The 243,793-nt window shown below is 38.3% G+C and overlaps 11 protein-coding genes across 14 annotated transcripts in view; 4 read left to right on the plus strand and 7 right to left on the minus strand.

Moving 5' to 3' along the window:
* The window catches only part of LOC131986855 (putative gonadotropin-releasing hormone II receptor), a 7,040-nt gene extending 158 nt beyond the window's left edge, over positions 1–6,882 (plus strand). Inside the window, exons 2-4 of the mRNA XM_059351994.1 lie at positions 801–1,397; positions 3,756–3,960; positions 5,675–6,882. Of these exons, the coding sequence (XP_059207977.1) occupies positions 849–1,397; positions 3,756–3,960; positions 5,675–6,192 (1,272 nt within the window). The 5' untranslated portion in view covers positions 801–848 and the 3' untranslated portion in view covers positions 6,193–6,882. The remainder of the gene's footprint in view (positions 1–800; positions 1,398–3,755; positions 3,961–5,674) is intronic.
* Positions 6,883–24,073: 17,191 nt separating this feature from the next.
* Positions 24,074–24,906, minus strand: LOC131987378 (high choriolytic enzyme 1-like). The gene has a single exon (XM_059352497.1). It carries the CDS (start codon positions 24,904–24,906, stop codon positions 24,115–24,117), a length of 792 nt encoding a protein of 263 aa, XP_059208480.1. The 3' UTR covers positions 24,074–24,114.
* Positions 24,907–28,022: 3,116 nt separating this feature from the next.
* Positions 28,023–28,860, minus strand: LOC131987114 (high choriolytic enzyme 1-like). Its single transcript, XM_059352274.1, has one exon. The coding sequence runs from the start codon at positions 28,858–28,860 to the stop codon at positions 28,075–28,077; it is 786 nt and encodes a 261-aa protein (XP_059208257.1). The 3' UTR covers positions 28,023–28,074.
* Positions 28,861–31,757: 2,897 nt separating this feature from the next.
* On the minus strand, positions 31,758–32,543 carry LOC131987346 (high choriolytic enzyme 1-like). Its single transcript, XM_059352494.1, has one exon. It carries the CDS (start codon positions 32,541–32,543, stop codon positions 31,758–31,760), a length of 786 nt encoding a protein of 261 aa, XP_059208477.1.
* Positions 32,544–35,676: 3,133 nt separating this feature from the next.
* LOC131987137 (high choriolytic enzyme 1-like) lies at positions 35,677–36,642 on the minus strand. The gene has a single exon (XM_059352311.1). The coding sequence runs from the start codon at positions 36,640–36,642 to the stop codon at positions 35,857–35,859; it is 786 nt and encodes a 261-aa protein (XP_059208294.1). The 3' UTR covers positions 35,677–35,856.
* Positions 36,643–39,084: 2,442 nt separating this feature from the next.
* LOC131986147 (high choriolytic enzyme 1-like) lies at positions 39,085–40,050 on the minus strand. Its single transcript, XM_059350964.1, has one exon. The coding sequence runs from the start codon at positions 40,048–40,050 to the stop codon at positions 39,265–39,267; it is 786 nt and encodes a 261-aa protein (XP_059206947.1). The 3' UTR covers positions 39,085–39,264.
* A 4,068-nt stretch (positions 40,051–44,118) lies between these two features.
* LOC131986136 (solute carrier organic anion transporter family member 3A1-like) lies at positions 44,119–82,747 on the plus strand. The gene is made up of 10 exons (XM_059350953.1): positions 44,119–45,316; positions 50,304–50,763; positions 69,471–69,569; positions 71,413–71,682; positions 71,813–71,977; positions 72,713–72,911; positions 73,633–73,768; positions 73,924–74,096; positions 76,323–76,387; positions 76,647–82,747. Exons 1-10 carry the CDS (start codon positions 45,158–45,160, stop codon positions 77,021–77,023), a joined length of 2,103 nt encoding a protein of 700 aa, XP_059206936.1. The 5' UTR covers positions 44,119–45,157; the 3' UTR covers positions 77,024–82,747.
* A 9,655-nt stretch (positions 82,748–92,402) lies between these two features.
* Positions 92,403–99,995, plus strand: LOC131992600 (COUP transcription factor 2-like). 3 transcript variants are annotated; one of them, XM_059358222.1, is made up of 3 exons: positions 92,403–93,486; positions 94,631–95,155; positions 98,215–99,995. In XM_059358222.1, exons 1-3 carry the CDS (start codon positions 92,964–92,966, stop codon positions 98,487–98,489), a joined length of 1,323 nt encoding a protein of 440 aa, XP_059214205.1. In that variant the 5' UTR covers positions 92,403–92,963; the 3' UTR covers positions 98,490–99,995. The 3 variants fall into 3 exon arrangements, with proteins under 3 accessions (XP_059214205.1, XP_059214214.1, XP_059214222.1); XM_059358231.1 differs by having other exon boundaries at positions 92,403–93,453; XM_059358239.1 differs by lacking the exon at positions 92,403–93,486 and adding an exon at positions 94,408–94,491 and having other exon boundaries at positions 98,215–99,994.
* A 27,405-nt stretch (positions 99,996–127,400) lies between these two features.
* On the plus strand, positions 127,401–128,203 carry LOC131987124 (high choriolytic enzyme 1-like). Its single transcript, XM_059352286.1, has one exon. The coding sequence runs from the start codon at positions 127,401–127,403 to the stop codon at positions 128,187–128,189; it is 789 nt and encodes a 262-aa protein (XP_059208269.1). The 3' UTR covers positions 128,190–128,203.
* A 4,527-nt stretch (positions 128,204–132,730) lies between these two features.
* Positions 132,731–184,244, minus strand: LOC131989702 (multiple C2 and transmembrane domain-containing protein 2-like). 2 transcript variants are annotated; one of them, XM_059355011.1, is made up of 23 exons: positions 184,131–184,244; positions 169,400–170,015; positions 163,815–163,865; positions 162,150–162,255; positions 157,533–157,675; positions 157,136–157,212; positions 155,472–155,586; positions 155,260–155,292; positions 153,370–153,540; positions 151,692–151,822; positions 150,138–150,324; positions 148,036–148,129; positions 147,827–147,929; positions 147,632–147,734; positions 147,338–147,439; positions 147,157–147,231; positions 145,578–145,697; positions 141,705–141,818; positions 138,686–138,727; positions 136,456–136,565; positions 135,792–135,901; positions 135,076–135,173; positions 132,731–133,542 (listed from the first exon to the last, which is right to left on the minus strand). In XM_059355011.1, exons 2-23 carry the CDS (start codon positions 169,964–169,966, stop codon positions 133,498–133,500), a joined length of 2,697 nt encoding a protein of 898 aa, XP_059210994.1. In that variant the 5' UTR covers positions 169,967–170,015; positions 184,131–184,244; the 3' UTR covers positions 132,731–133,497. The 2 variants fall into 2 exon arrangements, with proteins under 2 accessions (XP_059210994.1, XP_059211001.1); XM_059355018.1 differs by lacking the exon at positions 155,260–155,292.
* A 5,413-nt stretch (positions 184,245–189,657) lies between these two features.
* Positions 189,658–242,438, minus strand: LOC131992653 (myocyte-specific enhancer factor 2A-like). The gene is made up of 11 exons (XM_059358293.1): positions 242,341–242,438; positions 233,126–233,247; positions 219,618–219,805; positions 214,912–215,115; positions 204,238–204,372; positions 203,097–203,292; positions 202,723–202,776; positions 199,824–199,984; positions 192,541–192,658; positions 192,310–192,412; positions 189,658–190,837 (listed from the first exon to the last, which is right to left on the minus strand). The coding sequence occupies exons 3-11, from the start codon at positions 219,669–219,671 to the stop codon at positions 190,516–190,518; spliced, it is 1,347 nt and encodes a 448-aa protein (XP_059214276.1). The 5' UTR covers positions 219,672–219,805; positions 233,126–233,247; positions 242,341–242,438; the 3' UTR covers positions 189,658–190,515.
* Positions 242,439–243,793: the final 1,355 nt, after the last annotated feature.

Below are 243,793 nucleotides of genomic sequence, written 5' to 3' on the forward strand. Positions count from 1 at the left end.
AACGAAAATAATTGGCATGCAGTAATAGTGGAAAACGTAATATTTGCAACCTTTTGTTATCACTGTTGGCACTATTGTGTTTAAGGATTCTTGATATCAAAGGCACAAATCAAATATAGTCCAAATTAAAACATATTTCAATTCGTTGGCTGGAAAAAAAATAAATGCGAGTGTAGCAATATTTTTTATGTATCAATAAACATATATTTCTGCGGTTTTGACCATTCAAAAAAGAGAAAATATACACATACATAGAGCCTGACCGATTTAGCGAATTTATTAGCTGATGACGACCTATTGTGGTATTTTTCGGTATCAGCATATATGTTGTCTGATATGCCCCGATATTAAAACTTTTTATATATAATGCAAAAAACAACAACAACCAAACAAAAAAATCAATGCGTGGGTGACTTAGAACTGGTGTTTTTTTCTCTTTGTCTTAGTGTTCATTTCTGAATTGGTTGACAATGTAATACATTGTTAATACATTTACAATGTTGCTAAATGGAAAAGTTTGTATTATGAAAACCAAACATTTTTTTGTTGTTGTTAGATAAGAGAGTGTAATTGACTTGATTGGTTTGCTGCATAACAACCACATCATCTTTCCACAACAGTGAGTGTCAGAGATATATAGCCTATACCCAGCACAGCAGACTGCCCCCCCTCCCGTCAGCCACTGTTTTACTCACAGAACTATTATTTAAGTCGTCTTATGCAAATTGATGCAGATAAATATTTGTGAACCAACTTTGTGCAAAGGGATCATCGTGTATTTGTTTCTGCCTTATCTCCAGCCTCCATGTAGCTGGACAAAATGCTGATTCCTTGGTGAGGGTCAGAAAATGAACGCCTCCTCCTGCTGTGATTCAGGAGTCATCATGTATCAGCAGGGCTCAGGATTTGACCTCAATGCCAGCTGTGACTGGCTGAAGCCTCACTGTAACTGGACGTCAGTAGACAGGGCGCCGCAGCTGCCCACCTTTTCTACAGCAGCCAAAGTCAGAGTGATCGTTACCTTCATCTTGTGTGGCATTTCCACTTTCTGCAATCTCGCTGTGCTGTGGGCAGTCAACGGCCACAAGCGCAAATCCCATGTCCGAGTGTTGATAATTAACCTGACTGCTGCTGATCTCTTGGTTACCTTCATCGTGATGCCTGTGGACGCGGTGTGGAACATCACGGTTCAGTGGCTGGCCGGCGACTTGGCCTGCAGGTTCTTGATGTTTCTCAAGCTGCAGGCCATGTACTCCTGTGCCTTTGTAACAGTGGTGATTAGTCTGGACAGACAGTCGGCTATCCTCAACCCATTGGGCATCAGCATGGCGCGAAAAAGGAACAGGGTCATGCTGATGGTGGCGTGGGCTATGAGCATCCTGTTCTCAATCCCTCAGGTAAGGCCGGGCAACACTGTAAGGTGATTATGGCTTGTTCAGAATCAGAATCAGAATCAGAATCACTTTATTCGTCCCTTGAAGGGAGATTTGTTTTGCAGCAGGACACACAAGACAAGGTACACAAGGATACAAGACAAGGTAACATAATAAGACCCAATAAATATCTAATAAAACACAGTTCAAAGAAACGCCATACGCATATCTAAATTCACTGACACATGTTCGTTGCAGAGCTGATACCCCTAAATGGAGAGTTACTACCTAGTATAGGTAAAAAGTGCAATCTGCAGATGTGCAAGAAACAGACTTGTGAAGATGAGCAATTTGTTGGGTTCAGCTAAGAACAGACTGGCCATTCTGAAGCAAGCATTGGATAGGTTGTGAACCCATCTTTCTGTAGTGGTTTTCCATGCTTTATACAGTATCACAGTGGGCAGGCTATAGGTCTTTATCTCTGGCAACAGATTATTGGAGCTGCATGCATTATCTCATGGAGGTATTAAACTGTAGGCAAACACACATGTTAGAGGAAATTTAAATCTGGCTGTATAGGTTCAGAAATACATTCTCATACACGGTTCATTATTCTCTAAATGCAGAATTCATAGACGCCTTTTTACAAGAAAATCTGCATGATTTAGGGGACCCAAAGGGTCTCAGTTGTTAGGGATTAGAGGCTATATCGTTTAGTTACACAAGAATGGGAATCCCTAATCCTGGCGGTATAGCTGAGACATATGGCAGGCTATCATGTAGCACTGTTGATCATGTTGTGTGGAAAAAACATGAAGTGTGGCACTATTCAATGCATGTTATATAATATTGCACTTGATAACACCCAATGGGAACTATTTTAAATGTGTTAAATCAATAATTCATACAATATCAACACATAAAAAGTGTGTTTTATACCTGTGAAAAGAGGGATCGAATGGCATGTTTAAACACACTTGATAGAAATTAAAGACACTTGATAATAATAGCAAATATATGATAAGATTAATATAAAAATATTAATATCAGTGCCCATATTTGCGGCATCAGTGGTGGAGAAGCGAAGGAATCACCATCAATTATAATGAGCTACATGAAAGCTACATGAAAGCTAACATTAGCTAAAGTTTGTTTATTGTTGATAGTTTAATATGACATCTCTGGAATAGTGTACCCGTAAGCGTGTTGCTGTTTGCCACTTAGCAATCTAATGAAGAACCATCAGTGCTCTAATGTTCACCTGCCCGACGTACATAAGGCTTTGAACCTTGTGATGAGCACTAAATTAAAGACAGTAATGTAATTTAAGCTAACTGTTCTATCTTCCTGTATTAGCTGCATGACTTTTAAGTGTTCAAGGTTGTTTAAAAGGGAACTTATATGCAGTTGCTCTATGCATAAAATTTAAGCAGACACATGACTAATTTCAATTGAACACTGACATTTCGAGTGATGTCACCTACATGCAAGTAATTCCTAGGGATTCTGGGCTACTTGGTTGGACCACTGATTCACTGCTATAGGGCGCCACAGGAATAAGTTCTTACACCCAGAAGTAAGTTAGCATGTTAGCACCCTCGGGTCTATCCTCTCACACTCAATGAGGATTTTGAATGGGTTTTTGGTAGATGACTGAAATAAGGTCTGTGGTTAACACAAGCAGAAGAGATTGCTTATTGTTGTACGACATAAATACGTTAGTAAGTACCCCACTTGTTAATTTTGATGCTTTTAAGTGTCCTTAAATTAAGTGGCTAAATGAGACTACAGGGTTTGTTGGGGACATTAAGCAGCATCAAGCCGGACATGGACGGGAACTCTCTCACTAGTCCGCCCTACAGCCTCTGGTCATGTTTTTCAGTGCTCTTGTAAACTCATGTAGATTGTAGATGAGGTTAATTAACAATTTATTAGGCTACGGATTCGCTAGCTGGTCAAAACCACTGCTTATCTTGTTGGAGGCCATCTGAAGCAAAATGGTAGTGACATTCAAGTCAAGTATTTCTTCTTTCTCTGTTTTTAAATTTTTATTTTTATTTTATTACATTAACGCTTCAAACATCATTAAAGTGGTGTACATTTGTAAAGATTCTTGCTGAACACAACACCTCAGGCTCAGCAACATTTGTTTGCCACATATCTTATTTTCTGTAATGATCCAAAATCCAATGCAAAGATCCTGTAGGCCATGCTACTTCCTGTTGGCCAACAAATATACATCATTTGGTCGTCTCTTTATTGCATAACACTTTTATCTTTCTATCTCACCTCTGCCAAACAGACAAGCCAATGAAAATACTTTATGACAACTGCTGCCAGCAAAATACTATCTGTAATACTTTTTAATTTTTGATTCCACAGATGTTCATTTTCCATAATGTGACCATCACTTATCCAGCAAACTTTACTCAGTGCACCACTAGGGGGAGCTTTGATACTCACTGGCAGGAAACAGCCTACAACATGTTCACGTTCTCCTGCCTCTTCCTGCTGCCGCTGGTCATAATGATTATCTGCTACACCAGGATCCTCATCCAGATCTCCAAACGGATGACAAAAAAGAACTGTAAGTTCACATCTGAGCCTGGTGTTTTCTTGGGCAGAACATCCATGAGTGGGTTAGAAAAAGGACTTAGATTTTATCTTTTTAATTTATAACCCCTATTCCAAAGAAGTTGGGATGCTGTACAACACATGTTTTTGACATATATTAAATTAAAGATAGTACAGTCATATTTATTGTTTTACCTTCAACATTACCACCTCATCAACCTCATGGATTTTTTTTTTTTTAAATGTCCACATGTAAAAAAAAATTGGGACAGGGCCAACAATAGACTAGGATTGTTGTGCAACTGTGAAGGCACCATTAATGCTCAAAGGTACATGCAGGTTTTTTGGAGCAACATATGCTGCCATCCAGACAGCGTCTTTTCCACGGATGTGCCTGCTTATTTCAGAGACAATGCCAAGCCACATTCTGTATGTGTTACAACAGCATGGCTTCACAGGAAAAGAGTGCAGGTTCTAAAAGACCTGTCTCCCATTGAAATGTGTTGGGCATTATGAAAAGCAAAAATACGACAAAGGATACCCCAAACTGTCAAACAACAGAAGTACTTTATCAAATAAGAATGGGAAAGAATTTCTCTTTCACAACTTCCACAAGTATTGCCCTCAGTTCCTTCACACTTACTGAGTGTTGTTAAAAGAAATGATGATGTAGCACAATAGTTAACATGCACCTCTCCCAACTTTTTTGGAACGTGTTGCAGCCATCACATTCAGAACGAGTGTGTATTTACAATACGGTATACGTTTTATCAGTTTAATTAAATATATTATTTTTGTACACTTTTATGTAGCCTACTGAATATACAGGGGGCTGCAAAAGTAGCAACATGGTCTCACAGAAATCCGTGAAATAGCCACGGATTTCGCTTAGCTCAAAATCCGTGGAATAGCCACGGAATCGCTCAAATTTCCGTGAAACTGACACGGATTTCGCTACAATGCAAGTTAATGACAGTCATATTTTTCTGGCGAGATCTTCACCACAAAGTGATTATGTACATTCACTGAGTGAATATTTAAAATTTAAAACATATATTTCTCGCTAGAAATGTGATCAAAATCCATTTTTATGCAGAAACAAAGTCAAAATATAAATTTTTTCACTAAAAATGAGAGAACTGTCCGCCATGTTTTTTGTTCTGACCGCCGGAACCTTGAAAGTCACGTGACTTGGAACAAACCAATAGGAAAAATATCCATTGAATAGCCACGGGATATGACTGTCATTAACTTGCATTGTAGCGAAATCCGTGTCAGTTTCATGGAAATTTGAGCGATTCCATGGCTATTCCACGGATTTTTTTAGTTAAGCGAAATCCGTGGCTATTTCACGGATTTCTGTGAGACCAGGTTCAAAAGTAGGTATACAGTAATGAAAATAAAACATGCACACAAAACATATTTTATTGATTATACAAATATATCAATACATATTCATTATTATTATTAACATATTAATACCTCAAATGTTCAAACTGTTTGCCCCGGCATTCACACATCCAAGCACCACTATTATAATACCGGTAATACTGGAGTAATCATCACTGTATACCTACTTTTGCAGCCCCCTGTATGTGATGAGCATACAATCACACTATTTACTTATGTATGCATAAAGCATCCAACGTTTTTTGGAATCACAGTTGTACATTGTTTGTTCAAATTCCATCTGTCTATTAAAACCTGAACCTCTTTCTTTCCTTCAGTGCACTCGAATGAGCTAGATCTCCGCTGCTCAACGAACAACATCCCCAAAGCTAGAATGAGGACTCTGAAAATGAGCATCGTCATAGTGATAAGCTTCACAGTCTGCTGGACTCCGTACTACCTGTTGGGTTTGTGGTACTGGTTCTTCCCAGACGACCTGGAGGGAAAAGTCTCCCACTCGCTCACCCACATCCTGTTCATCTTTGGCCTTTTTAACGCCTGCCTAGACCCCATCATCTACGGCCTGTTCACCATTCGCTTCCGCAAGGGGCTGAGGAGCTGCTACCGCAAAGCCACAGTGATGTCAGACTTGGAAACTAACACGACAATAACAAAAAGTACTGCTGCTGCTTTGCCCTCTAAAAGACAGAAGGTTAATGGTGAAAAAGACAGAAACTGTGGACAGGCTGAGACAAAGACCTCTGATGGAAGGTCTCTGACTGTGTTCACTCAAGGAGAAGGAGGACAACCTTGCCATTCCAGTGCCGAGAGCACAATATGCCAAGAGAAACAGTAGACCCATGACACTGTAAATGGATCTGAACCATTTCACCTTTTTTTTAAGGTTATACTGGACATGTTTATTTCACAGTCACATTGAATGTGCATGTGTAGAATAAGTCTGAAAACATCAAATATCCATCACCTAAATGTGTTTTTGTGTCTACATGTGCTTGAGGCTGTCCATCTTACTTAAAGGCTTATATAAGATCTTTATGAACAAAGCAAACATGTTTGTGTAAGTGGCTCCTATTTTAAGAAGAGTCCGCCACATGCAATCTGCATTCACCGAGATCTGAAAAAAAAAGCTTCAGGTCTAGATGAAGACTTTGATTGTCAGGTTACATAACAGTGCTGTCCGTGTGGTGCATGTGGTTACAAGCTGTGTCTATTAGGAAGCTTGAAATGACTGTTGATGTTATTTAGCTTGAAAGCTTTCGTTTGCAGCTCCTCCAAACAAGACTAGACGTTTTAGAGATGCATTATCAGTCCATTTTCATAGTAAATAAACACACTGGCGGGAAAAGCTCAGTTTTACTGATATATTAATGAGAGCTCCATTCTGTGTGACAGCATGCATGAAATCAGGACCCTGAAAATGAAGCACCTCCTTTTTTGTGCTTTTATACTATGACATATAAATGTCTTGTGTGAAAGGGCTTTAGAAGTTATGCATGTTACTGCCCATGTGGTTTATGTTTATTTAATACAAGCAATGATGTGGGAATGAGTTTTTCTTTACAGTATGCAACACTAAAGAAATATCTGCCATCAGCTGCTGGGTATAAAGGTATATTTAAAGGTATAGGCTGCTTCTGCTAGTGGTGCCGACACATCATATTTGATTCCATTGACTGGATTATGTAAACAATTAAAATGCAGGTGTTCATTTCACCTGTACATCAAATAAACACTAGTAAAAAAAAAAAATTACTTTATTTATCCCCGAGGGCAAATTCAGTTAGTCTGGTAGAATCTCTGTCAGAATGAGACAGCCTGAAGGCTGTAGGAGCGAAGGATCTTTTGTATCTCTCCGTCCTGCAACGGAGAGAGAGGAGCCGTCCACTGCTGTTTTTTTGTTCAACACACTACCACCACAGACTGAAACATCTGCAGCATCTTACTACAGATGTCCAGAGAACTGAGCTTCCTTAAGAAAAAGAGGCGGCTCTGCCCATTTTTATAGGGAGCGTCTGTGTTTAGGGACCAGTCCGACTTATTATCCAGGTATACACCTAGATACTTATAACTTGGTACCACCTCCATGTCCACCCCACAGGTATTCACTGGCTGAAGAGGGGGCTTGAACCTGCAGAAATCTATGATCATTTCCTTAGTCTTTGAGGCGTTCAGTAGGAGATAGTTCTTGTGACTCCAGTCACTGAAGGCTTTTATCAGATCCCTATATTCAGATTCCTGTCCATTCCTGATACACACCACAATAGCAGTGTCGTCTGAGTACTTCTGGATGTGGTAGGACGTTGAAGTTGTATTTGAAGTCCGCTGTGTACAGTGTGAACAGGAGTGGAGCCAGTACAGTGCCTTGTGGAGCCCCTGTGCTGCTCATTAATGTCCCAGAAACACAGTTCCCCAACCTGACAAACTGTCTTCCTGTCAGGTAATCTGTGATCCAGGAGATGAAGGAAAGATCCACTCCCATCTCTGTGAGCTTGTTTTTAAGTATCTTGGGTTGGATGGTGTTGAATGCGCTTGAAAAATCAAAGAACATGATTCTCACATAAGCACCAGTTTGATTTACAAAATGAACATCATGCTGTATTGAAGAAGACCTAACACTTGTGGCTGAGACCATAAACTCATAATGTTTATTAACGTTATGAAACCAAATCAGAAGTAGGGTAATTTTCATATTGTTTTTGCAACAGTGGCTTGGAGCCCCATGCTGGTCAACAGGAATAGGCATTCCTCACATTTCAGGCAAGGAAGTTACCGCTTGGGAAAACTACCATCTCCAGTCAGACTTGACTTCTGATCAGCATGTGTGGGATAAATTGACCATAAATCCCCTCTGATGCCCTGAAAAAAGGATAGTGAATCTGTTTGTTTCTTTTCTTCCCTGCTTTCAGATGGCAGGGATAGTTCACAGATCTCAGAATGCTTTGGTGTTTTGTCTTTCTCGAGGGACAGACGATGAAGTGTCAGTGACAAAGAACCAGAGCTGACCAAACCTCTGCACAGATATCAGTTAAATCCTTCAAGCCAGGCCTTATATAACTCAGTGGATAAAGCTAATAGAGCCAGGGAGAAGAGTTTGGATAAAGCATCCATCAGATGGATAATGTTATAAGAACAGAAGCATGACAACACTGCAAAAAAAGAAAAGTTGGGTGAATTCAAAATTTCAAGGCAACAAACTTCGATAAAATTTTAAGTTGGACAATTAAACTAAATATTTAAGTTTTGTTTTTGAGTTTGCTCAACTCTGAATTTCTCTGGCACGATTGTAAAGCCGCTATGAATATCATCTAATGTTGCGACCACAATTTTGAGTTAGCATTAATACGCTAATGGCTACTCTTGTAGCTGTAACAAGCAGCGCCGCTAGCATCAGTTAGCCACTAGCATAAGTTAGCTGCTAGCATCAGTTAGCCGCTAGCTTTCGCTAATGACCAAATTTCACAACAAAGAAATAAGAGTTAGCAGAACTATTGTCCCTTGTTTTGAACCCCAACTTAAAGATATAAGTAACAACAACTCACCACCTTGTTTTTTAGCAGACAACTGGCTTCCTTTGTTGTGCTAACTCACATTATTGCCCTAAATGTCAGTCATTTATATTTCCAAGTTTTACCAAATTAAATCACTGTTTTAGGCCAAAAAATACAAGTTGGCTTTTTTGCAGTGAATATGCAGGATATCAATAACATGAAAGTGGTATCAATAATCTCATGTAACTCTTGGCAAGAAAGCGAATAAGTGAAAAATCTCAAACTATTCCTTTTATTTATTCAATATTTCTTATAGCAGATCATAAGTCATTATACACTGTACTTTAGTATAAACCTAATTATAATGATAGACATTATAGTGGACATGTTGTTTTTGGTGTTACTGAGTTTTCTTGTGGCTGCTGTGTTGAACTGGATGGTCCAAGTCTCTTTCAGAGTCTCTTAGGGACCAGAACATTTTATCGCTGATGTTTGTCATCTTGTAGCCAGTCCGACTGAGTCCTCTGAGACCCTGAAGCTGTGTCTCCGTCCCTAGTCAGCACATCTGGGCAAGGACATTGATGATACTCTCCTGACTAACCACATGGCTGAATTTCTATTGGCTGAATTAAATAATCAAACACAACTCACAGCTGTGTGACAATACTGCTGTTTTTATCTGGGTGGTCACCTGTATCCACATCACTGATGCTGGAGCAGTTTTCAATCTTATCCTATTTTCATTCCCAACTGAAAAGATATGTTATCCGATGACCGTTATGGTTGCATTGTTTTGGTCTTGGCCCACATTGTTTTCTCATCACTCCTCAGTTGGAGAAGGCCAGCTCATTTACTGCTCACTGATCCTTTCCAGGCCTGTCCACTCCTATTATGTCTCCTCTGGTGAGAGGGGAACACATTGTCCGATGAGCACGTCATCACACGAGCCTCCTTTCAACATGTATCCCAGTCATGACGCTCACAGAGCAGATGCACATACCTGTAGCCCACTAAAAGACAGCTGCTGAAGCCAAGAAACCTACAGATTTTTATGTTTGCCTCATAGCAGATGCTAATCCAATGTCCTGACATGAAAAGTACACAGATGTACTGGATATGTAGAGCATATACATCCACTATAGGATACCAGTAGCTCTGTGTAGGTTGTGCTTTCCTTATAGACTTTTAACTCCTTAGCATCTGTGTTGTCATATCTTGTTAGAAAGGCGGCTAAATAATACTCTGAACTTAGGGGAAAAACTGACATGGCCATTTTCAAAGGGGACCTCTGATCTCAATATTTCTGAATGGAAAATGGTTCTATGGATATGAGAGTCTTCCCTTTTCAGACATGCCCAGTTTATGCTAATCCCATCTTGTTTGAGGCAAAAAACAAGCAATATAAATGTGTTATTTTCAAAACTACTGTTTCTTAAAATTTCTACTGGAGTCCCTAAACAGTCTTTGAATTACATAGATTGGGTATGACTGGAAAGCTGTGTGAGATACATTATATTCATGTGTGATGATGTTAGTCCCCCCATTGTTGTGAGAGCATTGTTTAAACTGACTCACTGTATAAAATGACTTTAGAGAGTTTAGGAGGATGTATGGCTTTCCTGGGTACATTGACAAAAAATAAGTTTCTAGAAAAGAATTGATTGCCATCAAATCTTTTTATTTTATTTGTTTTATTAAAAAAAATAAAAAAAAATAAAAATAATGAAAAAGGTCAAATTAACCCCCAAATAACAAATGGTATCCACCCAAAAAAATGCTGCAACAAATTATGAAACATAATTGAGCATTGGGATGCATATACTTGTGACAATGTTCTGAACCATTACACACTAATACACTATACAATGATTGGTTCATTAATTAATTAATAGTTATTACAGATTTATGAGAGAGAGAGAGCTTCCAGATGATGTACTCCACCTCTATGTGGCATTATCTGGTGACCTGCTATCTCCCCCTAAAAAATCCCCTGACCCACCAACTCCAGCTCTCTGTTAAATCTGTTGAAGGGAAGGAATATTGTGGCTGTTAAATCAGGCTGTTTCATGGCACTGAATCAGCCATGTGCTCTGGTCTGAATCTTTCAGCTGTTGAAATCACGACTGCATATTCATGGGGGTCAGATGAGGTCTCTGACTGAGATATTATTAGCCTGGATACATGTGGAGAACATATTTACCTCACAGTTAGTCCCCATGGGTGTTTATATCTCCACATGGATATAAATCTTGTCAGTCACTGATTGTTGAACATCCAGGCAGTGGCGGTTCTAGACCAGTTTTACTGTGGGGGCCAAGGAGGGGCCAGTGTTTAATCAGAGGGGCACATTAGCACATAAAAAATGGCAAAGATGATATTTAAGACAATGACATTTGTCATTTTTGTGCACAATCACTTTCTTTTATTTTGAAAGCTTTTATTGCACAATAAACTATTATACAATGTACACATTCTTGGTTCATTTTGTGTACAATGAGATATTGTTGGAACAGAAAATAGGTAAGAATTGTTCCATTGTTCATCGTTATAAATTGATCATTTTATTATTAATTTCACACAGGGGCCACAGCAGGGGCCAAGGGCTTCTTCACAGGGGCAGGGGCCCCTGGAGGCCCCTGTGTAGAACCGCCACTGCAACCAGGAACACCGGTATGTGCAGCACAGCACCTACTGTCTTTTTCAGGTGTTGTTGAAAGAATTTAAACGCTGACTGTTTAGTACGTCAAACTACATTTCTCCTTTTCTTCTGAGTTAATTTAGCATTTATACTTTGCAGCAATGGAGCAGAAGAATGCCTCATTTCTCAGTCTGCTTCAGAGTGTACACCGCCTCATCACTAAGTTATTACTGGGAATTTTGATGCAATTTTTATACGGACCCACAGTTCTGTTTTGAGTGAGTAAACATCAAATTAATTTACCTCTCAGTCGCTTTTTTCCCTATGAGACCTTGTTTGACTTGTGCCAGCAAAAAAGCCAGCTTCCCCCCCTGTTTGCATCTTAAAGGTCAGTTTCAGATAATGGGAGGTTTTTGGGTTAAAGACTTGGCATTCTCAGTTAAAGCACTTTACCATACAGACTAATGCAATTTTCTGTCAAACCTCGGCACAGATAAAGTGCAGAGATAGCTGAATGTGTGATATCTCTCTTAATTTTTCAAATGCAGGGAGCTTCAATCGCTGCTAACTGGTTTTGTCATGTGAAGGAGGCATTTAAGTCATCTATCGTGACCTTTTCAAATATGTCAACACTTTCAGAAACTCAACTGCCCACTGCAGAGTAAAGTCTAGTGAGAATTCATGTTGATTCAGTCAAGTCAGATTACTGTTTTTATTTCATCCAGCTTAGCTAAATTAAATGCAGCGATGTTAGAGAAACATAGTAAGTAACATTTCATCATCATGTGTCTTTGCTCATATGTAACCAGCATGTTAAAGGAAAACTGTGGGGATTTTCATTATTCTTCTTCAGCATCCTCCAAATTCTACACACAAATATTGGGCCTCATTCATGAAACGTTAGTAGATTTGTGCGTAGATTTGCACATAAAAGCCTACGCTACTAAAAACCTACTCCGGATTCATGAACGCCGCGGGAAACTCAGATCTGATCGTAAACACGTGTGTATGATCATGAATGCCAATCCATCGTAAGGTGGCAGCGCGCTCCCGATAATCAGCAATTAGCATGAACCCCGCCCATGAATTGCTAATGACCACCATATAAGGAGGTGTGTAGAGGCATCCTGTCAACCTGTCAGTCATGGCACAAAGAAAAAAAGAACGAGAAAGAAAAAATAATTTTTCCGAAGCGGAGATTGAAGTTATTTTGGGAGAAGTGGAGTCCAAAAAAAAAAATTTATTTTCATCTGTTAGTAGTGGTGTGACAGGGACAGGCAAAGCGAAAGCGTGGAGGGAGGTGACGGACGCAGTAAATGTGGTTTCTGTAGTGCAAAGAACTACGTCCGAGGTTAAACGTAAATGGTTTGACATTAAACTTGACGCAAAGAAACGCATTAGCGCACACAAAAAAAGTACAGCTGCCACAGGAGGAGGACGCTCAGAGTCCAAATACCCCGTTGGTGCGCTCTACAACGGCCCGAGTAGCCGCGTGCGCCTCATTGTATGCTCCTGTGGTGTCTGCGGGCTGGCCAGTGGGGTCATAAGCCACGGCGTCAGTGGTAACCCCTATCCCCTATGGATATAGAAGGGTAAGTCCATATATAACACACACATGTGATTATGCAGGCTATATTCTTACCAATGAGCCAGCCGTCTCTCACAGCTCCATCCTCCAAACGCGTGCCAACTGCGCAATTACGCAGGATGAATGCGTCATGCGTCCCACCGGGCCACCGTGCCACAACGTTTAACAACACACACTTTGCGTCACAGATCAGTTGCACATTCACGGAATGAAAGTTTTTCCGGTTAATGTAAGCAAATGCATCACCGGATGGAGCCTTGATGCGTACGTGTGTGCAGTCTATGGCACCGATAACACCTGGCATGTTTGCAACTGCGCTGAACCCCTGCATTACTTCTGTCTGCCGTTGTGCGCCGTATGGAAATTGGATATACTCTGGCATTAATTTAATGATACCTCTGAGAACTGCAGGCAGGATGCGTCAATTTACATAGATAATTCACAATTATGAGTTTAATCTGAATCTTAATCCCGCCAATTGCCAACTAATTTAACTAAATATGTTATATTTTTAATCGTTTGCCATGTTTATATCACATGTTTCAAAGGCATCTGCGTATTGTGTACATAACAGAACGCATTATGAATTAAAATTGTAATTTCCAACAGTGACGAGCATTATTTATATGCGTTCTTAAATTTACACAAGCACTACGTGTGGTCAGCAGCATGTGTAGATTTTGTTAGTAGCTACAAAAAGATCGGAGCTACTAAAATATTGATGAATGCGGAGATGCACGTAAATTTCCGTCTGCGAACGGTTTACACACAAATTCGTTCTGCTCACGTTTCATGAATGAGGCCCATTGTGTGTAAAGGCAGAGTCTTATACAGGTTATTATTTCAATTCAAGGGGTTTTCAAAGACTGACAGTGCGGCCCCGCCTTAGAGAAAATCCTGACAACTGTTCTACACCAGCATGCACCTTGTTATGTTGGTGAGTGAAGCAGAAGAGAAGCGCCCCTCCGGGGAGGCTTCACTTGATTCCACTGCTCAGGTAAATATTCAGTGAAGCACCAAACCAGCTGCGGGAAATAATCCACACAAATGCACTATTTTTAGTCCCTTTTAAGTAACATATGAAAAAAACACTACAATGCTCCACTGTTCTTAGAAACTTAAAGGAAAGTATTTATTATACCCCTTTTCAAAGATGTATGACTTCATGTCACAGTCTCTGTCCCTCCTCTCCAGCCCAGAGTTTCAGCAATCTAACAGCTTCAGTTGCCTTGTTTTTGCTAATCTATGATATTCTTTATTTTCAAAAGTTTTTTTGAATATATTTTTGAATATTTTAAAAAATTCAAAAGATCTTACAAAGACCATCTGTTTAATATACCAGTTTGTCTTTTGCCAACCGAAGGCTTTGGTAATGTGTTTTGTATAATCCCTCGACTCACAAAAAGGCAATTGTTATCTCATTACTGTGGTGCCCCCAAGCAGTATTTCAAGTGATTGTAATATCACAAGAGTACTTTGCATTTATTTAAAGTCTTGCGTCTGCTGTGAAGCTTCTTCTGTGGTGACGTCAAGTGGATTTTTTTTTTTTAAAGGCAAGAAATAAGGATGTGGATTATTAATTTCATGGTTAATCAGGAAGTTTTCCCCTCTTATGACTGAGGGGAACTGAGAGGTTTAAGACATAACCTCTGTGCCCCAACTTTACCAATCTAAATTTCATGACCTATCTTATTAAAACAGAAACTGTCAAGTGCTTTCTTCAGCAGGAAACACAGAACCTTGGACACGTAGAGGATGAAAAAAAAAGACCCTGGATAAAATCTAAGGGCTTACAGTTACTTTTGGATAAAGGGGGCCTGAGCCCTCCATCTTTTAGTGATTAGTACATGTATCCCAGTTAAAACCTTTAACTGGTTCCTGTTAACTAAAATACAAAGTCTGATGTAAAAAAAGAATATTGATGGGAAATGGAACTACAGCAAATGCAATCTAAACTTTAAAATAATGGGTTAACCAAGCCCAGAAACATGAAATAACTGAAAGCTTTCATTTAAAATGAGTATCAAAAATTTTAATAATTTCCTGTAAGTCTGGACATTTGCTCAGTAAATATGGAAAATTAATGGACTCAGAGTTTGGTACACACTAGCTAGAGAAAGACTACAGGTTTCCAGTAGCTTCAAGACAAAGTTCTCAGTCAATTTTAATATAAAGTTATTGTATTGTCCATAAAATAACAGAAAGCTGTCTCATCCCATTACTACAATGCAAAACATCACATAGTAGCTCAGTGGAAGGACTAATGATTTATCTTTAACTTCACACAAACCTCATCAGATGAAGTTTTCAAATAGACATGATCAGCATGTATTATTCATAGTTTTTCACTGACTATTTAATTTCACTATGATGGGAACAATGCAAATCGAGGTGATTATTTGTAAGATTGGCTTTTAATTTAGCAAGTTAATAAAAAATCATCTTACAAATACCTTAAAACTGACTGAGCTTGTTATCTCGAGTTTGTTGTTAAAACTCAGACGACTTATTCAACTTTTGTTCAGTGCGGGGGAAGTGATATAAATACTTTACTGGAACAGTGTTATCATTTTTTTCTTCATACTTGCAAAAACTTAATACTTTTTCAAGAAAAGGCTGCCTCCTGGAGATAATGGTGATGCATGCACACAAATGGTTTTCACATTTTCTTATGTTGTCGCTCAGTGGGTTCATTTTGGGCATCGTTTTATGTTTTAAACAATAAAAGTGTTAAGTTCGAATAACTTAAATGAAAGTAGATAGAGATATAAATTGATTTATTCATCTATAACAAAACACGGATGCATTGCCTGCAAATCTCTTAATAATTATATTGACTTCTGACACTTCTGACCCAAGAAAACCAGTAAAGGGACCGGGATCCGGGACAGTTTGGAGGACTGACTGGAGCAGGTAATAATTTGAGAAAAAATATGCAAATTTACTCGATTAAAGTGGCAAATCTACAAGAAAAAAAGTCACAGATTTAAGAGATTTAAAGCAGCAAATCTGCACGAAAATGTCCCAGATTTACAAAAAAAAAAGTGGGGGAAAAAGCTTTTTTTTTCTCGCAGATTCACCACTTTAAATATCATAAATCTGCACATTTTTTTCTCAAAATATTACCCCCCTCCCCCGGGTCCGTATGTTTTTTTTAACACATTCTGGCAGTATGTAATATCCTCTAATATTTTCTAGGGTTGAAATTTTGAATCTGCAAGTATTTCAAAGAGTGCCCTATTAAGGGTTAATTGTATAAATCTCCCTTTCTGGTTTCAATTGGAATAATATAAAGATATTCAACTGGAACAACTATCCATATGATTTTAAGACAGATATGTTGTACCTAATACTTAGCATTTTGCTACAGATAAGCTACTGTAATGACCCAAGGAAGATCATCCTTTCATTTAGGCAAAGATATGTGACATATGTGATGCTTTTCTCCACACATGAAAACGGTGACTTATGCTGTTTATAATATGACTCATGATTTAAGGCTTACACTGATCAACAATGGGTAATATTCACTGAAAGAACTTTCACAGCACGTAACAGAAACATACATATAAGCCTGCACGGTGACTCAGAATCCCTCACATATTCAGATCCTTTGTTGTTTTCCAATGCAGAAAAGCAACATATGGCACTTGGCAGCTGGTTGGATTGGAGCATTAGTTCCTTATTTCAAAAGCTCGGTCCATATTGTAATGTTTCTTAACAATGGAAAGCTGTCAAAGTAGATGGTTTGTTTGGGATTTTATGTATAACAAATGGTGAGAGTTGTCGAGGCGTGTGTTTGTGTGTGTGTGTGTGTGTGTGTGTGTGTGTGTGTGTGTGTGTGTGTATGTGTGTGTGTGTGTGTGAGATGTTCCTGAGGATGCAGGTAATGAAGGTAATGAATGAGGTGAGGCAGGATAAGATAAGATAAGAAATACTTTATTCATCCCAGCAGAGAAATTTAGGTGTTCCAGCAGCCAACATACACACAACACAACACAACACAACACAACACAACACAACACAACACAACACAACACAACACATGTATACATACATATTCCACCTATACAGAACATGAGCCCACAATACATAGCCTATAGGAAGTGGAATGGATGGTCCATGTGCATAAGTAGCTGTTACTCATAGATAACAGTTACAGCAAGTGTGCAAATATACAGGTGTGTAAATAAATAAACATGTGTGCAAATATACAGGTGTGTAAATAAATAAACATGTGTGCAAATATACATGTGCGTAAAACATGTGCAAAAATACAGTTTGGTAAATACAGTATAAGCAGCTAAGCTAAAATTTAAATAAATATTAAATAAATATTCTTCTGTCCTTACTAAAAGGGGAGTCATTATAAAGTGCAATTGCAGTAGGCAAAAACGTGGAGGAAGAAGTATTCAGATCTCTTACTTTAGTAAAGTAGTAATATCACACTGAGAAATTACTCCACTACAATGAAAAGCCCTTCATTTAAAACCTTACTCAAGTAAAAGTACAAAAGTATCAGCATCAAAAGTAAAAAATAGTCGTTATGAAGAATGCCCCCACTCAGATTGTTATATAAATTCAAAATATATAATTGGATTATTATTACTGATGCATTTATGTTAGTAGCATTTTTATGTGATGTTGCTGTTATGTGGTATATTTTGTAAAAATGCAGAATCATTTTAAAATTCTTAATGTTAAATCTTGACCTGAAAAGTAACTTAAGCTTGCAGCTTAATGTAGTGGAGTAAAAAGTACAATATTTGCAATAAAGTACAGTACTAAAGTAAGTAAATGTACATTCCACCGGGCAGGAGTTACATGCAATATGGCTGCGGGTGAGTTCTGCACCTTGAATTTTCCTTATCATCATTTCATTTCTGTGCACAGATGAAAGGGCTGTGGTGGATCAAAGGGAGCTTTGAAAGCGCCTCAGTAAGGAGATGCCCCACCATGATAATACAAAATGTCATCGTAGAAAACACAGAAGAGTGAAGAGGTGAAATTGGTTTTCTGGGGCAGTTTTTTGTCCCCTTCAGATGTGGAGATGTGGACATTTAGATGGAGGGAGGCATACTAAAGGTCAGGGGGAATGTATTGTTAACTGAAATTCTAGATGTGAATTAATGCGTTCAACTATTTGGGTTTCCTTCAGCAAGATATTCATCCTGCTCAAACCTTCCATTATAGACAAAAACCTGACTCTGTGTGTTGAACATTCACATCTCCAGATATGGTTTGCAGAGGAATATCTGCTGGCTGCTCGGTAAAACCAGTCAGCTGTACCTGTAGAAGGCACTGTGCATATATTATGTAATATACAATATAATATAGTGCTATTCATATGTTGAGGGATGAGAGGGATGAGTCTCTCATTTCCTTTCCAAGGAGGGTTGAGCCAGCAACCTCCTGTCATCTCTGGAACAGGATATGACAACATGAAACTTTAATGATTTAGTAAGGAGACTTTTCCAAAGAAGGAGGTCATAATAGGCAAAGGAGAAGACATTTTTTTTTTTTTTTTTTTTTTACAATTAAATCAATGTAGGTACTTTGCATGAATGGCACGTTTGATTGTAGGACAGAATAGCCAGAAAAGCATGCAAATACAACTAGATGCAGTCAGACAGCTGCTTAATTTCAGCATACTTCGTTTGACACACTATGTGTTGGCATAATAAATATTTTTCTGGTATAATAAAAAGTACAGTAGTATAGGTATGGGAATGCACCCACAATTAATAGGTGCTTTGCTGCCATCTAGTGACATGAAGTCCACATGCAGAACATCCAGGACCCCGAGACTGAAGCAGCTGAGTGAAATTCAATCATCTTTTATTTTATTATTCACATCTGTACTGTCCCTGACATGTCAAAATGTCCTCTGTGAAAAAGGTCTTTTGTATTTGAGGCTATTATGACATGAATGACATACTACTGGTTCATTTCAATAAATTAGAATATCATGGAAAAGTTTATTTATGTCAGTAATTCAATTCAAAAAGGGGAAATAACACATTATATAGATCCACTACACACAGAATGAAACATTTCATGCCTTAATTTGTTTAATTTCTTGTAAATATAATGATGATGTCTTACATTTAATGAAGACCTAAAATTCAGTGTCTCAAAAAAATTGAATATTACAAAAGACCAATTTTTAAAAAGTATGTTTAATATGGAAATGTTGGCCTCTGAAAAGTATGTCCATCTATATGCACTCAATACTTGGTTGGGGCCATTTGATTACTGAAAATAGATTTTTTTCATGATATTCTAATTTATCGAGACGCACCTGTATACTACGACTTTGCCCTTCATGTACCACATAAAAAAAAAATGTTTATTATACCCATATTTGATATCCAATTTTCTCACTTTAACCTACTTTATCAACATATTGAGTTGAAAAATCATAATATTTACTACAATAAAAACCACAAATATGCTCAATGAACTGTTTTGGAACTTGAAAATGTAAACATGGGATACAAATATAGACATAGGCCTATAAAAAGGTAAAAATTTAAATATAATAAAACTATAAACAAAAAGTCCCATAAAAAAATGTTTATTTATAGACTTTTTTTCCATGTTAGCTGTGCAAAATTACACAGAAAGCTACACCAACGCTAAAATATTTCTGTACTATCAAATTAAAACTATCATATATTTGGTTTAACATGACCTAGGAATGTCAAACAAAAACTGGGAGAAAGTTTCAGGTCTGCACTTTGGAGTGAAGTTGATAGCAGCGCTCCATGTGACCTAGTTGTTTTTTTTTGTTTTTTTTGTTAAACGGCACGATCATAGACCCCAGACCGCAATCTCCGTGTCTGAGCAGGGAGGCCAACCACGAAGTGCCCTAAGCCTGCAATCCACCGAAAATTCCAACAGGGGGTGCTAAGTTTGGCTGCAAAAAAAAATCTGCCCATTCATTTCAGTGCAAAATTTGAAAACTTCTCACTTGATTTATTGCCTCAGAATTTTTTTTCAGGACAACAATATGGTCTCAATCGCTAGTAAAAAATCATCTTCAAGACAATTTGATGTCAATAGTTCTAATAATGGCCCCATTTAGAAGAAAATAGAAGATAAAGAATCGTATGATTTGGGGGCGTGGCTACCTTTGATTGACAGGTCACTAACAAGGCGAGCCGTCATCAGGAGAGAAGCAGAGCAATGCGTATCCACGGCAACGTGTCGATAAAGTTATATATAACGTTATATAGATAGAAAAGAGGACGTTTACCGATTTGGTCTCATAACCTTTCACACTGTATGTTCACTTAATGACAATGATAAAAATGTCTTGTTCAGTGTTTGGTTGGACTAACAGACACTCCAAGGAGTCGCTGCTCAGTTTTCTGAGGTAAGAAAGATACATTTTGGTTTTGTGTTATTGCTAGCCAAAACTAATGCTCCAATTAATGCTAACATGAATTAGCAGCGGCTTCTCTCAGTCGGGTTGCCGGTGTAGAGAGGCGTGTAGTCAGTGTCGTCAGATCCCTCTCGCTCCTCCACAGTCCAAATATGGTCTGCTCCGCGTATCGGAAACAAGATGGCGACGAGTATAAAGCCGAACTCGAGGCTTCCAACGGGCATTCCACAAACCAATGGGTGACGTCACGGTTAATACCAAGGCCGCCCACCTGTTTTTGTCTGATTAGGGTTCACACGGGAAATCAAATGAAACCAAGACAGGAGGACGAGTTCAGCTGAATGTAAATAGAAATATTTACAAAAGTAAAAGTTTGAGCGGGAATGTTAGAGAGAGACAGAGAGGGAGAGAGGATAAGAAAAAAAAAATCGAGGCGTATGCTGGAAATGTTTTAGATAACACATGTATTATTCCAAAATAACTTTGTTCACCGTCGGTGATGCTAGCCAAAATCCTGCTAGCTGCAGCAGTGCTATCATAAACAGCTCACCGAGTTATGAAACTACTGTGGACAAGTGAGAAGCAGCAGGACAACCAGCGGTAGACAGGGACAAGAGGAGGACAGGGACAAGAGGAGGACAGGGACAAGAGGAGGCCGCTACCTCCCAACAGGTGATACATGAAGTGGAGCTTAGAGGTGACTGAGGTGGCTTACGATGATATTAAACCATGGGTCTCAAACTCGCGGCCCGAGGGCTAATTGCGGATATTTTGTGGCCCTCACCTTGATATGAAAGTTTAATGTGAGTTTTATATGAATGGCACTTGTTGTGTGTGGAAGGTCCCTTTATTGCGCAAGCTGGAGCTTTGTTTCACTTGTTTCTATGACAACGTTAACAAAAAGAAAGGCAGCTGCTATCGGACCGTTTATTATCTGCCCTGTGGTTGTTACCGGAAGAAGTGGAAATGTTATGTAATATAATTTTGTGTCTTCTTTTTTTTTTGGTTTTTTTTTTTTTTTTTTGGGGGTAATTTTGTGTCTTTTTTTTAAAATAACTTTGGGTCTCTTTTTGTTGTTGTAATTTTGTGTCTTTTTTTTTTTTTTAGTAATTTTGTGTCCTTTTTATAGTAATTTGTGTCCTTTTTTGGCAATTTTGTGTCTTTTTCTAATAATTTTGTGTCTTTTTTTAGTAATTTTGTGTATTTTTTGAGTATTTTTTTTGTCTTTTTAAAAGTAATTTAGTGTTTTTTTTCAGTCATTTTGTGTCTTTTTTTTGTTGCAATTTTGTGTCTTTTTTGGTAATTTTTGTCTTTGGTCTTTTTTTTTTAAAATCCAGTCAGGATGCAGGTGAGTGTAGCTTTGTCTTAGTTAAAATGCTGTTTGTGTGCAGTCTCCGTGCGCTGTAAAGTCGCTTACCCATATACAGTCTATGAGCCTACCGTTAGGTTTGTACGATCTTAAATTATTATTTTTTATTTTCCCAGCATGTGAAACAGTTGATTATCTATGCTCAAATAATGTATTATTAGCAATAATAATCCAATATTATAATTACACTCACAGGTTTTTTTTTCTTGATTGTTGAAGTGCACTTATGAATAATACTTATGTGCTTTTACCTAAGCAGGATTGTGAATGTATGGCTTTTTCTTGTAGTATAGTTCTTTACATTATGGTATTGATATGTTGACGTGAGTAGGGCACGAGGATACTTCTTCCATCACTGAATCACTGATTGATCACCATTTCCAATTAATTTGATTAATTAAATTGAGTTGTATTGAGCTGAACTGATTGGACTGTCTGTGTGTGTCAGCCCTGTTACTGGCTGGCGACAAGTGCACCCTGCCTCTTGAACTATGTCAATAGGTCCCATTGATGGATAGATAAAAATTTAATCCATGCTGACACTAACACCAATGACCTCTAGAGGGCACTACAGAACAGTCTGTAAAATGTAAATGCAAATATAGGAATTAGCATTTGCTTTTTATTTACTTAGTTTACCAGAACGAGAGATGCTGCAATAACAATACAAGGAACATGGAAGTGGGATTCTTTTCCTACATCATTTGTTAAAATCAGTGCAACCATTAAAGGCTCCTGTTGTTTCTTCTTAAAATAGAATAATATTTTGAGTATTTGACTCCTGACCAGATGTCCTCCGGGAAGTTTTCCTTGATTACAAATGTGATTGTTTGATGAATGTAGTGGTATGCATTTCTGAAGTTCACGAACAAACATTTTCTTGTTTTTTTAAAAACTTTAACATAAAGTAAAAATAAATAAATAGATAGATAGATAAATAATAATTATAATGATAAATAGATGAGTAAATCTAAGACAATATACGTGAGGCATGTTGTAAAAGAGGACACATATATAAACATAAAAAGGAGAGAATTTTACAGAAAACAAAAGAAACAAACAAGCAAAAACATTAGAGAAGTACAGTACATACTGAACGAACAAACATTTTCACTGTGTGCATTTTGCTTTTGAACATGCTTAATTCGTATGAATGGTACATCTGTGCCACAAACAATTGCTGTTGTACAGATAATTTCTGTGAGAGACATTTATTTGCTGAACAGAACAGAGTAGAGTTTTAGAGGCAGCTTTCAGCCTCAGTTGTGTCTTGGAGGAGGGTCCTCCATATGAATTGTGGAGCATGTAGGAAATGTCCCCACTTCATGGCAGAAATAGTTGGCAGGCAGGCAGTCGAGGTGAGAGATACCAGGGGAAGATGAAAACAGATGGGATGAGCATGCAATGGCTGCCGCTCATTGGTGTAAAGGGTTCAAAAAATATGTTACAGCCCCACAGTTCATCCAAGGTACACGAACCAAAGGAAACACAAAGAAAGCATTAACTCAACCACTTTTTTGACCAATTGCATTCTGTAAATGTTGTCTTAAAGCTGATATCTACTGTCACAAGCGTTGAAACAGCAGATGAAGTCCCCCACAGTCCCCCACCCACACACATCACACCCCCACTGAGCTATAGGATCTGAACACCTGTTTCATTGTGGAGCTAAAAAAAGGAACAGCTCTTCAGATGTCTCTCTGAGACTGTTAGTGTCCCTGTTACTTTACAGTAGTTTACACTATCAGATACAGTGCCAATAGCCAGGTTTGTTTTCCTGGGGTCTGTTAGTCCCAGCCTCGATTTGCATGTTTGTATTATGTGTATGTACACAAATACATAAAAATAACAAGATGATAATGTGTTATTTTGCACTGACTTAATTACAGATTATTTTAAGAATATAGTAGCAGAAACTGAAATCAAAAGTATAGTACCTTTTACTGCCAACTGAAAAAAAGTGAATTTGTTACGTTTTGCTTTGAGCTTATTTGTATGTATCACTTTGGATCTGATACATTATTATTAGCAGCCGTAGAGCAGGTTGACCCTCATGATGTCCCATGCAATACATATGTGTTTTTTTTTGCAGAAACACAAATAAAGGAAATGATCCAGTCAGCAATGATTTTAAACTACCTTTATTACAGATAATTAAGGCATGTAGGGAGTCATGCATTCAGGTGCCGGAACATTGTAACTAATATGGGGAAAGAAAAAGAAACATTTGGCATTGATTCTTTAGGTTACAGTAGCTTTTGGTTAATTACTGAAAACAGAAACATTGTTATGAGCAGCTGTAGAGCAGGTTGATCCTCTTGATGTCCCAGTAAGACATGCCCTTCCTCTGGCCGATCTGGACGTTGGGGTCGGGGATGGGGGTGATGGAGTCCTTCCCATAAACGATGGAGAAGGCTGTTCTTCCATAGTGCATGATGGAGGAGTAGTCGTAGGGAGTGTTCAGGTTGTTGGTTTTCTGCCTGTAGAAGTTGTAGGCCATATTTGAGTTGATGTTCCCCCAGTTGATCCTGACGTAGTAGTCGCGGTCGCTCCTGGTCTGTTCGTGCTGGAAGCCCAGAGCGTGGTTGATCTCGTGCTGGATGATGCCGTGGTAGAGGCAGCCCTGCCCGAGAGAGAGCACCTGTCTGCCTCCCGTTCTGCCCAGAGAGGAGAAACATCCCGATTTTTTCTCGATGCTGATGTAGTCGTACTGATTTGTACGGGGGACGAAGCGGAGGCAGGTGATGCTGTGGTAGGAATTCATGGCGTATTGGATCTTCTGTACCTCCCATCTGGTGAACTGACTGGTCACGGTGTAGGGGATTATCACCAAGCCGTTGGAGGCTTTCCTCCACAGGCACTGCTGGTTCCAGCACGTCATGGCGTTTCTGGTTGTGGGAGCCAGCAGGTCTCCTTCCAGCAGGATCTCATCGGTGGCGTTGTTGGACATCAGAATCCTGGTGCTGATGTCGACGGTGTCTGGGACTTCTTCTTCTTCTTCACCTCCTTCCTCCTGGAGAGGAAGTGCCTGAGAGAGGCCGAGCAGGAGCAGCAGCAGCAGGCTGGCAGAGGGAGTCATCTTCAGGGTGGGTCTGGAGGCTGTGGTGCTTCTGTGGAGAGCTGCTGTGGAGAGACTCCTTGAAGCTTGATGTTTGACTCAGTTCAGTCCAGGGTCTTTATACTCTCCTCTACAGGTGTGTCTGCAGGAGGATTATGGGTTGGGGTCTACACTGCAAAGCCTGAACAAACCTCTGAAGGGAGGACTCCACAGACTAACCTGCTCTATAAACATAGTTTGTTATCTCTGGTCTTTACATGGATGCACACACCTTTACTAGGTTGGATTTGTTAAGCTAAACACTTTATTTGGTCTTCAGCCAATTAAACTTCACGTTAAATTATCTTTGCCTATATAACCTTAATTTTTGCATAATAATGTAAATGTCCCTTTGAAACTTCCTGTCAATATGTAGGCCGCACAATTAAATTGCTTATAAAATTAATGATCACTGATATGCCACTGGAATGTTATAATATGCCACAAAGGCGACACTACACACAAAAACACAGAAATCAGACCTACACTACTAGAACCAAGAAAACTCTTGTTTGTTTTTTTGTTGTTGTTTTTTTTACAGTGGTGGAAGCCTGTCTGATGTCCAGGTTATAATAGAATAGAGAAAAAGAAGCTCCTCATAACTTCAGCTTTTGGCTTTTGATTGCCATCTCTACAATAATACTTTAATGTGTTAGCATATGCTAACATATGATAATTACCTATTATCAAAGTACAGAGCCGGGGCTGATGGGAATGTTAATTGTTTTGTAGTTCTTGGGTCATAAACCAAAGTATTGGGCAAATTAAAATTTTGGTGTTATGGTGGTGTTGATGAAAAGTGAAGGGATCGCCAAAATCATAACCTTCATTGTGAGGAGGGCATGGAAGTGTGTTGCAAATACAATGGCAATCCATCCAATAGATGAATACATTTAAATCAAAACCACAGAAGTCAGTAGGATTCATCTTCTCTGAACTATGATTACAATATGTGCAAATACTTTTTAGCCAATCAATCAAGTAGATGTTGGGATATATTAAAGGTCAAGGGGACACTCTCCCCTGCTGTTGGTACTACAGTAACCTCATGTATCACTAAAATCAACAACACAAATTTGCTTAGGACCAAGCAGTCCGTACAAAATTTTATGGAAATGAATCAAAGAAAGTGTAGTTCACTGCAAAAAAAGAAAAGTTGGGTGAACTAAAAATTTCAAGGCAACAAACTTCGATAACATTTTAAGTTGGACGATTAAACTAAATATTTTAAGTTTTGTTTTTGAGTTTGCTCAACTCTGAATTCAGATTTTTGTCAACTCAACTGTAAGTTATACTAACTTATAATTTTACATTGTAATAACTTTTAATCCTTACTTCTGCAATGTGCTGAATTGGCAAGATTATTACGCCTCTATGAAATGTCAGCTAATGTTGCGACCACAATTTTGAGTTAGCATTGATACGCTAATGGCTACTCTTGTAGCTGAAACAAGCAGCACCGCTAGCATCAGTTAGCCGCTAGCATCAGTTAGCCGCGAGCATCAGTTAGCCACTAGCATCAGTTAGCTGCTTGTTTTCGCTAATGAATTTCACCAATTTCCCGCATTTCACAACAAAGAAATAAGAGTTAGCAGAACTATTGTCCCTTGTTGTGAACCCCAACTTAAAGATATAAGTAACAACAACTCACAAACTTGTTTTTGAGCAGACAACTGGCTTCCTTTGTTGTGCTAACTTACATTATTGCCCTAAACGTCAATAATTTATATTGCCAAGTTTTACCAACTTAAATCACTGTTTTAGGCCAAAAAATACAAGTTGGCTTTTTTTGCAGTGTTGTTGAGATACAAATACAACAATCCAAAGTGGTGCACCAACAGACATTGTTATCTCATGGCGAACTGGAAAATGAAAGACTAAAGTCATGGAAGGTCTCAAAAGTGCATGCATCATTTCCAAAATAGCTTTTTAGATTTAGCTGTTACCTTTTTTAGTTTTATTTTTTAATATACAATTAAAACCAACCTTATTTTTACTCACAGTTGAAGAAGAAAGATGGATAGAAGAGTTGCTTGGGCACAATTTAATAATCAAGTTATTACCAGTTTTCAATTAAACCAACACATAGAAATGAAACTACAATAAGACATCAATACAGAGAAAAGTTTATTAAGAGGCCTTGTAAATGTGTCCCATATATCAGAATCAGAATCAGAATTACTTTAATAATCCCCAGGGGGAAATGTATTTTGTTATAGAGACTCCAGTGTGGATATTTTAAGAATTATGAGATACTTTGGATAAAATAAGAATAAATAACTAAATTTGTTTTTACAATTTCTATACAAAATTGTAAAAAAAAAAATTTCAGAGGTTTGTGTTTCTACATTGAACTGACATTTTAAAAAACAGCTTGGATGGGGAGTTGTTTTTCATTCTTTCGAAGTATTGTATTGAGTTGCGTGTCTTGATTTTAGCTACAGACACGCAGCTGCAAAATTATTGCTCCTGCTACTTAAGAACTTAATAAAATGACATGAATTCACATTAACGCAAATCTGTATAGACTGTTTAGGATTCTGTGAAGGAGTCCGCTCAACTAAACCCAAAATGAACGGTTGTCCAATCTCTCCACTTTGACGATTAACAGCCAGAGCAGAGAAAGGACGTCAATCTCTCAAAAAAGTCAAGCCAACCAAAAACATCAGTCCTAGTACAGCATTTTATTAACCAGAGTTTTGGCCAGATGCCAACCGCAGTAAAGCGAAGCAAATAAAGTAAGCATGCACATGGGTGTTTATTATTTGTCGTGCTGTGTCCTTACTTCACAGTACAAGCAGTTAGCTGCTGGCTAACAACACATTTGTGCTGCTAGGGAATAATGTATTTAAATTTACAATCTGTTTGAATAATTGTGTGACTATCTGCTGAATGATGATCCCACCGGTTTTGCAGTTGAATTATAAGACAAAGAGAGCATGCACTACATATGTGAACTTTTTTGCAGAAACACAAATAAAGAAAAAGATCCAGTCAGCAATCATTTATAATTTGCTTTACTTCAGATAATTAAGGCATGTAGGGAGTCATGCATTCAGATGCATATGGGGAAAGAAATAGAAACCTTTGCCATTTATTCTTTAGGTTACAGTAGCTTTTGGTTAATTACTGAAAACAGAAACATTGTTATTAGCATCTGTAGAGCAGGTTGATCCTCTTGATGTCCCAGTAAGACATGCCCTTCCTCTGGCCGATCTGGACGTTGGGGTCGGGGATGGGGGTGATGGAGTCCCTCCCGTTGATGGAGAACGCTGTTCTTCCATAGTGCATGACGGAGGAGTAGTCGTAGGGAGTGTTCAGGTTGTTGGTGGAATGCCTGTAGAAGTTGAAGGCCATATTTGAGTTGATGTTCCCCCAGTTGATCCTGACGTAGTAGTCGCGGTCGCTCCTGGTCTGTTCGTGCTGGAAGCCCAGAGCGTGGTTGATCTCGTGCTGGATGATGCCGTGGTAGAGGCAGCCCTGCCCGAGAGAGAGCACCTGTCTGCCTCCCGTTCTGCCCAGAGAGGAGAAACATCCCGCTCTTTTCTCCATGCTGATGTAGTCGTACTGATTTGTACGGGGGACGAAGCGGAGGCAGGTGCTGCTGTGGAAGGAATTCATGGCGTATTGGATCTTCTGTACCTCCCATCTGGTGAACTGACTGGTCACGGTGTAGGGGATTATCACCAAGCCGTTGGAGGCTTTCCTCCACAGGCACTGCTGGTTCCAGCACGTCATGGCGTTTCTGGTTGTGGGAGCCAGCAGGTCTCCTTCCAGCAGCATCTCATCAGTGGCGTTGTTGGACATCAGAATCCTGGTGCTGATGTCCACGGTGTCTGGGACTTCTTCTTCTTCTTCACCTCCTTCCTCCTGGAGAGGAAGTGCCTGAGAGAGGCCGAGCAGGAGCAGCAGCAGCAGGCTGGCAGAGGGAGTCATCTTCAGGGTGGGTCTGGAGGCTGTGGAGCTTCTGTGGAGAGCTGCTGTGGAGAGACTCCTTGAAGCTTGATGTTTGACTCAGTTCAGTCCAGGGTCTTTATACTCTCCTCTACAGGTGTGTCTGCAGGAGGATTATGGGTTGGGGTCTACACTGCAAGGCCTGAACAAACCTCTGAAGGTAGGACTCCACAGACAAACCTGCTCTATAAACATAGTTTGTTATCTCTAGTCTTTAGAAGGGATATGTTGAACTAAACATCTCAAATTGCCCTCAACTATTCCCGATCCACATGACCTATGTTAGTCCAACAATAATTTCAGAAAAAAAATATGCAATAACTTTGCTACTTTAATACTATTAAAAATGTTAATTTCTGTTCCATATTGTATATCTTTGTGCATAATTGAAATAATCTATCAAACCATGAAACATAAAGTAACAAGACTTGAAGTGTTGATAGCGGCTTTGTGAGGCTGTATTTGGACACAACAGTGCATTACGCTAAATGCGAACAATGATGTTAATATTCTGAGGTTTAACAGGTATATTGTTTCCCATGGTGAATATCTCTGTTCAGTGTGTTGGCATGCTACCATTTGCTAATTAGTTTTAAGCACATTGGACAGCTGAGGCAGATGGGAATTAAGTCAGTTGCGCAGACATTGCTGTCAAAGCAAAACAGTCAGAAAAACTATGATCTGATGTTGGTGCTAGTTCAAAAAAATTAAAAGAATCACTAAAATTATAACCAATTAATCATGAGAGACATAAATGGCTGTACCAAACTGTCCTTTCAACACTTGTCAAGGCATTTTGTTAAAAAACAAAGATATTACCATCATGGTTGCGGGTGGGGAAAAAGTCTGTGATTTACCAGATTCATTAGTATTTATCCTCTTGGAACAACAGGTGCCTGCCAGATTTCTTATGGCAAACCATTCAGTAACTGCTTAGACATTAAAGCCTTGAGCAAACAAGAAGACCAACCAACAACACAACCCCTCTAGCCTTGGTAATCACTGAAAAGTTCAGTACACCAAGCTTGGGTTTACAATTTAAAGAGTGAGACTATTCTTGTAAAAAAAAATATGTTTAATTCTCATGCATATTTCCTTTTAAAACTTTGTGTTATTTATTTCATACACTTTTTTACTTGCATAACTAAAAAGTAAGCATATAAACAGATACAAGAACATTATTTGGATAGGAATTGATAATGTGCTCTGAACAGATTTGAGCAGTATCTGAATGTAATTTATTTTGGAGGTATTTGGTCATAAATCAAAGTATTTGACAAATCAAAACTTAGGCCTGATGGTGGTGCTTCAACACGATTCCAAAGAAACTGGAACAATGTATGAAACAGGAATAAAAAAAAGAGTGCAGCAAATAATGGTAAATGGACCTGCACTTATATATCGCTTTTGTAGTCGCTTTGCGATCACTCAAATCGCTTTACACTACGGAGTGCGCTCATTCACCCGTTGACACACACATTCATACTGGTGGCAGAGGCTACCCTAAACGTTCCCACCTGCCACCATTAGGAATTCATTCTCACACCGATGAACGCAGCATCAGGAGCAATTTGGGGTTCAGTATCTTGCTCAAGGATACTTCGACATGTAGGCTGCGACGGTCAGGGATCGAACCACCAACCCTTCGGTTGGGGGGCAACCCATTCTACAAACTGAGCAACAGCTGCCCCAAATACAAAATTCAGAATGTATATTTACATAAAGGTGCAGCAAATGATTCTGTTTTGTTTACAAATTAGACAACGTCCCAACTTTTTGGAAACCGGGCTTCAAATAAAAAGTCAGAAGAGAGTTATTACATTTAATCCTGAGGGATACATGATTGTAAGTACCAATTGTCGTTATATATATTCAACTCAAAACCGTTAATGTAGACCTCATGGTATCTTTTGGAGAAAGGAACCACAAAAGTCAGGAGGATTAATCTTCCAGGTTCCACAAATGTTTGTACTAAATTTAATGGCAATTCATCCAATTGCTGTTGACGTATTTCAGTCAAGACTGATGGACCGACATTTTCATCCCTTGACCGACAGTGCTAGCATGGTTAACAAATCCAGCAGGTCATACTGTACAACAACAGACAACAGAGACAGTAGCTTTGCTTTACCCAAATTAAATAATCAATTTATAGGCAGTATTTAATAAAATAAACATAAAAAAATATCTAGAGTATGAAGTCATTATAGAACAGAGTTTATTAGAGGGTCCTGTTAATCTGTTAATGTATCCTTGGTATGCTACATTAACAGAGGGTCCTGCTCCTACGTTGATTGGACATTCAACTGAGAATCAATTAGCTGTTTATTATACAGTATCTCTGAGCTGGTTCAGTATACTGTATTGTATTCAGAATCATTTACTGCAGCTTTTATATATCTTCTAAGAATAATTTAAATGGCTCTTGGTATTTTTAGATATTTTTTTAATATAGCATATAAAATAGATGTTTATTGTCATCCTGAGTTCATTTCTGTGGTGTGGATTGTCTGTGATAATGCTTGGACAATTGTCTTTTATGTCCGTCCCTGAATAAATCAAAGTAGAGGAGATTCCTATTGCAATTACATAGAAAGCAATCCAATTGCTCAGTGAACACATGTTTGTGTGTGTGTAATGTGTGCCTTTTTTTTTTTGCTCATAACCAAAAGTAGTAAGCAATCAGCAATTTTGCATAACCTTTATTACACATTATTAGGGCATGTATGGAGTCAAATGTTCAGTTGCTTGAACATTTGAAAAAAATGTGGTGAAAGAAACTGAAATGTTTAGCATTGATTCCACTAGTTACAGTAGCTCTTGGTTAATTACTGAAAACAGAAACAGTTGGAATTTGTTATTTATCATCAGCATTGTTATTAGCATCTGTAGAGCAGGTTGATCCTCTTGATGTCCCAGTAAGACATGCCCTTCCTCTGGCCGATCTGGATGTTGGGGTCGGGGATGGGGGTGATGGAGTCCCTCCCGTTGATGGAGAAGGCTGTTCTTCCATAGTGCATGACGGAGGAGTAGTCGTAGGGAGTGTTCAGGTTGTTAGTGGAATGCCTGTAGAAGTTGAAGGCCATATTTGAGTTGATGTTCCCCCAGTTGATCCTGACGTAGTAGTTGCGGTCGCTCCTGGTCTGTTCGTGCTGGAAGCCCAGAGCGTGGTTGATCTCGTGCTGGATGATGCCGTGGTAGAGGCAGCCCTGCCCGAGAGAGAGCACCTGTCTGCCTCCCGTTCTGCCCAGAGAGGAGAAACATCCCGCTCTTTTCTCCATGCTGATGTAGTCGTACTGATTTGTACGGGGGACGAAGCGGAGGCAGGTGCTGCTGTGGAAGGAATTCATGGCGTATTGGATCTTCTGTACCTCCCATCTGGTGAACTGACTGGTCACGGTGTAGGGGATTATCACCAAGCCGTTGGAGGCTTTCCTCCACAGGCACTGCTGGTTCCAGCACGTCATGGCGTTTCTGGTTGTGGGAGCCAGCAGGTCTCCTTCCAGCAGGATCTCATCAGTGGCGTTGTTGGACATCAGAATCCTGGTGCTGATGTCCACGGTGTCTGGGACTTCTTCTTCTTCTTCACCTCCTTCCTCCTGGAGAGGAAGTGCCTGAGAGAGGCCGAGCAGGAGCAGCAGCAGCAGGCTGGCAGAGGGAGTCATCTTCAGGGTGGGTCTGGAGGCTGTGGAGCTTCTGTGGAGAGCTGCTGTGGAGAGACTCCTTGAAGCTTGATGTTTGACTCAGTTCAGTCCAGGGTCTTTATACTCTCCTCTACAGGTGTGTCTGCAGGAGGATTATGGGTTGGGGTCTACACTGCAAGGCCTGAACAAACCTCTGAAGGGAGGACTCCACAGACAAACCTGCTCTATAAACATAGTTTGTTATCTCTGGTCTTTAGAAGGGATATGTTGAACTAAACATCTCAAATTGCCCTCAACTATTCCCGATCCACATGACCTATGTTATTCCAACAATAATTTCAGAAAAATAAATCTGCAAAAACTTTGCTACTTTCATACTATTAAAAATGATAATTTCTGTTCCATATTGTATATCTTTGTGCATAATTGAAATAGTCTATCAAACCATGAAACATAAAGTAACAAGACTTGAAGTGTTGATAGCGGCTTTGTGAGGCTGTATTTGGACACAACAGTGCATTACGCTAAATGCGAACAATGATGTTAATATTCTGAGGTTTAACAGGTATATTGTTTCCCATGGTGAATATCTCTGTTCAGTGTGTTGGCATGCTACCATTTGCTAATTAGTTCTAAGCACATTGGACAGCTGAGGCAGATGGGAATTAAGTCAGTTGCGCAGACATTGCTGTCAAAGCAAAACAGTCAGAAAAACTATGATCTGATGTTGGTGCTAGTTCAAAAAAATTAAAAGAATCACTAAAATTATAACCAATTAATCATGAGAGAGACATAAATGGCTGTACCAAACTGTCCTTTCAACACTTGTCAAGGCATTTTGTTAAAAAACAAAGATATTACCATCATGGTTGCGGGTGGGGAAAAAGTCTGTGATTTACCAGATTCATTAGTATTTATCCTCTTGGAACAACAGGTGCCTGCCAGATTTCTTATGGCAAACCATTCAGTAACTGCTTAGACATTAAAGCCTTGAGCAAACAAGAAGACCAACCAACAACACAACCCCTCTAGCCTTGGTAATCACTGAAAAGTTCAGTACACCAAGCTTGGGTTTACAATTTAAAGAGTGAGACTATTCTTGTAAAAAATATGTTTAATTCTCATGCATTTTTCCTTTTAAAACTTTGTGTTATTTGTTTCATACACTTTATTTGCATAACTAAAAAGTAAGCCTATAAACAGCTACAAGAACATTATTTGGATAGGAACTGATAATGTGCTCTGAACAGATTTGAGCAGTATCTGAATGTAATTTATTTTGGAGGTATTTGGTCATAAATCAAAGTATTTGACAAATCAAAACTTAGGCCTGATGGTGGTGCTTCAACACGATTCCAAAGAAACTGGAACAATGTATGAAACGGGAATAAAAAAAAGAGTGCAGCAAATAATGGTAAATGGACCTGCACTTATATATCGCTTTTGTAGTCGCTTTGCGATCACTCAAATCGCTTTACACTACGGAGTGCGCTCATTCACCCGTTCACACACACATTCATACTGGTGGCAGAGGCTACCCTAAACATTCCCACCTGCCACCATTAGGAATTCATTCTCACACCGATGAACGCAGCATCAGGAGCAATTTGGGGTTCAGTATCTTGCTCAAGGATACTTCGACATGTAGGCTGCGACGGTCAGGGATCGAACCACCAACCCTTCGGTTGGGGGGCAACCCATTCTACAAACTGAGCCACAGCTGCCCCAAATACAAAATTCAGAATGTATATTTACATAAAGGTGCAGCAAATGATTCTGTTTTGTTTACAAATTAGACAACGTCCCAACTTTTTGGAAACCGGGCTTCAAATAAAAAGTCAGAAGAGAGTTATTACATTTAATCCTGAGGGATACATGATTGTAAGTACCAATTGTCGTTATATATATTCAACTCAAAACCGTTAATGTAGACCTCATGGTATCTTTTGGAGAAAGGAACCACAAAAGTCAGGAGGATTAATCTTCCAGGTTCCACAAATGTTTGTACTAAATTTAATGGCAATTCATCCAATTGCTGTTGACGTATTTCAGTCAAGACTGATGGACCGACATTTTCATCCCTTGACCGACAGTGCTAGCATGGTTAACAAATCCAGCAGGTCATACTGTACAACAATAGACAACAGAGACAGTAGCTTTGCTTTACCCAAATTAAATAATCAATTTATAGGCAGTATTTAATCAAATAAACATAAAAAAAATATCTAGAGTATGAAGTCATTACAGAACAGAGTTTATTAGAGGGTCCTGTTAATCTGTTAATGTATCCTTGGTATGCTACATTATCAGAGGGTCCTGCTCCTACGTTGATTGGACATTCAACTGAGAATCAATTAGCTGTTTATTATACAGTATCTCTGAGCTGGTTCAGTATACTGTATTGTATTCAGAATCATTTACTGCAGCTTTTATATATCTTCTAAGAATAATTTAAATGGCTCTTGGTATTTTTAGATATTTTTTTAATATAGCATATAAAATAGATCTTTATTGTCATCCTGAGTTCATTTCTGTGGTGTGGATTGTCTGTGATAATGCTTGGACAATTGTCTTTTATGTCCGTCCCTGAATAAATCAAAGTAGAGGAGATTCCTATTGCAATTACACAGAAAGCAATCCAATTGCTCAGTGAACACGTTTGTGTGTGTGTAATGTGTGCCTTTTTTTTTTTTGCTCATAACCTTCAAACCTTAAACTTCTTAGCATGTTATTTATGCTATAGTTATCTGAATAACTCTTAATATGTTATGTTAACATACCAGGCACGTTCTCAGTTGTGTCATGTAATGTAAGCATACCGTACAATTATTCAGCCTGTTGTTGCCTCTATTCTATTTTAAATTGCCTTTCAAGATGACATGTCTGTTCTTGGTGTTGGATTTTATCAAATAAATTTCCCCCAAAAATGCGACTTATTCTCCAGTGCGACTTATATATGTTTTTTCCTTCTTTATTATGCATTTTATGGCTGGTGCGACTTGTACTCCGGAGCGACTTATAGTCCGGAAAATACGGTACACAGAAAACAATCCAATTGCTCAGTGAACAAATGTTTGTGTGTGTGTGTGTAATGTGTGCCTTTTTTTTTTTTGCTCATAACCAAAAGTAGTAAGCAATCAGTAATTTTGCATAACCTTTATTACACATTATTAGGGCATGTATGGAGTCAAATATTCAGTTGCTTGAACATTTGAAAAAAATGTGGTGAAAGAAACTGAAATGTTTAGCATTGATTCCACTAGTTACAGTAGCTCTTGGTTAATTACTGAAAACAGAAACAGTTGGAATTTGTTATTTATCATCAGCATTGTTATTAGCATCTGTAGAGCAGGTTGATCCTCTTGATGTCCCAGTAAGACATGCCCTTCCTCTGGCCGATCTGGATGTTGGGGTCGGGGATGGGGGTGATGGAGTCCCTCCCGTTGATGGAGAAGGCTGTTCTTCCATAGTGCATGACGGAGGAGTAGTCGTAGGGAGTGTTCAGGTTGTTGGTGGAATGCCTGTAGAAGTTGAAGGCCATATTTGAGTTGATGTTCCCCCAGTTGATCCTGACGTAGTAGTCGCGGTCGCTCCTGGTCTGTTCGTGCTGGAAGCCCAGAGCGTGGTTGATCTCGTGCTGGATGATGCCGTGGTAGAGGCAGCCCTGCCCGAGAGAGAGCACCTGTCTGCCTCCCGTTCTGCCCAGAGAGGAGAAACATCCCGCTCTTTTCTCCATGCTGATGTAGTCGTACTGATTTGTACGGGGGACGAAGCGGAGGCAGGTGCTGCTGTGGAAGGAATTCATGGCGTATTGGATCTTCTGTACCTCCCATCTGGTGAACTGACTGGTCACGGTGTAGGGGATTATCACCAAGCCGTTGGAGGCTTTCTTCCACAGGCACTGCTGGTTCCAGCACGTCATGGCGTTTCTGGTTGTGGGAGCCAGCAGGTCTCCTTCCAGCAGGATCTCATCAGTGGCGTTGTTGGACATCAGAATCCTGGTGCTGATGTCCACGGTGTCTGGGACTTCTTCTTCTTCTTCACCTCCTTCCTCCTGGAGAGGAAGTGCCTGAGAGAGGCCGAGCAGGAGCAGCAGCAGCAGGCTGGCAGAGGGAGTCATCTTCAGGGTGGGTCTGGAGGCTGTGGAGCTTCTGTGGAGAGCTGCTGCGGAGAGACTCCTTGAAGCTTGATGTTTGACTCAGTTCAGTCCAGGGTCTTTATACTCTCCTCTACAGGTGTGTCTGCAGGAGGATTATGGGTTGGGGTCTACACTGCAAGGCCTGAACAAACCTCTGAAGGGAGGACTCCACAGACAAACCTGCTCTATAAACATAGTTTGTTATCTCTGGTCTTTAGAAGGGATATGTTGAACTAAACATCTCAAATTGCCCTCAACTATTCCCGATCCACATGACCTATGTTATTCCAACAATAATTTCAGAAAAATAAATCTGCAAAAACTTTGCTACTTTAATACTATTAAAAATGTTAATTTCTGTTCCATATTGTATATCTTTGTGCATAATTGAAATAGTCTATCAAACCATGAAACATAAAGTAACAAGACTTGAAGTGTTGATAGCGGCTTTGTGAGGCTGTATTTGGACACAACAGTGCATTACGCTAAATGCGAACAATGATGTTAATATTCTGAGGTTTAACAGGTATATTGTTTCCCATGGTGAATATCTCTGTTCAGTGTGTTGGCATGCTACCATTTGCTAATTAGTTTTAAGCACATTGGACAGCTGAGGCAGATGGGAATTAAGTTAGTTGCGCAGACATTGCTGTCAAAGCAAAACAGTCGATAAAGAAAAACTATGATCTGATGTTGGTGCTAGTTCAAAAAATTCAAAGAATCACTAAAATTATAACCAATCAATCATGAGAGAGACATAAATGGCTGTACCAAACTGTCCTTTCAACACTTGTCAAGGCATTTTGTTAAAAAACAAAGATATTACCATCATGGTTGCGGGTGGGGAAAAAGTCTGTGATTTACCAGATTCATTAGTATTTATCCTCTTGGAACAACAGGTGCCTGCCAGATTTCTTATGGCAAACCATTCAGTAACTGCTTAGACATTAAAGCCATGAGCAAACAAGAAGACCAACCAACAACACAACCCCTCTAGCCTTGGTAATCACTGAAAAGTTCAGTACACCAAACTTGGGTTTACAATTTAAAGAGTGAGACTATTCTTGTAAAAAATATGTTTAATTCTCATGCATTTTTCCTTTTAAAACTTTGTGTTATTTGTTTCATACACTTTGTTTGCATAACTAAAAAGTAAGCATATAAACAGCTACAAGAACATTATTTGGATAGGAATTGATAAGGTGCTCTGAACAGATTTGAGCAGTATCTGAATGTAATTTATTTTGGAGGTATTTGGTCATAAATCAAAGTATTTGACAAATCAAAACTTAGGCCTGATGGTGGTGCTTCAACACGATTCCAAAGAAACTGGAACAATGTATGAAACGGAAATAAAAAAAAGAGTGCAGCAAATAATGGTAAATGGACCTGCACTCATATATTGCTTTTGTAGTCACTTTGCGATCACTCAAAGCGCTTTTCACTACGGACTGCGCTCATTCACCCGTTCACACACACATTCATACTGGTGGCAGAGGCCACCCTAAAGGGTGCCACCTGCCACCATTAGGAATGGTGGCAGGTTATATATATATATATATATATATATATATATATATATATATATATATATTCAACTCAAAACCGTTAATGTAGACCTCATGGTATCTTTTGGAGAAAGGAACCACAAAAGTCAGGAGGATTAATCTTCCAGGTTCCACAAATGTTTGTACTAAATTTAATGGCAATTCATCCAATTGCTGTTGACGTATTTCAGTCAAGACTGATGGACCGACATTTTCATCCCTTGACCGACAGTGCTAGCATGGTTAACAAATCCAGCAGGTCATACTGTACAACAATAGACAACAGAGACAGTAGCTTTGCTTTACCCAAATTAAATAATCAATTTATAGGCAGTATTTAATAAAATAAACATAAAAAAATATCTAGAGTATGAAGTCATTATAGAACAGAGTTTATTAGAGGGTCCTGTTAATCTGTTAATGTATCCTTGGTATGCTACATTATCAGAGGGTCCTGCTCCTACGTTGATTGGACATTCAACTGAGAATCAATTAGCTGTTTATTATACAGTATCTCTGAGCTGGTTCAGTATACTGTATTGTATTCAGAATCATTTACTGCAGATTTTATATATCTTCTAAGAATAATTTAAATGGCTCTTGGTATTTTTAGATATTTTTTTAATATAGCATATAAAATAGATGTTTATTGTCATCCTGAGTTCATTTCTGTGGATCTGGATTGTCTGTGATAATGCTTGGACAATTGTCTTTTATGTCCGTCCCTGAATAAATCAAAGTAGAGGAGATTCCTATTGCAATTACACAGAAAGCAATCCAATTGCTCAGTGAACACATGTTTGTGTGTGTGTAATGTGTGCCTTTTTTTTTTTTTGCTCATAACCAAAAGTAGTAAGCAATCAGTAATTTTGCATAACCTTTATTACACATTATTAGGGCATGTATGGAGTCAAATATTCAGTTGCTTGAACATTTGAAAAAAATGTGGTGAAAGAAACTGAAATGTTTAGCATTGATTCCACTAGTTACAGTAGCTCTTGGTTAATTACTGAAAACAGAAACAGTTGGAATTTGTTATTTATCATCAGCATTGTTATTAGCATCTGTAGAGCAGGTTGATCCTCTTGATGTCCCAGTAAGACATGCCCTTCCTCTGGCCGATCTGGATGTTGGGGTCGGGGATGGGGGTGATGGAGTCCCTCCCGTTGATGGAGAAGGCTGTTCTTCCATAGTGCATGACGGAGGAGTAGTCGTAGGGAGTGTTCAGGTTGTTGGTGGAATGCCTGTAGAAGTTGAAGGCCATATTTGAGTTGATGTTCCCCCAGTTGATCCTGACGTAGTAGTCGCGGTCGCTCCTGGTCTGTTCGTGCTGGAAGCCCAGAGCGTGGTTGATCTCGTGCTGGATGATGCCGTGGTAGAGGCAGCCCTGCCCGAGAGAGAGCACCTGTCTGCCTCCCGTTCTGCCCAGAGAGGAGAAACATCCCGATTTTTTCTCGATGCTGATGTAGTCGTACTGATTTGTACGGGGGACGAAGCGGAGGCAGGTGATGCTGTGGTAGGAATTCATGGCGTATTGGATCTTCTGTACCTCCCATCTGGTGAACTGACTGGTCACGGTGTAGGGGATTATCACCAAGCCGTTGGAGGCTTTCCTCCACAGGCACTGCTGGTTCCAGCACGTCATGGCGTTTCTGGTTGTGGGAGCCAGCAGGTCTCCTTCCAGCAGGATCTCATCAGTGGCGTTGTTGGACATCAGAATCCTGGTGCTGATGTCCACGGTGTCTGGGACTTCTTCTTCTTCTTCACCTCCTTCCTCCTGGAGAGGAAGTGCCTGAGAGAGGCCGAGCAGGAGCAGCAGCAGCAGGCTGGCAGAGGGAGTCATCTTCAGGGTGGGTCTGGAGGCTGTGGAGCTTCTGTGGAGAGCTGCTGTGGAGAGACTCCTTGAAGCTTGATGTTTGACTCAGTTCAGTCCAGGGTCTTTATACTCTCCTCTACAGGTGTGTCTGCAGGAGGATTATGGGTTGGGGTCTACACTGCAAAGCCTGAACAAACCTCTGAAGGGAGGACTCCACAGACAAACCTGCTCTATAAACATAGTTTGTTATCTCTGGTCTTTACATGGATGCACACAGCTTTACTAGGTTGGATTTTTTAAGCTAAACACTTTATTTGGTCTTCAGCCAATTAAACTTCACATTAAATTATCTTTGCCTAACTAACCTTAATTTTTGCATAATAATGTAAATGTCCCTTTGAAACTTCCTGTCAATGTGTAGACCACACAATTAAATTGCTTGTAAAATTAATGATCACTGATATGCCACTGGAATGTTATAATATGCCACAAAGGTGACACTGCACACAAAAACACACAGAAATTAGACCTACACTACTAGAACCAAGAGAACTCTTGTTTGTTTTTTTTGTTGTTGTTTTTTTACAGTGGTGGAAGCCTGTCTGATGTCCAGGTTATAATAGAATAGAAAAAAAGAAGCTCCTCATAACTTCAGCTTTTGGCTTTTGATTGCCATCTCTACAATAATACTTTAATGTATTGGCATATCAACATTTGTTTAACTAAACATCTCACATTGCCTTCAACTATTCTAAATTCACGTTACATGTAAATCTTACCTGAATGAATATGACTTCTCTTTCATCCCATTCTGTGTGTGTGTGTGTGTGTGTGTGTATATATATATAAACCAAAAAAGAAAAAGGTTTCAGAGAACAACATCAAATATTTTAGCATTAAATATAAACTCTGACACCATTTGCATTTGTGCTCTGGTAATTTATTTGTTTGTTGCAGGATAAATGCATGAATGCATTCTTCTTTCTGTGGACCTTGTGATTAAGAGGCATCCTAAAATAATGTCTTCAGTTGGCTTGCACTGCATCAGCAGGCACTGTGCTTGATCTTAAATCACCCCGGGTACTCTGAGTGACTCCATGAGAAATGGATGCTCTTCCTGCTGAGTCCACAGTTTGCCTGATAGATTGTGCTGCTTCAGATGCTATTGAATTGGTCCTGATAGAGCATCTGAATGGTCAGAGGAATATTGTAAGCCAAAAGCAGTGGGGTGAGTGGTAAGTGACCTTGGCACTCAGCGGTCTCTTATTTCACGGTTATGATGGACAATTTTTGGCCTGTGTTTTTACTGCTGTCTCTGTGGCACTCTGTCCTGCCACTCTGCTGTCATTTTCATTTCTTTTACTTGACTAACTTCACTGTGGATAAACTCCATCACTCTGATCCCAGATACAAACCAGACAATATGGATATATATGGATATCTTTTTATTTAAAAATGGGGAAAAAAAGCTGCTCAGACTGAATTCTTTTTTTTCTTTTTAATATATTAAAACATAACCAGTGTAAATTGTTATGGAAGCATAAAACTCTTAAGATTACAGGACAGCTGATTGGATGATTACAGACCTTTTTGGATGTGCTGCTAGTCTTATTAAACCAGCACAGATTTCCTAGAGGCATCAACTTTAAATTGCACAATATGAGTCCTTTTGATTTATTTTATTGTATTTTTATTTTTGCCAGATTTCAGTATGAACAATTAATGCATTTACTGGAAAATAGCATCAAGGCACTTTTTTACCTTTTGGCAGGCATGGTGGCTTTATGGTTACAGAGGTCACACTCTCAGTTCTCAACAGCTATTAAAGGGATTGTTTGGATTTTTGAAGTGGAGTTGTATGAGGTACTTATCCATAGTCAGTGTATTACAGTAGATGGCGGTTGGCAAGTCCTAGTTTGGAGATGCAGGCAGGAACTGACATAGAAGCTAAGCAACATACTGCTGTGGAATGGGGCAGCAGCCAAATGCATTATGCCACCTAAAATAGAAATCAATTTAAATGTATCCCATGTATATTTTACTGCTTTATTTTGCTGGGAACTGAAGCTGTTCTTCTCTTTTCAAAGCCACCAGACTCCTTTGACAAAAACAGTAATTTTACCTCACAGAACACGGGTGTTGCAGATGTCTCAAATGTTCCATTTGTTTGTGTTATTGTGTGACTTCGATTACTCTAAACTAACCCTAAAACAGTGACGTCACAAAATAACACAAACGAAAAAAAACAACCAGTACAGCCATAGACCAGCAACTCATGTGATCTGTGAGGTAAAATTGCTATATTGTCAATGGAGTCTGGTGGCTTTGAAGAGAGCATTGGCAACCGCTTCAGTTTGACGATTGTAAACTTAATTGGGCTGTCTGCTGGCAATGTAAAGCAATTAATATATTCTAAATATAGCTTACACTTAAACTGGTGTTGTTTTTTGTAGGTGGCAGAAACATGTTTAGCTGCTGCCTTTGTCCACAGCTGTACATTACTTAACTTCAGTAGCATGACGACTGCCATCTACTGTGGATAAAACATTGACAATGGATAAGTACCTCATACAGGTACTTAGAAAATGTAAACTATCCCTTATGGTATATTGTACAAATATGCCCTTTAACAAGATACACACCATCCTCATCTTTTAGTCACTCTTAGGGAGAGAATCATAGCACCTTAAGTGTCAAAATATAGCCACATAAACCACACATTGAACATCATAAAATAATTATGATGTCAATTATAATGGTCCCTGAGCATTTGTCCACATGATACCACAGTGCTTTCCCCGAATGTTTCCATGTAGAACAGCTACTGCAGTGTAATACAGTGGGCTGCTGATGTGTGTAATAGAGTTCTTGTGTGGCAAGTGTTGAATTTTTAACCATCCTGAAGCCAGCTGAGTATACTTCAGCCATGCATGAAGATAGATTACCTAAGCTAAAACTACCAAAACACAACATGGCGTGTGTGCCCCCGCACGATAGAAAGTAACCTTTATTCCATTTAGTATAGGCCACAGATAAAGCATGCTGCTTAAGGTTACAGCGGAAACAATTGTCACCTCTGGAAGGTAAAGATGGTGTTGGTTGTAATAAGTTCATAACTTATTTTCATTGGACCCCACCAGGAAATAAAGTAAAACAGTGGTGGAATCAGGTTGTCTTATGGTTAGGGGCAAAAAATGTCTATAAAGGGCACCAGCTGCATGATGTGGGAGACTAGTCCGCAGAAGGTTTTTCCAGCATGCATTAGCCTATATGGCACTACTTTGCATTCTGTTCATTTTAAGGGCACCCTAGAGGGCAGTCAATCATGTTTTCTCTACTTGAAAAGCATCTACAAGAGCACCTTAGCGTGTCTTATTTACAATGGGGGCATCTTTTTAAGGTTTTTTCCCCAAGCATAGGAGCGACTTGTGGTATTTTATTAGACAAATAAAGACACTTTGTATCAAAATGTGAGAGCTTTAAGACAAAAACTAAGCTAGTTGAATTTGATTTATTTTTTTTATTTTGAGCAAAACTATTAATTTAAAAAACAGCAATCAAATGTCCCAAATCATACAAAACCACAGTAAACATGCTCAAAAAGGAGTAGTAAGAAGTGTACGCTTATATACTCTAACCCTTTCTTGCTAAACCTTAATGATTTCAAAATTATATATTGTTAATTAAGAGACGGATAATTTTTATACAGATAACCTTTTATACAGTGAATAAACCCAACCCACAATTACTCACAACACATGTTGATGCATAAACCCCCAACTCAACTATATTTATAACCCGAAAAACCCGTGCTAAAATATCAACCCATCAACCTAAACCCCTTCTGCAAACCTCGCATCTTGTGTCTGTACATTGTTTGCTCTCTAGTAATGTTCCCCTTTAACGCCTCCTCCAACCCATGAAATTATAACAGATACTCGGAAAAAGTACTCATGTACAATGCTCAAGTAAATGTACTTAGTTATTGTCCACCCCTGGTTATAAAACACATTTATTGTGCTAATAAAGCGGAAACAGTGGCAGTAGTAGCACCCATCCATCCGCCTGACTTTTCTCATAATGTCAGGCGAAAACATGTTGGTCAACCGTCAGAAAGTCCAACTGCTGACTTCTTATGAGATACCTTGACTGTGGTGAGTGTGCGTCTTTATCAACATCTATCAGCTTCACAGTGCAGAAGTTTTTGCTGTACATTCACACTAATGCAACCTCAGTCCACTACTTCTGGCTGCTCCATTAGGAAAGCTGTGGGGTTTAGTGTCTCACCAGATATTGGTGAAGAATCAGAGAGGACACTAACGCCCCTCTCTAACTGGCATATTTGTTGGGGAATTACATTATAGTGAAAACAAACAAAAAAAGAATTGTGCAGTAGGAGGCTGGGGAGGGTACCATGAGTGTCAGATAATTAAAGCATGAATTTAATTCCCTAAGAAAATATAAAAACACAACATTATTGACAAGTGCTGTGTCATTTAACATCCAGTTAATTTTCAGTTTGCGCTTATGGGGACATTACAGTCCATTTTCTGATGAAATGTTGCATTTTTTGTGCCAATGATGAAGCTGAAAGAGTGCACAGGTAAAATGATGATGTGGGGAGCACGTTGACAGAGAGGGGGAGGAACAGAGAGAGAGACAGATTGCACCTCCTTCGTCGTGCTTTGGTCTACGGATAGAAGGAGGCGGAGCGTCGTAACACCGCCTGAAGGACGCAGAGCTGCGGTTCGGAACCGGGCTGAGAAACCAAAATCCAGTCGCTAGCGGACCTGGGTGTAGATGTAACATCCCGGATGTGGGAAAACGGCGTCCTGTAGTTCTACGTCGGGTATTAGAAGCCGTCATACATATACATGCGTAGCCTACGTATTTAAATATGATGTAGCCGATACGCACTGGCTGGACAGGCGGTGAAGAGAGGTCGCTGACGGACTGCGCGTAATGCTGAGTGGACAGCAGTATTTCTCGCTGTATATTCCAGCCTAGACGGGCTATTGACAGGAGATTCGCACTTCGTCTGCAGTGCAGCTCGTCATTACAACCAGATGCTCTCCGCCGGACCGGACCCGTTCCGTTTCATGCCGTCCAACCCGACCGGAGCCTGAGCCGAAGGATGCAGGTTAAAAACCAGATCTGCACCGAGCGGAGCAGCACCGACGACCCGGAGCAGGATGACAACCAGAAGAAGACCTCGTGTTTTTCCAACATTAAGATTTTCCTGGTGTCGGAGTGTGCGCTCATGTTGGCACAGGGCACCGTGGGCGCCTATCTGGTGAGTTTCTCCAGAACAGCCACCACGGACACAGTGTTGGTCTGTCGTATCACTGTAGGTAACATCGGGTTAACGCAGCGCCCTTCAAACCGGCACAGGCAGACAGTGAGTAACGATGCGGCGCTTCCGCTGATGCGGTTAATCATCACATTATTCTGATCACATTAGAATAATCACATCCTCCAGCAACCATGGGACGCGGTGCTTTCACTGATTGATGACTTGCTGCGTATTATCCATCAGGCCTATGCACCATCTGCATGACACAAAGCGCGTCACAGCGGCCGTAGGCTCCACGTTGTTGTTGGAGAATTTTATATGCGTATATGGACGGTCTGCTGGAGAGCAGGTTACGAAACGCTGGTCAGGAGGTCCATCCAACCTGCTGCCGGCTCTGCTACATTCCGCAGCCGTATGCCTCAATAATGCAGGAGGCCTTTGACACTGGAGGATATAGGCCTATAGATGACGTGATCGGCACAACACAAGCGACAGTAGCTTATATTGCATTATCAGAAAAGCTTCCTTTCATTTTTTCGCTCATTAACACTGCATTCCCAGCGACACCTTCATCCAAATAACGGTGGTGGAAGGTAACTAAATACATCTACTCAAGTACTGTACTCTAGTACAATTCTGAGGCACTTTACTTGAATATTTAACATACTATATTGTACTTTTTACTCCACTACATTTATTGATGACTTTAGTTACTAGTTACTTTTCACATTAACATTTTACATACATATGTTTATAAAAAAAATATATGTGTTAAAACCTGTGGAGTCATACTTTAAGATCTCTCACAAGAAAACTGTCTGCCAGAGCTTTATAGACTTTACTGCCTAATTATGTAAAGTACTTGAAATGTTTCAATTAAAATTCTGCTTACACCTGATGAATCTGTATTAAGATTGAAATATACTGTAATATGCCAGTAAGTGACCATTTTCTTCTGCAGAACGAGTACTTTTGCTTTTGACACTTAATCTACATGTTTGCTAATGACACTTTTATGCAATTATTCAAGTAACCTTTTTATACATAGTTGGATTGATACTTTAACTTAAGTAAAGTATCTGAATACTTCCATATCTGCCTAATAATGTGCATTGAATTCTTTATATTATTGTAAATATAAGAGATATTGCTCTATTCAGTATATGAGCAAATGGGCAAAAGAAAAAAAAGATTTAATACATAACAACTGATGCAAAAGGTGGAACTGAAACATCTTCACTAACAATACATATATTTAAAACCACTGTACTAGAAATGTAAATATGTGATTAATTAATGTGGAAGTGCAGTGGATGTAATGGCAGCTATTGTGTGGCTATATTGAACCACATTAATGTATTAGTGTGGTCTACCTACATTAGACAGAGTTGGCTCATCAATGGCTAGAGTACAAAGTGACCACATTAAAAAACAACCACAAAGAGACTATGAAGAGACACGAAACAACCCCAAAGATGTGCAAAACAGCTGCAAAGAGATGCAAAAGGGACAAACAAATCACAAAGAGACACAAAATAACAACAAAAAGAGGCTGAACAGCTGTGTATTGGTCTTATGTAGGGAAGATGATGTGGCCTCTGCATGTCTGTGTCCAGGGGCCCATTGTTTCATAATCTGCCCATGAGCCCAACCACTTACTGTAAATCTGTTTAAATATGAAAGATGCCACTTTAATCAGAGTTATTATTTGCCTGATCAAAGCCAAAGCCCCTGAAAGGAGTCAGCGCCGTCTTGATACTATAAATATTTGCACATGCAGGTTGTAGCTTTATTTTATTCATCACAAAGGAAAGAACCTTATTTGATAAATCATCATTCTTGAACATGTCAACACAGTACAGGAGGGCATTTCAAAAAGAGCCAAGGTCAAAGGTCAGTTGACTCTTATTAGATCTGACCTTTATATCGGTGCAGCGTTTGCTTGCTGGTTTGGATGAGAAAAACAACAACATTGTATAATAACAACAGAGCTGATCTCCAGGATAGTGGTTATACGTGGTCATATTTCCCAGTAGAGATGTTGTAAATGAGGCTTTGTTAAGAAAAATAATAACTTGCCAAAAAAAAAAAAAAGTTCTTCCATGGTGTTTTGTGTTTGGTGAAGACTGCAGCTTGGCAGGAACACAATTGAGTTAATGTGTTTTGCACCAGTCACAAATTTAAAGTGCATTAGTGTTTACCTTGAAGACTGCAGTGGATCTTCTTCCCTTAAACCAGCATCCCAAACCAAAAGTGCACCTTTAGCAAATCCTGCTGCAGACAAAAGCACTGCCTATCCTCTCCTGTGTAAAATATTGTTTGTCATCAGCTTTTATTCTCTGTCTCTTTTTAATTCAGACACTTTCTTGGTTCACAGTGTGCATTTATTCTCTCTTCTTTTTTTAAGTAGCACATTTTTTTTCACAAATAAATTGCAGTAACACTTTGCAGGAGGACAAAGCTATAATGACTGAAGATCATCACTGTCAGCACAGCAGCACAGCTTTCCATGGCTTAGTCTATATTCATCAAACTAAAATGGGCGCTTTTCTCTGTTCTCTAAAGCTCTACGACAATTTGTACTGTCTGTAAACATTTGAGTGAATTGGACAAGAATGTCTAAATCTGGAACATAAAAGGTGTAAAGCGACCGTTCTCCATCAGCAGCCAGTACGAGGCCACACATAAATCTTCTAGGACCACAAGAGTAAATCTTAACCCTGCCGTTTGAACTGTGTCCTCACAGAAAATCTCAGGGAGCTATGGAGTACATAGAATTGTAAGTGAACATTGGACAGAATGTGTGTGTTCATTGTTTGATAACTGTAAAGTAATTTTAACAGATTATCAGGCTGTCAGCTCTACCATTTTGTCTGTGAGGTGACAGAACCAGGTTAGTGTGACAGACATCTTATTATTATTATTATATAGTGGATTACAGAGCTGTAGAGACACCTCTTGTTTTTACCAAGGACAGCCCCAGAACAACACGACTTCACTAAGGGCATATATATGATCATATCTTTTTAATAGACACAAGTTGTACTGGTTAACCGAGAAGCGGTCCCAGAATACCTTTCAGAAAGTATGGCTAAGTAAGATTACGTGTTATTTCTCACCTGTAGTGCTATTTATCAGTGTAGATTGTTTTGGTGTAAGTGTTGGAGATATCAGCTGTAGTGATGTCTGCATGATGCTAGATGGCACTTGGCTTGCGGTGCTCAAAACATCAAAAAATACATTTGAAGAACTCAATAGCAATATTTCTTTCCTGAAACTCTGAAATCACAAGATCATCCACTGACCTTGTAGTGAGCAGCTTCATGTCATGGAACTACAAAGTTCCTACATGTAACTTTTAACATAACTTTTGAAGCTGAATTTTGTTTCATTTGATTGTGAATTTAATATCCTTGGGGAGGATTTTGGACCTTTGGTGAAAAAACTTTATTGAAGAAACAATTTTCCAGTTAAAGGGTAAATTAAAGGAATAATTTACCCTTAAAATTACCATTTATGTACTAATTACTCATTAGTAATTACTGTGACACCTTGAAAATCTGAAATATGTTTTTAGCATAATGGAACAAAGAATCCAAACAGAAAAAAAACCTTGGTGAATCCATTTACAAACTGCATGAAAGAGTACAAACACAAAACAATTTACGTGTTGTTTTTTTTAAAAGGTAAGATTTTGCAAAAATGTGTTTTTGATGTAGTGAGCATTTGACTAAATGAGACTTTGATTATATTAGTTTTCAAATGGATATTTTGAAATGCCCCTTTGTACTTCAATTCATCTAGAATTTTCTCAGATTTTGGATTCTCCAAGAAATATTAAAGGTGAAGTGTTTTAGTATTTTAATCAATAATAAAAAGTAATTCATACTTAAACACAACAACAAGAAACTGTCTGATCTTGAATTGGAGTTTGGTGTGACAGAATAAGCAGGATGAGCCACAGAGAAAAGCGGAGGAATTGTGAATAAAAGTTTGAAATAGATTGTGACCAACATTTAATCACCAGTCCTGTAGATGATCCGACGCGCGTTTAATGCAACTTCATCCCTTACGCACCCAGAACACAGCTGGTACGATGTGTTTGTGTCTGTATCATAATTAGAACAGCTGCGTGAGGTTTCTTGCCTCAAGCCACACACATGCACGTATCCCTTTCTCCCAGGTTGGCATCAGGCTAGCCTCAGGGTTGTTTTGGAAGGAGGAGGAGGAGGAGGAGGAGAAGGAGTGTGGGGATGAAGATGTTGGAAGTGGAGTGGCTCAGCTACCGTGTCGTCAACAGGTTACTGCTGTTGGTTCGAGGGGCAGATGGTTTCATACCTGCTTTTACTGAAAAGCACCTGAAGCTCAATGCCCTGACTTATTAGTTGACACAAACATGCAAATGGAACGCAAAATATATAAAATGTTATATTTCTGACAGGTTGGTATAGTAATTAATAGTGTAGAAACTGCATTATTAATTGCTGAATAACAAATAAAGTGTATCAACATGCCTTAAAACATTAGTAGGTTTGATGCCATTGGCATTCCTAAATGGCTGATAGTTGTAAAATCACAACAACACTAAATCTCTCTCTCTCAATTTAATTCAATTCAATTCAATTGGCTTTATTGGCATGACATAACAATGTATATATTGCCAAAGCAAGCATCAGAAAAAAAGATAACAAGATAAGGAAAGCAATATTTACAATAAATTATTATAATTATTCATTTTAAAAGAAAAGAAAAACTAATAACAATAAAAGAAAGCAATATTTACAATCATTGAACAATATTTACAATCAATATATAATTCATACAATCTAACTCTCTCTCTCTCTCTGTCTCTGTCTCTGTGTCTCTCTCTCTCTCTCTCTGTCTCTCTCTCTCTCTCTGTCTCTCTCTCACTCTCTCTCTCTCTCTCTCTCTCTCTCTCTCTCTCTCTCTCTCTCTCTCTCTCTCTCTCTCTCTCTCTCTCTGCCAGGTAAGTGTTCTGACCACTCTGGAGAGACGCTTCAACCTCCAGAGTGCAGATGTGGGCGTCATTGCCAGCAGCTTCGAAATCGGCAACCTGGCCCTCATCCTTTTTGTCAGCTACTTTGGCGCAAAGGCCCACAGACCCCGCCTGATTGGCTGTGGCGGGATAGTCATGGCGTTGGGGGCATTGCTGTCAGCCCTGCCAGAGTTTCTGACTCATCAGTATGAGTACGAGGCCGGGGACTCGTGGCACGCCGAGGACGGCAGGGATGTGTGCTCCAACATCTCCAGGTCAGACAACCGAGACTCTGGGTTTAAATGTGGCAACAGAGCCAACACCAACATGATGTACCTTCTGCTGATCGGAGCCCAGGTTCTGCTGGGCATCGGAGCCACACCTGTCCAGCCTCTGGGAGTGTCCTACATCGATGACCACGTCCACAGGAAGGACTCCTCGCTGTATATAGGTGAGTAGCACTGAGCCACTGAAACATTAAGGCTGAATGGCATGTGTGTTTATGGTAGTTATTGTTCAGAGGTGTCCGATACAAGAACAAACTCATACAGAGCAGAGCAGACTGAATCATTCGCGTCAATAAAAGCTTTTTGCTCTCTAGCTCCCAGCACTGCTGACTGAGAGCACTAAAAAATTATATAGCACATACAGTGATATACAGTATGCTACCGACTGGTTCAAAGCTCAGTCAAACACTACAGAAGTCACAGAAACGATTATGATGCAATAAATATGCTGTGGTTGTTAAGCTACCAACATTTTAATTAAAATATAGGAAGAAAACAAGCTAACGTCAGAATAAGAGAACAAAATTGGCACCATTATTTCACAATGTGACTGCTAACCTATGTACCTAAAGAAGCAGTTTATTTAGGAACATACATTCGATGTTTTTTTTGCTCAGAGATTGATACCACTCTTATATCTGTACACTAAATATGTACCCAGCAGGAAATTAGCCTACTTTAGCATACAGACTGGAAAATGGGGCAAACAGTTAGTTTAGCTCATACCTACCTGTACTTTATTATTATAAACAAGTTTATAATGTGTTAATTAGTCCAGTTTAGGGGTGCCGGAAGGAGGATTTTTTTTTTTTTTCCTTTGGAGGGAGGAAGTTTCCCCTTTTTCCCTCTTTTCCCCCTTTTAACCTGTCAACCTGGATGTTAGCATCCTTGAGTTTTTGGATTATTGCAGAAAATAAATAAAACCTTTGTGACATTAAATATGTTGAAAGTTGATGATTAAAACCCCTTTTACATTTTTTGAAGTGAGAATGCAGTTGCCAGAAGTAAAAAGCTAACAATGGGATGTAATCGACCATATACAATACTTGTCTGTTAGCCTAACGCCTTTTTAAAGACACATAAAAACGTGTCTGCTCAGCGAAAGCGTGGCCCACAGGCCAATGGCAAACCTCAGAAGCTTTTTGTGCGACCCCTTAACGTGACATGGAATGCATGCATATATTATTAATCATCTGTGGTCCATGTCAATGCTTTTACTTTCAATAGCCTACAACCCCAATTCAAAAACAGTTGGGATAATGTCCATCCATCCATTCATTCAGACTATCACAGGGCTGACATATAGAGACAGACAAACATTCACACCTATGGACAATTTAGAATCACCAATTAATCCTAAACTGCATGTTTTTGGACTGTGAGAGGAAGTCGGAGGACCTGGAGAGAGCTGAATCATGTAAAGTCGAACCAGGGACCCTCCTGCTGTGAGGCGTGAGTGCTAACCACTTCACCACCATGTAGCAGTTGGGACGCTGTGCAAAGCGTAATTAAAAACAGAATCTGTTCAAATTCAGAATTCAGAAATTATAATTAGGGCTCATTCCTGTCGCACTCGATTCAGTGTGGTATTGATCTTTTCAACTAAATATAAGAGTGAATAAAGGGGCTCCACAAAACATCAAACTATTTCTGTAATGATGTGTGTTTGGCCAGTGACCTAGGTCTGAAAATCTGGCACGCTCTCAAAGTCTGTTGAATATGGCGCTGAGTGCAAATGCCACTACACTCAATGACACCAGATGTCCGTCCTTCCACACCAGAAGATGGAGTGTACAAGTTGAGTAAAATAAATTATGCAGAAAATAATATTGACCATGACATCCAAAATAACCCCAACACTGGCTCTGCACTGCAAAAAAGGGGTGCCTAAAAAAAGATAAAAACACTAAATCTGCGGGAAATTATCTTGCTGCATGGACAGATAATTTCACTTGACAAGATTTCTTAAATTAAGATTATTAAATCTAGAAATAAGCATTTTGAATGCCTAAAATTAGAAATTAACTCTTAAAACAAGATAAATTATGTAACACTTCTAAATCTAAAGTTTTTTTTTAATCTTGGTTGGAAACAAATAATTTGCAGTGCACTCTGCAGTTCATCGCTGCTTGCAGCTTTAATTTATCTTGTTTTAAGAGTTCATTTCTTATTTTAAGCGTACAACATGCTTATTTCTAGATTTAATAATCTTAATTTAAGAAATCTTGTCAAGTGAAATTATCTGTCCATGCAGCAAGATAACTTCCCTCAGATTTAGTGTTTTTTCTTGTTTTTAGACACCCCGTTTTTGCAGTGTGTATTTGCCTAAATGTACTACTAAGAATCGATAAAGAATACTATTTAGAACCAGTCTGAGCAACAACAACAACAACACAAACTCAGAAAACAAAGATCCTTGAACTAAACAACAACAACAACCAGCTGCAGCTTGCAGAGCTTCCGGCTCTTGTCTTTGGCTGACTTGCATTCCAGTTAGCTGGAAGTAATAGGAAACAAAGGCTAATAGCATAATAAAATCTGTAATACAATCACAGTATCTATCAGAGGAAATGGGATGATTATTTTGGCATAATTGAAACATGACTGTGACATTAATCATTCACGTGTGCACTAAATTATCAACTTCCCCTAAATTACTCAGAGGCTTATTTTAGAATTACAAGATTTTAATATTGCATTCAACCAAACCACATAACTGATATTTCTTGCTGAGTCATAATTAGTCAGTTAGACAAATAGGTAATGACAGATGCACATGCAGACACCAGAGCATATAACAGATGTATAAAGATATCATGAGGGTTGACTAGATCTTACTTTTGTCATGTCTAATTCTTTTAGACTGCACAATAATGTACAATGTGTAAAAGAATAAAACATCTTCAGTTCCTATTTGAGATCATACTTTGGTCTTTTTTCTGTCAGATCAGTTAAGTAAATCTAATGACAGGTTTCTTCATAGTTTTCTCTCATTTAGTTGTTCAACTACAAGCACACACAATTTTATCTTGGTTTCAAAAACAATAATTAGATACTCCACTATAACTGTATCTCATTTAAGCAGATGACTCGAGTCCCACAACATGTTTCTGTGTTACTGCACTGTACAGTATTGACTGAGTTTTGTCCTGTCCAGATAATGAGTTTGGCTGGTGAATGGAAATATCTCTGGCTATTAAACATGTTTGTTATTTGTGAGGGGGTCCATGAATCCATCAATACTTGGGCTATGTTATGCTCTTTACTGAATGGTGTCATACAGTACCATGCCTCTAAGTATCTAATGGCTGATATATGCCATGGGTAGTACACAGCCGACTCTGTATTGTATTTAAGATTAGAAAAGCGGTCTTGTGGACATAATTATGTAAGATATAATATTAATATGTTTCAAAACACAGTTACAAAGTGCTTTACATAGCAAAAAAAATACAATGAAATAAGAAATGTAAAAAAAACGAGGGCAATGATAACAATAGATAAAAACAGAGTCAAAATAAAACAAAATACAACAAACATAATTAAACATTTAGCATATAACCTGAGCTGTTTACAGGACAGGGCAGGATAAAATCACATGGAAATTGTTAAAACGTGACCATATGATCCTTTTAAGCCATATGGGCTAAATATTTGGTTAACCACAGATGTCCTATTAAAAAGCCTTCCTGTAAAAGTAGGTTTTGAGAACCGATTTAAAAGAATGTACTGTATTGTTGTGGTTGATGGGGAAATTGTGGGGCTGATCCCGCTGCCTCTGATCCTAAGTGCCCTTGAGCAAAGCACTTAATTCCCAAATTCGGCAAGTGTTCAGTGGCCAGCAGCACAGGACTGCAGCTATACAGCAGAAACTGAGAGGTCGACATAACACACATTACAGCCTGTCTGCCAAAGTTGCCAAGGCAACAGTACAGAGACAGGCGCTGAGGCTATGTGCCATTCCTGTTCGTCTCACCGCTCAGCGACCTGCTCGTAGCAGAGCTCCATCTGGGAGATGGAGGAAGTGAGACAATGGACAAGAGAAATAAAGACTCCTGTAATTACTAAAATAATACAGTATAAATGTCAAATTAAATATTTGTGATTGTTACAAAAGCTCGGGTTCCTCTCTGTGACAGTAAGAAAAATCAGACTGAGAAAACTTGTAAACAGTTTATTTACCATAATGTACTAGAGGAAAAATACACTGGTCAATCTGAAAAGTTACCCTTTATTGTAGGGGCGGACCACAAATAGTTTTATTATTTGACAGTTTCGATCCAATTATCCTGATTCAATCGCCAATCTCATTCGAATTGTTGCAGTGGTGAAAAATGTGGTTATAAAAAAAAGGGTCATTCCATTTGGGCTATATGGGGGTGCTGAATATCTCATTCTGCAGAGAATAACTTGGTTTCTTTCAATAGATCATAATAAAAAGTACATTTTGGTTTGAATATCAGCCTATTAATAATGCTGTTAATGAAATTTGAAAAACTAGTTCATGTGCTTTAAATCAATATCCTGAGTGTGTGAATAAATCTGTTGCACTATCCAAATACGTGGGACATCTTGGCGTTAGCCTCGTACAGGCTTAATAGCAACAGCATAAGGTTACGTTTTGAAAATCAAAGAATACATGTATTAACCAGAGCACTCACATTAGAATGGAGCAAGCAGTAAGAGTGCTACATACTTTTTGAATTTATGAAGGATTCTGTCAAACTCAGCAGGGAGAGGCGCATAGAAACAGATTAATGCGGCATGCATCTCTCTCTCTCTCTCTCTCTCTCTCTCTCTCTCTCTCTCTCTCTCTCTCTCTCTCTCTCTCTCTCTCTCTCTCTCTCTCTATCCCTTCTGCCAGTCGAAGGCTACAGTGAATAGAATTAAGTTGTTTACAACCACAAAAAGCAAGCAGGTTTAAAAAAACAAACTAAGTGACGTGTTGTGTTTGTCTGTGTGTCTATCGATCTCTTCCGCTCTGTTTCAGTACTACGGACAGCGCTGCACCTACACACAACAAACATCTCTCCATTGATCTGAAACAGCAGCTGAGTGACAGTCATCTCAGCCAATAATGTCGCTGTTTTTGCTGTTTTTATTGATACATATAGCTTAAGCAAAAGGGGATTTATTAGCAAAAAACAACAACTTTATTTTGTTCTTGGACATTTTTGCAAATGCAAGAATCGTTGTCAACGCTGAAATTTCATATTCTCTTATTGAGGTTAGCACTCAATTACAAATTTTACAACTGGGTATGACATTTAATTATTACACTGTAATAAATTATTCTGTAGTCATTTAATTTTACTTAATATACTTGATAAAATGTATTAAATATAAATGCGTCCTTGATTTTGAGGCAGTTGTTTAAGTAACTTTAACATAAAAATGTTTGAGATAGAATCTACTTATTTTGATCACATTAAATATAATCTTTATGTGTATGTAATTCTAAATCAAGAGAATTTTGAATGAATCCAACACAATAGAATAAGTCCGTTTTTAATTGACAGGCACTTCCTGTTAAGTTGTTATTAACTCAACTTGTAACATAGTTAGATTTAATTAATAATATTGCGTGCAATCTTTTGCCTCAATTTTATTGAGTAGCTATTGTTTATCTTTTTTTACAGTGTAGTAATGCATTCTAGTAAAAATCAGCATCGCAATAAACCTTCAAAAGCTTCTGCCGCAATGAGTCAAAGTTATTCTGTAGGAATTCTTGTGCTGTTCTTCATCAGTTTGGAGGAAGAATACATCATTGTTGGCTACCATGTGGCTAGTTGCTCCCCCTCACAGTCCTCTCTGCTCGTCCTTGGCTAGTAACGTTGTCCCTGTTTGCCTATCAGTGCAGACCTCTTGCAGGGTGAGAAGTCCTGCGGTTTGTTCTGTGCATGCTTTGATCTGTACAGTCTCTGTCAGTGGAGGGAGGGAGGGGGGAGGGATGGACAGAGGAGCAGAGCAAGGAGGGCAAACAAGGCGAGCACAGCACCCAACAACCTATCCAACCCCCCAGCTTGGCTAGAGGCCAACTCATACCAGATGCCTGATGTTAGACATTACACTTGACATTTCTTTTCTATTTTAGGCCTAGTCCACACATAAAGGGATTTTTTTTTTCAAATGTAGCTTTTTCTGTGTGTTTTCGCCTTTTGACATGTAAACTGCATTTTAGATGACTATAAACTGACCTTTTGTAAATCTCCTTCCATTGTGAAGAATTTCAGAGACTCAGTTTTCAGTGTTGACATGTCATCAGGGAAAACAGTTCTTGGCCTCTAACCTCCGAGTGTACGCTGTTCTCTTCTTTATGAAGGCAACATTTCATGCAGTGGTTTATGTGGGCAAAATAGTGCTGGTTCTAACACACTATCTGAACTTCAAGTTTACACATAAATGTATAGTTACTCTCTCTAGGGAGGTCACAGTTACATAACCCAACACTCCCACCAGACCCTGTAGACAGTTTGGGACGAGACCCCGTCTGACCACTGGCTGGTGGGAAAACTTTGAGAATGAAGTAGTTTTTCAGGCTTCTCATTGGTGAAAACTTTTGTTTTCTGTATTTCCATTCAAACAGTGATTGTGTGGTCAGGAATTTTAAAAAAAAATCAAAAACAAAGGAGGAGAGAAAATGTAAAGGATGTCACTGCACTTCACTGTGATTATACATTAGCACAACCAAAACATTTGACATCTCTAAAAATACACAAACATGTTTGAATATGTTACATGAGTTTGGCAGCAAAGTGGTTAGGTGGTTGTCATCGGTCCTCTTTTTGAATCTCCTTCATGCTTTCTGTGTGGAGTTGCCCTTTGTTCCGTACGTGTTTCTTCCAGTCATCTAAAAACTTGCACTTCAGGTGAATTTTGCGTTCAATTGAGAATGAATTGCATGACTTATTTTAATTGGTGGACTGATATGGGGTTTTCAGTGGCCCACGTCAATATTTAGAGAGCAGGGTGGCTGATGGGCAATATAAAAAGCTAATATATTGTTGTTTTTTGTATCTCATATATACAACAATTTAATATGATTACGTAGATTTGCAGTGTGCAGTATATTTATTTGAAATAAAATAAATAAATAAAATGTATCATCACAATTACATCTATCAGAAGACAGCAGCATCACCTTGTTTTTGTTTTGTATTGTTTTTTACAGCATAGATCTGTTTTGTAAATTAGGCTAAACCTTCTCTCTATTTGAAAGAAAAAAAGTGTATATTGAAATTAATTTGCGCTTAGCATTAAGGTTTAGCATCTTAAACCAAGGTAGATGACAATTTCAAATTGTCAAGTCATGATGGCGCTTATTAAAAATTAAACTGATCACCAAAGTTACATTTGAGACATTTCACTCAAAGCCACAAATCTCAACGTCAGCAGGATTCATCCTTTGTGATTGACCAGCATTGCCAAAATATTTACCATTAACAATTTTTAAATAACAATTTAAAAGTACTCCGGCGTGATTTTTTTTTACAGCAAAAAGAAATGACTAACTGTGATTTGAGTTTGACTTTAAGAGTCAGAACTGCCTGTAAGTCTGAGTCTGATTGTGTCTGTACATGTTAGTCCTGTGATGGACAGGATCTGACAGTCCAGTCAGTCAACCAAGGACGTCTCTTAACCACAATCCTTAAGAACGTGCCACCATTTGTTGCTTTTTTACAACACCCTTCAGCTGTCAGTTAGCTTGGAAATTTGCATACATTAAGTTTGAGTCTGATTTGGTATCATGGCTTCAGTCTTGTTTTGGCTCAGTGCACCTCAGCCTCTGCCAGTCCAGAAGGAATTGTCTCTTTCATAACATCCCCCAAGCTTCTTCCTTTGACACTTACAGATAGTCTGTTATTCTTTTCTCTGCACCACCCCCTCTCTGTTCTCTCTTTTTTTTTTTTTTTTTTACAATCCAGGCATATTGATTGCCATGGTTACCTCCTACAATGTGACTGCAGCGTCGTCTGTGGTGGCTCTGTAATTGCATGGGGCCCGGTCTTTATACAGTACATGTATGTTACGTGCAGCTTCGTTTATCTGCTGCGTCCTTTTCCCACTCTCAAGGCGGTGCTGCTGTTTGACGAGCTTGACGTGTGAAGACACAGTAACATTGTAAGAAAACCTCTGAATAATGCAGCGTGACAGAGAAGCAGTTAGGAGTTGTTTAGCAAACATCTAACCAAATGATTAAATATTAAAGCAGCAGCTCTCCACAGGCTCACTAACAAACCAGATGACAGAAGGAAAGGCTGCTCTGTTGTGGCCACATCTTCACCCCACATGGATCAATACTGCCTGAATGAAAGATTGAGGACACTGGGAATGCTCAAGAGCAATTCATGAAACACTTCCAAGTTGTCATGGCACACGTCCTCCAGCATGCACCTGTCCTGTGTCTGTTCTGTCAGTACTGCAGCCTGTTTGTTCTTTAATGTTGAGAAAGCTTTCACTTAACGTCCAGTACCAGTACTGTGTGTGTGTGTGTGTGCGTGTGTGTGTGTGTGTGTGTGTGTGTGTGTTTGTCCTCATCAATGTGAGCAACAGATCAGGCTGGTAAAAAGAAACAGAGACATCTTTTTTCATGAGATCATTGTGCCTTCTGGCAGATTAGAAGAAAACAAACATAGATTTAAAAAAACGGTAGTAATGCAGCGGTGAGACACTGCAGCACAAGCAATAAAGAGTGGAATCTATGTATCCAGAGTCTACAGCCATGCCTCTGTGAGGTTTTATTAAGGCACAGTAGCAGTGCTTTGATCTAAATGCTAAACCCAGCATGCTAATATGAGCACAAAGACAAGGTTACCTTACTGATGTTCAGCTGAAATATTGTTCACAGTGTTTACCACCTTAGTCTATCATGATAGCATGCTAACATTTAGTAAATAGCACTTCACACAAACACAAAACGCTGAGAATGTAGGTTTGAACAGTTTTTTTCCCCAAATGAAGACACTACATGTCAAGGGATTACTCATTGACTGTCTAAAAGAAACTGATGTAGCCACCATGATGTCGCCCATTGGTTTGTGGACTGCTGTTTGGAAGTCTCATGTCAACTTGGTGTGTTTTGGTACAACGATTGTTGAACAAGTGATTTTTAGGCAACCTTCATGAATTGAAAACACACTATGAAAGGGTTGGAAAGTTGTGTTGTCTATCACAAGATAGCCCCTAAAGCATATCCTATATTATTGTCTATTTTACTCTATACAATCAGACTTCCTTTTGCAATCGGTGGAGTTGCCCCCTGCTGGCCATGAGAAAGAATGCAGGTTTAAGACACTGTTGCAATGGCATTGCTTTTTAGATTAGGGGGTTGCTCTTTGGAATCACCAAAGCTTTGAACTTGATTTATAGTCATTGTCCATCAAGTTGTCAAGACATTTCACTCACAATATGAATCTAATTTAGGCAATAAAGGTTAAGTCAGAGAATTGCCAAATACATTGTTATTCATCCCCAAAGCATGAATATGTGTGCCAAATTTCAGGGCAATCCAACGTTTAGTTGTTGACATATTCCAGTGAGGATGGAAGTGGTGAACTGACTGATTGACCAACCAAAGTGCCATAGTGGGACACACCGCTTTTGTGGCTAATAAAAACAGCAGCACTTATAGTACATGCACATGATGTTGCTTCTGTATGTGTGTATGTTAATACAGTATAAATCCACATGAATCTAATATTTAAAGTATTTTCCCGCAGCATATATGGCCAGAAAATGGCTTTCCTCAGAAAGACTAACCTGCTCTTGAGCTCTGTTGACTACAGTATAATGTCTGAGCCGGATTGTAATTGGATTATTGATTGCTGTCTACTGCTTGACTGATACCCTGGACGAAGGCAACTAATCCTCCTATCTATTGTATCGCTCACAGACCCTCCAACAGAATAGCAGCTATTCAATTACAGTGTTTATGCTCTGTGCCTTGTTTTTAACCGATAAAGTAGCCCAAAATAGTTTCTGCTTTCCAGCCTAGCGAGGTTCAGTATGTGGTGCTGTGTAAATGTTTGTATCTTGTTAATGGAAGCTTGCTTTATAGTATTTAGTGGGTCTATGTGAGCACAACTGTAACACCACAGTGTATAGACTAGGCTAGGAACTAAAAATGTCTCCTTTGAAATCAAAAAGCTTAAACACACTTGTTGGCCTGTCTCAGTCCATCACTTCGGTCCAGACTGAAATATCTCATCAACTGATGGATTGCGATGACATATAGTGCTGACATTTACGCTGCCCAGAGGATGTAGCCTATTGACTATGGTGATCTTCTGATTTTTCCTCCGGCACTGACTGTCGGTCTGATGAGTTATCCTCTTGGGGCAAAGGTCAATATTTCTGGGGGGTTTGGTGAAGCCAGTGGGTATCTGGGTAATATCTGGGCCAAGACTTCTGTCATTGTTTACAGTCCGATTGGCAACTTAATCAATACTTTTTCTAGGGGTTATTGGTCCAGACAAAATTTTGGCTAATCTCAAATATCTGCTATCTATTTTTCTGAGATTGGTTACCTGCATTCAACTAAAGCACACTCAAATGTGATTGGTCAATACTACTCTCCATTCCATTGCCTTCAGATTCTGCATTAATTGAGATTATACATTTTTAACATTGGATTAAAGGTTTAGTTGTGATGAGACAACAACAGGAATGCTTCAAGTCTGCAGCAGAGTTGAATGGCAGCAACAATACAGTACATTACAGTGCAGCACTGAAATGTACAGTAATCTATAGTACATAACAATACAGTAAAGTAAAGAGCAGTCGCAGCCAGAGGGGTCCAGCTCTGCAGCCGCTGGGTCAGCTTCTCTCTCCCTGCCTCATATCTTAGCCCCTATTCATCGCTGTAATGCGTGTAATGAAGCGCTGTGAGGCTGAGAGTCCACTGCAGCAAAATGTTTTTACTCCAGTGGAGTTATTACTCTTCCACTGTAGGACAGCAGAGGAAGGAATGGACGCTGACTCAGCACACACTGTCTGTTCAGAACGGCCCAGGTTGTTTTATATGTGCACCTTTTAGGAGCACCTTTGCCAAGATACAAAGTGCCAGTGATTGAACCGTGCCATAATTTGAGTCTGAGTGAGAAATTATTCATGTGCTGGCAGTGTGACCAGGTAGAGGAGCCCTGCCTCACATGGGATGACCTTGCCTCTGCTGCATTCATTACAGCTGGGTACAGAACACAGGCATTGCCTTCATGTTTCAGGCCTGATTTCCCTCACTTCTGCTTTTATATAGCACAAAAGTAACAATATTCACAATAAAAATCACCAGGTATTTATTTGATACTAAATACATTGTATGATCGTATATTGTTATTCCAAAAGGATCAAATGATCTTGTCGTTTGTTCCCCATGTTTACAAACACGCCATGAAAGTACATTTAGATACATTTAAAACAGTCATTAAAGAGCCAGGAGAAAATAAAATAAAAACAAACTAGATAGAGAGAATAGAGAGGTATAACATACATTTAAAAAAACCCAAATTATTGTTTTTATAAGCTGATTGCTGACTACAGACTCTGTATATTAGAATATAACTACTTTAAGGTCAGGTAATACATAAGTTTAGATAAAATATGATTTATATTTAGCAAGAGTGCAATTTAGCAAGTTTAAATAAGTATAGTAACTAAATCAAAAATCCCAATAATAAGCGTTATCTATGATATATAAGTAATTATACGGTAAATAAAGTGTGTAATTAAAAAACGTGTTGATGCTTTGGCAGACGTTGGGCTCATGACCTCAGTATTTCTCAAATGCTGCTACAATCATGTCCTGAAATGAACCTTAAAGTGTTTTCCTGATATTTTAGAGGCTCGAGGTGATGCTGTAAATAGGCAGGATTGCTGTACTGTTGCATTGGATTGCAGTATAATTATGGGTTTATGCTAATATTGCTCAATTTATGGACAAAACAACTACAAAGAGACACAGAACAACTACAAAGAGAGAAAATATGACTACAAATACACGGAAAACAGCTAGAAAGAGTCAATAACATCAAAGAGACACAAACAACAACAAAATGGGGAAAACTAAGACAGATAAAACATAACTACAAAAAGAGTAGAAGAGCTACAAGGAGTCACAAAACAACTGCAAAATGGGGCAAAACCACCACCGGCAAAACCACTACAAAGAGACACACAACAACTACAAAGACATGAAAACCGCTAGAAAGAGTCACAAAACAACATTAAGGAGACACAAACAACAACAAAAAGGGGCAAAAAAACTACAGAGAAAAAATAACTCCAAAAGAACCAAACCTCAAAAAAAAAAAACTCCAAAGAGACACAAAACAATGACAAACTGTGGCAAAACAACCACAGACAAAAAAACTATAAAGAGACACAACATAAGAAAAAAAGGGATGCGACCAAAAGAGGATGGTTCTTCCATGTAGCAGAAGTGGTGGGGACTTTGCACATCTGTGCCCAGTGACCCATTGTCTTATAATCCACCCAAGCTTTTGATGTGGAAATAAATATGTATTTAGGACATGTTTAATAGTGAAATACTTATATTTTAAGAACTAATACCATGTCGAGTATAGGGGTGTGCCATATCATATCGTTCACGATTAAACCGGTATATTTTTTTTATGGGTAAAAAAAATGCATGTCATGATATTGGCAACATTTTTACTTCTTGAATGTAGTGGTGTAAGGATTTCCCATTAATTACCTAGACTGTGGCGGCCCGCTATAGTCTCATGTGCTGCTCTAACGTCACTCGTTAGCCGCGAGCTACCATTAGCTAACAATTAAAGATGTTTTGATCACAAAAAGCTACTATTACTTCCTGTCGCTAAACAATGCAGCTCTCAAAATAAAAGCACAGAATCCACCTCAGAATTTACAAGAAGACTGTCAAAATAAGATGCCTTAAATAAAACATAGAATAACCTTTATTCTCCTTTACAATAGTTAATTAAAATAGGCAATGATTAAGGATAGTGAATAGAATAGTGGCGTTAGAATGTGTGAGAGGCACCAAATTTGGGCTTTAATGAAAAAAATGTCTCTGTTCCACACAGTCTGGCTGCTCCATGTCCTAGTGGAAAGCCATGTTGACTGTGAAAAATGTTATGTGAGGTGTTTGCTTACATTTAGCTCTTAAAATAGACGAGAATGATCACATTGTACTATAAAATGTACAAAATTTTCTCCTGGGGGCCCCCCGGACCCCCTAGATGGTTATTTTTAATATTTGCTAATACTCAAGAGTCAAGAGTAAACATTTTGTATTTGGCAACTGTTGAGATTTGCAATTTACACTACATTTAGATTTATGATTGTACAATTTTTGTTTATTTATACAGACTAAAAAATATTTTTCAGTATTTTCAGTATTTTTTAATATCGTATAGATCAGTATGTCGTTATCGCAAAAATACTCTGAAGTATCGTGATAATCTTTTAGGGCCATATCGCCCAGCCCTAGTCGGGTACAGGCCAAGCTGCAAACTATATTATATGGCTAAAATCACTTACCGTAGCTATACAACCTCACATAAGAAGGAGCTGTCAAACCCTCTACAAGCTCTCAGCTTAAGTGGAGTGTCTCTACCTGCCATTTCCAAATGGCTGGGTCAGACAAGCTGCCAGAGCTTTATATGGATATCTAAGTCATCTCTAAAGCTCTAAGCCTTCCCATAGTCTGTTCTCTAATACATGTTCCTGTGAATTGTACATCTCGCTTACAGATTGTTTCAGTGATTGAGGTCAATGTGACAGAAAAAAGTTACCTCGGCACAGTGTGAAAAGTATTAAAATGATCTATCATCAGTTTGTTGTGCAGCTCCAGCAGGACTGTTTCACTGTATCTCAACCTTTTGTCTTGCTCCTGTGCTCATTGCCACAGCCCTCACACACAGAAGGTAGAAAATAGTGTCATGAAAGAAACAACAGGAGTCTGTTTCTTTTTTTTTTTTGCATAGAAACATTGAAAATCCATTAAGGTTTTGTCTGAGAGTATTTCATAGTACATGGCAGAGCATGTGCTGCTAAAACAGACCACAGCGTGTATTTGAGACGGGTGTCAGGTTTAATTCCCTCATGTCAACCAACACTCTTCTCTGCCCTTTTAAGCAATCTGCAAGCACCTTTTGTAATCCGTGGTATTTAGTTAATTTGAAATCACCAGCGAGGAATTTGACTCCAAAATAATATTTTTCTATTGACTATTGACTATATTTGAACTGATAAAGGATTTTGAAATGATAACTAGACTCACAGGGGAGTCAAGCACTTGAATTAGTTGTATGTTATTTAATGATTAATTTAATATAATAATTGTAATGTGTTCCCCAAAGGCACCGGCAGTTTATATTGTTTTAAAACAGTCTCATATAAATATTTTGACATTTTGTGATCTGTTTCATTCTGAAGAGTCGGCTTTTTCAAAGCCAGCTTGGCTCAGTTCAAAATTTTGTTTCAAAACAAAACTTGTCATCACTTCTCTGACTTGAATTTGTGTGCTTGTTTGAGTATTTTAAGTGCAAAAAATATTGTCATTACAGCTGACTAAGCTTCCTTAGGAGGATCAGCTGTGACCATTTCCATGTACTTTATGTTCCAAAGGCATCAATCCATTGACATGTGCTGCTGCTGCTGCTGCTGCTGCACAGAAGACAGCAACAGCTCTCATCTACAGCTACACTGAGGCAGAACTGCAATCATTACAAAGTCAATAAATCCAGAGGGATTTACAGTCTGCCTCTAATGAGCAATCAAAAGTTAAACCAATCCTTGAAAATTAACCTCAGAGGCATTGATTTTTATAATTAATGTATTTAAAAATGTGTGCACATCATAATTCCAAAATTATTACAGTGGCTGTTTGACCAATTTTTACAAGTTAGGCTGCAGCAACTTTTATTTCAACAGCACAATGGATATTTCTTTTTCATCAGTTTAAAATCAATACGTCTTAAAGTCAGACTTTGAGTTTTTTCTATAGGGGAGTGCTACATTTTTTTGACAGGATACTTATTGTTCCGGACCATGTAATACATAAAAGGGAACCAAATAAAGTACTCCGGTACCTCTGTGATAATAATCACATAAAAATATGCTCCCATTCAATTTGTACATTTTTAATCTCAAAAACAGTTTCTTAAGGTCACAGTTTCTAAAATGAATCACAATGTTAAGCATTTATAAAATTAACCATGTAAAATTTCTTAAATTCTGTCACATCCATTATCTGACTCCATTATAAAAAATGAAATGACACAAATTATTATAATTTCTCAAGATGTTTTCATTGAATTTCAACAAATGAATAAAATATACAAAGGAAATCTGCAGTGTGATATATATCTTTCTGTCTACATATAATTAGACATATGAGCACATTCAGAGAAGAAAACGAAGAATAATTAAACAAACAAATAAATTGTATGCAAACAGAAGGAGTGTTTTTGAAATAAACAGTATTTTTTATTTTAAATAATTTTGTCATTTCTTATAGAAATGGTATCCAATTTGCTTTCAGCAGAAAGAAGCTTCAGGATCTGAATCAGAAACAGTTTTATTGCCGAGCAGGTGTGAATATATATGGAATCTGTCCTGGTACTTTAGTACATAACAATAAAGTAAAGTGCAAAAGTCAAGAAACATAATAAATAATTAAATGTGAAAAATTTACAGTAAAAATGTGAACAAATGCATAGAAATATATCTGTTTTAAAAGTGGAAGAGCTATACGTTTTTGTGCAGGATTGTGTAAAATATCGTCCAGGGGATGTGCAAACACTGAGTTTGTGTTCTTTTAGATATGTGAGTCAATAAAATCCAGTATTCAATAGGTTATATAGTTTTTGCTGATAAAAAGTTTGCAGTCAGTACCTCACTACATACATTGTTGCTGCCACGGGGCTTCAGTCGTGTCCCCGAGGAAATGGCCTTAGACGTACCAACTGTTGAGTCCAAGCAGCAGACTGGCATCCGCCCTGAATGCTTCAGCTGATGGGTGTCGAGCAGCTGCTGCTGTAGGATTATGAGCTCTCTGTCTTTTCTCACGGCATAACGAAGCTTACCGGTAATTCTCTGTCATCATGCTTATTGCTGTTATTGTCATCAGCTGTTTTACTTTGAAGGCAACTGCGGGCTCTTACCTTATTCCAATGTAAAGCTGGTTGTGTGTGCCCCTGCGTCACATGCATTATTGATGAGTGGTGTTGTCCTGTGTTTGTCTGTGATTTGATCCTAGTGGAAGGGTTAGTTGTTCATTGGTGGGCTGTAGAGTTGTCCCTGCTGTAACCTCAGACCTCCTCTGTCACCTGACTGACTGCAGCCCTGCTGGCATCTGTGACTCTGCTGAAATGAACATAATTCATTAGACCAGTGGTTCCCAACCTTTTTCTTGAGGGGCCCACATTTTTACCATTGTAAACCTTGGCAACCCCCCCATTATCCATTGCTTTTATGAAGCCAAACTCAATGTGACTTTCATGGTACCCTCTCTTTTTCTTTTTGAGATATTCAGCATTTTCGTCTTCTGACGCTTCACCATTTTTCCATTAGCTCTGTTTCTGTTGTTAGGCGAGGTTGCCGCTAGGTGAGGTTACCGATAGGTGAGGTTACCACTATGCGAGGTTACCACTAGGCGAGGTTACCGCTAGGTGAGGTTACCATTAGGTGAGGTTACCGCTAGGTGAGGTTACCGCTAGGTGAGGTTACCACTATGCGAGGTTACCACTAGGCGAGGTTACCGCTAGGTGAGGTTACCATTAGGTGAGGTTACCGCTAGGCGAGGTTACCTGTGTATACTGCAGGAGGGATGTTACACATGTCCTTATTCTTGCGATATAGCCTTTATTTTTAAACTTTTCTATAGTGATTTTTCTATTTGAATAAATGAATAAACATTTAATGTAGCCCTTATTTAGTTGTTTTTGTCCCACTAATGAATTAAATGCTGACTCGTCTATATTTAACACATTAGATTTATTGCATCCCTTAAAATCAAGAGGGCTTCACGACCCCCCGTGGATCTTTGACGCCCCTCTTGGGGGGTCGGGCCCCCCCTGTTGGGAATCACTGATCTAGACGACAGACAGAGATATGGCGACTGCTCTGATGTCACAGTTTAGTGTATGTTAGCACATAATGACATAATGAGAATCACATTTAAGTTTGTTATTCATTATTTTATGCTTTTTTTAATTTTTATTTTTTATCTACTGAGTACCTGAATAGGACTTGGCAATATGACGTCATATCTCAGCAAACAATATAAAAATTTCTAGTCCTGAATGTCCCTGTTTCAAAATTTCCTTTCCACTGTGCATCTCCTAATAAAAAATATCCTCAAATATTTTAAAAACCGCTTTGAATAAAATGTGTTTCAGTGCTGGTTTTCAAATTTGCAACCAGAAATTAAAAAGGCAGGTTGAAACAGTTTTTCTGTCTGATATTATGGAGATTTTATCTTATGAAATGCATTGATAACACCATGAAAAATGAAGCCACAATTCTGCTCTCAGATTTATGGCTGGTGATAACCACAGCACTAATCATTACATCCCTCACAGGAAAATTGACTGTGCTGCTCATTCTATCAGTAGGGAGCAGCCACTTCTGCTCTGGGCTACTGGAGCTCACTGCTATTGTTCCACTTACCACCAGCATGGATAACTGAGTTTCAGTGCGACACACCACACACACACACACACACACACACACACACACACACAGGCCTGCACAATCTGCTGTTGGCCTCTGGGCCAGAGCAGGGCAACGCGGCTTTCAAGAGAAAATCAACCAGAGCGACCGCATCACTGGTTCCCTGCTGCTCTTACACTAAGAACCCATTTCCTGCTTGATTATTTATGATCCTGCTGGATAATCTAGTCTTAGATCAATTACGCTGTGCAACCTATGAGCCGCATATTACAGTGACAGTGAATAAATCTGTCAGTGTGAGACATCTGATGAAATTTAAAGTCTCTTGGCATGAATTCGATACTTAATCTTTCCTTGAATAGAATACAGTTCATTCTCAGTCAGTGGATTTAACAACACAAGTGTGGTAGGAAGCTCCATGTTATCACATACTAAAAAAAAGAAAGAAAGGGCCCTTAGTCGTGGACACTTTACAGTGTTGATGCAATACTGCCCTCTGTCGATAGAAGAGAGGAAATGCATTAACTGTATTGTTCTAATTTCTGCTTTATGGACAAGTATGTGAAGGAAATTATTACTGTTCAACTACAAACTTGATTTAAAAAAATTGGGAGTATATATATTGACAAAAAAAAGTTTTCCAGTTCGAGCCATAGATATCTATGTCTTGTAGATGTCTTGATAGATAGATAGATAGATAGATAGATAGATAGATAGATAGATAGATAGATAGATAGATAGATAGATAGATAGATAGATAGATAGATAGATAGATAGATAGATAGATAGATAGATTAAAAAGTTAAAAAAAAGCAGATCAGTTGGTAGGTTGGCAAAATGATGGTAATTACAATTATACTGATGATATGATGGCAACAATGCTATAGTGACTTGACAGTATATAATTGTAATAATAGTACAGTATATAATATATAATATAATATGTAATAATAAATAGTATCAATATAAAATACAAATAAAAATAACTAAAATAATTATAAATAAAATAATATGATATATAATATATAAATACTGTATTCAATTAAATTTAGGGCACGAAGGATTTGCAAATTATTGCATTCTGGTGATATTACATTTCTCACAGTATCTTAACTTTTTGGTCTTGGTGGCAAAATTTGTTAAAATATTTCCATATACAGCTGTCCCATGCCTGACTATTGTATGCTCTCCTTTCTCTCTCTTTGTCTTGCAGGTATTTTATTTTCAACATTAGTGTTCGGCCCGGCCTGTGGCTTCATCTTAGGTTCTGTCTGTACCAAAGTCTACGTTGATGCTGTCTTCATCGACACCAGTGAGTTGGCATTTGCCTTTTCTTTGTATTTCTTTAGATGCATCCTTGAATTTTATTCATGTCGATTGCAGTAGTATATTTGTAGTAGGATGAGGCGATAATTCAGTATGATAATTTATTGTCTTTAATAGAATGATATTGTGATGGAGTCATACAGTATATTGAGATATTATGACACACAATTACATCTTCTTATTAACTGGTAATAGCAGGCACATACTGACGCATTAATAATGGTAAAAAAATAGTGTTCAAAAGTCCACTTGGAACACAAATGTCGGTTCAAATAAATTGTGAGTGGTGTTTTCCAACAGCAGAATTTTATTCTTTCAATTATTTATTCATTCATTCAGTTTTATTATTCAACTCCTGTGTGCCTCCACCCAGTGTAGTTAAATCAAATGAAAAATAAATGTAACTATTTTCTTAATCTGATTTTTCTGTATTTGTGAGCATGCATGTAAACATAAGCAGAAAAACAAAACAAAAATGTAATATTGTGACTATGATAATTTTGAACGTGTTTAGAAAGATAGGCTTTATTTTTTGAGTCACCAGAAAATGTGCTATATTGTAATATATATATTATTATTGAGATATGAAATGACATATTGAGAGATAAGATTTTTGCCATATTGCCCAGCTATTTATTTATTGACCCTAATAGAAAAAACAAGAGTAACACAATATTACACACAATAATAAAAAATAAAATAATTAACAGGCAAAATGTACTTCTACTAGAGTCCAGTTTCAATCCATTAGTAATTAACTACAAGCTCTGTAATTAATTCATCTTTATTAATCCTATATCAATATTTGCTGTGAGAAGCATTTACATTTTTTAATGAACTTTGGTAGATGAGTAAGTCAATGAATAGACAATATAAACTTTAAATATCACCATCTTTTTTATTTCCCACACATTCAGAGCATCATAAAGGACACAACTATCAAAAATATGCAGTCCATTCAGCCATCGAGATGCTTCATTTGTCAAAAGTAGACTTGCTTGACTGGCATAATAGGGCTGGGCGATATATCGATATAAAAGACATATCAATATATTTTTTGATGTGATATGGAATTAGACCATATCGCATATATATCGATATAGTTCAAATTTGAGCTGTGATCCTTGATCCAGGCAAGCTGCTTTGCATATAAATGTTGCCCTTACTAGGGTTGGTCATATTTAGTTCTTTTGTAAAAATGTGTTATTCTTTTCTTGTATAAATATATTATTATTTTCATTTAAATGTGTACTTTATGGAGCTTTGATTTTAAAAAAAGGTACTCCTGTTGTTATACAGTATTTATGTTGATTTAAATAAAACTACGTGTGACATGTCATATTTGACTTTGAATGATCATTTGCTCTCACTTTTGTGATACAAAAAATAATGGGATCTATATCATATATTGATATTCAGCCTAAATATATCGGGTTATGACTTTTGGTCCATATCGCCCAGCCCTAGAGCATAATAGAGCATGATTAATCTGTGTTCATTTTTTTGGCCATATCATTTTTTCTGTAATGTATTAACCCATTGAAGCCTGGAAAGTGGATACGTCGTTTTGTAGTATTTGTATAAGCTCTCAAATACTTTTTGAATTTCATTTCTATCTGCTACAGAGACTGAAAAATCTATTATTTAGTAGAAGTGTTGACACTTCTGTTGAATTTCCAGAAAAACTTCAGGTTTTAGGGGCTTATTTTAAAATCGCCCAGAGGTTTTACAGGCGTTTTAGGCCTCAATGGGTTAATCAAATAACAGCCCTACTTATAACAATATTCAACATCCATCCATTGTGTTAAATGTCCCTTCCTCCTGTCCAGGTAAGCTGGACATCACCCCAGATGACCCTCGCTGGATCGGGGCGTGGTGGGGTGGCTTCCTCCTCTGCGGTGCCTTACTCTTCCTGTCGGCCCTCTTCATGTTCGGCTTCCCCCAGGCGCTGGATGAGCAGGACATGGACGGTGGTGGGGAGAGTGAGCAGGCCATGCTGCCTTCCTCCCTGTCCATGGAGTACCAGGGCTCTAAACCCAACGGGGCCATTCATGGCTTTGATATAAACAGCGGACTCTCAGTTTGTGAGCATCTCAGAGGTAAAAGGGAGCACGGAGGGGAAGAGAAGTGGCAGATTTCAAAATGGAACATTAGATTTGGTTAATGGAAAACCTCAGAAATAATAATTTTCTCTGTCCCTTTTTTCTATTTTGTCCTCAATCAACCCAGTAATCCCCCGGGTGACCAGACACCTTCTCTCCAATCCGGTGTTCAGCTGCATCACTCTGGCAGCCTGCATGGAGATCGCTGTAGTTGCTGGATTTGCAGCCTTCTTAGGAAAATACCTGGAACAGCAGTTTAACCTTACCACCTCCTCAGCCAACCAGCTGCTAGGTAGGCAGATCATAATCCAATCCAATCCACTTTATTTGTATAGCACATTTAAACAACAAAAACATCTCCAAAGTGCTGTACATAGAATCAACAATAAAACAAACATTTCCATATACCAATCAGCAATAAAAAATAAGTGTATAAATCTAAAATGATGCTATAAATAAAACAATACAATCAAACAGATAAACGTAGTAAAATAAATTAAAGACGTAGTTAAAAGTAGTAAAATAAATAAAAGACACAGAGGACCACAAAACTCACGCAGTGTTAAAAAGCCAAGGAATATATATGCGAAGGAGCAGAAACTGTACAGCTTTATTTTTTTGAATACATGTCATAACCTTCCATTCATGTTTCTCCAGCCGATTGCTTTATATTTGTATTTATCTTTATTTTATTTTTTTTGTTGTTGTTATATGAAAAACTCAATAAAGATATTGAACACAAAAAAGCCAAGGAATAAAAATGGGTCTTAAGACGAGACTTAAAACACTCCACTGTGGGGGCTGTTCGAACATGGAGGGGGAGGGCGTTCCAAAGTCTTGGGCCCACCACAGAGAAAGCCCTGTCCCCCCTGGTTTTAAGTCTCGCTCTAGGCACCGCGAGCTGGTGCTGGCCCTCGGACCTCAATAAGCTTGTCTAAGTAGAGGACAAACCTTTATTGTTCTGTTTTACAATCAAATAAAAATACTTGTAAACATTTTTGTGAAATATTGAACTTGTCCTCTGCAGGTATGACAGCCATCCCCTGTGCCTGTCTGGGTATCTTCCTTGGGGGGCTGCTGGTGAAGAAGCTGAACCTGTCAGCTCTGGGCGCTGTCCGCATGGCCATGCTGGTCAACCTGGTGTCCACTGCCTGCTACGTCTCTTTTCTCTTCTTGGGCTGTGACACAGGACCTGTCGCCGGGGTTACGGTAGCGTACAGCAACGAGTAAGCAAGAAATCCGACTGATGAATTTTTTTTCCAGAAGCATATTCTACTTACACATGACTTACACTTCAAACATGCTAAAAAATATCAAAAAGCAAAAATAATGCAGTGGAATGCAACTTTTTGTTTGTTCACATATAGCTATATTGCTATTTATTATCCTAAATATGCATTAGCAGTAAAATAGCGGCAATAGTTAGAAAAAAAGTTATATGCATTTAGATACAGTACAGGCCAAAAGTTTGGACACACCTTCTCATTCAATGCGTTTCCTTTATTTTCATGACTATTGACATTGATAAATTCATCAAAACTATTAATGAACACATGTGGAATTATGTACTTAACAAAAAAGTGTGAAATAACTGAAAACATGTCTTATATTCTAGTAAGCAAAGGGTGGTTACTTTGAGGAATCTAAAATACAAGACATGTTTTCAGTTATTTCACACTTTTTTTGTTAAGTACATAATTCCATATGTGTTCATTCATAGTTTTGATGCCTTCAGTGAGAATCTACAATGTAAATAGTCATGAAAATAAAGAAAACGCATTGAATGAGAAGGTGTGTCCAAACTTTTGGCCTGTACTGTACATGCAGATGAAAACGTGTCTACAGAAAAATGTAACTTTGATTCATCACTTTTTGTTGTTGTTTCCATTTGATGAGAGCATCATGCACATATATGCTCCTTTACATGACCTTTGACCTCCTCCATAGGACATTGCATTCCTGGCAGCGACCTGAGTCAGCATGCATCAATAACTGTAACTGTTACACAGCATCAGTGAGCCCTGTCTGTGGTTCCAACGGAGTCACCTACCTCTCAGCCTGCTTCGCTGGCTGCACCAAACCAGTGAGTGACTGAAATGAGCTGTGTCATGACGACAGCGGACACTGGAGAGATCTAATTAACAGAGACAAGAAGCATACATACATACGTGTATCAGCATATCCTGCATCAGATCTTCACAGTGGATTAACATGTTTTATCTCTTGTGTTTGTGTCAGAACCTGACCAGCTGTACATGTATATCCAGCACCAGTGAAGAGGCAGTGGCTTTACCAGGGAAGTGTCCCAGTCCAGGCTGTCAGCAGGCCTTCCTCACCTTTCTGTGTGTTATCTGTGTGTGCAGCATGATTGGAGCGATGGCTCAGACACCCTCTGTCATCATACTCATCAGGTAAGGAGACCTTTCATTTCATTCATTTCATTTATTCGTTTATTTAACAGGGACAGTGCATGGCTCTCAGCCGTACCAGAATTAGCTACTAGCTAAATTTCATCTGTAGTCCCTGGGCAGGAACAAATAACATCAATCTAACACAAGCAAACAACAAAGCAAACAGCAACAACAAAGTTTCACACTCTTAAAACACAATACAACACAGAACAACAGCAAGAGTAAAGTCACAGTATTAAGACACAACACGAAACAATGTTAAAATACAACACTTAAGATATTGCAAAATAGTGAGCTAATGTTTGAGTTTATAGTTGGTGGGTGTATGATTGAGTGGATTTAAGCCATGATTTTATTTTAGATTTAAAACCAACGACCTGTTACTGTACATAGACTCACCACAAGAGGGAGCTGTTGATGTTCATAGCTGCTTAAAGGCAAAGTGATGCAATCACTTCAGTCCTCATTGGTGGAAACTAAGAAAGTACAACTTTAACGTTTTCACAAGAGAATTAAAATGTTATATCGAAACTTTAGAGTTGATGTCAAATAAAAAAATGTGAACGCACTCTCATACACTTTAAAAACGTATTTTCAGAAACCCCAGAATAATATAAAGGGAAGCACCTTATACCCTATGTGCCTTATTATGTTATTTTATTTTTATATACTGTATTTAATTTACTATAAATGACATTTTTCTTTGTATATCTTGCTTATATACTGAATGCCTGTATTTCTTTCATTGTTAATCAAGACCTGAAAAAAAAAAACTAAAGTTTTTACTAAAGTACTGTACTTGAGTACAGTTTTAAGGCACTTGTACTTTACTGAAGTATTTTCATTTAATGAGACTTTATACTTCTACTCCACTACAGTTCAGAGGCAAATAATTTACTTTTACTTCACTACATTTACTTTTATAACTTTTGTTTTCTAATTACTTTGAGGATTGATAGGATAAGATGGGACATTATTTATCCTGCAGTGGGCAAATTTAGTCATCACAGCAGCATCACAATACAGAAAGGGGAGTTTGCAAAGATGTAAAAAACAGAATTAAGAATAAAAGTAAGACATACACATACATTATATACACCTTATAAACGTAAAATATTTACATGGCTGCTATTTGGCATTTATTATTTATCATATACACAGTCGCCGATAAAGTTGGAATCATTTAGTTTTCAGACATGATCCTCTGTTATTTGTGGTTTCATTTTCATTGTTGTTTGGAAGAGATTGATTAATACATTTTTGAGAAGATATACACTATCTGCCAATATTAAATCACATTGTCACAATCATTTCATGGGTAGAGGTAAAAAATATTTTCTTCCAACTTTATGAACTACTGCTATAATTCAACTAATAAATTATGATATACCGGTAATAATATTTAAATTGAGATACCCAGCAGTCTCTAAAGCAAATATTTACACAAAAAAAAAAGAAACACTGACTTCAAGACGAGAACCAGAAATGGTAAAATGCTAACCCATTTCCAGGTTTTAGGACTCATTCCTGCAATGCTCTCTTAACTTTTTTTTCTTTGTTTAATTCAAACAAAAAGGGAAGTTTAAAAATGACAAGTTATGACAGGGGAGTTATGTGTACATGTATTGACAAGTCTTTTTGTATGATATCTCTTTTTGTGACTGTGAGACTGGAACGCTGTTTGACTAAATGTAGTTAAGTTACAATTTGTTTATTTTTTTCTTTTGAAAGAGCTAAGTTAGCTTTCTCCTCTGTTTCCAGACTTGCCACTACAGTAAGCTAAGCTAACTAGTAGCTTGCTGTACTTCTGTATTTACTGTACAGATGTGAGAGCAGGCTCACACTTTTCATCTCACACTTGACAAGGATACAAATAAGCTTATTTCCCACAAGGTTAAACTATAATGTCAAAGATTCATGTTTCAAGCTCATTCTACATTGCCAAACTTTTAAGACGAGTTAGCAAACCTTCTGGATTTGCTGAAGTTGTGAGGAAAAATGACCAACTTTTTGGGTAGATGTCTAAGCTGCTGGCTTATTTACAACCTGCATGAACTTCGTTGTTGCATTGTTGCCATGTTACCTATTTTGGTGTAATCTGGAAGAAATGACGGCCCAACGTACAGATATTAGTTTTAATTAACTGGGGGAACCAACTGCTTGTCTCCATGAAGTTTTCAGCTCACCAGTACAAACCATTTATGTCGGTTCTGTCTTTGTTTAAAGAACTGTGAGTCCAGAGCTGAAATCTTATGCCCTTGGAGTTCTGTTCCTGCTACTGAGACTGATAGGTAAGAGATGTGATATATTCACTTTGTGTACTTTAGTGTCATGCATAAAACAACTCTTTGCTCTTCATTTGTATTGGTAGATATAAATCTGACACCACAGCGTTTGTTGATGACATTTCCACTGTTGCCATGTAGTTTTGCTCTGTGATGTAAATGTCAATGTAGAAATGAATGAATCTGTGGCGATAGAAGGACAAAATGACCTGTGACTGGTCAGCTATTTGACCTGCTCTCTGTCCACGCTCCCCTCCCGCTCCAGGCTTCATCCCTCCCCCTCTGATCTTCGGCATGGGCATCGACTCCACCTGTCTGTTCTGGAGCTCCGTCTGTGGCGAGAAGGGAGCCTGCATGCTGTACGACAACGTGGCCTACAGGCATCTGTACGTCAGCATCGCCATCGTCCTCAAGTCGTCGGCCTTCGTGCTGTACACCACCACGTGGCAGTGTTTGAGAAAGAACTACAGGAAATACATCAAGAACAGCGAGGGTTACCTCACACCCACCGAACTCTTCGCCTCCAATGTGACTCTGGACAATTTGGGCAAGGAGATCACCCAGAACCCAGCCAACAGGACAAAGTTCATATACAACCTGGAGGACCAAGAGATGTGTGACAACATGGAGTCAGTTTTATAGTGGTGGTCCGCAACGGGACTGCAGACCGGAGTTGAGGCTGTTAATGTGCAACTGATCTGATGTGCGATGTTTCTTCAGTGTCGTATCAGTGTAGAAGAATGTTCTCAGTAAGGGTCTTATCTTCTTCTCACCCAAAACATCAGACATCATGAAAAAATTGAAGAGATGTTTCCCAAAATGCTCTATATCCACATTTCATTTTTTACTTAAGTATAAATAGACGATCCGGTCCAGAAAAAAAATAACACACTAACTTCTTTTTTAAAATATTTTCTTTATTTTACAGTAGAATAGAGAAAAAATTAACAGCAAACATGGAATGACTTAATGCATCATCCACCAGGTCAGCCCTGAAATTATCTTCTACATGATTGCAGTCATATTAGATTTAGATTTATCAGGAGACCAGAACTCTATGAGAAGCAGAAATATGATTTTTTTTTCCCCCCGGTAATACATCAGCTTTGTTAGACAGTTTATTTTATTTTAGAGGAAAGTACTTCTCAGGTCCAGATGCCAGATAGAGAAATGACAGTTAATGTGGTTGTTCATTATTAGCTGATGTGTATTTTAGCTCATGGTTGGAGTACTTTTCCAGACAAAACTACCAGGCAACCCTAGTCCAGACTTATTGGCAGACTTGTGTGTTCCCTCCCTCAATGTTTAACATAACAAATAGGGAAAAACAGATCATTTGACTTATCTTGGATCGCTATCGTTCTGACAATAATTCAGCCTCTAGTGGCATATTTCTGACGTCACCAGCAGATACCCGTATAATGGCTCATGGACGGGGGCAAGACTTCCCGATCAGTTGAAAGCGGATGTGTTCTGAGATTTTGGCCAATGTGTTCCACCTCTTTGCTCTCCACACAGACGGTTTAATTGCATGTCACCAAAACCCACTCAAACATGATTGGCCAATACTACTCGGACTACAAACGGGCCACAAATAGAAACCAGAACACTTCTGATACTAAAATCTTGTCTCGCAACAACAAGAAATAGGAGTACAGAATAGAAGAATATCAACAATAACAGTAATTGAGAATAATAATGAATAGATAAAGTAATGGGCAGCATATTACATTGGCGCAAGAAAGGTCTTGATTTCCTGGTTACATCATTCAAGCCATAAAATATAAAAGTAGAATATGGACAACTCAACCCTAAAACCACAGCAGTTCTAACGCATTACACACTATTTTTATGTATTTATTAAGGGAGTTACACTCATTTTCAAAATTACATACATTGTATTTCTCTGGTCTGTGACAGTCCAAAAATATTAGTTAACATAAACAACTCTCTCCCATTTATTGTGGAGGAGCTCCAGACTTTATAACATCACAAGTTTCAGGAGCTTATGTTCACAAATATTAGTTATTACTTGTAGGCAATAGAAATTACATATTGGATTTAGTTGTTTACTGTGGTAAATTAAGAAATGATAGTTTGAAAATAAATCATATTAGTGCGCTTATTGTTCAATACCTTATTAAAAAATGTCCAGAAGTGAACACTGCAACAATATTTTTCAACAAAAAACTGCTTTAATTTTTTTATTTTGTGCCACCAGTCCTTTTGCAGGAGTAGGGGTCACTGTGCATCAAAGGGTGGATATCTCATTTTGGAACCAAACTCTTCAGTTCGAGTTGATGTTGCAGATTCATATTCTTTAAAGAATTATGAAGAGTCTTTCTGAATAGCTTTCAATGTAACTGGCCCATTCTTGTTCTAGAGGGCATTTTAGGACATTTGTTGAAGGTAGATGAGCGTTGAGCCAGTATGTAATAATTATCCCTTTACTGTGTCATAGTGTGGAGTTTTGCTGTGAATGCTGGACGAATTTCTGAGACAATTTCAGTTTCAGAGTCACAGAAATGTTTTTTGTTTTTTCTTAATTTACACCATATTCAGTCTTTTCTCTTTGGCATTTATATAAATTAGGTGCAACCTCCAAAAGTAAAATGTCCTTCTAGGTGTTCTAATAGATAAAATATGGTGGCCCTCCTGTGAATAGTTGGACAAGACGTACATGAGCTGATTCAGTAGCTGATCCTGTGACATGTCAGTTACATGACTATCTCTCTAGTCACTGATTCAACCATACCACCATTATAATTCTGCCAGGAACACTTAATGGCAACTCGAGACAGAAATACAGTTTGACTTGGTGGTGTAATTCTACTCCTGGGGACGCCCCCTGCAGCAGTAATGCATGGAATACACAGCAACATGATAAATAACAAGCAGGGAACATTGCAAATAAGACTCTCCAGGGTACGTATGTATGTAGGGCCAAAGCAGGTGGAGGCTGTGGGGGAGGAGGCCTTCACCAACAGAATCAGTAACAGCAGCAAAAATCACATGAGCCTACAGACGGAGAGTGTGAAGGCATTTAAGTAGAACGCCAAGTCAAGGCACTGAGACATGATGATTGTGGTGGGCTAGCTGTCACAGCATAGCATGACGCACAGTGTCCAGCCAGAATTAGTTCATTTAAAGCATGCTGGTAATGCATGCAATGATAAAAAATAAATATTCAGTATGTCACTAAGCTGCACAGACTCTGTGGTTTGGTGGCCATGGTAATGGTTAAATACACATTTAACCCCCAATGGCCTCCAAATTCTGTTAAGGCCATGGAAAAGCTTTATAATGCATACTGCATTGTGATGTTGATGATTTTTAGCAAACCTCAGCTGACTCATAATCACTCACACTGCAGTGATTGTCTAAATACAGATCTTTCTTTCTTTTTTTTCAAATGATAATTTTGTTCTAAGGAATTCTATGGGATTCCGATTTCTGACATATCCAGTTTATATAGAGAATATATTGTTTTTTTCCTGGCTTACTTTGTAAGTATTTACTATGTTTTGCATCAAAAATATGGACCTTTGTCCAGCCGTCCACCATTGCAATAGATTTCATCCCTTTGATGTTTGGAGGTGGGGGTTGAAGGAGTAGTTTAACATTTTGGGAAATTAGCTTCTTGCCAAGACTCAGACAAGGTGATGGATACCACTCTTAAATAGTAATAGTGAAGCAAGAGCCATTGAACAGTTTGCTTAGCTTAAAGACCAAGAAATAGGAGCAAACTGCTAGCCTGGCAAACAAACAAAAAAAAAAGTCTAAAGTTAATTTATTAAAACATTATGTCTTTTGTTTAATTCCACCCATTTCCCATTTTAATGTTGTCAGCCCACTTTATGTTATCACTTGTTATCAACCTCATAGATTTGGGGTTCCAGGCACCTGTTCCACCTGCAGTAAGCTGTTATCAGCCTATTGAAGTTAAAGTTGCGTTAGGTTTGACTTTTAGTTTTTGTTAAGTTTAGGCACCAAAACCATGTGGTCATGTTTAGCAACAAAAAAAACTACCTGGTAAGGTTTGGGGAAAAGGATCATGGTTTGGATTAAGTTAGGCCTATCAATACCCGCTAAGGAAAAGTCATGTGCATAATTCCCCTTAAAAATGAAACTTGTCAGTTATACACCTGTTTTTTGTTGGATTTTGTTTCTAAACAGGTGGCTTTTATTACCAGAGCCATGCTAACTGTTCCCCCCATTTTTTCATTTTTGTGCTAAGCTAAGCTAACAAGTTGTTGGCTGTCGCTTTCCATTTACCGTACAGACATGAGAGTGGTATCAATATTCTCCTCTAACTCTCGGCAAGAAAGCAAATAAGCATTTATCCTAAATGTCCAACTGTTCTTTTAAGTTAAAGTTTCATTATTCAGTCTCATTTTATGCTGCCGCTCATGTTTTATGAGTACATTGTTTTGCAAATGGTGGAATTTATCTTTGATCCACACTACTCATGTGATGTATTTGTTTAGCATTTCAATGAACTAATAGTATAAGATTTAAACTATACATTAATGATGCTTTAGCATCATAAATAATAATAAAAAAAAGTATTATATCAAATGGGGAAAACAGACAGTTGTTTGGAAATGTTGGAAATCAATAACGGACCTAGGTTCAACACAGAGCCATGCCAGACCAGACTGATGTCTGCTTGGATTAATGTGATGAGCATAAATACAGATTTTAGCACAGCAGTGAGACTTAAAATGGAATAATTTTGGGGCACTGGTTAGGTAGTGTTTGAAACCGTGTCCAAGCTCAAACTTTGACTGTTCCTGATGGGAAGATTGGCTCCTATAGCAGGACATTCAGGACAGCTGGACATTATGCTGAGATGTACAAACAATTAAAAAGGAGGGGAGGAGGGTGTTAGACTAACACCACCAGCTGGCCACCGTCTCCTCCTCAGTGACCCCCAACAGGTGGCGCTGTCTTTGATATCTGTAACGTCCAGTGTGTCATAGTGCTGACTCCTCTGTACATAATAGTGCCATACAAGTGCCAAAGTGACACCATAGAAGTGTTCTGTAATGTCCTGCAGAGAACTTTGTCTCACCACGCTGGAGCTCAGAGCAGATCCTCCAGCTGTATGTAGCCTTTCTGTGATATCCCTCCACTTACTTTCACCATATCATACAAAAGTGTCCCAAAAAACATATTGCCTATAAAATATTGTATATGGGTCTAGAAAACAGTATTATTTAGGATGTAATAACTGTTAATATGTAGGACTTTTCTACTAGTGAAGGTATTGTCTACTTTAGATTAATCTCTCTTTCCATCAGTGGCAAAGCTGATAACTGTTTGTTGCTTTGGTCCAAATAAAAACAATACTTTTGCTTGAAATAAGTGGCACCAATGTTCAGCTATAGCCGGACATTGTACAGTAGATAACTGTAGAAAATCAGCCAAACTTCACTGATAGCAGTCCTGCACCTGTGCCTGGATATTAAGCTCTACTCTGAGACTTTCTGATGTTGTGCCATATCAACCTGTGCACTGTAACATTCAACACTCGCAAAGAAGAAGCCAACATATTCTAGGTCTGTCTAATGCGCTGGCAAGTGTGACAGCGCTCGCTTGACCTTGCATTCACCTGCGGCGACAGGACTGTTTTGCCTTGTGATGAGAAAATAACTTTGGAGCATAAATGTTTTTTTACATCCTATTTTTCTCATTTTATTTATTTTTTTGATGACCTTGCCTTGTGGTAACAGCAGGTTGACTTTTTATAGCGGATCTTTAGTGACAGGTATGGACATATGAAGAGTTTACTGCCAAAATATGATATTTATGGCAAAAAATTTAAGGTTTATCATTCAAGAGACACTTTGACATCAATGAACAGTTATCCTGTAAATAGGCACCATAATCTTCTTTTGTTGCTAATAATTATTTCTTACAAATAGTCACTTTTTCTAAATGATGGATTTTATTTTGGAAGCAAACTCTTCGTATGCAGATAGATAATCCTTTGGTTGGAGCCTTTAGGCAGCATGTTGCCTTTGGTTAAAGTGAAACCATGTGCTAACCATGTTAGTGACGGTTTTAGAGTGATGTGTTTGCTTATGCTGTGGGTGGTATTTAATGTGTGGATTTCATGGCTCTTTGCAGGGGACGGTTGAAAAGAAAAGGGCATTGAAATAAGAAAATATCACCTATATTTTCAAAGCATCACTAAAGATTTTTAGATATGCTCTATTGCTTCTTTGGATTTCTTTTTTTTTTTTTTCTTTAGATAATATGAATTTATATTTAAAAGCTTTATGTTCTGTATATTTCTTGGAAAAGATTACATGATTGTATGTTTATTGTAAATACATTAAATATACTATTTTTGTTTTTAAATATGACATTTTCTGCCTATTGTTAATCAGATGTTATTAGCACTATGAGTTGGTTTTCACACCATTGAAATATCAGTTTAAATATTCAATAATCACATCGACTGTTCACCCACCAAACACCTGCACGGTTAAACCAGCCAGAAATATTTTTACCACAAGTTTACACGTGAGGGATAGTTGTGCAGAACTGGTAAATGTGTGTGGCTTCAGGGCTATTTGACTCTATTGGGGCCACATTTTCATTAAGCTAAGGCCCTGGGGGCAGACATTTTCCTGAGCAATTATTATTATTATCAATGTTTCCTTTCTTCAGTTTTGGTATTGACATTGTGCCATCTGTTTTTCAAATGTACTTTTACTGTATAAAAAAATTACCAGTTTTATCGAGCTAGTTTTGGTGTTCCAACACCTGCTAGCTAGCTATAAGCCTGCTACAGCAGGAGAGCTTTTCTCATAAATAGTCTGTTTCCATTAGGGTAAAAAGTGACTGCTGGGAAAGCTTCAGGCCACACCCTCTCAAATGGCCACTCACTCAGTGTGTCTCCGTTACAAAAAAAAGGCCCCAGAGGGATTTACAGGACTCCGGAGGTGACGTTTGGTTTTCGATCGTCGATGGCCGCCATCTCTAACTGTGCACAACATCTGCCGCTGATCATAAACAAACCAGCATGGCTAATTATGCACAGTGTTGCTGCTGACCATTAACAAGCCAGCTTGGCTAATTGTGCACTGCTTCTGCAGCAGATCACAAACAAACCGGCATGCTAAGTGTACACAAAGTGCCCACTGCTGATTGTGAATTAACCAGCATCGCTAACTCCGACAGAGTGTCCGGTGCTTGTTGTAAACAAACAAGGATCGCTAAGTGATTACCTCCTGCTGCAGCAGCACATGCACACTGTACTGCTACAGAGCTAACTGTTAGCCTATTAGCACTGTGCTACTGTGCACCTTGTTCCGCGATGTCGGGCTGCACTATGAAAGGGTAGAATATCACAAATTTGCTACTTCAACAGCTTTTACAAATGGCGCATGTTGTTGTGGTGTGGAGTACTAAGTCACATCCCGATTAGCGTTCTATCCAATCAGCTACCAGGATTTTTTCAGGGGAGCAAAACAGCCCTGCTCTTCGACAGGGCTAAAAAAACGTCCAGTCAAACGACGGCTCATATTTAAATTAGGAGCGTTTCGGCGAGGGAGATCCGCCTCATTCTGGGTATTCGACTGTAGTGGAAACACGGCTAAAAATGCATACTGTGTTCTCAGGAGTGCTCTACTAGTGTGAAGCATTTATTGTGTTTTCTACTAACTGTGTTTTTCCCAGATTTTGAATCTTATTTATTTATAAAAGAACTTATCCTATAGGTCTACTTGCTTTCAGCTACATGTTAAAATCAGCATGCTAACATGCTTATAGTGACAATTAAAATGCTAATGTTAAGCAGTTAAATATCGTTAACCATCTTAGCTTGTTAACATTTGCTAATTAGCACTAAACATAAAGTACAGCTGAGGCTGATGTGAATGTCATTATAGTTTGCAGAAACGTTTATATTTGGCTTTAAAGGTGCATTCAGACCAGAAAGGTGAAGCAAATTTTAATTTACTCATCTGTCCAAGTTGAATTGTTTCAATTTGAGCAAAAAAAGCTTATCAGCTGATGTCACAGAGAATCAGAAATGGAGGACAAACTTCTTGGGGCCGTCTGTTGGCTACCGAACTCTTAAACGTCAGCACTGAACAGAGACGGAAGGAAAAAGAGACGCCTTCGGCATATGGTGAGTTAAGAAAATATGGAACTATTACTGAACTTTAGCTATTGGTTGTACTATGAACAAAGTTGCCACTAATGTTAGCATAATCTGCTTTAGTTAGCACAGCTGGCTTTCCCACCGTACATGTCCAGCAGTCGTATTCGTGTAAGTAACACGAGGCATAAAAGATAATGATATTGAGCATATAGGCTGCTTTTTCTTTTCTTTTGTCCAGACAATATGATGTCGTTTGCTGTATGGCATGTAGAGCCATGCTTGTGACAAAGGGCTGCATTCACTTTATGAATGCCTGGTCAGATAGGGTGAAAGGTCACTTCTTATTTTCTCGTCTAAACGCACTGACAGAAGCAGATAAATCCTGACATTAGTTTAATTGAAATGTGCTTGTGCTTTGCCATGATCTAATTTCTTGTCATCCAAGCCCTGTGGTTATCCCCAGGCCTCCCCGCTGCGCTACGGCAGCCAGTGGAGATAATAACCGGGGTTATGGATTGACCGGTGGATCACCTTGTACCGCTCTTTGAGGGAGCGATATACGTGTTCGGGGCCAGGTCGCAGCGCTGCTTTGGTGCGAGAGCCGGGGCTGAGAGCTCTGCTGTTTCTCGAGTGCAGACGGGGTCTTGCCGGGGCCACGGTGCACTGAAATGGAAAGCATGCCATTCTCTGTTCCGCTTGATGCCGAGTGACTGTGAGAGGTTGTGTCATGTTCCTTGGCTATTGACTCAATGACTTGGGACTTCACGAAGAAAGCCTGAACCCGTGCGGGCTCTCTGCGTGCTGACAGAGAAATGTGTCTTCCACTTGTCTTCACATTGACCCGAGGACTCTGCTGAACTGACGTGTCCACATCCCCAAAGTCTCACCTCCTGGACCCAGAGGTAACCTTTGCACGACCTCGCCTGTCTTTCACGCTCTGTTAGCTGTGGGTCTGGCTGCTATCGAAACAATTCACTGAACTTGTATTTTTTTCTACTGATATAGCTATGGATTACCTGTCTGTGGCAGTCAACATATTCAGCTTTCCGCTACATGGATGACATGACCGAGAATTCAGCTTTACGTGCCACATATTATTCACTGTCACAGTGGGTTGAAAAGTCAAGGCACAGAGTAAGCACAGGCCATTAGCTGGTACTGAAATGACAGCTCAGAGAGCCAGACCTTCATGGCTGCTTCTGCCCTCAGGTTCATCTACAAGACAAAATCACCATATGCCCTTCATTTGTTGGAAAAATTAGGATATCTGGACTTGCCCTGCTGCGAATAAATGATGATGTATTCCTCTTTACATTGTATGCAAAAGGATTATTCTGCATATTTGACTAATGCCTTGTCTTGTGACATGGCTCCGACAGCTGACCTGATTTATTGCAAGGTTCCCTGCATTGTTAAAAAAACAATCTCTGACTCAGTGACAACGGCCCAATTATCCCTTTCATGCAGAAAAGGTCCATATACAAAAGAGGCTGTGAATTGCAAATCCAGCTGCTGGCTGTCCATGCTCTCCTCTAATCTAATAATGTGATCCATCATTTTAGCAGCGACGGCTCTACACCCCAGGCATGGAAAAGAATCCCTCAGAGGATTAGCATGAAGATGTTTGCATATCCATATATGCAGTCCTGAGATGCTGTATGGAAGAAAATCACAAACATATTTATAATCATGTGTCTTCCCTTTGCATTGCCTTTGTTGAGGGCTTTAAAGGGCTTTCTTAGATACATATTTCCTTTCTAAACCGTTATTGGCTGTCAGTAACCTTCCAAACACGCACTTGACATCCATAACCAGCAAAGATGCCTTCAGGAAAGTAAGATGCACTGTTTCAAGCAGAAAAAAACCCTGTAAAACTCTGTGTTTCCTGCTCAGTAGTAGTGGCGCTGTTGGTTGAGGGATGGTCCTGTTGCAGAATCATCCATTACCCTGATGAGCCCGCAGCCCCTGAGCTACGACAGCACAGCCACACGATGAGCAAGACAGGCGACTGCCACTATTTGTTCCGCTAAAGCATTCATCACACTAATTACCCACGGTGCCAAGCAGCTCCCGTAGCCCGGTGAAGCTTTGGCTGCTCGTTTGGAGCCGAGGTGAGGTAGGGAAACCTCAGATGAGTCTAAACAGGAGGCTGTCGTCTTTTTCTGGCTCTCCTGCACATAATTAACTCAGCACTCCAGCAACTTGACAAATTGGAATGATGAATCTGGCCTCTATGAATAGATACAAATACATGATCAATCAAAATAGCGGACAGTGTTCTCAGTCTGAGGAAATGTGCTGCTGTGAAGGACAAAAGAAGTGTCTTTGCTTTGAATGACATTTGGTCCCGTGGAAGAAAAGTGAGAGGGAGAGTTTGTGTCTTTGTTGGGTTTTTGCCAGCGAAAATGTAGATGCAAGTCAGTGCGAAGAGGGTGGTGCAGAGAAAAGTGTTTGCTAAATCTCACCATTTCATCCCTTAAATGCCAAATTAAAACCAATTATACTCCAATCTTCCATGTGTAATGCCTGCTTCAAAGGACTGTTCAATCCACCTCCTGTTTCCCGAATGCAGACAGATGCAAAGGGGCAGTCTCTCTGAATTACAGTCATTTATGCCACCTGACCTTAAAAAGCCACCAAGAAAACCTTGTGTTTTTGTGCCATTTAGACAAGCCTCCAACTGTCCATGTCCCTCCTGGCCTTCACACAGCCGTCTGAACCAATGTAACATCCAGCACGTCACAACGTCCAGGCAACACCTCCCTGCAGCGACCACAGACACACAGATCAAGGACAAGAAAACTTCCTGAAAGCACCAAATCTTGCCCGCTTCAGAGTCCAGTCGTACTTTGAGAGTTTTACTGTTGCTCACCAACCAGGCTGATAAAAAGACAAGTAGTAAGTAGTAAGTGAGTGAATGCAGCGCAATCCCAGCCCAACTCATCAGATACCGATGCTTCGTCAGGCCAACACACAACGCACCCATTTGCATTTGTTTTAGACGTGTCAGGGATGTTTTTTCACTTTCCGCTACACTGCAAAAAAAGAAAAGTTGGGTGAACTCAAAATTTTAAGGCAACAAACTTCAATAAAATTTTAAGTTGGACAATTAAACTAAATATTTTAAGTTTTGTTTTTGAGTCTGCTCAACTCTGAATTCAGATTTTTGTCAATTCAACTGTAAGTTGTACTAACTTACAATTTTACATTGTAATAACTTTTAATCCTTACTTCTGCAATGTGCTGAATTGGCACGATTGTAACGCTGCTATGAAATGTCAGCTAATGTTGCGACCACGATGTTGAGTTAGCATTGATACGCTAATGGCTACTCTTGTAGCTGTAACAAGCAGCGCCGCTAGCATCAGTTAGCTGCTAGCATCAGTTAGCCGCTAGCTTTCGCTAATGAATTTCACCGATTTCCCGCATTTCACAACAAAGAAATAAGAGTTAGCAAAACTATTGTCCCTTGCTTTGAACCCCAACTTAAAGATATAAGTAACAACAACTCACAAACTTGTTTTTGAGCAGACAACTGGCTTCCTTTGTTGTGCTAACTTACATTATTGCCCTGAATGTCAATAATTTATATTTATACTATTTTAAGTTTTACCAACTTAAATCACTGTTTTAAGCCAAAAAATACAAGTTAGCTTTTTTTGCAGTGTAGTTGCCACTATTTTGGCACTTAACTATTAGACGCAGTTACGCAGGTTGACTCGAAAAAACAGCATTAACTCATGGGATTCTTGGGAAACACGGGAAAACAGTCTCCTGGGTCAGTCCAGGGTTTGTTTGATCCATCCAGCAGTGAACTGCATGTAATTAAACTAGCAGTTTAACTGCATTTTTTGAGTAGCTTGCTGGTAACTCAACTGCACTGACTTTTGTATAATTATTCAAGTAGTTAAATTACATTTTGCCATTTTTTGTGAAGTTAACAACTGAAACTACAAACAATTTGTAGTGAATATATATAAAAGTAAATATATAAGGTGTCAATTAGTCCTGAGTATTGCCCGTTGCTATTTATTACCCATTTTCAGAGAATTTGTTGCATGCTATTTTAAAGTTAAGAAGTTTTCAGAAGCTTGCAAAGCTATGTGTCGTTTCCCTGTACTGTATATTATCTATCTCGTTTGAGTCAGTCTGAGTGGTTCCTAGTAAGTACTAAGCTAGCCAAGCTAAGCTACTAAACTACTTAGTTATGGCAGCAGATCCTCCACATCTACAGTATTATAAGCGGACAGCCTAATGTTAACTTACTGTAGATTTGAATTTAATAACAGATTCTCGTTCACTTAATTGTGCATGGTATTTAAAGAAACTATCAAATTAGTGGAATAAAATTTTCTGTGGTAATATAATTAATAATTTCTGCATCAAAATCAAAAATGCCTTGCTGTATAGGATGTTAATGATGATTGAATAAAAAAGGACCAGACCAGGTTATTTTATACCAACTGTGCCTCTCTGGGTTAAAATGTGCAGCCAGTATCAGAGCACAAAATATATCACGCCACTGGACAGCTTATATTTTGAATTGCAATATTTTATTCATGCATACCACATAACATGAGCACAATATTGTATGTATGTATTTTAAAAATTTACTCAGCTATGTGGGTTAATCTTGTGCAAGATAATGAGCTATATCTGAGTGAGGTCAAAGGTTAAGAAGGCTTTGTACAAGTCCTAATGAAGATCCTTGCACTTCGCCAGGATGGCTCTGTTCACAACTGGGAAGTCCGTTGGTGTTGTGTTATCATTAGATTACTGACCTGTAGCACAATGTGCCTCTCAAGCATGTAATTCATCTCATGGTGAATGCCCCAGCAGCCCTGGAGGAGCCAGAGGTCAGCGGTCTGGGGTTAATAAAAGTGCAAAATGGTCCAGCAGTCACAGGTGGAGCGATGGTTGAGGTTCACGAATCTAACTGACAAGTAATTGTTGCTCTCAGAATTTGAGTTGACCCTGCTGAGAGAGACAAACAGATTACAGCAAGAGTTCACAGCAAGGAGACAGTCTACTCGTGTTAGGACAGCAATGCTACACTGTTAAAGGTGAAATGTCAAATACCTGGCCACATGCTCCAAACTAATAAGGGACAGCATTTCACCTACCTCCCACACTGTGTACTGTAAGACCCTTGTAATAAACTTTGTCACCAAAAATGTGTAGTGAACTTCCCAAAGTATCAATCTTGTCAGTTCTCATAACAGTTATGCAAAGTGGTAACGATATGCCAACTGAACCAATCAGACTTGTCTGCCTACCCATGGGTCCATAGAATATTAATCATAATAAATCAAGAGAGAAGCTGGGTCCTTTTCCTATCAACTTAGATGTAATTATACTTCTTTTTGCAACGAATTGAGCTGCCCCATGCTGACCATTATAATGAATACAGGTTTAAGGCACTTCTGCATTGGCTTCACTTTTCTGGCTTGGAGGTTGCCACTTAGATGGCCCTAATGCACTCTAGTTACAACAGATTTTGCCACTTTACGAGCTACTGTTTAACCTCTCAGCACACGATCAAATACAGACTTGACATGGTTATTAGAGAAGCTACCGTGTACTTTTAGATCACAACCATTTATCTCTTTAACATAATGAGCTTACACCACACCTATTGACTTAAATCCTAAGAATACTGCTGCAATTCCTAGACGACCATATTAAAAGTCAACCACCCTGTGTGTGTGTGTGTGTGTGTGTGTGTGTGTGTGTGTGTGTGTGTAGGTTTCCTCCATACTACCACAGAGGCTGGTATTCTCTCCTACCAGTAGCAGACCTGTTCTACGTCTTCTGTGTCCTAATGTTAAATACTTGGTGGATTTAACTGATAACTATATGGTGCCAGTGGTTGGTTATAGGGGGTTAATAGCTTAGTAGGTAACTGTAATTCAACGATATATGTTTACGGAGCCACCTTGGAGCCTAAAAAATGCTGCAGAAAGCCAGCGGCGGCCTCCCACTGTGCTGTAAACAGTCACATCCTGGTGGTTTTGCACACACAGCAGGTCTCTCCTGGTCATACTCTCTCCCTCAATTTGTCTTCAATTAGCTAGCTTTCAGCTCCCCTCATGTGATAAGTCTTAAAGGCCACCAGATCACCAAATACAGCAGGGATTTATTGTCTTTATACTCCCAAATCGGTGATTAATAGTAGCTGGACTTGTCACTAGATAGTGCGTGGCGGGTTAGGGTTCAGTGAATTAAACGTGGAGTAATGCATCATCCCCATCCAGTGTGGTAAACACTTTAGCCTTGACCTTCCACTGTTGATTGGTCTTGGACGTCAGCCGTGTGTTTTGTTAGCAGGCAGAGCAAAGCTTGTTTTGTGTGTGAGCAGTAAGTGGATGACTGCGAAACTGGCCGTCTGGAAGAACGTGACGGCACACTCAGCCTCAGGACTCATGGAGCATGAGTCAACAGAGAAATGGCCATGCAGACATTTTTACATGGCAATGAGTTGATTTCAAAAGCCTCTGTCAACATCAAGATAATTGAATATCTGTGTAAAGAAATGGACAGAAATCAGTCTGGTGAAGAAACACATCAGGAGCTAAAATAGCAACAGTATGTGGAGACACAGATGGTACAGGGACATATTACACATATTACCTTGGTGCAAAAGGTTCGGGGTTTAGGTACAATCATGCATCGTGACATGTTGAAGGTTGCATCTGTTAGTTAGCACAGTTTTCTTTTACTGTCTATATTGTGAAACGACTCACTATAAGATATCAGTTGTACTGATTAAGATTAGATCAATGCAGCTACAAATGATCTTAAACAGGAAAAAACAGTCAATCAATCCAGTGTGGATTAACAGTGTCTATAGGATGACATAGAAAAGGAAATGCTTTTATTTATCAGAATAAAAGCATTTCCTATATATATATATATATATATATATATATATGTATATATATTGCATGACATGTGACTATTCAAAGTAAATATGAAAACAACAATACAACACAATATCTTAATGTAGTTGTTTTCTCTTAAAATTGTAATTTGGTTAATGTAACATCAGTGTAAAATCCATTTACAGTAAGTGGGATTATCTCATTAACTAAAAAGATTCATTTATGTTAATTTAATTCTAAAAGAATTCAAAAAATAAAAAATGAAAACATTTTAGAAAAAGACCATGAATGCATGTGAGAGAGACAGATGAGAGAAATCACTATTAAAAAAAAAACATATTGAGAAAAGTCCAGTTACACGAACAAATTCCACTCCAGCTTTGTATAATGCAGCAGCAATACGAGGTGATGAGTGAATTAAACACATTGTGCATACATGCCTGATGAATGTAAAATATGCATGTTGAGGACAGCTTGTTAGAGATGTAGGAAATGTATTTCCTCGAGCCATGTAAGTGCATCCTATAGTATAAGATAATTTCCTGTGTAATTTCCTAATGACACTAGGTGGCATCAAATTACTGCAGTAAGGATCTACTGCTCCTGTGTCTGTTGCACTCCTCATGTGAGACTGATAAAAAAGTGAGCTATAATATGTCTTCTTGTTATATTTTAGTGTAGCCCAAATATGACAGACACAATGGTCTGACCATAGTCTGACAGACAGAAGTACAAGTATAAAGAGAGAGAGAGAGAGAGAGAGAGAGAGAGAGAGAGAGAGAGAGAGAAGACAACCATAGATCAGGGGAAGCTAAGAGCTCACTCCACCCTCAGCAGTGTGTATCAACAGAAACCCAAAAGCATCCCCACGCTGCTGATCTCAGACCAGCTTCTCCTCGCGTTAGCCCCGCCCCAAACACTGACGTCACCGAATCACAGCCCGTGACGCGCGGACGCACCACTCTCCTCCTCCGTCCCGGAGCAAAGCATCATCAAAATCATCATCCATCACCTTCTCTCTCTGTCTCTCTCGCTCTGTCTCTCTCTCTCTCTCTCTCTCTCCCTCTCTCTCTCCCCTCCGTTGTCTTTTTAATGTAACTTCTGACTGATCGGGAGAGCAGGGAGCGTCTGGAAAGCCTGGTCCATCTCTAATGAAGGATCTGCTCGCACGGCGTTGTCTTTAAAGCTGGACACACAGGACAGAGAAGATCAGATTGTGTATTTTTGGGATAACGTTGCTTTCCTCCGTGGATTTTGGCTCAGTGTTGTCTATAGCCTATTTATTCCCCCCTCTGTGGATGACATTATCTCGGTCTGAATGAAGCTTTCTTTTTGGATTTCCACCGCGCCGAAGCTGTTTCTGGGTGACTGCCCTTTCTTTACTTGTGAAGTCGCGCGTTATAATTATATTGCCGTTATCTTATGAGACCTTTTCACGTTTTCAGGCGCAACTTGTTTTTAATTTTGTCAAACAATGCCACAGTTTTCTTGAATGTGTGTTAGTAATTCACGCGGACAAACTGTGCGTTAATTCTCGCTTAAATATAGGAAAGTTTGGGCGCTCAAAGTTTTGGAAACTATCGATATGGCTATGGTGGCGTGGAGAAACACCGAGGGCGTCGGGGACGCGCAGGGGACCCTCTCCTCCCCGGTGTCCCAGGTCGCACCTCTGTCTCTGCCCGGGGAGCTGACGGGACACATGAACCCGGCGTCCTCTCTGGAAATACCCCCCTCAGCAGCAGCAGCAGCGCCCCAGGGCGCACCGCCGCCAAATGCATCCAGCACCACCACCAACAATAACAACAACACCTCCTCTTCCTCGTCCTCCTCCTCGTCCATGGACAAACAGCAGAGCCAGCAGATCGAGTGCATCGTGTGCGGGGACAAATCCAGCGGGAAGCACTACGGACAGTTCACATGTGAGGGATGTAAGAGCTTCTTCAAACGCAGCGTCAGGAGGAACCTGTCCTACACCTGCAGGGCCAACAGGAACTGTCCCGTAGACCAGCACCACCGCAACCAGTGCCAGTACTGTCGCCTCAAGAAATGCCTCAAAGTCGGCATGAGGAGGGAAGGTACGGGCTGGCGTCCTCCTGTTGTTGCTCTCGGTATTATCACATCGTTTATCCAGCACTACACGGCTCAGGACACTGCACAGCTTCTGTTTATGTCTGCGCTATGAACCGCTATAGCTGCTGTGCATGCTACATTATTTCACACACTGGACGCAGCCACTCGTGTTGCCTTTGTCTATCCCATGTTGATGACATATTTTTCTGCCCATTCATATTCTAATCTCATCAGACTACTAGTCTGTACTCCATATATAGCGGCTAGGCTACTGTGTAGCCTGTGATATTGCAGATATTAGTGTTGCAGCTAGCATCTTGTAGCATGTTTCGTATATTATTGTTGCTGCTCGCTCGCACTCTGTCCGTCATACACGGCTATTGTCGCCTTAAACAGCCCCGAGCTGTTTCATATTCCACAGTAATTTTGCTACATATTAGTTCAAATTGTGTTGCCTTTTTTTTTTTTAATTCTAACCCTAAAGTGACGTTTTTTGGTAGATTATGTGTGGACAATGAGTAGGAGAGTGTGTGTCTGCTCGTGTTCATTACGCATGCTGGTCGCACAGGCCTACTGTAACCTAGCTCTACGGCACCCAAAATATAATAATGGCGTGTGATAGTTATAGCAGTTTTATTGAAAATTTGTCTAAAGTTGACACATATTTCGGCACCTAAAATTAAGGAGAAATTTCCAGGCCTAGTATGCTACTATAAAAGTGGCTACAAGCAAAGTTACTCCCCAGAAAGTAGCTTTTGGAGGACACTGGTTTAAGGCGCTAATGTGACAGTTTATGCACGGATTTAAATAATTAAAAATATAAGAGATATTAGTGGGCCCAAAAACAAACCACTAACTGAAAACTCTCGAGTCACATATGTGCAGGTCGTGGCCTAGAAATAGATTTCCGAGCACCGAGCTCAATGTGACATTTCTTTCCAGGAGCTGTCTAAAAGACTGACTCAGATCCATTTGAGAAGAGCTAGTCGACCAAAGGCTCCAACTGGCTGTAAATGCACTCTTAACACACTCTATGTGTGTATGTGAGTGTTCTGTTTTAATTGACATATCTGCTGCTTTTAAACTATATCTCCTGCATTTAAATGTTTTATTGCAAATGTCACATGTGTTGGATAAATTGCCTCCTGGCTTGATTTGACATTTCTGCTGTTTTTTCCACAGCTGTCCAGAGAGGCAGACTGCCCACCCAGTCTTATCACGGCCAGTTTGCTCTGACAAACGGAGACCCTCTACAGTGTCACTCCTATCTGTCGGGATACATCTCTCTGCTGCTGCGGGCCGAGCCCTACCCGACCTCCAGGTTCGGCTCTCAGTGCCTGCAGAGCAACAACATCATGGGCATTGAGAACATCTGTGAGCTCGCGGCCCGGATGCTCTTCAGTGCCGTGGAGTGGGCCCGCAACATCCCCTTCTTCCCGGACCTGCAGGTGACGGACCAGGTGGCCCTGCTCCGCCTCACCTGGAGCGAACTGTTCGTCCTGAACGCCGCGCAGTGCTCCATGCCGGTCCACGTGGCCCCGCTGCTCGCCGCCGCCGGCCTCCACGCCTCCCCGATGTCCGCGGACCGGGTAGTGGCCTTCATGGACCACATCCGGGTCTTCCAGGAGCAGGTGGAGAAGCTCAAGGTGCTGCACGTGGATTCAGCAGAGTACAGCTGCATCAAGGCCATCGTGCTGTTCACCACAGGTAAACTCCCTCACTCTGCATCCAGACATGGAGGCCTGCAGGCTCAGTGGGCTTCACCAGAAGCTTCCATCTTGAAGTGTGAGCAGTGGTCTGGTGTATAAAATTATATTATATGATCAATGTGAAGGAAATAAGAATTCGTTTGAAAATGGAGAGTAGACTGCATCGTGCAGGACATGAGAAATTAAAGATGGCCGAACAATGATAAAATACATTTTACTGGGACGAAAACGACCAATGATTAGCCCTAAACACGTAAAAATAGGATAATGCTGATAAAAGCTGATGAAACACCTAAATATATATATATATATATATATATATATATATATATATATAGCATATATATATATATATATATATATATATATATATATATATATATATATAGCATATATAGGCTATATATATATATATATATATATATATATATATATATATATATATATATATATTACAGAGATTGGTCGTTTTCTGGGAAAATCGTACGTTTAAGAGCAGCTACATGTGTATTTTCATGAAATGCACAAAAAAAAATTCAATGCAATGCTTTTGGGATTAAGGTTATGTTCCATTATAGCTAAATATTTAATTATGGTCTTCCTCATTTTAATGTAAAATTAAAAAAATATTTTATTTCTTTTCAATTGATTTTTTTACTGCTACTACTTTAAAGTAAAAACATAGCCTACTACATGCACAACATCTATTTATTTATTTTCCTGGCAATTTTAATTTGATCCCAACCCTGACCTCTAGAATCATTATTAAAAAAAGGAAAGACAAAAGAGAAAGAAAGAAAGAAAATCTTTTTTCCTTTTTTAAAGTCTTGTATTCATTTAACTAACATGTTTTATTTAATTCTGACCTATATTGAACTATGACCTCATACACTTTGACAACCCTTAAAGAAACATAGATAGGTTTATCAGTATTTGAAAGTGTATTATTATTATTATTATTAATATTATTATAAGACATGGAGGTTCACAACCTACATTCAATTCTTGCAGCTCCTTTAATACAAAACGCTGCAGGAATTATTCAATAGCCTGCAAGTGAATGAAAAAAGGGTTTATATATATATATATATATATATAAATGGTTTTCTTAAAAGGTCAAAAAGATAAATATATATTTATATATATATATAGACCCAAATATAAAGCAGTTAAATTAACTGATGTTAACTTGTAGGCGTTACATTTCGCTTTAAATTATTTATCAAATAATTAATTTAAGAATTATAAAGGAAAAATGTTTCTTTTTAAAAAAAAAAATCTTCTGATATTTCTTTAAACACGAATTATACAAAATACAAAATAATAAATAGATATAATTAATATTGCTATATCATTTAATTGTAACACCTCTGTATTTGGTTTACAACTAATTCTTACATAGACAACCTTTACTGAAATAAGTGAAGCTGTGGGTCCACACTGCATTGCATTGCAAAATGCTATCTATTTACTTCAGAACCTTTTAATAACAGTCAGAGTGACGTTTGATGGCTGGGTCGTGAACAGTATAAAAAGGATGAGTATCAGCCGAGCAAAAGAAAAAAGAAAAGGAAAAAAAAGGTCTCCTGTGTACGTCTATTTTAGTCCCCATGAGCACATCTGAACACGTGTCTTTAAACTGGGACACAGAAACCTTTCTTTAACCCCTGCTGCCATCCGGCCTGCAGCGATATAAACACAGTGGTCTAAACACTACACATAAAGTATGTAAAGGTCTTACAGAGTAACACTCTGTATGTGCTCCCAAACATGTCAATGCTGTTTAATTATTTCTTGTTCTGAACATTAGTTTTTACATTTGATGCGAGCAATAGCGCCATCTTTGATCCCTGATGGCATGAGACTGACGAGATTACGATTTATCTAGATGACAAGGAACTATATGTTGATTCATTGTGTTTTTAAAAAAAACACTGATCCTGAGTGCAGATTTTGAGAGTTTACTTATTTGCGTGTGCTATGTGCACCTGCTGTACCCCAGACATCTCGCACAGATCTGCTTATTATAAGATAATAAATCATCTAAAGCCAGCCACACATGCTCAGGTCTGCAAACCTGTCTGTTCCTTTAATGCTGTGATCAGTGACAATAACTTTCAAAAGCAAAACTATTTTTTTCTGCACTATAATGATTACTTACACCAGTGATTCTCAAAGTGAGGTCCAGGGAGCCCCAGTGGCTCTCTGCCAGGGAGTCATTCAAAATAGAATATCAAATATGTTTGAGGGTTTTTTTTATTTATTTATTTTTTTAGAAAAAGGGTTTATAGTTTAATTAATAATATATAGATTTTTAAACAGTGCACTGGTTAATCAAACAAATCTATTACACTTCAAATGAGTGGATATGTTTAATGCATGTCAGATATTTGTTTCGGTAACGCTTTATAATAAGGTCCTTAATAAACATTAATTAACAAGTAATAAGGCATTGTTCTCGCTTTAGATCTGGTAGTTGCAAAAAGCATAGTTACCTTATAATTAACTTATAATAGATGAGCAATAAAGTATATTTTAATATCAATAAGCAAACAAAATAAGATTAATAAAGGCATGGCAAAGACATAATGGGTGGGTCATGGGTGTTTGTAATGCCATTATTAACACTGATATAAGCTTATAAACACACAATAATTTTAATAAGAATCTTGTAAGGACTTACAAGGGCCTTATTACTTGTTAATTAATGGTTATTACAAGGACCTTAATATAAAACGTTACCTTTGTTTCTAATGTATTGTTCTTTAAAACCATTGTAAGTGTATTTAAAAAAAATAAGCTATATCTAATTATTCAATGGGTCAGACATAAAGGTAGTCATCTGACCTACACTTCATCAAACACTGATTTGTTGTGTCTCTTCTCTGCTGCTGTGTGTTGTAGTCACTCTGTACTAACATTGTGAAATACCTGCAACATTAAACCGTTCACAGTTTGCTGCATGGCGTTCATGTCGACGCCTGGTTCAACTTCTGGTCCTGACCGCTTCTTCTCCTCCCTGTTTTTTTGTCTCGCTGTTGCTCTCTCTGTCTGTAGATGCTTGTGGTCTGTCGGACGTGGCCCATGTGGAGGGTCTGCAGGAGAAGTCCCAGTGTGCTTTAGAGGAGTATGTGAGGAGCCAGTATCCCAACCAGCCTAACAGGTTTGGGAAGCTGCTGCTCCGCTTGCCTTCCCTGCGCACCGTCTCTTCCTCTGTCATAGAGCAGCTTTTCTTCGTCCGTCTTGTGGGGAAAACCCCCATAGAAACTCTGATAAGGGACATGCTGCTGTCCGGAAGCAGCTTCAACTGGCCTTACATGCCTATTCAGTAGAGGAAGAAGCTACACTGGTTCCTCTAAGGTCAGGAAAGGTCCCACACCTCAAGTTGAGTCATTTCAGTGTGCTGTAAAATATCTGTTGCTTCAAACGAGGGGAAAACGGCCAGTGGAGTGCAGGCATTTCTAATGTAAAAAACCCCAACTCAGATCATAATTTTCTTATCCAACTGCCATTTCCTTGATACCAGAGGAGTGAACTGCCTTATGCTGCATTTTGTCTAGAAACGACGCATAAATTCACCATTTTGTCAATGTTAAATGATTTGACTCCACTGGCAGAATTTTTTACTTGTTTGAGAAGAAACGATATTTCACAAGATGAAATGAAGGATTATGATGGACATTTTTTACAGTGTGGTGACCACTCAGTCTATGGTTTTTGGGATAACAAACAATATTTATTGGACCCTGTGTGTATATTTATCGTGCTTGTAAATTATGTTTTGGCTCCTTTTTTAAATGTTTTGCGTATTTTTGCCCCGGCAAGTGAGAAAACTGCAGGGATTGTCTCGTGTCGATCTGTTGTCTTTTTTTTTTGTTTCATACCTTACAGACATGGCACTTTGGACTAAATGAACATTTCAGACAGATTTAACACAGGTGTTTGAAACCCAGCATCATCTGACTTTAATCTATTTGCTCAATTGTGTACAGATCGAATGGTGAGATTAATGCTCTGTTTTAGTTACTTTGGAGTCTTATTCTATTTGCATTATGGACATACAAAGAATGAAAAGGGCAACAAATATTTGGAAAATGCACTTCTCATGACCAGTGTTAAGCTGCGCCAAGTAATGCATTACTCCTGTCATAGGTAATATCATTACTTTCTTGTGTTAGTATTTTCTTAAATATTTTAGTTAATATTTTCTGGCAGATTAATTATTCCCTCTTGCCATAGTGCTTAATTTCTACCCTTTTTTTATCATCTAAAAACAGTATTTAAAACCATTTATTACATGCTTATTTCTCATCGAAATAAACGTGAAATTGGTGAATTATGCCACTCAGAGAAATTCAACTTATCTGTTATTTCTCATCTGGACCAAAAGATGACGAGAAGGCTAATTATGGCAACAAATTTATAAGGGGAAGTAAGCTGAATGTTAGATAGCTGTATTTTCATATTTAGATGGGTTAAAGGGAGTTATAATCGTATTATTTTGACTGGTAACTTGTTGCAAGGAAAAGTAATGACATTACTTCACTGGATTAATGATTAATGCATTACTGAACACTCCTGATTCAATTTATGTTTCCAGGTCTTTTACACTGACCGTCTCAGAGAGATTTTAAGAGCACTGGGCCGGATGTATGACTACAGTCTCTCAACAGGATAAATGAACTGTACACAGCTCCCCAGCTCAAATAACTAATAATCTATTTCATTATAATTAATGCATTTATGAGCCCAGGCCGCTTAAAGGCACAATAGACCACTGCAGGGTATTGCTGAACTGTGTGTGTGTGTGTGTGTGTGTGTGTGTGTGTGTGTGTGTGAGTGTGTGAGTGCGTGCGTCTGTGCGTGCGTGTGTGTGTGTGTGTGTGTGTGTGTATTTGTGTTTACTTCTTTTTGACAACCACTCTGATGTACTGTGAAAGCATATTGGTTAACATATTGGTACCGTATTAAATTATAACTCAAGATTTATAAATAAAGTGTATTTGGTTTATTTTGCCATTTCAATTCTACATTGTTTATAACTGCACTGCACCCACTCCCAAAAGACGGAAATATGTGTTTCTGTGAGTGAGAACGAGTTTGTGTACTGAAATTGAGTAAGAAAGTGGAAGCTAGGATGAGCTGTCTGGTGTTACTGACAGGAACTAATCAGACATTTGATTAGACTAAGTGCTTCCCATTGACAGGCCTTATGTGTATGCCAACATCTATTTTACTATTGCTTTATTTTAAGAGTGCTGCAAGAAAACATTTCACTTTTCTCCTGCAGTTACAACCCGTTCCCACTCCCAAATACACTGCAGTGAACCAACTGAAACATATTTAAAATGTTGGAGAGAAAAAAAACATACACACAGCACATGTTCCTGCATGTGAGATGTGTTTAGTTTAATTTGAAAGCAGATGCTTCTTCTTTTGACAATTACTGGACCAAATTCTCTGCATATGAATTACTATTAAAATGTATAAAAACATAGAAAAATGAATATGTTTTTATACGGTAATCCAGACATAAACAGCCTCAAGTTATAGATCACTACAGATCCGTTAAAGCCGTTTTTTACAGCTTGACTCCAATTTAACACCTCTTAACAAACCTGCCTTTTTTGTTATTAAGGATTGTATGAATTCATAAAGGCGGTTAAACTCTGCACAAGACGAGAAAGGAGCAGAAAGAAAATGGATTTATAATCATGTCTGTGTTGCCAGATTGAGGAGGACAGAGAGGATTAAAGCAGCTTCTTTGCTTCTTAGTGGACAGAGAGCTAATGAGGGGCCCCTGAGTGCTCTGTCACAACAGTTTACCCTGAGGAGGATGAAGCTGGGCACTCCAAGGCCCCTGGGTGTTCTGGGCCAAAGGGCCAACATAAAACAATGGAGCATTTTCCCACACACGTACAGGTCCAAGAGAAGAAAATGCCAAGGAGTATGTAGGCTGCAGTGGAGGAGGAAAATCAGTTGAGCTCGGGTTGTGCTCTCTGAGAAACACCAGCACTGTTGCTGCTGCAGCGGATTTTTATTTGTTTCCGTGTTTTTCTCAGATTGGTCCGAGTCATAAATAAGACATCACCGCGTGTCGGGACGCAGCGCGGTCTGGATTTAGCCAATCAGCGTTCAGGATTGAAAGTGTGTAGCCAATCAAATCGCTCCAAGAATTTTTAAAATATATTTATTATGATCATGTCAAGTGAGGACTAACTACTCAACCTAGAGGCTCAAGCCCACACACATCAGTGGTAACAGAATTTCAAGCGATGGAATAATAGATAAATAAAAGGGACCGATGAAATTACATGCTTGAAAACATTACTCGCTAATGTTTCTATTTAAAAAAACATAAACATAAATATCGTGTTGTGACGTGAACGCTTATGTATGAATCTTTTAAAATGTCTGGTGGTGTTTTTTTTAATTATTCGTTTTTTTTCCTTGTGATGATCACTAACAGCAGTAATTCTCAAAGAAAAAAACGTGAAATTGTGTTAAAAAACGCAATTAAAATTTTTTTTTTACCCTAGTTAAAAAACATTATTTTAGGATAGAACAAGAGATTATACGACGCTGAATGCATTGAATTACTGGACTGTGTTCCGTGTTCACTGTAAGCAGGGACCAAAATTTGAGCCATTTATTTTTTTATTTCACCATCTTGAATTTTTAACAGTAGAGTTGTGGAATAAAATCAGTCATTCAATAGAATTATGGCAATACATGTTAAATAAAAACAAACAAATAAATAAATATAGTTTACTATAGGTTACTGTGACGTGGCTGCACTCCTGTACTTGAAAATAATGAAAAATAACTGCTGACTGCAGCTTTTTGGAGCCGTTTCAATGATGTGCTTTAAACCAATAATTATCTTTAAATCTATAATGATGTCGAATCCTCCACAAAATCTATTTTCAACACCATTATGTTGCCTTTTTATAAATATTTTTCAAATGTTTAGAAACAACTTTACTGTAATAAAGAAAGATTTACAAAGAAAAAGCTTTGAGGTCATTTTTGGATCGAAATGAAACGGGGCGACAGAAAACGACTCCGTTTTCCTCTTCAGTGTCGTCTAAAGAAAAAAGAAAGAAAATGAAAAAACTTTACTTTGAAAATCAGTCGATAGACGATTAAATACGCCAGTTCTTAATGGGTTTTTTGTTGTTGTTGTTGTTGTTTTTTTTATTTTTTAGCGGTTTCCGGTTACTTTTTAATATGTTATGTCTATCAATGCGTTTAATGGGATATCTATGATAAATAAGCACTAACAATTATTTTAGAGAAGCTCTTTATAGTAAAAATAAAAAACAAATGTAAAAACAGTTGAATCAATAAACTGTTGAATCATTGTGGCCAGAGTTATGTCTGAAATATTTCATTATTTAAATATGGCCTCGTTCAGATATTGATAAATGTAGAAATTTAGAGCCACATTACTGTTTATTTTATAACGGAATGTATTGATAAGAATTTAACACTAAATACTCGTTTTTTCAAGCTCTCAGTGTAAGACCTAGTTTACTGTATAAACTTCCAGTTGCGATACATTATGGAGGAACAGCTTCAGTCTTCCCTCAGAAACGCTTCTCCAGCTCTGCTGTACTTGTTCGTCTTATAAAAAAGCATTTTTAATTTCCTCATCATTTTTTATATTTTATGCTTTTTAAAAATGTATAGCCTATTTTTTTCGATTTTTTTCGGTCGTGAAAACTAGGCCTAAGTCTGATTTTTGAAAAACCGTTATTTCCATAATCAAACGGAATTCAGTGAGCTCGATGTATTTTCTCTGTTAAGAACAGAGCGCAGAGAAAAAAAGCCAATAAAAAACCACAGTAATTCTTACAGTCACTCAGAGTTTGTGGGAGTTTGGGCCGATAGAAAATAATAATAATTTGTCGTGCTTATTTTAATACTTAATGCTTTCTCTATGATATTTATTACGCGTGCAGCGGGATATTCTTTGATACCTTTTTGATGTGCCCTAGTATTTCATTGTATTGTATACGGTCGTGGGTCTCTTCACGTGTATTTATTTATTTACTGACTGACTTATTTACTAACTCTTTTAATTATTGATTTGTTATCTTGGCGCTTTTATTGTGAAGGGTGTAAATGTTCTAAAGCGCAGCAAACCTGAACTTTGCCCTGTTCAGGACATAGTTGCATACAATGGTACATATAGTGCTGTGGCTTAACGTAACGCCTGTAATCAGACTTATTTTAGACTGCAGCAACCAGAATCCTCTTTTCTCAGGAACACAGGAAGTTTTTTTCTACCATCAAACGTCACGTCTACACAAAACAGCCCCTCCAATACTGGAGCTAGAAGTCCATAAAAGTTCACGTGCAGTTGCTGTGATGTCCCTGATGTGGACTTGCTTGACTTGAATGTGTGTGTCATTGTGAGATTCTGTAAAATAAAAGCACTTTGACGGCTGAAATGAAGCTCCATCTGTGTGAAGCTGGCATGAAACGGACCTGCAGGCTAAAACATCTGAGAAGCAATTTCACATTTTGTGCTTAAAACCTGTTCAAAAGCAATATCTGTGGGACACATTTAACATGGAAACCTCATCAGATCAAAGAAAAATCCTCTTTAATGTTTTCCAGGAGATCAATAGCTCTATGGACAATTATTAGATGCATTTTTGTCATTTAATTACATATTGGAAATTCATTATACTGTATCCAGACCTCTGCTTTTTTACCTTAGTCTGAGAATGGTGAAGTCATCTATCTATCTATCTATCTATCTATCTATCTATCTATCTATCTACTGCTGGGAAAAGGAGAACAAGCTCTTTTCTTCTTTTATTTCTCCTCCTTGTCCCCAAATTGCCCCTTTAATCCTGTTCCCTGTTAAGACTGACATCACGCCACTCTGGCTCCCTGCTCCGATGTCTTCAAGCTGACGGTGTGAATCAAGAGGTTCCCCTGGCTCCTTCCAGTGACCTTTGACCCTGGGCTGCCCTTTTCGTGACACAGGCTCAAGGGAAGGGGGATATGATGGTGGTGAGATGCTCGGGGAGGATGAGCTGCAGCATCAAGCCACCAAAGTGTGATACAGTCACTTGATTTCAGGTCGTTTATTTAGACTGGACTGAAAAGGAGGTTTGTTTTTAAGCATGGCGAAAGGAAGACTGATCTGAAACGTAGTTTTAAATGTGGCTTTGTTGCTGTCATTTCCTCCTCATGTGAATAATGTACACTCAGAGAGGCTAAGCTACAGCGGGTGCCACGCCTCAGCGAGCCCATCTGATGCTCATGAAAACAAATTCTTAAAAGCAGTGAATGTGGGAGGAAGGCTGTCTGCCGAGGAGCCCCTCGCAAAACATTTCAGCTACCAAGCAGGGAAAAAAAAAAAAAAAGAAGAAACGCACCAATCAACTCAAGGACTGTACAAAGAGCGGTCTGTCGTTGCTAAGAGACAGATGCAGAATAACCTCCCTGAGAAACCTGACCATGACCCTTCCTCCTCCTCCTCCTCCTCCTCCTCCTCCTCCTCCTCCTCCTCCCAAACAGTCTCTCCCTCTCCTACCCAATTACCACTGAACATTAAAGCCCACCTCTGTCACATTAAAGCTGAAAGGCAGGGAGGTGGAGAGGGCGTGGGGTTTGTTTAAGAAGCCGCACACAAGATTTTTGGATTATTCCTTAAAGCAAAAACAAACCTTTCTTTTTTTTACACGAGAGAATGAATGTGGTTTGGTTGCAGCAGGCATGAAGGGTTGATGTTGGTGTGTTTTATGCAGGCTGGTGGCGGGGCGGAGTTTGGGATGGATCAGAATAGGGTGGGGGTGGGCAGAGGGAGCCTGTCAGACGAATGAGAAGATGAAGATTTGACAGAGAGGTGGCAGAGAGTTCAGCTTATACGCGGCCTGTCGATTAGTGCGTTTGTGGCTGACAGGTGGAATCCCAGGGGCACGTCTGTCACTATGTCTGCTGCCAGGCCTGGCCAGGAGACACCAATGGGCGGGGATATGCTACAGACAACGAGGCACCTCATTGGCCCAGACCTGGCAGCCCCGCCTCCCAATCAGAGCCTAGATTAAAGCTTTATTGTGCACAGAAAGCAGGGCGAAAGTCATGTTAATCCCCCACTAATACATTGCTATCAGTGATCTGTTTTTACAACAGGATCCAAACAAGCTTCCTGGAACGGGCATTAATCTGTCCGAAGTCACAATAGATTTTTGGGCCTATGTGAAATAGTATTTTTTGTTTGTGTTTTTAATGTTGCAGCCGTGCATGTGACTCTGAAAAGCACAGTGCTGAGAGGGCCTCTGCTGTTGCTAAGATCCATTAAGATGCAAATCTTCCTTTTGAAAAAAGTTTTTTTTTTTTCCCCGAAAGGCAACTGGGTCAATGGAAAAATCATACTGAGATGAAAAAAATAAAGACTTAAATCAGATATTATGGCAAAGTCAGATGAGACCAGAGACAAAAGTAGGCCACAGTAAATTCTCTGTGGACGCAGTAAATATCAAGGTATCAAATTAAATGTCAGTTGTTCAAACGTACAAGAGACAGGCACATTGTAACACACGTGTAACATTTAAAACAACCAGTGGTGATTCATGTCATCAACTGTCATCACAGGCAGCTGATTGGTTGAATCATGTTTCCATTGTTACAGTGAAAGGAAGTGGAACATGAATAATAGTGTCACTTTTGGCTTACAGTGGTAGAATGTAACTTAGCGTATACACGGTGTTAGTATTTTACATATATATATCGTACATTTTATATTATTAATATAAAACATTCATATTCTCATGACAGGTGTGAATGATTTCTTACAAAAACATATGCGACGCAGTTCATGTGACATCCTGTAAAATAACGCTCACTGTTTGATGACATCTTAACAATGTTGTGACACAGAAATACTTGATTAGGTTTAGGCACCAAAACAAACTGTTGAAGGTTAGGGAAAAGGACAGGGTTAGACTCAACATTGCTAAATACAAACAGAACTACTGGATGCAATTATATTGATGGCTTTAAGATTAAGATTATTAGGTAACGCTTTATAATAAGGTCCTTAATAACCATTTATTAACAAGTAATAAGGCATTGTTCTCGCTTTAGATCCGGTAGTTGCAAAAAGCATAGTTAACTTATAGTTAACTTATAATAGATGAGCAATAAAGTATATTTAATATCAATAAGCAAACAAAATAAGATTAATAAAGCCATGGCAAAGACATAATGGGTGGGTCATGGGTGTTTGTAATGCCATTATTAACACTTATATAAGCTTCTAAACACACAATAATGTTAATAAGCATCTTGTAAGGACTTACAAGGGCCTTATTACTTGTTAATTAATGGTTATTACAAGGACCTTAATATAAAGCATTTTCCAAATATTATTTTAAGGTTAACTACTTTGTTAATCCCACATCATCCCCTGCATTCAAGCCATCCTTTATGACAATGCAAGGAGTAGTGGGCTGCACGGTACTTCACTCGGGGAGCTGTGGGGTGAGGTGCCTGGCTCAAGGGTACTTGGCCTCGGCCTGTCTGTCCTTGGATTCGAACCAGCGACTTTCCAGTTACAAGTCTGATTCCTAACCTTCAGGCCACGGACTGTCTGGGGGAGAAGTTTCCAGCGCGACACCACGTCACCTGGGTCAAAGCTATTAGCTAATTAGTGCCATCCATCCTGTTTCCCTTTATGTGTCTGCTGTCTGCATGCAATATAAACTGACATGATTGCGTAGGATAGCTACAACATTCAGTGCATTTCTTTCATAGGAATAACTATTGATGGTTTATGAGAACAACCTGAATTTTTACCCTGCTACACCAATCTGGCTGCTGGTTGCTTTTCCTAAGATTTCCTATGAAAATCCTATGATAAGATTTTACATTAAAAAAAAGAGCACATGATAAATTTAAAAAATACAACAACAAAAAAAACAGTGACATGGTTTGGGGATCAGGTGAGTGAAAATATCAGTATTACAAACTAAATATTTTAAGTTTTGTTTTTGAGTTTGCTCAACTCTAAATTCAGATTTTTGTCAACTCAAGTGTAAGTTGTACTAACTCATAATTTTACATTGTAATAACTTTTAATCCTTACTAGTGTGCTGAATTGGCACGATTGTAACGCCGCTATGAAATGTCAGATAATGTTGCGACCACAATTTTGAGTTAGCATTGATACGCTAATGGCTACTCTTGAAGCTGTAACTTGTAAACCTTGTTTTGAACCCCAACTTAAAGATATAGATAACAGCATCTCACAAACTTGTTTTTGAGCAGACAACTGGCTTTCTTTGTTGTGCTAACTGTTTAAGCTGTTTCCCTAAATGTCAATAATTTATATTTCCCAGTTTTACCAACTTAAATCACTGTTTTAGGCCAAAAAAAATAGAAGTTGGCTTTCTTGCAGTGTACAATCCTTTAGCATCGTGAACTTACTAAGTTATACTATTGAAAATAACAAAGACTATCCCAGTTGGCCGTACGAGTTTGTAAGCTTCCTCTGGTGACAAAATTGTTTGCATTTCAACCATACAGTACAGTAATCGGCCAGTTTATAAGGTACACCAAGACTGGGGGGTAGATATTGAAAGTGCAGTTGCACTGGGGCCCATGGGATGGGGGACCCTCCAACAATCTGTTGGGGAACAATAGGCCCTAACAAATGGTTCAGATCAACATCTCTGAAAAAAGTATTAAAAAAAACCCCCTCACATTCATATAAAATTGGGGCCATTTGCTACGTTTACCCTCAAAAAACCACACCCATTTCTGTCATAGTTTTATCTTTTTTATGTTAATGAAATAGCCAACAGTGAACCATAACAAAATGTTTTTTTTGCGACAGACACTTAAATAGTTACAAAAAAACCTTTAAATACTGTTGAATTAAAATAAAAATGTATTATTTAATCTGGTGTTTTTGTAATAACGAAATCCATTGGTAATTGATGTGTAAATGTTTCTTGATGTTGTCAAATACACATTTAATTTTGAGACAATACAATATACAGTAGTAGTGCAGTCTACAGGCCTGTTATAAAGTTCAGTTTAGAAGTTAACTCCATTTGTTTTCTGTATAAAATGTTTAGAACATCTTTTAGTATGCCATTACAATTCAAAAGCACCACAAACTACATCCTCTACACTGACCATTATGTTGAACGTATACCTCCCGAACACAGCGTAACAAAAACCAACAAATACCAATAAATAGGCTTCATGTGGTTGGATTTATGGCAGCGCTGTTGTTATTGACTGCATTAGTTTAAGCTAGGTTTACCTAAAAACAGTTTTCTGGCTTTTCTGTACTATGTTCTAAAATGCTTTACTAAATGTATTCTACATATAAATGCTGTTTTCTCTTTATTTATTTATCCATCCATTGCCTTTATTCTGTTTAAATTACTTTTTTTCTCTTTAATATACTTTAAGTATAATTTAATTATTTTAAAAGGTCAAGAACATTTGTAACCCTTTATCAGGCAAAGAACTATATTTGGTAACTTCAGGTAATATTTTGAGAAAAAAGTTGCAAATTACTAAAGTTACTAGAGTTAAGTGGCAAATCTACAAGAAAAAAAGTCGCAGATTTACGAGAAAAAAGTGGGGAAAAAAAGCAACTTTTTTCTCATAGATTTGCCACTTTAATCTCGTAAAACTTTTTTCTCAAAATATTATTTTCATATGTTTTTATACACATTCTGGCAGTATGTAATATCGTCCAATATTCTCTAGGGTTGAAATTTGGAATTTGCAAGTATTTCAATGAGTGTCCTATTAATGGTTAAAGTGGTGAATCTGGGAGTAAAATGTACCTTTTTTCCCACTTTTTTATTGTAAATCTTTAACTTTTTTCGTGCAGATTTTCCACTTTAAATCTCTTAAATCTGCAACTTTTTTTCTTGTAGATTAGCCACTTTAATCTAGTAAAAAAATTTAACAACTTTTTTCTCTAAATATTACCTAAAGTTACCAAATATAGTTCTTTGCCTGATAAAGGGTTAAATAGGGTTGAGCTTTGCTTTTTCTGATTTTGTCTTATGCACCGATGAAGACAGACATAAGTCAACTTATATACTTATATAAAAACAACATCAACATGTGGCTGACAGTGACACATGGAGACATTTAGATATCACAGAGGATTTCTAGTGTACACTTGTCTCCCGTGTTTGTTGTTGCCTATCGTGTAGCATTGTTCCTAACAAAGAGGGAAAGACGTTGATTTCCTTCTTAATCATCAGTGATCATTCATGGGTCACTGGAATATTGTCTGTGTGCTGTGACCTTTGACCTCTTGATCTCCAGACTCCTGCTTGTTTGTAATCTAGTTGATCTAGGAAACTGGATGGCTGTGGATCAGAGGAGCATTAAAATTCCTTAAAGTGAACTTTTTTTGACTTGAAAAGTTGTTACTTTTGTTTTTCACTCTTCATTTTAAAGGACTTCATGTCGGCTCCCAGACATGTGGGGCGGGGGATGGGGCTCGTGGGGCCCCTGGCAGCAGGTTGATACTGGGCTGATCTTAAAGCAAGAGGCACTGCACTGTAGCTTTACATATTTCCAGCCTAAAACCAGAAAACAGGTACAGCTTGCATTTTTTTAAATGTTTGTGTCAATAAACTGCTGATGCTTTATACAACAAAAGACATAAGACGCATGAGTCAAACTCAGTTGGAGTCTCTTCTGGATTTTGATCACAAAGGATACCAACTGGTCTGTTCTCAGTTTGGTTCAGATTGTCTTTCTGTTTTACTTTTTTTCTGACATGCAGCCCACATGGTTACAGATATCACAGTTCCTTCCTCCATTCAGAGGAATCCATTTGGAACCATTCATTCTCAGTGAGCATGAATCTCTCACAAAGGTTATAATTCATCACATGGACTCCAAATTTAGTTTAGTCTATTTCGCCTCTTTAATGTTTTATGTGTGTGAAACCTCTAATTGGACGGGAGAAGACTCAGATTTTATTAACGTTCGTTAAATGTGAGAAAACACTTATCTTTTTATTCAGGCATCAACAGGGACAACAATTAGTTGTCAACAAAGTAAAGCGTCCTTTAACTTTTAAATTTTCCTTACTGATACTTATTATTATTAACAATTACATTTCAAACTACATTTTTTAAAAATATATTATTTAATGGGGGCATGGTTCCTACCTATATTTCCAGTTTCTGGAACATGTTTACATGGTTTATTTTTCTGTCTGTCTGAATGTACCTGGGGCTGCACGGTCCAAAAACATGCAGTTTAGGTTAACTGGTGACTCTAAATTGTCCGTAGGAGTGAATGAGAATGTGACTGGTTGTCTCTCTCTACGTGTCTGCCCGGCGACAGCCTGACGACCTGTCCAGGGTGAACCCCGCCTCTCTCCCAATGTCAGCTGGGATCGGCTCCAGCCCTCTGTGACCCGAGTGCGGATAATCGGTGAAGGACAATGAATGAATGAATGTACATGTATTCACAATCTCTTTGAAATGCTCTTTTTAAGTGCCAGCCTCTTTAAGCACCCTTTTGAAAAAGTCTAGTTTGCTCTGATTGGTCAGTGTTTCTATGCCTTTTGCATCGTCATTGCAACCAGGCAAAGACTGTTATGGCACTGTAGCTGCACTTTCTGCCTAGAAAAGTTGAAAATATTATAACTTATATTGGAATATGTATAGAATGGAAATAATGTGTCATCAAAACCTGCACAATTTTGTTTTATGATAACAATAATGAAATAATGACAATTATGGCATTTACACCAAATGTACTGAAGGGTAAATGAGCCAAAACTGTCTTTATCATACTGTTTTAAAATTTAAATATCAAGTTGTCACCTGACATGTTGCCATTCACTGCTTGTCACCACGTGTTTACAGGAGATGGGACTGTCCTCTCTGCTGTAGCTTTATAACTTTTATTATTTATAACTAAAATGTAACAAAACTGCACCCGTTAATGACATGGGTAACGCTTTATATGAAGGTCCTTGTAATTACCATTAATTAACAAGTAATAAGGCCCTCGTAAGTCCTTACAAGATGCTTATTAACATTATTGTGTGTTTATAAGCTTATATAAGTGTTAATAATGGCATTACAAACACCCATGACCCACCCATTATGTCTTTGCCATGCCTTTATTAATCTTATTTTGTTTGCTTATTGATATTAAAATATACTTTATTGCTCATCTATTATAAGTTAACTATAAGTTAACTATGCTTTTTGCAACTACCGGATCTAAAGCGAGAACAATGCCTTATTACTTGTTAATTAATGGTTATTTAGGACCTTATTATAAAGCGTTACCGTGACATGTTTTAAACGTGTCACCCTTACAATGTAAACCCTTAACAAATGTTAACAAGAGGCATTTGCTAACAGTTACTTAATTATTATGATTGCATGAATTAACTGTCAGTCAATGCTTTTTCTGCACTAATTAATGTGAATTAATGTACCGTTATTGTCAAGTGTTCTGGTTCAGTGCAGCCTAGAGTGGAAATGTGTAGGAAAGTGGAAGTCAGCTCAGAGATAAACCAGCTCAAAACTCAAATCTTTCATCTCCAAATGAGTCTGAGTGTAAACAGGGACATGAATCTATTGAGCTGAATTGTAATGACATTACATTAGTTCACATACACCACACTGGCTGTGTAGACCTGCTGTCAAGGTAACTTTAATAACAGCATTAACAGCATGTATTTTTTATATCATATATTAACATTTTAAAAACAATAAAAGTCAGTGTTTAGAGATTCTGTGTGGCCATATCTGTAAGTAATATAAAAACATGTCTGATTTAAATACAACATATTTATCATAATGTTAAAAAAAAGACCCACTTTTTAGTCCATGCTGTGAATCAAAGAGAGGAAATGAATCTTAATCCCAAAACTAGCATCAGTTTTGCATTTGGTTGCGTGCCAGGAGAATCTCTCCATTTAGACTTGTTATGTAACGGGAGACTGTAATCTGTTACATAATAACTGAATGAGTAAAATGCACTGTGCTTACATTGGTGGATTCCAGGATTTGTTTTTCTCTCACAGGCAGAATTGTTTGTTCTCTTTAACATCTGTAACATTTAAAAAAAAAAGTTTAAATGAAATTATTGCTTACATAATGTTGAATTAACCCGTTCAGTGTGGCTTTGGCTTTCACAGCTATAACAGAAGACATGGTGTGAGATGTGGGTCACAGAAAAAATAAATAAATAATGCCTCACATCTGATTCCAAATATATTTCTCTTCCACTGTTCTGTGTTTTGATCCTCTCATACCTTCTTCTTCTTTTCTCAAAGACTTTGTTTGGTGGCCATGTGTCAAGGAATGTGTTTTTGAGGACACAGCAGGTTAAAAAAGGAGAAAATATCATGGCTGGTGCAATATTATTAGGGAATGTGGCTTCTCAACTCGTGGTACTAACACACTAACACAGTGATGCACTGCACAGCACATAGAGGACACTACCGGGGTAATATGAAGTCATGCAACGAGCCTGAGTATGCCATTTATTATTGATGTGACCTCAGTGATGGTCACAGTATGATTTCTCTTCTTTTTCTAGTATTTGTACTGAACACAAACTGTAAATGTGACATGTTGCTGCACTTACAGACGCTGTTTCCCCAAGGTGAAAATTGTTGGTATGACTGATGGATTCGAGGTACAACTTGTCATTCATTTTATTCTGAGGGCTCCGACTAATAGCTACTTTCATGGTGCCATGTTTTAAAAAATAGCCAAGGTGAAGTCTTGTGCTCAGTTTGTCCAACCAAAACCAGATAGAAATCCAGTTTACTTTAATAAAATCCCAATGATTTAAAGCAACCGTTTTTCATTTTGTGTGGATTTTGGCAGCCCCGGTGGACAAAAGCAGTAGTGTTTCCATGAGCCCTAGATCCATGTCATGACTTAAAGATTTGATCAGGTTGGTGCATGTGTTTGTTTTGGATAGCAATTTCTCCTTTTAATACTTTTTAACTTTTTTTTAAACACAGCTGTTTGCAGGAAGCATAGTGATGCTATGTGATGTGAGTTCACTGCAAAAAGAGCCAACTTGTATTTTTTGGCCTAAAACAGTGATTTAAGTTGTTAAAGCTTGGAAATATAAATTATTGATATTTAGGGCAATAATGTAAGTTAGCGCAACAAAGCCAGTTGTCTGCTCAAAAACAAGTTTGTGAGTTGTTGTTAATTAGATCTTTAAGTTGGGGTTCAAAACAAGGGACAATAGTTCTGCTAACTCTTATTTCTTTGTTGTGAAATTTGGTCATTAGCGAAAGCTAGCGGCTAACTGATGCTAGTGGCTAACTGATGCTAGCGGCTAACTAATGCTAGCGGCTAACTGATGCTAGTGGAGCTGCTTGTTACAGCTACAAGAGTAGCCATTAGTTTCAATCTTTCAATCGTATCAATGCTAACTCAAAATTGTGGTCGCAACATTAGCTGACATTTCATAGCAACGTTACAATTGCGCCAATTCAGCACATTGCAGAGGTAAGGATTAAAAGTTATTACAATATAAAAGTATAAGTTAGTACAATTTACACTTGAGTTGACAAAAATCAGAATTCAGAGTTGAGCAAACTCAAAAACAAAACTTAAAATATTTAGTTTAATTGTCCAACTTAAAATTTTATCAAAGTTTGTTGCCTTGAAATTTTGAGTTCACCCAACTTTTCTTTTTTTGCAGTGTTCTGCAGTGTTTGGTAGCAACTAATTAATTGCTTTAAGTTAATACATTGTTATAAGTTTACTGAAAAAGAAAAAATATGTAATCAAATTACAATTACTAATCAAAGTATTGGTGATTACATCTGACTATACTGTTTTAATATAGAATATACTGTAAAATGTTGGCTTTGCATCATCCAGGACAGCTTACAGGAAGCTGTCTCTATGTCCAGACCTCATTGATTTGGCAGTAAGCACTCTTGTAGTATTGTTTTTGATTGGTTGTCTTGTTTGACTTTGCGCTGTGTTTTTCAGCCAATCAAATCAATGTGTGTTACTCTAACAAACATGTGTCCTCCATTCTCTGCGACTGGAAATTCAACAGTATTTTTCTTCAGAAATCAGGAAACGGCTCTGACATTACTGTACAGTGTGGAGCGTGTTTACCAGCACTGAAAATGCTGTCAACATCGAAATGCTTGATGTCGAACCTGAGGAAACATCGACAGCTTAACAGTGAGCAGTAACAACAATAACCTCCTGCCCACCATATCTTTTAAATGTGTTCAAAATGCAATTCAGGTGGAAACTTTGCTCCACACCCACCTAGAGGCTACAGATTTATGTTTAATATCTTTTATATTTAAAAAAAGTTGCATTGTTTATTTTTAACAGTGTATCTAGTAATCTGTAGTCTATTTGTTCACATGTATTTCATGAACAAAATTGACTTGGAGGAAGAGGGCAAATTCTGGATCAGTTTTGATTCCATTTACTTCACAGGAACATACTCAAAGATGCCGATAAGACATAAGAAAGTCATTAGGACAACAGAAAAAATAAAAATAGAACACTGTTAACAAAAACACAAAATAATGATAATAATAATAATAATAAATAAATAAATAAATAATATAAAATGAAAATAAGACAGACAATAAGAAAAAAATGTTCTTGTTTACTTATGTAGGTCATATAATGGCATCAGTATTAAATTAAGACGATATCATCAAACTCCTTGTTGTTGCTTTAATTGGATGGATTACTAAAATTGTGACTAATCAATTAATCAACTTATCAGCTGTATCATCACAACACAAGCATTATATTAAAGCAAAACTTCAATTACTTTTTATAAACTGAATCTCTGTTTATTATAGTAAATTCTGTTCATGAGCACGAGAGGTTAGCAAAATTTTAGTTAAACATAATTATGTGTGACAGAGTTGAAAATTACTAGCTAAAGGCAAATTACTGTAAATTAGCACAGACACAATATCAGATTTTAAGAAGTGGCCAAAAGAATTCACAATGAAGATATTATTGCAATGTGTATAGAAATAATAATAATTATAATAATGATAATAATAATAACAATAATAATAATAATAATAATGCCATCAATACAAGTGTAGGGAGGTGGAGAGAGTCTGTAACCATTAAGAACAATTATACTTATACACACAATACTGTCATATGTGTATTATTAACATGCTGGCAGTATTTTATTTTTAGTTATCGTTAATACAGGTAGGTTATATCATGACTGTATGTGAACCTCTCATTAAACAAATGCTTTTTATATCATATTCAGCTGTGAACTGAAAGGAGGGTCATGATTTTGTGGATTGCAAGAAAAAAAGGAGGTGAGAAAAGGAAGAGAGGCCTGTGATCCTGCAGAGTCTGTCAGCTCCATTCAAACAGCAAAACACAAACCAGAGCTTCTCTTTCACCTGCATGTTGCTCTGATGATTAGAATTCTCACTTCATCAACAAGAGAAAGTTCACAAATAAATACTTCTTTTCAGACCGAGTCAGTGGGGAAAAGTCATTTCATCCTCATCAGACTGATTCACACACTGTCATAAATGGTTTGAACTGCTGGTGTACGCGCTATTTCTCTCTGCTGAGGATATTTTTGGCTTTCCAATGTGGCGTACACAGAGATGCAGAGAGAGAGAGAGAGAGAGAGAGAGAGAGAGAGAGAGTGATGGCTGTCAGGAGGAGAGAGAAGCTCACAGAACTCCCCCGGCAGGCAGTGTGTGAGATCTTGGGGCCCTGGGGCCCTTTGGATGGCTCACGCTGAATGGGTGCCCTGGCGAGGTGACCAGGCTCATTGAGAACAGGTTACGAGGGGAAGGGAATGCTTTTGCTCTGCGTTTGGCCCCCTGACCCACTGTCCAACGTCTGCCTTGGCAGCTTTGAGACCCAACATATTTATTTGCAACGCTCTGAAGAGAGAGGGTGGAGCGGCTGTCAGAATAAAGTCATCGTCCTGCTGACAGCTTCATCTGCTGTTGAAGGGCAGCTATGACAGGCGCACAATGTCGCTGCGTCGGCCAGCCCTGGGCATAGGACTGTCATCTGTGGACATGCTGGGAATCTCGCAACCATGTCCCCTCCCTCCCCGCGCCCAGGCTCCCTTGATACACCAGAATTATTTCTTTGGCCCTGTTAGAAATGTTTTTCATCCCAGTGTACACGGATGTCAACTGGGTAACATGTGGGAACTCTCTGTTGCTTAGATGTAAGTGAGTCTGTGCTTTTGTTGTTTTAATCATGATGGAGGAGGGAAAAGAAGCCATGCCGAAATACATTTAACTATTGCATATAAATATATACACATAAAACAGGTAAATATATAAATATAAATATATATACATTCAAAATTAACCAATTTTCCCTCAAAACTTCTATTTGTTTTGCAAGCTTTGTCTGATAATACAGCTCAAATTACAGCGAATAAATCTGTCACACTGACCAAATAGCAACATCTTGACATGTAAGTTAAAATTAGTATCCCTGGACAAAAAGTCATGCAAAAATCAAAGCAACAACATTATAATGTTAGCTTGAAATTTTTTAATGTGCAACCCACTTTTATTTAGTTACATTGATTTGTTAATTCTGGTGGTAAATAAGATGCACTTCGCCTTGACGTTTTTCGTAATTGATGTCTTTGAGAAATAAAAATCGCATTCGGCATTGTTTCTTGACCAAACGGCAGCATGGCAAAACTAAGAAAACAGAGATATAAAGTGACAGCAGAGCGACCTCGGTGTCCAGGCCCTGCACAGGTAATTGCCTTAGCAATGCTCCGGGTGTTGAAGCAGCGGTGGTGCGACCAGCTGGCGTCATGCTAATATGCACGGGGCACCCAGCATCCTTTCCTATCAATAAGTCATTATCTGAGCCATGCCACTGATGGGCATCCTGCAGGCCTCTCTGCAGCTCAGACAAAGAGGACGGAGGGAATGTTGGAATGCTGCCCAAGTATGAGGTGTTAATGGTGCCACAGAGAAACGGCTGAATTTAGGCCCCGATATCTTTACAGGTTCAGTTTGATTGACTCCATACACTGACTTTAATCTAAATAAGAGAATCTCTTTGTTGATAAAAAATGTTGACACATTCATCTGAGGCAATTCAAAATATTTGTACTGTCAGAAGTACACTTATTTCTACATTTTTCAACATTGAATCATTTTTTAATTCTCTATAATAAATATTCCAATACCATAAAATACACTATGGTTGAAACATTAAGGCAATGCAGTAGGGGGCAGTGCTCTATTAAGATGATTATGCAATATTATTTAAAATAAAGTTTCCTATCAAGGAAACTAAATGTGATCATAGGTGTAGTGTAGCAAATTACATAACATTTCATATCTTTTTTCAAAAGCCACAATTTTTATGGAAAGAATCGTAACTAATGGCATCATATTTTTTCATTTACTATATTTATATAAATGAAGAATTTAACATTTGACTTTATGTATGTATTTATTAAATTTAATTTAAGAACCTCTTGAGTTCATTGTTTAAGTTCCTGAAACTAAATCTACAATCTACATCTTCGATCTAAGAGGTCTAGCTTGTGTAACACAAACTTTGAAGGGTTATCAGACACCAGAACACTTAGTTATTGATACTATGAGGCAGGATTTTTACAACTCTGGGAAGTTACCTAGACTGCCATTGTTTTATCCTTTATCTCTATGATTATTAAATAAACAGTGTAATTAGATTAGATTTGACTTTATTAATCCCACAATGGGGAAATTTCTTTGTTACAGCCGCAAAATTTCACACAATTTTTAGATAAAAAAACAATCTAAGAAAAGACATTTAACAATATACAAAATTTACAATAATAATATACTATATACAACTTAGTGCAAATTAAGTAGAGAATGTGCAGAGTGCAGATTATATGCAAAAATGTTCAGATTGTGCTGGTGTTGTACAGTCTTATGGCAGCGAATTACCCTGATTTTAAATGTGTTTGATGGCCGATGTATCATGTGATGGGTGACATTGGTGGTATTGCTATTCGACAAAAGTTAACGATCACTTTATAAAAACTAAGTGATGTCCAAACGAAGCTTCATGAACCATTCAAATGATTTTTTGTTGTCGACCCCAATAGATGGAGCTCTTTGTTGAACGATAAAAAGTCAAGCAATGTAAATTCAGCAGCAATTCCCTAGAACAGAGCTCACCATCTAGAGGGCTCAGAAAATAAAGAAGATGGTTTATGAAGCTTCATCATCATTAATCAAATGTCTTTGTCAAAACAAATATAATACAATTATACATTATGTACATTATGTTGTTTTTTGCTGTCTCTGGGTTAAATATTTTAACCAACTTTAGTCTTGATCATAACTGGCAGATATGAATTTATTTTCAACTCCATATATTCCAACTCTTTAAATACCACTGGATTTTTTTTCACCAAAAATGTAATTATTTTCTCCAAACTAAAAGCTTGGGAGGCTCTTTTTTCACAGTCTCACCTGATTTTGATGCATTGCATCAAAAACATTAAAGCTCTATAATACAGCAGTGGTAACTCGAGAGAAAACCACGGAAACAGCACATTACTCAGTCTGATGGCAAATCGTAAAAACTACAATTTTTAAGCCAGAACTCGGTATTAAAATACCTGGTTGAATGCATTTTCTTATGCTGTAAGTTATCAAGTAATGAGTTTCTGTATTTGTAATTGCACAGCTTATTATAGATTTATTATATGAGCTGAGGTTGAACATCCTCAGAAAAAAAATATTCCAAAAAAATAAAAAAGTAAATGTAAAAAAGCCAGAAATGACTCTCGTGAGACACTACTGGCTATTGTTGACAGTGCCAGTGCAACAGTGCCATTGAAATAAATAAGGAGCTCATCTTGCTGCAGTCTACATTCTGCCACAAAACAGGTGGTCAACAAAATAAAAATGTAGAGTTAGACAAGAGTCAACAGTATCCAACTTCATCTTTGTGGCATTAATCGCCCCCCATATATCCCACAATATCACCAGTAAATCTCTGTGCACCATCTCCACCATCAGCTCAAATTACCATCCACCTCTAATTGATATGAACAATAACAGAAGAAAGCTTGTTAATGGTGAACATAATTGTCCCAGACAAAAGGGCAAACACCGCAAATCACACTTTACAGCAGGAGCGAACAGAAGGAGACGTCTGGGCTGCAGCCAGTGAGCAGGGAGAGATATTTCACTGCAGATATCCATCTACCACCTGAATCACATTTCATTACTGGGTCAGCCATTAAACATGCCAGGCTCCAAAAGCTCCACTTTTACAGCCTACTACACATGATGGCTTTTTCCTGTTGGTGGATTGTTGTTTATGAGTGCACATGCCATAGTTTATTTTTAAGAGATCAACACAGTGTGTGTATAAGCATGTGTGTAGGTGTTAGGGCAGGGCGAGTAATCAAATTTGATTTTTATTACAATTCTGGCTTCCAACGATTATATAAACATGATAATCAAGGTACATTTTCTTTCACAATGATGCTCTTTTCTTGTGTTATAAATCCAGCACATATCTTCCTTTACAGAGGAGCACTTTTACCTGGTTTCACTGAGTTACAGACTGGAATATGTGGAATCTAATCTATATTGAATCTACGGTCATGTAAAACATTATTAGACCATTTTTCTTCAATTTCTTGTTTATTTTAATGCCTGGTGCAACTAACGGTACATTTGTTTGGACAAATATAATGATAACAACAAAAATATCTCATTAGAGTTGAATTTAAGAGCTGATATCCAGCCATTTTCCATGTTTTTATTGATAATAACCAAAATCATAATCAAGAAAACCATGGAGAATGGAGATCATTCTTAAATTAAACTCTTATGAGATATTTAAATAAATTGAAGAAAACAAGGCTGGTCTAATAATTTTTTCCATGACTGTAGGTTTGTTTGTTTTTTCATTTTTTATCTATTATTTGTATTTACTGAATGTATGTTTAATATTCAGTAGTTTGTGGACGTGAACTAGTTTTACAACATAGTTCATCTTATTTTGAACTACTTTATTTTTTATTTAAAAAATGTGTGTGTGTGTGTGTGTGTGTGTGTGCGTGCGTGCGTGCGTGTGAGTGCTATGTTATTTATAATGATTTTTCTTTATTTTTTCTCCCTCGTAGATGTGCTGTATAAAGCTTTGTACTTTAATTATTCAAATTCAAACATGGAATTTAAACATATCAAAAGTCACAAAGGCTGTTCACAAGAAAGATCTATAATAATTATTATTATTACTACATTATAATGCATTTTTACTCATTTTGGAGCCTGTCCTGTAGTGTCCCTACTGGTGTGTGTACCAGTGTTTTTTCATTAGATACATTACACTCACACACAACAAATAACGGCAGCCTGTTGGAGACGCTAAATGAGGTAGACAAGGCTTAAATCCTCTACTGCGTTGATAACTGGCTCGCCACTATCTCTCTTTCTAACACACTGCTGCGAGGAGGAGGGTTAACTATCAGCCATAATGTGTAACTGAAGATCAGCTTCCCCCTCCGGCTTCACTCCTCACACCCCCCCACCCCACTCCTCCTCCCGCTACAACCCCCACCCCATCCCTCCCCCCCTCCCTCCCCTCCCAGCATTCCCTGCTGCTGTTGTTGGGGTGGTCTCTGTTTCTGCTGTCACCAAGCCGCCGGTCTTTCAGTCGTCCCACTCCCTCCCCGTTTTTTTTTTTCCTGCCGCTCTCTTAGGCGTCACAAGATTACTGAAGCAGTGCTGACATCTCTATCAGCCTGACCTAACACTCTGCCCTTTTCCTCCCTCCCGCTCCTCTCTTCTCCTCCTCCTGCACTCCAGGATCCATCACACTCTGGCCTGAGCCGCTCACTACTACACATGAAAAAATATGAATAAAAGGGGAAAACAAAAACATAGAAAATACAGAAAAATAAAAACATACAACACAAGTTTTATCCTCTCCAGCAGGCAGCACGTGAAAAAAACACTTTACTGCCTTCAGCACTTAGTAATTTAGATGAGACTGCTCTAACAGTGGCGGTTCTACACAGGGGCCTCCAGGGGCCACTGCCCCTGTGAAGAAGCCCTTGGCCCCTGCTGTGGCCCCTGTGTCAATTTAATAATAAAGTTATGAAAAACGATGAATGACAGAACAATTCTTACCTATTTTTTGTTCAAACAATACTTCATTGTAGACAAAAGGAACCCAGAATATGTACATTGTTTCAAAGTTTAATTGTTCAATAAAAGCTTGTGTATATATAAAATAAGATCATTATTACTGTCCTGCACTTCCAAAATATAAAAAAGTAATTGTGCACAATTTTTTTTTTTATTGTTGGTAAGTCTCATTGTTTCAGTGTATTTGTATCATCCAAATATACTTAAATGAGATGTTTAAATACGCTAAAATAAAGGTTTTGAATGCTTAAATATCATCTTTGCCGTTTTTTATTGTGCCCCTCTGATTAAACACTGGCCCCTGCTTGGCCCCCACAGTAAAACTGGTCTAGAACCGCCACTGTGCTCTAAGTCTCACTTTCTCAACTCACAGAGACATTTCCACAAGGTTTTTCCAGGGCGTCCCAGTGGTTCAGTTAGCTAACGTGTTCTCTGCTATGAGGCGAATGTTTTTTCAAATCCAACAGGAACCTTTAACTCACCACACAGTTTTAATGCTACAAAGAGCATGTGTTTTTAGCTCCGCCAGCAGCATTGCTCTGTGGATGACAATTTTATTCTGCCAGTCAAACAGTTTCAACACCTATCAGACGGATTACAAGGACATTTTGTACATGGTCCCCAGTGATGAATCCTAATGACTGATTCTTCTGAATTTTCCTCAAGGGTTAATATTTGTGTTTTAATAAAACAAAAACAACTGGAGTGGCACTTGGAGAGCGCAAACATCCACCAAAATAGTTTGTGGGTCCATCTTGTAATTTGGATCCACTCCAAAGTTTATTAGCTTCTTCCTCTGCTCATAATTCAACCTTCCACAAAGTTTCATGGAAATCGTGTAAAATGTTAAATGTAAGCATACTGCTTTTAGCAAATTACATGACTGTTCCTAAGTACAGCCTCACAAAGCTGCTAGAGTGACTGTGTATATTAGTATTTTTATATATATGATTTACTATATAAATATGACTATATTGATCAATCGATATGATCCCAGCAAAGTAGTTCAGGAAATAAATGATCATGTTTATCTTTTATAGAGTTTAAAGCCACCCTTAAACCCACAGATTCACTAATTATTATTACGGTTGACAGTTGTTCTTCTTATCATTATACAAAAATGATGGGTGGACATGTCTAACAATAACATAACATCTGCTTATTTACAAAGCCCTTTATGGCAACTTGTTATCACATATAACTTGCTTATTAAACTGGTCCTATACTCAACGTTGAGTCATTCAAGTGGCTGACTAATGCTTGAGGTCCCACTTGCACACACTCATTTGGGAAAACTAATTATGGTTTTGTACCGCACATATTTGGAACATTGTCCAACACATATTAACCCATAAGAAACCAGAGCCAGTAATCCTTAAAAAGGAAAATTATGGGGGATATACCATACACCAAGTGGACCTTATGATGTATCTTATTTTTAAATGAATAAACTAGACACCTTTTCTGCTTACAGAAACACAAATTTGCCTTTTTCTTTGCATCTCCACCACATCTATCAAAATTGTGACATTAATAGTGCTGTTAGACAACAAATTCCATTTCAGATTTGTTTTTAAGTAACAAAATAATAATACATAGAGAATAAATAAATATAAATAACACCTTATTGGATGGCTTCTCAACAAGCTACTGTAGCTGTAGAACACTAAAAAACACACTTATATACTTGAGAAAACATACATGAATATTACTAGAACATTTAATATGTTTGTGACACCCATGTCACCGTGGGTTCTTATGGGTTAAAACTTAACGCATTGACACAGTTGTACATTTTTTCTGTGTTAAATTGTATTATGGATATGAATATGTATGTATCTGAAATAAATGCATGAGCTCAGTGATTGTTCAATTGTTCATTTAAATAAAGGTTGAATTGCTTAATAAAAATTTAGTTTCTCTGCTCTGCAGAGTGGCAACAGACATCTTTTCAACTTTTTACCCTCTGCAGCCTGGCAATTACCAACAACACAGGACACACTGCATTTGTTTCCCAAATTTCCCAAATGAAACGTAGATGTTTGTTTCTTTTGGGCTGTCCCAAGGTTTTCAGGCCCAGGGTGTGGGGGTTGCTGGAGGTTTCAGTGCCTGAACAGCAATGGAACCGGGTTCAGTAGCCTCTGAGAACATCATGACAGAGACCAGAGAGGACTTTAGTGGAAGAAGTTAAGTAACGTGGATCTTTCTCAGTGGCGGTTCTAGACCAGTTTTACTGTGGGGGCCAAGGAGGGGCCAGTGTTTAATCAGAGGGGCACATTAAAAAACGGCAAAGATGATATTTAAGCATTTAAAACCTTTATTTTAGCTTCTTCTTTTTTTTAATTCTCATTGAAGTATATTTGGAAGATACAAAAACATTGATTTAAACAATGAGACTTACTAACTAATAACAATTATTTTTGTACGACAATGACATTTCTCATTTTTTATTATTTTTTTTATTTTTAAAGTGCAGTCCAGTGAGAATTATGTTTTTTTTTTAATATACACAAGCTTTTATTGCACAGTTAGACTATCATACAATGGACACATTCTGGGTTCCTTTTGTGTACAATGAGATATTCTTTGAACAAAAAATAGGTAAGAATTGTTCAGTCATTCATCATTATAAATTGATCATTTTATTATTAATTTGACACAGGGGCCAAGGGCTTCTTCACAGGGGCAGTGGCCCCTGGAGGCCCCTGTGTAGAACCACCACTGATCTTTTTGCATCGGACTAGTACATAATATTTGATGGTCCTGGCTTTCTTGTAGCTCCCGGTTCATTTTAGCGTTAGCAACATGGCTATCGCTAGCAGCCCGGTTACTGCTCTCTGGTGACTGGTAACTTGGTTGCTGGTTATTGTGAAGGAATGTTACAGAAGTAGTGAAGCTGTTATGTGTCTTCAGTCTACGGAGTCTTGTGTTAATTTCTTTATTAACTTCAGAAGTACAGGCGTAACTCATAAGCTCCTGCTTTGTACCGTAAATTGAGCTTATTTTCCTGGGAGATCGGACCTGGTGACAGTAAAGGATTAACCCATCTATTCACTGATGGTGTCATTATTCTATATCTATTTCATGGTGCAATCACCATTTAATTTATAATGATAGATTTAAGAAAAAATCTCACTTTAAATGTGGTGCTGCAAGAGGCTGCAAAAAAAGAGATCAAGAATTGTTGAGTGACTTAATGAAGTTTAACAATCATTTTAACAATGTGGTCTACTTTTAGACCACCAGTGTGACAAAGTGAAACCGATATAGGCACAGATGTAAAATTGTTTACAGAGCAGATTATCTGCTTAGAGTAGAGATGTGGAGGACAATCAAAGAGCACGCCTCATGATTTCATGCAGCAAATGAAAACAGTCATTTCACTTGATCACTGCAAACAATATTGGCTATTATCTTACAACATTACAGCCACTGCTTAGTACAATAAGTCAAATGAATTATATGCTGACGATTGCAAAACACTGACTGGCTGTTTTATTGGGATTTTGGCTATTAGGTATAATATGTGCTTTTCAGCTCAGCTATCAGTGTGAATGATAAACAATGTTTTAAAAGAAGCACCAAGGACAAGAACACAGTCCACACCTTGTATTCTTTACAGGCTTCAGTAGCATTATAAGCACACTTGTGCTGCTAAAGTGCTCTTACAATATAAATAAAAACAAAAGTTGTGCATTTACATTTACTATGGAAACATAGAGTAGATGTCAGTGTTCAAGTATCTCTAAAAATCAATTGGATTGATGCCAAACACAAAGTCTGCATTTGTAACTGCGATATATGTGTTAATGTAGAGTCTGCTCCTCCTGATGTCTTGCATTGTCTGCTCCTTGTATGTCAGCATGTACGCCACTATGATTAGACTCTGGTTTGAGAAAAACAAATGCCTGTAATTATATTGTTCCTGTTGAATGAAGTGATTCTAATTCTGGGCTTTTCACACATATGACCAGTCTCTCTTTTCATAAGTTATATTGAATTTACCCTGCTGAATGCTGTCATTGCTCGCCGGCTGCATTCATCCAATCACCCCCCAGTGTTAGCTTTTCAGATTTGTGAGGGGAATGATTTTCATCTGCAAACAAACTGCTGGTCTTGATAGAATTCCTCAGTCGGTCCGGCCTGAGTGTTGTTATTAAGCAACCTAAAATGACACAGTCTGCAGGGGGGCCTGCCAGTGGAAAGATGCTGTCCATTAGCTGTCAACAATGACCACTGGGTCTACCCTCCCATGGGACTGGCAAGCAAGGCATCGTCTCATCCCGAGTCTGGCTGAGAGATCACACAGGCCCCATTGTCTCAAGCAGCCCGGGGTCTTATTGTAGCAGCGCCTCTGGGAAAGGACGAGCCTTCACGTCCGTAGTCTCTTAAAGAATAGGCTTTCTCCAGGCTAGGGCCATGAAAACTGTAAGGGATGAATCTGGTGGAACACAGAGAGGCTACGGAGTAGATTTGGAATAGGGGCACCCCTCCTTAGACGAGTTTGGAGTCCCCATCCAGACCTCCCTCTCCCTCTCCCAGTGCTGACCTCCCTTCTCCACCTCTGTTTAATAATGCCTGGGCCTTGGTCATTATTTTGGGCAGATGGAGACGGGGGCAGGCAGTGAAAGGAGCTGGTGTCACTCCTGAGGAGAGGATGGTAGGGATGACAGAGAAGAAAAAGCGAATCAGAGAAAAGATCAAAAGCAGAAGCTCGCCTTTCACTCGCCTGAAAGCGCTAAAGAGGATAAGGAACGATCGGGCCTGGGGTCTCCTGTCCTCTCTGGCAATTAGACTCAGCTGATGGAGAGAAAGGCGTGAATGGCAGGGTTCAAGGCCCTCTCTAGGACTCACACAACGGGAAGGAGTTTTTTCCCCGACGCCTCCTTTATCTTCCTCTCCTTTCAGAGTGTCAGAAATGCAGCTGAAATATCTCTCCAAAAAGACAGCACAATCCCCAATGCCAAACCTTAATCACGGTGGCTGATGAGATTGAGGAGGAGGGGGGGGCGGCGTTTGAGAGAAAACACACATTCTTTTCACAATTCATCTTTACACTTTATATGAGGCCAGGGTTCAAGGGAGGTGTAGTCGCTTTTTATGCGATAATTAAATTGAACATATTAAGAGTCCATATTTTTATTAGACAGGAGCACATATCACATCTTTGGTACATATACCATTAAACAACTATACATCTTTGAGTTTTAGAATGTATTGTAGAATTAATCTATTTGAGTGCTGAACTGAAATCAAAACCTTGTATCTGGCTTGCCCATTTTTTTTTAAACATGAAGTAGAAAAGTAGAACATTAAAGGTACTAAAGTTGCATGAAACTAATAGAACACCAATTCAATTTAAATGCATAATAAATTCGCATGCATACACGCGTAGACAGATGCTTCTTGTTGGAGGGGCAGCCATGATGGTTTTGTACAATAGGTTGGACTGTTTCATTCAATTTAGTATTCATTTTTTTGACTAGAGAGCCGTCTCGGGCATGGCCACAGCAACATGTCCCACAGGAACCTATTACCATCTTCTACATATGCAAGAGTTTCAATAGGCCGTCGATCATCCTCACAGTGGGACGCTCAGCTTTTGCTACAACTTTAACAACTTGTCATAAAATGCGCACAGGGGATTTCAATTACGCAGGTCATCAGAGAGTGAAGAAACAGTATTTGGGTCACACACATTTAATTTTAACATATATACTTTGGTAAAGGTTGTGATAAAGCCATTTGTAAACCAGAGCCAAATAAAATCAACTAACCTTAGTGTAGCAAAGGCTGTGGCACACTAAGAGGACAAAATGGACAAAGAAACTTTGGGGGATTAGAAACCATGTTTATTAAGGAGGTTTGTCTGTGGAGTCCTCCCTTCAGAGGTTTGTTCAGGCCTTGCAGTGTAGACCCCAACCCATAATCCTCCTGCAGACACACCTGTAGAGGAGAGTATAAAGACCCTGGACTGAACTGAGTCAAACATCAAGCTTCAAGGAGTCTCTCCACAGCAGCTCTCCACAGAAGCTCCACAGCCTCCAGACCCACCCTGAAGATGACTCCCTCTGCCAGCCTGCTGCTGCTGCTCCTGCTCGGCCTCTCTCAGGCACTTCCTCTCCAGGAGGAAGGAGGTGAAGAAGAAGAAGAAGAAGTCCCAGACACCGTCGACATCAGCACCAGGATTCTGATGTCCAACAACGCCACTGATGAGATCCTGCTGGAAGGAGACCTGCTGGCTCCCACAACCAGAAACGCCATGACGTGCTGGAACCAGCAGTGCCTGTGGAGGAAAGCCTCCAACGGCTTGGTGATAATCCCCTACACCATGACCAGTCAGTTCACCAGATGGGAGGTACAGAAGATCCAATACGCCATGAATTCCTTCCACAGCAGCACCTGCCTCCGCTTCGTCCCCCGTACAAATCAGTACGACTACATCAGCATGGAGAAAAGAGCGGGATGTTTCTCCTCTCTGGGCAGAACGGGAGGCAGACAGGTGCTCTCTCTCGGGCAGGGCTGCCTCTACCACGGCATCATCCAGCACGAGATCAACCACGCTCTGGGCTTCCAGCACGAACAGACCAGGAGCGACCGCGACTACTACGTCAGGATCAACTGGGGGAACATCAACTCAAATATGGCCTTCAACTTCTACAGGCATTCCACCAACAACCTGAACACTCCCTACGACTACTCCTCCGTCATGCACTATGGAAGAACAGCCTTCTCCATCAACGGGAGGGACTCCATCACCCCCATCCCCGACCCCAACGTCCAGATCGGCCAGAGGAAGGGCATGTCTTACTGGGACATCAAGAGGATCAACCTGCTCTACAGATGCTAATAACAATGTATCAGATCCTTTAGGTTAAGTCAAATAATCTGTGCATCCTCTGATACTATATGAAATAAAATTAAACCTCAAATTTTGTTTGTGTTACCCATTTATCTATCTCTACTTATCAAACTCAGGTTACTTGTAGAAACCAGCTCACACATACACTGCAAAAAAGCCAACTTGTATTTTTTGGCCTAAAACAGTGATTTAAGTTGGTAAAACTTGGAAATATAAATGATTGACATTTAGGGCAATAATGTAAGTTAGCACAACAAAGCAAGCCAGTTGTCTGCTCAAAAACAAGTTTGTGAGTTATTGTTACTTATATCTTTAAGTTGGGGTTCAAAACAAGGGACAATAGTTCTGCTAACTCTTATTTCTTTGTTGTGAAATGCGGGAATGCGGTGAAATTCGGTCATTAGCGAAAGCTAGCAGCTAACTGATGCTAGCTGATGATAGCTGATGCTAGCGGCGCTGCTTGTTACAGCTACAAGAGTAGCCATTAGCGTATAATTGCTAACTCAAAATTGCGGTCGCAACATTAGCTGACATTTCATAGCAGCGTTACAATCGTGCCAATTCAACACATTGCAGAAGTTAGCAGAAGTAAGGATTAAAAGTTATTACAATGTAAAATTATAAATTAGTACAACTTACAGTTGAGTTGACAAAAATCTGAATTCAGAGTTGAGCAAACTCAAAAACAAAACTCAAATATTATCAAAGTTTGTTGAAATTTTGAGTTCACCCAACTTTTTTTGCAGTGTACATTGTCAAAATTGAACATCTACATCAGGCTCTGACGCACTAAATAATACTTATAAAATGTTTTATATTTTTCTTATTTTCAACAAATCCCATGAAAAACAACAATGAATTCATCCTACCAACAAGTGCTGTCTGTGTGTCCCAATCCTTATGTGCCATGTCCTTCCTTCATCACCGTGAACATGGACAGCTGTATTTTAAGTCAATCCCATTTACACCGTCCCGCTGCCGTGACCGGTGATTCACCAACATCTGTACACCGACCCCGGAGGATACTACTGCAGCGATGGGGAGAGATTAGGGTGGCTTAGCTGATTTGACATAATTAAAACACCTAGCTAAAAGTAATTAATATAATAATCTGTTACATTTAGCTAGCTAGCAGGTAGCTTAATAAGGCTAAATGGCCATTTCAATTGGTAATTGTAAAAAATACAACTTAACCAAACTGAAACAATGACAGTGCAACTGAATTAAATGAATATTGTAACAATATCCACTTTTCACTTTCAAAAATTAAGTAATATCCAGTTAACACAAACCATTTGAAATATTACAGTGTTGGTGAAGGGGCAACTGAGTCTATCTACACAAGGCTGTTATGAACCACTGCACTAGAGCAGCTATTCTCAACCTTGGGGTCCCGACCCCAATTGGGGTCGCGAGATGATTTCTGGGGGTCGCCAAATCATTTTGGAAGTCAGCTCTGTCTCCACTGCGTTAAAGTGTTTTAGGTCATTTTGTGATTTTTTTTTTGTCATTTTGTCTTTTTTGGTCATTTTGTGTCTTTTATTGGTCATTTGTGTCTTATTTTAGTCATTTTGTGTCATTTTTTTTATCAATTTGTGTCTTTTTTTTGTATTTTTTTTGTCATTTTGTGGTCAATTTGAGTCCTTTTTTGCCTAATTGTGTCTTTTCTGTAACAATAAAATATAAAAAAATATATAAATGCACAGACAGAGAGATGTTTTAGTTGTAGTCTGCTTCATTATTTGTCCAAAATTTGTCATATCAACTGAGTTTGTATGATCTGAACTGTGTGCGTGAGACTCTGTTCAGTGATCGGGGGTCGCGGACAAAATGCATGTTAAATTGGGGGTCGCGATTCAAAAAGGTTGAGAACTACTGCACTAGAGGACCCAATACATATTTATCCACAACTGAAAATACTCTCCAACAAATGCACTTAAAACTTAACTAAATGGTTTTACTATTTTCTGGTCATTTGCTGACACTAACAAAAATGTAAGTTTTTGCCAGCCCCTATCCTTTGAGATAAAACACCAAGAATATTTGTTTACCTTTGTCTAAACTTTTACATTCTTACATTTTCAGTAATGTTTTTGCTTTGAACAATTACACAGACGAATGGCTGCATCACACACATCCTGAAGATCAATGGCTCTTGCCTGTTGCAGAGAGCAAAAGCATTCATTCATGTAAAAATGGAAACAAATACAAAAATATGAGTAATTTTTCCAATTTCTTGGAGTACAGTATTAGACTTTTAATATGGTTTTTTTTTTTACAAACCTATTATACATTTTCACCTGACAATATGCAATCTATACAGGGGAAAATATGTTGATAAAAATGTGTAATATTTAAGAGTTAGTTAAGAAACATAGATAATACAACAAAGGCCGACTTAATATCAGTATGTCAGTATGTATTTAGTATCTCTTGCGTCAGTCAGAGCTGTCGGTAGCCTCGGGCTGCTCTGGATCAAGGGCTTTGATGTCGGCCTGCTCAGGGACGACATGGTCGCCCCACAGCCTCTGGGCAGCAGCCCAGCTAGTACACACCACGCCTGTGATTTACCTGGACCCAGACTCCCTGAAGGATTGTTAACACTACGGGGAGTGGTGGGGGGCATGTGAGTCATCCATGTGGTCAAAATCAAGCTCATTACTGAAAGTAATGATTGTTGAATGAGGATCTAACAACTGTGAGAAATCAAACATTTTTAGATATAAAACATTCCTGGTGCTGTAGGACCGTGGTCAACACATCTAGTCGACTGAATTAGATGTCTGAAGGAATACTTTGACATTTGGGAAATTATCCACTTGTTTTTAAAATATTATTCTGTAACATTCTGTTAAATTTCAGTGTGATGGTTAACCAGATTTGTGCTTTATACCCTTTCTTCATGAAAATTACAACCGTAAAGTTGGAACATTGTCTCAAACAAAACAAAAATTTGCTAATCCTTCGTGACATATTCAACCAAAAACTGTAGAAAGACAATATATTTCATGTCCAAACAGATTAACTTAGTGTTTTTCAGTGTGCCAACTTTTTTGGAATCAGGTTTGCAGGATATAATCACGTCCACACAGTATCACCAGCAGCCTGGGTTGAAGTGTTGAAGAAATAAAGACAAAGTGAGCCACAAACCAACCAACCAGGCTGGCTGTCAGTGTGGAAACAGCTTCCTGCTGCTCTGCAGTTTGCTCACTGGCACTGATTTTATGATGGGAACCAGTTAAATACTGTGCTGCCCATTAGACCCTTCCACGGCATCTCCACACACACAAACGGTTCATGCTGGATGTAGTTATAAATGTGTTAATAAAGACTTTTAATGGACAATAGTAGAAATTCACACCCTCTATAGAGCTTTATAGGCAGCGCCTTCGTCTACACACACACAGCTGTGTGTTCTCAGGTCTGATATTGAGTTATAACAAGTCTTTTGAGACCGATCAGCCGCTGTATTTGTATCTCATCAGAATGCATGTGCCACATCACATTAGTCCCCACGTGTGAACCGTGATTTTACTTGGTAATTCTGAAGCGTCTCACTGCCTATACATATTCATGCTGAGCCTATAAGTGTCAAATTGAGATGTCCTTCCAGTGTCCTTGACAGCGGGTTATTAATATTGAATACCTAAGTCAACATTATAACTAGATGAAGAGATATACAGGTCATCATCTGCCACATTTCCACACCCTCTGTCCTCCAGACAATTGGACAAATCATCAAATTATTTTTATATGCTGTAGAATATTATGTGTATATTGCAATGAGCAGTAAAATGAATTATTTTCTCTGGGGGAGGAGGTGTTATTTTGTGTATTTCTAAAAAAGTATCCAGTGCTAATAGACATCAATTACACTCCAAATGCTGACATCTAAAGTATCTAATCAGGTCAGTCATCTAATACTTTCATATGCAATGCATTTGTACAGCATTTGACACTAAAATCATGGGATTTCTTATTGAATTTAATGAGAGCAGCTTTCCTCTAATTTTGCTCATTTCTCATTTAAGAGGCTGCCGACTGGGAGCCCACGCGCTCTGACTTAAAAGCCATAAATCCCGGGGTATTACTCTGAACGCCAACATCTTAACTATTCCAATTCTCCAATCCCTAAATTGGTGCGGCTGTTGTTGCTTGTGGCTGGTTTTAAAATCCTCCTCCTGCTGTTGAGCGGTGTGCAGCCCGGTACCGGAGGTTTGTCTGGCTGCTGTGCTTGATAGGATGCTGGCTGCAGGCATCTCGTCACAGCAGCTGAGAGGAGGTCGCCGAGGTCCTCCTGCTCGTGGCGACGCCCAAGGGCCATCAACACAGCGGGGAGCCCGGGTGCCGGTGAGGTCTCACACAGCCTCGCCTCGCTTCATGAAAGCCTAATGAAGAGAGGGGGGCTTGGAAACTGTGTTGTTAGACGCCCACTATTCTGCAGCACGGGAGCACGGAGAGGATGAGTACGGCATGCAGGGGAATTCAAAGCACAGAGCTGAGACAGAGAACACATACGAAACTGTGATTGTGTGCATTTATTGCTGTAAATGAGAGACACAAAGCCTTCATCATGATTGTCATTAATAAATAAAGTTAGAAGTTTACAGATCTGCCCCATTCCACTTACAAGCAAAGAGTAAAATACAACAGTACAGGGCATCCTCTATGCAGGATGAATCAAAATATAAACTTAAATGTTGGCACTCATCTTTGCATGAAAAGTCAATACTGTCACATTGAAGTAAAATCAGTCAGTCAATGCACATAGCTCTTATCCATTTTCAAATGTGAATGTAAGAAACAAAGGAATATGACTACTATTTTCTAAGAAAACTTAATTGATGATGGCTTTTTAAAGCAAACCATGATAAAAATGTACATTCATCAATGCAATTGTAATTTCTTTAAAATGTGCATGATTTTGGAATTAAAGTCTGCACCTCTATCCATGTAAAATATGTAAAAATATACACACAAATGTTACATATGAAACATATACATTCAGTATAATACAAACAGCTGGTTTCAGGAGGACACAGCCTGGGGGCCAGAAAGTACAAAATAAAGCAGCTTCTGATTGATTATCTTGAAGAAAAAACTGTACAAACTGTACTACAATCTTTGGAAACAATAATATTACAAATCTCTGCAGGCTCGTCAGTGTGTCATTCTTTGGTTGAAAGGTGTTCAGGTGCTGGTTTATACGAGCGGCGCTGAGCTGTATCACCACAGCGACTTAAGATTCAAACCTACCACGCACCCCGAGACAAGCTGATTCCTAGTAGGAAGCCTACTAGAGTTTCTTCTTCCTGCTGCCTCTCGTCTCACTGAACTGAACCTGCAGGAAAAAGAAGCAGAGTGTCTTTATTCACAGAGGAGCAAAAGTGTGAAGCTATTAGTCTTTTCTTTTACCAATGATGCATTACTTTTAGTCACCTTGTAGTGCTTTTATTCAATTAATATTGGGGAAAATAAACAAAAAACATTTTCACAGAGGAAGTATGTGCAGTAGAGTTGCAGCAGTATACTGATTTATGGTATACCAGGGTATGAAAATTGTGGATTATCATACCATTTGCTTCATACAGTATTGTAAAAACATTTAATATATTTTCAAAAGGGAGACACAGTATTTTTACACATACTTGGTATGGTGATAAATACCATATGGTGATATTTTATGAGACGTTTCTAGAAAAACCTTACAATCTCATTCCCCTACAAGCCTAGTCTGAAATACGGCCGCTGCTGAGCAGTATGACCACAGTCATACAGACAGAATAACAATGGTCAGCTGAGAAACTAGAGGGAGTCACAGTCACTAAACCCAGGGGGCATCGGAGGAGAAGAAGGAGGCAAATGGGGTCAAACATCTTAGAGAGAAAAGAACAGAGATAGAGAGGGTGAGGAGGAGAGACGACAGCGGATAAAAAGACAGAGAGGAAATAAAGGAAGAAGAGAGGACGCACACATGGAGGAGGACAAAAAGAGAGAAGCCAATACATTTTTTGTGAGTAGTTCTTCCTTAAAAAATATGTCTGCTTGATGGATATAAGGTAGCCATTTTTGACATCAATAAAAAATAATTCAACCTGCATGATGGCTTTTGGATTTTTCTATTAAAGTTCAACATAAATGATTCAATCCAGTCCCCAGAATATTTTTTTCTGCATACCACAGATACATTGAATCTCTGTTTTTGAACTGCTGCAACCTGTTCTTATTCCCTATCGTGATTGCAAGAAAGCTATGGGAAGAATAATAATTTAAACTCTGACCCAGTGTGTCTGCATTTTTTTTTTTTTTTTTTTAAAACATGTCGTTAATGTTGTGAATTGAAACAAAAACGACTGGATCAAAGTCCAGTGTGTTTGACCCATCCAACCAGCTCTATGTCCTCCCTCTGTGGACCCAGATACAGATGCTAAAGGGTGCATTCACATAAACGCATCTGTGGTTTTTCAGAAATTAATTACGGCAAAAAAAATTTCTGGCGAGTGGGCTGAAATTATTCTACAGAAACTGCTTAAACTTGGTTTGCATCTTTTGTTGATGTGAGTTTGAGGAGATAGAGCGTGCAGACGGATGTTTTGCTCTGGCTGAGGTTGGGGAGTTCATACAGGAGACACCAGCAGCAGGAGCGTCTCCTGCCTCAGCCTGGGAACAGCAAAGCAGCTAAGCAGCAGACCTCCACCAGGGATGTATCATGACCAAAAACACAACAGAAATTATACAGGGCTACATAATTATACAGATGAAGCTAATTATACAGACATGAGTGAAGAATGCCTGGGAGTTGTTGTAGTAAAATGCAAAGCTAGCAGGCTCTGGGATTTTGGGCTTCCTGGCCGGCTGATCCAGTGGGGCTTACCTTCTGCACATCTGAAGGCACCCTCGACAGGAAATCAAGCACTTCATTGTTGTCAATGCTGTACGGGTTCCGTAATTTCTTGGTGAATTTATTGATACCTAAAACAGAAATTCACACCAACATATCATTAACACTAGTCTCTTGTGGCTGCGCTCTTTGTTTCCACACAAACAAATACCTGCAGAGGAGACGCATGCTGTCCGTGAAATATTGCTTTGAGTACTACAGTTTTTTGCTTTAACTTCTTTTACTTTTGCTTTTTAGGCTGGAAGACATTTACACTCAAAAGAAAAAAATCTTATCCAGTGAAGTTTTTCTAATTTTAACATTTATGTCTGTCCATAAATCACCAACATCGTAAGCAGCAAGTGTTAAATGCACAGTATGTAAATTCTGCCACTAGGGGTCTCTCATTCAAAACAATAAAAGACCATCAAAGATTTTGATGATGTTGTGAAATAGCGTGGGATCATGGGAGTTGGTGTCTTCGTTGTTGAACCACCATTGCCGCTGATAATCTATCTGACGTGAATCAGGCAGAAATCATTTTCCTGGACAAGAAGCTATTAAAGTGAATACTCCTGTGGCTTTGTACATCTCATTGATAATAAAAAAAAAGAGAGATCTATGTGGTGTTGAGATACTCAGCTAAAATAAAGGCAAACAGGCACATCAACACAAAACATTTGACATTATAAACAGTGTTTGAGACTCACCCCATATTAAAATCACATAGCGAAGAGGGACGTAGTATATAAGGAGTGTTGCAATGACAAAGACCAGGAAAGCCAGACCCGACAGGAACGGCACCGACCAGTTGAAAGTGCTGACAAATAAATAAACAAATAAAGTGTTGAGCAAAGAACTTAATTTACTAATTGTTCATAAAATACAGTACTTGTTGAAATAATATGAAAATATGACTGAGGCAACTCAAATATAGACTTTTTTTTTCTTTTATAGTGGATAATTACAGGACAGGACAATTAAAATATTCACAATTCACAAAAAAAGTTACAGTGCACACCAGGATACTCAAAGAGACACCATCTTATTTATAAAAACAAAAAGCTATGATGAAGCAACGTTGAAAAGGCTCCCTTTTGTTTTCATTGTAATTTATTAATAAAATAGTGTCCATTCGAGTATCCTGGTGTGCACAGAAACTTTGATTTTTTTTTTTTTATTTACTCTGGTTTATCCTGCTCCAGCTGAGCACCCAGAAGAGAAGCACTGCTGGGTGTGTGTTCGGTTTCAAAAGAGACTACATTTCAAGAAGATTTCATAATTTCAAACCATTTCATAATGTCCTCATAATCATTTGAGATGTCTCAAAAAAATATTATGAGCTGTGATACATGATTGATGTTTAATTCTTACTTTTTGATCCTCTCCCCAAAACAGGCGATCTCATCCAGCAGGTTTTGAAGGGTGATGATGGTTTCTTGGACCATGTGGATTTTCTCCATCAGCCCTTTTCTCTCCGACTCCTGCAGCAGAAAACAAAACAAACACAACAGAAAGTTTATATTGGGCATGTTAACTTCTATTATTTGCTATTTTGGTGTTCCTATTATTATTATTATTATTATTATTATTATTATTATTATTATCATTATTATTATTAAGGTATTGTGGGGAATTTTATTGAGAGAGAAGTATAACTGCTAATTGAATTAGAACTTCAATAAAAGTACACATTTAAAATAAAGGATTGTGCCTTCATGAATTAAATAAAAGGTTTGTGCTGGTTTAAATAAATAGGTGCTATAATAATTTGATAGACTGTCAAACATGCAGTTCATTAAATGTCTCTTAAAAGTACTATACATACAAATGACACAGATTAGATACCTAACTGAAAATAAAATAAAACTCCAATACAAGTACAACAATAATAACAAATTACATTAAATGTAGTTATATTACAAAGATGTTTTAGTTATAGTTTATTTAATGTGTGTTCTTATGTAGATTTGTGTTGATCCTGTAAATTGGATGTCAAAATATTTCCTAAAACAAAAAAAAGCAAACTCTTGTAAATTAAATGTGATTTACAACCCTGAAAATGCAAATTAAATGAAACAGAATGAGATAATTTGCTTATTATTTGTGACACATAATCTATTGAAAACTGTATAAAGACAACATATTGAATATTCTAAGTGATAAACTTTATTTTTGTTACACAGAGTCCCAACTATTTTAGAACTGGGGATGTAACTAAAACTGTTCTGAAGGACACACATTCTCATGATTACAATATCTTGATTTTATTTTGTAAAATTTTATATTTTGTTTATTTTGTATTTTCGCCTGAAAAGAAAAGAAGAATGAAAGTTTTTACGACTTTCTCAAGGCCACAGATTTCATCTCTGCCAGAACTAGTTATTATACATTTCCAAGAGTTTAATAAAATATAGTGAAGCAGACTCATTCATGCTGCTCTAGAGCACCTGCAGAACGTGAACGTAAAGGCAGATACTGTAAAATGGCTTTCTGAAGCGAGAGCTCTTCAGAGCAGGACTGGACTTCACATTATGAAAAAGACAAAGCACGTTCTCAGGCAAGTCCAGATCCCAGGAGGGAAAGATGGCTTTAAAGTAAACAGAGAAGACCAGTCTCTGTGAAGAGTGAGAGCCAGACTTCAGACGGAGACTCGGCAGCCACATGTCCACATCAAACGCAGAGGGACTGAAGGAGGGTTAGAGGACTAAAGAGCGGATCTGGGCTCTGCGGGGCGGTGGTTATCGGGGGACTGTTTACTGGCTAAAGCCATGGTCTTTGTCACTATGTAATCTCTGTGATATATTTTTGCTCCTGCTCAGATTCTCTGTGAGGGATTGCTGGCCCACTGCCATCCAGACGCTGGGGACGAGCCTGGGAACAGAGCTGCAGAAGGGATCAAACCTGGGATTCTTCACATGCAGAGTGACTATCAGTCTCAAAAACCACATGCAAGACAATTTACTTTCACCTCAGACAAACATCCATCAAACCTCCTCACTGCACTAAACTACTTCAGCCATTTCAGGGTCACGTTCCCACTGAAACCAGTATGAGAACCACTTTACGTCAGGCCCACGCAGGCCATTCAGAACGTCTACAATAAACTGCTGTCATTCTCAAGGAATATTTCATTGCCTAAAAGCATTGTAACACTTGCAACACCAACTTTTCAAAACGCGCTCTGAAAAAGCATGTCTAAGTGCTGTCATTAGTTCCATATTGATGGTATTATATGGTGTGTTAAGCTCAGGGACTTTCCCAAATGCAGCACAACCTTTTCCCCCCACCTCTCTATTAGCATATGAATGCGTTGTGACATGTGGAAACGGGTCTGTGAGGTCTTCATTAAGCCCAAATGTCTTTTGGTAGGTTTACAAAAAAAAAAAAAAATCCAACTCGTGGTTGGCAGGAATCAAAACGCACCGGGAAGATTTAGGACTGAATAAAGAGCTTAACGGCATAAAATTATAGATCATAGGCAGATACCTTTGTCAACATGTCAAATTAAAGCTAACTTCTTTTCTATTCATCACCATATAGAAATACAGCCCTCAGTCAACAAAGAGCTGCAAACACAGACAAATAAAACACAGGTACATACCTTCTCATCATCCTCCTCCTCCTCCCCCAAATCCATATTGTCCTGGAAAACACACAAATAAAATAATTATAATATTTGTATGATTATTATGCATTTAAAATGAAAAAATAAATAAATTAGTAACTGTAATCTGTTACACATAGTTTCAATTTTGAATACAGTTCATGTCTTTAAAATAGATTAATGACTAGTTTGTTTTAATTTTATTTGCTCTAAAATTCATCAGTCCATCAACAGATTTTTTTTTTTTTTTTAAGTGCAACAATTTGTGCACCTGCCACACAGTAAAGGCAGACGAGACACTCCTCCTGTACACTTTCAGGAATGTATATTTGGTCTGGAAGTAGAAGAACGAGACATGACCATTTTAAAGTAATCCAAAGTATTTATAATACGCAAATTGATTTGAGTAATTGATTTGAATACATTACAAATTAAATATTAGGGTGTGTACTCATTAACCTGTAGTGGAATACATTTAAAAACACTCGAAACATTGACGATAGAGTTGAAATGTTCTAGTCTCTTTTTGACACTGGGACTCTGTATTAACTCCAGAGAGTTCAGGGGGTCAGCGTCTGACAAAGAGCAGGGATCAGCGCTGACCCGGAGGTCAGCCTCCAAAAACACTCAGCACTGCAGGACAGCTGACTGACAGGCCATGTCGGCTTTGTTCACAGCCAACCGAGGCAACTGAAGGTGAGACAACTCACCCTGCTATACTGCCCTACAAAGCAAAAAGGCAGTAACTGTATTTTTGGTAAAAAATCAGTTATTATCTTTGTTATGTGACAAAACATCTTATCTCAAATGTGTGTCGTTTTGGAGAAAAATGGTAGTCGTTTGTACAGTAACTAAACGGCTGGATTACAGGATAACTTTAAAGTCATTTTTCTCAGTTCTGCACCCTGTGTAGTTACTGCCTTTTTGCTTTGTAGGGCTGTATACCACTATATGCTACAGCAGCAGTAATCAATATTTTCACATCAACAGTTGATCGAAGCACTGCAAATTTAATTTTATCAAACACTTCCTACAAAGTGTTAAGCTCTTGATAGATAATATAAAGTAACTCTTTTTACATTACATTACATTAAATGTCATTTAGCAGACGCTTTTGTCCAAAGCGACATACAATAAGTGCATTAAACCTGAAGGTACTAGACATAGACCATAGGAATCAAGTAAGTACATAACTTTAAGAGCTAACTGTCATCGCTAAAGGAGTGCTATATGTTAAAGAAGAAAAGAAGAGAAAAGAATAAGAGCATTTTTTATTTTTTTTATTTTTTATAATATATATGTTAGGTGACCATGACTTAACCGAGGTATTGTTGGAAGAGATAGGTCTTCAGCCTGCGGCGGAAGATGTTCAGGCTGTCTGAGGTCCTTATAGTCAGGCGGCTTAGGACCAGATTTGAGAAGAATGAGGACACGCCGGACAAAAGCACCAACATTTTTCCACTTACTCTCTATCACCATAGGTTTCCATTTTTGGTAGGAGCCACTTCAAGATTGTGGATCGGAGACGGCAGCCATATAAAGTCTATGAGAACCAATATATCTTTCAAGCCACATAGAATGTCAATGTTGGTGTCAAAAACTACATTTTCTGAGTCAAGGAATTATTTAAAGCTATTGAGAATATCACTAGATGACTCACTGTAAATAATTTGTTGATCAAGATCTGACATGAGATGAAAGCTTTCCCTTGATTTTTTTTGAGTAGTGTACATTGCAGCTTATCAGCACTCTCCCGTGAACATAGATTCCAAACATTTTCAACCCAGGATACCAGTCTGTGTGAAAATTAACTTGATCAAATAATCATCTAGTGATATTTTCAATAGCTTTAAATGATTCCTTGACCCAGAAAATGTATATTTTGACACCAAGATTGACCTTCTAAGTGGCTTGGAAGATATAGCGTTTCTCATAGATTTTATATGGATGCCATCTCCTATCCGCAATCTTGATGAAGTGGCTCCTACCCAAAAATTGAAACCTATAGTGATAGAGAGTATGTGAAAAAAGTATGGTGCTTTTGACCGGCGTGTCCTTTATTTAGCTAAGCCGCCTGACTATTAATGTTGCACATTTAGTTAGCATCAGCTTTATTCTCCCTTTATCTGCCATGCAATGACTTTGATGTCACATGACTTGTACATCTGGGTCTGTTTGTTATTGTAAATTATCTGCAGAAATGTCTATTCATTTGGTAATTGGCAAAATTAATTGCCAACTATTGAGATAATTCATTAATTGTTTTATCATTGTTTTAAATCATTGCTGATGTATTACCTTTGTGTTTTGGACTTTGGGTCCAATAAAAAAACAACTAGAAAACAGTAGGAGTTAATGGAGTAATCGGCTATTTTACATAATTTTCTTATTCTAAACAATTAATTCATTATTAATGGAAAAATAACCAGCAGATTAACTGATAAAGAACGTAATCATTAGTTGTAAATCAGCACATATTCCACTTATTTCGGCATATAACAAAGCACATTGTTGTCTGAGCAGTGCTCTGTGTATGTAATTTGTTATAACCTACAGTCTGTGTTGGACCGTATACAGTAAATACAGCTGCTGCTTCACACCGAGCGCAGACAAGATGCAACATCCTTGTTACAGTGAAACCATAGTGTTGAAAAAAGTACTGTGAATTAGGACATTTATAGAGCAGAGTGATAAAAACTTTGTCTTATTTGACGAGTCACAATGGCAAAAGACCAATTACAGTGAAGAAGAGAATGGACTCAGCATAATGATATGTTACATTGGTCCATTCACTGAGTTTTCTATGCTTATATATTTTGTGTGTGATTTTATTATAATTATGTAACTAGGTGCAGCTGGTTGCTATGGAAACAAACCAGCTTTTAATTATGAGAACAAAATGTGGTTGAGTAAGTTGTTTTTCTCCAGAATAATAATAAAAAAGGAGTGTGAATAGGAACCAGCGGGTCACTTCAGAAGACGGAGGACGAGGCTGACGAAGCCGTTCTGGACTCACCAGGTCCTGAGTGACCCAACCAGACCGGATCTGAAGGTAGTTCCACGAGATGAGCAGGACCAGGAAGAGGGGCAGCATGTAAAACTCCCAGTTCCACACTGTCACAACAAACACCTGCAGGCAGAGGGGCACAGGGTCAGATATCAGTGAGGGCAGACACAATGGGGGGTGGAAGTATGAAACAAACTGCTCTTCATTAAGTCACATCCAAAGACATTTTCAATAGTTCCTGAATCCCCGCCAGCTAAAGGCTGATCCAATCTGTTATTGATCTAATTAGCAGTGTTCGGACTGATGAAGGCTACCCTGCCGCTATCAAAGCCCTGCTACCTCCGTACAGTTGTCCTGTATTCGCTGTGCAGGGTGACCACTCTGCTCAGCTGGACCAGCTCTCCCTCCACCCCCTGTATATGCATTGACATTAACCACATAAGTCTAATTGATCTCGCTCTCTCATCTTGTGTACATTAAAGCCGGTCACTGCAGCCACGGGGAGTCTGTGTGTGAATACGACATTAACATCCATAATGGCCCTGGTGGACATCCCACCTGTGTGTGGCTCAGGTAAAATGGGTAAGAAGATAAAGAAAAAAGGCTTAATTGCACAGCTAAATGAAACGATAAAATAATCCAGTCAGAGAGGCAGCGCCGGCCAAAATGGCAGCGAGCCACGAGGCGTGGGGAAGGGTTTACAGGTTTTTATATGCTAATAAAAATAGAAGTGAACATCTGGTAAAGACATCACTCTCCTCTGAGGCACCAACTGACATAAAAGATGGCAGATCCCCCCACCAACACCACCACCACCTCAGCTTTAATGTGCAAAAAGCCAAGCATGCTCTTGTCTGTGTTATCACAAGCCAAAACAGGGCCTGGGAGAGGAGATGAAACCAATTCCTCACTGAAAGGGTTATGTTTTATTAGAGAGGACTTTGTAATGACTGCGAGAGCCGGGACAGGGGGAAAGCCAAGTCACGCTTTGGTGGAAATGTATCCCAGGCCCATAAAGATTGTGATAATTGCAGCCCATTTCAGCTTGAGAGGCATTACACAGTCTTCGACAGCAAAAAGGGCTCTGGAAATACAATCCAGATCAGAGAGGAGAAGGAAAAAAGAAAAATGAAAGGCTACCTAATGTTGGGAGAGCTACTGAACTGGGGGGTAGCACATTTTCTGAATGCAGCAGGATTTCCAGACTAATACTCCGGGAAGGGTTTGCATGGCACAGCTGTAATCCAAGAGCACTGACATCATTCACAACATTCATTGTTTTTAAATCGTGACTATGTAACTCTTGCTCAACAGCAGCTCCTGATTATTATGGATAATTATGGGATAATGCTAAAAGTAGAGACAAGTCATAAAGTCAATGAATGATAATATCTACACAGACTTTGTGAACATTCGTCAGCAAAAGCTACTGGTCATAGCTGGGGGAGTGAGGCTGGAGCAGCAAAGGCCCAGTGAGTATTTAACTGAAGAGTGAAGCTTTTAATTGGTTTAAATTCCCCACCAATATACACAAACTGGAAATTTGCCAACCCCAAATATTTTCAATGGCCTGATATCAAATGTCTCCAATTAATGAGTTAAATTGACTCCAAAACACACTGAATTGGAGTTAAAGTCCGGTTTCATATCAACAGTAAGACATTGAACACAACAGCCAGCGTTTGCTGCATCAATTAGTTGAATAATTGACTAGTAAAATAATAATTGACTACTAAAAAATCAACCTTTTCAAGCACCTTTAAGGTGCATACACCTACATTTTTCAGACTCTGCTCTAAATGCAATTACATAAAATAAAGCACACAGAATGTGTTTACACCCAAAGTATTCAAAATCAATTAATTCTCCTTTTTATATTTATTTTTTTCACATTTTTGACGTTAACAACTGTATAAATGAACTTTATATTATATTAATATATATGTTTTGTTTATCTGGCTATATTTCACAGGCTGGACTCTGTCCCTTGTCTTTGGTAAACTGGGTCTTTGGTTGGTGTGCCGGTAATTTTTGCTCTGAACAGATCAGGTTATTATTGTGTTATTGGTCAAAATACACACGCACTGACAATTCTGTGGACTGGACCACACATCGTCTGCTGCACACAGTTTCTGTGTGTGTGTGTGTGTGTGTGTGTGTGTGTGTGTGCGTGTGCGTGTGTGCGTGTGTGCATGTTTTACTGAATATCCAGCATGTAGCTGCTGGTTAAAGACTTCATACTGAAAATAGAGAGAAGTATTTGGTGTTTCACTATCCAGACAGTGTGTGAGGTGTGGGCACTCTGGGATACAGATGGGAGCTGGTGCAGACACAGACTCCAGATCAGCAACATGGACCATTAATTCTTTAATTTAATGTGCTTCAATTTAACATTGTAACTTTAAAGACCTGTAAATAATCTAAATATATGGCTAAAGAAATGACAACTTTCATAAAAATAAAGCTACAATGATATATTATAGTTCATATACGCTGCCAGGATCGAGGCTTCTCACTGGAACAACCTGAACATTTAAAGTATACTTCACAGACTTAAGCTTTCTGCTCAAAGGTGTCTGATCGGCAGATGTTGCAGGTAGCTCTATCCTGTCATGTAGAGTGACGTTTTGTTTCATTACTCCCATGTGGCGGTATTTAGCAGCCATTTATTTCTTCTCACAGAGGCTTGAAATGGCAGGGAGCATTGGTGTGAAAACATGAGTACAGATGGTACTGTCTTTCAAACACTGAGATGCAGTGGGAGGCTGTGTGTGTGTGTGTGTGTGTGTGTGTGTGTGTGTGTGTGTGTGTGTGCGTGTGCGAGTACAGTGTGTGCTTGTTCATGCTTGTATGAGTGTGTGTGTGTCTGATCTGTCAGGCAAAACAACAATATTATCCCCAATAATTAACTAGATACATAAGAGAGAGGGGCGTTGGGTATTCTTAATCATTCCTGGTCTGATGTGAGTAGCTGTGGTGTAAATCGCCCTTTCTGATTAAAGCGCACTGACCGCTGACCGTATCCTAGACGACACAGTTTCTAGAGGGCCAAGTCATCCGAAATGACTAAACGAAATAGACAAGTCAACGCTAAATAGTGTTTTCTGTCCAGATAACAGCTCTTCGCTGCAGCTCCCTTTTTTTCACAACAAATTGAACAAACTGTACTACTGGCTGGCGTACAGTATCTCTTTACAAGCCTAATAAAAAAAAGTCTTTGGACGCTGAGCAAAACTTTAGTGCCATCTGCAGGATGTCAGCCGCAAAAACAAAAAGAACTTTCCATGACCTTGATTGCCTGCATAGTTAATGCACAACTTGCTGTACGCCATTTCAATCGCACCAGATCTGTGAGAGAATGATGTCGAAAAGATCAGCACCCACTCCACTGTGCAGTTTAAAGACATGGGCCGAGAGGCTTCTCCTGTGTTTCTGTCTTCACACTTGCTTAACACTTGTATGCAACAAAGGGAGGATGGAGAATAAGTCTTATCTCTGAAGAGCCTTTTAATTGGACTTCTGTCTGCATAATGGGGTCTAAATCAAACTGAGCACAGATTGGACAGAGGGTTAATGAGTTGTCAGGGAACTAGAACAAAAATAGACTCTATCTCGACTCCACTGGGACTCTACTCTCTCCAGCTGAGGCTTAACTCTGCATCCACGAGACACACACACACACACACAACACTGAAAGCGTCCACTCCAACGCAGAGATGGGGCCAAGCCTGCGTTTCTGCTGAGCCCAACACCGCATTGATTAAGAATCTCGCTGGGAGAGTTCAAGTAGGGGATAGCCAGACTGCGGTTGTCTTCCGCAGCTTGGAGGGAAAACAGAGGGAAATGCAGATAGTGTGTTGATAAGCAGTTAAAGCACTTCACCAGGAAGGCTAGCAGGCTCCTCTGAACGCTCTCCCACTGGAAGCAGCTTTTGATGTACTGCAGAGTCGACATGATAGCCCTGTACAGCGTCTGAACACGCAGCACGTTCCTGGCCAGAGCCTGAAAGAAACAGATTATAGACATGCAAAAACACATAAATATTACAGCAGTCGTGTGTAAAATATGGATAAAAGTGCTCTTGAGTGATGTTTTCATTGTGAATAGGTTTAATTTTGTACGATAGCAAACAGGGAATGTCCAGTGAGCTAGTTTAATAATGGCAGGTTTTTGGCATGCATGAGCCACTGTGGTCAGGAGGGCGAAAAATGTCAGTAATCTGACCTGATTTTTTCAACCAAGACTTTCAACATTAAAACAGAAGGAAACCCTGCACAGTTCTCAGTTTGTAAGCCAATTTTGCCATTGTATTGTCTAACAACAATGAGTCTTTGTTGGAAGTACAGACAGTCAGGCACCCTGTCTCGCACCCTGTCTTGCACACTGTATATCAAACTAATGTAGCAGAACAGTGGACAAGAACTCAGTCACAGTTGGGGTCAATTAAAGCTCAATTCAACTAATTCAGGCAAAGCAAAGTCTCTGCTTGGTGGTTTTTGATGGTTTTCAGAGAAAAGTAAAAACATTCAGTTCATGAACAATTATTTCATCTTCACTTCATAAAGACCTAATAAATATGGTAACATTTACACAACTTGTCTTCTACTTCTTCTTTATTAAACCCCTTTTGTGTTTCAATTATCCAAGCATCACATGAAGATAGTCAGAAGTGCAGTGACCTCTGACCCTTCCCTCTTTACTGTTCGTTCCTTGAAACGTCGCTGTGGACTTTAGGGCTCCAACTAATTGTTTTCATTATTGATTAACCTGCCTGCACTTTACTCAAATCTAACATCTTTAAATATCCTATTAACAGTCAAAGATATTCAGTTTACTTATCATCAGAGAAAGCAGCAAATCTAAATCTGCAGATTCATTTTCTGTTGATCAACCAATTAATTTATTTGTAACTGGATTGAGCACTAATGGAGCTGAAGTGCATTATACCCTTTTAATGTAACTATAAGATAGTCTGGATAAATACATAAAAAACCCCATCAAATCTAAATCTGATTACTACATGCTTTTTCCCTTTTTAAAAAATAATATAAATGTATTTGGTTTCCATGTTCATGGATAAATGAACATTTTTATTTGTTGTCTTTTTTTTCCTTTTTTTGTATTTGTATTTATTTATCTGTTTATTTTTTGAGGATGAGGGATGCTGAAATCCATAGACTGTCCCTTAAGACATTTATACCTGTTTTGTGTCTCTGAACAGGCAACTGAACTGTATAATTGCACCTGATAAAAGTAATAAAAATATGTTAAAAAAAAATCAATTAAAAAAATCAATCATAATGTAAAGATACATGCGTGTAAATTATTAATATTATTATAAGTAGTATTATATATTATTTTGACTCAGTTCATAATGATGATTCACCTGCACTCTGTATTACATTATACATTATTACATTATTTTAACAATAACAGTAAATAAGTGAGAGATGCGTTTAACCTTTTTGGAAAATTTGGGATTATCCTCCATGAATCTTCTCTCCCTTGGTTGGAAGGTTCTTATACTTGCTCTGACCTGATAAAAAGAAAGAAAAGAGTAATGAGAAGCCGACAGAATCAGGCCCATCGTTCACAGCCATCATGCTCCTCGTGTCCTCATTGCAGGCTGAACTTTTACTTACAGGGTTAAAAATAACCTCCAGCTCCAGAGTGATGCTCCCTTTCGACAGCCCACCTAAGTCCTCTTTCTTCAGTGGGAAGGCGATCTGCTGTCCCCTGCGGATCTGCAGGACAGAAAGGGCATCAGGTGCTGAACTCATCCATGAACCTGACCATCAGTCACGCTCGATTACATCTTAGCAAGTCTGCAACGTGCTGGGAAGTGTTATCGCCCTCTTCACTTTAATTTAGACGCAGAGTGTAAATAGATTAGTCTATTGTCTGTGTGATGGACTCTAAGTAGGGGCAGTGTGTACCGAGAGCAGGGGAATGGCAACTTTTCCCAAGAAGTCTGGCGCCTTGTCTCCGTCCTCATCAAAGATAGTCACCAGCAGAACATCATGAATGTCTTTGACAGGGCTGCGGAGACAAACATGAGGTCAGACAAACAGTGTCCCATAGTATTTATAAGAAATAAATGATGTGGCAGGAAAAAAAAGACTCAAACATACAATGTAAAGACTTTATTCCACTCTGGGTAGAGGCTCTTGTAGACGGTGTGGGTCTGCAGCCTGTCGTTCCCCAGCTCCAACACACAGAAGGGATCACTCTTACCTGCAGAATGCAACAACAAAAACATGTCCCCACTGGATTTCCTCTGTTCCTTTCAATGTAACAGAACCGAACAAACGAAGAGCTTAAATCCAAATGTGTGACATACCGTTTAAATCAGCAGCGATCAAATCTGCAGCCTTGATAACTTTGATCTGAAGGAAACCAACATCACGGAGGCTCTTCAAGGACCTTTTCAAACTCTGTGGGGGACAAACAGGAAGCATGTTTGGATACATTAAAATGAGATAACATTAAAAGAGCCTCTACTGCGACCAAGACTGCACATCCTACAACTTTTTAAAATGCATCATTGGATACATGAAAAAAATAAGACTCTTTTCAATCAAGTTTAGTGAGAAAAAAAATAAAAATGTCCAATCTCACAATATTGGGAAATCCCTGAAAAAGAGATCTGGGCTAAAAAAAACAAAACAAGATCAACAACTTCAAAAAGTAATCCTGTGTTCCTGGCCCAGCTTTCAATTAGGTTTAATATGAATTAAATGTCAGATTCATATCATAAAGAACATACGTTATGTATTGTCTATGCATCAACTATTATTTGTACATCAGAAATGAAATCAGCAGGATTAACAACAATTTGCATATTCAGATGTTTCCCTTCCCACTGCCACATTAGCTGTATACTTTGTTACGGTTTGCAAAATAAATGAGTTTTAAGGACTTATGATACATTTTGTTAGGGCATTAAAATATGCTTTTTAGAAGCAGTGACATCTGAGATTTAAGAGACAGCCACCAAAGAGCTGTGCACCTGAACATTATCTTCTTTCTTGCATAAATCCCAATCAGAAAACATAACTAGGAAAAGACACTTTATGAAGGCATGGAGGGATTTAGGGGATTTCATTTAACTCTGGAGTAAAAAAAAGTTTCTCTTTATCATCAGCTGACTTGAAATCTCATATGTGAGTATTTTACACAAGATTGTATCAAGATACACCAAAGCGAAACCTTCAAAACATATTCTCAGAACTGTCAAAACTTCGAACATCATTCTAGTGAATTTCTCTGCTCCAATTTGTACTTTTTCTGCATAAATTAATGGTGGAAATGTCATGGTGCTTCCTTTTTCAACCATGTATACAGTAGCTACTTCTTCTTCTTTTGTTTTATGGCCGACTGTAACTTAAAGCTTTTGAGGTTACATACTGCCACCACTGTATCTGTATCTGTAGTTGGATTGGGCTGAGGTGGCTGTATCTTAAACCAGATGTGAGTAGAGTATAAGAGGAAGTTTGTGTTTTTAGACTGGAATTGATACAGGTTGAATAGAAGTTGCAATAGTTCTTGTTTATTTGAAAAATACTTACAGACGAGACTTAAGAGAATTATAGATCAATGTTTTTGATCACAAGACTAAGAGAGCTATTAACATACTAACATAGCTACCAAATGAGGATTTCCCCTCATCAGAAGTACAGATACTGACGCATTTTAATCAGATGATATCGTTTCATCCGAATACTCTGCTCAACCCCATCTGATACTTTCATGTTATGATTTGTGGGGACAGATGCACTAAATATTGGACCTTGGAAAATGGTTCATGGTTAAAAAATGCAAGATTTTTTAGATAATATAAAACATAAAATATATAAGGCAGATTGTGATGGACTAGTACTCAGTAGAGTCCTAAATATTAATTCCCTCCTCTTCTCTGTGCCTCATCAAGTACTTTATACTGGAGGGGTTAACATTGGACCAATATCATTTTAAATGTTAAGACTCCGACAGACTCCAACCTAAATATATCCTCATGATATCCAGTACTTCTCATAACATTACCGCCTAACTGAAACTGGATTTCAAAACTTCTGCTCAGCACTGATCAAACTGAAATCTCTGACTAGTTACTGACTAGTACATTACCTGGCAGATACTGCCATCTCTTGGCCTTTCAACACATAAAGTCATAATCCCGGTGAACAGTTTCGATTTAGAAATTTCAGTCAGTTTTAGATTATCTAGCACCCCAAATTACTTATTCCTCATGTATTATCTGCTTCAGACCACAACTAAGTTTGCACTGAAACTTTATATTAACTTTAAAGTCACTGACACTATCATACATGCTCTTCTTTACTCTTCTGTCTTATTATACCCATCAACAATCTCTAGGCTGAGCCAGATGTCGGTGGTGATGATTCAACCTTACAGTACAGACAGAATATATATATTACTGACATAGTTGTCCAACTGGTTCTGTTGCTCAAGAGGTTCATCGAGTGGTGCGGCGCAGAGGTCAGATATGGAGACGCCGCTGCATGTGTTCAGTGTCAGCAGGAACACCAAGCGTCCTCTGCCCTGGTCCAGGGTGTTTGTGAACAGCTGTCTCTGATTGAAAGGTATCCTGGACAGGTCAACTTCACACCTGCACACACACAAACACACAGAGGACTTCACATACTGCAGCACACATGCAGGTAAATGCAAACATAAAAATGTACATATGTCACACACACATGCACAATAGTATGCAATAAGGGTGGGCGATATGGCCCTAAAAGAACATCACGATATTGCAGGCTACTGTTGCGATAACGATATTAGGAAATACTTAAAAAGATGAAGAAGAAAATATGATTTTTTTTTAGACTGTATAAATAAATAAAAATCTAAAATGTAGTTTGAAGTGCAAATCTCAAAAGTTGCCAAATACAAAAAAAGTTACTCTTGACTCTTGAGTATGAGCAAATAATAAAAATAACCATTTAGGGGTTCTGGGGGCATATTTTAATGAAATTTTGTAAAGGGGAATAAAGGTTATTTTATGTTTTATTTAAGGCATCTTATTTTGACATTCTTCTTGTAAATTATGTGGTGGATTCTGCAAACACATCCATGTGCTCTTATTTTGAAAGCTGCGTGTGTTTAGCTACAGGGAGTAAGTAGGTTTTTGTGATTAAAACAACTTTAACCACTACATCAAGAAGTAGGAAAGTTGCCAATATCATGATATGCATTTTTTTTTAACCATAAAAAAAATATACCAATATTATCGTGAACGATACGGCACACCCCTAGTATGCAAACATACAGACATAAAAACAAGTATACACACGTGCAGACACCCATAGCATACCTGTACATTCTGTACTTAATCCTTATGTACATTATTCACATTGTTCACTGCTGCACAGTAAGGATCAGTAGGCAACATTATGAAGGCAACTGACAGTTCACTTAGACACCAACATGAACCGTTTCTTCACCCGACTGGTCAAACACGCTGCTCACTGGCCTTTGCTTCCAAATTATCAAGTGGAAAATCAATTCAGCTGCTCTGGAAATGTCACAATCTTCTTTGCATTCACATGCTTTAGGTGTTTTGTGGCAAGGTAAAGCACAGGTTTTGAGATTCTTCCCATTCACTATTCACCAAACTCTATTGTTTACTGCAGCGTACTCTTAACTTTAACACTTATCTGCTCTACTCTACTGCCCTTACTTTTTAACTATGCAATGTTTGACTTGTGCTTTTTATTATTTTATCCATTTTCTTATCCTGCTGTATCTTATTTTATCTTATTTCTATTTTTATTTCTATTTCCCTGTTTTAATTGACTGTTTTTACTGTTTTCAATTGTGTCTTGGTGTTTTAATATGTATGTAAAGCACTTTGAATTACCTTGTGTTGAATTGTGCTATACAAATAAACTTGCCTTGCCTTGCCTTGCCATTCTGGCTTTGTTGGCCCTCACACACACACATACACACAGGATCTGAATGCAGACTCACGCTCCCAAACACTCCTCGTTCCTTCGTCCTTCCTTGGACCAGAGCTCCACCTCCAGGATGTCTGGCCTGTCCACAAACTGGTTAAGAGTGAACCTCTCTCTCCACTGAGGGTTGGACACTTTGCAGTGATTCTGAATAAAAGAGAGGTCATAAAACAAGAGAAATATTTTCAAATTCTTGTGCATGCACATTGAGCTCTCAGAGTAGCCATCAAAATTAATTAATCAGAGTTGGGAATTGTAAATTCCCCTTTTCCCAGTAATTCATGTTTTTGCATGCTGAAACAAGTCAATTTTATGTAAGAAAATCATCTAGCTGTGAAGGGTTATCTAGAACCTATTATTTAGAAAATTAACCAGTTGCAGTCCAATTTTTTTAACCACATTTGTATGAATGCTCCGTTCTTAATCAGCTTCAGAAATAAACATTAGAAATCCCAATCACACATGAAGGCATAAAAGCAATTGCTGTCATTTTGAACCTGCATATAAGAAAAAGGAGTGATGTGGCTCATTAGCATGTAGCTTTGATGTGCAATGGATGATGTTGCAGAATAGCAAGATAATCATCAATGACAAAAGCCGCAGCGCCAGCAGCACAAGAAAGTGAGCATCACTGTGAGACATCATGCAGCTGCCAGGATGAGCATCGATTAGAGCTGCTCATGTCAGGCAGCAAAAATCCATTTTATCCTACTCCACTGCTCTCTTCTACATGATCTGTGACCACGTCAGAGATTATAAGAGCATTAAGACCCCATCATTTGCACTTTGGGTAGATTATTGTACTATTGCATTAATTATAAGGCACTCTTGACAGAGTATCAGTTTGGCAGACATGAATGTAAAATTAACCCTTTGGCCCTCACTAGGGAAAATTTTGGTTTTCTCATTTTTCAATAATTCTGGCTGTGTTAATGCATTTGGCAGAAATTCTGGCAAGGGTGTGAGGTTTTTTTTGTTGTTGCAGAATTTTAGAAGGTTGACCTCATAACAATAATGGCATTGTGTAAACAAAATGGCATTTAAAGGGTTAAAATTATGAAAATATATGAATATTTACTAGTGATGATCAGAAATGAAGTTAGTTTAAAGATTTAACTCAGGGAAAATGGAAATTAACATCAATATGATATAATTTTATGGCAATTTTTGACACTGACATGCTTTTGTACATCAGATTAAGTCTTTTAAAGAAAGTCAAGGGTTAAATACATTGTATACATGTATATACAATGAATTATGTATGTATAAGAGATGCGCTGAATAAAATACATTATGATGTATAATGCCAATCTCAAGGAAAATAATACAAAAATAGAAATCTCTGGTTTTAAAAAAACATTTCAAATATTGTACCCAAAACATCACCATCACTTCGCATGTTTAACCTCATACATTACCAAATGTATGAGGTTAAATTAGTATTATTACAAATTTTACACTTGCGAAAGGTGAAGGGGAAGATTAGGCAAGAAAAATATAAGTTATGGGAAGTGAAAGTGTAATAGTAAAGGAGAGTGTTAAGGACTGGAGGAGAAGAAGACGAGGAGAGTGAGGTGAAGAAAAGAGAGAGGAGTGTGGGGGTGGGGCATACACAGGGTTTAGGAATAATACGGACAATTCAAAAGGCGGAGGGGAGTGGAAGAGTTGAAGAGCATTAGTCCTTCATCCAGTACCTTGCTTTTGTAACTCTGCTCTCCCAGTCTGAAGCGAACAAAGAGCTGACCTCCCTGCGTGTCCAGCGGCAGCTCCTGACCCTCCACCAGAGTCACTGACACAACAGAAGTCCACAGTTGACTCTTCTTCATCATTTCTGACAGACGAAAACTATTAGAAGAGCCTCCCGGCTGGGATTTCATCACAGGAGAGAGGAGGAAATAGATTCAGAAAACAAATAGAAAGATTTCATGCAACATCAGGATATCTAATTCTTAAATTAAAAAACCAAATCAAATATCTTTTACATATTAACCAACCCACTGTCTCTCTTACAACAAAGCATTAATCAGAGACAGGAGAGAGAAACTAAATAAACCAGTCCAGAAAATAGACGGGATGGGATTCTACTGAGTAATTGTCACCTATAAAACACAAAGCTTAAATCACGCCACAATTCAGTGCTTTTACAACAAGCACCCTTGAGAGACGGCTGAATGAAACAGCATTGGTTCTACTCTCCAGTGTAAAGAGAATTAAATTGTTCCTTCAATTCACTGAGAGATTAGGTAAAGCCTACAGTGGCTACGCTGCGTGTCTCTTCCACATATAATAGGGAGCCATATTCTAAGATAATTAGCTGAGCTTACATGAAGACGCAGCACTGTAGGGAGATACATTTAACCCAGATTCAATTAATGCAGATCAAGCTGACAGTCCTGTCTGAATCTGCTCTGCTACATACATAAGCAGAAAATCACGTTTCAATTAACAGACCACAGTGAATGCACTTGGCAGAGTGCAATTAGCATCTGAAGTAGCAGGGGAACATGCACTCAGTGGCCACTTCATAAGATACAACTAGAACTGTGTGGCTACAGCTATATCTATAAACATGCAGTCATAGTCTGAAAAGAGCACAGATACCAGGTGTGGCAGTGAGAGCATCACAGAAAGAGCTGAACTGCTCAGATTCATAGAGTCATGCATTACAAATGATAGGTTGTACAGAAAATGGCATGATAGGCAAAAAACATGCATTGAGCAGCTGCTCTGTGTATGAAAACACCTCCTCAGTGATGAAAGCAGATTATTTTTCTCATACTGTCTGTGTGAATATACATGTATTCACCCTCTCAGGCCCAGTCTGGTCTGATTAGTCAGTGTTTTCGGGTCTTCTGCATCTTTGCTTTCAGCAATTTGCACTTTTTTTGCACTTTTATTTAATTTTTACTGAGGAAATAAATTAATTCAGAAATACTTATTTTAGCAAACAGCGGAGTCGACCCCTACAGACAGACAGAATGCAGGTTTGAGGCATTTCTGACTTTGGCTTTACTTTTCAAACTCTTCAGACTTGTGGCTTGTTTCAAAGGTACACTAATTTTCTATAAAAGTATCTGCTGCAGAGGGACAGTGTGTTTCTTTCACACCACGGAGGAATAAGTTATATCAAACATGGTGATTTGCTGCCCTCTTGTGAAAAAAGACAAAACATATTCAGATCAACTCATGGACAGGCAACTGTAAAAAAAAAAATAAGTGTTGTAATAAAATGTTGGTCAACCGGATGACAGCAGTGTTCAGCTTTATTGCACACTGTGGTACACATTTGACTAGAGTGAACTGTACTGACAGAGCCCTGATGCACACCGATTCATTACTTTAGACTAGAGTTGAAGCTTTATATTTCTCTTTCTACATATATCTAGTTTTTATTCTTGACGTTATTATGATTTTGTTTTATTTAAACTTGGCAGGAAATTCTAAATTAAAAAGACAGTTTGCAGAATCAAACCATTAAATTAAAGCCATTTGGATTAAATGTTTAGGAATAATTGGTCAACACTGAGCATTTTTTGCTCTCTCTCTATACAAAGTGGGGATTTTAGATAATGTTTGAGCCTTACCCTAATACTTCGTTTTCTTTTTTGCGGCCACCGCTGTTGACAGGAGCATGCATGTTAGCAGCAAAACAAGATGACACTGTGGTTAGTAGACAGAAACATTGGGTGCAATAAATAAAACTATATATGTGCAATAAATACAGTGCACAACAAGTATCCCTTCTGTTAGATGACATGCAATGCATATATGCTGAATCTATAGGAGCTCGCCATACATGGCCTCTTTTGCTGTCTCCGTCTCTGAGTGACAGACTCATGTCCACGAGCACGACTCCCATGTCATCCTCCAGGCTGTTTGGGTCATCCAGGGGCAAAGACAGCTCATTGACCCTGGAAAAAAGCAAATTTCAGTTTCAATTAAAGTTAAACAGATCTAGATCAGAGATGGGCAGCCATAACACAGCAGCACAACATCAACCAGAGAGAGGAAAGTAAACAGCAGCTAGAGGACACTGAATACCTGCACTGGTACTAATGAGGGGACATTAGTTTTGTAAAATACATGCTGAGTAACCAGATTATCAATTACACTCTCATAGAGTAATAGTACATCAGTGTCATGGAGGTGACAAAAATGCACAAAATAAGCTTCACAAGCCATTTAGCCCTGCATCTTTTGCAGGCAACCTGGTCTCACAGGAATCCGTGAAATAGCCACGGGTTTGCTTAACTCAAAATCCATGGAATAGCCACAGAATCACTCAAATTTCCGTGAAACTGACACGGATTTCGCTACAATGCAAGTTAATAACAGTCATATCCTGTGGCTATTCCAACATACAAAGTGGTTATGTACATTCACCGAGTGAATATTTAGAAAATAAAACATATATTTCTCGCTAGAAATGTGATCAAAATCCATTTTTATGCAGAAACTAAGTCAAAATATTGATTTTTTCACTAAAAATGAGAGAACTGTCCGCCATGTTTTGTATTCTGACCGCCGGGACCTTGAAAGTCACGTGACTTGGAACAAACCAATAGGAAAAAATATTAACTTGCATTGTAGAGAAATCCGTGTCAGTTTCACGGAAATTTGAGTTATTCCGTGGCTATTCCACGGATTTCGAGTTAATTGAATCCGTGGCTATTTCACGGATTCCTGTGAGACCAGGTTCTTTGCAGGACTGTTGTATTAGACTGTGCACCTGTACTGTGTATAATAATGTAGTGTATGGACTTGAGTGTATGTGGATGCTGATTGTGTGTGAATGGACAGGTTAAGAATTGAGCTGGACTTTTGGAAGGAGGAAACAGTGGGACATTGTGTATTGTAAAGAGTAAAAATGATATATAGGGTCTAAAGAAAAGTTTAAAGCTGACAATTATTGTGGGAATCCATTCATACTACAGCCCGAACAGTTGATGCAATACTCACTATAAGCTCACACTCTACATGCTAAAAACAAAGAAAAGACTCATCAGTACTCTACTAGTAGAGTGGTTTCCAACATGACAGTTGGGAAGCTCCTCAACCCTTTATCAGGCGAAGAACCGTATTTGGTAACTTCAGCGGATATCCAAAATAAAAAATAAAAACATTTAGAGAAAAAAGTTGCAAATTTACTAGATTAAAGTGGCAGATCTAAAAGAAAAAAAGTCGCAGATTTAAGAGAAAGAAGTGGGGAAAAAAGCAACTTTATTCTCGCAGATTCACCACTTTAAATCTCTTAAATCTGCAACTTTTTTTTTCCGCACAGATTTGCCACTTTAATCAAGTAAATTTGCTACTTTTTTGTCGACCTCATTTTGATATCCACTGAAGTTACCAAATATAGTTCTTGGCCTGATAAAGGGGTTAAGGGGTCCTGAGACAAATCTGAGAGGTTCTGAGATCATTAACAAGCGTTCACCACCGAACTGTCCCTGTGACACTCACTTGTCCATCTCCAGGTCACTCAGGAAGACGCTGGCAGAGCCCATGAAGTCATCAGTTGTCAGATCACGGTCATATACCTGTGCCACGCCAAACACAGAGACAGTGTTAATGCAAAGAGCATCATGGAGACAATTATGGTAACAGGGATATATTGCTGCATATTGGACTTCCCTTATGCACCATCTGGGGCTGCACCACCTCAGGTGCAATCACTGAAATTCCCCAAAGCACCATGCAGTGCAAAATATCTTACCAACCAGGGAAACACCAAACTGACCACATCATAAATCTAACATAAATATTACCTTTACTGCAAGACCTGAACACAACAGTGACACTTTGTAGAATAATTCACTTTTTCCATAGTATTTATTTATAAAAAGTGACAGTAAGTTACCTTGATGTACAGTTTCTGGTTCAGATCCTTCACAGGTAGAGAGAAGGTCTCATTCCATTTGGGGTTTAGGTCTTTATAAACCACTTTGCTTTTGTAGAAAGATTTCCCATCCAACTTGAATTTCACATAAGGGTCGCTGGTACCTGAAAATGATGAAAAAACAAAAACAAAACAAAGCAGTTTGGATTACTCACTGATACTTCTTGCTGCTGTTCCATACTCCGATTAATAGTACTATCTTATTTATAGATTTATTTGCCCATTTTACTGATAAATGATAAATGTATACATTGTGTTTATACATATAAATTGTGTTAATTGTGTAAAATGTAAGAAAATACTGAAAAATAGTATCATTTCCCAGAGCCTGAGGTAATGTCTTCAAATATTATTTTTTATACGACCAACGGTTTATATGTTCATGAGGATTGGTCCATGATCATTTCATCATTTCATCATTTCATTGTTTGACAGAATTGACACCAACACTACTTCTGTTTTCACTCAAGTCTTTCTAGAGAAGGGGCCGACTTCTCATATCGACTGGCTGTAATAAAAAGCAACGTAATGATCCTGATTCTTTATAAACCATGTTTCTATAAAGCCTTTATCCCTTGTTTCTTAAGGTAGAAGGAAATGTACCAGTTTCCCATAAAAGGTATTACGAGCCTGCTCATAATAACATTTCTCATGTGTCTGTGCGGAGGATGTGGTTTCTTTCCTCCCCAACTGATGGGACCACAGCTTCCTGAATCAATAGCCAATCAGATTCAGCCTCCAACATGAAAAGGGACAATAGCATAAAACTTATAAAAATTAAAAAAAAACAAGTGTTTGTATCTTAGTATCTTATGACTATTGTATCACAGGATTCAGAACAAAGCATTCATTTTTCATTATTAAGTGTTTCTATAGATCTCAAATTTGTTGCTGCTCTCTCAAATCACTTTCACTTCAAAGTAAAGGAAGTACAATCTGTGACTTCAGCTGTTCAGTCAATCGACCAGCCGAGGGCAGCACTCCACCAAACACAGTTTGTGGTCCATTAAGGCATCCATGTCCTATGCCATCATTCCTGTTTCTGTATGGTTTTGTTCCTATAATATAAGCATTACATTGCAATCCTATTATACAACAAACCTGTGTTGTCCATCAACAAACAGCTGTCAGCCTATGCGCCGCATGCAGTGAATACAATCTGATTAAACAGAAAAAATAAAAAGGGTGTTTATACACTGCTTTTAGAAGACTGCACGGTCTTAACAATAATGCAGGAGAAACCAAATCCTCCTGCGCTTTGATCCTCCCCTTCATTTTCTGCATAGTCTGTACCCAAAGCCAGCTTGTGTAAATACAAAGCCACACAAGAGGGGAAATGTAATCCCAAAACATGCCCAGAGAAAGGCCATGCGTCATGAATGCTGGGTGTGGCTCAGACAGGTTCTAATATGCAGCGAGGAATCCTGCCCCGGCTGTTACAGGAGCCGCACAGTCAACCTGACGCTCCACAGTCTGAGTCCCTGGAGTCAATAACACTGTGTGTCATCAAACAGACACTCCTGGCCATCATTAATGAACGAAGGCTAAACACACAAACGGAGGTCAATGCAAGCGAACACACACACACACACACACACACACAACACAACACAACACACACACACACACACACTCAGTCAGCTACCTAAATCATATCATCACCTCCACAAAAAGGGCTATTCTCCTGCTACTTGAAGAAAAAAAATGCAGACTTCTCTCTTCTTCTCATTCGGCACTTTTGTTTTGCACAAAATCTGTTGGAAGTGCGAGACAATAACTTTATTGTTGACATTTGTAGAGTACAAAATGACAGGTGATCTTAATACAGACGTGTTCTGAGCAACAATAAAGAGATATAAGAAAGAATATTCATTTTGAGTTTAATTAAGGTTTTCAAGGACATAGGGTATGTTTTTCTGCAGAAGCTGGGCTGGGGGGGCTGAGGTCTCCTGCTGTCTGAGGGGTCTTTGTTTGCTTGCTGCAGGTAAATAATCTCCACTTTAAACACACACACACACACCAACACACACCCCGACCCCCCCCCCCCACACACACACACACACACACACACGTCAGAACACTCTTCTGGATACACGTTATCTTAAAAGTTTGGTATGTTTATGACTCACCAAAATGCAATAAAGAAAGATTGTATTTCATAGACTTCTTCTCTCTCTGTTGTTTCAGAACAGATACTGGACACGGAAAATGTTACATGAAAATGAGTAAAACACATCCCAGCACCAGCGTGAGAACGCAGCACGAATAAATGAAGAACACTAGTAGGTCTTACTCACTGGGACAGAGATGCACATGAACGTGGTAAATGATGACATAGGTGACAAACTGTAAAACCATGTGCCATAAGTAACAGGAATATATGAATAAGACCAATGAGAAACATGCAGCACACAGTATATAGCATTCTATACAGAAAAAACAGGAGGGTAAAGTCAAAAATATTATAATTCCACTCCTACACTTCTCATTTGCTATTGTGTTTCCTAAAGTGCCAAAGAGTTACCAGATCCTGCATAGACCCAACTTCCCTTTTTATTTTTTTACCTCATGGTTGTTTAAGATCCTGTTGATGTAGTGCTGTTTGCATAATAGCCTACTAACATCATCTTACCTGCACTGTGCCGCTCTATATCTGCACGTATTTATTCACCAAGAAAGATGTGCTGTATACTAGAGACCGACCAATACAGGATTTCTGGGGCCAATGGACTTTAACTTTGCTTTTAAGCCAACAAATCTTACTTTTTGCTAGTCTTATAGGTTTGTATTATGCCTGTTCAAAACATGTTGGCAAAACAAGCTACCTAGCTAGTGTTCGCTGGTAAGTTAGTGTTTGTTATGCTAACATTACCTCGCCCTGCAGGTTTGTATCCCCAGCTCTGACTTCTCTAAAAAAACAAGATGGTAATCACCAAAATGCCAAATTGAGACTTTAAAATGCTATTTCACAAATCAATAGGCTATGTCCACTTCATTTATACATATATTATTATTTATCATCTATGACAGTGATTCACAACAGGGGGGGTCGCAAAGCCCTCTTGATTTTAAGGGATGTAATAAATCTAATGTGTTAAATATAGATGAGTCACTATTTATTCATTATTGGGACAAAACAAATAATTAAGGGCTACATTAAACGTTTATTCATTTATTTAAATAGAAAAATCACTATAGAAAAGTTTAAAAATAAAGGCTATATCACAAGAATAAGGACATCCCTCCTGCAGTATACACAGGTAACCTCGCCTAGCGGTAACCTCATCTAGTGGTAACCTCACCTCCTGGTAACCTCGCCTAGCGGTAACCTCGCCTAGCAGTAACCTCGCCTAGCGGTAACCTCGCCTAGCGGTAACCTCACCTAGCGGTAACCTCGCCTAGCGGTAACCTCGCCTAGCGGTAACCTCATCTAGAGGTAACCTCGTCTAGCGGTAACCTCATCTAGAGGTAACCTCGCCTAGCGGTAACCTCACCTAGCAGTAACCTCGCCTAGCGGTAACCTCGCCTAGCGGTAACCTCGCCTAGCGGTAACCTCGCCTAGCAGTAACCTCGCCTAGCAGTAACCTCACCTAGCGGTAACCTCGCCTAGCGGTAACCTCGCCTAGCGGTAACCTCACCTAGCGGTAACCTCGTCTAGAGGTAACCTCGTCTAGCGGTAACCTCATCTAGAGGTAACCTCGCCTAGCGGTAACCTCACCTAGCGGTAACCTCGCCTAGCGGTAACCTCGCCTAGCGGTAACCTCGCCTAGCGGTAACCTCACCTAGCGGTAACCTCACCTAGCGGTAACCTCATCTAGCGGTAACCTCATCTAGAGGTAACCTCGCCTAGCGGTAACCTCATCTAGCGGTAACCTCGCCTAGCGGTAACCTCATCTACCGGTAACCTCATCTAGCGGTAACCTCACCTAGCGGTAACCTCGCCTAGCGGTAACCTCGCCTAGCGGTAACCTCACCTAGCGGTAACCTCATCTAGCGGTAACCTCACCTAGCGGTAACCTCATCTAGAGGTAACCTCACCTAGCTGTAACCTCGCCTAGCGGCAACCTCGCCTAGCGGTAACCTCACCTAGCGGTAACCTCACCTAGCGGTAACCTCACCTAGCGGTAACCTCACTTAGACGTAACCTCACTTAGACGTAACCTCATCTAGCGGTAACCTCACTTAGACGTAACCTCATCTAGCGGTAACCTCACCTAGCGGTAACCTCACCTAGCAGTAACCTCACCTAGAGGTAACCTCACCTAGAGGTAACCTCACCTAGTCACAGAAACACAGAGCTAAAGGAAAAATGGCGAATATCTCAAAAAGAAAAAGAGAGGGTACCATGAAAGTCACATTGAGTTCTGCTTCATAGAAGCAATGGACAATGGGGGGGTCGCAAAAGTTTACAATGGTAAAAATGTGGGTCCCTCAACAAAAAAGGTTGGGAACCACTGCTCTATGATACCATCACCACATCATACTCAGAGAAATCAGCTGATATATCCGTACTGTTGCTGATAGTGAAGTAATGTTGGTGAAGTTGTAGTTTCAGAAGTACAAGGACGAGGTTCTTACCACAGCGGTCCCTGATGACAAGGTTGCGTCCTTCCTTCAGGTTGATTGTGAGCAGGTAGGACCTGTGAAGATTCCTGGAGATGCCCGTCTCGTTGCCCATCTCACTCTGTACACACACCAAAACATTAGCGTTATTTATTTTATTACAACTAGCAGATCAACTGATCAAATCAAGGCTTTCTGAGCAATCTACCTGTGTTTAACCATACTTTATTAGATACCCCACTATACCTAAATATAAACATGATTTTCCCCAAAAAATATTTTTATATCTCTATTTTTTTATTTTGTATTTAAGAATATTATTAATGCTAATTATAATTTGAATAAGGAACTATCTGATACAAGTGAAGCCAAACATTTGATACCAGCTTTCTATACTTGGAGCTACAGGCACATTTTGGTCAGGATGTTAAAAGTATTAAGATAAATTCCCAGCACAAAACAAATCATACAATTTCATATTTTTCCCCATATTTTTTCATATTTAATTTCCTAATTCACTTATTTGACATGTTAAAGATTTTATTAGAACTTATCAGTCAGAGGTCTGCTACTAATTTGTAAACACAATCATTTTTTTAATGTTAGGAGTACTTTGATTATGTGCATTTTTATTATATAAAATATAATGCATAATAACAAAATTTAAGTATGTGGTGTCCACATTGTCCCTTGCTACACAAGTTACACAAGTTAATCCTGAAAATGAAAGTCTGTGACAACATTAAATCCCGTACACACTTTCATGCCTAAATTTCAAAACCACATGTTCTTCACATCGGGGAAATTACCTGTTGCATTATTTCTATTTAGCTCAATTTTGTACTTCTTTAGTTCCTCTTGTGTTACAAACATGTTTGTTCTATTGTCTTTGATTAAATATAAAAAGCACACTCTATAGATGGCTGTATACAGTCGTGTGCCAACTATGCTTCCTGGCCATGCAATGGATTATTTAATCACTATTAAGCCTTTCCACCAAACCAAGCATCTTTCAGAGCATAAACCCCGGTTGCCTGAGATCACCCGGCTCAACATCCCAATCCTGCCCGACCACAAAAGCCAGGATGACACAAACCGAGCACTGCCTGCAGTCCCATCATGTCCCGAACACAACACAATAATCTGGAATTAAACTTTGACACGAGTGTGTGTCAGCCAAAACACAATGCTGCCGTCTGCGCGGTGACAAAAACACAATCACAGCCACTTGATGGTAACGGTCTGCTGCAGAGATCTTAACCTTACACACTAAACTTTTCAGCACGATCTCATTATTTATGACATAAACCATTAGCAAACATCATGGTAAATAATACTGTAGGCAACTGGACTTGAACATTACTTTTTATTGCATAGTTATATCCTGTCTGGGTCTGGTATGTGTTGTGCTGTGTGTGTGTTGTCTCCTTTATTTGTATCTCACCTATGTACTTGCTGTCTTTTATATTTGTATTTATTTTTAATTTTTTAGGGACTACGGATGCAAACTAGCAGCCTTACTATAATCCGGCATATTTACAAAGATGTCTAACGATGTTCATTAATGTGCACTGTCCAAAAATCCAAAAATATCCAAAAATAAAGTATTCGTATTAGTAATATTAAAATGACATCAGCTTAACAAAACAGAATCACCATTCAAATTGGATTTGCACTTACATTTTGGTTGTCCCCGTCTCTTAACCCGTGACCATCTTCATAGTTTTCATACTGAGGAGACAACAAGACACACACATTTCATAAATCAATCATGTGCCTTTTGAAGAGGCTCTTGCAAGAATGTAAAGTCCCAGTTAATGAAAGAGAACGTTTCAGTCTCATGATCAGTTAAAAGGAACTGAACTCTGGCATTTCTACCACCAGAACAAATCCTCTGAGCATTTATTAAAAATTCCTGTATCCCGGGGACTGAAAAGCATTTCACTAATGAAAAAAAAGGGGAATTTGCTTTTCTGCCTTCTTTCTGCTCTTTTGTTCAGTACAATTAGACTTTAAGCCACAACTGACTCAGCATTGTGGACTGAGTAACAACATACAATTTGTTTTTGAAAAATTAGTACTGAAAATAACAATTAAAAAAACACAAATTATACTGAATTATTCCATGTTTTACAGTAAATTGAAATTGAAGTTCAGGTTACCAACTGTTCACAGGGATTTATAGTTAGAGCAGAAAACTACAGAGACAGCCAGGAGTTTTATAAGCCTGAGAAGCTTGATAGTTTAAAAAAAAATCGTTATATTTAACTGTGCAATATTCTGATTTACGCCGACATTAATTAAGGCAGAGGTTTTCAAACGTTTTGTGCCCAAGGCACACCAAAGTGCAAGACAAAATCTCAAGGCACATCTGTATTCATATCGGTTTATCACACGTGTTATCACTCTTATCACTCTGTGAATGTTTATTTATCTTTACTTTGATGTGTCGCACTCCAATAATCAGGGCCTTCCACTCAGGAAGGAAGTAGCCAGTCAGTGGGGAAAAGTAGCCAGCTAGAGGGGTCCGGGGGGCATGCAGACCTGGACTTTCACCAGGAGAACGGGGTTGGTGTCTCGTGTGAAAACAAATGTAAACGATGTCGTTTAAAAATCACTGAACTTCCATGCCTCACGTTACCCAACTATGTCACTTCCAGTAGTTACGTCAACCGCACAAATCGCAAACTGTACATTATATTTAGAATGTGAACAGCGATAGGGGTCGTTTTAAGGCTCATATGGGTCATTGTGGGTTGCATCTAACTATTTTTCTGCCTAAAAGCTAACCAACCTGCGACCGCTTGACAACATTAACCAGGCGTTTAAAATAGCAATTATTAGATTTAGGTTTGAGGACATGATGATCTCCTGCTACTGTAGCAGAAACTCATTTAGACCAGTAGTTCTCAACCTTTTTGAGTCACGACACCCAAATTTAACATGCATGTTGTCCCTGTTCACTTTATATTTTATTGTTACTTTTAATCTAAGTCCTCTGCTATAAGTTTAAAGGTCCATTCTGACCTCCTGAGTGTGTAACGGTCAGCTTCAAGCCAGAGACTCCTTGGAAAGTGATAACTCTCTACTTTGGGATTTGTCAGAAAAGACACAAAATTACCCAAAAAAGAATTAAATTGACCAAAAATTACATAAAATTGACCCCCAAATGACGAAAAATGACCACAAAAAGACACAAATTTACCAAAAAAGAAGCAAAATGACCAAAAACAGACACAAAATGACCCAAAAAAGAAACAAGATGACCAAAAAAAGACACAAAATCACAAAAAAAAAGACGCAAAATGACCAAAAAACAGAAACAAAATGACCAAAAAAGACACAAAATGACTAAAAAAAGACGCAAAATTACCAAAAAAGACACAAAATGACTAAAAAAAAGATGCAAAATGACCAAAAAAGACATTAAATGACCAAAAAGACTAAAACACATTAACACATGAACACTTTAACACAGTGGAAACAGAGCTGACTTCCAAAATGATTTGGCGACCCCCAGAAATCATCTCGCGACCCCAATTGGGGTCGGGATCCCAAGGTTGAGAATAGCTTTTTTAGACAACAATGCTGTGAGTCATACTGCATTAATATTGTATGGTTGTCACAAACTTCCATGGCACACCTAGACGCGGCACATGGCACGCCATTTGGGAACCACTGAATTTTAAGTTATTTGCCTGGACAACATTTCTACAGTTTCTTTGTTGTAGTATACAGAATTTCATGTTTTTGTTTGCCCTTTTTAACATATATTCATTGTTATAAATGAAAGTATACTGTACACCTTTGTAGCAATTATTTCTTATAATTTCTCCGTTTTTGGAAATATTTCTATTCTACAATGAAGCAACTGTCCTTCAAGTTTCTCCTCAGGATTGATACATTATTTCTGATTATGATGATAGTGGTGATTATGTGTTCACTTGTATTGGGATACTTGGAGCCCAATCTCAGAGATCCCAACCACTGTGAAGGGGTTCATGACTTTAGTGACATTTTCAAAGACATCAATTTGTGAAGGTTTCAGGCATTCACAGGGCTGAAAAAACAAACAGTTTTTCATGCAGTGTATGCATCAGTCTTTCAGGAATTAAGACAAGAATGGTGATTTTCCTGTTTGTTTGTAAAAATGTCTATTCAACTCTGGGGTAAAGTTCAAATTCTAAGGGAAGTTCAAGGGAACATGTTCTATCTTTATTTTTTGACTTTCTACAACACATTGTCTAGTGGTGACTCAACGTGGCTACTGTATTCCAATGCTGCAATAACACTGCTTGTAGCACCATTACAATGTCAACTACTATAATAACGGTCCTAAAGCGTGATTCAAAAAAAGACTACAAAGACAGCCTACAGTCATGCTAACAGCTCTGTACGACTAACAAGTGGCTAAATGAGGCTGCAGAGGTTGTCGGGGACATGAAACATTATTGAGAGCTTAGTGGTGGAGATGTTGAAGTTACATTTATATGACTATAGTGTAGATTGTTTATAGTCATTAGCTTTTTACTTCTGACGATTGCATTTATGCTTAAAAATAAATAAATTGTGGAGACATTCTCGCAGGACAAAAATATAAATATTAAAGTTTGTCACGGGGCCTTTTTTCTGCAAAAATCCAAAATTCTATGGAAAATCCCATTGGCTTTGTTTTAGGGAAGCAGGATGATGTTAACTTACAGCTTGACCTGCAAAAATATGTTATCTCTGCAGCACTCCACCAACATGACCATGTTCACCATGTGCACTAAACCCAAATTACAGCAGAGTTTTATCAGAATGTTTTAAATGTATTTGGTCATAAAGCAAAGTAATTAAAATATAAATATATATGTTCTGACCAGATGACGACACAAGATAAAAAGCTAAGGGACAACCAAAATGGATTCCTATTACACTGTAATAAATTATTCTGTAGTCATTTCATTTTACTTAATATATTTGATAAAATGTATTAAATATAAATGCATCCTTGATTTTGAGGCAGTTGTTTAAGTAACTTTAATATAAAAATGTTTGAAATAGAATCTACTTATTTTGATCACATTAAATATAATCTTTATGTGTATGTAATTCTAAATCAAGAGAATTTTGAATGAATCCAACACAATAGAATTAGTCTGTTTTTAATTGACAGGCACTTCCTGTTAAGTTGTTATTAACTCAACTTGTAACGTAGTTAGATTTTATAAATAATATTGCGTGCAATCTGTTGCCTCAATTTTATTGAGTAGCCATTGTTTATCTTTTTTTTACAGTGTAGGCTGACATGAATGTCTGTAAAAAATTCACAGCAATCCATCAAATAGCTGTTGAGATATTTCCCTCAATTTGTGATTTTGTGTAAAAATAACAAAAACATTTTGTGTGTACATAACTTAAGGGTTTTTGTACCCTGTATGTCATCGCAGTAAGACCATCGAGGGTGTGGTGCAAAGTCATAAGACAACATTCAATATTTGCTGTCTTTGCTCAGCAACATATTTGGTTTATCCATTTTACCAGTGAAGAACAAATGTGACGGACATGTCAATCACAAATCCTACTGCACCCTGGCATTTAATGTTGGTGGAGATGATATCTGACAATTGTTTCTTTGTTCAAAGTATTATCCAATGAACAAGGTATATACTGAGCTACGGACTTTGGTATTAGTAAGGATAATAAGACTGTCAGACTATGATTTTAAAGGTGTCTTTAGACACTGTTCATATGTAAAGGAGGGCAATATTCCACCACAAAGATAAGTCTTTTGAGTGCTTGTGTCATTGATTTAGCCTCTGGCGACAGGGCTAATTTTCTGGTGCTGTGACAAGAATTCACGATTCCTTCAACCACTATTAAATATTAATATGGTAATTTGATTATAATTATATTCATAATTAATAATCAGTGTTCCAAATTGATAGTTTAATAACTTTATGAGACTGATTTAGGTGAATTGGCTATATTTTTCTGTTTTACAGATGGTGCCCCTTTTTACGAGCTGACTTAGAGTAAATTAAGTCATATCATTTCTTATAATTAATAATTGTTTATGATAATTATTAATAATTCTTATAGCCATCTAACCACACTTTTGAACCGTGAGATCCACACAAGTGTTGCTCAGGTTCATCCCTGCATATTTGGTATCCTTATGGAAGGGATAGCATTTATGATAACGCCCTTTTTGTAATACATTTGACGCCCTGTGCAAGGTCATCATTTATTCATAAAAGAGCCATCCTTAATTTCCAACATTTTTGGTGATCCTTGATGAAGGCAATTCGTATATGTAACTAGATGCCCCAACATAGTTGACGCCCCGTTGATTAATTACAACACTGGGGTTCCAGCAGAAAGACCAAAAATGGATGTCTGGGCCAAAACTTCCTCTTCCTCTTGCGCTGGTCATTGTTTACAGACTGATTAGCAACTTGAGATGTCAGAATAGAGTTTGAGTTGAGACATGATGCCTACCACCTGATTGTTTCTATGCACATGAACACATTTTTAAAAAGCTAATAAAAAGTTTAGAGCTGATGGGTTCTCCGCTTGCATTCTGCCTCATTTGCTCTCCACACAGACGGTTTACCTGCATGCAACCAAAGCCCGTTCAAATGTAATTGGATACCAAAATCTTGTCCAGTTGTCTACAGATTTGCATTCATATGCAAATAACTGTTTTGCCTCTTTGCCTGTTTGTAAGTGGTAAAACGACTGTGATGCTGAAAGTCAGCCAACTTACAGAAAAATAGTTAAATATAGAGTTTTAATATGAAAATCAGTTTTTGGAATCAGGCATACTTGAGCACCATGGGTCAAACTGATCTTTTCTCTACTATTTTTAAAGACTAAGGTGTACCAAGAGCTGAATATGACCATGCCATGACACAAGTCATTATATGTCATGCGTTGGCAGTATCAAAACACACGCAACCAGAGTTTATACGTTTGCACGCCTCCAAGTTAAACTTTGTACATCCTGTGCAAATACACCTGCCACCTGACACCTACTGTACTGCAAAATAAACAAGCCATGGTATCTCTTTACCTCTGTGTGTCAGGGAAACAAAATACTATACTATTCAACCTTACTCTACTGTCATGATCACTGTTATTGGTTCTACAAAAGCCTTAAATATAAAATAAAACATTTAGTGCCAAACAAGCTACCACCCATGAAATGTAAACCTTTACTTATGTTTGGAGTGATTTTCTCTTTTCATACTGATTTAGCATTTCAAAAACAGAGTGTGTACCTGTGGGCTGTCCTGGGACACAGAGGGAGGGTCTGCTGGGCTGTAGACCGTCATCGTCTCCGGCAGGGCAAGTTCCTCAGGCTCCATGCCCCTGGTAGAACTGTTGTTGGTCTCTGGAGAGCTCTTCTCTGCTTCACAGAAGCTGTTGAATGAGTCCTGGGAGGAAGCCCAGTCCGGATAGTCTGCAGGTACGCTCCTCCCAGCGCCTCCACCATCTATTCTCATCATCAGGCCACTCCCACTTCCTCCTGAGCCTTGAGCTTGAGGCTTGGCCAGCGGTGTGGAGGGGTCGCTGTAGCAGGGAGAGTTGAACTGTTGGAGCTGGCTGCTGGAGGAGACGTGAGTGTACTCCTGCCTCACGTCCCTCATGTCCCTCATGTCCCTCATGTCCCTCATGTCCCTCATGTCCCTCATGTCTCTCATGTCGGGAACCGAGGAGCTCATCCGATGGTCCATGGTGTTTTCCAGGTGAAGGAGATGTTTGCTTGTGGTCGTCTTGCCTCGCCGGAGGTGTGGCATCATCTTCTGGCGGAGATGCCGCAGCATGCCCGGCTTCTTGGAGTCCATGATGAGAGGGAGTTTCAGTCTGTCGCTAAGATCTGGACATCACCGACAGCTGTAGAGCAAAACAAATGTGACAGAAGTAGGTTACTGTCAGAGCTATGACAGCAATGCATCTGTGTCTGCCTCACGTTCTTACAATTCCAGACACTCACAACTGGCTGTGAAAAGTCTTAGTCAAACACAAGTAGCTGACATGAATTGTTATGAACATGTAATAAAGCTCCATCAGGTCTTGATCAGCCTTCAAATATTTACAATCATTCGAGAATGACTGTGGGAATAAAGAGAAATCGGTAACACTTTACAATAACCATCATTTATAAATGGTAAACAGATAGTTTATTAATGTTTAATCATCATTTATAAACCATTTATAGGCCATTTAGAATGGTAAATACATAATCTATTACTGTTTAACTAAATAATTTATGAATGGCTAATAGATGGTATATTAATGTAAGTTTATAATTAATTTTCCAATTTACAAACAATTAAATTATAATTAATAGTTTATTAATAGTTTTCGTTTCACTCATTATAACATTTCTAACACCATATTTAGTATGTTAATGATTTTGAAATGATTCATAAACCTTTAAGAAATTGGTTGAAACCATTTAAAGATTAAATATGTATATAGCACTTTGTAAATGGTTAATAATCGGTTTATAAACCATCTATAAACATTTCCAAGTGTTACCGAGAAATCTTAATTAATCATCATCATCAATCATTTTAACTTAAATCCTCCATGGAAGGAGATGCATATAAAACATCGGGAAAACTGATTTCAAGACTTTTTAAACATTTTTCACAAATATGCTTCCTAATGACAATAATCATTTTGGTTTCTTGCAGAGAATTAGATGAGAAGGTCCTCCCTTTTATCTGTCTGTTAAATGTGCCACAGCCATCAAACACCTGACTTACCTCAGCATAAAGACTGGAAACAGCTAGCCTGGCTGTCCAAAGGTAACAATATGTATTTCTAACATCTGCTGGCTCTAACTACTCCTTTTAAGTCCTGTAACTATTCTTCGAGCTGGGGTAGGTAGTTTGTCTGGAAAAGGCAGAAAAAAAACAAACAAGCCAGAGTTTCAGCCCTCCTCCTCCAGCTCCCTTCTCTCCTGTCCTATGCACCTCCCACCAGACGAGCGCGGACATTTGTGGGTGCTTCATACGGTAATATGAAAAAGTTATTACTCATTTGGAGTCACACCTCTCTGTTAAATGGCATGTGATTAGCCATAGTCTCCCGTCATGGCTAGATTTACTAAAAGCCTGAAAGAAAGCCTAGGGGAATTTTTTTAAACACATCATGCTGAAAGGTTATTATGAGATTTTTGCCTTATAAAAAACAACTCCCTAGCCCAGCTTTAAGTCATTCCTCAGGTATATGCTCATCACTCAGTGTGTAACCATGATCACCTTCACTAATACTCAGAGGTGACCTACTTACTGTAACGTTAACTCCCACAGTATATTTACAGAAAATATCTCCTTGTTTGAGCAAGCAACACCTGTTCTTATTTTAGGAACAGGACATTCGCTTAAAAGGTAAATGCCAAAAAGTATCATGTCACAGACGATTGCATAAGAAAGTAAATATGACAGTACCAGGTCTTGTACAATAAACAGAAGAACAAAGAAGGAAGAAGGGAAAGAGGCAAAGAAAAACTCTATGGCAAACATCAGTGTAAACAGTCTTCTGGAGGTTGATGATGGATTCGTGTTGACCAAGCTAATCATAAAAAAACGACCCATTCTTTTGTGTAATGTCAGCATTCAATGTTTGCAGGAAACTTGACTTCTTACAACCTTATCTTTTAATACTCCCAAAAAAACACTTCGAAGCTGAAAAATGTTTTGTTTGTGTGTGTTGCTTCTGTTGTGTTGAGGGTCACATGCCACTACTCTGATTTAGGATGTCTGTTCACTGCAAAAAAAGCCAACTTGTATTTTTTGGCCTAAAACAGTGATTTAATTTGGTAAAACTTGGAAATATAAATTACTGACATTTAGGGCAATAATGTAAGTTAGCACAACAAAGGAAGCCAGTTGTATGTTAAAAAACAAGTTTGTGAGTTGTTTTACTTATATCTTTAAGTTGGGGTTCACAACAAGGGACAATAGTTCTGCTAACTCTTATTTCTTTGTTGTGAAATTCGGTCATTAGCGAAAGCTAGTGGCTAACTGATGCTAGCGGCTAACTGATGCTAGCGGCGCTGCTTGTTACAGCTACAAGAGTAGCCATTAGTGTATCAATGCTAACTCAAGATTGTGGTCACAACATTAGCTGACATTTCATAGCGGCGTTACAATCGTGCCAGAGAAATTCAGAGTTGAGCAAACTCAAAAACAAAACTTAAAATATTTAGTTTAATTGACGTCCAACTTAAAATGTTATCGAAGTTTGTTGCCTTGAAATTTTGAGTTCACCCAACTTTTCTTTTTTTGCAGTGTTGCTGACCACTTTACTCTTTGTGTATGTTTTAATACAATTGTACTCATCTGCAAAACCCAATAAAAAAAGTTCGGGAAAAAAAATCAGTAGTATTCACATGTGATGCTAAATGTTTTTCATCCAGCCTTATGTAACACATGCATAGCTTTTTTTAATGGCTGTTCTAGTTCTGTGAGTTGTTCAGGTATGCAGCAATACTTCAATGATCACTTTTGTTTTCTGTTGTTTATTTGTTTGTTTTTTCTATAAGAAAATGACCACTTTACTCTTTGTGTATGTTTTAATACAATTGTACTCATCTGCAAAACCCAATAAAAAAAGTTCGGGAAAAAAAAAGAGATCAGTAGTATTCACATGTGATGCTAAATGTTTTTCATCCAGCCTTATGTAACACATGCAATGCTGATTCTATCAATATCAGAGCAACCACAAAATATACACAACATAAAAACAGCCCTGCCTGCAGTCAATCAAAATTAAATGACACATAAACCAGCTCAGTCATCACGCCCTAAACCACAAGTTCAGCATGTGTTACGCTGTAGGTGGAGCTCTCACATGTAACAATAATAACAGGTCCTGTAAGTATGTAGAAACTTCAAGGAGAATATAAATGGCAGGTTGTGTGTATGATACAATAACTGCTAATTGTTTATTTCCCCACACTTCCTCTCATTAGAAATAATATTCACACACTTCAGTTAGATTATTTGCGATCTTTGGGTAAAAAAAATGAAAACTTTACCTATTTTACGACTGCATCGCACAGTCTGTGACAGTCTGAGAAGACCGTGTGTTCTTGAAAACTGAGGTTGACATTTTTGTTTCCCAAACGTCGTACTTGAAGTATTAAGGGCATTTACTCTACTTATGCCAACTACGTTTATGTCGTAAACTCTGTCTTAACTCAAAGTTCTTCGGAACACCAATAAATGCTAAAACATTTGGAGGAAGGACAAGACACCTCCTCTTAAATATGCATCAGCATAGTGCATGAAAAATATATGATTTTGGGTTCAACTATTATACTGTATAATTGTGCATGGCCATTTAAGATTCTGTTTAAAATGTCACCGCTTCTTTTTTTGCCACTGCCAAATATTCCTATAAGGTATTCCTGTTATTTTATCCATGAAAGAGGTGGTTAAAATAAATAAAACAATACATTACAGTACAAACTCATGTTCTGAAAATTAACATATTTGAACCTCTGTATGGAAGCCCTGACAGAAAAGTGAGAAAAAAATCAGGTGATCCATTTTCTAAGCCTGATCTCAATATGTTTTCTCTCCTGTTTTTATGAGGTTATGGTTGTTGATTAAACCACGAGAGGTTGAAGTGTAAAACTACCCCAGAAAATATGTTTTTTCTCACCTGCAACATATCATGAATGTTTGTAGTTGTATTTAGAACATGAGGTAGTGGTTCACTTCAGCCTCGTGTGGCTGAAATGAAAATTACAATAACAAACACAACAACAAAATCACCTTTTTTTAAAAATCCATTGTCAAAGATAGGGGGGAAAAAAGTGATTTAGGCAAAACTTGTTTTTTCACCCACCAAATGTTTTTATTTCCACCGGTTTCACATATGGAACAAAAATTAAGGTGCTTAGAAAGATTATCCCAGTGAAGGTGTTTTCCTCCTGTTCTTCAACCATAAACAAAGGAGAGAAAACAATGACAATCTTAAAAAAAAAAAGTAGAATTTGCCTCTCAGGACTTCCATAGCTCTGGCTCAGGGTAATGAGGAAGTATTGTATGAAATATCAGAGCTGCTTTGCATCATACTGTCTGTGTATTTTGACCACCTCTTGGAGGTTTACCTAATGTGAATGCCAGTGAAAATTTTGGCAAGACTGAGGTCATTTCTCAATTTTCAAGTGCAGCCAGTACAATGTTTTTAACTGCTTGTTCCTGAAACCGTGTGTGTTTAGCTGAGTCATCCACCATTCATTCACAATTTACCTACTGTAGAGTCACTCTCATTATGTAAGACAAGATGTCTGTGTTAAAATTAAATGAACAGCAGGTAGACAAAGCAGTTCGTGCATATTGTTATGCGTCATTAATGCTTTAAGCTGTCATCTCTCTAAATGATCTCTGCAATACAAACAGCAGCAGTACCTGCACTGCAGCTGCTTCTACTGCTGCTGACAAAACCTGATTTTGTGAAACAACAGGCGCATAAGCCTCTTACTGGCCTCATACTTTGAATTGTCATTAACTGTGACCTGCCATGTTATCAGCTGGTAAGGGGAAGTGGAGGAAGATGAGGGGGAGGAGGCAAATCAAGGAGCAAGACAGGAATCAGTGTTTACAAAACCGGCAGAGGTGATGGCAGATGTGAGGAGGTGAAAGTGAAAAGAGCAGCTTGAAAATGAGAGTCCAGCATTTTAAAATGTGACAACCTCAGATGGTGATAAAATAAAGTACAGCATAAACAATAACAACAAAGTTTTCAATGACATATTTTTTCTAAAGGGGTTTTTTAGTTTTAGTATGGACAGTAATGGCTAGAGGTGGGCTGAAGTTTTCCCAGGAATTAGTCTACAACCACTCATCTCTATTTGGAGAAAATAAGTAACTAATGACTCGGATATCCTAGATTCAAAATTTTCTAGCCTGACCCAAATACAAGGATTAGATGGTGCATCATTGAAAGGGTGGGAGAGGGACGGCGGGCAGAGGGAAAGGATGATAGTCACTGATAGGCCTGACAGCAGGCCGACTGTGGACCTGCCCATTATTATACTTTACTTTAACTAAAGTATATAAATGTGTCGTGATCTACCAGTCCACAAGTGTTACAACAGATACATTGTGTTTAAAGGGTTACAAAAAAGGGTTTGATATAACTAAACCTTTGAGATGGAAAGGACATTTTCCAATGTCCATGTCTCAAAATATCTTTTTCAAATCAAAATGTTTTCTTTTATGGCAAAACATTTGACTCGTCTCGAATTCAAGGGCGACTTCATGAATAAATCCAGTAAAATGTGATTAAGTGTGGCAGTCTGTGGCCTAAAGGTTACGAATTGGGCTTGTCACTGGAGGGTAATGTGCTGCCCACTGCTCCTAAGCATGGTGTGTTCACTGGCGTGTCGAAAGGATGGGTTAAATGCAGAGGTTGAATTTCGCCATCGTGGGACTAATAGGGTAATCTTAATCTTAACTATTCATCATTTAAAAACTCACTGGAGCTAGCTGTAGCGTGCAGAGCAATGTGTTAGTAGAGGGTGTGTATTTGGACTGCAAAAACTTTGGCAAAATCTTTGTTTACTTTTCCAAAGATTATGGCTGAGGTCTGATTGATTCATTTCACACATATCCTACTCCTCCACCTCCTGTTCTAACACAGCTAAACGAGGTGTGTATGAACTATAAAGGTCAACGGCTCCAGAGCTCCATTTCTCTCTAAAGCTCCATAACCCTATGCCAACTTCCGAGCTCCAACCACATCTCGCTGATCTAGGGTTGCAAAATTCCCAGAATTTTCAAAGTTGGAGACTAACCATGGGAATGAATGGGAATGTATTAGCCTGGCTAACGCCAGACTAATCACAAATGAGATTAGTCTGGAAACCAGCCATTCATTTCTCCGTAGAGGAGGCGTGGTTTACGATCCTCCAGAGCCGTTTATTGGGCGCTACGAATGTCTATCAAAAGCGTCTGTAGGTAGCTCTTAGCCAATCGTATCAGTTATACCAGATGACGTATGTAGAGCGACAGAAATTGATGTTGACATAGCCAGACTAGCCCATCTCTACTTTGAGACTAAAATGCTCAATTCTGCTTCTTCAACGTTTTTTCTGCTGCATGTTCTGACTCTGGCTGCTCTGTAGTTTCAGCTCACACTCTACCGGGTGTGTTGGTGTGTGTGTGTGTGTGTGTGTGTCTGTGAGAGAGTGTTGTTTGCTGCTTTGCTTCTCCAGTTCTAGCGTTCTGCGTTTACTTTTACGCCTTATTCCCCCCCAGCTCGTAGCAAGATCACCGGTTGTTTATTAACCCATTGAAGCCTGGAAAGCGTTTACGTCGTTTTGTAGTATTTTGTATAAGCTCTCAAATACTTTTTGAATTTCATTTCTATCTGCTACAGAGGCTGAAAAATCTATTATTTAGTAGAAGAGTTCACACTTTTTTTTCCAGAATTTCCAGAAAATTAGAGGCTTATTTTAAAATCGCCAAGCGGTTTTTCAGGCCTCAATGGGTTAATATAATTTACAGTCTGCAGGAGTACTGAAAAACACGACTAGAGGCTGTAAAGCGGACTAGTGAGAGGGTTGTCCTCCCTGTTCAGCATGATGACGTTTAATGTCCTCGACAACCACTGTAGTCTCATTTAGCCAATTGTGAGCAACCACCTTTTTTAGCACTTGTAAAAACAAGTAATTTTACTTAATTTTTGAAGGGGTGGGGTCAGGGAGATGAACATTTATCTGAACATTCATGTTTAGTTGTTCGATGGAAAGGAATATATCCAAAATTCCTAAGCTTAAAACCTGTTACTATTCAGAAAAAACAGTAGCACAAATTTGCCATTTCCGCCTACTGTATTTGAATATTTGTGCATAGTGAGGTCTCTAAACAGGTTTTGGATTATATAAACTGGATATCACAGGAAAGCTGAGACCCTTGTGAATTCAATGAGCCCAGTGTTCTTCATGTGGATCATGTTAGTCATTAGTAGTAGCCAGTTCATTGCAGTGAGGGCATTTCTTTAGTCTCGACCTCAGTGTATAAAATGAGCTGCTGTGACCTCAAGGATAATCACAGCCTCATGAAACTTTACAACCACAAACTAGAGACCTAGAGAATTCAGAGGATGTGCAGCTTTCCTAGTTTATTGACAATAATGGGGATTATCAGCAGTTTGTAGAACAGAAGTGCTCGTCATCCAATCGCTGAAAATACAGAAATCTCCAAAATTACCAAAGTTTTTTAACCCAAATCACAGCATGGATTCTAACAACTTGGCTGTTCCAAAGGTCTTGGCATATTGATGTTATATTCTGGAGGGTTTTTCTTACTATTTTTATCCATTCTCTGGATCATAAAATTGCATTATGACCCTTTATTCACCACAATAGGTTTCAATAAGTAAATAATTCATTCATTAAGTCATTTTAATTAGGTATTTTTGACCAGAACAACTTGACACACAGTGCTGAGCTGCATCTCAAATTATTCTTGAGTTCACAGCTTTCAGATGATGTTCACAACTTCTATGTGGCATTTATTGTTGTCCTGCTATCTCCCCCTAAACATCCACTGACCACAACCACCAAAAAGGTCTTTGAATGGTAAACGGTTAACTTGCCATAGAAAGTTTCTGGGAATTTACTGGAAATTTTTCACCCCTTTGCAACCCTACACTAATCTGCCTTAAATAAAACTCATTAACAGAAAAAAAGGAAACCTTGCAAAAGTTGTGATGTTCTATACAGCTCTACAGGCCTCCCTGATGGCAGCATATTTGCTTGTTTGAGATGGTTGAGCCCCGGGCAGCCAACGTTTGTGTCTGTTAGATATCTAAATAACAACATTTAAATGTTTAATGTGTCAATGTTGTAACCCCCCCCAAGTGGCCTAAACAAAACAGGTATTGTAGGTTTAAAACCATCACTGTTACATGCTCTGAAAAAAAGCTATAATCAACAGGTTTCTGTTCAGTAAAAGCACGAGTCATTTTCTGTTGAAGCTTTCATTCGATTTTGATGTTAAAAAGCAGGCATTTGTAATGTTGTTGTATTTTATTTTAAACTTACTTCTTACTTCCAGATCCATTAAATATACATTACATTACATTACACACCGAATTACAAAATTAGTTTAGCCCAATTTCCTGGGGTGGTTACTTGCTTACATACATGTTACAGGAATCGCAGCCATATACAAGGCTTTGACCTAGTCTTGTTTAAGATAAACCAATAATATTTAATATTTCAGTGTAAAATGTGTTTTTCTACAGTACATTATACATGAGCTCCTTTTTAACATTACATTACATGTCATTTAGCTGACGCTTTTGTCCAAAGCAACTTACAATAAGTGCATTAAACCTGAGGGTGCTAGCCTCAGACCACAGGAATCAAGTAAGTACATAACTTTAAGAGCCAACTGTCATCGCTACGGGAGTGCTATATGTTAAAGAAGAAAAGATGAGAAGAAGAGAAAAGATGAAGAGCATTTAAAAATATATATATATATATATTAGGTGACCATGACTTAACCAAGGTATTGTTGGAAGAGGTGGGTCTTCAGCCTGCGGCGGAACATGTCTAGGCTGTCTGATGTCCTGTGGTGGGGAGCTCGTTCCACCATTTGGGTGCCAGGACAGAGAAAAGTCTAGAAGTGGTTTTGGGGCTAGTTGACCTACGCAGGGTGGGGGTTGCCAGCTGTTTGGCTGATGCAGAGCGGAGAGGACGAGCAGGGGTGTAGAGTTTAACAAGGTCCTGGATGTAAGTAGGACCTGAACCGTTAGCAGCGGAGTACGCCAGAGCTAGAGTCTTGAAGTGTATCCATGCAGCCACCGGTAACCAGTGGAGGGAGTGGAGGAGGGGTGTTGTTTGTTAGAATTTGGGAAGATTGATTTCTTTTCATGGTACCTTAATGTGATTTACCATCATTCATAATTGTCATGTCTAACCAGATGAGACGCAATGCATTTTGGGGTAAGTGCCACAGACAGTTCAGGGGCCCTGTTTCAACAATCTATAATGCCTGGTCTAAAGTGTGTGGTGCAAGTGCATTTATTGGGGATTTCCACTGGCCGCAGAACAGCTGGGCCGCGGTTTTTCTCCGTCCTCTGCCCGGTGTCAGTTCCCACTGGGTGCGTAACGGCAGCATAGCGAGCCAGCCGTATTCACGCGAGATAACGAAAACACGTGATAATTCTGAACGTACTGGAGACTGTGAGATCCCGTGATAAACTGTATAAAGTAAACAACAACAACAAACAGCTTACTTTGCTTCTCCGACGTGGAAGATCTGTTGATCTGACCATCTATCCTTATAAAAAAAGAATGTATTATGTGATAAAGGATTGTATGTTGTTCCACTTCAACAATCAGACTCTTGTTGTCCATGTTGCCGACCTTCTGAGACCCTTTGATCGATTGATTGATTGATTGATTGCTGATCTGGTGCCAAGACGTAATGTTGATGTGAAGTAGTTTTAGGCTGCATGAACTGCACATTGTGTTTTATTTTGAAAGGGGGCGGAAGTGTATTACGTTGATTTTATGTTGAATTTCATGTCTGGTGCAATCTGCTCTGTTGAGTTCGATGCGGATTAGCAATGGCTCGCGGCAAAAAAAGAAGTGCTACGGCTTGATCGCACTGCAGAGCAGAGAACCGCGGCTGGGACGCTGCTGAGACGTTACACGGCGCGCCCGGTGGAAATGGTCACATTGATTAGAGTGGTAGTGATCAGCAGTGATCAGCAGCGACCAGCAACGATCAGCAACGGTAACTGTGGTGCAGCCATTCTGCACCCGGTAGAAATCAGGCTTCAATTTAGGTATCCAACTCACTTTTGACAGTTATAAGATCCACAATGCTTTTTACTTTTGCATCCACAAATCCACATACTGTGCCGCTGGAACGTACTCAATTTTTTAGTAGTAGTAGACTCAGTAGTTAAAGTGCAATTTGAAACAGAGCCGGTAGGTCCAGTTTGAAAACAGGAAAGTGGAATGTCTTTTATCTGCCATTATTATTACTGGACACAAGATCAAACCAGTTAACCAGCATGCCTAAAACACTAATTGCCTGCATCTCTCTTGTCGCTGCAACTATTGGTAGGGTGTTTCACTACTTACACTCATGTGAGAGCATTTACAATCTACTGTAGGATCAAAACCTTTGCAAGGAACCAACAGAAATGAGTTCAAAGGTTGGAAGTGACAGATACGTCTACGACCACAGAAAGACCAGGTGGAGAACATGGAGAAATACATAGTTTTTATGTATTGGAGGCTTTTGACAAATGTTCAGCTAAATATATAGCTGTAGTTATTCTCAAAACACACTTTGGTTTCTTTCTGAGGCTGTAGTGCTCAATGAGGTGGACTTTAGCTGTGCTTTTTATACTGAACTCTGTCTTTAAACGAAGATCCTACGTACATATCAATAAATTCTTTGAATAGACCCAATAAACTTTACAGTTCCATTATTAACTGTCACACTAGCTAGGATTAACAGAGAGCATTATGGGAGCACAAAATGACACATTCACAGAACTACTGAGGAGTTATTGAGTGTGACACTGTACCCCTGATTTGACTATGAAATGAGTCAACCTTAAATTGTGTGATAACTTAGGTGTGGTCTCAAAAACATTAACAGGACACACTAGAAACTAGCTGCTGGTGTTATCATGTAACTAATATACAACCAGGTGGCCACACAGCTGCAACATGACATCATTTGAACTGCTAGTCAAGCCAGAGGGGTCACCCAGACTTAACCTGGTCTAAACAGATATGATTTGAATGCACAAACTCCACAGCTGGCCAGATTTGGTCAGACCCTTTATTCATATCATTTTTTTTTTAAAAGAAAAAAGGTCCTGTTGAAGTGTAGTGACCCGATTGCTACTCAAAAAAGATGCCACTATTATGATGAGATCCCGTTTATAGTAATTTACGCGCACAAATGAAATGTCCACTTTACATATATCCATTAACTCAGTTTATTATAATGTTTCCAAACAAATATATACTTCTTTCTTAAACAAATAAACTTATATTTCCAACGTATACATCACATTTCTGCGCTCAAAAAACTGTGTGCCTCTCGGGCATCTCACCAACAATCAGTCATACACCGGTGACTTATATTAACTCATGACCTCAGAAACCATAATGAGCGCTCTTCTCCACCCGGTGGTGGGCGGCGCAAACAAACAAACAAACAAATAAACAATTACATCAAGTTTAAACAGCAACAGACAACCCTGTCAGAGTACAGCCCTACTGCCGGCCCAGTCTGTGGACATGTGAAGGCTATGACGCAAAGCCAGCCCAGTTCAAGGTGGCTCGGCTGAAGCATCTACCCTTTCTGCAGACAACCTTGTCCAGAATCTGCCTCACTTACCTCACTGGCATCATTTCACACAGTTTATTTATTTATTTGACTGTCTTATGTAAAGAGAAATTCAGTGAGATAGTCAGAAAAAACAAGATTGGTCTTAATAGAAGTCAAAAGGTCAGTGTTTAAAAATAAACACAAAAATGACTGAATCAATTAAAAATACTTAAATTAGAAAGAAGTAAATACGTTAAAAAAATAGCAATTGTTGATAGTATAAAGTGACTGTATAAGGGAACATGTAGGACAGGAGACAAAAACACACTAGTCAACCTAAAGCACCTGTGATATATAAAGAAAAAGTCTATATTGTCCTATTTTAAAAAATAATTCAGGACACAGACTAATATTATGACATGCATCTAATTATAATACACATAACCCTAAGTGCTGATTCTACTGCGTCGACAACATGAATTAAACAGTAAAGAAAGACAATTTCTATTGCTGGTATAAGAGCCTGAAGAGTGACCAGTGAAAAAATGAGCAGTCATTCTTTAAAAGGGCTTCAAATGATTAAATGATTAAATTAAATGCTGTATATGATACTGAATACTGAAATATGAATTAGAGTCTGACCAATATTTTGTGATGCATATTGGTATTGGCATATATTTTGTCTGAAGTGTGCCAAAATCATGCCTGGGTTATTTAGAAAGGGTTTCATCAACAAATTTTCCCCCAAAAAAAGCTGCGATGTAAAGCGATGTAAACCCGATAATATTCAACACAGCTTAATGTCAGTGTGGCAAAATGCTGCTGGCACCAAACATAGCAACAATCATCTCACTAATGGTTCAAATTAAACCAGGACAAGAAAACAATTACCAGCATTAGCCGGTATGTTCTGAACAGACACAGTAGGAACACTAACAAAAAGTAACATTTGCATTTTGGAACAAAAAACTTAATCTACCAAGCCCTTTCTTCCTATATGTTATAACACAAAAAGAACTTTAACGTTTACACTATAAACAAGAATACCCACTGTGTTGTAGCTTTATTATTCACTTATGAATTATTGTCATTGCCCCCAAAAAATCAAGCATTTATGTATTTCACTGAGGATGTAACCCTGGTTACAATAAATGGTGTAAATTGTATTTTTTTTATATTTTCTTCATGAACTCAAGCTGAACTGATGACATTCTGCATGCACTAAACCTCAGATAGTGTTATTAGAGGAGCAGGCTGCAACATGTACTGATGATATGATAACAAGTCATACTGTATTTCTTCTTTCATTCCCGAATGACGTCATTACCATTTAAATAAACAGAGACACTGATTTTGCAGTGCTTCAAAGAATAAAAGTGACGGAAAGTAGCGTTAAGGACACTCGGTTAATCTGATGTTAACCATAAAAACATTGTTGCAGCCTGGATCCTCGAACTTTAGAGATCTAAAGATTAAAAAGCATTGATTTGTGTCTGCCCACGATAGACAAATATTAAAGGCACCTGTCCCATTTTAAATAACGTCTGGATGAAGTCCCATTCTTAAAGCAAATGCAGGATATTTATGAACGATACGGTAGAAGTCACACATTTTTATATGCCTTTAATGTTTTTTTGTTGAGCAACTGCATCGCAGCCGTTTCTTGTCAGAACTAGACAAGCTATTTCCTGAAACTATTTCAGTTTGCGGTTTACACTTTGATATAGGGCAGTACTTAAGTTTACTGCAAAAGGCATAAAATAATAAATAAAATTACGCATGCACCAATGAGGAACCTGCAGTTCCAGTGGGTTTTAAACTTGTGGTTGTCAGTTCAGTGGCTACAAGCTTTTGTACGCTGTGACAAACAAACCGGTGGTCTATGCGTGGCTGGAATTTCTGTTAAGGAAATACCATTTAACGTGGGCTAAAACCTCAAGGAGGTTTCAATTTGCATCCGGACATACTGAAAGTGGGTTATCTATAATAGTCCTGTATTTCTCTAGAAATGAGTCCTGACGGCACCTGAAAAAGACTCAGTAACACTGTCCATTCAAGAAAGTGACCCGCTGCTCTCTAGGAAAAGACCAGACAAATATCCATTTAAAGAATCTTGAGATTAATATTATCTCGACTATAGGGAAAGAAAAATAATGATAAGTGTATCTCAAAAGCTTACATAAGTCGATGGGATGGGGGTTGCTGTTTAATTCGGCATGCAACACACATGAATTAATATGGGTTCTTTTTAATGACATCAAACTTTACACTGCTGGTCAGTGTAAAAGTTGATGTAAATGTAAACAATAAACTTTTTGTTTCTTTGATAACAATGCCGTATTGACGGTTGACTCTTGTCGGTATGGAACGTTTTTTTTTTTATCCTGTTGCACAAGAGTGTGTCACAGAAAGAAAAAAGAAAGTCTTGCCACAGCAGAGTGAGACCAGCATACAGATGTAAGTAAGTAAGCAGTAAATATGAAATATTCCCACGAGGTTAGATGAGTGTGCACGGGGGCGGCTGCGACTTCTCACCTGTGCGCCCGAGGGGATGTTTCCGGGCAGGAAGGAGGCTCAACCTACCTGCCCCACCTCAGAGACCCCGACAGGTGAGCTACACTTAGTACCTCTCTGCCTCCACCCGTAGAAAGAAGAACAATGAGGGAACTCTTACCTTTAACGCTGTTAAAAGTTTCTCATTCACGTCATGGCTGCTGAACACTGGGGCTTGGAAATACCACCGCCGCTGTGAAAATCGACCGTAACGTGCTGCTTTGAAGGACTTCCTCCTCTCCGCGTGTGAACATCAAACATTGAGCCACACACACAACCGCTGTAAGATAAGACTTTCAAAGTAAAAGCCTTTCCTGTGAGCGCGTCCGCTAAATCGTCACACTGTTAAAATAATCGCCTAACTATTTTTTTTTTTGCAGGAAACACAAAAAACTTCACCAAAAGGGTAACGTATGACATTTATTGATCACTTCACTAAAAAAGGATGTAACAAAGGATGGCCTGAAGTCTTTATATAGGCTACATTCTGTGGTAGCATACAGGTCTTTTTCTATGGTCTTTTCACTGAGAGGTTTGTGATTTATTTTTGCAATGGATTTTGATCATGTATTTGTGACGTCTTCAGTTGAAATCAAGTATTTATTATGTGTATCAGTGTCAGAAAATTCAAATTAAACCCACTCTGATTGAATTCATCATTAAAGGTAAAAATGCTTGATAAGAGGCAAACGGACATGTGTCCATGTGTAGACTTTGAATACATGCACAAGTAGTTTATGAAATATTACATGCATTTCGTCACCCTGTTAAAATAATCGCTAAACTATTTTTTTCAGGTTTTGCAGGGAACTCAAAAAACTTCACCAAAAGTGTAACATATGACATTTATTGATCATTTCACTCAAAAAGGATGTAACAAAGGATGGCTATTGGCATAGTAATAACACTGTGTGTAAATTATGTAACTTAAGAGAAATAAAGGTAATTTTTTGAACATGCCTTTGTGGCTTAAGCAAGATATGGTAACACTTTATTTTGAAGGTGTCTACATAAGAGTCACACAAGCCTGTCAGAAACATGACATGACAAGTATCATGAGCATTAATGTTACTTCAAAGTGACATTAATGTTCATGACACATCCCATGTCATGTTTATGACACGCTCATGTCACTCTTATGTAGACACCTTAGAGTAAAGTGTTACCAATATTAGTGTCAACAATAAAACACTGATGAACTAAACTGATAACTAAACAATCTCCCTCTAGCTCTTCTTTGCTGGGTTCTTATCTGATGCCTATGAATGTGGCGAATTGTCAAAGAAGTGATGATCTTAAAGGGGTAAAATCACATGATCTGATCAACTGAGGATGGAGGCGATTTTACTATAGGTGGCCGGCGTCATGAGGAGATGAATTAGGCAAAAAAAAAAAAAAAATTGACAAAAAATGAGTTAGCCGATTATTTTAGCAGTGTGACGAAATAAGAGCCAATAAAAGCGTAGAATAGAAAGATAATAATGAGGCAAAATAAAAACATGGTAGTACAGCTTCAAAGGGCATCTATGTGTATGACTGCAATGTGTAGACTAATGTTTAAAAAAAATATATTTCCTACACAATGTTTTAACAGCAAAACAGCCTGCACATCCTTCCAAAGGTAGGCCCTAATTGTCATTACTATCATACCATTATGTTGGTAATAGGCTGCGTGCCTAATACAAATGTGTTCTATTAAACTCTACCAACTGTAGTTTATTTTGGAAGTCAAACTATGTATTTCCGGTTGGTTATTACTCCAGCTAACTTGACGTGAATTGGCGTACTTATTTTTTGATATTGGTTTGACAATATCAAAAAATAAGTACGCCAATTCACGTCAAGTTAGCTCTATGTTATGTTTTATACAAATGCAAATATTTCCTATGACTTCAAATATATTTAGGTGGGGGAAAAAAAGTCTGATGTCTGATAATTGGACGAAATAATTTGTGTGCCAAGCTATTAATTAATTAATTATTGGGGAAACAACTAAATACATTTGTTATCCCCATTAAATTGAAATACACAGACACACAGACACACACACACACACACACACACACACACACATATATATATATATATATGCACAAATACAGGGCCGGTTATTCCTACAGGCCACCAAGGCGGCTGCCTAGGGCGCCAAATTGGCAGGGGGCGCCCCCTTGTGGCACCCTTAAGCATACATCTTTGTTTTAACAACATTGATTAACGAAACATTTTTTAAAAAGCATGGGCAATAAAACCCTCATTGAATTAAATGAACATGCCCCAACCCATATTTCGAATGAAAATGTAATATTATATTATATAAAATATGATACGTGCATGGGTGTCGTCACTCGTCATGACGATGCAGTTGCAAGTCACAAAACACTAGAACTAGATCACGCTAACGGTCGTAGAAGGTCAACTAGCAAAATGAAAAGGACCAAACTGTCTGGTGTACAGGGGCGAAAACGAAGAAAAGAGGAGGAGGAGAAGAAAGCACAGTATAGAGGTATGTATTTTCATCTCGGACATTAGTTCTAAAGTTTAATTAAAATTGTGTTTCCTTTATGTTTATTTTTATTGCATTTGTATGTCTACATTTTATTTATTTTCAGTCTTTGCCATTCTTAATTTGATGAAGATCTGTGTTTTCTTATTCATTTATTCGTATTTTCAATTCAGTTGTTGTTGGTAAAGTTCCAAAGTTTCTAAAAATAAAAATGTTCTGAGACCATTACCTTGCTTGTAGTTCATGTATCAAATATTAGTGTACAGCATAATACATATAACATAGTGTACCTATATCAGAATGAATACATGGAATGGATGTGGTTCGGGGGGGGGGGCGCGCAAAATTTCAATATCGCCTAGGGCAGCCAATGGGCTAGAACCGGCCCTGCACAAATATATAGCCTATATATATATATATATATATATATATATATATATATTTGTGTATATATAAATATACAAATATATATCCTGATTTGTCATGAGAGGGTCATGTCTGTTACACTACTGTAACTCATTTATATTTGACGCCTTAATTGTGAGAACGACTGTTACAATAAAGTTGAAAAGAAAGACTAAAATATTTTGTGCTCAAATGTGAAAGAACTCAAACATGCAAATCTATTAGTTATTGGACCCTTAGATATGTCAAGCTGAATAAAAAGTCAGTTACCCTCGTCCTAATGATTTGTTTACCATCAATCTATCTATCCAAATCTATCTGAATTATTTCTACATCAGTCTTTTGTGGCTCACATGAATCTAATCCTTTTCTCAAACAGCTGTTTGCTCTCGTCACTCGATTAACCTTGGCACATTTAATCCCTCCACCCTCCAGTTCTCCACCTCAGTGCTCTGCATGTGTGACACTGGTTTCTCTTTATCTCAACTAGTATTATCCTGTTACTGTTACCATTTAATTTTGTGCTTTGATCACTGATCAAAGTTCCTGATTTATATGTGACATGAGATGGTATCAAATAATATACTGCGAGACCATTTATTCAATCAATATTGCTGTTTAAATAAAAATAAAAAATCCTGTGCCTTTTTTTCTTCTCTGTTTGTAACCTCTGTGTACTGTTCTATCACATAGAAGATCATGATTGATGTGGCTGCTAACATGAGCCGCCAGACAGAAATTCGACACCTCTCACATCAAACAGCTGTCTGCTCTGAATCTAACTTCCTTCATACCTTAATACTTGTTCCAGTTCCCTACTAAATGACATACACATGGTTTAAACCAGGTTTAATGTACACAAACATCTGGCTTACCCTGTACATCCTCAGTGAACTACATAGTTCCTGTCTGGCAGCAGTTAGTCAAATCACAACAACAATCCAGTACATACTGATGCTATCAGTGCTGACCCTTCCTGTCTTCTGAACAACCAAACTCACTCACAGCATTTTTTTTTTTTACTTCCATGCCCCATTCTTGCATTCCCATGAAGTAGGCACCATGACTTCCTCTACTGTTGTAATTTGCACAACCGCATTTGTCACATTTCCCATTTATGTTCACCTCTGCACACTGCAAAAAAGCCAACTTGTATTTTTTGGCCTAAAACAGTGATTTAAGTTGGTAAAACTTGGAAATATAAATTATTGACATTTAGGGCAATAATGTAAGTTAGCACAACAAAGGAAGCCAGTTGTCTGCTCAAAAACAAGTTTGTGAGTCGTTGTTACTTATATCTTTAATTTGGGGTTCACAACAAGGGACAATAGTTCTGCTAACTCTTATTTCTTTGTTGTGAAATGCAGGAAAGCGGTGAAATTCATTAGCGGAAGCTAGCGGCTAACTGATGCTAGCGGCTCTGCTTGTTACAGCTACAAGAGTAGCCATTAGCGTATCAAAGCTAACTCAAAATTGTGGTCGCAACATTAGCTGACATTTCATAGCGGCGTTACAATCGTGCCAATTCAGCACATTGCAGAAGTAAGTATTAAAAGTTATTACAATGTAAAATTATAAATTTGTAACTTACAATTGAGCTGACAAAAATCTAAATTCAGAGTTGATCAAACTCAAAAACAAAACTTAAAATATTTAGTTTAATTGTCCAACTTAAAATTTTAAGTTTGTTGCCTTGAAATTTTGAGTTCACCCTACTTTTCTTTTTTTTGCAGTGCATCTGGCACATCCAGATACCAGGGAGCTTCTAAAAAATAAAGGTATTGGTATCAGTAAAATGCACCATTGTTTTTGAAGCATTCCGATGACATTCCTTACGTACTGTAATTGTTTATTAACAATTTATGTTATTTTCCTTGGAACAGTACACCAGGAATGTGCTACAACACCTTCTTTCAGCTCTGTCTCTATCTTTCTATTCACACCATTACTGATTCCTTTCCATGCTATCACAACCACTGCTGTGGTTACTTGCAGCTTTTGCACCTCTCACCACATGCGCTGCCTCGTACTTACCCACTTGTACCATTTCCTCAGCATCAATCATGAACCGTTCAGTCACACAAATCTTTAGTAAATTCCTATCATCTCCTGAGAATCACAGGAAATTTAATTTCTCCAACCAATCTCACACTGACAATTCAGTTATCTTCATGTCTTTTATAACAAAACAAAACAATGCATTAAAGTTATATAAGGATAAATACACCATAAACCCTGTAAATATTCACCAGGGTATGAACTTCTGCTCTAATTTAAATCTGTTTGTATTTTAAAGTTTAGTTCCTTCCTTAATGCCGTTAAATACACAATAGAGGAAGTTACCTGTTGTACAAAAAACCCCAAGTACAACTTTTGGACTTTTCTGTGTGGCTAATGTATCATAAGATCCTTTTTTTGACTACAAAACCTGATTTCATCTTGTCCCATATGAGCTCATGTATTCTTGACAAAATACTTTTTAAAATGATTTTTCTATTGCCATCCTTGTCTTCTATCCCTTTTGTAAAGCAAGAGCTAGAATTGTTTTGTTTTGTTTTGTTTGTATTTAAAAATATCATTCCTGAGTTCATTTGACTATCAGTATAGTTTTGGAGATGTGGTTTCACAATGCAGCATGGGGTACTTCACAAAAAAGATGTATCCAATAGAGACCAATTAATAATTGCCTATTGAAGCAGAGTTATTAGGATAGAAAAATATATGATATATATATATATATATATATATATATATATACTTTGCATTCGAGCATGCTGCCACAGTGATGTTGGAGTTCTACTAGACAAATTGTGATATGACACCGTTTTCATACAATGCATACACTGCTGCTGTCAACTCTGGTGGAGGTGTCATATTTCACCCAGGCAGATACAATAGACGGATCAACAATATATAGTTACACCAAAAGTGATATATATTAAAGTATATACAAAACAACAGCACATTTCAATAGTACATACAGAACAAGTGTCCATGGCTTTCAGTTTTAAATCTGAATGAAAGATTGTCTTATTCTGTGCACAATATAAAAACACACACAAACAACATAAAACAGCATACTGCTTTGGCTGATATAAATAAGTGTTTTTAAAAAGAGGAGTAGCAGGGACGATGTGGAGGGAGTATTGCTTTCATGTTGGACTCGTTCAATGTTTCGAACCCTGAGAAGATCAGAAATGAATTGGGTGACACCCAGTGGGAGACGTTTAGAAGCATTTCACTGCTTCACCACCAATTCTGGATCGTTCTGCATCCCACTGGATAAGAAAAGGACAGATTGTTCTGCAATTGGACCCACATTATCAGTCTGTGATGCTTAAACAATTTATGTTTAAAAAGGACGGCATGTTATGTTTAAAAGTACCACCTTAGATTTTCTGAAAGTCAATGAGATGATTCGGACATTTCCAGAATTTTCAGACAAATTTTTGTTCAACCCTTCTGAAAAATCTGACCACCAAATAAAAACAAAACAAAGATAACTTAATAAAAACAACAGAACACATCAATAAAATCCACATTTGCATATCAGTGTCCATCCTGTCTTTGCCCTGGTGCTGTGTGCTATTGTGACTGTTTATGTCACCCAGCTGTCCATTCGAATTCGTTTGACCGTGGGACTCTCCCTGCCCTCTGACCTGCTCATGGGGAGCACATGGAAGTCCAGCCGCTGCTGCTCCTCCCGGTCGCTGCCTCCCTCGTGGGAGCTGCAGGAGGAGCTTATGCTGTCTGCAGGAGACCTCCCCATCTCTGCTCTGGTGGATGGGTGAGGAGGAGGAGGCGCATGGGCCTGTGTCATGTACCCTGATTGGCTGAGGTGGTCGCGGGGTGGAGAGATGGGCTCGGCTTTGATGTTGATATTGTGGTTGGTGTTGATGGAGAGATTGGAGCTCCCTGACCTACAGATGGAGGGACAGAGGAAGAGGATGTTTTAAGGCTGTGAGTGTGGCGCCACTTAGTGGTGAAACTACAAACAGATCTGCAGACAACAAGGCAAGCCAATTGTGAAATTGTCCTGTGTTGCAATCAGTGCCTGAACAGGATACTGGGCTGCGGTCGAATAGTGAAATTTGCTTAAGAACCTTCCTAACTGAGTGAAATGACCCGGAAGTATTATCGTAGCCGCCATGATAAGAGCTGTTCAAATTCTCTAACTGTTAAGGAAAGGAGCTTCACTGCTTCCTTTAGTATCTCCTTTAGCATAGGATACACCGGACCATCCTTTACGAAAGGAAAGGAGGTAATGCCGTCCCACAATTCCTTGCGGTAGCAGCATATAAGGCCGACCGGTCACGAGAAGAAACGAACAAAATGACTGACAAATCCCGCAGATCGTCGTGTAAGTTACTGATGTGTTTTCATCTTAATTTAATTATATGTTGAAAATGAAGAATAATGACATAGGATCTCAATTCATCCAATTTTATTTTTATTTTTTTTAATTCTTAGCAATTTTATAGATTGTGTATATGTGAATAAGATCTGAATAATAAAGGTATGCTTTAAAAGCATAATAATAACATGTACAGTAGTGGCTTTGTAGCACTCAACGTTGTAAATGTGCCATGATTTATCAGTTTTCAGTCAATCATACCTATTGGTATTTTGTCTATAAATATGAATGGACAGGTGCATGATCAACCTTTCTCAATGTGATCACCATTTTGTTTCACTTTTGTGACTGGCGTGGTCTATTATTCTTTTTTGTTACATTTCATTTCCAATCATGGTAATCGCCTAATATTCGTGAGAACGCTGATTTTTGTAGTCTATCTTCAGAAAATTGTAGTTTCACCACGACATTCGACGTCATCAACATTCGCCGTCGCGTGATGACGTAGACTAAGTGTAAGTGCAGTCGGATTCTCTAAACACCGCGATCGTCTTCTCCTAACTCCTCATGAATTCTCCTTCTCAGCTTTCCTTGACCTCGTGACGTTTTCCATTGAGGTTAAGGAAAAGTGGTTAGGAAAGGACTTAGGAGCTGATTTTTTTGACTATTCGACCGCAGCCCTGGTACCCTAAGTCAGCAGCTGCATGAAATCATTGCTTGTGTCTTTGATGGGTGGGCAAAGGGTGGTTACTTTGAGGAATCTAAAATACAAGACATGTTTTCAGTTATTTCACACTTTTTTTGTTAAGTACATAATTCCATATGTGTTCATTCATAGTTTTGATGCCTTCAGTGAGAATCTACAATGTAAATAGTCATGAAAATAAAGAAAAACGCATTGAATGAGAAGATGTGTCCAAACTTTTGGCCTGTACTGTATATATATATATATATATATACATAAATAATCGACTCACACCAAAACAATGTAAACAGATAAATATCACTTCAGGTCATCATTTTGGTGATTGAACGTACCCCAGTGATCCCAGCTGCTGTTGCTGCCAAGCTGCCATGGAGCCCAGAGAGTGGCCTGCAGGGGAGCTGAAGCCCGACAGCTCCGCACTGTTCAGGGAGTAATCTAACCAAGAGAGACAACATGTAAGCATCACAGCACACAGAACTGATACATCAAGTCAATTGGATTTTTTTTTCAATGTGTTGGGTCCTGTACTGCAATACAGTACAAACACAGTAATCATCAGGTACCGTTGTTGTAGGCAGAGCTGATGCTGGAGTAGACCAAACTCTGGTGAGGCAGACTGGGTGTGGTGATGGAGACCACCGGGGTGGACAGAGACTGGCTGCTGCTCAGCCTCTGGTTACTCTGGAAATATATAAAGATACACCATGTTTATTCATTAGACTGTAAACATCTGTCTTATCTCTGTTGCTTTTCTGTGCTCAGATTGCAGTTATACAGTACAGGTCAAAAGTTTGGACACACACCTTCTCATTCAATGCGTTTTCTTTATTTTCATGACTATTTACATTGTAGATTCTCACTGAAGGCATCAAAACTATGAATGAACACATATGGAATTATGTACTTAAAAAAAAGTGTGAAATAACTGAAAACATATCTTGTATTTTAGATTCCTCAAAGTAACCACCCTTTGCTTACTAGAATATAAGACATGTTTTCAGTTATTTCACACTTTTTTGTTAAGTACATAATTCCACATGTGTTCATTAATAGTTTTGATGAATCTATAATGTAAATAGTCATGAAAACAAAGGAAACGCATTGAATGAGAAGGTGTGTCCAAACTTTTGGCCTGTACTGTATACTACAGTGGAGGACATGCACACGCAACATGGCCTGTGATGCCACATTTTAGCCACATGGTGTCAGTATACATTTATTTTCCCACATACTTTCTCTGTACTCATGATGTACAATATACCTTCTGTCCAATTTGTATTAACCTGCAACATCTGGGCTACACATTCTTTACTTAGGAGTTTCCTACATTTCCCAGAATGCCTTCGACTTCCAAAGTGTTTCTGAACTTATTGGAGTTCAGCGTCCTGGTCATGAAAACACTGAACAGGACACAGGGCTGTTGATGGATGCTAAATGTTTTGCATTACTGCAAGTCAGTCAGATATTCATCATCCTGCCAGTGTTTTAAGTTCACAGTCACTGTGAAACTGAACATGTCTGTGTGTAGTTTTTGTGGCCAAATAGTGACAGAGTTCAAGGGGAACCTTGACACTTTTCACATGAATGAGCTGCATTCCCACTCATCTTAATATACAGTTTATGCTCCCACCACATTTGCCCAGGTTCCCACTAAAGCCTGACAGATATATCCATTGACCTTTATTGCCACAGACATTTTTTACACAATATGAAATGCAGAAAACGATGGTTGGGGGGGAATTGAAAATGTGTTTGCAATTTATTTTATTTTTATTTAAATCGTCGCAAGTCTATAAAGGTAAAACAGGACATGATTTTGTGTGATGGTAGATGTTTTCTCTCTACAGACGACGGCAAAACCTAGAAATTACTAAATTACTAAAGCTATTTATACATTCTGAATAGTTCTGAGAGTTTTGCATCTCAACTGATAGCAGCCTTGTTAAGGAAATGTAATTAGGCCTACTACTGCAACCTCAGTGCTAATTCCCTTGATTGTGTGTTTAACAATTCATCATAAAAACACTTAATTCCAGCAGGCATTCAACTCTTAATTAGTCACTGCCTCAAATTAAGCGAGAAAACAAGTTGGTTTGGATCAATTTCTTCCTGGCTTGTAAAACGGGTGGTAATTAAAATGGATGGCTCTTTAACATGACACATTTTTAACAGTCATTACAAGTTTTGTGTTGTTCCTCTCTGGGCTGTTGCTGCTAAAGCCTGATAATATCAGCAATGACATCAGTCTGAATGAGGTCATTCACTGCACGTACACACACACACACACACACACACACCCACCCCCCACACACGCACACACATACATACAAACGGTGGGTTAACCAACTGATACTTGCCTAAAACTAACATGCTAAAGAAATAGGCACCAAATGTGACCATCAGATTGTGTTTCCTTCCCTTTTCCCTGAGTTATCTTTGGTATTTCTGTCACTGTGACTGACAAATGCTATAGCAGAGAATTCAAGTTTGAGCTAACACGGTAATGATGATGGTTAACACATGCGGCCTGTAAAGAAAGGCAGACCGGCTCAGTTCCTTATGAATAAAGAAACAAAATGAAAAAAATTTCGTGCAATCTTGTGCAAAACACGAACAGTCCTCAAAGCATACTTTTCACACCTACATGCACACATATGCATAAAGGAGGAAGTGAGAGGCAGTTTCAAAATGACCACAGAGAGTTTCTGTCCGACCAACTCAACATCTGAATGAAAAGCAGAAACTAAAAAATATCATCATCTGAGCAGCTACCACAATGTTTAAACCACCAACTGTTCAACATTGTTGATGTTACATACTACTGTTTATGGTTTTGTTGCATGTTTCAACTACATGCCAGTGTCAGCCCATAAAAGCTGGTATTTAACAGTCTCACACCACTGACAAGGACCCTGCTAACTGCTCCTGTAAACACATCTATTCATTATTTGTCACCCAGTGATCAACAAGAATCATCTCAGGGCGAGCAGGATGATGAGAAATCACATTTGACTCATTTCTGTATAGTCAGTGTTGACTGCCACATGTGGGATTAAAGGGTGTGCATTCATTAAGAATTTAGACTTACTCATTCAAAATGCTAATGTATACATTTATTTAAAGGGGACATTTTATGCTCATTTTTTAAGTTCATACTTGTATTTTAGGTTTCTCACAGAACATGTTCACATGTGTTATTGCTTAAAAACACATAGTTTTTAAATGTTTTCTCAAACTGTCTGAATATACCAATAAAAACCCTCTGTCTGAAACTCACTGTATTAGAAAGCACCTTTCTCTTTAAGGCTCCCTCCTGTAAAAACCATACACTACTCTGTTTGGTCAGTGTTTTTGTGCCCTTCGTAACTGTGCTCTCTGCATCTCTGCACCGTCATTGCAGCGGGGGAATGACTTCTACAGCACTGTAGTTGCACTTAATATTTATAAAAAGTGTAGTTGTGACATCACAACCTACAGAAGTCCTGATGGCTCATTTAAGGCACACGTTTCTGAGGACATTTTTCTTTGGATTGAGGGTTTTGATACTTTCACATTTATATAGCACCTAGACCTGTTATAAGATAAGATAAGATAAGATAAGATATTCCTTATGTTATCTCATCTTAAAAGACAAGGAAATCTCAATATGGGACCTTTAATAAATGCATTAATTGTAACTTTTGAATTACCAAGTCCTCACAAAGATAAAAACAATGACATTTTTATGCTGTTTAGAGCAATGCAATTTTAAGGGTACCCAAAGATGTGAAATGTAACTTTTTTTGCATTAAAATGTCAAAAAGACCTAACTTATATCAACTAATGTGATTTCCATTTCTAATTTGTTGTCTGTAAACTCTCAAAAATAAATCAGCAAATTCTCTTCTCATAGTCACAATAAATCTGTGAACTTATATTTCCATCTATTTTTTTGTTAACAATACTATTCAAAATAATTGGCTCATATCTCCCAAAACTTTGGACATTCACATTAATGTTAACTGGAGAAATAATAAATGTTGTTCTTATTCAGGCGGATCACTGCAGCATGTAAAAATCCCCTGGATCTCACAGCCAGCTGGGTAATGGAGCTGTTGGGTCACCATAGAAAAGAAAAAAGAAATCGTTACATCATGTTTGAGCACAGTGTGGGAGGGAAGGGCAACAGTAAGGGAGTTAAGGGCAAATCAATAACTTTAAAATCCAGCTCAGCTGCTGAATGTACAATCTGAAGGAAGAAAGACAGAAGCTCTGAAGACTCCAGAGCAGAGAGACACTTCACCAAACCATGAACTCTAGATTTAGATTTCATGCATCTAATCACTGTAACTTCTTCTACCGTGCAATCTTTGAGGGTTTCTTTGTGCCACAATATCAGATGTTAGAATGAAGCAGTGTATATTTTGTTTGAGTTCTTGTGGTCTCAACAGAGAATCTGCTCTCCCTTTCCAACAAAGTGGACGAGTTGGCAGTCTACTTGAAACATCATCAGTGTTTTTGTGTGTCCAGCCTGTTGCCTTCCAAAACAAACTTTGCTAGAAATGACAGTATTTATGTTTCTTTTACTGTAATGCGTCATTTTACTTTATAAGGTTCTTTACGATGGAGACAAACTCAATCTGGCAAAAAGATCACGGGGTGTCTGTCTGTGTGAACAAGCAGTGGAGTCACCTACTAAACACTGAGAACACTTAACTTGTTCTTGTGGACTTAAATGCTAGTACAGGCTGGAGCCATGGTGCCTAAAGTCCTCCATAATATCAAAGATAATATACAAGACCTACTGTCACTGCCAGAGCTATAATAGAGGATCTTAGGACATCTTATGTTGTCTTATATATTATGACTAAAGTATATTAAGTCACTTCAGTCGTGCAGATTTTTACTATTAACCCTTTATCAGGCAAAGAACCATATTTGGTAACTTGAGCTTCAGTGAATAATACAAGATTCAAGCTTTCCTTTATTGTCATTGTATTAAAAAAGTATACAACTAAATTTACGTGTGCTTCTCATATATAAGGTGCTTTAAAAAAGACATTCAGACATCACGCATATATAATAAGTCTAAAAAGATAATAAATAGTTTAAAGGTAAAAGATAAAGTGGTGATGGATGCAAATGATGTGTTATTGTCTATTTAGAGTTGCTGTGGGAAAGAGACTATAATAAATATAATAATAATAATAATAATAATAATAATAATAATAATGACTCAATTGACCTCGATTTGCAATATAAAAATTAACCATTTTGCAAAAAGTCTTGTAATATCCTCCAATAACACTTCAGGGTTGACATTTTCAATTTCCAGGAGTGCCCTATAAAGGGTTAAAAATGTTTCAAGTAAAGCTATAAAGTGTTTACCTAATATGTGAAAAACACACCATCTTTAGTAGGGACCGAATCGTCCATGGACAGAAGAATTTTTAATGCCCCCTGAACTGTCGGGATCTTGTCTCATAATCTACAGGCATTGACATACGATACACATATTGTGAGTTTGTGGCAGTAAAGACATGCCAATAAAAGAGGAAAAGAAGAAAGCAATACAGCCTAAACAAGGTTGTTCATGAATAGAAATGCATTTATTGCGACTTCAGCCGGAGATATACTCGCTTTCACAACCAGCTCTGTCGTGAACAGAATCATTCACATACTGCAGGGGTGGTCAACCCGTGGCTCCAGAGCCTCATGTGGCTCTTTAGGCCGCCTGCAGGGGCTCCCCGTGGTTGAGACAAAAAAAATGATATACATATTTTTACATTAAAATGTTCATTTATCAATGGTGTAGACCAAAAGCTATTTGTATTACTCAATTGTAAAATTGTATAGCCTTTTTACAGCATATTAAAAAAGTTTTGACATTTAAGTCAACTAAAATGTGCTTCATAGCTTACGAAAGTCTCCGGCCCGGCGCCTTAACCTTTAAGTTTTGCCAACTTTTAGTTTAGTTTTCAGTTCCCCGATATAGACTAGTTTTTAAAATCATATTAATAAATGCTCAATATGACTATCAATAATGTTGGTAGGCTAATTTAGACTTATCAGGCTGTTTAATTTTTATTTTAGGCTCAATATAAGGTTTGTGGCTCCATTCCGCGATTTTCTCTTTTTTTTTTTACCAACAGTGGCTCTTTAGTTAGTAAGGTTGCCCCCCCCGACATACTGTATAGGTACCTATGTGTGTTACTGGAGAATACCACTAGAGGGCAATCTAGTGTAACAGCGCATCCCTACTACGTTTTCTAGCATTTTCTCTCTGGCTTGTTTGCATTTTTTTCATGTTTACCAATTTAAAATGGTATTGATCAGTCACCAGCCCTTTCGACAAGCATTTTTGTCACTAAACGGCGGCAATGACACATAAAAAAGATGTGGGTAACTGCTGACTTGTCCCGTTATTAGCACATGCTAGGGGCCTATTGACCCCTGACCCCGTCACATGGCCATACTGCCTTACACTGCTCCCATTGTTCATGTATATACTGAATCCCTTGGATGCACAGCATCTGAAGACATGACTGTAAAATGAACTTTAAGTTCACCATGAAAAGGAACTCCACTGAAAGGCACTATGGGTCATGAGGAGGATTACTGGTTATGGTTCTGACAACTCTTGCCTTGAAGTCAAGTCTTTTCAAATCAGCAAAGCAATTCTTTGCCAATATTGATGTGTGGAACAGAGAGATCGCGTCTCCTTTAAGAGAACAGTGATCTCATGTGCACACTCACCAACCATCTGGTCCAGATGGTTCTGAACCAATTGTTCTGAAAAGTTGCTGACCACTCTGTGGTGATCTTCATCATCTATTTACTTGTTCTTGTCTGGGAAATCATCCCATCTCAGTCTTTCTCTGATAACTTAACCCATTGACGCCTAAAATGCCTGTAAAACCTCTGGGCGATTTTAAAATAAACCTCTAAAACCTCAAGTTTTCTGGAAATTCAACAGAAGTGTCAACGCTTCTACTAAATAATAGATTTTTCAGCCTCTGTAGCAGATAGAAATGAAATTCCAAAAGTATTTGAGAGCTTATACAAATACTACAAAAACAACGTATCCGTTTTCCAGGCTTCAATGGGTTAAAATCCATCGTCCAGTGACTAAAATCCTTCATGTGGTTAAAATATATAGTTAAAAATAACCAATATTTGAAAGTGTCTCGTAAAAATGTCATAAATTTACATTTTATTCAGACAGCCACAATACTGACACATTAACTGTAACGGACAGTTATCTTGATTAAAATTAAAACATTTTCTGGGTTTGAAAAATGTTGCACATTGGGATGATGTAAGTGCAATCTTAACAAAATATATAACTTAGATCTAATTGTTTTAAGACATTTTAATGCAGATAAGTTACATAATACACCTTCAAGTATTATTGTACTAACATCTACCCTTAAAAAGAGCACTGCTTTAAACTCCATTTAAAATTTGAGGATATTCTTCATTGTTTTTAACCTGTGAGGTCCTACACTCCACCCCAGTTCCAATAAAGTTGGGCCAACGTGTAAAACAAATAAAAACAGAATGTGACAAATTCAGAGTGCATATTTACAAAAAATAAACATTACATTAAACATTAAATATATTGTCTTTGTACAGTTTTCAATTAAATATTTTTTTTTGGCATTTTACTGCTTTATTAGAAAGTGACAGATAGAAAGGGGGAGACAGAGGGGAAGACATGCAGCAAAGGGACCTCAGGCCGGATTCGAACCCGGGTCCGCTGCAGCAAGGACACGGCTTTCATGGTACGTGCTCTACCAGTGTGAGCCACCGGGACGCCCCCTTTTCAATTCAATATATATCATGAAGGATTAGGACACACACTTACCAGCGTTTGCATCATTCCTTTGGACTGAGGGATGACCACTCGAAGGTCTGTCTTGCGGCTGGTGGGGAGCAGGCTGCTCCCAGGAGGTGGCAGAGGAGGAGATTTGGGTGGTATGATCTTCCCCAAGCTGCCTCCACCAGGTGAACCAACATAACCGTTCACTGGACACAGAAACACAGAAATACAGAAATACAAAGACATTTGAGAAATGATGACAGAAGGAAATCCCGACTTTCCCTTAGGTATTGACTGACAGGTTGACTGACTGATTGATATGTGGATATAGAATATGAGCTTCTCTGGTGCAATATGTTCAAAAACATTCTGCCAGAATATTTTCAGAGCCTGCCTGTAAAACCTCTGGGCAATTTTAAAATAAGCCCCTAAAACCTGAAATTTTTCTGGAAATTCAACAGAAGTGTAACGCTTCTACTAAATAATAGATTTTTCAGCCTCTGTAGCAGATAGAAATGAAATTCAAAAAGTATGTGAGAGCTTATACAAATACTACAAAACGACGTATCTGCTTTCCAGGCTTCAATGGGTTAAAACAAGAGGGAACTGTATATATTGTATGTTTATTATGTATACAATGTCTTTTTTTTAATTCTTTATTCTGTTTTTATATTTTTGGAAACTCCTGTCTCTGTCTTGAGCTGCTGCAACTAATTTCCCCACTATGGGATAAATAAAGTCTTATTTTATCTTAGGTTATAATCCCATGAGATAGATCCATTAAATCAACCTGTCCACCACCCGGCTCTGAACGGAGAATGGAGCAGTACAGCTATATATTATACAGGAGATAATAATGAATAATTGATCTTTTCTTGCTCTTGACATTACATAATGGCAGTACTCTTATGAGACATGCTGTTCTGGGAGGGAGAGCACGAAGATGACAGGCAGGATAGTTTGCAGGGAGGACAGTTTGTGTCGAAGGTTGAAGATCCAACGGTACAGAAGAATACAGCTGACATGAACCAGTAACAAATGACACTGAGCTGCATTCAGACTCGTTAAATAACACAGATGCCTCCACTTGCATTAAAGCAGCTGTTCTCAACCTTGGGGTCGGGAGATGATTTCTGGGGGTCGCCAAGTCATTTTGGAAGTCAGCTCTGTCTCCACTGTGTTAAAGTGCTCATGTGTTAATGTGTTTTAGTCTTTTTGGTCATTTCATGGGTTTTTTTGGTCATTTTGTGGGGTTTTTTTTTGGTCATTTTGTGTCTTTTTGGGGTTTTTTTTATATCATTTTGTGTCTTTTTTTAGTCATTTTGTGTCTTTTTTGGGTAATTTTGTGTCTTTTTTTGGTAATTTTGTTTCTTTTTTGGGTAATTTTGTGTCTTTTTTTGGTAATTTTCTTTCTTTTTGGGGTCATTTTGTGTCTTTTTTGATCATTTTGTGTCTTTTCTGGCTATTTTGTGTCTTTTTTTGGTCATTTTGTGTCTTTTTTGGTCATTTTGTTTCATTTTTTTGGTCATTTTGTGTCTTTTTTAGTCATTTTGTGTCTTTGTTTGGTCATTTTGTTTCTTTTTTGGGTAATTTTGTGTCTTTTTTGATCATTTTGTGGTCAATTTGTGTCTTTTTTGGTCATTTTGTTTCCTTTTTTTGGTCATTTTGTTTCTTTTTTGGGTGATCTGAACTGTGCGTGTGAGATTCTGTTCAGTGAGCGGGGGTCGCAGACAACATGCATGTTAAGTTGGGGGTCGACACTCAAAAAGGTTGAGAACTACTGCATTAAAGACTGAACCGTTGAAGTATTCTGACGTGGAGTCGGGACTTTCACTCAAGACAGAACTTCCTGTATAGAGTAGCTTGCTCAAGTGTTTGTTTGAATCATTATATGTTTACAGAACAGACAATCTAGATCAGAGGTTTCCAATCTGGGGATTGTGACCAACCTCCCGTCACAGTTATGTGAGCTGCAGATTGCAAAGAATAAGCAAAATATGACTCAAAGGGTCTGTTGTGTTACAATGTGTTGTAACAATAATATATGAAGTTTGTGGTGCTGTCAAAATATTTTAATTGTTTTCGATACAAATCAACCTGCACTGGCAATGAAATATTTTCTAGAAATACAGTCATGGATAAAATTATTAGACCATTGTTTTCTTCAATTTCTTGTTAATTTTAATGCCTGGTACAACTAAAGGTACATTTTTTTTGGACAAATATAATGATAACAACAAAAAATAGCTCATAAGAGTTTCATTTAAGAGCTGATATTTGAACCTGGTCTCACAGGAATCCGTGAAATAGCCACGGATTCGCATAACTCAAATTTCCGTGAAACTGACACGGATTTTGCTACAATGCAAGTTAATGACAGTCATATCCCGTGGCTATTGGTTTGTTCCGAGTCACGTGACTTTCAAGGTCCCGGCAGTTCTCTAATTTTTAGTGAAAAAAATCAATATTTTGACTTAGTTTCTACATAAAAATGGATTTTGATCACATTTCTAGCGAGGAATATATGTTTCATTTTCTAAATATTCACTCAGTGAATGTACATAATCCCTTTTTATGTTGGAATAGCCACGGGATATGACTGTCATTAACTTGCATTGTAGAGAAATCCGTGTCTCACAGAAATTTGAGTGATTCCGTGGCTAATCCACAGATTCCTGTGAGACCATGTTGGATATTTAGCCACTTTCCCTGTTTTTTTCTTGATAATAACCAAAATCATTATCAAGAAAACCATGGAAAATGGCAAGTGAAGATGAACAAGAAAGCAAGGAGAAAACAAGGGTGGTCTAATATTTTTTACCATGACTTTAAATTACAGAGCCATGCACCATATTTAACACATTCATGTAGAAATGCTGTTATGTTTACTACTTCGTTTGTCCAGCAAAAGTTGAATTACATATTTCAGTTGAGAGTTACATACCAACTGGTCCAGACCCATTTTGCAGAGTCATATCAGGACTGCCCTGCAGGCCACCTGAGGATAAACACACACACACACACACACACACACACACATTTTGTTATTTTGAGTTTAAAAAAAAAATGTAACACCAATTTGTGTTATTTATCCACTAATATGTACTAGTTTTGCTGATTGTTTTTTTCCTAGTTTTTGTCATCCAAACAAAAAGTGAAACTCTAAATTTACATACGCAAATTGTTGTTTCTTATGATTGTGAATCATCGGCTCAGGGTGCAACTTGTGTTTAGTGACGACAAAGCAGAGCAAATATCTATTGTGGCTGATTTGCCTTGCCTTGCCCTGGAATAATAAGCACACACACATTCACACACCTGTGTTTCCAGTGCTGGGAGGTCTTTGTGGAGGGTTTATGTTTCTGTGGAGGTGTGTGTGAGGTGAGGAGAGGATCCCACTGTCAGCCAGAGCTGCTGTGGCTGCAGCTAGAGCTTGGGAGGTCGCTCCTCCACCGGCGCCAGAGCTGTACGACATGCTGCCATGCATGAAGTTCTGCTGTGGAAGGCCGGTGGACTGGAAAGGAAGTGACACGTAGAGCTCGATTAATACCAAAACAAGATATTTGTAATACACTGCAAAAAAAGAAAAGTTGGGTGAACTCAAAATTTCAAGGCAACAAACTTCGATAAAATTTTAAGTTGGACAATTAAACAAAATATTTTAAGTTTTTTTTTGTGAGTTGGCTCAACTCTGAATTTCTCTGGCACCATTGTAACGGCGCTATGAAATGTCAGCTAATGTTGTGACCACAATTTTGAGTTAGCATTGATACGCTAATGGCTACTCTTGTAGCTGTAACAAGCAGCGCCGCTAGCATCAGTTAGCCGCTAGCATCAGTTAGCCGCTAGCATAATTTAGCCACTAGCATCAGTTAGCCGCTAGCATCATTGAGCCGCTAGCATCATTTAGCCGCTAGCTTTCGCTAATGACCGAATTTCACAACAAAGAAATAAGAGTTAGCAGAACTATTGTCCTTTGTTTTGAACCCCAACTTAAAGATATAGCCTAAGTAACAACAACTCACAAACTTGTTTCTGAGCTTCCTTTGTTGTGCTAACTTACATTATTGCCCTAAATGTCAGTCATGTCAATTTATATTTCCAAGTTTTACCAAATTAAATCACTGTTTTAGGCCAAAAAATACAAGTTGGCTTTTTTGCAGTGTAGCCACAATCTGTTTCTGCCTTTTTATTTTGCCTTTTTGCATTTTATGTTTCAGCTAGGTACCTCATGAAAGTGGTCAAGCATATGGAAACATGTTTTGCCCAATATTTTATGCTATAGAAACCAAAAGAAAGGGAAGAAGAATCCTAATCAGAACCAATAGGATTTTAAAGCCAGGCGGGGTGATCTCAGTGGGTTCCAGTCTCTTAACAGACTTCAGATTATATTAAGCAAGGCTTTGATCTGCATCAGCAGAGGTGCTCAGGGTACACAATAAACTACAGTGCAACTTACAATTTTATGGCTCTTCATCATGTTGTCAAACTCCTCATTAATCTTCTTGTATTTCTCCTCAGTGTTGGGGGTGAGGACGTAGGAAGAGTCAGCATCAGGGCTGTCGCAGCCTCGGTGCTCCTTCTTGTTCAAAGCCTGTAGGTGAAATAAGCACAGCAGAGAGGCATCAGAAATATTGATTAAAACATTAGTAAAAAAGAAATAGCACCAACATCAATAGTTCTTTGGCACAACTTACAGTGAATGACTTGTAGTTGACATTTATTATAAAGCCACATTTCCCTGAGAGTGGTGAGCCGACTAACTGAGAGCAGAGAGCAGTTCATAAATCATGCAAAAGATCACTATGTTAAAAATGATTTACACATCTACTTTACTTTTTTTTTATAAGTTTGCCCTGAGGGAAAAGTCCTTCATTACAATCACAATGTCTAAAACCATTATAGTGTAATTTAAAGAGAAGGTACAGCTTTGAAAAATGTATTTTCATTATTCATAGTATTGCTACAGAAATCAGATAAAATACAAATTCAATGGAACCTAAAATCTATTAAAACATAAATCACATTTAGCATTACTATATAATAGCATTTGTCCATGTCACAAGCTGAGGTATTGCAGTACACAGGATGTGTATGGCTCTGGTTGTTCCCTATCTGATATGTGGTTAAAGAGAAGGAAGGAAAACCAACCGCGAACAACAATAGAAACCAGATCTGACTCTCAAGAGGCTCACAGTATAAAGGCACTTCCCAAAAACTGTGACTATGTTTACATTTCTGTAAGTCTGTGATTCTCAATACACTAGGGGAGGGAAACACATCTTTACTGTCGTAAAATGCCTTTTTTTTTGTTGTTTTTTTGTTCATTTTAGGTTTTATGGACCTTATACTTAATTCTGCTTAACTATAACATGTTGTCCTCAGTAGTACACACTCTAGAAAAAGCACAATACATCAATTAGTGTAAAAACCAGATGGCAGCACCTTGCTAAAGTCAATCAACAGCTTATCCCGAGACAAAAGTGGAGTAAATGTAAGGAAATAAAAGTTTTATACACTGGTGAATTAATTGTGTGATACAGTAAAATGAACCGATTTGGGTTTTTTTTTTCAAAAACTACTTCCTGTTCAAAGACATTGCTTAGTTTTTGTACTTATCATGTCCTACATATCCAAAATATCAAATATCTAGGAGAAACTAACAATACATACCAAACAAAAGCTTAGTTCTCAGGAGGTTAAGATATTTTTTGGCCATTTTTTTTGGACTTTATAGATAGGACAGAGTGAAGGGGGAGACATGCGGGAAAGGGCTCCGAGTGGGATTCGAACCCAGGCCGCTCGCTTACGAGGACAACGCCTCTATGATACGCGCTCCACCAGGTGTGGAGTATGCAAATGCATCTTAAACTGATCCATGGATGTGTCTGTGTGGCTGCAGGTTTTTATTCCAACTAATCTCTCTCTCAGTAAGTATCATACTTCGAAAAATATCATTTCATCATAATCATAAAACTGTTTCAGCTACAAACTAGTGGGAAAAAAAGTTAATTTATAAAATGTTGGGTCTTCTTACTTACTTTTCTCCTCTCTTTCTAACTGTACTATCACATATGGATCTGCAAGAAGTGTGATGTACAATATAATATGACAACTCATGCAGTCAAATGATTGAATGCTCTTTGGCAAGACAGAAAACCACCTCAATTCAAACTGTACTATTGACGTTAAAAATGCATTCATGTTTTGCATGTACAGTAGCTTGGCAGCTGCATTCATGCTTTAGACAAATATCGGTAACACTTTACAATAACCAACTAAGTAATGTTTATAGATGGTTTATAAACGTTTAAATGTTTTAAACCAATTTCCTAAAGATACATGAATCATTTCAATGTCATTTACATACTTAATATGGTGTTAAAAATGTTAGAATTAGTGCAACTAACACTATTGATAAACTATTAATTATAATTTAATTGTTTGTTATTGGTAAAGTAACTATAAACTTACATTAATATACCATCGATTTGTCATTAATAAATGATGTAGTTAGTTAAACATTAATAAAATATGTATTTACCATTCTAAATGGCCTATATACGGTTTATAAATGATGATTTAACATTAATAAACTATCTGTTTACCATTTATATATGATGGGTATTGTAAAGTGTTACCCAAATATCATCTGCCGACACAGCGTACGTATTATTCTCCTCTGGAGTGCCTGACAGTTTGTTTGCTTTTATGAGCTTTAAGCAGCGTGACAGACACAAAGCTGGTCTGGGTAGTGCACATATTAACAGTAGTTCTCCTCTGGAGAGATGCCGCTCCACATCACACACATACTCATCTATATTCACAGCAGTCCTTTAAACACAATGGACTGGAGTAAGCAGAATTTTTTTATAGTGAGCCTGAAACAACTTTGGGTTTGGTTGGGTGTTTATAGAGGTGTAGGGGAGATAGACAGGGAAATAAAAGGCAAAACGTTGGCTGTTAATGCCTCCCTGAGCACCGCAGAGATACAGCCATCAAATGAGATTCATTAGCACAAACAAATCTGTAGAGGATCATATTACTGTCAGCAGGACAGCTGGGACAAATATTCACACCACTGCAGGAAGGCAGCCCTGGAAAAGAATATGCTGCTTTGACAAAGGAAGAATCTACTCACACATTTACAAGAAAAAACGCAGATATTCTCTGAGAATAAAGTCACACATTTACAAGAATAATTTACAAATATTGAAGTCCCTTTCTGTAAAGGATACACATCATTTAACTTTCCAAGGTCAAATCTACATGTACCTCATCCTTGCCATCAGCACTTATTGTATCTGTATATGTCTGCAGGCGATGACCTAGTGTCTTTACAGCCACACTGTAAACAAAACAAATAATAGCTACTCAATAAAATTGAGGCAACAGTTTGCACGCAATATTATTAATTAAATCGAACTACGTTACAAGTTGAGTTAATAACAACTTAACAGGAAGTGTTAAGTGTCATTTAAAAACGGACTAATTCTATTGTGTTGGATTGATTCAAAATTCTCTTGATTTAGAATTACATACACATAAAGATGATATTTAATGTGATCAAAATAAGTAGATCCTATCTCAAACATTTTTATATTAAAGTTACTTAAACAACTGCCTCAAAATCAAGGATGCATTTATATTTAATACATTTTATCAAATATATTTAGTAAAATGAAATTACTACAGAATAATTTATTACAGTGCATCATTTTTTTGGTCAATGATTACTATTATTTTTTTTTTACCTACAATGTTCCTACTGCACTGTAATAAGAACCTGCTTTTAACATCAGCTCAGGTTAGAATTACATTTAGTTTAGGCTTTGGGTAAATGCTGGAGTTAGATTTTAGATCAGGGGTGGGCAATTCATTTTCCCAAGGGGCCACATGGGATACTGTAAAGGTTGCGGAGGGTCGGACCAAAACTCTGAACTAAATTCTGCTCGATATGAATTTCATCGCTTTATAAAATGCAGTAAATTATATGGTTTTAGAGCTGTTAGTAGTAAGAATATATGTTATGAAAAGACTATGTTAATGTGGAGTTAGTCAAATAAAACAGTAAAAAAATGTAAAAAAAAAAACAATTTATTTTAACCCTTTATCGGGCGAAGAACCGTATTTGGTAAGTTCAGCGGATATCCAAAATGAGGTCACCATGTCTTTCTTTCAGGTCGTAGAACCACACTGATTTTGGGTAGTATTTAGAGAAAAAAGTTGCAAATTTACTAGATTAAAGTGGTAAATCTACAAGAAAAAAGACGCAGATTTAAGAGATTTAAAGTGACAAATCTGTGCGAAAAAAAGTCATAGATTTACGGGAAAAAGTGGGAAAAAAAGCAACTCTTTTTCTCGCAGATTCACCACTTTAAATCTCATAAATCTGCATTTTTTTTTTCCTAGATGTGCCACTTTAATCTTGTAAACTTTTTTCTCAAAATATTACCCCCCTACCCCGGGTCTGTATGTTTTTTACACATTCTGGCTGTATGTAATATCCTCCAATATTCTCTAGGGTTGAAATTTGGAATTTGCAAGTATTCCAATGAGTGCCCTATTAAGGTTTAAACACAACATACATTCAAACCACAAAAACAATATAGAGAATGTATCTTATGCAGTAAACAAACAATTTATTAACCCTGTGCAAAAAGCAAAGTGTTTTTAACAAGATAAATCTGTGCAGGTGCTTATGCATGCATGCACATACGGAAATCGCCTTAAAAATAAAAGCACTGTGGTTGTATTGGTTTCTTATTTCGGGCTAACATCACGCGGGCCGGATGTGGCCCCTGGTGGGGTGAGTATGTTTCATCAAGCATAAACAGAAATTATAATTAATGTATTACTGTTACAGAATGTAAATGTACACATGTGTGAAAAATAGGAAGTGGAACTGAAACTTGAGATATTAATGCTATAGCGAGAAATCTCTCTCTGTTATTGACTCCAGATATATATGGAACTTTAAACCACCATGGCTTTAATACAAGTTAACAGTATGTCATTTACATCCTTGCATCAATATCCAGCTTATGCTTTAATGATTTCTAACTCCTGGCTATAAAAGCTATAGATTAAAGATACCTTTTGTGATGGAAAATTCTCAAATATTAAAATTTAAAATGTATAAAATATCACATAAAAGAACATATGTAATTTCCATAAAAAATAAATGAAGCCCAGCAAGGACTTGGCATTGTTCAGGAGGTTTAGAATGATTATGTTTACATAACTGGTTTAGAGAATCGATGGATGAATTGATGGATGTTAATTTACAGCACCTGGACTTCGGTACAGGAGTTATTGTAAAAAATCAAATCATACTGGCATCCTGCGAGTCTGTGAGATGACATCACTTCTCTGGTATCCATCATCTCGTTTCTGCTCCTCATTATGTTACACGTCATAGCGTGAAAAGGACAGAACACCACACGAGCCAGCTGACTGTCTGTCCACCACATGTCCTCTACATTCCCAGACACTGGTAGTTAATAGGAGCTTTAAACACACACTCGCAAGTCTATTTTCACCACAGGCCTTAAACTACATTTTAACAACTGGTGACCACTTAAGTCACACGCTCAACTCCTGCTCATTTCAATGGCTCCTTATTTCCACGCTCCAGTAAACATCAAGCTGACCTGTTTGAATGAGGACACACACAGTTTTTAGCTTGATCTACTCAGGACAAACTGCCTTAAGCTGATAGGCAGTCAACCTGTTTGGTGGACTCAAAATTACAAGTGGTAAAGAAATAATCCATCAGATGTTTAAAAATTATGTTAATTACAGGTAATGCAGCTCTCACACACATTCTTTGATCACATTTATTAAAGATATTAACCCTTTATCAGGCAAATAACTATATTTGGTAATTTCAGGTAATATTTCGAGAAAAAAGTTGCAAATTCACTAGATTAAAATGGCAAATCTACAAGTAAAAGAGTCGCAGTTTTAAGAGATTTTAAGTGGCAAATCTGCGCGAAAAAAGTCGCAGATTTACGAGAAAAAAGTGGGAAAAAAGCAACTTTTTTCTCCCAGATTCACCACTTTAACCCTTAATAGGACACTCATTGAAATACTTGAAAATTCCAAATTTCAACCCTAGAGAATATTGGAGAATATTACATACTGCTAGAATGTGTAAAAAAAAAACATACGAAAATAATATTTTGAGAATTTTTTTTACGAGATTAAAGTGGCAAATCTACGAGAAAAAAATGCGTAGATTTATGAGATTTAAAGTGTTGAATCTGGGGGGAAAAAGCTGCTTTTTTTCCCACTTTTTTCTCGTAAATCCGCAATTTTTTTCACGCAGATTTGCCACTTTAAATCTCTTAAATCTGCAGCTTTTTTTCTTGTAGATTTGCAACTTTAATCTAGCAAATTTGCAACTTTTTTCTCAAAATATTACCTGAAGTTACCAAATATAGTTCTTTGCCTGATAAAGGGTTGAAGACTATTATATTTTTTTTATATACTAGTATTGTATCAAAGTGTAAAATTTGGTTATCATAACAACCTTTTCCAATATACTAAATAGGTTGTTCGGTTTAACATTCAATGCTCCCTGCATCAGTCCAGCAAGAGGAAAGGTCCTGATTCTGCTTCATTAACGCACTGCAGCATCAAGTATCAGTTTTATCACAACAAGCTGATCGCAGGGAAGCACATAACCCGTACAGATGATCACACAAAAGTCTGCTAACAGTGGAATGTGTCTGCGTAAACAAGAAGCTCTGTTGTACGATTAAATATTCATCCCTTCTTACGAAGGCTAAAATTCTGTCTGTCATGTGCAAATAAACTCAGGCACATTTTCTGCTCCAACTGTCACATTTACAACCAAAAAATCTGACTTTCTGATGGCAATCATAACTTAAAATACCTACAAGGACATTACAGTAAGTGGATACAGCTCCAGAGCAAAACAGTTTCCAATTTTGATATTCAATGCAATATGACTCAGCAATCATTAATAGTAATGTGAGGAGAAATGAGCCAAATTACGACAATTGCTCAGCATCAGGAGTTTGTTACTCTACAATCATTATCTGATTCAGGTGCAAACTCTGCTTGACCCAACAGCCAAAGGGGAGGGAAGACAACAGCTGTTACTAATCATGTGATCACTGCGGTTTCTTTTAATGTTTCACACCATTCTCAGGCAGCTTAACAGTTTATATCTTTAAATATGGAGGAGGTACAGCTTGTATGAAAGAATAAGTTGAATAGTGGGACAGTAGAGTGGACAGGGGGACACAGAGAAGACTCAGGAGAGAGAGGCCTAGTGGGATTTGTTCCAAGACCCAGCAGGTTATATGTGACTCCACTGATGCTGATTTAACCACTACATCATGTCTGGGCACTGAAGACTATCTTAAAGTGTCTCTTAGAGGATCTGAGAGTGTGTGTGTGTCTTCTTATCATCTCAAATGTCAAAGTAGGCTTTAGTGGATCTCCAAAGGCATGTGGATCATTGCCACCATGAGGCACAAGCTACAACGTTAAGCGTCTTAACATGTGAGGGTGATGTCTTGTTGCTGTTGGGGGTGCATCAAAGATAAAATAAGGCCTCCCCTTTTCCTGGAGAGAGAGTCTTTTCCAGTACACTGCAAAAAAGCCAACTTGTATTTTTTGGCCTAAAACAGTGATTTAATTTGGTAAAACTTGGAAATTAGTTAGCACAACAAAGGAAGCCAGTTGTCTGCTCAAAAACAAGTTTGTGAGTTGTTGTTACTTATATCTTTAAGTTGGGGTTCACAACAAGGGACAATAGTTCTGCTAACTCTTATTTCTTTGTTGTGAAATTCGGTCATTAGCGAAAGCTAACGGCTAACCGATGCTAGTGGCTAACTGATGCTAGCGGCTAACTGATGCTAGCGGCGCTGCTTGTTACAGCTACAAGAGTAGCCATTAGCAAATCAATGCTAACTCAAAATTGTGGTCACAACATTAGCTGACATTTCATAGCGGCGTTACAATCGTGCCAGAGAAATTCAGAGTTGAACAAACTCAAAAACAAAACTTAAAATATTTAGTTTAATTGTCCAACTTAAAATTTTATCGAAGTTTGTTGCCTTGAAATTTTGAGTTCACCCAACATTTCTTTTTTTGCAGTGTAGGTGGACTGGCCGATAGGCCAAGCATATGGATGGCACTGTAACGCGACACATCTGTGGCAGATAAGCTCACACACTTTAAAGGTTTCTACAGATTGTTTTTTTATGACGCATCCGATCATATTTGACTTGCACTGAACCAAATCAACCGCTCTGCTGTATGCCACGGTGTCAGGTTTCAGTGTGTTGTAGTTTTCACTTTCTGTTATGGTTCTCATTTATCTCTGGGCTCTGCAGACTGAAATGACTACACTGCATACCTTGGACGGCTGCTCTGTTGTTGTTGAAACTCAAGTCTGCTGCACACAAACCTGTCCCATTATTATGACAAGAGTAATCTGTCAGTGAGATTAGCTGACCAGTCGACTGACTTTGTAGTTGTTTTAGCTGGCAGACCATCATCATTAAAAAAACAAAATCGTCTTCCTGGCATCCACCGTCTGTTAGGTTGACGTTACACTTTCATCTCCTCTGTGTGAGAGTAGATCTGTAGAGTATATTTCAAAAGACTGTTATTGTTTAAAGTCAAACTGAAACAAGAAAAGTGTAGATTTAAGTGCAGATATCTGCCAGGCATGCAGAATCTCCTGCATAGCATAGCTCTGATCGATCCAAATTCTACTCAGAAACAAACATTTTAAAAGTTGTTTGCTTGTCGTCTTGCAGACAGACCTGAAAAAGCATGAATGTAGTCTTTTTGCACATTTGCATCATATTGAAGTTATTAACTTTTTATGAATGGTGTTGTTTAAACTGTATCCTGACAGTGGAATAAACTCAGCAAACCCTGCATATTTTGAGGGGAAGAAACACTTTAATTAAATCAAAGGTACTATATGTAATTTTCACACATTTTTCATTTATCACTTGGCACCAGCTGTTCAGTGAAACTGCAGTCAGCATCCTGTTGCTCTCACTGCACATGTGCCCAAAGAGAGAGAGAGATTTGCTGATACTCACTGTCACTAAAAGAATATAAAATAGGAGCCAAATCTGAGAGAAAGTTGCTAAATTGGGAGAGATTGACACCTCTTTCATATTTGTACAGTAAAAATGATCAAATAAGGCAAAGTTAGCAGCTAAGCAGCAAAGGCAACACGTCTCCAAGCCAGTGCCATGAGAAAGATCCATCCATTGTTTCTACGAAAATGTACTTATCCTTTGAAATTGAAAAAAGCAACAAGTGATTATTATACAGTATAATAATATAGTGATTATTAGTGTATTCAAATTACCAAACACATTTCAGAGATATAGCCTGTGCTGGATGTGCAGACTGCCTGTGAGTGAAAAAGAAACGTGCAGGCTGTTTGTGTGTTTGTGCCAGAAAGAGATAATCATCAGCAAACAATGACACAATGAATCCACAGGAGCTCTCTGCTGGTCCGTCACGACACGGGAAGTCTGTTGCCGCCAGAGGGGTATTATTTTACACATAGTCAAATGTCATGCTTTTATTGTTGCAAATGGACTGACCAATATGTAAATGATCCACCTCTCACTTTCCAGGCTTTGTTTTAACCCGCTTGTCCATCTACGTGACATTTGTGGGAAAAAACAAATGAGGGCTTTCAAGAAGGCAAATGGAGCTAAAGGCTTACTGAGTCGACACAGGTGTCTGCATGTGGTTTACAGCAGGACAATAGAATCATTATGGGCGATATTAATGATGCATGTTAACAAGCTCTACCACTGTTATTACTATCCCTAACCCAGTGCTGGCTTCAGGTTTCGTTCTATGCAGCCTTATAACTGTTTTATTCCCCTTCAGAAACAATGTTATTTTTCCTTAGGAAGGTTAAGTTTGAGTTTGTGATTCTGTTTGCACAGAAGACAGAAGACAGAGAGCAGCTGGAAGACATGCACCGAAACAGACTTGAACACTGACGTTCCTTTCTTTTTCAGGAAGGGAAAAGAGGCATTTTTAAAATAAACACAGTTAGTTGGGAAGTTTAGCTTCCTTTACATTTGACTGTGTGTGTGTGTGTGTGTGTGTGTGTGTGTGTGTGTGTGTGTGCCACGTGTAAAGCAGTAAACTCCTGCTCTCAGTAGAGCAAACACGCATTATAAGCTTACATAAACAGCCAGAACGTGAGTCACGATGGCCATTCATTTTTAATGGCAGCAGCAAAGAGTACGTGCTGTGAGAGACAGGACAGCGATGCTTGGGGACCGTGACGCAACAGCAGGACCCCACAGAGCGCCTGAACAGCTGGATCTTATCTTATCTTATCTTACACTATCCACTGTTAAAAGATCAGCCTATTAGAAGTCTACTTATGATGTAAATCTCAGTCTTCGTCATTCTTTAAATCCATTTTGTATTTTTCTATGTTACAATTATCCTGGCCCAAATAAGTGTGAATCACGACATAATCACAATAATTACCAAAATATACTTAAAACATTACATTTACACTTACATTTGGTTAAGAAACAAATAGTTAGGTTTCTGTAAATGGGCACCTCAGTTCTTTAATGTACTTTAGTTTGGTGTTCACAGTATTTTCACACATCCGATTTTAACTTTTAACTTTTTGTGTGGGGGATAAAACAGGAAAGCAGAGCCTTCAGCTTTGGATTGACTGGAAATAAGCAGGCTCCCCTTTGTGACTAAATCAGGAAATCAATATAGGACTGTACGTTAGCGAGCTAGACACTACTGATATTCCAGATTCACCCAATAATGTAAATTCAGGTAAGGAAAATAAAATACACTGAAAGTCTACGAGGCAAATGTTCCACCATTAAAGCCATTTCTTAATTTGACTTTTTGTCTTTTTAGCAATGAATAACCTCATTGAATAAACTCTCTGTCTCGGGTGACCTAACAATTCCCAGGGCATTAATATGCTTCTCTGGACAAATTATAAAATCTATCATATATCATATCTTTTCTACCATTTCACAAGTGTCTGTGGAAAATATTCTGTTGATTGTGGTGTTTGTTTGCATTTTGCCTTTATTTGCATTTATACTGGGTTTATACTGCCACTCACCTCTACAATGTCAGAGTTGGTTCTGCTCTCGTGAGGTTCGTTGTACTCGGTGTATTTCAGCAGGACTTTGTCCATGTCGGTGCTGGCGTACTGGAACAGCTTGTTGGAGCTGTTGAAGATGATGAGGGCGATTTCACAGTCACACAGAACGCTCAACTCATAGGCCTTCTTCATCAGGCCAAACTTCCTCTTCATGAATGTCACCTAGAAAGACAGAAACTTAGGATCAGCCTACTTGTATTTTTTGGCCTAAAACAGTGATTTAAGTTGGTAAAACTTGGAAATATAAATTACTGACATTTAGGGCAATAATGTAAGTTAACACAACAAAGCAAGCCAGTTGTCTGCTCAAAAACAAGTTTGTGAGTTGTTGTTACTTATATCTTTAAGTTGTGGTTCACAACAAGGGACAATAGTTCTGCTAACTCTTCTCTTTGTTGTGAAACACGGGAAAACGGTGAAATTCATTAGCGAAAGCTAGCGGCTAACTGATGCTAGCGGCGCTGCTTGTTACAGCTACAAGAGTACCCATTAGCGTATCAATGCTAACTCAATATTGTGGTCGCAACATTAGCTGACATTTCATAGCGGCGTTACAATCGTGCCAATTCAGCACATTGCAGAAGTTAGCAGAAGTAAGGATTAAAAGTTATTACAATGTAAAATTATAAGTTAGTACAATTTACAGTTGAGTTTACAAAAATCAGAATTCAGAGTTGAGCAAACTCAAAAACAAAACTTAAAATATTTAGTTTAATTGTCCAACTTAAAATTTTATCGAAGTTTGTTGCCTTGAAATTTTGAGTTCACCCAACTTTTCTTTTTTTGCAGTGTAGTGTTTGGCTTTCATAAACCGGGATCCTAGGAACGTCACACAACTCAACACAACACAACATTTTAGACGCACAAACAAAAAGTTAATAACTAAGCTCCAAAAAACACTGGTTGCAATGGCTAAAATGCCAAACTCAAGGCTTCAAAACAGTAGTTCACAAAACAAGGGGTGACATCACTGTGACTACACCCACTTCTCATATACTGTCTAAGATACTGACACAAAATCAACTGACAATGAAATACACATTCAGTTGCTGAAAGATTTTTGGTTAATGCAGAGAGACAACAAAAGTTATGCAACATGTGTCTGTGACACACAAGAGGAGTGAAGTCAAAGTGGGGTTTCCCAGAAGAGGGTGGAAATAACCTGGAAACTGTCTCCTATTGCTATGCTTCTGTGGGTGGGGAAACCAACTGAATAACATTTCCCCTCCCTAAATGATTACTATCAACAGTATTGTGCAAGTTCACACTACATAAGCACAAGTTCAAAGTTCAGTTCACAGGAACTAGTTCACATTCATCGTTGACAATTTCAATTTTGAAGTAAGTTCAGTCCCAGAATATGAACTAGTTCCTGCTCAAATTCTTTTAAATGCTTTTAAAGACCTGGTGGGCACAATATGCAAACAAATGTGAGCTTATTTCAGTTGGAAATCTGATATGCTCAAAAAATTTCAAATATTCATGTAAAATGGCTTTAGCTGTACCCTGTTTAAGTTTAATGAGTGACTTTTAGCTCCTTCAGTTGCTCGTAGAAACTTTAAATAATAGGTGGCACTGATAATAACCTTCCTTTCTATTTATATACTATATTTATTTAGTATTGAACTGCTACACCTCAATCCTAAAGCTAAACTGAAATGCTTGGAGTGCACTGATCACTGATCCACCCCCCACACCCCTTTTTGGTGTGCAGCTAACACCCTGCAGTGAGTCATCTGTGTTTATCTGTGGATATCTGTGTATGTCTTCCTTCTATCATGGCCTCTGGGATCCTGACTCATGTCATCAAATATCTAGAAGCTGTCTTCACACCACGTCACATCTCCAAGATTTCCAGCAATGCAGAGTATCAGGTGTTTGGTGCTCGTCTGCGTGCTTCATGTTCTCACATTTCCACACAGTCTTATACCATTGGCTCCTGAGCAGATTCACTAGAGCAGTTAGTGGTTCAGTTGTCTCTATCTACATATAAATGCAGAATCTGTAGGCAACATGACTAGATTTTGGTATCAGAAGTGTTCTGGTTTCTGTTTGAAGTCTAAGTAGTATTGATCAAATCCCATTTGAGCAGGCTTTGATTGTATTAACCCTTCATCAGGCGAAGAACCGTATTTGGTAACTTTGGCAGTTATCCAAAATAAAAAATAAAAATATTTTGAGAAAAAAGTTGCAAATTTACTAGATTAAAGTGGCAGATCTACAAGAAAAAAAGTTGCAGATTTAAGAGATTTAAGGTAGCAAATCTGCATGGAAAAAAGTCACAGATTTATGAGAAAGAAGTGGGGAAAAAAGCAACTTTTCTCGCAGATTCACCACTTTAAATCTCGTAAATCTGCGACTTTTTTCGCACAGATTCACCACTTTAAATCTCGTAAATCTGCGACTTTTTTTCTTGTAGATTTGCCACTTTAATCTAGTAAATTTGCAACTTTTTTCTCGACCCCATTTTGATATCCACTGAAGTTACCAAATATAGTTATTCGCCTGATAAAGGGTTAAGGTAAACAGTCCGTGTGGAGGACAAAAGAAGTGGAACACATTGGTTGTTGCATTTAGTTTCTCAATTTATTTGCAGAAAATAACAGTATCAAATTATATTGTATGTTTAAAGAGGTTCCTTCCAGCCCAACTCTGAGGCTTTTACCCAGGGAACTGTGGAGAGAACCATTACATGCATGATAGCACTGTGGTTTTTTTATTTAATAGCACAGGAAGCCAGTTAAAGGACGGCATGTGCTGTTGACAAATGATTTAGTCCTTTTCAAGTATATTTCTTTAATACATTTTCATATTTCCCCAATGGGGGTTGATACAATGTCACATTTAGTCTCCAGTGCACTCAGTCACTCTGAGTGTCTTCAGCCAGGATGTTCATGCAATATCACATGTTCAAGTTTGTAAAGACTGCATCAGATGGCGAACCAAGTTCATGTCCAACCAAGCTGAACATTTGCACTAATGCCAGAAGCATTTGGAATGGCAGTAGTCACTGAATAAATACTGCATCTCATTACAGTAACTAGATTAGATGATAGTGGTCAAATGGACGCCACAGTTCTGACTATGATTCCAAGAGCAGTTACCATTAAAGTTGTGGGTTTTTACCTCTCAATGGTGTTTAAAATGATGTTCATTATTTCTTGAGAATGACTCGCAAATATATTTCTAAGAAAAGATTTAACAGAACTACCTTGTTCCTCTTTTAGATCACACAAACGACTGTTGATAGCTGGTATATCACTGGTGCATCTTTCTAATGTCATTATACTCTTAAGTATGTCATGGTGTGATAGTTTGAAAAAGAGGAAAACCAGCTAAAACACTTGATGCACTTGAAAGATAGAGTAAGAATACAACTTCCCAAAATAGAGTACAGGAAGCTAAATATACAGCAGGCTCCAGTGATGCACACCCGACAGCTAAAGCAGTGTCTATCTAAAAAGGCTCCGGCCAAGACAACCAAACATCAAATACAAACATCATCCTAGTTATTTATTTTCCAGCCACATCCCTATTTCCAGAGCCTGCACCTTCCTTCCAGACAGGCTGGTATTTGTTGTGCTGTTGGGGGTGATATATATAGAGGAGACAGACAGAGAGGGATTCCAGTGGGCAGCAGTGTGGCTGCACAAGGAGACGGTGAGGAGAGAGGGCCACTGTGTGTCCCTGACACTGACCCACCCTGCTAATGACAGGGTGCCGTCCGGACCCAGCTAACCCCAAATTACTGCCCTCGCCACCAGCTGTGACCACTGCACTCTCAGAAGTAAAACAGCTCAGAGGGATCTTTAGGAGTTCATTCGATTGAAACCAAAGGGATCTACAGAAGAACCCTTGAGGGATCCCTTCGTAAAGTGTTTCTGTCAATACTGTCAATACCTGCACATCCATATAATACCTGGTCTTTCTTTTGGAAACTCTATTAGAATACCTTTATATACTCTAGTCTCTAGTGATATCTCTCGTTGTGAGAGTGTGATCTTAGCAGGATTCAGGGCTTCGGATCACCACATTACATATCAAGAAAGCTAAACACAATAACCAAAAACGCTGCCTCTAGATCTTTTTTACTACAACAAAAATAGAAACTGTGCTTTAAGCATCTTTGAATGTTTAGAAAAGCGCGATATAAATGCGATGTATTATTATTATTATTATTATTATTGTATGGATGGACGTTGTGATACAGAAGACTGACAATTTTTTTTAACAAAGTATTATCAGGGAAAGGAAGTTTATACAGCACATCATCCCATGTGAACAGGACGTCTTTCAACCAAAGGCTTTTTGTGCCAAAAACAAACAAGACATATTTTTTTCTACAGGGGATGCACTCCTCTGGCTGCATTCAGACCAGATCAGGTGGTGCGGAAAGAAATCCCATTCATTTGAGTGAAGGTACTGTGTGTATGAGCAGCAGCAGCCTGAGTTGCAAAAGATGCCGAAAAAAATGCAGCAGCCTGCACCGGAAAACTTTTGGAGCTTGACGTCACAATCCAATGGCCAATCATATAACAAGTGAGTTCACAAATCACACAAATGGGTAATTTAAGTTCCATATGAGAGCTGACAACACCTTAGAACAATCAAATGGGTAAAACAATATAAAACAAAATGAGATGACAGAAGAAGAAGACACTGACCTGTCGGTTCCTCTCGTCTACGATCCTGGTGATCTGGATCTTCTTCCTCCCCATTGCTGAAACGACTTCCTCTAACAGCCGAAGGAGAGAATCAGTGGGCTCCAGGTAGTGCAGAGTTCAACACACAATCCTTAATACATAGTTCCACTTTCAATTCCTTTACTCCTGTATCAGTTTGGCATGGCTTGCTGAAAAAGAGCGAGACAGAGACAGGGTCAAATTAATCCCAATGTTATTTAGAAAGAGCTAGGGCTGCACGATTTGCAAAATATATCACATATATATATAAGATATTGAAAGGAATGAACATTTTTTAACCATTTTTCTTATTGACAGTGAAAATATTAAAATTATTGTGGTGTAATTATTTTGTGAGGATCTGCACCAAACAAAGATTTTTGTCTCAGAGACACTCAAATTCTCTCTAATTCTTGAGAACAGTAAAACTTTGCTATATATAAGCAACTGACTAAACCTGATGGATCATTCTTCAGGCTTTCTTCACTTTTGTTCCTGGAAGAATGAAGACACTAGTTGTGTTTTCTTCACCTGAGTGCAAAGAGCTTCACCAGGAGGGCATAAAGTGCATCATGTGTCACTAACCAACCAGCAGGACTTAGTCATCCAGCGACAACGACTTGATCACCCAAACATCTTCCACCAACAATTGCACAACCAAGCCACTGAGGACTGAACCAGTTTTTCTGTCACAGCAGAGTGCAGGAGTTGGTTTCCCTTTTGTTCTTCACAGTCTCTTACAAAGTCATTTTGGCCTCAGACGTCTTTTGCTTTGGAATTAAACCACTGGAATTACGTTACACACATCAATGACTCAAAAGCACACCAACAGAGAAAGACAACGAAAGCTAAATCTAATTCATCACACACCTTTTCTAGCTGGCTCCAAACTCTCTTCTGCAGCAACACTCCTTCACTTGTGCACCAACATGAATATTCAGCTCTGCAATCTTGAGTGAACTCCTCTCTGCTCTCCTCCTGCAGGAGTGCCCACCTGCCTTGCTGTGTCCCTCCTCTCCTCAGCCTCAGCGTTTCTGAGCCCTGCCTTCCACCAGAGCTCCTTAGCTCTTTCCTAATCTCATCTGATCTGGGAGGAGGCAGAGTGTGAGGCGAAGCCAGGCTTTATTCTAACCCTCTCTGGATTACTGCAGCATGTGGATCCCAGAGCTGAGCCACCAAACCCCCACTGCAGACCCAGTTCACAGGGTAAGGAGATGGGAGAAATGCATCTGTCATGCAGTAGGGGAAATTTATTAGTGATTATTTGCCGATTTAAATTGACTCGTTTGATCAAAGTTAATATAATCGAGTGCCAGTCACTCAAATGTCCCATACAGCAGATAAATGATGATAAAATAAATTAAATAGAAAATCCCTTCCCTGATTTAAAACCTATTGTTTTATGTTATTGTTGCGTTTTCCCTTTGAGTGATTGTTTAAAAGCTTTCTTATTGAATATTCAATCACCCTTAAAATTTTATATTAATTTGTCCTTGAATATTTAAAGTTGTATATAATGGAAATTGTTTTGCAAGAGCCTGCACGCTATCCTCTAACCCTTCCAGTTCACCAGCGGCCCAGATCCCAGCTGACCCTGCCAAGTCAGTTCAGGGTACACACTGACAGACAAAGACTCCTTGGATATTTGGGATTTAAAGGTCACAAGGATTTATCGGTTTTACAATCTGGATGATTTGATGGCAAGACAAATATTTTCAAAAGAGGAAAAAAAAAAATTTGCACACTCTCCTGTGCTGCTATTTCCATGAAAAAAGGGCTAAGAAACATTTCATTCAGCATATGGATTGAGATATGATTCAGTCATCTTTAGAGGAGTCCTTGGAAAGAAGAAGAAGCTTGAATACAAATTTACCAAATTTCTCTTTGTGACGATAAATCTTTGTCTCAGTCTGTGAAGCAACGATGTATCCTGTTCTACATTTACATCTCACATCCCAGACAAGTTGTCCTGATCAATGCAGATGTAATATGTTACTATGGAAGAAACTCTATCTTGCTGACGTAAAAATCAATACAACGCACAAGATCGGCCATCAAGCTGCAGCAAGCAGGACTCACACAGAACCTGCAAGGCTGAGCTGTGTATTGTAATTCCCTTAGATCAAAAACAAGTCACACCTAATCTAATACAATGAGCAGCTCCGTTTAAAAGCATTTTTATGGTAATTCATAACTGAATCCTCTGGAGTCTCTTTATATTTTTTAATAGTTAACCTCTGGCAATTTTTGTGTCTTCAGATGGTATATTAAAATGGATTTGAAGCACTTTGGAATAAAACCATTGGTTATACAATTTTACTGTGAAGTCAAAAACCTGCAACACAACCTACATATGAGTCACTCGCTGCATAAATCTGTATTATTTCTGTACAATTTTCCTTTGATCAAATCTGAGGTCATCAGCTGGTAAGATAAACAATTTTAAATAATGTTATTCACTCTTTATAATGCATTTTCTGGATATTTAGCATCTTGGAAAATTATCAAACACCAATGAAGCAGCTCTTTCTAATCTGTAGTTGCCTCTGACCTTTTCATCGCCCCTCTATAACTTCAAAATATACCCCCCGCCTCTCTGGATGTATCCTTAACAAGAAGTGCTAAGCCCCCCGAGCGAACCTCGCAGCCAAACACTCTTCTCTTTATCTCACCCATGAAATCCAATTCCTGTGGATCTTTGGAAGCGTGACCATGCTTTGTGAGGGTGTGAAACACACTTTTCCAAGGTTGGATTGCAAAGGATTGTATATCTTCTATGCCTATACAATAGCAGAATGTCACTTATTGGTATTTGGGTGAATGGAGCCAAAGGGCTTCTTTTTTTAGAATTGGTCTACAAATAAAGTGTATTGAATGTTGGGTTGACTGCATGTTTAACATGTTGAACTCTATTTTGCAGTACTTCTGATGGTTAATATAGTGGTCAATAAATTCACTATATTTCTAAAAAGTGCGCCGTTTCAAGTGTTGGAAGAGAAAAGACAAAAGAGATGGTTAGCTTAGCCGAGCATAAGGACTGGAAACGGGTAAAAAGCTAGCCTGGCTCAGTAAAATGCAAATATGACAGTGGTTGATCTTCTCATCAAACTTTTTACAAGAAAGCGATTAAGCTCAGGGTATTTTATTAGGTTTTTATTAGATAGTGACAGATAGAAAGGGGGAGACCGCTTTGATGTAAAAACAAATTTTCCAGCACTGAAGGATGCATTCTTGACTATTGGGTCTTGATTTGTAGAGATCAACAGTTCTCTCATTGATTTTATGCCCTACATGGTGTCAAGTGTGATTAAACAGGCATATTTTTCTGTAATGTACCACACTAAAGCCAAGGTAATTTCACTGAGGACCAATCCTGCTTTTGATTGATACAATTGGAACTGAAAGCTCATTTAGACTTTTTTTAGAATTCAAACAGTGACAGTGACTTGACTTGAGTTTGTAAACTTCACAAAATATGACTAAGACCTAGATCTTATTATTCTGACTAATTGATAGTAATAATAAATCTGATAATTGACTGGATTGACTAATAACCACCATTGCTCCACAAGGTACCTTCAACTACATTATTACAAATTGGTGATAGTAGCAGACCATGACCTTTGACTTTACAAGGCAATAAGAAATATTGAGTGTACCCAGTGGGAGTCGGGCGGTTAGTAGTTTAGTACTGTTGCCAGGAAGAGTGTTCTGGGGTCGAACCAGAGCCAGCTGGGGCCTTTCTACTTGTTGTTTTCTCTGTCTCCCTGTGCCTGCGTGGGTTGCTTTGGTTTCCTCCCCTTTGAGACTTGGAAGTGTTCAAATGCATCTGACTTTAAATCACCACATGGTCAAGCAATAGAAAAGTATTCATTACCACAGAACAATGACAGCAAGACTGGACATGACTAAGAAAACTCCTCCGTACTGCCAACTTCCTCTTAGCTGTCTGACACTGACAGTCCTTCCTGTTTCATGACTTGTTCGTCTGACAGTGAAAGAGAGAGAATAAGTTCCCCCACCACCACTACCATCTCCGAGACACACCTCAGCATGAAAAATGTTCTCTTTAAGTTGGGCATAAATGTCAAATAAACTGACAGAATAAGCTGTGGGTCCTATGGAACACAAACATGCACCCAGCAGACAAAAAAGTCAAGGCTTATTTGATTAAACAAATTTCTTGGAAATAAAATTGTTTGCTTCCTTGTTGAGTGACATGAGAGGATTGATGCCACTTTCATATCTGTCAGTTGAGTTTAAAGCCACAGCAAAGGGGGGTTTTTCAGGTTCAGGTTTTTTCCCTAATATTCCAACACCAAATGCCCCATTTCACAATGTTAATAAAAGTGAAAAATAATCTGTCATGCTACACCCTTGCACCAAATATTGGGAAAACTGGTCCAGTAGGTTTTCTGTAATCCTGCTGACAGACACAACAACAAACCAAAAGCCAAAAACATGACCACCTTGGCACAGGAGATAAAATCCACCAAAACCCACCAAACCATAAAAAAAACCCAAAACTACAATTTTTTTTACAAAACAACATTTTTACAATCTAGATTTTGGACGGAGCCAGGAAAGCTGTTACCGCCGTCTTCAAGATTCTATGCTAAACTATTCACCCATGTGGCTCCACCTTCTCACCTAACTCTCTGCTGGACTGCAAATAAGCGTTTTTCTTTTATTAATAAACCCACCATCCAGGATCACTGACAACACATATGATAAAAACATTTCAACAGCTCAGAATCAGTTTGTCTTAACGTCTTATCTTCCTCCATTCTCTACTGACAACAATCTCTCTCAGCAATGCTGCATTCATTCAAAAACAGTACATTTTTAAATCAGAAGTTGCTTGTTATCAGGAAAAAGGCATCATTGACACATGCATCAGCAATTGTGAATGTCAATTGAAATTATGGAAAGTACAGTATGAGGGTGTGGTAATGTATTTTATAATCAATTATATGCCAATATCAAATCAAAGTCATGCCTCAAATGCACATAAATTGATTGATTGATTTCCAGTATAGAGCAAATCAATTTCCAGTCTTCTGTCAACCCATATTATTATATTTGCTGAACAAATAGAGACACAGACGCAGCCTCTGTACACCTTTAATCACATTATGATTCCATTAAAAGACATAAAATACATTATCATATTGAAATGTAGCCCAGCCCCATCTTTAGCATCCATTGTGCAAGAGAACACGACAGAGCCTCTTGACCCCAATAAACCCCAATAAACAGGGTCAACAAAATGTTAACAGAGCAAATTCTGAAGAAACAGCTCTCACATTATGAACACTAATTAACAGCCTGACCACCCCCTTCCTTTAAAGTCTTGTCATATAAAGAATAAGCACAGTCAGAGCTGCTGAAGGTTAATCACGCTGGCTCTTAACAACACCAGGTTGTTTTTGAACAGAGCAGCACAGAGTAATTGGCAACCCTTTCATCCCTCCTCCTCATTAAAGACTATGGCTTCATCTCTAATTGTGTTGACCCCGCCGTGACCTCTGCTCCAGTCCCTCCAACAGTGAATCAATGAGGCGTCAAGCTGATGCTACCCAGCATGCACCAGTAGGTAACCCCCCAATCTTTGGCTATCAGTAGAATAAAGCAACCACTGTCTCCAATATGTGCAGGGCTGAACATAAATTTGGTTTGGGAGACTATATAGCTGGGCCTGGTTGTCAGGCATTCTGAGATTCATTGCCATTTGCTGGAAGATGAAAGAGTTTCTGTTTCATCACTGTTTGCAGAAGTGTTAAGGACTGATGACACATATTACATTCCTTATTCACGTCTTTACCTTCCCTGCAGCTTTGCTCGTGTCCTTGCTCTCCTATACTTCTCTCTTCTGCTTAATCTTGTCCTTCTTCCTCTAGCATATTATTTGCATCGTATCCATCAGCAGGGGGAGAGAGAGGCTCTCTTGCCCAAGGCGTAGCTAGGCCGACTGATAGAAGATTCTTCTCCCCCACTAGCCCCGACTTTGAAGTTCTCATAAGTGGAGTTTTCATAAAAGTTCTTCGGGGAACTTAAACATGGTAAACAGCCAGGCTATGTGGTGGACCTGCTCCCCGAGGGAGGTGGAGTGAGATCAGGCTTGTTTACTGGCTGAAGTGTTTAACACTTCCCTGTTTGGAGTAGAACTCCGTGTGACGACCCTCCCCACATGCCCAGTTTTGAGTTTTCTTTGATGTAAGGGAAGCGAATGACAATTTATGTAAAAATCATAATGGAGTTGCAGCTACTTAAAAGAACCAGCGACGAAATTAGCATTTTCTTATGCAAATTAAGCTCTGGCACAATCTTTGAATAAGCAGAAGTTAATACACACGTTACAACCAGCAGCAGCACTGCAAATGAAAAATGACTCTCCTTGTAAATCTGCTCAATGACAAAACCTGAGATTGAGTGAGTCAAGCTTTAAATGTTCCACTTCACCCTTTTCTATGGCTTATTATGTATTTTACAGAAAGACAAAAGCAAGGAAAGCAAGTGCTGGTTTGGCTGCTGCCAGGCACGGCGGGAGCACGGACTGTGATTAATTCATCACCCACAGTCAGACAGGCTAGCTTCTGGTATCATGCAGCCTGAGTATTGACACTGGCCTCTGCTGCTTTGCAGGTCACAGAGCAAATTAGTTTTTTGCCTGAAATGTAATAATTAAACTCATCTCCCTCCACTAGCAGCCCTGCCATTTAATGCCAGGCTGAAGGCCAGGGAGATTAGATGGCTTAAAGTGTCATCTGCCATACCACCCACTCCCCCGCTCAGGAAGCAGAACGAGTTGCTGTGTTACTGTGTCAAGTATAGAAGGGCGAGGGTAACATGGGCAAACAATTATAGTCTATATAAGTTTATGTCACGCTAGTATATATCAGTACTTATGTACTTGTTCTGTAAATTCATTTAAGAAATGGTTGTAAATAACCATACTGGTCTTCAAATGTGATTATTTTCTTTTTTGGAACTTCCATTGGCTATAATCAAAAACAACTGCCTCACATGAGATACAATGCAAGGCAAGTTTATTTATATAGCACAATTCGGACACAGGGACATTCAAAGTGCTTTACAGGGGCAAGATTAAAATACATAAAACACATTAGAAGACATTTAAAAGCGAATTAAAAAAAAAAAAAAAGTGAATGAATAAAACATTTAAGAGCGAATTAATAAAAATTACAGGTTAAAATGGAAACAGAAAAGTCTTCAGACTTGATTTAAAAGAGCTGAGAGTTGCAGCAGACCTCAAGTTCTCTGGGAGTTTGTTCCAGAGATTTGGTGCATAAAAAATAAACGCTGCCTTTCCTTGTTTAGTCCTAACTCTGGGGACTGTAAGTAGACCTGTCCCAGACGACCTAAGGACTCTGGACGGCTCATAACGTATCAGCAGATCGGTAATATATTTTGGCCCTAGACCATTTAGGGCTTTATAAACCAACATTAATATTTTTCATAATGCAGTTATGTTAAACCCAAAAGATTCAAAACAATAAAACTAAAATGCCTCCAAAATTAAGGCTTTAAAGTTCCTGAGAACAATCCTTTCAAGGGTCACAGGTTTTAAATGTAACAGGCTGCCTCTGTATTTTCACTGGAGTGGGTGACATCATGCTACTTTAATGCAGCTGGATTCACAAGATCACGAGACCGTGCAACATCACAAAACCGTGAGAGAAATGGACAACTGCCTCTCCTTCTCTCAGCATGCAGACACCATTTTTAAAAAATCCCAACAGCGCCTCTACCTGCTGAGGAAATTAAGGACTTTCAATGTCAGCACACATGTTTTAACTCTGGTCTACCAGTCCCTCATTGAATCCATACTCACTTTCAATATCTCTTCCTGGTACAGTCTCCTCTCATCCAAACACAAGACCAAACTTTCCCGTACAGTTAACCAGGCCAGCAAAATCATTGGAGCACCACAAACCCCCCTCTCAGAACTGTACAGCCGGTCTGTGATCAGGAAGGCCACCCTGATCACAGAAGACTTTTCTCACCCCCTCCACCACTGCTTCCAGCTGCTGCCATCAGGCAAACGCTATAAGGTTCCACTGGCCAGGAAAAACATCTACAAAAAATCCTTCGTCCCCTCTGCAATAACCACCCTGAACAACAAAAAATGAACACTCTGTTGCTTTTAACAGCCCCCCCCCCCCCCCTCCTTTTTAGCATGATTGTACACTTTTTTGTGTTTTTAATGTTTGTTTGTTTCTTAGTGTTTTTTATATGAGCCTGTCAAAAATGAATTTCTGTCACTCGTGACAGACAATAAAGTTCTATCTATCTATCTATCTATCTATCTATCTATATGAGGTTGCGTGAGATCACGATATTGTGCAAGAATCTGGGCATCACACGACAATAGCTACAGCAGAAGAAGCGTTATTGCCAATTATCTACCAGTGGACACATGTCTACCGGTATATAACACCATCTCGCCCAAGGCCTCTGTGAGTGTGTATATAGACTTATGTAAAGGAATGATGATAAGACAATACAAAATATGAATAAATTAGTAAATTTCGCACTCAACAAGCCCATAGCTTCAGGGCTGCACTCTCTGACACCCTACTCTCCAGCTTGCTGCACTGTTACTCACAATCACCCAGCCTTGTAAAAACTCCAAGACAGCAGTCTACTCATTTAATTACTGGCCCGCTGTGATGTCATTTCATTATTGTGTTGCTTTTATGACAGTGGCAGTGGGATAAGATTTTCCTGTCTCAACACAGAGACACTGATGTCATGCCTGCAACACAGATGGAAACACAAGCTGCCCTGTAAAATAAGGCCATGCTTCCATACTTTCTGTTCCTTTCATAAAACACTAATTGGTCTTCAGCTGAACTTTCAGTCCTGACACAATACATCCATTTTTTTCCCTTGGCCATTGATTTTCCTCTGCAAAGTCATCAGCTGTGAGACTGAGGTGAGGGGATCTTGGACTGAAGTGACACTGTCCTGGTTGAATGATTGACTCCAAACTGTAATCATGCAGCATTTACAGTGAAATAATTAAAACAAGGAAAAGAGTCGCAGCTTGGCTGGATCTGGGCCAATAAAATAAAATACAAAATTCAACCACAACTGCTCCAAAACAATTCAGTGTAAAAAAAAAAAAAAAAAACCAATAGCATATAACTCTGCTTTGACTGGAGTACCAGGTTTCAAGCCCCTTTAGCATTTGCTTTTTTCAGTACTCACAGCCAAGACACTAAAATCTATGACTTATGGATTCTGAGAATAAACTGGCCATTTTCTTGCAGAAATTATGAGAAAAATAGATGTGAAGTCCAGAAAGTGAAATATCTGTTGCTCTTTATCAACCTATCAGTAAACAATCATCCCCTCTTGTGATTATCTATACAATGGTGCTAAATATCAATATTTTTTATTAAAACATGCTCACTTGATTTGCTGGGATTTCATTTACTGGAGTCTTATCAAATGAAGGTGGGGGAAGGGGAAATGCAAATCAGAGAAGCAATATTTTTTTTTTAGATTGCTGTACAATTAATGAAAAAATTAAAGTGTGCCATTGTTGTATCCTACTCTTCTGTTTTGTGGCAGTTTATGGTTATTTAACATTGGAATAATGCTATATGTGTTAATAATTTTCTGTCAGTGTGTGTGTGTTAAAGAGCCACTAATAAGAATTCAAGGTTTCAACTCAGTTGTTCAATTCTGTAAAACTGACACCACATAGTGCGGTAAATACATTTTTTAAAAATCCAACTTTTGGCCTTATTGCAGGTTTACTTCAATTAATTTTCTTTTGGATTCAACTTTTCTTCCCATCTGAACTGACAAAGTGTTTTCAATTCACAGTGGCTTTGATTCAAGTATCTGACTTGCTTCTTTTCTATAACTATGGCAGTGGAGTCTAGTGGGTATTATATATGAATCCAACTTAAAATGATTAGAATAGGTGGCCATTAAATAAATTGGTTACTTACATTATCCTGTCTGGGAGAGTTCTGTGTTTCTATGCTGAGTAACATTGAGGATTTCAGTAAAAGAAAAACATGAAAAGGGAAACCAGAACTGGGGTCCTCCCACTTCGCAACTATATTGCTAGTGTGAATGCACTCGTTTGTTGTTTCGACATGAAACAGATTGACTCAACTTTAGCTCCACTCATTTTTTGCCCCGGTCATGTGTGGCCCCCTAAGATGTCTCAATGCCCCTCAGGGTGCCCACCCAACAGTTTGAGAAATGCTGCTCTATTGGACTCCAGGTTTGGGAAGATTTGTTTCTAGAAAAAAAACATGTTGTAAAAGAAATTCTGAAGACGAAAGTGATGGATAGATAGATGGATGGAAGTCTCCAATCACACAAACACCACACACTATGCTCGCTGCAAATAAGTGAGGACCCACATAACTTCATCACAGTGAAGCATCTCTAGCCTTTGATCTACTAAATGATATTATAATGAATTCTTTAACATTTTTGTTTGTTCCTGCTTTCATTGAAATTCTGTGCTTTCAGCAAAGTAATATCATCCTTTTAATGTTGTGAAGCGATGGTAAGTAGATCTGAGGCCCCTATCCTGAGGGTCCTTCAGGCAATCTCCTCTCCCCTTCCCCTAACCCCCCTTTACACACACACACACACACACACACACACACACACTAGCATCTCTCTTTGAGATTACTGGGTAAACAGTGGACTTTTTTTCAAGGCGTTAATGTACAGGACAAGTAGAGTTCAGTTGGAGCCATCAAACACGTCTTTCCACATGCGTTCATCCTGTATCAATGTCACATCAGTGGTGCTCCTTACAAGTGGCATTTCAAGTTAGTATGTCAATTTTAGGTCAATTAAGGTTGAATAACTGGCACAATCTCAAAGCTAAAAGCTACTTCTGGAAATTTGAAATTCAGCCTTCAATTTGTGGTGTCCAGTGCAGAAATAAACCATTTATCTTGATCAATAGAAATAGAAAATGGGTGCTTCCAATGTGCAAACCAACACACTACACTTAATGAGTGTTTTTTCAAACACAGCTTTTAGCTAACAGCTACTATTCAAGCCTACAGTTGTTCAATGTTTGAGTATCATGTAATGGAAACATTTACATTTACATTTAGTCATTTAGCAGACGCTTTTATCCAAAGCGACTTACAGAAAAAGGGAAACAATGAAGGTATAGTGCAATAATAGCCATTAGTGCATCAATAAGTGCTAGTGTTAATTCTTTAAGGAGTAGAATTGTCGTTTTGGTGCTAGGAGAGAAGATGCTCTCTGAAGAGCTGAAGGTCTTCAGGAGGTTTTTAAAGGTAGAGAGAGACGTCCCTGCTCTAGAAGGAACTGGTAGTGCAAAGAGTTTGGATTGCCTTGGACGAATGGGTGGCAGAGCCAGACACCATTCATTGGAAGAGCACAGAGGTAGTGAGGTAACCAAGCAATGTACACATCTTAATCTTAATTAAGTCAATATCAACACATCATTGATATAAAAATGTTTGGAGGATGGACAAGCCTTACCAGTTGCTTACAAATTCTAACCAATTCTAAAAATCATACAAACTGACTGCAGACTATTCTGGGGAGAAACTATGAGGCTGTGAGTAAATGTGCACATTTTCCCTAAATTGCTGCAATGAGAAGAGATATTACATCTGGGATAGAATAAGTCACTTGAGATTAGGGTGTATAATTGCTGAAAGACGTGTGAGATCACACTAGTGCTTCTGTGGGAAAATAACATCAACTTTAACAGCCAGGCTACACAAAGGCAGGATGGCTTATGTTGGCAGTTACTAAATCTAAAGTTACTTCACCTACATTTTTATAATTAGAATATCATACTTAAATAACTTAAAAAGAGAGAGAAGAGAAATAGAAAGTTGCAGCAAACAGCCAACAATATTGTGCACATATCATTCAGTTGTTTCTCTTACAGCAAAAGTCTTGAAAATAGCAATACAAGTAAACTAGGGGTATGTTAAGCTGTGCAGGACTGTCATTTAATGTCAAAACTAAGCAAACATACCAGAGGTTTAACCAGAAGTATGTTAGCTATTGTATTTTAGGGTATTTGAGGGGTTCTGCACCCTGATATTCTGCCCTAAATCAGGCCAGAGGGAACTGACAAAGTCAGGGGAAGATTCAGTTTTTAAGTTAACTGACGCTAGCGGCTAACTGACGATAGCGGCTAACTGACGCTAGTGGCTAACTGACGCTAGCAGCTAACTGACGCTAGCGGCGCTGCTTGTTACAGCTACAAGAGTAGCCATTAGCGTATCAATGCTAACTCAAAATTGTGGTCGCAACATTAGCTGACATTTCATAGCGGTGTTACAATCGTGTTGAGTTGACAACAATCTGAATTCAGAGTTGAGCAAACTCAAAAACAAAACTTAAAATATTTAGTTTAATTGTCCAACTTGAAATTTTATCGAAGTTTGTTGCCTTGAAATTTTGAGTTCACCCAACTTTTCTTTTTTTGCAGTGTAGAACCTTTAACTTAAACTAAGAGATTCTGTGTAAGTTGCTGTTATAACCTGCTCCTCAACTCAGTAAGCAGTGAGAGCATCCTCATGTACAGCCAGCATTAATGAAGTGTTGGCACTATTAAGAACAGCCTCAGGACTCTGAGCAGACCCAAACCACTCTCTGGTCTGGACCCTGTCTCTGCAAATCAACACTGAGTTTAATTAAGCCAAGCCACGCTGCCATTGACCCAACATTACTGTTTAACTTGGCAGGGCAGGGGGAAACCTATTTACCGTGAGCAACAAAGGCAGTTTTATATAACTGCAGGAAAGTAGATTGCAAGGCTAATATTTGGAAATTGTTTTATTTGATTTCTGTATTTATTGAGTGTAATTTCTGAGCTCCTCTGTGGCATTTTTAGCATCAAACGTGCTGGTGTGTGGCCCAGCGGTCAGACGGCAGGCAGCCAGAGGTTTGGCTGGTTTGGGAGGACCAGCTCAGGCCTGATTACTGGGGCGTCCCTGCAGGAAGAGTTCTCCAGTCCAACAGATTAGGAGCTCTTCCAGAAACCACAGCGAGAGGAGAGGAGGGAACACCATCCCAAACCTTCACTAGAAGGTATTGCTCAACACAGTAAACATGATTACAATCTTACTTCCCTATAAAAATACACATAAATTTCATTTTATATTTCCCCTGACCCCTCAACACTGTCTGCAAGTAATTTCAATGAGGAGAACAAGAGTTGAATAATGCAGTTCTGAACATTACAGTAAATATTCTGTGCTGGGCTCATTGTTGCTTATTTCAATTAATGGAAACTGTGGTTTTATAACTTTAAAACCCAAATAGCTGTGGTTATTAGCCATAGTCCTCCCCAAGCAAAGAGAAAATATATGGGCTAAGTATAGCCAGAAAAGGACAAATCAATAAAACTTTTATAGGTTGGATGACAGACACATGGGTTAGATTTTGTCAGAGCCCTTGCAAGAAATTCAGAAAGAGGTATCAGATATTACCTGAAAGTGTTTGGTATGTGCCCTGGCAGAGGGAAGAACTCCTCTTTAACCGCAAACTTGGACGACTGATATACGGGAGGAGATATTACAGTCAGACAGCAATTCTTCCTCCAGCTCAGATTCTGAAAGAAAAACAACAGCAAAAAGCCTTAGTTTAGATTAGTTTAGAATAGAATAATGGAGAGTGGCTGGTCTAATTTTTAACTGAAACTGTAGTTGTGATTACAAGACTTTGGTTTTGTGTTTCAATCATATGTAATGGACGTACAGAAAAATATTTGACAATCCATTAATATATGAAGTAATTTTTCATGCAAAGATTGCAGAAAATACTGTCTTCTGCCTCTCAATTATAGATAAGATTGATTTCCTTTTTTCTCTCTGTTGTAAATGATTTATCGAATGTCTTTTGGATTTGGGAAATACATCAAATTCTCACATTTAACAAGCATGAGACCAGCACATGTTGAAAAATTATTGAAACAATGATTCTATTATTGTTGCATCCCTAGATCTGTTATTCTTTAAATTCAGTGAGAGCAGTAACTCAAGGACTGCTTTTCTAAAAAATGACTCATGGACACACGTTTGCACACAACTGTTTGTGTGAAGACCATCTGTAGTGAATGAAGGCATGTTTCTGGATGTGAGGAAACCAGCAGTAAAAGCACAGGGATCATTTTTCCAAAACAGATATGATGTATGTATAATCACATCAAACAGAAAATGTGTGTCATAAAAACTTGCAGATTTAAGTGCAGTCGACAGAGCTAATATGAGCGTATGCTGTTCCATAATTACATCAGTCTGGATGTTAGCATCAGCACAGACAGGTAACAAGCACACAACGAGCCTCCATAGGAAGAAGAGTTGAACCAACCTCTCATCTTCTCCGCTCTGTGTGTTACAGCATGTCATTGGTTTAGCCAGGCATCAACACAGCTAATCAAAGTGGATAAGAAATGCATTAGTCCACACAGCAGCAGCCTGCATTAGCTCAGGCTCGCTAAAGCAAGCCGTGTAATTGACTAGAAAAAAAACTAAGTCAGTCAGTCGGTCACGGAGGACTCAAAATAGCCTCTCAATAAAGTACACACTCACACACACACAGTGAAGCTTCTATTTCTTCAGCGTGTGGTGCAAAAAGAGAAGCCTGTCCTTCAGAAGTGTTGCTATTTCTGTTTACCACAAGGCCCCAAATATTCTATCATTAGGGAAACTAGGAGGGAAAGGAAATGCCACTGGGGAACACATGGACTCCATACAGCCGCACAAAGACTAACTGCCAGGGTGGACAAGTGGTTAAAGACTGTCATGTTACCAGGAACAGCTTTTATTTCCACAATATCTACGTGTTTATAGGTGCCACAAAAGTCATACTTTTTGACTTCTCGTAAGAAATTATCAGATTTTTCTGCTCTCTATCACTAGTACTGGAGAGTAAGCATTAGCAGCAAACAGCACCACGAAGGCTGAATCAAGCAGCTCCAGCGTGCAAAAAAGCCAACTTGTATTTTTAGGCCTAAAACAGTGATTTAATTTGGTAAAACTTGGAAATATAAATTATTGATATCAAGGGCAATAATGTAAGCTAGCACAACAAAGGAAGCCAGTTGTCTGCTCAAAAACAAGTTTGTGAGTTGTTGTTACTTATATCTTTAAGTTGGGGTTCACAACAAGGGACAATAGTTCTGCTAACTCTTATTTCTTTGTTGTGAAATGCGGGAAAGCGGTGAAATTCATTAGCGAAAGCTAGCGGCTGACTGATGCTAGCGGCGCTGCTTGTTACAGCTACAAGAGTAGCCATTAGCGTATCAATGCTAACTCAAAATTGTGGTAGCATCATTAGCTGACATTTCATAACGGCGTTACAATCGTGCCAATTCAGCACATTGTTAGCAGAAGTAAGGATTAAAAGTTATTACAATGTAAAAGTATAAGTTAGTACAACTTACAGTTGAGTTGACAAAAATCTGAATTCACAGTTGAGCAAACTCAAAAACAAAACTTAAAATATTTGTTGCCTTGAAATTTTGAGTTCACCCAACTTTTCTTTTTTTGCAGTGTGGCTTGGTGGACTGAAGACCACATGTTAAAAAAATGCAGCATGTTTTTTTTATTTTTATTTAAGAAGCTTCTTCTTTAAAGTACTTTTTTAAACCAAAACAAATAATTGTCTTAATGATGTGAAGAAGTGTATTAGTATTAATCGCTTTTGTATTAGTACCATAAAAATTAGAACTTTCCTGGCTTTTTGCTTGTGGAAATTTCTAAGTTAAAGTTTTTTGGCCTGAAAATCCAAATGATGTGACATTCATTCAGGCTCCTGAGTGCCTTGTCTCTCTCCAGCTTCCGTACAGCAACAGTGTGCAACATTAGCCAATGTTAGCCTAGAAATGGCCGGCATTTCTTGGCACTAATGCAATAGATTTCTGTTCAAAAACAAGCCGTTTAACTCGATGTATAATACATGTCTTTAGTAGATGGCATGGCATGTATTTTAACTTTTGCAATGGCCAATATAAAATACAAAACAGGCATCAGGCATGATCTCTAGAACCAGATGTAAAGAACATAAAAGTATCTAACTGAGATTAAAAAAAAGAAGCCAAAGATGACAGAGGCAGAAATCACTTGAAGATGATGGTGAACATTTCACCGTCCTTTACATGCTAGAAACAATGAATGTTGACATTAACGGATATTAATCCACTGCTAAACTCTTCACTCTTCTGAGTGATTCCAGACACTCTCAGCCCGACCAGTAACCAGTTAAATTGACACGCAACACCGACTAAATTATATGCGTGTAATCTATACTCGAGCATAAAGACCAAGTGTATTTGATTAAATGGGCAGGGATCCCAGAAATGTTTCCAGCCTTATTACATTAGGATAGAGCAAATATTTGATGGTCATTCTCATGAAACAATATCAAACATCCAGCCAACCACTGCAGAGTATGATAACCAGTTTCATTTTGGCAAACAGAATACAATATATTATGTTTAAAGTATTTTCTACTATGTCATCCATATGCTCACAATCTCCACAATGGTTAAACTGTGCAGCACTGTATACCTTTCTGCTGCAGAGAAGACTGAAGTTTGGGTCCCTTTGTGTCACATACTTTTATGAATTGATGGAAGTTATTGCCCTTTAAATGTAAACACTTGAAACATATATCTGAATCAGATTTACAGTAATCAGAACATTGCATAAGATGAACAACAATTCTCACTGAGATGCATAGTAACATACGGTGGTGCACCTTAAATAATTTACAGTACCTCCTACAGAAAGTCCTGACAACACAGGATGTCCAGGGTTTTACTGTTATTCCTGGGTTACTAAATTATCTTGACAGCTATAAAGTGATTCAGATATTTTGATAAATCTGCATCAGAAGACAGGACCCTGAACGGATATTTGCCTGAAACTGAATTACGTTACGTTATGAAGCCAGTCCTCCAGCAAAATGATCCATCAATCAGCAGCTGATTGCCAACAGGCATTAGCAGTGCCTTGAAATGTATTGGTGACACCCTCAAACTAATCAGAGAGAAGTATTTGCTTTAACGCTGCAGTAACAGTTTTAGGCCAGTTGGGGGCAGCAGAAACAAGCTATAAACACAACATTAACATAGTACCAACTTTGATATGGTTAACAGGTTAACAGTGACTATCAGTGTCACAAAGCTTAACCCTTCATAGGGCACTCATTGAAATACTTGCAAATTCCAAATTTCAACCCTAGAGAATATTGGAGGATATTACATACAGCCAGAATGTGTAAAAAAAAAAACATACGAAATAATATTTTGAGAAAAAAGTTTACGAGATCAAAGTGGCAAATCTACGAGAAAAAAATGTACAGATTTATGAGATTTAAAGTGGTGAATCTGAGAGAAAAAGTTGCTTTTTTCCCACTTTTTTCTCGTAAATCTGCAACTTTTTTCACGCAGATATGCCACTTTAAATCTCTTAAATCTGTGACTTTTTTTCTCGTAGATTTGCCACTTTAATCTAATAAATTTGCATCTTTTTTCTCGAAATATTACCTGAAGTTACCAAATATAGTTCTTTGCCTGATAAAGGGTTAATCCAACTTGTATTGTATTGTATAGATAGATAGATAGATAGATAGATAGATAGATAGATAGATAGATAGATAGATAGATAGATAGATAGATAGATAGATAGATAGATAGACTTTATTTATCCCAAGCTGGGAAATTACAGTGTAGCAGCAGCATTACACACAGAGACAATGACAACACAATTAAATAAAAAGAACAACTTATTGCTTATTGGTCATAAGCAATACGAATAGGTAATTAACATAATAATATATTTGTGTATAAACAGACTGACGGAGCCACTAGTGTTTGACAGGCTGTGCACAATTTACTGTCGCGGTGATGACATTTCAGTAAAGGGGGCGATGTGTACAGCGCATGTTGTGGATGTTTACTAACAAGGTCACGTTTTTGGGGTGACAAGATGAGACACGGCAGAGTAAGTCTGAGTCAAGGGCAAAAAATCGGTATTCCAGTCCGGTCCAGTGTTTGGCATAATATTAAACCGGTTTGGAAACTGTACTATGAAGTGAATAATCTGAACCAAAGCATTTTAAAGTCACATTATGTTATTGGCTCATATAGAGACTCATTATCCTTCATGCCATTCACATGATAACTGAACTAAACTTTCAAAGAAGAGAAACAACAACACATTACATTAGAGTGCAACAAAATTAAGTATATCTGCCCCAGACGAGACGGTATCCAGGATATCTAAGCCTGCTAAGAGATAACTGACTGGAGATGGGAGAGTTCTTTCATCCCATATGCTCCCTGTGGTCTCAGCAGTCTGACAGGGTGACAGTATAACCATGACCTGATTACCTGTCCCCTGAAGCCTGTAATCACTAAAGCCAGCAGACAGGCACTGTCAGTCCGCTGACAGGGAGGATAATTGAAGGTGATGCTACATGCCGCTAGCCCTCCTAATGAAATATGAAAACAAAGAGCAGGGACCAGGCAGCGGGGCACCAAAGAGGCCCAAACTCCAGAGCAAGACATTTTCATTTTCTGTTCACCAGCAAATCAGACTTTTATAATATTGGTCCATGTGGAATGATGATCTGTAGCTGCCTTACACACCAATACAGTAGCCTTTTTAGCCACTGGTCTTTTCCATAGACATTTTCAGGTTTTCCTATTACTCACAAGACAAAAGGGTGTTGGAAAATTAGTTTCCTGATAAAATGCTGATTCACTGCAGATTGTCTCTTTGTCCCACAGTTACAGCATAGCCTATTAAAAAACCATTAAGCCTGCATCAGTGACGTCACCTAAAACGTTCTGAAGGACCTGTTTTCTCTTCTCCTTTCAACATGTTTTTAAAACCTCTTTGTAACAAAAAATACAGGTTGAAAAAAATGAAGGGAAGGACATTTACCAAAATGCTGAAATCTTTCTTGACTTAACTAAGAGTTGTGAGGCTCAAATGGAGCATGATTTAAAGAAGAAATGTCAGGGAATAGTAATGGTGAATAAATAAAGCTATTAATTTCAAATCAATTATCAGCTTTTTGAGAATTCCTCCAGGCTCTGTCAGGTTGTGAGCAAGTTTTACCATCTTCACACTGCCGTAAAATACAGGTCTGTGACAGAAGACATAAAGAGAATAACATTCAGCAAGGCTGAAACTATATCTGCCTCGAGGCATAACGTGTATTGGCACATCTGCTCACGCAACCATCAGTTGGTCAAATTCCCACCTCAGTTTCTATTGTCTATTTGTCTCTTTAATATCTTGTCTAAATTAAGAGCCACTGACATAGTTACCACAGCCAGCGGTAAAAAAAAAACAAATGAACTTCAGGTTTTGCCAATCTCTTCTTTCTTACCTACATTTTTGTTTTTGGTGACATAAATTCCCTGCAGCTAGCAAAAAAATCAAATATCACTGAAAACAGACTATTCGGAGCAAATTGCAGTATTTATTGTAATCACAGACTAAAAAAGTCCTAAATAATTTGTCACTGAGAAGAAATTCAAAGCATTTTTTTCTCTAAAAATATTTTTCTCCCGTCAGCCAAACATTAAGGTCTGCCTTGAATTTATTCAAAATGGTGATGAATTTTACCGAATCTAATTTTCACACCTGTTCGATGTTGTGGCTATGTTGCCTGCATGATATATTGTGAGTTAAGACTGATTCGTATTTTGCTTAGAAACCACACTGACAATGCAACTTGTCTTAAAACTGAGCCACACATTCAACTAAAAACAACACATACCAATAGGTACACTGCAAAAAAGCCAACTTGTATTTTTTGGCCTAAAACAGTGATTTGATTTGGTAAAACTTGGAATTATAAATTACTGACATTTAGGACAATAATGTAAGTTAGCACAACAAAGGAAGCCAGTTGTCTGCTCAAAAACAAGTTTGTGAGTTGTTGTTACTTATATCTTTAAGTTGGGGTTCAAAACAAGGGACAATAGTTCTGCTAACTCTTATTTCTTTGTTGTGAAATTCGGTCATTAGCGAAAGCTAGCGGCTAACTGATGCTAGTGGCTAACTGATGCTAGCGGCTAACGGATGCTAGCGGCGCTGCTTGTTACAGCTACAAAAGTAGCCATTAGCGTATCAATGCTAACTCAAAATTAGTGATCGCAACATTAGCTGACATAGAGTTGAGCAAACTCAAAAACAAAACTTAAAATATTTAGTTTAATTATTTATTGTTATTTAGTTCCAACTTAAAATGTAATCGAAGTTTGATGCCTTGAAATTTTGAGTTCACCCAACTTTTCTTTTTTTGCAGTGTAGGGGGGACATTAAGGCTTATAGATTCCCTTTTTTTCAAGGCTGTCTTTAAGTAACAGTCTCATGCCCTTATGCACTTTGAAAGCATTACTGGATGCTGAAGTTAATTCTCCTGTCAATAATGACCACACAAAGGGATTCTTTTTTCAATGTCTGCCTGCTGAAGCAGTATTGTGTTAAAGGGACAGCTCACCCAGAAAATATTTTTTTCTTACCTGCAGTGCTATTTATGAATCTTGATCTCAGTGGTAGACATGTTGGGCTTCTTTTAAAGTACAGTGGAATGATATGGGACTTCCCTTGTGGTGCTCAAGTGTCAAAAACCTTTTAAAACCCCAATAGCTACTGTATGTCTCTTACCAGAAATGGTAAACTGGCTACTCAAGAAAATACACAGACCTTGTTGTGAGCAGTTTGATGTAGGACCTATTTTCTTTACGTATCAATAAGAAGTGGGCATCTTTCATAGACGAGATGCTTTTGACAATGTGAGATGTAAACATTAATGGTTTCTTCTTCAGTTGAGCTGTAACTTTGGCTAGTTCAAGTGAGATAGCAGTATCAAAGTATTCCTTCTTGGTGGGTTTAGTTTAGTAGAAGGAAAACTTTTAGAAATTGTCAACAACAAGATCTGTGGATTACCTGGAGTAACCAGGCCACGATTCCTGGAAGAGACATTGTTGCTGAGCTTTTCAAATGTGTTTTCAGAGTCATCTACTTCCATTATATTTATGAGAAGGCAGACATCTCTCTAGGGCCAATATCTCTAACACTCAGCAATTGTTAGAAATAATCTGTTATTCTGTCTCTGTTTTCTGTCTCTGTGCATGGGGATCACTATCTGATTGACTAAGTCACTATCTATGCATGCGTAATTCACAAACTGTGTGCGTGCCCTCTCTCTAGGCATTTATAGATTAATCATGTAAGATGCTTTTGATACAATGATCATGTACTAATATTGTTTTAAAACTATGATTACTCAAAAAGATCAGGGGTCAGCAACCATTTCCATTAAAAGAGTTTTTTTAGCCAAAAAAGGATAAAGAATGTTCCATTTGGAGCAGCATCTTTAAACCTTATAGTGAAAGTAATTTGCCAATTTTTCACTGCAGATCAAGCATACTACTAAGCGAGAAGCACTGGCAGTGAAAGAAAACTATTTTCCTCAGAGACTTTTATTTTATAGCTAGGTTTGGCAAGATTTAGAGGACAGAGTGAAGAGCCAGATGGGCATAGGTTACGATGCACATTTAGGTTGATGAAAATATATATATTTTTCTGTCTATAGGGAACATGTTTTTACAATTGGAGAATGAAAGAATCACTACAATAATGTAAAAGGAGACTTTAATTGGAGAAAAATTTAATTTATCAATTTCCATATAATGTTTGTGAAAGCAACAGGGAGCCACTGGAGAGAGACCAAAGAGCTACATCTACTGATCTAGATTGATAAATAGCAAAAAAAATTATATTGTTGATTTTAAGGGTGGGCTGTCCCTTTAAGATAGACTTGAAATTCAAGTCTTCTCAATTACATTTTAAAACAAAATTAACCTACATCAGCTCTGACCAGACAACACGCATCAACAAAAATCAAATTGTAGTTATAATAACTCCCCCACAAATTCCCTCTGTGATGTCTGTCGTGTTACTTAGTGATTTCCTACAGGATGTCTCTTCTTTTAGGTCTTTCAGGGGACATACAGTAGGGTTTAGTATTTTTGAGGTATTAAAGTTACAGCATTTTGGAATAAAACTCTTTAAATTCACATACTGTATCTGCAGCACTCCATGTTCAGCTATATCACATAAAATACTACTTAATTGGTCCAACAGCAACACTACAGTTACTTTCATGTATTTATTGCTGTGGAGTCACTGTAATGGCACTGATACACACAAACTGACTTTTTGGTTTTAGGTCTTGGTCTTCCAGTAGCAGCCTTACTCTTAGGAATGATCATACACTTATAATTTTGAAACAGGATAGAAGTATGCCAAGCAGAAATAGATAAGTGAAGCCAACTAACCGGCTAAAACAGCTGGTGGTTTGCAGTGAATTAAAGTTGTATGAAGCTCTCCATCACGGTTTATCTCAGCACGTACAGTAGACGTACTGTACTCACATAAAATGACACTAAGCCACAAAATCACAACAAAAACAAATGACTGCCATAACTAAAAACACAAGTACGTTCAGAGGAACACAGCGTTTACTATCAATATTGTATATTGTTTATAAAACAGTGACGGACCAAGTTACTGTGAAGAGGATCGGGACATTGTGCTGACAGGCTCTCCTCCCTCTGTCAACAGCAGAGAGGACAAACACTTTACAGAGTTTCTCACACATGAAAGAAAAGACTTACCTCTCTGTATCCTTCCGTAAATACTCTTCTTTTATCAAAGTGAGTCCAGCAGCAGACACACACGGGCAGGTCCTCGTCCGCTATATTTAGGAAACTGACAAACACCCAGAGCAGCGCGAGAGATTTAGCTCCTCCCACCACAGTGTGTGTGGCTGCTTCTGCGCGCGCGTATTTGGATTGGATCACACGTACCCACAGTGCAGTGTGTGCGTGTGTGTGTGTGTGTGTGTGTGTGTGTGTGTTTGTGTGTTTGTACTTCCTACATAGTGAGGACCGGAACACATTTATTTTTAACCAACAGAGTGAGGACATTTTTGCAAAGTGAGGACATTTCGGCCGGTCCTCACTTCTTTAAAGGCTTTTTTTTTTTTAGATTTCAGACTTTATTTTAGGGTTAAAGTTACAATTAGGTTTATGTTAGGGTGAATGTTGGGCATTTAGTTGTGATGGTAAAGGTTAGGTTAAGGGTTAACGTAAGGGGCTAGGGAACAAGGTTATTATAGTAATCGAAAACAAAACAAAATAACGAAAACTGGAATTGAAAAAACATTTTCGTTAACTGAAATAAAAATGATGACCCAACAAATACCCCATTAGAAAAAACTAAAACTAATAAAAACTAAACTAAAACTAAAACATTTCAAAAAATAAAAACTAAACTAAAACTAGCAAACTCACTCTAAAAACTAACTAAAACTAATTGAATTTGAAAACAATAATTGACAACCAAAAAAGCTAATGAAAAAACTAATGAAACATTCAAAACTATTATAACCTTGCTAGGGAATTCACTATTCCAATGAGGGACCCCACAAAGATAGAAGTACAAGAATGTGTGTGTGTGTGTGTGTGTGTGTGTGTGTGTACATTCATAGCATTTTGTTGTGTAGTTAATTACACTGACTACAAACAATTATGTGCCCTAAAATGAAATGAATAGTATATATATATATATATATATATATATATATATATATATATATATGACCTGTAAAAAAAATACTTGGATATGTTTTTAATGTTTTGAATCAGAATTTGTAAAATTACACTTAAAAATGTTAGTTGTATTGATTGTTGCTATGTATTAATCAATGCTCAGAGAAGTTGTTGCATGCTATTTTCGAAGTAGTGGTTACCTGAGGAGCCCCATCTGGACTCGACATTTCAGTTTCTACCTTCTTTTTTGGTTCATGTATGACCTGTCAACACGTGAGCAATTTTTTCAACTAAATTTCTTCCTAGAAAGTAGCTTTTTTTATACTATATCTTTAGTAATTTCACATAACATGTGCATTGTCAATTGTCAGGTTTGTTTATAAAGTAGTTTGAACTACAAAATAACAATAGTATATAGGAATTCCATGTATGCGTTTCAGTCTTTTACTCTACCAGTGTGTTTAAATATGTCCGCAAGAGTAACTGACTCGGATAAATTTCTGTAATTGAGTGTAAA

The sequence above is a fragment of the Centropristis striata genome, chromosome 2, assembly GCF_030273125.1.
Source record: "Centropristis striata isolate RG_2023a ecotype Rhode Island chromosome 2, C.striata_1.0, whole genome shotgun sequence".
NCBI lineage: Eukaryota > Metazoa > Chordata > Actinopteri > Perciformes > Serranidae > Centropristis > Centropristis striata.

Coding starts and splice junctions, on each gene's coding strand:
- LOC131987378 (XM_059352497.1), bottom strand. CDS start 24,906: ATGACTCCCTCTGCCAGCCTGCTGCTGCTGCTCCTGCTCGGCCTCTCT.
- LOC131987114 (XM_059352274.1), bottom strand. CDS start 28,860: ATGACTCCCTCTGCCAGCCTGCTGCTGCTGCTCCTGCTCGGCCTCTCT.
- LOC131987346 (XM_059352494.1), bottom strand. CDS start 32,543: ATGACTCCCTCTGCCAGCCTGCTGCTGCTGCTCCTGCTCGGCCTCTCT.
- LOC131987137 (XM_059352311.1), bottom strand. CDS start 36,642: ATGACTCCCTCTGCCAGCCTGCTGCTGCTGCTCCTGCTCGGCCTCTCT.
- LOC131986147 (XM_059350964.1), bottom strand. CDS start 40,050: ATGACTCCCTCTGCCAGCCTGCTGCTGCTGCTCCTGCTCGGCCTCTCT.
- LOC131986136 (XM_059350953.1), top strand. CDS start 45,158: ATGCAGGTTAAAAACCAGATCTGCACCGAGCGGAGCAGCACCGACGAC. Junction 73,769..73,923: donor TCGCTGGCTGCACCAAACCA/GTGAGTGACTGA, acceptor TGTTTGTGTCAG/AACCTGACCAGCTGTACATG. Junction 76,388..76,646: donor CCTGCTACTGAGACTGATAG/GTAAGAGATGTG, acceptor CTCCCGCTCCAG/GCTTCATCCCTCCCCCTCTG.
- LOC131992600 (XM_059358222.1), top strand. CDS start 92,964: ATGGCTATGGTGGCGTGGAGAAACACCGAGGGCGTCGGGGACGCGCAG. Junction 93,487..94,630: donor TCCTCCTGTTGTTGCTCTCG/GTATTATCACAT, acceptor TTTTTTCCACAG/CTGTCCAGAGAGGCAGACTG. Junction 95,156..98,214: donor CATCGTGCTGTTCACCACAG/GTAAACTCCCTC, acceptor CTCTGTCTGTAG/ATGCTTGTGGTCTGTCGGAC.
- LOC131987124 (XM_059352286.1), top strand. CDS start 127,401: ATGACTCCCTCTGCCAGCCTGCTGCTGCTGCTCCTGCTCGGCCTCTCT.
- LOC131989702 (XM_059355011.1), bottom strand. CDS start 169,966: ATGGACTCCAAGAAGCCGGGCATGCTGCGGCATCTCCGCCAGAAGATG. Junction 147,735..147,826: donor TGGAATAAAGTCTTTACATT/GTATGTTTGAGT, acceptor TTGTCTCCGCAG/CCCTGTCAAAGACATTCATG. Junction 135,902..136,455: donor TTTGGGGAGAGGATCAAAAA/GTAAGAATTAAA, acceptor TTTATTTGTCAG/CACTTTCAACTGGTCGGTGC.
- LOC131992653 (XM_059358293.1), bottom strand. CDS start 219,671: ATGGGGAGGAAGAAGATCCAGATCACCAGGATCGTAGACGAGAGGAAC. Junction 215,116..219,617: donor TAGACGAGAGGAACCGACAG/GTCAGTGTCTTC, acceptor CTGTCTTTCTAG/GTGACATTCATGAAGAGGAA. Junction 190,838..192,309: donor CAGCAGCTGGGATCACTGGG/GTACGTTCAATC, acceptor CTCCATCTGTAG/GTCAGGGAGCTCCAATCTCT.